Source organism: Balaenoptera physalus, assembly GCF_965194825.1.
Source record: "Balaenoptera physalus genome assembly, chromosome: 20".
Lineage (NCBI taxonomy): Eukaryota > Metazoa > Chordata > Mammalia > Artiodactyla > Balaenopteridae > Balaenoptera > Balaenoptera physalus.
In genome coordinates this window covers 62,310,775-62,585,272 of record NC_138901.1, presented here as the reverse complement: position 1 = coordinate 62,585,272, position 274,498 = coordinate 62,310,775, and the positions used below count along the sequence as shown (strand labels likewise).

General features: G+C 46.8%; 5 protein-coding genes, 3 long non-coding RNA genes and 1 pseudogene across 19 annotated transcripts; 5 read left to right on the top strand and 4 right to left on the bottom strand.

The window, feature by feature from the left end:
- Window positions 1-7,908: 7,908 nt before the first annotated feature.
- Window positions 7,909-15,593, bottom strand: LOC309650134. 3 transcript variants are annotated; one of them, XR_014257429.1, is made up of 4 exons: window positions 15,579-15,593; window positions 10,954-11,042; window positions 10,398-10,485; window positions 7,909-8,318 (listed from the first exon to the last, which is right to left on the bottom strand). It is a non-coding gene; the product is annotated as an uncharacterized lncRNA (long non-coding RNA). The 3 variants fall into 3 exon arrangements; XR_014257431.1 differs by lacking the exon at window positions 15,579-15,593 and having other exon boundaries at window positions 7,913-7,995; window positions 8,253-8,318; window positions 10,954-15,369; XR_014257430.1 differs by lacking the exon at window positions 15,579-15,593 and having other exon boundaries at window positions 10,954-15,369.
- Window positions 15,594-24,138: 8,545 nt separating this feature from the next.
- Window positions 24,139-36,057, bottom strand: ZNF286A (zinc finger protein 286A). Its single transcript, XM_082441411.1, has 5 exons — window positions 35,562-36,057; window positions 34,426-34,514; window positions 30,865-30,979; window positions 29,725-29,817; window positions 24,139-26,405 (listed from the first exon to the last, which is right to left on the bottom strand). The coding sequence occupies exons 1-5, from the start codon at window positions 35,596-35,598 to the stop codon at window positions 25,174-25,176; spliced, it is 1,566 nt and encodes a 521-aa protein (XP_082297537.1). The 5' UTR covers window positions 35,599-36,057; the 3' UTR covers window positions 24,139-25,173.
- Window positions 36,058-59,019: 22,962 nt separating this feature from the next.
- Window positions 59,020-78,642, top strand: TRIM16 (tripartite motif containing 16). Of its 3 annotated transcripts, none has more exons than XM_082441395.1 (6): window positions 59,032-60,457; window positions 66,570-66,665; window positions 69,696-69,929; window positions 72,155-72,320; window positions 72,755-72,850; window positions 76,692-78,642. In XM_082441395.1, the coding sequence occupies exons 1-6, from the start codon at window positions 59,951-59,953 to the stop codon at window positions 77,273-77,275; spliced, it is 1,683 nt and encodes a 560-aa protein (XP_082297521.1). In that variant the 5' UTR covers window positions 59,032-59,950; the 3' UTR covers window positions 77,276-78,642. The 3 variants fall into 3 exon arrangements, with proteins under 3 accessions (XP_082297522.1, XP_082297521.1, XP_082297523.1); XM_082441397.1 differs by lacking the exon at window positions 59,032-60,457 and adding an exon at window positions 65,842-66,068; XM_082441396.1 differs by lacking the exon at window positions 69,696-69,929 and having other exon boundaries at window positions 59,020-60,457.
- On the top strand, window positions 72,858-74,261 carry LOC309650304. The gene is made up of 2 exons (XR_014257518.1): window positions 72,858-73,609; window positions 73,702-74,261. It is a non-coding gene; the product is annotated as an uncharacterized lncRNA (long non-coding RNA).
- A 5,457-nt stretch (window positions 78,643-84,099) lies between the features above and the next one.
- FBXW10B (F-box and WD repeat domain containing 10B) lies at window positions 84,100-120,503 on the top strand. Of its 5 annotated transcripts, XM_082441352.1 has the most exons (15): window positions 84,100-84,197; window positions 84,353-84,900; window positions 86,835-87,011; window positions 88,038-88,241; window positions 88,344-88,471; window positions 89,158-89,280; window positions 91,857-91,966; window positions 93,592-93,792; window positions 101,500-101,621; window positions 105,302-105,450; window positions 106,438-106,580; window positions 114,225-114,383; window positions 116,042-116,307; window positions 117,044-117,190; window positions 119,630-120,503. In XM_082441352.1, exons 2-15 carry the CDS (start codon window positions 84,396-84,398, stop codon window positions 120,451-120,453), a joined length of 3,258 nt encoding a protein of 1,085 aa, XP_082297478.1. In that variant the 5' UTR covers window positions 84,100-84,197; window positions 84,353-84,395; the 3' UTR covers window positions 120,454-120,503. The 5 variants fall into 5 exon arrangements, with proteins under 5 accessions (XP_082297478.1, XP_082297479.1, XP_082297481.1 ...); XM_082441353.1 differs by having other exon boundaries at window positions 84,100-84,900; window positions 119,633-120,503; XM_082441355.1 differs by lacking the exon at window positions 88,038-88,241 and having other exon boundaries at window positions 84,100-84,900.
- A 1,719-nt stretch (window positions 120,504-122,222) lies between these two features.
- On the top strand, window positions 122,223-174,793 carry LOC309650267 (Golgi apparatus membrane protein TVP23 homolog B). 3 transcript variants are annotated; one of them, XR_014257484.1, is made up of 9 exons: window positions 122,223-122,378; window positions 125,534-125,616; window positions 126,800-126,944; window positions 130,879-130,968; window positions 132,184-132,315; window positions 137,032-137,160; window positions 139,780-141,914; window positions 146,748-146,789; window positions 165,192-174,793. XR_014257484.1 is itself a non-coding variant. In XM_082441472.1 (7 exons), the coding sequence occupies exons 1-7, from the start codon at window positions 122,367-122,369 to the stop codon at window positions 139,861-139,863; spliced, it is 675 nt and encodes a 224-aa protein (XP_082297598.1). In that variant the 5' UTR covers window positions 122,223-122,366; the 3' UTR covers window positions 139,864-141,949. The 3 variants fall into 3 exon arrangements, 2 of the variants coding, with proteins under 2 accessions (XP_082297598.1, XP_082297599.1); XM_082441472.1 differs by lacking the exons at window positions 146,748-146,789; window positions 165,192-174,793 and having other exon boundaries at window positions 139,780-141,949; XM_082441473.1 differs by lacking the exons at window positions 139,780-141,914; window positions 146,748-146,789; window positions 165,192-174,793 and adding an exon at window positions 138,534-139,714.
- A 9,481-nt stretch (window positions 174,794-184,274) lies between these two features.
- LOC309650297 lies at window positions 184,275-192,531 on the bottom strand. The gene is made up of 3 exons (XR_014257511.1): window positions 191,361-192,531; window positions 184,770-191,249; window positions 184,275-184,456 (listed from the first exon to the last, which is right to left on the bottom strand). It is a non-coding gene; the product is annotated as an uncharacterized lncRNA (long non-coding RNA).
- Window positions 190,464-232,493, top strand: CDRT4 (CMT1A duplicated region transcript 4). Its single transcript, XM_082441492.1, has 2 exons — window positions 190,464-190,510; window positions 221,962-232,493. The coding sequence occupies exons 1-2, from the start codon at window positions 190,486-190,488 to the stop codon at window positions 222,417-222,419; spliced, it is 483 nt and encodes a 160-aa protein (XP_082297618.1). The 5' UTR covers window positions 190,464-190,485; the 3' UTR covers window positions 222,420-232,493.
- Window positions 194,540-198,182, bottom strand: LOC309650287 (DDB1- and CUL4-associated factor 16 pseudogene; annotated as a pseudogene). The gene has a single exon. The product of its transcript is annotated as a DDB1- and CUL4-associated factor 16 pseudogene (transcript).
- Window positions 232,494-274,498: the final 42,005 nt, after the last annotated feature.

The following is a 274,498-nucleotide window of genomic DNA, read 5'->3' as shown; positions in this document are numbered from 1 at the left end:
AAAAATAATCCTAGGTAAGAGTTCAGAAATGAAGAAAAAAATGAAGAGAAAGAGAAGGTAAACATCGGTAAATCTGAATGAATATTGACTGCACACAAATTAATAATAATATGAGATTTGACATATATAGAATTAAAATACATAACTTCAATAATGTATAATTGAGGTTAAACTGAATAAGCTGTTCAAGATTCTTGTATTGTTTGGGAAAATCTGTAACCACTAAACAAATAACTTAAAAATTTATAATTACCAACTGATTACAAGGGGAATAGAAAAATAAAAGATGATAAATCAAAAGGAAGGCATGAATGGGAAGAAAAAGAATATAGAAAAGGCAAGATACTCTCACAGTTAGAGGGTAGATTTAAACATTATATAATTGTATTATGTACAAATGGATTAAAAACTCCAGAAGATACAGACTGTCGGATTAGTTAAAATAAAAATTAACAAAATGCAATTATAAGAGAAATAAAATACAAAGACACATAAAAGATGACAGTAAGCAGATAAAAAAAGATATATCATATATACAATAAAAAGAATGATGCTATAGTAATATTAGTATCAGGCAAAATAGACTTTAAGGCAAAAACAATTAACAAAGATAAAGAAGACACTTCATAATGATAAAAGATCCAATTTACCAGAAAGATATAACAATTCTAACTTTGTTTTTACCTAAGAACACAGCTTCAAAATACATAATGCAAAAATTAAAGAACTAAGACACAGACAGATCTATACTCACAGTAGGAGACTTAAAAAAATATTTCTCAGTAACTGATAGAATAAGCTGACAATCAGGAAGAAGACAGACTTCAGCAACATAATTAACAAACTTGACATATCTAGAACAGCACTCAGTACCTATATACTACACATTTTTCCAAGTGCACACAGAATATTTACAAAAATTGGCCAGGTGGCAAAGCAAATTTCAAGAAACCTGCAAAGACTGAAATCATACAGAGAATGTTTTCTGACCACAGTAGAACTTAAAACAACAAGATTATTAGAAAATCCCCATATAGTACAAAATTAAAGAAAATACCTCCAAATAACCTGAGGGCCAAAGACATCACACTGGAAATGATCAAATACTTTGAACTCAATAATTATGAAGGTGTTACATAAAAAAAGTATGGTAGTCTTGATAGCCTTAAATACATTAGCAAAAAAGAATGGCTAAATTCAATAAGTATCCAACTCAAGAAGTTAGAAAAGACCAGCAAAGTAAACCCTAAGAAGGTAAAAACAATGAAAGAGAAGAAAGTAATGAAACAGAAATCAAATACACAGTAGCAAGGATTAAAAATTATTTTTTAAAAGCCAAATAAGATTGATAAATCCTAGCAAGACTGATTAAGATAAAAGAGAGAAGACAAAAAATTTAGTGTCAGGAATGAAAAAGGAGACATCCCTTCAGATCCATATAGTCATTTAAAAGATAAAGAGAGGATGGTATGCCCCCAAATTTAAATTTTATATTAAGTAGATCAATTCCTAGACAAACACAACTTATTAAACTGAAACAAAAAGAAATAGAAAATATGAATAGTCCTACAACTACAAAAGTAATAGAAGCTGTAATTAAACACCTTTCTCAATAAAAGCTTTAGGCCAACATGGTTTCCCTGGTGAATTCCATGAAATTTCTAACTTTCTCTCTCTCACAACTTTTTTTTCTTTTTCTTTTTAAAATATTTATTTACTTATTTATTTGGCTGCACCGGGTCTTAGTTGTGGCATGCATGTGGGCTCTAGTTCCCTGACTAGGGATAGAACCCGGGCCCCCTGCGTTGGGAGTGTAGAGTCTTATCCACTGTGCCACCAGGGAAGTCCCTCACAACTCTTTCTTGTCCTCACTGTAAGCTGATGGCTCTCTTTATATTTTACTGAGAATAAAGAAGCTATCATCATAGGATGTCTCAATCTTCTCACCACCAGTTGACCTATATCTGCTCCCATCTTCTCCATCCTGCCTAGCGTTACTGCAGAAGAGGTGTCCTCCCTGCCTATCAAGGGTAAATCTCTCCTTTTCCATTCGTGATTTTATCCCCTTTCACTTTCTCAGACACTTTAGTTCTTCAGTGACCCTACCTTTGTCTTACAACATCAATTTCTCCCTCTCCACTGGAACATCATTCCTACCAGCACTTAAGCACGTCAGAAAAGTTTCCATCTCAAAAATAAAAGTTTTCTTTTTTTATTCCTTCTTTCTTCCAGCCACTGCCCCATTTCTCCTTCCCTCTTCATATGGAGGGGGGCTTTCTCTAGAGAGTCATCGAAACTATCTCTAATGTCTACCTTTCACTCACTCTCTAAAAATACATATATAATATTTGAGATATAAAAATAATATATGTAACACATGTACAAGTTATGGATGGCATCACAATAAAATAAATATGCAAATGATCTAGAATCCATTATTCCTTTCCATCTCCACCATCACCCTAATCAAAGTTACTATAGTCTCTTGCCTAGACTATTTTTTTAATTAAAAAAATTTTTTTTGGCTGCGTTGGGTCTTTGTTGTGGCACGGGCTTTCTCTAGTTGCAGCGAGTGGGGGCTACTCTTCATTGCGGTGCACAGGCTTCTCATAGTGTGGCTTCTCTTGTTGCGGAGCACGGGCTCTAGGCGAGCAGGCTTCAGTAGTTGTGGCACATGGGCTCAGTAGTTGTGGCTCACAGGCTTAGCTGCTCCGCGGCATGTGGGATCTTCCCGGACCAGGGCTTGAACCCGTGTCCCCTGCATTGGCAGGTGGATTCTTAACCACTGCGCTACCAGGGATATCCCTGCCTAGACTATTTTAACTACCTCTTTACTGATTACCTGCTTTATGCCCTTAAGTTCAATTTCCATCAACAGGGTTATTTCCCAAAGATCCTTGATTAAAACCTTTCAGTGCCTTCACACTCACTTTGATTAAAATCCACTCTCCTTAACATGGTCCACAGAGCCCTGAATAGGCAGTCTCCTGTCTGACTCTCTATCTTATTCTGTACCAGTCTCCCTCTCCTTATGCTTCAGTCAGGCAGCTTCCTCAGATTTCTAGAACTCAGTACATTACGTTCTGCTGTCTGGAATGCTCTTCTTCTTCTCTTGCCTTCTGGCTGGCTTCTTCTGACTCTTCAAGTTTCACCTTAAATGTCACCTCCTCAGAAGCCTTCCCCGACCACACTATCTGAAGGAGGCACCCTCATCCCCATCCAAGTTACTCTTTCGTATCCTCATGGCTAAGTTATTACAACCATTATTTAGCTTGCTTTTGTTTATTTACTTGTCAATTATCTATTTCTCAAAATTTAATCTTCATGAGAGAAGGGATCTGGTCCATCTTACTGCTGTAGACATAGTACTTAACTCAGTTCACAGTATACAGATAAGTATTAAATATTGATTGTTTAATATTAATAGATATTGGTTAAATAGATAAATACTGTATTTTGATTATCAACTGATTTACTGCTTGTATTCTCAATTAGTTAAGATTCTGGAGGACAGTAGGAGGGTTCCTCAAGTTTCAGCAGGCATGCAGGTGAAGAAAGTTAAATAATTAGTCAATGGGTTTAGCTTAAAAGAAATCAGTGATGATCCTTAAGAAAGCACTTTCAGGAAAGTTAATGAAGGAAGGGATATCAAATAATGGTAAAACAAATGAGAAAAGTATAAGGTTAAATGGAGAGGACAGAACTGAAAGGGATATTTTATGCATGTTTGAATGAAGGAACAATTATGAAAATCATGTTCCCAAGAAAGTAAAGTAGGATGTGATGGGAACTAGAAGTAGAGGGCAGAGATGGCGGGAGAGGGAAAAGGAGAGGGAAACAGAGGGAGAGAGGGAGGGAAGGCAGGAGGGAGGGAGGGAGGTGTAGGGAGAGAGGAAGAGAGGGGAAGAATCTTTTCCTTCAAGATAGCTTTGAGCAAAGACACCCCCAAAATATTTCAGATGTTCTGCTCCATCCATGACCTACTGAATTCAAAGAAATCCCATCCTCCTGGTTCTTATTAACTCACCTGAATAGAGGGTTTTTGAAGTTTCTCTCACTACCGCCCATGTCCCTTTTCCATCCTCCAAATGAGATATCATGTCTGGTTTGGAAACTGCAAGCCCTGTTCAGAGAAAAATGAATAGGATTTGATTGTGCCTGTGAGCAAGAACTAGGGCCAAATTCAGTCTCAGCTCCTGATCTTCTGCGCAGAGTGGTTACTACAAGAAGTTCTAGAGGTGCACTGTCCAATGCAGCTGACAATAGCCACCTACGGATATTTAATTCTGAATTTAAATTAGTTAAAATTGTATAAAATTTAAAATTCAGTTCTTCAGTTGGACTAGCCAGATTTCAAATTCTCAACAGCCACAGTGTAGAGACTGCCACACTGGAAAGCACAAATACAAAACATTCCCATCACAGGAGAACACTCTACTGTACAGCAGTGTTGTAGAGAATTACAAAGGTACCTCAAAGAAGCTCAACACGATGATCCCAGGTTTGGGGATAATCTCAGTTTAGAAAGAAAATAGACATATTTGTTCCTTTCTTTCCAGAGGCACTGATAAGTCTTATGGAAGTGACTAGAAAAAACAGTCCTAAATCAGAGGGACTGTCAATAATAATCTCCAAGATTCCAATGAAATATGTATTTCTTACTCTACAATGGGCGAACCACTGAGTTAAGAGCAAGAGACGGCATAACTCCCAACAATATGCCCCTAAGATTATGAGATTTTAATGCTTAAATTCTAACCCAAAATTCAGTTAAGTACTTTAGAGGGTCTGTATCTTCAGTAAACCTGGTCCAGTGGGCAGATACATATACCTGGAGGTTACCCTTACCCAAGGAGACAAGATTCCTATAATTCTCTAGCATCACATCCTTGTGCAGTTTCCTCTGTGTAGGGTCCATCAACCTCCACTCTTCCAATGTGAAGTCTATAGCCACATCTTTAAATGTCACTGATTCCTAAAATAAATACAGAGATCACTCAGGGACTGCACAGTTAGACCTATTAGGCAGATTAATACATACAAAACTGGGGAAGAAAACTAGAAAATGAGTAGTTTCCAGCCAAATCATCTTTTCTCCCTCAAAATCCTGCCTTATGTATAATATCAACTCTTTTTCAGTTCTATTCTATAAAATATGGCTTAATAAAAGACACAGTTTATCATTCAGATTGTAGATATAGAATATTATAAGCTATTTATCTGAGAAAGAAAAATAAGAAATCATGGAACTTTAGGGACCTTCTCTGGTCAGGATATAAAATATATGTATATATGCTTGTAAAAAAAATCAAAGAATGAGCCATAAAATTCTTTTAATGGTTGGTTACCTATTGGAGGAAGGGGGAAACAGAGTGAAGAGGACTGGAATAGAAGCTAGATTCCCTTGAATATTTCTTGTTTTTTAGATTTGACTTTTGAACCATGTAAATATATTATTATAAAAGAAAAACTAAATAAAAAAAGCAATTTCTAAATATTAAAAGCAAAATGAAACCAGCTGGTAGCATACACATTCATCAGAGAGGAACTATTTTGAGTATCTTTAAAACACAGTAATTTTTCTGTATATCTCTTGTGAGATATATCCTGAGGAGAAAAAGAACTGCAAAAAACTAAACAACACATTTTCAGTAAATAATCATTATTGTTGGTGGCAGTGATGGAAATGTTATTTTGTAACTGTTGCGTGTGTAGTGTTGGATAAAGCAAATTAGTATTGATATCATTGAGAGCTAATAAATTTGACATGGGAGAAAGAAGATATAAATGTAATATCAATGAGATTATGTACAATGAGATTATGTACAATCCAAAATTGCATCGGAAATATCGGTATAAACTCATGAAGTATTTTAAGGAAAACAGGCCACATACTTCCTATCTTCGTCCATTCAATAGGTCTAGAAACAATAACCAGAAAGGTACCATTATGCAGTCTAGACTGTGGCCCCTACAGATTACTTTTCGCTACAAGAAACCAGGGCTTGGAACTTTCTGTCAAAATAAAAAGCACGGAAACTATCAAACACTAGTACTAGGATCACGTCTGACACTTGCGAGACAACTTCAAGAGGCTCTCACTGGCCAAAGATGGGACAATGTGAACATCCATAAGAACAATAACTGTAGTGGGCTTCAAAAATATCTAATACATTTAAAATTATGATTTCACTATAAAACTCTAAGGATACTCATTGATCATCTTTGGAGAATGCCTGGAAACTGGTAAATAAAGAGAAAGAATTAACCCTTTGCCCTTCTTTTCCTATGCAAAATACATATAGTTTGCACAGTTATAAAATGTAATCAGATGGTTGATGAGGGGAGGTTTCTCTTTATGGAAGTACTCCAGCTAATATGTGAACATGGAATGAAAAAATTAGAATATCACCATTTTGCTACCTCTAATGAATTAAAGGATTATCAGTGGCTGCTAACACACCAAAGAGGCTTCAACTAGGCATTATGTAGCTTCTGGTAGTAGATACCAGAAATATGAAATACCAATGCCAAAAAATTTTTAAAAAATCAAAATCTGAATCTGATCAAGCCTCTAGATTTAACTAACAATATAAAGGAAATACAGGAGACAGAAGTGCATGTTAAAAAAACCCCATGGGGATGCAATAAATAAAATCCATATTGTGTGAAATTCTAAATCAGTGCTGTCCAACAGAAATATAATGCAAGTCACAAATGGAATTTTAAATTTTCTAGTAGTCACATTAAAAATAAAAAGAAACAGGTGAAATTAGTTTTAATAATATATTTTAGTTAGTCTAATATGTACAAAATATAATTTCAACATGCAATCAATGCAAAAATTATTAATGAGATAATTTACCATTATTTTTTGTATTAAGTCTTTGAAATATGATGTGTATTTTAAGTTAACAGTACATCTCAACTTGAACTAGTCACATTTCAGGTACTCAACAGCCACATGTGGCTAGTGGCTCCTGCATTGGACATCACAGCTCTAAAATACAAATGACTTGGTTTCTTCAGTAAATGATTACAAAGGGAAAAAGGAGGGACGGGGAAACCTCTAGATTAAAAGTGACCTAAGAGACAATATCAGCTAATATGACTCAACTGGGGAAACAAATACCAAATTAATATGTGATAATATTAAGGCTTACTGTTCATTTTTTAGCTGTAATTATGGTATTATACTTAAAACTAAAAAAATCTGTTATAGATATATAATGAAATATTTATACATGAGATTATATAATGTCTTGGATTTGCTTCAAAATAACCAGTGAGGGAGGGTAGTATTACAGATGAAATATGATTGCCATGGGTGTTAACTGTTGAAGGTTCAATGGGATTCATCAAACTACTCTCTCTACTTTTGTGTAAGTATGGTTCATATTATTTGTCAGGTACTGATATGAAGGCTTTTAATGTAATGATTGAATCCTCACAATAAGGAAGGTGCTATTTACAGATAAGGAAAGTGAGGCATGGAGAGGTTAGGTGCCTTGCCTAAGTTCACAGAAGACATAAACTCTCGATTCAAATCCAGGCAGTTTGGTTCCAAAATTCAAACTCATAAGCACTACACTCTATGATCTGGTAAATTAAGAACCCTACTTAGCTGACTAATCAGGCAAAGGTCTCAAGTTAGACTGTATTTGGCTAAGGTCTGCTCTGTATCGGAAGAAACTGATTTCCTCTGGAGTGTTTTTCTGCCATACAGATATGTATGCTTATCAAATTGTTTAAATCTTTTTATTTATTAGGACCTCAAAGTTTGTGAAGCATGTTTTATATAATTCTGCTAATAATAAAACATGGCTAATGTGAGAGATAATGACAGTTCATAAACTGTTAATATTGTTAATCACTTCACACATTAACTCAAATTATAATGAACTTACTTCATTTGTTTTCTTTTCCCATCTGGAGCTAAGCCCCAGGAAAAATCTAAGAAGGCCCTCAGCTCTCACCTCTGGCTACCTTGAGGCTCTGCAAGCAAGAAGTGAAGTATGTGATACAGGATACTTTATCATTAGGAATTATAATGTGACCATCTGTCAAATTAGGGCTGCTACCACTGAGAGAAATAAAATCTGTCAAAATGACACTACCAGCCCTGGGGTTACTACACCTATCGAGCAAAATGGTTCTTATGGTGAACTTGCAATGTGCTGGAACATTAAGAATTAGGGCAGTAAAAGAGGTGCCGTCTCTTCATTCCCCTTAGATACAATGCCAAGTATTACCTTTACCAATTCTTGTTCTTCTGCCTGAAGGTGAAGATCTTCATTTGGCTGGGGAACTTCAGGACTCTAAGGGGATACAGGATAAGATCACTCAGTGACAGGCTGCCTATTACCTACAACACAGCCTCAGCAAGCACCACCAGTCCACTGTGGATGCGGTGTATATGAGATCACCTCTTCTACTGTTTTATTCAGGGATGAAATTAAGGTCCCATAGCAACATCCAATCATAATCTTCTTTCACCTCGTTTGAGACAATGACACACACAAGACTGAGAAAGATACAAATGCATAATTTTTTTATTTTATTTTATTTATTTATTTATTTTTGGCTGTGTTGGGTCTTCGTTGCTGTGCGAGGGCTTTCTCCAGTTGCGGTGAGCGGGGGCCACTCTTCATCGCGGTGCGCGGGCCTCTCACTGTCGCGGCCTCTCTTGTTGCGGAGCACAGGCTCCAGACGCGCAGGCTCAGTAGTTGTGGCTCACGGGCTTAGTTGCTCCGCGGCATGTGGGATCTTCCCAGACCAGGGCTCGAACCCGTGTCCCCTACATTGGCAGGCAGATTCTCAACCACTGCGCCACCAGGGAAGCCCCAAATGCATAATTTTTAAAGGAAACTTTTAACAAATAACCTATCAAAACAAAAATAAACTTATAATAAAGGGTCTTAGATGCTACATAATTCTCCTTTTTCCTATGAGGATGAAATCTGTTTCTCAGAAATAATCTATCTTGCTCAAGAATAACATTCAAAACCTACTAACACCACCTGTTTTCTACAACTGAAAGATCATGTCTGGGGGTTGGGGGGGCCCTGTCTCAGTACTCTTTCAGAGAATATTTCAGGGACCTCTCACAACATTGCTTTCTTCCAAATCTTAGACACTATATGCCTATAAAGACCTGATTTCATAAATGAAATGAAATTTTACTATACCTTCTAGTAGTACTTACTGATTTTAGATTTTTGTGCCATTTTAAAAAGTTATGGGTAACAGAACTATTAAATTTCACTGAGAAAAATGTTATCTTAGTTCTTCCCTTTCAAGTTCTTATCTTAAAAAATACAAATATTCAGCAGACTTCTTTGGTGGCACAGTGGTTAAGAATCCGCCTGCCAATGCAGGGAACACGGGTTCGAGCCCTGGTTCTGGAAGATCCCACATGCCGCGGAGCAACTAAGCTGGTGCGCCACAACTACTGAGCCTGCGCTCTAGAGCCCGTGAGCCACAACTACTGAGCCTGTGAGCCACAACTACTGAAGACAGCGGGCTTAGAGCCGGTGCTCCGCAACAAGAGAAGCCACCGCAATGAGAAGCCCGCACACCACAACGAAGAGCAGCCCCCACTCGCTGCAACTAGAGAAAGCCCGTGCGCAGCAACAAAGACCCGACGTAGCCAAAAATAAATATATTAATTTTAAAAAAAGTACAAATATTCAGCTTCCAGAAAATTAAGGATGATGTGAACCTCAACCTCTGATAATTAGATATGTGTTTGATCCGGCCTATACTAGACAAATACTTTAGATCTACTGATAAAGTGAAACATTTTGGTTTTCATTTATCTTTTCAAGGGTATGTCTTAAGAAGTATTTACATGTTCTATATTCTTGCTACAAAAAATAAAAGATCACTACTACAAGTTATTATGGATCATTTCTGTAACAAATTATATTTGTTGGTACTACCTTTCTTCTGAATCTCCTATTTCAAAAAGTCACTTCTAAAACACAGCTTTAATCACATTAATACCCACCTCAAACACATCCAAACACACACACATACATATATACACTTAAATGTCTTCAGGGAAACATGAAAAGATTCAGCTTAATTATCTGAATTCCAGTCCTATCTTTCACAAATTTCCATCTTGAATCACTGGCTCACTCACTGTTCTCTGCCTCAGAGCCTTGCCTTCTCACCTGAAGTACCCTCACAAATAATTTACAACAACTTAAATCCCACTTGTAATTGGGTACCAGCTTAAATCTAACCATCCTCATGAGCTTTCCAAGACTGATTCAGCCCATACTAATATCCCATTTCTTTCCTTACAAAAGCACTCATCAGCTTTATCATACTGCTCAGTAACTATCATTCACCTAAATAAATTATGTAACTACTTCTTTTGTATGCCTTACCTCAGTGAGACTGTAAGCTCCCTACAGCCAAGCACTGTGTCTTAAACATCTTCTTTCTCTCCATGTCATCTATTAAGCTTGATCACTTCTTAATGGGTAGAAAAGAGGAGAACACTAAGAGTGGGCACAAGGGGAATGGTCCCTATGAATTAAGGGTGTGTGTATGTATGCACATGTATTACTTTGTTCAAAATTTCCTAAACAAAATTTTCCAATTGGAAAATATTCCATTCTACTACCCCATAAATAACTGAAATTTCCTGGGAACAATACAAAGTTAACATCATAAGTAAATTTTCCAGACTGCCTATCATATCTAAAGATAGCACAGATTTTTTTTGCAAGATTACGTGTCTTGATATTTGTTTCAATATGCATAGTGAATCTTCCTATAGATTACAAGCTTTACTATGATGAACCCAATTTTCATGGATCAAACAACTTGATTCAGTTACCAAAGGGAGTGTGGGTGAGGTAAAGTCACACGACTTCAGGAAAAGTAGTCGTGTTCTCAAAGCAGGACAACAGGTCAGAAGCAGAGGAAACCCCAACTTACCAGAGGTCCAACTGAAAAAACCACAGCAGCCATAATCTCTTCCTCTGGGCTCCCCTCTCTGGAAAGAGTGGAGTCCTGCAAAGACATATCTAAGAAACAGAAATAAGCCATGAAAACCAATCTTGCCTTGGAAATCTCAGACTTACCAAGTTGAAACCTTAACATTACAAATAAGTATGACCTTGCTAAAGAACACAAGATTAACCTGCGCGATCGGCGAGGAAATATGATTCTTACCAGTATAGAGTTTGAGATTTTAATACCACGAAATGTAGTTACAGCTGGCAGATCAGACATTGTACAAGGAGCTTTGAAACTACTTTCTCACTTGACCGTCACGTCACCCAATGGAAACTACATTCCCGTTCCACCGGTGAGGAAACTAAGGCTTAGAAAAACTAGACTACTGATATTTTACCCAAATTGTGTAGGGTCCCAGATCAGTCTAGCTACAGGCCACGCCTGCCTCACTACATCAACTTGCTGGGAAAGAAAACAATTCCATCTTCCCTTGCCACAACCACCGCCTCCTCTAACAGTGGAATAATCCAGTAATCTCTTTCTTCCCGTCCTTCCTCGGAAGAGTCCACTCGTTAAAACTTCCACAGGCCTCTGCTCCATGTAAAGAGAACACCATAACTCCAAAATTAAAAGATATTAGAAGTCTTGTACATGCCTCTCTCAATCTCACATTCAAATAGATCTTTATCTATCCTTTCTATATCAGGCAAACCCAAATAGAAAGGAATTAGGGATAACAATAATGATATAAGAGAAAGCGGAATCCAGTGCACAAAGCACTGAGCAGTATTTCTTTTATACTGAAAATAGTTATATGCCTAATAAAGGCTTTACACTGTGGAGAAACAGGGTGGCAGAGATCTTGTTCAGATACCCCGGGCATTGATTCTGCCTTCTGTCTTTGGTTAAAGATATGGCCTTGCTGATGCTGAGTTTGGTTTGAAAACAAGAAGAGCCTGAGGTTAGTAAACATTCTCTTAACAAGTGCATGGTTGCAGAATGATGCTGCAAGGCATATAAAAGGGCAGTGGCACAGTGAAAAATGAGCTTTCCAAATCTTGTGAAATTCTACTCTTTAATAAGAGTTTCTTAGGCAGTTTGACATTCTCACTACCCAGTAGAGCTTTTGGGGCCCAAAGGAATCTAGGCCGAATTATGCTGAATCTGTCCCTGCCTTATATGTACAATTTGCCTCCATTAAGAATCCACATCTGGCCCAGTGGGGGAAAAAAGAATCCACATCCAAGAGCTTTGTGCTCAAAAGTATAAAGACCAGCAGCATCAACACCACCAGAGAGCTTGTGACACATGCAAGACCTCAGGCCCAACTCCAGAAACTACTGAATCAGAATCAGCCTTTTGTTAAGATCTCTAGGTGATTCATATGCACACATTGAAGTTTAAGACACACTGATCTAAAATAGATCATTCCAATAAATTGGACAACCTAGAAGAAATGGATAAATTCCTAGAAACAGACAACCTACCAAGACTGAATCATGAAGAAATAGAAAACCTAACAGACTGATCACTAGTAAGGAGATTGAATCAGTAATCAAAACTCTCCCAATGAACAAAAGTCCAGGACCATATGGCTTCACTGGTGAATTCTACCAAATGTTTAAAAAATACCAATCCTGCTCAAATTCTTCCAAAAAATAGAAGAGAACACTTCCAAACTCATTTTATGAAACCAGCATTACCCTGATACCAAAACCAAGCAAGGGTAGTATAAGAAAAGAAAATTATAGGCCAATATCCTTGATGAACACTGACACAAAAATCCTCAAAAAATATTAGCAAACTGAATTCAACAATGCATTAAAAGGATCATGTACCATGATCAAGTGGGATCTATTTCAGGGATGCAAGGATGGTTCAACATGTGCAAATCAACAAATGTGACATACCACATTAAAACCATGCAGGATAAGAATCATATGATCCTCTCAACAGGGGTAGAAAAAGCATTTGACAAAATTCAACATCATTTATGATAAAAACTCTCAACAAAGTGGGTACAGAGGATATGTACCTCAACATAATATATGTTATGGGAAGCCCACATATTATTGGAAGTTCTAGACAGAGCAATTAGGCAAGAAAAAGAAATAAAATGCAACCAAATCAGAAAGGAAGAATTAAAATTGTCACTATTTGCAGATGACATGATTTCATATATAGAACCCCATAACAGATCCTGCCAAAAACTGTAGGAATTAGTGAACAAATGCAGTAAAGTTGGAGGATATAAAATCAATATACAAAATCTGTTGTGCTTCTATACACTAATAATGAACTATCACAGAGAGAAATTAAGAAATCAATCTCATTTACAATTGCTTTAAAAAAGAATAAAATACCTAGGAATAAATTTAACCACAGAAGTGATTGGCTGGTATACATTGAAAACTTAAAGACATTAAGTGGAAAGAGATTCCATGCTCATAGATTCGAAGAACTAATGTTGTTAAAATGTCCATACTACTCAAAGCAATCTACAGATTTGATCCAGTATCCATCAAAATTCGCAAGGCATTTTTCACAGAAGTAGAACAAATAATTCTAAAATTTGTATAGAACCACAAAAGACCCCAAATTGTCAAAGCAATCCTGAGAAATAAGAACAAGGCTGGAGGCATCATGCTTCCTGATTTCAAACTATATCACAAAGCTACAGTAATCAAAACAGTATGGTATTGGAAAAAGAAGACACAGATCAATGGAACAGAATACAGTACAGAAATAAACCCACACATAAATTTACAATTAATTTACAACAAAGGAGCCAAGAATATACAATGCGGAAAGAACAGTCTCTTCAATAAATGGTGTTGGGAAAACTGGACAGCGACCTGCAAAAGAATGAAACTGGACCCCTAACTTACACCATACATGAAGATTAACTCCAAATGGATTAAGTAATTGAATATAAGGTCTGAAACCATAAAACTCCTAGAAGAAAACATAGGCAGTAAACGCCCTGACATCGATCTTGGCGATGACTTCTCAGGCACCAAAAGCAAAAATAAACAAGTGGGACTACATCAAACTAAAGCTTCTGCACAGCAAAGGGAAGTCCAGAAAATGAAAAGGCAACCTATGGAACAGGAGAAAATATTTGCAACTCATATATCTGATAAGGGCTTAATACTCAAAACATAAAAAGAACTCATACAACTCAACAACAAAAAAGCAAACAATCTGATGTAAAAAATGGGCAGGGATGAATAGATATTTTTCCAAAGAGGACATACAGATGGCTAACAGGTACATGAACAGGTGCTCAACATCACTAATCATCAGGGAAATGCAAATCAAAACCACAATGAGATATCACCTCACATCTGTCAGTATGGCTATTATCAAAAAGACAAGACATAACAAGTGTTGGCAAAAACATGGAGCAGAGGGAACACTTTGCACCACTGGTGGGAATGTAAACTGGTGCAGCCATTATGGAAAACAGTATGGAGATTACTCCAAAAATTAAAAATATAACCACCATATTTTCCAGCAATTCCACTTCTGGGCATTTATCCGAAGGAAAAGAAAACACTAACTCCCAAAGGTATCTGCACCCCCTGTTACTGCAGCATCATTTACAACAGCCAAGACGTGGAAGCCACTTAAGTGTCCACTGATGCACGAAAGCATAAACAAAAAGCGGCACGTGCCCACAGTGGATTAGCCACAAAAAAGGAGGAAATCCTGCCGTTTGTGACAACATGGGTGGACCTTGAGGGCATTACGCTAGATGAAGCAAGTCACAGAAAGTGAAGCAAGTCACAGAAATAACGTGCAATCTCACTTATATGTGGAACCTAAAAACAAAACAAAACAAAACACCCGAGACTCATAGAGGCAGACTGGTGGTTGGGAGGCGGTGGGAAAATGGGTGAAGGTGGTCAAAAGGTACAAACTTCCAGGTATAAAATAACCCAGTCCTGGGGCTATAATGCACAGCACGGTGACTAGAGTTAACATTACTGTGTTGCGGGAATTCCCGGGCGGTCCAGTGGTTCGGACTGGGAGCTTTCACTGCCCTGGTCGGGGTTGGATTCCCTGGTCGGGGACCTGAGGTCCTGCAAGCCGCGCGGCTCAGCCCAAGAAACTAAAAAAAACCCCAAACTCCCCAAACTGTGTTGCATATTTGGAAGCTGAGCCGGCAGGAAAGGCTGCCTCCATTTCCCAAAGGCAGGAGAGGGGGGCACCAGTCAGAGCGCCGCTATCGAACCCCAGTCCCTCCGCTCGGGTGCAGAGCCCAGGATGGAGGTTCTCCCTCCTCCAGCCCGCCTGCTTCCCGCACCGCCCTTCTCGGCCCATTGGGTCCCCCTACTTCCTCAGTGCAGGCGCGGCCCCGGGAAGATGGGAAGGTCCAGTGGCGCGCCCACCCTGCCCGGCCCCCCGACGCAGCGTTGCCAGGCCGCAGCCTTCTGAGGGAGGTCGGCCCCAGGCGCCTCTGGGGTGGGCGGGTCAGCTCGGGGGCTGGGGCTCCGCCGCGAGCGGCCCCGCCCCGGACGCCGCCGGGAGCCGAGCGCCAAGCGCCGAACGCCGAGGGAGGGGCGGCGGGGCCTCGGCCGGGCGCCCGGGTCGACGAGTACCTGGCGGCCTCCTGAGGACAGGGCGCTCGCAGAGCAGTGCGGGAACGCTTCCAGCAATGGCGCCGGCGGCCGGGCGGCCGCGGACGGCAGTGCGCCTGCGCAGCCGGCGGGGACCACGGCGTCCAGAATGCTCCGCGCCGCCACTCTGCTCTTTCGTCCCCTCTGTGCGTGGGTGCTTGAATTGGCGTCACTGACAGTTCGTGGACCTAAAAAGTTCTGTCAGGTTGAGAGGCCACGACTCTGTGTCAAGCACTAGCACTAGCGACTCAAAGAAGAATGACACAGCCCTTGCCATGCAACACTTCCGTGTGACTAAAGAAATAAAGCCATTGAGAGAACAGAGAATCTCCTGCAACTAATTAAAGCCCCAGAGGCTGGGGTCGGGGGGAGTTGCGTGTCCAGGCTTCTGCCTCTCATTCAACTTCTTGACAGAAAAATCGTAATGCCTTCACTGTAATTTCTGGGTCTTTGAGCTTCTTTCCTTGGCTCATACTAATAAAAAAAATAATAATAAATTAAATATTAGCATTATTATTATTTTTAATGCACGTTTTTCTTTGCCTCAATTCCATGGTTTTAATGACTAAAGGCCATCTTCTCCACATTGGGTCACACAGAATCCTCAAGGCTTCTAGAGCAGCTTCCCTTAATGGTGAGACAATTTCCTCTCGAATCCATCCTCCCTCCTTCCTTCCTTCCTCCCTTCCTTCCTTCCTTCCTTCCTTCCTTCCTTCCTTCCTCAAGGCTTCTAGAGCAGCTTCCCTTAATGGTGAGACAATTTCCTCTCTAATCCTTCCTTCCTTCCTTCCTTCCTTCCTTCCTTCCTTCCTTCCTTCCCTCCTTCCTTCCTTCCTTCCTTCCTTCCTTCCTTCCTTCCTTCCTTCCTTCCTTCCTTCCTTCCTTCCTTCCTTCCCTCTTTCCCTCCTCCCTCCCTCCTTCGGGATCTTAGTTCCCCGACCAGGGATTGAAACCCAGGCCCACGGCAGTGAAAGCACCGAGTCCTAACTGGACCGCCAGGGAATTCCCTCTAATCCTTTCTCATTCTGTGTGCCTTGGATTCTCTGCTGCTTTGATTGTGTGTGAGCCCCTCCACATGGAGATCTGCAGGGAGATAAAGAGCTCAGTGACACTGAACATAGTGCAACACTGGGCTCTTGAGATCTCAGAGCCAATGGGTACCTTTGGGGAAAGTATGACCTAACCCTGTGACCCTTGAACTATCACAGGAGATATGCAAGCGGGAAATCCAACTCCTGGAGGTAACAAGTACGGTATATGAAATGAAAAACATACGGGATAGGACTAAGAGCAGATTAGACACTGCAAGGGAAAAGATTAGTGAATGCAAAGACGTAGAAATAGAAACTGCCGAAAATGAAACACAGGGAGAAAAAAGATGGAGAATGAACCGAGCAGCAGTGAGCTATGGAACAAGACGACGTACGTAGTCTAGTAGTCTAAGTGTAATTAGAATCCCAGAAGGAGAAGAGAGAGTGAGGGAGTAAGAAAATATTTGAAGAAATAATGGCTAAATATTTTCAAAATTTGATGAAAATTACAAACCCATAGATCCAAGGAGCTCAGTGAAATTCAAAGAAAAGACATGAAGAAAACCACACAAAGGCACATCATATTCAAATTGCTACATACCAGTAATAAAGGAAAACCTTAAAAGACAGCTGGAGGATATATCACTTATTTGGGGAATCTAAACTATGACATAAATGAACATATTTATGAAACAGAAACAGACTCACAGACATAGAAAACAAACTTCTGGTTACCAAAGAGGAAAGGGGGTGGGGGACAGATAAATTAGGAGTTTGGGATTAGCAGGTACAAACTACTGTATATAAAATAAATAAACAACAAGGACCTACCATATAGAACAGGGAACTCTATTCAATATCCTGTAATAAACCATAGTGGAAAAGAATATGAAAAAGACTGTATATATATGTACAACTGAATCACTTGGCTGTACACCAGAAACTAACACAACATTGTAAATCAACTATACTTCAAAAAAAAAAAGATTTAAAAAACAGCTGGAGAAACAAAGATCTGTACATACTAGAGAACAAAGATAAGTACTTCTCATCAGAAAACAAAAGCAAGAACATACAAAAAAAGCAAGCCAGAAGACAGTGAAACAACACCTTTAAAGTACTGGGGAAAAAAACCGTCAGCCCAGAAATTTATACCCATCAAAATATTTTTCATAAATGAAGGTGAACCAGTGAACCAGTAGTGGGATGAGGTGGGGTAGACACACTTCTCCCTATGCTTCCCACTAAGTACAGCTAAAAACCCTCAATATTGTCTATAAAACAAATATAAGACTCAAAGTTGGACAGAAGACAGTCCCACTAAGGACGTTGCCACCTGAGGAAAGACACAGTAGTGATTTTCTTTTTGTCTTCTGTATGCTGGCCTGGGTAAGTTGACAACCTAAAATGCCAATGGGTGCAGATTTTTTTAAAGCCCCCAATAAAGCCTGCTCTTTCCAGCCAGAGACCAAGAAAGGGAAGCCTAACATAACAGAAAACTTTTGAGAAAAAAACTCCACTCCACTCCAGTCAAACACCATTGAAAAAAAACTGTGGTCCCACCTCAAGCCCATCAGCAAAGGCTGAGTGGGGAACCTAGGCTTCCATCCTACCCTGACTGTAATGAGGTGCCCCTCTGTCCCTACAGGGGTGGTGTCAGAGAGGGGATGGGGAGCTGAGACTTTCATTCACACTTGGTTGTACTGAACCTCCCCACACACAACGTCAGTGGCACCATTTGGAAGCAGTAATAGCATGGCTCTCCCCTCAAGACAAGGTGCTGTCGGGGGTGATGGCCAAGTGGGGGTGGCCTAGCAAGAAATTCCTCTCCCCAGGGCTGTTAATAGAGACTGGGTCCCTTAGACTTCCATCCCCACCAAACAATAACCAGGTGGTGGTGACCTTCCTTAGCCCACCAGAGTGGTGTCAGAGGAGGCCTGCTAAAACACAACACAAATAAAAATCCAGAATATCATAATACTCAAAGTATCCCCAAATTTGGCAGAAGACATAAATCTGCAAATTCAAGAAGCTAAGAAAATGCCAAGCAGGATAAACACACACACAAAAATCCAGTTTAAGACAGATAAGCAGCAGCTGGACCTTCAGTTGCTCTGCCTTCCCCTGGATTTTCCCCTCAGTTTCTCTGACTCCTGGGTTACACGTATGTGTTAGCTCTGTGATGTAGGGTCCTGGCTTCTGCAGGACACCCTGGTCACAAGGTCAGAGGCAGCAAGAACAGACACAGGTTTCATTCTGTCCTTATGAAGTTCCAGCTCCTGCTCACAGGCTCCCAGCCTGTTCGTGATCTTCCCTTGTTTACTGCCTGTGGGTTTCAAGCATCAGACGTGGAAACAGCTTCATAGAGACTGTGTACTCAGCCCCCACAGTTCCCAGAGCAGGTCTCTTTTGAGACAGTAGCCAGGGCTCCCCAGGAGAGGATCCATGGCTTTCTGGCTGATAGCAAATTTCCCATTACCTCTGGAAGGGTCATTGCCCGGATCCTGGGAATCATGTGCCTGGTCTTGATGGGCACAGTGGTGACTAAGACAGTCATGTTAGTCAGGTTATTCCCTCTGTGCAATACTGAGACATAGAAATCTTTTCAGATACCAGGATGACAGGCAGTAATGAAGGAAAAACCTGAAATGAGAGTTTGATGGCCTGCGTTCTAAGAAATCTCATGTTTTATAGACAATCAAGAAGGAATCAACAACAAGGTGCTCCTGTACAGCACCGGGAACTATATTCAATATCCTGTGATAAACCATAATGGAAAAGAATATGAAAAAGAATATATATATATGTATAACTGAGTCACTTGGCTGTACAGCAGAAATTAATACAACATTGTAAATCAACTATACTTCAATTTTAAAAAATTTTAAAAAGTGACTTCTAAAGTTCCTATCAATTGTCACAGGTTGGATTCTTCTGCGAAAGCAGTTTCATTGATGGGTGTGGCTAACCAGCTAACTTTCAGCTAAAAGATTATAGATTTAGCAAGCTGTAAGTATAATTGTGATTTTCTACACTCAAATGACATTAAATCAAACAGTTCTGGATCTTTAAATATATATATATTTATTTATATATGTATATATAAACATAAGCTCTATAGTTGCAACACTTAAGCTTGGAGTCCTTCTGGTGACCACTTTTCATGAAATGAAAATAAGATTGCCAAGTCTTATTATATTTTATGTTATTTGTCCTTATTACAAAAATGGATTCAAATGCATTAGTGAAGTATTTATAACATATACACCAATAAGCACAGAAATCATAACTCTATGACTCAATGATTTATCACGAAGCAAAGACACCCTTGTACCTACAACACAGTTTAAGACAATGAAATAGAATAAAACTAGCAACTCAGAGGCCCCTCTCCTCGACCTCCCCAATCACTACCCCTTCTATCCTGCCAAAGCTAACGATCATCTAGTTTTTAACACCACACGTTAGCAACACCTGTGTTATAAATGTGTGTATTTAGAACCATACAGTACGAATTATCCCGTGTCTGGCTTCTTTTGCTCAGCATTATATTCGTGACATTAATCTGTGTGGTTTCATGGAGAGATTCTTTCCTTTTCGCTGCTCTGTGTTTTCTTTGTATGACTATCTCACGTTTATCAATTTGCTGTTGATGGACATTTGGTTTGTTTCCAGTTTGGGGTTATTAGCAATAAAGCAACTATGAACATTCTTGATGGTTTCTTTTGGTATATATGCATAGACATTTTAGGTAAGTATAGACCTACAAATAAAATAGCTTGGTCATAGTGATTGCAGATGTTCAAATTTACACATCACTAAAAAGCAATGGTTTGCTAACTTTACAATCTAGTTAAGTGATGGAGAAAGTCTGGGAGATCTTTCTCTGATCTCACTGTGTGGGGCAGGGGGATTATCACACGCCACCTCCTTTCTCTCATGTGTCTATCCCTTCTTAGGATTCCTCCTACTTTAGAATATCTGGGAATAGATGTGGCCAAACTCTCCACCACCCCCTAATCAGGTAAACCTCAGATTTCCCTCCCCCATTTCCAATTACATCTCTCACAGGCGATGGAATGGGACTGGAACTGAGCAGTTACACATCCGTGGCTCTAAATGTAAAAGGAGATGGAACTAAGGACTTAGAAACTAATAAAGGAGCTAGAATTCACCCAAATCTGTCCTTTTCTTTTGGGGGGCATGAAAGATCTTTGATATTGATGCTTATGTGCACATGAAGTCCTCTGAAATAAGATCTCTGGAAGTAAAAAGCCAAGCTCTTCAACCCTATTGAGTTGTTCGAAAAGTTCACATATCTGGAGAATCTAAGGGGTGATACCAGAGACTCAGTCACTGCTGGATCAAAGACCGTTTACCTCTATCTCTGTGCACATTTTATGTAAAGTAAACTCAATCTAGGGACAGATTATCTGGTTTATGGACAAACACAGGTTCAAAAATAACAGGTTACACAGTGAAACATGTAAAGAACAACAATGCAGGAAAAAAACATCTAATTTTTTGAGGGCATTATTTGGAACTACAAGGTAATCCACAAAAGCCACATTTTATACATTACCACAGGGGAATACCCTTCCCCCTTGTCAATAAAACCTATGGTGAGGGACAGCCCAGGTGGGACCTCAAAAAGAAGAATTAGGTAAGGAAAGGGAGAAAGCAGGGACAAAGAACTTCCAACTAGAGTCCTGTTGTAATAATTTTTAAAAAGTGAGAACTCATTTAATAAAATAAAAAATTATGAGAGTTAAAATAGGTAATTGAACTAATTAATTGCCAACAAATTTGAATAACATATTCTTATACTATCGTTTTTATACTTTTGGGTGATGAAGCCAAAAGTAATTCAAAGTTTACCTTAAATCAGTTTTTTAGCATATTTGGCCTAGTTTTAACTGTACTTTTCACATGAAGTTCTTCCCTCCCTGGTCTCCCCAAAACACCTAAGTGAGGGGTGTGCTTGGCCTGAGGACTTCAAGCATCATTGGGTAGGAACGACCTTCCTTGGCTCTTTCACCTTCTCGCAGATACGTGGGTTGTGATCCCCCAGCTCATGTTTACAGAGGTTGCGAAGCCCAGATGAACAATTTGAAATGCGATCAGTTTCCGGAATGATGTGGAGATATTTTATAGTTGGTTTTTCTTGCCTCTTAAAACATGCTTAAGTGAGAATTTAAAAGCAATTTATAGAAGTTTCTGACAACAAATATATAAACGACATCTTTATTGACAGTGGGCCAATAAGAACAATCAAATTTTGTTTACAGGTAACCAAAAACATTTGGAAAGCAGAACACTAAAACTTCCAAGATTCCTGTGGGAGCACAAATACAGTCAGAACTGATTGAACTCCAAGCATAAAAGGAACAAATACTGAAATGCAAAGGGCCAGAGCTCTCAGTAAAACTAGCTTAGAGTTAAGTCCTTTGACACTAATTAAACGACAATAATACTTGAGTCTCTGGAACCATGGTGTGGCTCCTGGCTAAGTGATAATTAGAAGGAAAAAAGGCAGATTCCACGAGGTCTCCAGGAGGCTGTGCAGGGAGCGCACCAGATGGAAGCAAGAGCAGAAGGAAGTGAAGCCCTTCTCTACGATACACCAGGGAGCAGGATGGTCGGCTTTAGATCAGTAAGTAAAGGTGTGGAAGACTCACTCATTCTTAAGTCATTTCTGATTGATGCTTAGTCACTTGCTATAGACAGAATGTTTTGTGTCCCCCCCCAAATTCCTGTGGAACCCCAATCCCCGAAGTGGTGGTATTTGGAGGCAGGACCTTTGGGAAGTGATGAGGTCATAAGGGTAGAGCCCCCATGAACAGGACTAGCGCCCTCATGAAAGAGGCCCCAGAGGGGTCCCCTGCCCTTCCACCATGGTAGGACACAGTGAAAAGATAGCCATCTGAGAACTGGGGAGGGGGCCTCACCAGACACTGAATCTGCCAGGGCCTTGATCCTGGACTTCCCAGTCTCTGGAACTGTAAGAAGGTTGTTTATAAACAAGCCACTTAGTCAATGATATTTTGTTACACGTAGCCTAAAGCAGACTCACCACTTCATTAAAATATACGTAACAGTGGATCCTCCAACAGCATGGCTTTGAACTGCTCAGGTCCACTTACGGGGATTTCTTCAATAAATACCGTTGGCCCTCCGTATTCAAGGGTTTTGCATCAGCAGATTCAACCAACAGTGGATCCAAATTTCCATCCATGGTTGGTTGAATCTGAAGATGCAAAAGCCACAGATACGGAGAGCCGACTGTACTACACCATTTTATATAAGGGACTTGAGCATCTGTGGATTTCACCGTATGTGAGGGCTCCTAGAAACTAATGACAGAGAGAGCGAGAGAGAGAAGTGGGGGAGGTCTCTCAATACAACTGACTATGTGCCAGGTTCTTTACATTCATTGTCTTATCCTCACAACAGCCTTGAGAGAGGGTTGATCCGTCCCCATTTTACAGATAAGCAAACTGGGGCTCAGAAAGAGTAAGTAGCTTTCCAAAGTCACATAATTGCCAAGTGGAGGTGGCAGAATCCAAACCCCTTGATCTTGGGTTAGCCAAATATTGGCCCCCAGATGAATTTCTTCTCACTCAAGCATTTGGCCTGTTGACAAACAGCAAATATTTTCCGGGACATGTAATCTCTGCTGCAACTACTCAACTCTGCTGTTTTAGCACAAAAACAGCCAAACACATGTAAATGATGAGTGAGGCCCAGTTCCAATTAAACATTATTTACACAACTAGGTAGTGGGTCCAGGCCATAGCTTATCAACTTCCACCTCAGACCGTTAATCTGAATATCGAGGTGATGAGAGGGCTGAGCTCTATTTCGTTTATTTTGTCCTGTGTCAGCCATTCTCCGACCCCCACCTTTCAGACCTTGGCCCCTTTCAATATATTCTTGTTTTTTAAAAACTCTTTTCAAAGCCTCTTTCTTCCCAGTCCTTCCTGTCCCACTTCCTATTGTTTTGATTTCCATTGTTGCTGGATTAGACATGACCTTGATCTCTTTTATCACTTCCTTAAACTCTATTCCTCTTCTTTTCCTCAGTAATAGAACTAAGGTCTACAGAGGAAGCTATAAGAATTATAAGAAGTAACGGGGATAATGTGGAGGGGGAAGAGTGCAGGCTGATTGCTGAACGTCCAAGGATAGGATTTAGAAGAGGAGAAAGAAGAAACCTGTAACTAATCTTTCCCTCTCTATCTTTTCTATAATTTTCTTCTCACACCATATAACAGAGCAACAATAAAAACTGACATTTGTATAGTGTTTTGCTAAATATTTATTTGAACTTTTGCTTTTGTGTTTCCAATCCCACCACACGGTTCTTTGGTCACCCATGTAACTTATGTCAATCAACCACTGTGGCTTCAAGCCTTTTCTACCTTCCTTGGGGCCCTGGGATACAGCAAAGACCAACCAACATACAGGACAACAAAAAAATGTGGGTAAACGTGAGACCTGAGAAACGGCAACTTCTTCCCGGGGTGCGGGGTAGGGGGAGAAGCCGCTTGTCCTCCTGAAGTCACTGTCCTGTGACTCTCTTCCATATGTGACACGAAGGTGTTTGTGCCTCAAAGCTGCTTCAGTTCTTCTTCTTGTCCGAGACCCTACATGTAACCACACATGGAACCCATCAACTTTTCACTCTGCACATCCCAGGGGCTTTCTCTCCAAGTGACAAAACATACTTTACAGAGAGCAGAATAAGGTAAAGAAATGAAATCTCCCTAATACTGTGATTACAGAAAACCAAGGATTCATTCAGTGCCAAGGATAAGAAAAGAGGGACTTGATCAAAAACTACAGTTAAGATTCTGACTCTTTCTCTACCTCAGGGTAACTTCCCAGGAAGTGTAAAGTGAAGATGTACCCAGCGGGGGGATAATCATCTAAATCTCAGCATAATCCATGTGAGCATAATTTAGACCTCTTATATTCATCAAATGAGACAGTAGCCTTTGGGGTTGGGAGGGAATCCAAAGCACATTTCAGCTCTTAACCTTTAAGTTTTTATAGTTAATGTAAAAGAAATGACATTCTCTGTATATCTGGGTCTCCACTTTGGATTCAAAGAGCAACAGCTCTGTGTCTTCCCGATGATAAGAATATGAACCCTCTGCCTCACCTACCAGATAAGAATGTCCTTACAAAGTGAGATGCTATAACAGGCTTTGATGTGACAAAGAGGGGGGAATTGGATTTCACGTTGATTGCATTACTACCCACTCCCAAGGATTTTCTGAATTTCCACAAAAGGGTATTTGGGGGGCAAGGGGGTGGGTTAGGGATCAACCTTTGAGATTCCTGGCTGGAAGCATTCAGAATGATCAAATCAATGGATATAAGAAACATTCTGTTTATGCCTCAAAGCTATGTATTATGCAAGTAGAGTTAGATACACACAGAACTGGTCCTCAGGCAGCAGTTTATGGGTCTTCCACACAAACTGCTCAGGTATTTAACACAGCGATAAAACCAACTCACATTTCTTCACATTCAGTCATTTTTCAGGGCTGCTCTTCCGTGTGAATCCTTTGATGTCTGATGAGGGATGAACTGCACTTAAAGCTTTTTCCACATTCGTTACACCTATAGGGTTTCTCCCCAGTATGAGTTCTCTGGTGTTGAATAAGGGCTGATGAATGAATGAAGGCTTTTCCGCATTCGTTACATTTGTATGGTTTCTTCCCAATATGAATTCTTTGATGTTTAGCGAAATTTGAGCTCCGGCTGAAGGTTTTCCCACATTCGTTACACTCGTAGGGTTTCTCTCCGGTGTGAATTCTCTGATGCTGAACAAGATGTGTGCTCTGACTGAAGGTTTTTCCACATTCATTACATTCGTAGGGTTTTTCTCCGGTATGAACCCTCTGATGTTTGGTAAGGGATGAGCAGTGGCTAAAGGCTTTCCCACATTCCTGACATTTATAGGGTTTCTCTCCAGTGTGAGTTCTTTGATGTTTAATGAGTGCTGAAGAATGAATGAAGGCTTTATCACACTCGTTGCATTCATAAGGCTTCACCCCTGTGTGGATCAGCTGGTGCTGCACAAGGTGTGTGCTTCGATTAAAGCCTTTCCCACACTCACTGCACTCATACGGTCTCTCTCCAATGTGAATCCTCTGATGTATTGCAAGGGATGCGCTTTCTGTGAAGGCCTTCTTGCATTCGCTGCACTCAAAGAGAATTCTAGTGTGAGTTCTCTGATGTTTAGTTAAATTCGCCCTGTGGCTGAAAGACTTCCCACACTCGGTGCAGCTGTAGGGTTTTTCCCCGGTATGGACTCTCTGGTGTCGAATGAGCACTGAATGGTAAGTGAAGAGCTCACCACAGTCATTACATTTATGAGGTTTCTTCTCTTTGTAGGTCCTCTGCTTTTTCATTAAGGTTGATTTCTGTTTCAATCTTTTTTCAAGGGTATGGAAGGCACAGGATCCTTTGGGAACTCTGTCTTGAGTGAGAAGTACTGACTTCTGGCTCAAGTTTTTCCAGTAAACATCATGCTCATGAGCTCTCTCTTCCGGGAGTGAATTCATGTGGGTGAACATTTCTCTCAAGCGTCTCTCCTGATTTCCTTGCTGATTCTCTAACCGGTTTTCACATGCGAGAGTTGTTTCCAAGTTGGAGTCATAGACACCATTCCTTGTCAGCCTGTCTATGACTGCAACCTGGCATGATTCTTCTTTGGAAAAATCTTGCACTGAAGTTGAATCTTTGCTCCCGGGTCTAGTCTCTGAGTCTGAAACAAATTGGAAATGCAAATTTCCTTTGTTTTCTGAATTCAACAAAAAGGCAGGTCTGTAATGGGTAAGAGTTAATGAAGGTGAAGAGCATGGCTTCAAAGAACAAGTGGATTTGACTCTTAGAAGATGACTTGCAAAGAGAAGCAAATGGAGGGAAACAAATGCACAGTAGATGCAGAGAAAATCAGCAGACCCTACCCAGGAATCAGAATGGGGGAAAGATGACCAAAAGACAGGAGAAGGAGGGATGCAGATGAAGCACCATTTCACCACATGAGCAGGAAATGAGCATCCCAGATCAGGATAGGGGAGGAACAACCTCTATAGAATATCAAGCACTGTCATAAACTTCCAGGCAGTTACCACCTTAGTGCAGGGCACAGTGATGACTTCTAAGTTTCCAGTTACCCAACCCTACTCACATCCTAATATGCATTCCATTTCCAGTTTAAAATCTTCCCTAAGAATTCTTTTATAATATGTCCCTGTTGAAAAATCAATGATCTCCCAAAGATATAATGGCAGATACATTAAATTATATCCGAACAAGGCTAATCATTACAACACTAATTGAGGTAGCAAAAGACTGGTAACATCTCAAATATTAAAATACAGTAATATTTTAATACTATAAAGAACTGATTAAACTATGGTGTACACATACAATGAAGTATGTGCAATTTAAAATAATAAAATTATTAAAATATTAAACATTATATTATTAAAATAATGAGAATGATCTTCTATTGCTATGAAGTGATCTTCAGGATACATTAAACTTAAAAAACCCAGCAAGCTGTGAAGGAGTGTGTATGGTCTGCTACTTTTTGTGTAGGGGAAAAAAGGGGAGATACAAATATATAGACATATTTGGTTATATTTTCCAAAACTAAGGACAGATAAATGAAATACTAATAAAAATGACTGCCTACAGAGAGAACACCAGAATAGAGAGGGCAAGGATGGAAGCCAACCTCTCTGAATATATCTACTATAAATCTATTAGAATTTTTATATTCAATATGAAACTACTCTATAAAGCTAAAATAAAGAGTTTGGTTCAAAAGAATATGTAAATAGACCAATGAAACAAAACAGCAATTTCAGAAGTAAAGTCAAGTAAATATAGGAATTAAGGACAATACAAAGGTGGTATTTCAGTCAGTGAACTAAAGATAATTTGTTTTTACAACAAATGGTCCTGTGAGTGATTAAACATTCAAAAGACAGTTAAGTTAGATCTGCCCCTCATTCCACAGAGCCAAGTGAATTCTGTTCCTTCATCTATGTACTCTTCTATCCATTTATTCAACAATTACCTATTGGATGTCTACCATATGCTAGGCTCTGGGGAAAAACACGCAGTCCCTATGTATATGAAGGGAGAGAAAATTTAGTCTAACATCTACAAATACATATAAAAATGCACCTGTAGTAAGTACTAAGAAATAAAAGGTGAATGATGCTGTGAAAGATGATAAGGGGAACCCAGGGGGATGAGGGGAGGCCTCCCTGAGGAGGTAAATGGCTGAGCTGAAATTGAAGTGGGTTTGGGGCTCAGGTGAGTGTTCCAGGTAACAGGTACCGCAGCACGGGGGTGAGTGTTCCAGGTAACAGGTAGAGAAGCAAGGGGGTGAGTGTTCCAGGTAGAGGGCATGACATGTACAGAAGCCCCAAGGTGAGAGGGGACATTCAGGAAGAGCACAGTGGTTGAGAGCAATGGACTCTGAAATCAGAATGCATGAATTTAATCCCAGCTCTGCCACTTACTAGCTGTGTGACCTGGGGCATGTTGTTTTACGCTTCTACTTCAGTTTCCTTATCTGTAAGATGGGGCAATAATGGTACCTACCTCATGAGGAATACAAACACCACCTACCTTAAGGAGCGTTTAATGAAAATATTTATAAAACACTTAAAACTCTGACACAGCATCGGTGCTACCTAAGTGTTTGTTAAATCAGTAAAACATAAATTGATATAAGGATAGTGTAGGTAGGTAGAGGTTGTGACCTCAAAGGGTGGTCTGAGGATCCCTGGGAGTCTGTAGGTTCAAAACTATTTTCAGAATAATGCTTAGATCTTATTTGCCTTTTTCATTGTCTTGACATTTGCACTGATGTTGCAAAAGTGATGGTGGTAAAACTGCCCACAACTTATGCACAAATCAGGACAAGACACCAAATGTACTAGTAGTTGTATTTTTCCCCACCATGTACTCTCAGTTAAAAAAAAAAAAAAAAAAAAAAGCCAGTTTCACTTAAAAATTTCTGAGGAAACAACAGGAATTATTACTAACTTAATAAATTAATTTTATTTATTAAACCTTGACTACATGCCTTCTTAATATTCTGGATGATGAAACAGGAAATATTCATAATGCAAGTCTGCTCATATCGAAGTATGATGCCTGACTTGAGGAAAACCACTCATGAGACTGTTTGAGAGATGAACTGGCCATTTTTTTTTTCATGGACCATCACTTTTACTTGAAAGAATGACTGACAAACTATGTTATCCATGTTGGGTATTTGGCAGATACTTCCTCAAAACTAAAAAAAAAAAATGAGCCTGTCACTTCAAGGAAAACAACTGACAGTATTTGATAAAATATGAGCTTTTGGGCAGAAATTAGAATTTTGGAAAACTTTTATCTACCACTGAGAGCTTGATAGCTTTCTAATACTTAAAGGCTTTTCTGGTAAGGTCAGTGGTGATACTGAAAATTGTGGTTTTTAAAATATCGCATAATGTATTGTGTCAATATTTGGAAGATATGCATAACTCAGTGAACCAATATTTTCCAAAAGATCAATAGATTTTAAGAGTAGGAAAAATTCATGGATACGGTTTCAGATGCACCTTGCACCTAACCTTTAAGAAACTACCACTTGCACAGCTTTGGTGTAGTATCAGAATAGCCAAAATTATCTGGAAAGTATAGTAATTATTTTTTTGTTTGTGTTTTTTTTCTTTATTTTTTTTTTAGTAAGGTTGTTTCTTGATGTGGATGCTAGCTACATGAATGTGTTCAATTTGGGAAAATTCATAAAACTGTGCAGTTATGATATTTTAATCTATTTTACATTACAAAAAAAGGAAAAGAAAAAAGGCAAATGAAGCAAATGTGAGCATATGTTTGATCTCAGTGTTATTTTATTTCCTTGACTTTGTATGTATTCAAAATGCAATATAATTTAAAATAAATAAAAGCATGTTGGCACTTCTATATTCTTTCTTAAGCACTGAAGAGCGCCACTTCTTTACTGTCTTGTGGGGTTATTCCTTCCGAAGATTCCCGTCTATCTGACTCACCTGAACAGCTGCTTTTGGGGGCTTTTCTCTCAAGCATCAATGGTTCTTTTCCATTCTCCAAATTGTGGTTCTCAGGTTTGGAAACTGGAAGCCCTGCTCATTAAAAAAGAAAAAAAAAGAAAGAAAGAAAAAAAAGGGACTTAACTCTTTGTGATGGGCACAAAGCTCTATCCCAGAGCACGGTCCCAACCCCTGGATCCACAAAAGACAGGACATCATAGGAAGTTCTGGAATAAGGGAGCGGAGGGCCTCTAAATGAACCTTAAAACAGGTGCAGCAAGAGCCTGGGCCTCATAAGGAGTTACATGCGTTTGAAAAGACAAATATTTAGCCTGTAAAAAAATAGAAGAGAATTTCTCTTGTTTACTGTGGGAGTTCTAGGGAGATACTGCAGACCAGTCCTCGGCTCAGAGAAGGAGTTGGGTGAAGTGGGACCCCAGTGGCAGCACCACAAGCCTGTGACTCTGTGACTAGCTGTCTTCTGATGTTTTTCCTTTCTTCCTTCTTCAGTTACTAGAACCTGCTTTCTTAGGGAATTTATTATACGAGGTTTGGGAGGAGCTAACATAGTTCCTTCCACCACTGATACGAACACATATGTGTACATGCATGTGTGTACATGTGTACACATGCACATACCTCCCCCCCCAGAGGTGGGCACAGTATCCAAACTGGTCAGAGCATACTCTATCTCCCTGGCTCGAGTTACTGCTTCACTGATGGACATGTGACCCTATTTGCTGAAACTCCCAGGATAGAAGCCTTCTTTTTTTCCTTAGCTCTCTAACTGGAAGAATAATGTAACCCTAGAGTGGCCAATGGCCATCTGTGACTCACAAGAGATCAGGGCAAGCTATACCACGTAATTAAAAAATAAGTAAATAAAAGAAATTCCTGACAATATATCTGATTCCCTTTTAAGCTAGTGTGAATTCGGTTTCTGTCACTTGAATCCAAAGACTCCTGATACAAAACAAGCCTAGACATTTCACCAAGAACCCAGAGCAGAAACAGATTTTCTCTGGGCCCAAAGGGATCAATACTTTACGATTACTGGCTTTGTTATGCTACTTCATTGTCAATAAGGTAATGATGTCCCTGTAAGCAGGGACCAGAGTCACGGTGGGAGCCCATCCTTACAGAGCGAGACCAGGTTCCTGTAGTTCTCCAGCATCACGTCCCTCTGTGCAGGATCCAGCCTCCCCCACTCCTCTGGGGTAAAGTCCATGGCCACATCCTTGAACGTCACTGATGCCTAAGACACAAAACATACTTTTGTTCACCATCTGTAACTCCACAGCCTCCCTTTCACCCCGCAGTTTCTGTTGGCCCTGGAGTAGATGCGTAGATGTATTCAACGGGGGAAAAAATCACTGTGAAAAATGACAAGCATTCTCATGTGTCCTGGACATTCCATGGAAAGTCACTGGGTATCAATTACGTGCCAGGCACACTGTCCAAGATTCAACATGAGAACCAAACGAAACAAGACCACGGTTTCTCCACTGACAGACTAATTTTTCTGGGGAACAAAGAGGTAAAACATGAACCAATGAATCAACAATGTAGTTTGGCAAAGTAAACAAAATATAGGCAGAGAAAAAAAGGCATGTGTCTGTATAATTCTCCTGTGAGTCCTCGCCATGGAATGAACAGACTGGCACCAAATCCAGTGAAGCACGGAATCAATTCAAGGCAAGATGCATTAAATTGGAAAATGACAGCAACAAATTAATTAAGGGTACAGATATCACGTATAAATGTTTATGGGTAAACACCATAGGATTATTTATACAAGACATAAAATACAAAAACTATATGGAGATAGACACATACCAGTACTGAACATGTCTCTTTAAGTAAAGATATAGAGAATGGGAATAATATTCCAGGTTATTGAAATAAATATATACCAAATGCTATAACTGGATAGAAAACACCTTCTATTTAAATATTCATGAAGCACTTGCAAAAGTAACAAAGTAAATGTTAATAAATTCCAAAACAGAGATGAAAGAGCAATAACTGATAACTGAAAAAACATATCAAAGTTTCAAAATAATGAAATAAAATGCAAAAATCAATGCCATAAGGCTAAAATTGTACTCAGAGGAAACACTTCAATTTCGTTAAAAGAAAATTAATATAATTAAATGAACAAAGCATACAAATCAAATTAGAGACAGAACCCAACAACAAATTAGGGAAAACAGAAGGAATTACAGGATAAAAGTAGAAATTAAGGGGAAGAAAAACAAGAAAAATAAGACAGCTGGGAAATCTGAATAAGAGCAGTAGGTTATAGTACTATACCAATGTTAACTTCCTGATTTTGGAAAAAGAATAATAAAAGCAAGGTGAAATACTAAATTTTGGAAAATCTGAAAGGAAAGCATATGAGAAATCTTTCTACCACTTGCTAAATTTCTATAAGTCTCAAATTATTTCAAAATAAAGTTCCCCAAAATGGAAATAATCTGAGACTTAAAAAATGTAAGAATCATCCTTGGAAAATAAAACGTAAAAATCATTAAGCAGCTACTAAATAGACAATATACTGTGAGAAAAAATGACTTTGATCCTACAATCTGCATATCTATAGCTAAACTGACAGTGGAAATTAACTTCCAAACCATAAAAGAAAAAAAAAATCAGAATAACAAAAATGCAAACTACAGCACAAAAGGCAGAAAAAAATACAAAAGAAGAAACAAAGCATAGTAAACACAATTATAAAAATCACATAACAAGAAAAATGTGAAACATACAAGTAATCATCATAATATGAATAAATTAATTTCTCTTATAAAAAGGTTTCTTAAAATAGCCACATCCTCTTTACAGAAAAGAGATCCAGACAAAACCCCCAAAGTTGGGGATGGAGGGGGGATGGAAGGAAATATAGTATACCACATATCTGAATACAGTACTTCAAGCTCAACAAAAACATGGAAAAATATACACAAAACCGTTACCCTCAGTAGGGAGAGGTGGTGGACTGAACTTGGGGAGGTAAGGACAGGTAATATACTTTAATATTTATATACGTCTGTACCGTTCACCTGGTTACCATGAGCAAAAATTAAAACTCTAATTATTAAAAAAGTCTAATAAGTAAAAGATAAACAGCCCAGGCAAATTCTAATAAGAAAGACAATTGCAGTATTAGCATCAAACAAAATCCAATGCAATGCAAAAAGGACAGTTTTAAAAATTTCCATAAAAGGTTTAATCCATCCTGAAGCTATAAAAGCAGTCTTGAATCTAATATTAATGTGTTGAAATGTATAAAGCATTCACCCTTTTTCTGGTACCTGTACTCTGACTTTCCTCTGGCTGCTATGCCTGTGGCCACTTTTAGGCCATGCAGTTCAGGTCGTACAGCTCCATCTCTGACCCATGGGTGGGATGTGTGTTTGTATGTGTATGTACAGGTATATTTTCTAGTCTGATCATCACACTCAGATTTGCCAATAATGGTCCAACAATGGGCCTAATACCCATTATAGAGTTAAGCTCAGTCCTTCTTCTGCAACGACCAGAAGGGAAGATGCCCCTTTTCTCTGATCTTCAACATGGGAAGATGTAGGCCTAAATTTGTTAGGGGCTACCCTGCACGAGAAGAAAAGCCTGCTTGAGTGCAAAACACACAGAAAGAAAAGAAAAGGTCACTGAAATGTAGAAAATAGATTCTAATGTCACTGCCTGAACTCAATTTTAGCCAGACCTGGATTTTTCACTTATAATAGTCAATAAATACCTCTTTTTGCTTAAGCCAGTTTGAATCGAGTTTTCATCAGGTGCAACTTAAAGCTTCTTGACTAATGAAGTCTTCAATATTCACATAAGGTATTCGAGAAACCAATGGAGGCAAGCAAGTATACAAGGATCCTGAGAAATCACGTTGACAAACAGCAGCAATGTGCAATGTCCACTTTCACACTTTGGATTAAAGTAGCAAAAAGAGAGGCTAGTGGAGGAATCTTTGCATTGTGGTATGACACACACCATGGAGAACTCTCTTCTCCCACTCAACTTCGTTTAAGAAAAATGTTCAGACATACAAAAAGTTGAAAGACTAACACACTAATCACCCACATACAACTACCACTTAAATTCAGCAATTCTTAATATTTGCCCTTGGGGAAGTGAGCGTTTGGAAACTGAGTTGTAACTTGGTAACAGTTCACCTCTAAAATACATCCGCATTCATCATCTTGTTGGGCTGGATTCTAACTCTTTAAATTAAATCTTCTATAGGTTTCCCTTTCCAGCATTCCTTTGAACTATTTGAGTACTCACTATGTTCATAATTCACTCCAGCACTTCAGGTGTTTTCTTAAATTCGTACTTAACAGTCATGTGTATGTTGTTTCCCCTAGTGAAACATACATTTTAAGAGGTATGCACCACATTGTCTTTTAAAATCGTTTCCCAAATAACAAGCATAGAAATTAGCTAATGGGCTAAAGAAGGGCAATGCTCCTTCCACGTCTGCTGAGTGATAATAAATACTAGACGGACAAGATACAACGAAGAAGCAGAAAACATTTTCCACTGAGCCCTTTAGTCACTCGAGTTGTCTCTTAGAATTAGAACTCAGCTCTAATGGACACAGAAACTCCACATCAAAAAGAAGGGAGTGCGTCTGCACTCCGAGAAATAAGGTGGAATTTCAATAACCAGCAGAGACTCACTCACCTGCGATCTGGCTGTGAGGCGCAAAGCTGCCACTTCTCCCTCTTCTGTCCTCTTTTCTTGGGAAAAGGGAGAATCCTGTGAAGACAGAGCTAAGGGCAAGAAAGCAGTCATGATAGGGCCTAGATCTACCTTGTGACTCAGATTTATGAGCTTAAAATTCTCGGGACTTCCCTGGTGGCCCAGTGGATAAGACTCCATGCTCCCATTGCAGGGGGCCCCAGTTTGATCCCTGGTCAGGGAACTAGACCCCACATGCATGCCGCAACTGAGTTCGCATGCCACAACTAAGGAGCCCTGGAGCCGCAACTAAGGAGGCCACCTGCCGCAACTAAGACCCGGCGCAACCAAATAAATATATAAATATTAAAAAAAAAAAAATTCCCACCACCGTACTCCTGGTATTCCCTACAAACACTGCGACTGAAGGCAGCCTGAAACAACGACATCCTGGAAGACGGCACTCTCTGATCCGGAAATTAAAATAAGTTTTTCTCTGAGCTTAATCTACATTAAATTAATACGGGAAAAAGAGGCTCAACGGTTCTGAAAAATCACCCTGCAAGCTTAGTCTAAACGTAGCTTGCTGGATCCCATCTCTAAATAATTATCACTAGCTGAGACTGGGGTACAATCTAGAAATCCAACAAGCACAGGTAGGGGCAGGGTGTGGATTCTGATATAAGAGGTCACAGACCAAACTTCTAGGAGAACTGGAAGCCAGTCACTGACTCCTCTGCCTGGTGCCTCCTCTATTAAGCAAAGTATCTGCTCTACTGAAACCAAAGGGTTTTTGTCCAAAGTGGAGGAACAGGAGTGGAAAATACTTTTGCCAACCAAAAAGCTAAACTGTCAGACCCACTGATGAGGTTAGGATGGTATAATCACCCGGGAGGAAGAAGGTGTGAGACAAACTACGAGGCTATGCTCAAGCCTCAGAAGATGACATTTCGCTCACATTTTGGCGGTGTCTTTGGAGGGTCCGCTGTGTACCCAGCTGGGATCCCACAGCACGCCCTCCACTCTCACCCAAAGAGCCCTTCCATCCGCAGACAAAGGAGCCGGACAGCAGTGACTCCCGTTCAGGAGGAAGAATTCGGCCCGGTCCCCAGCACAAGTTCAACACCGGCCCCCCTCACCGCTCTTCCCAGGCATTTCGGCCATATCTGTCTCCATGGTCACCACCTCCTCCCGGCCGCGAAGGTTCAGCTCTCCCCCCAGCGCAGCCCTCGCCGCGCGGAGGAGCGGGAAGCCCCGAGGCCTCGTGGTCCTCCTTCCCGCCTCCCCTCGGGGGGCTCCTCCGAAAGGCTTCGCTCCGTCCCGAGCCGGCTTGGCCCTCGAGGCTGGCACCTGGAAAGCCGGGACAGCATCCCTGAGGCTGGGCGCTCGCGCCTGGCGCTGCCGCTCGGAGCTGCGCGGCGGCCGCGCGGCCGGAGGAGAGGCGCCCGGGCCGCAGCCAAGGGGCCGCCGCGCAGACCAAGCCCCCGCCCACCCCGCGCCCCGGGGCTTCGGGGATGGGGCTCGTGCCTGCCCTCGACGCCCCTTTCTCCAGCGCGCACTCCACCCGGCTCGGCGCAGACTAATGCCCCGGGGGCACCGCCGAGGCCGAGCAAGGAGAACCGCACCTGAGCAACAACTCACCTTCCACGCCGGGCCTCACAAAGGCTACGAACTTCTCTGGCCAGCGGGGCCGCGCATGCGCAACAGCACAAGGCAAGGCTGGCGGGCCTCGTCCGGCCCCGGAACTACGATTCCCAGAAGCCCGCGGGAGTGGCCGGACTCCGCTCCTCAGCAGGTGGGAGCTCGCGTAGCGCGGTTTGGGGAATCCAAGGAGCCGTGGTCTCCCTCACTCTCGCGAGAGTAGCGGTCGCTTAGCTCGTGCGGGATCCTGCGGACACGCGAGAGCGTGAACCGCAGAGCTGCGTTGTTGCCAGTCCGGCGCTGTGTCTGCACGTGGACCTGCCGACGCTGCCCACGCAAATCACTCCAGTGTAAGGTATCTTAGAGTATATGGCTTTCCCCATATTCTTGTCCTCCCAAGACTCATCCTTTGCCGTCAAACAATGTGAAAGGTGTACTTTGCAAACCGATGTGCATGCGTCCGTAGGCTACTTGTTATACTGAAAATTCACACGTGTGAGATAGGGGAGTTGAAAAGATTTAACCAGTTTCAACAAATTTGAGCAACAGGTTATTTGCAAGCATAAAAATTAGATTTATCAAAGGAGGTGTTCTCTCAAGGGAGCACGTTTCGTCTCTAATTCTGTTACTGGACACACCCAAACTCAAAATGTCTAAATGCCCCTCTTCTTCTTTAAAGGTTTTTTTTTGTTTGTTTTCAAAATTTATTTATTTTTATTTTTGTCTGCGTTGGGTCTTCGTTTCTGTGCGAGGGCTTTCTCTATTTGCGGCAAGCGGGGGCCACTCTTCATCGCGGTGCGCGGGCCTCTCACTATCGCGGCCTCTCGTTGCAGAGCACAGGCTCCAGACGCGCAGGCTCAGTAGTTGTGGCTCACGGGCCTAGTTGCTCCGCGGCATGTGGGATTTTCCCAGACCAGGGCTCGAACCCGTGTCCCCTGCATTAGCAGGCAGATTCTCAACCACTGCGCCACCAGGGAAGCCCGCCCCTCTTCTTCTTAGTGAGTAATATTACTGCTCACAAACCCATTTGCAAAAACCAGGAGCAGAATATCCTCAACTATCGCTGTCTGTTCATCACGAAGTCCTATTTATTGTATTCTCCAGTTTGTCCATCTTTCTCTTTTCCCACCAGTATTACCCTAGCTCTAGCCACCGACATTTCACTAGGATTACAGTACCAGTCTCTTAGCTGATTTCCCCAAGTCAAGTTTGCCTTCCCACCAATCTATTTGCCACACGTTCTGGCTCGTGATCGTTCTGAAGCAAGAATAAGATGTTACTTAACCCTTCAGTGGCTTTCAAAAACTTTGGGAAAGATGATTTTTAGTTCCTACAAGAAGGCACCCCCTTATCCAGTTCCCATTTTCCAATGTGGTTCTCATTATCTGAGCCTCCTGGTATTCACACCTGTGTGTAATCCACCCCCCACTGAGTGTGGATAGGACTTGTGACTTACTTTCAACCCATAAAACATAACAAAGGTGACATGATTCTAATGCTTGTTTTGCTGGGGTAATCCTCTTTGCTGGCATTGGTGAAGCAAGTGTAATGTTGGGGAAATCCACATGACAGGGAACTGTCAACCAGTAGGGACCTAACCCCTGCCAGCAACCCCCAGGTACTTGGAAGTGGATCATCCCTAGTAGAGTCTTCATATGAGGACCCAGGCCTGGCTGAAACCTTGACAGCTGGCTGCAGAGGACCCAGCTAAGCTGTGCCCGGACCTTCAGCCACAGATACCGTGAGATAATAAGTGTGTGCTGTTTTGAGCCACTAAGTCTGTAGTAATATTGTTATACAGAAAAAGGTAGCTAACACAGCATCCTAATGTAAGTGGCTAGCTCCTTGTCCAAAACCCAACCTGGATGCCTCTGGAAGGAGGGAGGTTGTTGGATTGAGAAACTATTGAAAAACTGATTGGAGACCTTCTGGGAGACAGATGGCTACAGTTGGTCCTACGGGGTGTGTGTGTGTGTGTGTGTGTGTGTGTGTGTGTGTGTGTGTGTCTACGTGGGGAGGGAATGGTAGCAGCAATGGATAGCTCCAGATGCCCCAAGGGGACTGCAGGGAGGTGCTTTCTGTTGTTTTGTGTGCTCTTTTCTGTTCACTCCCACATTGCCCTGGGAAAATCTTTGCCCACTCTTTCACCATCACACAGGGTAACCTTAGAGCTGGTCTGGGAGAGGCGTGGATTGTAATACAAGATACAAGTAGCTCCACCTCAAAGGTTTTTATTCACCTTTCTCCCACCCTGATACACACAAACACCCACACACATATATACGTGCACGAACACACACACAGTGAGCCAGGTGATTATTGCAAAAAAGAGGTGGGATGATGAGGTTCCTTGTGGGATAAGATCACCTGGTAGGAAGAGGGAGGTAAATGGGGAGTGATCTTGCCCCATTTTTAACATCATAGATTCTCTGCTTTGAAAATAACTCAAATTTCCCTAAGCCCCCTTTTCCCTCTCCACATACACATACATACATATAATTCAGCCACAGCTTGTTCCCTTCCTGGTGAGTTGAAGGAGGTATAGGAAGTACCCCAGGGTTTTGGTTCCCTTTGTTCCTACATTACCAGCTTATATCCTGGGATTGGGGAATGTGGACTCACAGTCAAAAAATAAGATCTGAAGCAGTCTATTGCTATAAAAGAAAAACAATAATTTGAACGATCTATAACAGATAAGGCAGAATTAGTGGGCCATTTAGAATGTATTTTTAAAAAGCTATCCTAAAAGAGTTAAAGGAGGACATAAGAAATATTAAGCAAGAACTTGTCATAGTATTCAATTTTTTATTGAATAGCAGAATGTGTAAAACTGAAGAGTGAATTTGAAAGCTGGGCTCTCGGATCAAGGAACTCTCCTGTGCCATAAGATATCAGGAAGGGATAGAAACTTGAAAAATGTGAAAGGAATATTAAGCAATATAGAAACTGACTAGATATTCATATAATGAGAGTCCTAGAAGGGAAGAAAGAATAAACAGAGAGAACATGTTTTAAGAAATAACAACCACAAATTATGGAGAAATAAAGGTTAAAGAACTTGGATGGAAAGTGCTTGTTGAAAGACAAACAGGAAAAATATGAAAAGACATTACATGTTATAATAAAATCTAACAACATAAATGTTGGTTCACAACTTCAGGAGTTTCCTGGGTGAAATTCAAAACTGGCCCCTGTATATGGGGGGCAAGGAGAGACCAAAGACATGCAGACCACAATCCAGGTAGGTAGGTGGCAGGATTAATAAGGGAACTCAGATACGAGCCTTGTCTTGGGCCGGCCACAAGACGAGTTGATCTCTGCACCCAACCACCAGAGTCTTAAAAGTTTACACAGAGGCCTTAACTGGGTTCAATCACGTATTCAGTCCAGATGTTCTCAACAACACACTGCTCTCTCAAGGCTGCATCCCTGAAACAACTCCTACTGTGGGAACAGTGGGCAGAATGTACATTCCAAGGACAGGGAGGACGTGAGGAGCCTCCAGTTGCCTGAGTCTAGTTCTTGGGTCAAAAACCAAAGTGTCAAAAACAGTGCCTGGCATTTTGTGGCCCCTCAATGAGTAACAATTGACTAAATAAATCTGACTTTTCAGTAGCACTGAAACAGCAAGAAACAAGAAAATGTAATGATATCTTCACATTGTAAAAGATAAAACTTTGAATCTAGAATTTGATATTTTACTTAAGAATCATGTAAATGAGGTAAAATAAAGATACTCTTATGCATGTAAGACCTTGGAAATATTCTTGGAGGAAGTATTTCAGCAAGAAGAGAAAAAATGAGGGAGATGCTTCAAGATACAAAGAAAGTAAGGATAATAATAATTTAGTAAAGAGTTTGTTATCGTCTTAATAATCAAGGAGCAGAGATAGTGAGACAGGGTGACACCAACTACATGTGCATAACAGTGCGATACTAAAATTTTAATGACACCAGTGGGGAGGAGGGTGGGAAGTAGAAATGAGAAAGTGAGAGTAACTAAGTTACTTGTCTTGATTAGAGAGGGGATGTACATATTCACAAGCTTAATAGATGGATAGGGAGAGAGGAAACATAGGTGTGGGTTTTACAACTTAGGTACAAGTACCATGAGAATAAAAGTAGAACGTATAACACTCAAACCAGAAGAAAACAACTGATTGTTCAATAGAAAACTGGACAAGAGGAAAGCAAAAAACAAAGTGTGGTAAAGGGAAAACACAGAATAAGACCTGTTATATCATTTATCACAATATATGCAAATGGGTCAAACCTACTGATCAACAGGCAGAGAACTTCAGTTTAAATTAAAAAGAAACAAACAAATGGAAAAAAAACCCACAAAAGACAAACCCCAAGATGCAGCAATATGTTCTTTACATCAGAAACCAAGCAACACAGAAAGATTAAAAACAAAGTGATGGCAAAAGATATACCAGGCAAACATGAATTAAAAGAATACCCAGACCACAATGTTATTATTAATAAAAGTAGATTCAAGATAAAATATCATATTGGACAAAGAGGAACATTATATGTTTGTAAAACTCATGAGGATAAGTGTAGTCAATTGTATTTGCCCATATTTCTGCTCTTTCCATTTTTCTTCTTTCCTGATGCTCCCTGATTCCTTCCTTTAGCATTCATTTTTTGATAGAAGAACTTCTCTTAGCCATTCTTTAAGGGTAAGTCTGCTAAGTGACAAATTCTTTTAGTTTCCAGTCATCTGAGAATGTCTGGATTTCCTCTTCATTCCTGAAGGATAGTTTAGCTGGGTATTCAATCGTGGTTGACAGTTCTTGTCCTTCAAGTTGACAGCACTTGAAAATGTGCCATTTCTCTCTGGCCTTCATAGTTTCAAATGAGAAGCCTGCTGTCATTCAGATTGGTGCTCTTCTATAGGTAATGTGGCATTTCTCTCTGCTGCTTTCAATATTTTTTTCTTTGTCTTTAATTTGCAGAATTTTAATTATGATGTGTCTCAGCAGGGATTTCGTTGAGTTTATTTCTTGAATCTGTTAAGTTTGTGTCTTTCACCAAATTTGGAAACTTATCTGCCATTGTTCTCTTGAATACTCTATCAGCTCCACCTTCTCTTTCCTGTGCTTTTGGGACTCTGATGTTAAGATTGCTGGATCTTTTGTCATTGTTGCAGCAGGTCTCTGAGGCTCTGTTCATTGCTTTTCAGTCTGTTTTCTCTCTGTTGTTCAGACTGGGTACATTCAATTGATCTGTCCTCAAGTTCACTGATTCCAAAATCTGTCATTTCCACTTTGCTGTTGAGCCCATCCAGTGAGTTTTTAATTTCAGTATTTGTATTTTTTAGTTTTATAATGTTCCTTTGGTTCTTTTTTTTATAACTTCTTTTTCTTTGCTAAGATTTTCTATTTTATAGTTTGTTTTGAGAGAATTTGTAAATTCTTGTTGAACATTTTTTTCGAACAATGGCTGCTTTATTTATTTATTTTATTTTTGGCTGCATTGGGTCTTCGTTGCTGCACACAGGCTTTCTCTAGTTGCGGCGAGCGGGGGCTACTATTCGTTGCGGTGTGCGGGCTTCTCATTGCAGTGGCTTCTCTTTTTGCAGAGCATGGGCTCTAGGCGCGCGGGCTTCAGTAGTTGTGCTGCACAGGCTTCAGTAGTTGTGGCTTGCAGGCTCTAGAGCGCAGGCTCAGTAGTTTTGGCGCACGTTGTGGCTTGCGGGCTCTAGAGCACAGGCTCATTAGTTGTGGCGCATGGGTTTAGTTGCTCCATGGCATGTGAGATCTTCCCGGACCAGGGCTCAAACCTGTGTCCCCTGCATTACCAGACGGATGCTTAACCACTGTACCACCAGGGAGGTCCACGATGGCTGCTTTAAATCCTTGTCAGATGATTCCAATGTCCAGTTTGTCTCAGTATTGGCGTTAGTTTGTTGCCTTTTTTCCTCCAGGTTGTGATTTTCCTGGCTCTTGGTATAATGGATGATTTTGTATTGATCCTGGATATTTTGTCTGTTATGTTAGGAGACTCAAGGTCCTATGTAAATCTTCTATTTTAGAACATCGTCAACCTATTTATAGGTCTTGGTGTACTTTGGTGGGCTGTGGTTTCAATGGCAATTTAATTTTCAGAGCCTTTGTGGTACTAATTTGGTCTGCTTGGTTTATCTGGTACTGCTAGGGCTCCCGCTGGTCCCTGCTGATGCTGCCTGAGTGGGTGGAAAGGGCTTCCCCAGGCTGGTCCAAGGTGGGGAAAGGGGTCTTCAGCCCTTGAGGAAAAAGAGTGCTTCCTGGGTCGGGTGCTTTCTGTGGTGGCATCCCCCTGCCAGTACCACCCAACCACCTGCTGTCTCTAGGTGTGTGTGTGTATGTGTGTTTTTTGGGGGGGGAGTGGAGATTCCCAGGTCCGGTTGAGACAGAGTACTTCCTGGGCCAGCCGATTGTTGTGGCAGGATCCCCCCTGCTGGTGCCATCTGGAGCCTGGTTTCTCTCTGTGGGTGAGCGGGGTCTCAGGTTTGGGGGGACAGAGAGCCTTCTCAAACAGGATCCCCCTCGTCAGTGCCACTTCACCCCTGCTTCAGCTCTGGGTGGGGGAGGGAAAACTCAAGTCCGAGGGATAAAGAGGCTTCCTGTGTGGGTGATGGTTGTGACAGTTGCTGACTGGAGCACTGTGATGAGGCCACAGCGTGGATCGCTGTGAGCTGCGCCAGGGGTGTGAGTAGAGTGTGGGGCACGTGTGCCGGGAATCGCCATCCTCTTTATTTCTGCCTGAGGCAGTTGGGGGGGGGTGTCACTGGATAAGAGGGGATTTTCTTGTTAACTGAATTAGCTCAGAACCTCGCGAAGCTGTGAAGAGCCGCCGCGGGTTACTCCTTGCAGCTGACGTTAGGAACTTATCTCGCAAAGACTTTGCCTTGTGTGAGCTGTTTGTGAGCGAATGAACGAACACATTTTATCTGTTTATTTTGCACTCACAAGGGTCTTAGATCCACGGTTCTCAACCACGGGTGTTTTTGCCCCTGAGGGGGGACAATTGCCAGTGTCTGGAAACCTTTTTGGTTGTCTCCACTTGGGGAGGGGGTGTCACAGGCATCTAGAGGCAGAGGCAAGGGATGCTTATGCTTTAGACATCCTACAATGCACAGGGCAGCCTCCCTGCAGTAAAGAACGATCCCGCCCCACGTGGCAACAGTGGGGAGGCTGAGAAACCTTGATAGGCAATCCGCCATGGCGGCATGTGACCACCAGGCGGCAGTCATGCCTGCTGCTGAGATGTTGAATCACAGGCGCTCACCAGCCCCACAGTTGATTGTAATAACAGTCCGTCACTCTTAACATACACACAAGTTGTTTTTAAATTACAAAAGTGAAACATTCTTTGCAACAGGTTCAAATAATATAGAAGTATATAAAGTACAACATAAGGGTTCTTCTGTTCCCCCTTTAAGTCTTACCCTTAAAGAATTGAGTTTGAATCTAAGGATCTATCCCGATTCCTTTCTCAGATATGTGTGTGTATATATATGCATATGTTGTGTGTGTGTGGACACACACGTCACTAGTATCGTACTGTTTCTTTTGTTTAGCAACTCACTTTTAGTTCTCAACATCATACTGTGGACGAATTTACAAGTACTTTAGAGCTACCTCACGTTTTAAATGGATGCACAGTGTTCTGCTGTATGAATGCACTATAATTTATTTATATATATTCTTATTGATGGGCACTTGAGTTCTTTCCAATTTTTTTTTTTTTTTTTTGCTGATGCAAGCAATTTTGTGGTCATGCTGCTATTTCTGAAGGATAGATTCCCGGAAATGTGATAAGTCAGAGTGTATGTTCGTTGGAAACTTGATGACACGGCAGCACTAATTCATGTTCTAACAGTGCAGGAGAGGACCTGTTTCCCCTACTCTCACCGACATTGGATACTATTGATATTTTACTATCTTTAATTTATGTTTTATTGTATGAGTTTGGATATATTTTTATATGTTTATATTTTCATATGTTTATCAGTGTATTTCCCTTTCCCATTTTTATATTTGTTTTTTTAAAAAAATCAATTTGAAGTAGTTCTTTATATGTTTTGCTTATTAATACTTTGTCTGAGTTTTGATTTTGAATAAGGGGTGAGTGAGGGATAAAACTTAATATTTTCTCAAATAGCTAGCCAATCGAACTAACAGCCTTTATTAAATAATTCCTTCCTTTCCCCTTGTAATGAACTGCATGCATCCCTGTGTCTATTTTTGGACTCTGTTCTATCTAATCTTGTGCCAGCTTCACAGTGTTTTGTTCATGGTAGCTTTATAGCTGGTGAGGAGGGATGGGAAGAGTGCTAGGATGAGTACTGTGATGTACAAAAGCCGAGTGGGAGGAGAAGACATGGCAAGAGACTCAAAGTCGCCAGAGGCTGAAGAAGGCACGTGGGCGGGAGGAGAAGGGGATGGGAGTGGAGTGAGAGCAGGCTCAGATCACACAGGGCCCTGCAGGCCGTGTAAAATTGGGTCTTTATCCTTAGAGCCATGGATCCACAGACGGATTCTGACCAGAGGAATAATATGATCAGATCTATATTTTATTCAGCTTTCTCTGGACTTCTGTTTCCACCCACGATGGAGTAACTGGTACCAGACTAGCCCTCCCACCACAAACCTCTATAAAACTTGACAAGATGTAAGAGAGAACTATTTTCAGGCAGTGAATGACAGGCAGCACAAGACTGTTGATCCCTGACAGAAGGAAAAACTCAAGAGGTGAGCCCAGTGGCCACCCAACTTTCTGTCTGGGAACAATTTCCCAACCATGGCACAGAGAGCTGGAGTCCAGCAGAGCACAGAGGTCCCACTAAGCTGAGGGTGTGGAAGAAGTCAGGGTCCAGAGCAGCTGAAGCAGCTAGAAACTGTGGGGCGAGCTGCACAGAGGAGGGTGTCGTGTAAAGAAACATAACACTCCGATTGCATGTACATTACACCTCGGTGAGGTGGATTTTAAAGCTCTTTCCCTCGGGAATTCCCTGGTGGTCCAGTGGTTAGGACTGGGTCCTTTTCACTGCGGTGGCCCTGGGTTCCATCCCTGGATGGGGAACTAAGATCCCGCAAAATAATAAGTAAATAAAGAAATAAAAAAGCTTTTCCTGGATGCACTATGGAGAACGGATTGCAGGGAGTGGTGAGTGGATGCAGGGGTTCCAGTTTGTAGGCTGTCACCGTAATGCAGGTGAGAGACAGTGGTGGCTCCGACTACATTCATGGAACATAAAGGGTAAAGGTTCTGGAGGTACTTGGGATGTAAAATGGTGATGGAATGGATGTGGGGGACGAGGGAAAGGGAGGAGGGAGGGGCGCTCCCTGGGTATCTGGTTGAGTGCTGGCAGCAACCTCAGGGAAGAGAATCAGGAAGAGGGCCAGCTTTGTCTGGGGGGGATCCGGAAAGGTCATCAGTTTCATTCGGGCTGTGCTGGGTTTGAGGTGACTGAGAACGTCAAGTCTTTATATTTAGAGCGTAGTTGGAGATACGGATCTGAAAGTCTGAGCTGGAGACGTCAGTTTGTACCGACGGTAGCTGAAGTCTAAGGAAGGGGTGAACTCATCGAGGGCAGAGAGTAGGTTGGGAAGGGGAAGTGATCGTGGCTTGAGCTTCAAGGAGCTTCTCGTCTTTACCAGCTGGGGAGAAAGAGAGGAGCAAGAAGAGCAGATGGGAGAGTGGTGGCTGGGAGATGAGGGCGACCGGGAGAAAGGGGGTCCCTGGAAGGCTGTCTAGTCATTATTGAACTTCCCACTACGTCATCTTGATCTAAAATTTAGAATCTTGCAATAACCCTGAGAGTTAGACAAAGTGAGTACTACTCTAATTTGACAGGTGAAGGAACTAGAGGCTTGGAAGGCAAATGACATCTGGAAGTGGCTAACGAACAGCTGAGCTGAGTGCAAACCCGTCTTCTGACTCCTAAATCCTGGGCGTCTCTGCTTGGAAGACGATCACTGAGCCGCCACAGGAGATGTGCCAACAAACAGGTTCATTTTTTAAAGTGGCAGTTTTATGATTTGTACATTATGAGTTGTTGGTTTAAAAATTGGAAAATATGGGAAAAAAGTAACTACCTGCGATAATTTCATGGAGCTCTTTTCCCGCTGTCTACACGTAGACACACATACACTAAAGCTGTTCTTTTTGACATAATTAGTCTCAAAGTGCACGATCCATTTTATAACCTTTAAGAAACTTAATATATCGTGATCCTTCCTCATGCCTTTAAATAATGAGTAACTGGTTTGAATGACTTAGAAAGAAAAGCAAACAGAACAACTTGCCAAAAGCAAACAAGGCTTGTTGGGTGGATGACCTTCAATCCTACCCAACTGCCTATGACCTTTTTATATACTTTTTATTGAACATTTGCATCTGCTTTTTGGAATGAGTGGTGGTGCAGGAACTAAAGCTTCCACGGCACAGACTTGTAATTTCCACCGCTCTCCTGCAACCCTGGAGGGCGTGTGTTGTATGCCTCGGCCTGACCCGATGCTCCCAGGCCCGTGGGTCCACCTGGGCTTCGGGTTTACGGGGACGGAATGAGCACACTCTTCCCCAGGCCCCCAAGGTGAAGCCGCACCATACTTCAAAGATGAAACTTCAGAAACCCCTCTGCTCAGTTGAGGGAAGCAAAACCAATAGGTTCATATGGGTGTCAGGATAGGTCCCAGGCAGGATCAAGTTTCAAACCTGACACCGATCCAGAAGCCACACGCACCAGTCCAGAGCGGGAGGGGAACACATGCTTTAAGGGGTCAGTGGAAGCACCGTGTTCGGGTTCGTGGTCGGGGCAGCAGATCTAAGGCACGTGTTACTTTGATCCTGAGACCGTCACCTGCCTGCCTCAGGAAGCTTCCCTGATGCCCATTTTCTTAGGATGTAGTCTGTCCAGCTTTGAGATGCAGGGGCTGATAGGTCATGCTGGGGAGAGAGCCAGGATCTGAACAGAGTAGGGGTGTGTGGTCAGAAGTCAGAGCAGGTCCTCCTCTACCTCTGTCTGGATTTCTTCAGGCTGAGTTTTTCCCACCTTTGTCTTCACTCACGTTTTACATTCATCCAGGCTTTTTATCACCTTTGCTGTCCTACAGCTCTCATATTTACTGTCCCCATCTGCTGTGCGTTATGAATTCTCCAACCAGTTTTGACCATCCTGATGCTGATTTAACTTTCAACTTCATCCGAGCCTGCACCCAACCGCGGACAGGTGCTCCTTTCTGGGCCTCAGCTGCCCTCCCCTCTGCTACAAGTCGGGAGATGGGGTCACTGTGCTGCCTCTTCACCCTTACAACTGACATGTCATCCCAGCAAAGTGTGAAACCCACCTGTACCACCCTCTGAATTACAGCTGCCACCACGTGAGCCCGTTTGTGCTTTTCAAAGATGATTCAGAACTGGGGGTTCAACTTGGCTCTTAAATCCCAGTTTAGCCGCTGTATTGCCCTGGTTGGCTTGTGTTCACCATAAGGGACCCATGAGGTGTGGTTTCAGTCAAACACTGTGCCCCTCCTTTGTGGCCATGGGCAGACTCAATGTCCAGTACTGCTTTCTGGCCTGCCCACCATTCTGTGATCCACTAGGCTGACCCCGGGTATTACTGGTGGTGACCGACCTGGGGTGGGCAGGCAGGGTAAACGGCATTGACTTGCCCTTCCATAATATTTGCTGTGTGGAGACTGGTGGGAAGAAGGTCTCTTCCCTTTTGGATCCCAGGCTGTAAGGGTGTAGATCGGACCTGCTTCTGGGTACCTTTCCTGCCACGTGGAGAGAGTGTACCACTTACACTACTTCCAGCTGGACCTCAAGGACATTTATCATCTGATATGACTTGAAGCCTGAAAACAGGCAGTTTTTTTTTTTTTTTAAAAAACATGGGATTTATTTATTTATTTATTTTTGGCTGTGTTGGGTCTTCGTTTCTGTGCGAGGGCTTTCTCTAGTTGTGGCAAGCGGGGGCCACTCTTCATCGCGGTGCGTGGGCCTCTCACTATCACTGCCTCTCTTGTTGCGGAGCACAGGCTCCAGACGCACAGGCTCAGTAGTTGTGGCTCACGGGCCTAGTTGCTCCGCGGCATGTGGGATCTTCCCAGACTAGGGCTCGAACCCGTGTCCCCTGCATTGGCAGGCAGATTCTCAACCACTGCGCCACCAGGGAAACAAGCAGTTTTGAACAGCTCAGCAGTGTCACCGAAGCTCTTCCCATCTTCCTGTTCCATCTTCCTCAGCTACTGACTTGGCCCTTGCCTTGGTCCTCACGACTGCAAGGTGGCTGCCGCAGCACAAAAAGCAGAGCTCTCAGCCAAGTCAAGGTGGAATTCTGGAGATTTTGTGAATGTAGGACTGGCCACCTGTGCTCTTTGTGGGCAGGGCCTGTGTCATAGCCTGTATGTGTTTTGTGACCTGCACAGTATCTCACAGCAAGCGTGGGATGGGTGCAGCCTGGATATAGATGGATGAATGAACCCTTCCTTCTGGGTCATCTCTCAGGCCAGGCCTGACTCTGGGGCAGACACATGGAGACCCTTTTCACTGGAGGGCACTTCGGTGTTTGGGAAAGAATTAAAATGAGGTAAAGACGTTTCAGGAGAGAATGTGCCCGTTTTCTCCTCTCTTGGGGAGGAGGGCCTCCTGAGAAGAGTCAGCTGAAGAACAGACAGAGCCCCAGCATGGGCAGCCCGCTTCTCCACTACCAGCCGAGTCAGAAGAAGCTTCCCCAAATCTGCTGGTGAGGGACCACCCCGCTGTCCATGGAGATGAAAGGTACCTCACAGCACCTCTGCCCCTCCCGAGGACCAGCCTCCGTGCAGTCCACCTGGGGCTTCTCCTGGCTTTGGAGTGACCAGTGTGCATTTAAATCCCAGCTCCATCGTATGTGAGATGTGTGGCCACCCAATCTCACGTATAAACCCGCTCTCACAGAGAGGTTATAACGTGTATCCGCCACTCAGCACATGAGCAGTCAGCTGTGGTGATGGTGCTGGTGGTGGCAGTGGCTGGGATTTCAGAGACAGTCCTGCTCTCGAGCTCAGGAAGAACACAGCCTTGTCTTGGAAATGCTCTGTGATTGGGGGTCAGGTGGGAGTGGTCTGAGGGCCCGATTGTGTGAAAGATCAAATTGGAGGACCAGAAACCGAAGGATTCAAAGCAGGATGTATGCAATGTCTGTAAATAGTGGACGAGACATAGGTGAGTCTGAACCATGAAGTTCAAGGAAACCCCAGCAAGGTCATGGTACGGAATCTGGGACGCTTATGAAAACTGGGCCAGAATCAGTACAAATAGAGACCTGGTTTTGGGGCAGCCGTACCTGAGCTCACAGCTGACTCTGGGCCTGGCCTCTCACAGCCAGGTCTCAGGAGGATTCACTTTAACAAGTATTTATTAGGCACCTACTGTATGTGTTACATAATCTGCCAAATACTGTATTTTTGGAATAGATGATAAGCTCTAGGGGCAGTGAGGAAATGGAAAAATCAATATTTATTTATGAAAGGGGCAGAACCTGAGCTGGCACTTGAGGGGTGATGTTTGGAGGGAAGTGGGTGGGATCTTGAGGCAGAAATGATCCCTTAGCTCAAATCTAGGACTCAGAGTTTCTTTAAGAGTCTGTCAGAGAAGAAGCCAGAGGAGAGAGTGTGGGGCTGAGAGGGCAGGACCAGGTCTGGAGGAGGGAGAAGTGGCCTCTGAGCGGCTCAAGGGCTGGTGGGAGCATGCTTAGCCACCATTCACCTCCTGCTAAATCCCCACGTAGGAATGACTCCTGAGGACGCTGGCCTGTTGAAAAGGGAGGCTGTACAAGACATGCACCGTATAATCTAATGCTCTCAGCATCCTGGAGGCTGAGTGCTGTTATCATTTCCATCTGGGTAAACTTGGAGGAGGTAAGGACGTGTCCAAGGTCACCCCTGAAGGTTTGAACCCAGATGACCTAATTCCAGAGCACGCACTGCAGAGCTGCAGGAATTGCCAGTTTCCCGGCCAGGACGAGGGTGCAGGAGGCAAATGTGGAGTGGGCCACATTTCCAAAGCTGGAGCCGCCTTGGATGGCCACATCACGTGCAGGCAGCCTGAGCCCGCCATTATACCCCAAAAGGAGTACCAAGAGTTAAGGATGGGCGAGGAAAGCAGGAAACGTCAAATGCCAGGCTGGGACAAGGGGTGGGGAGCAGCGTCCGGGGACTGTCACCAGTAGAAATTATGCCTGTAAAGTGAAAGGGCTCCTGCGTGCTGAGGAGACCATCTCACGTAGCTCCAAGGGTGTTGTGATGAGCTTTGTGGTTGAGGTCTCCTGGCAATGTCCATTCCTTCCTGAAAAAAGGCCAGTAGCACCTGGAGGTACACTTGACTTAAAGTGCTTGTGGCAGAAGAATTCAAGCCGGTTTCAGGGCACGTGCTTTTCAAAGTATTCCTCCGTCAGGTCAGATGTTTTAGGCTATTTGCCGACCAATCCAAACATTTAAAAATCATGACGAAATGCTTAGAAAGTGGATCAGTTTGATTCTGCAGCTCAATGGTGCCAAGGACGAGGTCCTCTTACTTTCTCTGCTTTGCTGTGCGCGGTGAGGGCACCATCCTAAGCTGGTCCCTTCGTACCTAGGATGGTTGCCAGGAACAACGCTTCTTGGTCCATCTCCAGAGGGAAGGAGGCCAGTTTCCCAAGTATCTCTTAGGAGCCAGGAAAACCCCAGCAGACTTCTCAGATATCTTCGGCCTAAATTTGCATGGACATCCGCATCCCTGGAGCAGTCAGCATAGGCCAGTGGGCCGGAATGACCGGGCCCGGCGTAGATGAACAGAGTCTATCCCTGGAGCCCCCTGGGTGCTGGGGAGTCCTGTTTTCCAAGCTGCAGAAGAAAAAAAAGAAAAAGCCATGTTCTGGTGATTTAGAGTGAAGCTAGAACGTGGGATTCAGAAAGTCTGGGCCTCTCTGGTGAACTCGTGGGGCAGCCCCCCAGGGGTCTCCGCACGAGAGGCCGAGGAGCGGCCCAGCAGAACGCCTGTCCCGAGGGAAGGGGTCGACTATGGTGGGTTTGGCTGTGCACAGCTTCAGGGTCGGAGCGGAAGGTGGTCCTGAGGAGGGCAGAATATGTCCACAGCTAGCCTCTGTGGGATCATGGAGTTTCAGGGAGAAAAGGGGCTCTGAGCAAAGAGAGAATGAGCAGTTTCAGGAAGATGGGAGGGACCCTGGGTTTGGGACGCCTCTGACAAAACATGTTACGGGACCTCCCTGCTGGTCCAGTGGGCGCTCCCAATGCAGGGGGCCCGGGTTCCATCCCTGGTGGTCTGGTGAGCGCTCCCAATGCAGGGGGCCCGGGTTCGATCCCTGGTGCTCCACTGGGCGCTCCCAATGCAGGGGGCCCGGGTTCCATCCCTGGTGGTCTGGTGAGCGCTCCCAATGCAGGGGGCCCAGGTTCCATCCCTGGTGGTCCAGCAGGCGCTCCCAATGCAGGGAGCCTGTGTTCCATCCCTGGTGGTCTGGTGAGCGCTCCCAATGCAGGGGGCCCGGGTTTGATCCCTGGTTGGGGAACTAGATACCGCATGCATGCCGCAACTAAGAAGTCCGCATGCCACAACTAAAAATCCCGCGTGCCACAACTAAGACCTGGTGCAGCCAAAACAAACAAACAAACAAACAAAAAAACATGTTACAAACCCTGGGCAACCCTGGGCCCCTTTGGACTCTAGAACATCAGAGGCAGCAATGGTGGGAGAAGAAGGTACCCAGTGGATGGTGGTGCCCCCGGGGACCCCCAGAAACACTGGGAGGAGGGGTTGTACAGGTCTGGGACCCTGGCCTTCGTCTGCAGGGGAAGGAGCAAGGAAACATGAATGGTGACTATAAAAGTGACCCTCTTCATATTCACAGGCTTCTGTGACCTGGGGAAATTAGGTTTTCATAACTTTTGGAGAGAGGAGGGTCATCCTTAGCCTGTTCCTTGTCTCACAGCTTAAGAGAATTCATTTGAAGGAGGCTTCTGCTCATTAAGTGCTGGTGTGTTTGTGACCATAATATCATTAGTATACAGATTCACTTGCATTATATGATGGCTTCACTTCCATCTTTTCACAAACCACACTATAAGTTAGTTGGAGCAGATATTGCATCCCCATTTGTTGGATGAGGAAATGGAGATTCAGAGAGGTTAAGCTACTTACCAAGGTCACACAGCTGGCAGGTGCTAGGATCAGGGCTCTGACCACTTAACGCTTCTAATCCAGGTTCTCTTTCTGACTATATTTGGATTTCCCCAACATCTACAGACACATCTCCTGTTTAATAAGCTTGTTTCTTTCCTACTAAAATATTCTTGGCAAGACAGCAATTATTTCATTCCCATGGAGGTGATAGCTCCTACTCTTGGTGTTTTATTTAGTTCCTGAGTCTGTGCACCAGGCTTTGGATCAGGGCGACCCCCTCATCCCTGGAAATCCAGATACAGATGTTATGCTTCCTCCACCCAGTCAGGGGTGCAGAAATACAGAGCGTTCTTCAACTTCTGGTTTGCAACAGTGAGGTGGAAATTGAAACCATTTGAGCGAATGTGTGTGGGCTGTGGCCAAGTGCAAGTAAGGATGCAGCTTCCATAGCTCCTGAGACCCAGCATCTTCCTGCAGGGAGGGGGCTTTGGTGAGGAAGAGAGTATATTATGTATACAGACCTTTTGTCCTCAGACCCAGCCACAGACAATCCCTGGGGTGGGAGGTGGGGAAGGTCTCTGGTTTTTCCTCTCTTTGTTCAGGGATCTAGGTCAGTAGTCCTTTTTTATTATTAAAAAATAAGTAAATAACTAAGAGGAGCCCATTCCAAGATTGCTGGAGGAGAGTTAACACAATGCGGTGTGGTAATGCACATTGTAATAGAAACTGTAGACATGTCCTCGTTAGCATTGTTGGGGAGGAAGACATTTCCCTCTACCCTTCTAGGTTCTTCTGGCTGGTCTAAGAATTAAAGTGACATGAAACAGATCAACAGGAGGAAATTAAGTGAAAGTTTAATAACGTGTACATGGGAAAGACCCAGGAAAAATGAGTAACTCACCAAAATGGCTGAAACTCTCACCTTAAATACCATCATCAGCTAAAGACAAAAGAGGATGTTGGGGGTAGTGGTTTGGGATGTCAAAGGGGAGGAATACAATTCACATGAAGATGGAAAAGCGAATGTTTGGAAAACAAGTGTTTGCTGGGCCAGCAGAGACAGTGGGACTCGGAGAAGAATTTTAACAAACAGACTTTGCTGGGTTCCTCCCTGTCTGCCACTCAGTTCATACTATATATAACTATGGGGATAGCTCACTTACTGGAATGGGTCCTTGCTCTACATTCTTTTAGGCTGCTCAGGGGAGGTAAACAGAAAGACTTCTTGAGTCTTCTGTTTCTTAAAAATAATCAGCCTAAATTAGTCCTCATGCCTAAGAGACACACTTTGGGGTCTACTTTTGCTCCCCTCCGGTGTCACAGGTTCTGAATCAGCCTCTTGGGTTCAAATCCAGCTGGTTCAGAACCAAGGGTCTTTGGGCAGGTTATCTAACCCCAGAAAACTTAGTTTCCTCATCTGCTAAATAGGAATAGTAATGGCCACTGTCTCGGGGCTGTTGTGCGACTCACCCAGTTGGTACATGAGGGCCCTGAGCATTTATACTGGTGTTAGTGCTATCACCAGCACACTCCTCTGGGCTTCATCTAACTCCACATGCAGAGATGCCCGAACCACAGTTACTGCATTTTGATTTTTTAAATACATTCTTTCCTTCCATGGCTAAAACAGATGTGCAGTGTATGTTTGACAGGCCACAAAGCAGACTGTTCTGGTTAGCGTAAAGTTTAAGTTAAATCATGTATAAGCCAGAATGACTTCCCCATACCTCAATATGTGAAAATTTCCTCTGTCATTTTCCTCTTTTGATTGCAAGTATTCTGACAGAAAATATTGATGATTAAAATACTTGTCCCTTGATGCCATGGTGGTTGCTGCTTGCTCTGGGTCCATCATGTCCCTTGTTGCTAGGCAGAACACTCTTTGACATAAATTGTAGCAATATTTTTTTGGATATATCTCCTAAGGCAAAAGAAATAAAAACAAAAATAAATGGTACCTAATTAAGCTTTAAAGCTTCTGTATAGCAAAGGAAACCATTGACAACATGCAAAGGCAACCTACAGAATGGGAGAAAATATTTGCAAATGATATGACCGATAAGGGTTTAATAACCAAAATATATAAACAGCTCATACAACTCAACAGCAAAAAAATCCAAACAACCCAATTAGAAAATGGACAGAAGACCTGAATAGACATTTTTCCAAAGAGGACATGCAGATGGCCAACAGGCACATGAAAAGATGCTCATTGCCACTAATCATCAGGGAAATGTAAATCAAAACCACAATGAGATACCACCTCACACCTGTCAGAATGGCCATCATCAAAAATAACAAATAACAAATGTTGGAGAGGGTGTGAAGAAAACAGAACCCTTGTACACTGTTGGTGGGAATGTAAAGTGGTACAGTCATTGTGGAAAACAGTATGGAGTGTTCTCAGAAAACTAAAAATAGAACTACTGTATGATCCAGCAATTCCACTCCTAGGTATATATCCAAAGAAAGTGAAAACACTAATTTGAAAAGATATATGCACCCAATGTTCATAGCAGCGTTATTTACAATAGCCAAGATAATGGAAGCAACCCAAGTGCCTGTCAACAGATGAATGGATAAGGAAAATGTGGTACATATATACAATGGAATACTACTCAGCCATAAAAAAGAATGAAATTTTGTCATTTGCAGCAACATGGATGGACCTAGAGAGTATTATGCTAAGTGAAATAAGTCAGACAAAGACAAATATTCTATGTTATTACTTATATGTGGAATCTAAAAAATGAAACAAAGGAATGAATATAACAAAACAGAAACAGACTCACAGATACAGAGAACAAACTAGTGGTTACCAGTGGGGAGAGGGGAGGGGGAATAGGCAAGACGGGTAGGGGATTAAGACGTACAAACTAGTATGTATAAAATAGATAAGCAACAAGGATATATTGTACAGCACAGGGAAATATAGGGGCTTTTGGGTCATTTTCTGCATCTTTCCATCCGATGTGCCCATTCTGACTGGTTGGGGGTGCGTAGCTGTCCCAGGTCCAGAAAACTGGCCAAACAACAGTGGTACCAAAGCAACAGCTGTCCTAGGACCTCTAGGGTGAGCTAGACTTGGAACCCATCTTCCGTCCCCAGGGCAAGAGAGAGCATTTTTTGCGTGTTTTAAAAGATTCGCTCATTTGGTCGCAATAGGTTGTTTTGCCATTTTAAGCCTAAGCCGTAAAGGTGACTAGAGTTTACTTTGTGTAGTTGCTTTGGGTTTTCTCATACACAGTTCTCAGAGTGCGAGGCATGTGCTAACCATGTGCCACATAAAACGTCACGTCTTTGGGTCTGGAATTTATGAGGAATGATTGGAGAGTGTGGTCCGGGTCCTGGGCTCTTCGTTTCTAGGGCATTGAACGCTCCTGCGGAGGTTCCTGGGAGGTCCAGCTGCTAATTCTGGCCCTGAGAGCCTGGGTGACTGGAGGATTGCTGCTCAAGGGTGCACCATGGCCACACCTCGTCGGCAAACAAGAGTGAGCTGGGAACAGCCCGGGGCCAGACCTTCTGTGGCCTTGGCAGGAAATGCCCCCGTGTTCTTCCTTAGTTGCAGGTGGTCTGTAGGCCAGTTTTCTCCACCCATCATCAGGAGTCCTGCAGGCATTGTGTTAGGTGCTCACGGGCAAGGCAGACCCTATGCAGGCTCACAATCTTGTTTTCTGAACCAACGTGTGTGCCCCCGTCTTTGTGAAGAGCAGACATGTGGAATACCCTGGGACAGCCCTGCCTTCCTCAGTGGGCCAGTCACTACCCGACAAAGAGACAGGAGGTTTGAGGGAGGGACTCAGAAGGGGCTCGGGTGGTCACACCTGTTGTGCTCTGAGACTAGGAGCAAAGATCCTTTGAGTCTGTTCTCCTCTCTTGCAGTTTGTTCTCTTGTTTTGCAGTAGTTAATTACCAAAAACGATCTAAGAGGCTGTCTTCTCATTTTAGGAGAAAAGCAGGGCTGGGGACCAGTTTGCTGATGGCAACCCCAGGCCAGAAAGTCTATTGGGCCCACACCCCCAGGTGAATCAGGAGAAGTCTGGGCTGGTTTCTGGAAGAGTGATGATGCAGCTTCCAGCTCTGTGGTTCTCTGATTTGGGGATTTTACCAGAAAAACTGCACAGTGAATTTGGAGGACTGATTTAAATGTAACTCTTCCAGATAACTCCACCTCACTGTTATTGCCATAGTTTTCATAAAAGATAAGACTTTCAGTTCCAGAAAAGGGGGAAGGACACAGTCTCAATCAAGTATCATCCCTTGAAATCAATCAAATTCAGATCTATGACTTGTTTATTATGTTATTCTTATTTTTCTCAGTCTGATTGCCTGCTTTTTCTTAATTTCTGACGGACAAATATTAGCTAGGTTTGTGAGTCACAGCTTGGCAGACACAGACGAAAAATATCCAGAGAGATTTTTGAAGCTGTTTCCTTAGGAGAGAGGCTGCGGGGCTTCCTTAGTCTGAAACTGCCAGATAGAGTCTTTGGGTTGAGAATGCTCTTCTTGAATTCTTCCAGATCCCTCAGGGTGATGGCCTTAAACCCATAAATTGGGAGGGGATCTGTTGGCAGCCATCGTTCATGTGACTCCAAGGGAGTTTGTCAGTTTGTGGGATTATTCATCACAGAGTCAACTGGATGAAAGATTAATGATGACCTACCTGCCGACCGATTTCCTACCACATGGCTTGGTAGAGTTTGAGTTTCAAAATTCTGAGCAGGGAAACCTCCCTCAATTCTGGGAAGGAATACCAAGCCACAGCTTGGCCCTAACATCCCTGGTGGCAGGTTTGATTCAGGAAAGAAGGAAATTACAGAATTTGTTTTGTGCCGAAGAGAGACACTCGTTTCATGTGAGGTTGAGTGGTGGGAGGCTGGCCTGGAGGACAGGACAGGGTGGAATTGCAGGGCCATCTGACGTCCGGGGAGCAGGTGTGATGAGAGGGCCGGGAGGTGGTCTGGACATTGTGACGGGGGGTCAGGAGGACCCCCACCTCGGCTCTGAGATACGTTGGTGGGGGGCGGTGCGGGGGAGAAGGATAGCACCAGCCGAGAGGCGCAGGAGAAGCAGCGTCTTTGGCGAAAGCCGAGCTCCGGTTAAGGCAGGGAGGCAGGGGACTGTCTGAGAAGAGGCTGAGGATATTGGAGTGCTCAGGGCGCAGCGGGGGCGGGGTGGTGACTGAGCGCTGGGTCAAGAGGGAATTAGGGTCTAGGACATACGTGGGCGTTAACCCCGCCTTCCGGTGCGGGAGCGTTGACCCAGGAGGCCTGGGTGTGATGAGGTGCCCTGCAGCTCCTGGAGGCCGGCCGGAAGGTGCTGTGTCAGGCCTGGCGGGGGAGGGGGTTTAGAAGTTGAGGTGGATTCTGTGGTCCTGGGAGGGCCAGAGGCCGCCACGGGGTCAGTGCTCTCAGGCCCAAGTCCGGGCAGATGTCACAGCTTGGCCACGGCGCCCTTTTCCCACAAGCTCAGGCGGATCTCAGACACAGCACAGTTTCCTCGAGAGCCACACTGGGAATCTGTTTACCAGCCCTGGCTTCGGCCAACCTCCTCACTTCATAGATGAGGAAGCTGGGGTTGAGAGAGGACAAATGATTTTCCCAGTTCAGGCTGGGACTGAAAATTCAGGTTTCCTGTTTTCCAAGCTGCTGCGGAATGTCTGGTCGCTTGGAGCTCCGATGGGGCACCGGGAAGGGCTGAGCAAAGCTGTGGGCTGCCCTCCGGGGTCAGCAGGAGAGAAGGGGCGGGGGAGATAAGGGAGAGCCTGGCTCAGTGCCCCCTGATCGGTGCCTGAGGTTGTGGAACAGGTCAGGCTGGGCAGCCACGCCACCTCCCCCTCCCCAGAAATATCAGAGGCTCTGTGGCATGTGGGTGGGCCAGCTCAGCTTCCAGAACCAGGTCATTCGGAGAAAGGGACAGAAAAGAAAGCAACCCTATTCGTTAATGTTGGAGAAGACTCCAGGAACGTTCTGGGCTGCGAGAAGCCAGCTCCTTTCCCTCCTGGCCAGAGATTTAAAACCATGAAATGAAACGCAGGGGAACCTCTGGGAACCTCTTCTGGCGTGTCTTCAGCTGTGGAAGAGGGCAGCCAGGTCAGGGATACACAGGAACCTTCGTACTGCTGAAAAGGGCCGCATCTAGGCCGTCATGACATGCATGCTCTGTGCATGTTGACAGTCAACAGAGCTGCATCTGACATAGATTTTTACTGTTTTCCATGCCCTCCAACACCAAGCGGGAATTCTTGGTCAGTGACAAGAACTGCCCCTTGGTTTATGTGCTTTAATCCAGATCCTGCCAGATCACACGGGGTGGAGAGCCACGGGGGAGTGCGATGGCTTGGACCCACCCCATCCCTAATCTCAGGGGCGAGCTGGACCGGCCCCCACCCCATTCTCCCTCTGTTCCATTAGTTTTCCAAATCCACTTGAGTGTATATGAAGAAATCCTGCGGGGGAGCTGTAGAACCTCTCCAGGACAGGGGTCCCCAACCCCCGGGCCACAGACCAGTGGTGGTCCGTGGCCTGTTAGGATCCAGGCCGCACAGCAGGAGGTGAGCGGTGGGTGAGCGAGCAAAGCTTCATCTGTATTTACAGCCGCTCCCCATCGCTCGCATTACTGCCTGAGCTCCGCCTCCTGTCAGCATTGTGGTGAGTTGTATAATTGTTTCATTATATATTACAATGTAATGATAATAGAAATAAAGTGCACAGTAAATGTAATGCGCTTGACTCATCCCGCAACATTCCCCCTGACCCCGGTCCGTGGAAAAATTGTCTTCCGTGAAACCAGTCCCTGGTGCCAAAGAGGTTGGGGACTGCTGCTCTAGGGTACAGACGTTGGGGGCCAGGTGCCCTGGAACGGTCCTGGGTTCCTTGATGCCCACCTGGCGTCCCCACCCAGTGGTGCTGCCCAGGAGCAGCTTTCGTCTGAGGAGCGAGATGCTTCCCACCTTCTCCCCTGGCGTCTGTTATGGGCTGAACTGTGAACCGCCCGCCCCGCGCCAGAACCCCGCATCGGATGTTGAAGTCCTAACTGATGCCGAAAGCTCAGCTTCTCTGTACTGGTGCCAAATCGAATCTCGGAGTTTTGGGTGAAGTAGAAAGAAAAGAATAGCTTTATCGCTTTGCCAGGCAAAGGGGGCCACAGCCAGTGCCTGCCTCAAAGAACTATGTGTCCCAGCCCGGGAGGATCTGCTGAGGGGTTTTATAGCAGTGGTTCAGAGGTGAGGTCTCTGACAAGATGAGGGTGTGTGCCGGGTCTCAGGTGGGTCTCCTGATCTTTTTTTTTTTTTTTTTTTAAATAAATTTATTTATTTATTTATTTTGAGCTGTGTTGGGTCTTCGTTTCTGTGCGAGGGCTTTGACCGCAGAGCTCAGGAATCTCCAGTCCTTTCCAGACCGATCCCCCAGCTTGGCTGAGATTATGGGGGGGCGAATGATTCACAGAAGAATAGCAGTTTCGGGTCTGGGCTGGAGGACGGGTCGGAGCCTGTGGGGAGACAGCCTGGGCCTCCCTGAGCCTGGGGACTCGGGCCGCCTTGTGGCCACTGCAGCTGGCTGTCCTCTAAGCCGAGCAGAGTAATGACGACCGACCGAGCTTCCTCTGGGGGGAGGAAACAGTTAAAATCCTGCCGCAGCTGCCGTCAGCTGGGCGTGGTTCTCCCATCTGACTGGGGCAGCAGGATCCTGGGCCCAGGAGCAGAGGAAGCCCAGCTCCTGCGCAGAACTTCCACATGGCTGAGTTTGATCTGATGGCTCCAGGGCCTCTGCCCGGGGTCCCCGCTCACCCTCCGGCCACTCTCAGCCCAGACTCTGGGTTGGCCAGCCCAGCAGAAGGAGAGGGCACAGCCTCCCTGGGGAGCTCCCCGGGGGAGAGCTGGGGACAGAGCCGTGGCTCTGCCTGGCAGGGGCGTCCTGGGGCGGAGGTGGAGGAGGAGGAGGAGGTCCTGTGCGACTTCTGCCTCGGGGCCAACAGGGTGAGGGCCATGAAGTCCTGCCTGACCTGCATGGTGAACTACTGCCCAGAGCACCTGCGGCCGCACCAGGAGAACAGCAGGCTGCAGGGCCACCAGCTGGCAGAGCCCGTGAAGGACCGGGACCTGCTCGTGTGCCCGGCCCACCGCAGCCCGCTGGTTGCCTTCTGCTGCCCCGATGGGCAGTGCATCTGCCAGGAGTGCGGCCGGGCCGAGCACAGGGGCCATGCCTCTGTCTCCCTCGATGCCGCTCACAGGGACAAGGAGGCAAGTGCCGGGGTCCGTGCGGAGAGGGAGGTGGGGAGGCCGTGGGTCAGGGAGAGGCCTGGCCTCTGCCTCGGCTCCTGGGGCTGCCGGCTTCACTCCTGTGCTCTTAGCTTTGGCCCCTGGCTGTGCAGCCAGCACCCCTGTCTCTTGCACTTGGCTTTGGAAACTGGAGTCGGTTACTCTGTCGCCATCTCGGTCCTGCTGTCCCTGTACTCTCTCTGTCTGCGTCTGTCGCTCCTCTGGCTACTTTCCTGCTACTTCTCACTCAGCTTTTGGTGACTGATCCGTGGGTGGGTGTTGGGTGCAGAAGATGTTTCCCTCTGGCTGGATCTGAGTGGCAACGAATGCAATGTAAAGCTTGGCAGAAGTTCAAGAGAAAAGAGCCAAAACTTTGCCCGAAATTCTCTTTTTCCCTTTACCCCAAACAAGAGATCATTAGCAAGGGCCCCTCTGGAGATACTGGGTATGAAATCCAAGAGCTTGAATAGTGCCGAGATAAGAGAGAACTGGAAACTTCCCTCCAGGTACAATGTCAAGGACTGCTTACCTTAGGGAAAATAAATCTCCTCATCAGATAGAGGTATCATAAGAGATTGAGAAATACTGTGCTCGTAGCCTGTAATTTTATTCCCATCAGGTAGGGCAACCGTTTCTAGAACAGCTGACTTTTCTTTGCCCTGAGAAAGCTGAGAGCCTGGAGAAGTTCCTGGGAATGGATTCATATGATTCGTTTCTCATACTCGGACTTTCCACGAGCACGTTTGTTCTCAGTGGGGAAGTGCAGTTCTTTTGTCCCACATTTCTTGTGTCCAGACTCTGGGCAGCTCCCTGTCTGCACTGAGGCCTGTGGCAGCGTCTTGGCCCCGCGGGTCCCTGGGCAGCGGACAAGGAGCTTCCTGGGAGGGGCAGCAGACAAGGAGCTTCCTGGAGGAGGACCCGCTCCTCCACACCCTCCCTTAAGCGTGGATTTTATCCAGCGTTAGTGGGAATTGTTCCAGAAAGCTCTGTATTCCAGATGCCAGTGAGTCATTGTTATCAGCTCTACAATCCACTTGCCAACAGTTCCCAGCATCTCCAGTGCCAGGAAATGTCCGATCAGGAGAGCAGGTCACTGCCACCCACTCCCCACGTTCACAGCCACGTTCACAGAGGAGGCTCTGGGTCAGCAGACAGGTCAGAGGATAAAGCTGCACGTAATTGACTCCACGGTCTTCACGGAGCCTTGCTGTGTGCTACGTGCTTTCCGTGGATTTTCCCATCCAGTCCTGGAATAACTCACTGAGGTGGTGACTCTTTTCGTCTTCACCAAATTTGTCCAGACTCATACAGATGACTAAGCCATGGAGTGGGAATGGAAGCTTCTGGAAAGCCACCCCACTGGAAGAACACAGGGAAGGACCCCAAGGTCACAATATTATAACCTTACTTTATTTTTTTTGCACCAAAACCCTGCCACACATGTTGTCGAGAGATTAAAGCAGAGTGTACTGCTTTCCCCTTGTTCAGGGTATAATATCTGAATTCTGTTATGTTTAACTGGAAAAGTGATGCATGTCCCCGTTCAGAAACAATCTCCACCAAATACTGAGATAGATTTTCCCAGAAAAAGCCTCCCTCCCAGCCTGGATCTGCCCATCTCCGTCCTCAGAGGCAGACACCACGATCTACTCTTTCTTCTGTTTCCTTTCAGAAATTCTATGCCTGTAGCAGCATAGATACAATGTGAATTTTAACGTAGTGTAAGCTGGTGCGTTACAGAGACGTAGGGTAATTGTCATTCTGAGCAGGGAGGGTTGTGTTTCTCGTGTGTGGAACCCCAAATTCAGATATCCCAGGAGGGAGCTGTGTCAGGTAAAATACAGACAACTGGGGCAGTTCTTGGTGCTGAAAGCAGGCCGGTTCCAGGTATGATGCAGCAGCCCCGTACCCCAGATCCTTGGTGCGGGCCCAGTTCCCAGCCTCTGCTTCCTGGTGTGCCTAGCAGAGTTCCTACCTTTCCACCCCGCATCCTTGCTTTCAACGCTGAGAGTGCGTGTGTGCTCTGTAAGCGCTTTTTGGGTGGCCCTGCCACGGCTCAGGAGCCAAAAGGTTTCTTGCAAGGAGCCCAGGAGACCAGCTCCGAAGACACAGTACCTGGATGAGGCTGCAGCCACCACCAGGATTATCTTGAAAGTCTTACTAGACGTAAGTAAGGCTCCAGAAGCTCCATCTCTCCTCCAGCCAGCCCCAGCCCTCTGGAGCCGCTTGCTGAAGGTCACTTTGGATCGAGTTAAGCGCCAGTCACTCAGGCATGTTGTGCAAGGGAAACCGTGAACAGCGGGGTCAGCAACAGGGACACAGAGCGGCCGGGAGCTGCATCGGGTCCACAGAGCGACTGATTTCTCAGTTCACCGACAGAGCCCCTTCTGAGGCTCCCACGGTCTCTAGCTATGCCAGTGGGCAAAAACTCTGGATTTGGGAATTCTGGGTGTTCTCTGATGATTTGTTCTGTGCCGCTGGGCTTCCAGGGCCCAGCTCTTCCCAAAGGGGACTCCGCTCTTCCCCTTGCCCAGGCCAGCGTCCCAGGGCCTCTTAGTTGTTTTTTTTTTTTTTTTTAAATTGAAGTGTAGTTGATTTACGATGTTGTGTTAATTTCTGCAGTACAGCAAAGTGACTCAGTTTTACACATATATACATTTTTTTAAAAAAAACTAATTAATTAATTAATTAATTTTCGGCTGTGTTGGGTCTTCGTTTCTGTGCGAGGGCTTTCTCTAGTTGCGGCAAGTGGGGGCCACTCTTCATCGTGGTGCGCGGGCCTCTCACTATCACGGCCTCTCTTGTTGCGGAGCACGGGCTCCAGACGCGCAGGCTCAGTAGTTGTGGCTCACGGGCCTAGTTGCTCCGCGGCATATGGGATCTTCCCAGACCAGGGCTCGAACCCGTGTCCCCTGCGTTAGCAGGCAGATTCTCAACCACTGCGCCACCAGGGAAGCCCTATACATTCTTTTTTAAATATTCTTTTCCATTATGGCTTGCCCCAGGAGACTGGATATAGTTCCCTGTGCTCTACAGTAGGACCTTGTTGTTTATCCATTCTACATGTAATAGTTTGCATCTACCAACCCCAAATTCCCAGGCCATCCCTCTCCCTTAGCTTTTTTTTTCTTTTTGGCCGCCCCCTGCAGCATGCAGAACTTCCCCGACCACTGTGCCCCCTGCAGTGGAAGTGCAGAGTCTTAACCACTGGACCACCAGGGAAACCCTTCCCTTAGCTTTTAAGAGCAGCTAATCTTAACTCCACTCACCTTCTCTGAACTCAGGCTCGCTGCTGGGAAATGAAGCTGTGGCATGCATGTGTGTGAGTTGTGAAGTTTGCACTCTTTCTGTGACTGCTTTCCTGTTTGTTCTTTTCTGTTCCTTTTCAAGTTTATCAAACATTATCAAGTACTTTCTATGTGCTAAGTGTGCTACACTATCTCAGGGAGCGTGGGCTGTAGTCAGGAAGCCAGGGCAGGTCCACATCTCCCTGGATGCCAAAGGGCTGGGGCAGCACAAAGGCCCTGCTGCGTGTTCCAAGGAGGAAGACCCCCAGCAGTGAGGTCAGGGCAGGTATCTTGGAAGGAAGGCTCCGCTGGGCCCCGTCTTAGACCTTCAAGTCCATTAGTGGCAGGTCACTGCGTCCAATCTCAGCATTGGTTCCAGAAAGCTCAGGATACGGTGGGGATCTCGGACACAGTCTCCAGGTAGAGCAGGAGCCGAGGTCTGAGAGCCACAAGTGTTCCCGCTTCTTGGGGGCGCCGTTAACCAGCATTGTTCACGGCCCATCTGCTGCCAAAAGGCGGATGGTTTGAGGCTGTTCTGGAGAATTTCTTCTAGAAGTTCCGAGGAGTGCCTTGGACTCAGTATTATGCAACTTGTTTTATCCTGAACATTCCAGCAGGCTGTATGTCTTTCAAGAGCAGGGACAGTGTCTTATATAACTGGACTGGCATGTAGCGAGCTCTCATCAGCTGGCCAAGGAGTGAAGTCAGGGCCCAGCTGGGACCCTAGTGTTCCCAGACACAGACTCTCCAGAGGGAAACACCAAGCAACTGACACCATCTGGAATTTCCTCCTCTCTTCTCCCTCCCCCTGCTGTTCCAGTTTGCATCTCTAACCCGACCCTGGCCACTGAGCTGGGTACCCCCTTTGCCCTGGAGACAGAAGCAAGAACGATTTTGTTAACATATCCTTGAGGCACCAGAGGAGACGCTAAACCATCTGATGAGGGTCGTAGAGCCTGAGAGAGGCAGGTCTTGTACCCCAGATATGGTGCCTTTCGCACAGCATCTGTCCTCACCGTGCTGAAGCGGGGAGGACTCTCTGTGCCCTTGGACGTGGGGCCGTCTACTCTCATTGGCACTGCTGTCCTGCTTTTGTGTGGGGCCTGCCTGGGCCTGCGATGTGATGTGCGTATGGCTGACGTCTTGGGACACCCCGGAGCCAGGGTCTGGGACACCCCGGAGCCAGGGTCTGGGCACCCCGTCATTTCCTGGGAACAGGAAAAACTGGAGATGCTGGTCTCCCAAGTGGCCCCGCCTCTTGTGGTAAGCAGGAGTGCCTGCTTGTGGGGTGACTCACTCAGAGGTCCCCACTAGGCACTTGGGAGTCCCTTTCTCCTTTTATGGCAGTCCGCAGACAGTGGGGAGAAACCCCCTCCCTGGACACGCTGGGGGTCTCCTGTGACCCCGGGTGGTGCTGGGGCCGACCGCTTTAACACACTCTGCACTCGTTGCTACTGTGTGCTCTGTTGTGTCTCCCACCACCTTTCAACAAGCAGCTCATGTCCCCTCCCGTCCTGGAGCAGGTCACTGGGTAATAAGCCTTCTAGACAGACCAAGGTTCCACATTGCCCCCAAATAGGCCAGACCCCGCATCTTCCCTGCTTCCCCCACTCCTGGGCATCAGGTCTCAGGTCTCAGGGGTGGGAGGTCACCCGGGCTCCCTCGGCTCTGAGTCGGGGCCACAGGGCCTGAGCAAACGTTCCCGGGCTTCTGCAGAGGGAGACGAGTCCCCTGCCTGCCTGGGCTGCCACCACTGGGGCCTGGGATTCCCGCGGGCTGCAGTGGGAGGAAGGGGAGACGCGTCACGGTGCCCCTGCACCCCGAGTTCTGTTAGGGTGAATGACGACACAGCTGGCGTGCAGACACGCTGCTGTGAAAATCAGTGAAAGCTCTTCTTTCTGTTGCTGCTGTCTCGTGCCCTTGTGGACGCAGAAAGTGACAGGGCCTCTGAAGTTTGCAAAGGCTCTGGTTTCATGCCTCGGCACGTTCTCAGCAGACAGTGCTTGGGGAGTTTCAGGAGGCGAGAGTGGGGCTGGGCAGGGGCGTCGACCTGGGCAAACCCGGGTTCTCAGGCGGGCACTTGCCTCGGCGGGGAGGGTTCGCTCTGCCTGCATCTGGCAGAGAATAAGAGTCCGTGATGGAAAGCAGCCGAGGTAGTGCTAGTAACGATGATGAGGATAATGACGCCACCCACACGGATGGAGCACCTGCAACGCGCCCGCTACTGTACAGAGTTCCTGCTGACGTGCCTCCCATCCTTGCGGGAACCCTGTGAATTGGGCACTTTAGCTGCTCCCACCTCACAGGTGAAGAAATGCCAAGTGTGGAGGCGTTAAGTAGATTTTCCCGAAGTCTCATCTGCTAAGTAGGAACCCTGGGACGCCCACCTCCGACTTCAAGCGCCCTGGGCTCCTTGTAAGGCTGTTCTGGGGCCGGATGGGCTGGACTCAACTCCACTGACATTGGATAGGTGGCTCCATTTTCTCACCTGTACAATGGAGATAATGTGTTTACCTGCTATGGGCATGGTCAGGATGATAGGAGGTGACGCAGAGAAACGCTTGAAGCGATGCCCAGCGCAGCGTAAGCTCTCCCTGCATTTTAGCCAGTTCACCCCGGGAAGTGCCGGCACGCGCTGACCCTCTGTGCCTCCACTGAGGGTGGGTGCTCCAGCCTGGCTTCTGAGAGCAGCTTCTGAGACTGACTCCCCTTTCCATGGAAGAAGGGCAGACGGTGCCTTTGCTCCTGGGGACCTTCCGAGTGCCCTGGGCTCCTGCCTCCTTGACGCTGACCTTTCCTCTTCTTAGGCTGAGCTTCGGAGCACCCAGTTAGACCTGGAGCGGAAACTCAAGTCGAATGAAGACGCCATCGCCAGGCTCCAAGCCAACCATAAATCCGTTCTGGTAAGGCTGGCCGGGGTCACCTGCCGGGCTTTGGCGCACCTGGCAGCTGCTGCGTGCTCAGCCAGGCCCACCCGGGGCTGTGGGATGCAGGGTGCAGGCCCGGCCCCCCTGTCCACGGGCCCCATGGGTTTTATCATTGGGTGAGAAATGTGGGTACAGATAAGGTCGGCCACACCGCAGGGTGACTTCACCTTGTTATGGGGATTTGCTATGATATTAGTTCAAGGTTCAGAACTGGCAAGTGATTTACTTTCTAATGTTATAGAGTAGAAGCAAGCTAGTCCTGTAATGACAGTGTCCTTATTTGTATATGTGCATATGCTTTTTTGACCGGGAGAAAAGGGTATATGTGGGAGTCAAGGGGGGTGGTTAGCTAGAGCTCCAGAAATTATGCATAATCTTGGATTCTTCCATCATGGGAGGGTGTTCTGCATGCGATTTTCACCAGTCCTAAATCCTGGCAGCCAGAAAAGAGAGGTGAGAGCTGCTGGATTAGTGGATGGTATTTGATAAGGCCAGTGGCGTGCCAGGCTACTTAGTTTTAGTCTCTCTGGTTTATGACCACTTTCTATAATAAACTCTAAGTAGACCCAAACAGTTCCACAAAGGATTCTCATTAGTGGCAAGCCAGTAACCACAACTCAGAGGAGAATGCAAAACAACTACCCTATGGCAGTCAGTCAGCAGCAGCGTCTTTGCATATCAAGAATGATTCTATCAATTCATCCATCCATCCACCTATGTATCCACTATGCATCCATCCGTCCATCCATCCATCTGTCCATCCATCCATCCATCCATCCATCCACCCACCTATCCATCCATCCATCCATCCATCCATCCATCCATCCATCCATCCACCCATCCACCCATCCATCCATCCACCCACCTATCCATCCATCCGTCCATCCATCCATCCGTCCGTCCACCCATCCATCCATCCATCCATCCATCCATCCATCCATCCATCCACCCACCCACCTATCCATCCATCCATCCATCCACCCATCCATCTATCCATCCATCCATCCATCACCTACCCATCCACTCACCCATCCATCCATCCATACATCCATCCATATCTAATACATGTAACCATTTCAACTTAATTTCTTCCTCCTTGGTGTTTATAACTAACTAGCTGTGGAAGCATGAATACCTATTTCTTACCCATATAATCTTATGAAAAGAAGAACAATAATTATCCCTTTGAAGTCTTGGAAACCTTCAGAGATTGTTGATTTCCATGCTCAGTGTAATCTGGAGAACCGCATGGAGCATCTTGCCTTTTTCCAGCTCTTTATTTTCCAGACACTTTGATCCCTACTCAGTTCTTCTTTTAACTGCATGGTAACCAGGTGAGGTAGCTACCACAGTGGCCACCGTGTAGGAAGTACATGAGGACACAGAGACAACAAGAACTGTCCAGGGCCCCCAGGTTGATGGGACAGGAGAGCCTGGGAGTGTTGCTTCCTTGACCTAAGAATGACTCAGTCTGTTGCAATGGTGGTGCTTTAGTTTCTTTATCTAAGAAATGGGGACTGTAGTAGTACAGTTGTCCCTTGGTGTCCTCAGGGGATTGGTTTTAGGACAACCCCCAATCCCCCCCCCCCCCACGGTTACCAAAATCCACACATGCTCAAGTCCCTTGTATAAAATGGCCCAGTATTTGCATGTAAACCTACGCACATCCTCCCGTATACTTTAAATCTTCTCTAGATTACTTACAATACCGGCTACAATGTAAATGCTATGTAAATAGTGGCCAGCTTGGCAGAGTCTAGTTTTGCTTTTTGGAACTTTCTGGGATTTTTTTCCCAAATGTTTTTGTTCTGTGGTTGGTTGAATTCGTGAATGTGGAATCCGCAGATACGGAGGGCCATCTGTATTTACCTTCTGGGGTTGCCATGAGAGAATATGTATACAGTGCTCAGAACAGTGCCCGGCCCATGATAAGCACTTCCTAAATGTGGCCGTTATTGTATTACTATGTTATGTAACTAAAAAGTGACCAGGCAGGCGGCAGGACCCCAGGAGAACAGAAAACAGTACCTGGAGGGGCTGCTCAGAGGGCTCTCAGATGGGATGGTCATGGAGGGACAATGGGGGAGATTGAGGCAGGCGGGGCATGGGCTCCGGGCTGTGGAGTGGTGCGAAGGGAGGGTGAGCAAAGGGAAGTGTTTCCAAGAACTTTACATGAAGTTGAACCAGGTGATTTGTGTTGGGGCAACGATCTGGAGTTGGGCGTTGTCAGAGGGAGCCATCAGCACCAGGACCTAAGAACTACCAAAGGGAAGTGGAAACGGTTGAAAACGTGGATTGAAGTTGTAAATATGACATTGACTGAAGGCATTTGTAAAGGATGTGGAAGGATGGAATCCCCCATGCACAAGTGCCATCATGCAAATCCTTGCTATTCATCACATGGAATTTGTTTTGTGTATTTTTGAACGTGGCATTCCATTCTGCATAGGTAGGCTGGTCCTGCGATGCTTCGGTGCTGTGGACACCTGCACACACCCTAAACATTTTGTGCCTGGCACAGACACCATAAGGTTGGGTGTGCTTTTGGCTCAGATGGACCCGGTGGGCAGTTTAACTGGACATAAAGGAAATGCTAAGAAAGCAAATTCGTGCTACTGATTTGTACAAAGAAGCCAAATTATTATTTTACCGCAAGAAACATGACTATCAAGTATACTGAATACGCACATTGTCCTGGTTGGAAGATTGATGTCACAGACTTGAAGAGCAGCCCGACTGTCAGAGCTGGACTCAGAAATCAGATAATTCACTCCCCCGTCTGATGGATGAGAGACTAAGGGAATGATTGGCAAATAAGTACTTATGCCCTGCAGAGTCCTTCTTGTTTCCGGGAACCCAGGATTCAAATGAGAATAAAGGCTTCCTTTTACAGTAGGAAATCGCTCCCTGATTTGCGGGTTTCTCGGGTTTGCATTTTTGCGTGCTGAGCTTTGAGAAGGTTGGACGCCTCACTAACAGGTTCTTCACCCCCCCGCCCCCCGCCAGGTGTCAGTGTCGGAGGTAAAGGCGGTGGCGAAGGAGCAGTTTGGGGATCTCCTTGCTGCCATGAGCAAGGCCCAGGCTGACGTGATGCTTTTCTTGGAGGAGAAGGAGCAAGCTGCCCTGGGCCAGGCCAACGGCATCAAGACCCACCTGGAGTACAGGAGCACAGAGATGGAGAAGACCAGGCAGGAGCTGGACAGAATCGCTGCCATCGGCAGCCCCGTGCTTTTCCTGGAGGTATGGGCCGCCGTGCCGCTGATGCCAGGGAGACCTTCACTCTGCTCGGCCTGCGGCGCACGGGGGAGGGGAACTGCCTGCTGATAATCGGGTGCGCAGGGAGCTGTGAGGACAGAGAGCGGCTGAGTACACGAGTACGGGAGGGAGGGCTTTCCAGAGCGGAGAGGCTGGAACCGGGTCGTGGAAGATGCATCACGTGCCAGCAGAGGCAGCAGCATGTGCAAAGGCAGAGAGGTTTGAGACAGCACAGCTGATTGGGGGAACTAAGGTGCTTTCACAAGGATGGGGTGTGGGACGCTGGGCACAGAGCAATGGGAGGCGAGGCTGGCGGGGCCAGGTGGGCATCTGGCTGTAGAAGCTTGTTGTTCATCGTGAAGTCACAGCAACCCAGGGAGGACTTCAGGTGAGGGGTGATGAGCTCAGGCCTCAGTGTGCTTTATAAACCACTCCGACAGTGGAGGGATGCTTGCTGGGCCGGGGTGAGACCGGGGTCCTGCTGCCTTTCGGAGAGGGCTGCACGTGCTGGGGTGACTGAGGACAGACAGCCCAGCAGAGAAGATGAGACCTTTCATTACAATGTGCCATTCATTGTATGTTAAGCCACCTGCCATCAGACATTCCATCCTCCTGGATCTGTCACTAGAGCGCTGTGTAGTTTTTAGCAAGTCACTTAACCTTTTTGGGTCTCAAATTCCTCATTTATAAACAAGCAGGTCGGAGTCAATGATTTCCAAGGCTCCTTCAGTGCTAATATTCCTACATACAAATAATTCTTTTATTGCATTTTGGGAAGAGATTCCCTTCTAGTTAACGGCAAACATAAATGTTTATTATGAAAAAAAAACTTGGAAAATATGGAAAAATATAAAGGAACACGGTCATCCATATTCCCATCACCCAAGATAGTCATCGTTAGCCTTGTAATGAGTGAGAGAAAGAGAAGCAGACAGACAGACAGACAGACATACCAAAGAATGTCTTTCAGTTCCTTTACTTTTCAGTATCAAAACAAAGAAACTATGAAGAAAAATTTGGCTTCCCATGTCATGAGTTTCCTAAAGAGCATATAAATAATTAAAAAAAAGAAATAAAATCTCTTTTTTTTTTCTCCTTTGGTAACTTTAACATAAAAACTTTAATATGTATAAAATATATTTTAGTATAGGACAACTTATTTTAGTTAAACATAACTTCTTTTTCCATAAATTTTTAGCCAATCGAAATGACATGTATTGTTCCCCAGTGATTCTTTTTTTTTAGAAATAGACCATTTTATTTTATTTTATTTTTTATTTTTTCGCTGTGCCGTGCGGTATGAGGGATCTTAGTGCCCCGACCAGGGATCCAACCCTCGCCCCCTGCCTTGGAAGCATCGAGTCTTAACCACTGGACCGCCAGGGAAGTCCCCCCAGTGATCTAAAATGTTACTTTTATCATATATGGCACTAACTCTACATATGGTGTTAAAAAGTTAATTTTTCTCCCTATCTACTCTCTGGCTTGGCCTCTTTCTTCTCTTCCATTAATCTAACCATTCTGGTACAACTGTTTTCATCACTAAGTTTTCTGCTGTACCCAGTCTGTAATTCAGTGCTTCCATTGCATTTGAATTTTGATAATGTGTTACACCTGAAAGCAACCTTTCCTGATCACTGCAGAGTTTTGAAGCATGAGAGGCTTAATGTGATTATCTATGTGAAAACACTTTTCAAACTCTTAAAGCACAGAACAAGAATTAGAGAACACTGTGTATTGGATTGAACCGACTAGGAAAATGCAGCAGCAAGCATTCCCGCCTGAGGACTTGTCTGTGAATCTTCCAAGTGCTACACCCGTTCCTCCATCCCTGTCGTGGCTTGTGTTTAAATTAGTTAAAAAAAAAAAAAAAAGTACTGATAGAATGAAGGTTGGAGGAATGTTACCGCCATCTGCGCTGTTGGTGTAACACATTTGTTCTTCGATTCCCTGTCTGGGCTATGTATTGCATCTGCTCGTGGGTGCCTAGTATCTCTTGATTTTTAAAAGTCCACTTTCCCAGTTAAAAAACACGAATGCTTTCTACATTATCAGACGCTGAGCTGGACCTATTACACACACTTTCTTTGTGAAGTGCACGTCACCATCAGCCTATTTTACAGATGAGGAAGGTGCCGTATTGAGGAGGGTAGCCCTGTTTAAGAAGCACAGAAGCCAGGGCAAGTTCTGCCTTGTGTCCTTTCCTGCAGGAGTACTGCAAGTTCAAGAACATGAAGGACGATGCTTTCCCCAGTGTCTACATTGGACTCAAGGACAAGCTGTCGGGCATCCGCAAGGTCATCACGGACTCCACCGCGCACCTGATCCATTTGCTGCAGAACTACAAGGAGAAGCTCCAGGAGTTCTCCAAGGAAGGTGAGAGGCTGTGGCTTGTAGTGTCTCGGAGGGGCTGACGGGGGAGGTGGGAGTTGGGAGGGAGAGCAGAACCGGGGAGCTTCTCATTTTCAGAGCCATCCCCTGGCTAGCCGTGCTAGTGATGGACACTTAGCTTGATGACTGAGACCCGAGAATGTGAGTCAGTCACGTCACGCCCTTGGCCGGCATCTCCGAGACTAGCTTCTGAGGTTGCTGACGCCTGTACTTTCAGGTGAAATCCAAGTCAGGCTGGGGTCTTTCCTCAGCGTGTTTTACTTTCGTGTGGTCCGTTGAGCAGGGGTCTCTGACACGTGACTGGTGTCCGGGCCCTTCTTCCCCGAGGAAGCCCAGGGAAGAGGGGCTGGGGGTTCCTGCTTCTTAGGTTCTCCTGCCCACCTGGACAGGTGTGCAAGCACAATTCTCTGATTTTCTAGAGGAGTACGACATCGGAACTCAGGTGTGTGCCTTCACTGAACACAAACACTGGACCTCGGAACCCGAGCCCAGCACCAGGCAGCAGTTCCTCCAGTGTAAGTTGTGAGCAACTTCCCTCTCCCTGGGTGTGGACGCGCGTGTGAGGCTTTGGAAGCAAGGATGCCGTCTCTCACGTAGGTTTCAGGTTCTTGCAACCTCAGGGTCTATGCCCAAATGGTACATTTTTAAAAGTTTAATTTAAAAAAAATTTGAACTTTTCATTTTGAAGCAGTTTCAAACTTAGGAAAACATTGCAGAAAGAGGACCAAGAATTCTTGTATACCTTTCATCCAGTTTTTCTAAGCGTTAACACTTTACGTTACAACGGTCCACTGATCCAACCCGGAAAATGAAATTGCTGCAAGGCTATTAAGTAATCTATGGAATTGATTCAGGTTTCACGAGGTATTCCTCCCAGTGTCCTTTTTCTGGCTGGAAGTCCGGTCCAAGGTCACAGTTGTTTCTTTGTCTCCAATCTGGGTCCCGTCCCTTTGTCCTTCTGTGTCCTGCATGACCTTGGCCCTTTCAAAGATCCTGGCTAGTTCCCAGATGGCTCCCTGTTAAGTCTGACTTGGCCAGAACTGCAAAACCCATTGTCCCGTCATGATGTGGGAGCGTCCTGGTCTGTCAGCAGTTTTGAAAACACGTTATTTCCAATCAATACTTACTTCCTTGTGGTTAACAAGGCAGGGAGGTTTCATCTCCCAGGAGAGGAAGGGCTGCATCTGGGTAGTCAAGGCTCACTTTTAGGACATGCAGCTGCTTCATCTCTTTGGAACGTGCCGTTGAACCCTGCTTCTGCTTGCTTTCTGGGGGTGAGCGCTGGCTGACCGACTCCTGAACCCCTTTTGCTCTGGTCGTGACGTGGAGCCTCGGGTTCGATGACTGTCTCCTGTTCTTTCCACAGCTCCTCATTTTCCCCAGGACCTCTCGGTTTCCACACAGTTTCCTTGATTTATTCTTTCCTGCTTCCTGACACCAGCACATCTATGTTTTTTTTTTTTAAATAAATTTATTTATTTATTAATTATCTATTTTTGGCTGCGTCGGGTCTTCGTTGCTGCGCGCGGGCTTTCTCTAGTTGCGGCTAGCAGGGGTTAATCTTTGTTGTGGTGTACAGGCCTCTCATTGCGGTGGCTTCTCTTGTTGCAGAGCACGGGCTCTAGGTGCACGGCTTCAGTAGTTGTGGCGTGTGGGCTCAGTAGTTGTGGCACATGGGCTTCAGTAGTTGTGGCTCAAGGGCTCTAGAGCTCAGGCTCAGTTGTTGTGGTGCACGGGCTTAGTTGCTCTGTGGCATGTGGGATCTTTCCGGACCAGGGCTCGAACCCGTGTCCCCTGCATTGGCAGGTGGATTCTTAACCACTTCGCCACCAGGGAAGCCCCACATGTATGTTTTACTAACAGATATAGTTAATACAAGAAGCCAAACACCTCTTGTGCTTAACATTAAAATAAAAGTGAACCACATCCTATTATAATCTGTTTTCTGTTGCATGACAGTCGTCTTTTTTCATGCATGACATTAACTTTTGCTCCTAGAGTATTGCTGTGAAGTTTTAGCCTTTTATGGACTCAGATCATTTCACCTGTCCAAGTTCTGTCAAATTGCCAGCTTGACTGACCAGTGGGAGCCACTTGTAAGCTGGCCTCTTTGTCCTTTAAGCATTGACCTTCTGCCCTTGACATTCTAAAGAGTATTGCTGCTTTCTGGCACTCACAGAATGTTCCAGACCCATTCTGGTTTGCTTGTCCCAAGGCATAGAATCGCCTACGCTGTAAGGAGCCCTGGGTGCCCCCAGATGAGAAGAGTACTAACGCACTCATTCATTTGGCACGTGTATACCGAGCATCTTCTCAGAGCTAGAAGCCCAGGATAGAGTCCCACATAAAATGTGGAGCTGATAGAATGAAAGGAGAACATTCATGAAACAAACACACTGATAAATAATTACACATTGTGATGAGTACCAGGAAGTTACAAAGCCAGGGTGCTCCGAGAGACGTTGACAGGCAGGCGTGGAGACCTCTTTGAGGACAGGCTCACAGCCACAATCCCAGCGGATCAGTCAGGATCTCCCTGACTCAGGTCAGGGCGAGGACCCCACCGCGGAGGGAACGGTCTGTGCCGAAGCCGCCCGAGCGGGTTCAGCGCTGGGTGGGTCTGAGGTCCGGCTGCTGGAGTGTGGAGGTCAAGGGGGAGAGGGCAGGAGACGAGGCTGCTGACGCAGGCACGCGCCAGTCACGCCGGGCCGGGCGGCCAGGGAGGCGGGTCACTGCTTTATCCTAAGGGCAGGGGCACCGTCAGAGGCTGTAAGCTGGGGCGACGTGCTTCACCTTAGCTGGCTCCCCGAAGCGAGCTCCTGTCGGGGAGAAGGTCTGGGCGGGGGAGGCGGGAGAGAGCACCACGACCGGCGTGGGCCTACTGCACGCTCTGGGGGAGATTTGGGGGCGGCTTAGATGGGGGTGAAGTAGGGCACGGAGGGCGGGATCTACAGGACTCAGGGCTGCCCGTGTGTGTGGTGGGGCAAGACATGGGAGGATGAGGGAAAAGAAGTGGAGTGGGACTTGGGCACCTGGGTGCGTGGAGGTGTTGTTCTCTGGGACCAGGAGGAGAATGTGTGGGGCGGGGACTGCTTGAGAGTTCCTCTGCTAAATAAATATTGGCCAGATATTTTAACAAACGAGTGAATCAAATGTGGGTGTATGAGCGCCTGTCTGCCCCAAACCCTTGCCGACGCTGGGTAGAAAAGTGCGTGGATTTCAGGACGTATTTGTCGAATGAATGAAAGCATGAGCCCATCCATAGGTTTTATTTTTTGATTCAGTTCAGCAAATAATACAGTAAATTCCAAGCAGTTTGAGCTTCAGGAAGGAAGGAGGTGGAGTGACTTGTCAAAAGGGGTCTGGGACCACTTACGACCTGCGTGGGCGAGGTGCCCCCCGCAAGCAGTTCTCCGTGACACTGGCCTGGCGTCCCACAACTTAACTTGGTTCTGGCGCTGCCTGGAGGTGGCGTCAGATCCCACGGGATGGCCCCCGCTTCAGATGCCAGTCGCGAGTATTGGGTCCCCAGGTGACGGACAACTTCTGTCCGACTTGGCTACAAATCAGAGGTTCCCAGGACCGCCCCCGTTGGACTCGAGCATTTGCTACAGCAGCTCACAGAAGTCAGGGAGACACTTACGTTCACCAGTTTATTAAAGGATGCGATAAAGGACACAGATGAGCAGCCAGATGGAGAGAGAGAGGCACGGGGCAAGGCCGGGGAGGGTCCCGATCGCAGGAGCTTCTGTCCCCATGGAGATGGGGTGCATCGCCTTCCGGTGTGGATGTTTGCCAGCCTGGAAGCACTCAGAACCCTGCACTACTGGGATTTTATGGAGGCTTCATCTCATAGGCATGGTGGCCCACTAACTCCATTTCCAGCCCCTCTCACTTCTCATGAGAATAGGAGTTAGGGCTGCAAGTTCCAAGCTTCTAGTCATGACTTGGTCTTTCTGGTGACCAGCCAGCCCCCGCCAGGAGCCCACCCAGAGTTGCCTTGTCAGAACAAAAGATACATGTATAACCTGGGAAATTACAAGGGTTTCAGGAGCTCTGTGTCAGGAACAGGGGCCAAAGACCAAATATCAGAACAACAGATGGTCCTAGTGCACTTATGACTCAGGAGATTACAGGGAGCTTTGTGCCGGCAACCAGGAACCAGAGACCAAATATATATTTATTGTAAATCACAATATCACACTTGCGTTCTGTTTTCTGGTTTTCACCCACCTCTTTTCTGGGAAGGAACAGGGGTCTGGGAGACGGATGTCTTTTCGTCCTTTGGAGGCTCACTAGGTTTGAAGTGTTGGGTCTGAATCAGCTGGCAGCCCCTGACTTTCTGTGTCCCCTCAGATGCCTGTGACATTGCCTTCGACCCCGACACGGCACACAGGTACCTCCGGCTGCAGGAGGACAACCGCAAGGTCACCAACACCACGCCCTGGGCGCACCCGTACCCGGACCTCCCCAGCAGGTTCACACACTGGCGGCAGGTGCTGGCCCAGCAGAGCCTCTACCTGCACAGGTACTACTTCGAGGTGGAGCTCTCCGGGGCGGGCATCTACGTGGGCCTGACGTGCCAGGGCATCGACCGCAAGGGCGAGGAACGCAACGGTTGCATTTCCGGAAACAACTTCTCCTGGAGCCTCCAGTGGGATGGCAAAGGGTTCACGGCCTGGCACAGTGACACGGAGACCCCACTCAGGGCCCGCCCTTGTCAGAGGCTGGGGGTCTACGTGGACTTCCCCGGAGGCGTCCTCTCCTTCTACGGCGTTGAGCCGGAGGCCATGACGCTGGTGCACCGGTTCGACTGTAAGTTTTCGGAGCCCGTCTACCCAGCCTTCTGGCTTTCCAAGAAGGACAACGCCATCCGGATTGCGGATCTGGGAGAGGAACCCGAGAAGCCGGCACCTACCCCGGTGGAGCCCGCCCCCTAGATGCCGGGGTCCAGAGCCCAGACCTGTGCTAACACACAGATGGGGCGGCAGCTTGCGCGTTAAGGCTGACTGGGGGGCAGAATCCCTGCCAGCGGTTGCTGGCTTTAGAAATCACGTGAGTCAGAGGATGAGGGGAAGGGTGTCTGGCCGCCGCCTTGGGCTCCATGCAGCGCTGTTCCCCACGTTTGCAATAATCCTTAGGCCCTAAGTCCCCCTCACCATCTTCTCGTGATGTCCTGTCTGCTCGGGTGAACAGCGCACTGTGCCCAGAGGTGGTCACCAGGAATCCTCAGAACCATCAGAAAGACTGCAGAGGAATCAGAATAAATTGCTAACTTTATCTCGCTTCCCCGGCGTCCCCGGCACTGTCCTGAGCTCCTCCCGTGCGTCAGCCCTCGTGGCTCTCATGGCAGCCCCATGGGGTAGCTGCTTACACCGTCCCCATTTTGCAGATGGGGAAGCTGTGGTTCAGGTGGGGGTCAGTGAACTTGCTCAGGTTCATCGTGGTCACGTGGTGAGTGAGTGGCCGAGCTGGGATTCAGATCTGGGAGGGCCGATGTTGTACTTCTAACCACTACCCCATGCTGCCTTCCTCCTTCGACGGTGGGTGTTGTGTGCACGGGAATAAACCACATCATGAACTGCGTTCGTAGGAGTAGAGCGTCTTACGGCCTCCGTCGCTTTGCACCCGCACGTCTGACTGGGCCTTGCAGCCGTGCTGTGACGGAGAGCTCACTACCTCACACGGATGCTCACCTGGTTTGGGTACAGTGAGGACTGCAGGGATGTCTTAGTGGGGTCCGAGTCCTAATCTCTGTGACCTCAGGCGACGGGGCTCCTTCCTCTCCCCTGGAGCCGCCCGGACGGTGTGGACGCGTCTGATTCCTCATTCAAGGGCAGCTCTCATACCGTCCCCCCCGGGAATTATTCTCGGCTTCTCACTCTATCTCCCACTTTCCTTTGTGGTTTCCAGACCTTCTACTCCTCTGATCACATCCCCCTTCTCTCTACAGACGCGCTCCCTAAGATTAATGATGTACATTCATCAAACCTTTAGGCAAATGACAAACTGTATTTAAATGGGTTTCTGAGGACATAACCTGAGGCCCCTTTCGGGATTCCCTGGAAATACAACTTCTGGGTCTTTTCCGTGACCTGTGTCAAGGCAAGCACCTTCCTCTTTGGCCGGTCTGACGGTCCTGTGTCAAGAGTACTTTACTGCAGCGTCACTTGACTCGTTTCCAGAGACCCTGCCCTACATTTGAATTCTAGGATTTATATAGTATAGGATTTGAACCTTTTTTAATTGAATTTAAAAGCTTTGAATTTTATTGACCTTTAAAATATTAAAAAAAATTTTTATTGGAGTATAGTTGATTTACAATGTTGTATTAGTTTCCGTTGTACGGCAAAGTGAATCAGTTATACATACACATATATCCACTCCTTTTTAGATTCTTTTCCCATATAGGCCATTACAGAGTATTGAGTAGAGTTCCCTGGGCTATACTGTGTATCCTTAGAAATTTTTAAATTTGAATTTTAAATTTCATCACATCATTGCTGCTTGCGGAGATAGTTTTATTCATGACTCTATGCCCAGTGTAATAGCTCTCCTTCCTAGCCTGGTGTCACCTACAGAATTGGTAACGTTTTCTTCTTAAATCTTACTCTTGTTGATATACATATTGATTAGGTTGATACCTATATTGATTAGAATTTTGCAGTCCTCAGCCAATATCTTTTGGGTTTAGTTATTCAATAAGTTATGCATCAGGAGAACTGTTTGCTAATGTAGCCCACCTTATGCCCCTTTATCCACTGGACACCATGAAGGACTTTTCAGTGGCAGAGATCAGGATATACTATGTCAGCATTTTCTCTCTAACGATGCTCTCTAGGGGGAAAGTGAGATCAGCTTGGCTGGGTTGTTGATGCTTCTTACTTTCTTCCCCAAATGCTCACATAATATTTGACAAACCATTTTAGAATTCTGGTGTAAGTTCACACCTCACCTGCTGTTTCCAGAATCTACCTTTTTTTTCTTTTAAAAAATCAAGACAATGTTGCCTGTTTTCATCCTCCACCATTCTCCCTAATTTCTCAAAATTTACTGCCTGGATTTCAGTCACATTGGTAAATTGTGTCATTGTCGTGAGATGTAATTTGTTTAGGCCACGCTCAGATTCATAAAAGGAACCCTTTGGGTGTCTCCTTACCTGTTTTGAACTTCAGTTCCTCTTTTTGTCCACTCAGTTTTGGTTTTAAGACCTTTCTTCTCGATATAGAAGATCAAAGCAAAATTGAGCATTAGCATTGCCTTAAGCGATGGGCTTATCTTTTTTCTTTCCCTGGGTCCAAAAACTGAAAATCGCCTAAAGCAAACAAAATAAAAAATTAAAAAAGATAACAAAGGCCAATTTTACGCCCTCTGTCATTTTCCCCAAGCTGTGTCAGTGTGGGCCACTCTTCTGTATGTCCCACAGAAGCCTCCACTGTCTTTGGCAACTCCCTAAGCATAGACAGGAACATATAATAGCAGATGCAGCTGGCCCGACGTTCCAGAGGTTCTGGATCCCCTTTCCTCTTCACACCCACCGCTGGCTACCACGTTCCTTCACTGAAGTTTTGCTGAGGCCCTCGGGTTTCCTCTAAAAAGCTTAGGTTTGGGGACTTCCCCGGCGGTCCAGTGGTTCAGACTCCACGCTTCCACTGCGGGGGGGCGGGGTGGGGGCTCTGGTTTGATCCCTGGTCAGGGAGCTAGGATCTCGCCTGCCTTGCGACGCCGGCAAAAAATAAAAATTAAAAAAAATTAAAAAGCGTAGGTTTTTAAAGTTAATGATGAGTAGGGAGGGCTTTGGCATTTTGAGGACCGTTCCCCATTTCTTACCTCATTTAATCTTTGCAGCCCTGTGAGATAGGTAGTATTTTCCCTGTTTTATGGAATGAAAATGGAAAGGTTGGCGGCTCAGAAAGGCAAAACTTGGTCAAGGATGCTCAGTAGGACATTCTGAAAAAAGCGTTTGTGTTTATTTCTAAAACGAGGTTACGCTCACAGGTTCTGAGACATGAACATCAGTGGTTCTCAGAGTGTGGCTTCCTGACCAGCAGCATCAGCACCACCTGGGAACTTACTAGAAAAGCAAATTCTCAGGCGTCAGCCAGACCCGCTGAATCAGAAGCGCTGGGGCAGTGTTTTAACAAGGCCTCTGATGGGTTTAACAAGGGTTCTGATGCAGGCTTGGGTTTGAGAACCTCTGTCTGCCCCATCTACTCGCTTGAATCTGTTCCGCCCTTCATACCAATAGCAAGTGCCCGCGAGTTTCCAAACAAGCAGGAAGTCACCCGATCTCCTTGAGGACCCGGCCATGTCAGCCGGGTCAGAACTTTTCTGTGCTCTCGTGTTTCTCCCCCTCCCGGAGAGGGAGACATTTCTAGCCAATGCCCTCGTTCCCCACCTGCTTCTCTTTAAACCGAAGGGCAAATGGCAACTGGAAACGCCACGATTTCTCAGGAACGAGGACTTGTCTCAGTTAACTTTGCCAACAGGTGTGACGCCACCGGATGGGCAGGCGGTGGCTCAAACATGACGGTTTTCCCACCTTTCCTCTTGAGAACGATCCTAGTACAGCTTTTCCCATGTGATCAAGTGCCTTTGCAAACACATCACCCGCCTGTGAGCGAGGTAGACTCATGATCTCCATCTACAGAGGCGGGCGGCCGAGGGCGGCAAGTGAGTCGCGGGGTGGAGGTATGTTTGCTGCTCCGTAGCCGAGACCCTCCTGCTCTGCAGCCTGAGCCCTTCCCTGACTTCCCGCCATCTGACCCAGGTCAGGTGCTGGGTGGGAACCAGCAGAACCTCAGGTGCACGTCGTTGGGCAGGACAGCGGAACTGATGGGGGGACAGCAGCCGTGCCTTCTGGGGCTCTCTACACCATGCAGGGGGCAGGCAAAGGAGGTGAAGATTTGGGGTGGTATAGGCTTTAATCAGAATTATGAACAAAACCGAATGCAAAGGGCAGAAGGAAGCTAGGGGACTGCACGGAGACTTCAGGCTGCTCGTAACCTGGATATTTGAGAAATCTCCAGATGTATGTCTCAGCCCCAAAGCTTCCCTCTGAGAACTGTTTTCCCCTCCTGGGTCTTACTCCAATGAGACCTGTTTGCCCGCCTCCCTCTTTGGGTACCACCGGCGCCACTTCCCGACCGTTGGCTTACCCATCAGGCCGTCGCATCCCGCCATCCGCCAAGGTCACATTCTAAACTCTAACACCCGATCTCAAATGGCTCCAGTTTCCCTGCCTGAGCCGGCTGACATGCTGTGTGTGCATGTGTGTGCGTGCTCACACCTGTGTATGTGGGATGGGGCGGCAGCAGAAGTAACCACCAGGCTTACTTACACTGACGAATGTAAGCCTCACCCTACGACACCCTGCAGGGCACTGGTGATCACACATCTTCTACAGAGGAGGAGAGATGGGGGCCCAGAGGGGACGAGGGGCTTGCCCAAGGCCACAGCCCTAGTAAGAAAGCAGCAGGATTCCAGCCAATCTCTGACTCCCAAGGTTGGGCCGTCAAGCGTGGAACCAAGGCTGAGTTGGATTGTAAAACTGCTCCCTTGAAGTCTGTCAGCTTCACAGATTAAAATCCTAATTTATTTGGACCTTTTGGAACAAGCTATTGTACTTTCAGCTTGTAGCATTTCTGGGGGTAATGTGCCCCCTTATATACTCAGGCGCTTTGGGCCTCCCTCCTCTGTCTGGCCTTCCTGGTGGGTGAGATGCTAATCCACTCTGGCCTTTTCTCCAGGCATCTGTCAGATAGAGGAGCTTGAGCTGTTAGCACTGATCTCCTTCCCGGCCTGATACCTGTCCCCACCCCAACTCTTTACAAGACCTTCACGGCCAACCAACCCAGCGATGACTTACGCTGCCTCTCTCTATCGGTGCCCGGTCGCCAGACGTGGGCGCTAGACATGCTCACGGTATTGCCAACCTTTTGGTTTAATCCGGGGTAGTAATAACAACACCAAGAGCAGAGGCAACTGGCCTCACACATTTGATCTGATACTAGAAGGTAGCGTAATTTTCATCATCTGCCTTCATCTCCTCCTTCCTCATCATCAGTAAGATGGAGAAACTGAGGCTCAGAGAAGCCAGGCAGGGAGCTCACGATCATCCAGCTCCTTGGTACCAGAATCAGTGTGCGAACCTGGTCCCACCTGAAGCAGAGTTGTCTCAGTGTGTCCTCAAATCTCTTTTCTGGGTTGCCCTGCATTTGCAAGGGCATTTTGGCTGCGGTGGTGAGCTGAGGGGCTATGGTTAGGTAGTAGTCTATTACAGTCATTTTTCCTAACTTAGCAGTATAGCTTTATTAGTTATTTTGAAAAACTTCAAACCTGTGAGAAGCTGAAAGAATAGAATGATGAACACTCACATGCACTTCACCCACATTCACCAATTATTAGCAGTTTGTTGCATTTGTGCTCTCTTTCTGTGTATACACATACACACACTGAATATGTGTGTAGTGTGTGTGTGTGTGCGCGTATTTTTCTCAGACCTTTTGAAAATTATTTGTAGACACTTCATTCTGAGCATGTCAGCATTTAGGAGTGATTTTCAAGCTGTTTTCTGTGGACTCTGGGTTCTCTGGAGCTGCTGCTAATTTAAATTTTGTGGAGTCTGAAGTTGGTGTAAGACAGTGTCTGTCATCTTTGGCCTCAGGTGTAAAGGTTGCGTCTTCAGAATAGCCCCGTTGCTGTCAACAGCTGCCCTGCTAACAAGTCAACTTTTGAACTTATAAATTTGTACTAATAGACTATCACTATAACAGGCTTTTGTTACTAAAAAGTTTTGGAAATCTCAGTGAGCCCCTGGTCTCCTTCCGGGTCATCACTGACCGTCTTTTGGGGGCCCCGAGGGCCGTGTGTGCTCACATGTTTGGCTGTAATGGCCCAAGTCACCCCTTCTGAGGGGACCACAAGCCAGTGCTAAATGGTAATGATCTCATGGAACAGGTAAGTCATTGTCTTGTCATTTTTCTTTTAAAAGCTCCACACATATTGTTTCTTCCCATGCATCTCAATGTCTGTACATACGCGTGTATAAACATCATAGTGGACATTGATTATCTGGCTGCCCAGAATAATGATCCCAATGACAGTAATACTGATGACAGTAGGACGATAGTTAGCATTTATTGAGGGCTGAATATGTACCAGGCAGTCTTCTAAGTGCTTTGCATATAATACCCCATTTCAGCCTCACGCTGCCTCTGAAGTAGGAACTACTGTTGTTTCCATTTTACAGATGAGGAGACTGAAGCATAAAGGGTTAAGTAATGTGCCCGTGTTCACAGAGCTAGTGAGCCGCTGGGCTGGGGTCCAAACCCAGGAGTCTGACCCCAGACCCCACACTCCGCTCAGCTGTGCTTCCTCCCAGGTACCTGGGTTGGTGTGTGATTGAGGCTGGAAGTCCCCAAATATATTCTCAGGCCCACAGACATTTTTTTCCACTAGGGAGTTTTCCCTGCAGAGGTTTCTGGTTAACCTTCTGAAGCAGTTAAGTAACAAATATGTATTAAACATTTGTGTTTTCACTTTGATGATGAGTTAAGAAGACTATAAACGTATTCAGGATCATTCTAACCAAACAGCCATTCACAGACGTTTCCAACTAATTTCATATTCACAAATATTTAAAAGTCACTCACGAACAACAACAATGGAAGCTCAACACCAGGTTCCACGATATTTTTTTTCCCCCTTTGAAAGGGGTCCGTACATTATTTAAATTTGACGACCTCTCTTCCTGTTGTTCTAGAATCGACATGACCAGCTCTTTCAGAATATACAGCAACTGCCTCCCCCTCAGCAGCGCCAGGCTTAGGAGATTTACGGTAAAGGCACGTTTCCTAGGAGGTCAGTACAGAAAGCCAGACTCAACGGCAGTTTCTGGGGAGAGCAGCTTTCTGCCCATTGCAGCATTTTCCTTTTTCTTTGGGAGATGTTCACATTTGAAAAGGCTCAACTGGGATATTTATCAGCCTCTCCTGTTCCTCTGGGATTTGGGGCAGTTGACAGCCGGCAAGGATAAAATGAGCTGGTCATCTCGGGACCATGGAAAACATGGAATCGAGGCTCAAGAATGCCCCTTATTTTCGATGTGAGAAGGGGAACAATTCTGTCCCCGTGTGCCGGAAGTGTGAGACGTGTGTCCTGGCCTGGAAGATCTTCTCCACCAAAGAGTGGTTCCGAAGGGTGGGCAGGATGTCCCAGAGGAGGTTTCTGGTCAGCATGCTGCAGCAGCTGGACAGCTTGTATTTGTTACAGTATTTTCAAAATATCCTTCAGACCACGCAGGGGAAGGATTTTGTCTACCACAGGTCCCGGGTCAACCTCAGCAAGAAGGAGGGGAAAATCGTCAAGTCCTCCTTGAACCAAACGCTGGACGAGACGGTGGAACAGAAGATGAGGGGGATTTTGCACTGGTTTGGAAACAGCAGCTCCCGGACGAAGGCGAACTACACACTCCTGCTGCTGCAGATGTGCGACCCCGAGCTACTGCTCACTGCCGCTGATGTCGTCAGAGCCCTGCTTCTGAGAGGGCGGAACGGTGCCTCAGGTGAGCGAGGCCACAGGTAGAGACCTAAGGGTCCCCAGAGACCAGGAGGCCAGGCTTCAGGAGCCCATCAAGGAACGGGAGGTGTGGACAAGCTTAGGTAGACGGGGATCTTCCAGATGGCAGAACAGAGCGCTTTGTCCTGACACCCGATCCTGTTGACCGAAGGAGAAGCTGCTGGATGTGACTTCCTGCTAGAAAATTATAAAAGGACAAATGCAGAAGGAACTTTGAATTGTCAGGCGTTTCAAAGGGATTTCTGCATCCTTTAGGTCCAGAAATGGCGGGTCTGCGCCTCTGCTACTTAATGCTGGGGCGGTTCCTGCTTTAGCGGGTTAGGGATTGAAGCGGGTTTGAGAAGGAGGTAAGGGGGGTGCTACTGAGTTGTTTTGCCCTTCAGTTTGCACTGCACGGAAACTAGGCCAAGAGGTCAAAACCTAGGGCTTTCCTTCATTCATCGCACTGTATTCCTTGCTTGCACATAAAATCCAACCTCGACTTGGAGTTTATGCAAGGCTGGAAGGGCCAAGTAAGGCTGGGGTAGGCGTTCTCGATCGTTGCTTGTATCACAATCACTGGGAGGGCTTATTAAAACCCAGGTGGCCGGGGTCCTCCCTGAAAGGTCCTGACCCAGCAGGTGTGATGTGGGCCACGAGTCTGCATTTCTAACAAGTTCCCAGCGGATGCTGATGCTGGTCTGGTGACCTCACTTTGAGAGCCGGTGGTCTGGGGTGTCGGTGACAAGGTCTTGGAAATGTTTGGCCAGCTGGACTGGGGCAGCAAAAGCAACCAGAAAGGAGGCAAGGGACTGGGGGTTGCAGGGGGTCCAGTACGAGAAGCAGAGGATTAACAGACTGGGACAAGGCTGGGAGAGAGCGTCAGATGGAGGGATTCAGAGGTTGAGCTCTTGAGGGCGGGGAATTCCTGCTGTCCACGAGACCTGGTTTGTGGTCCTGTTTGCAGACTCATACAATCCCAGGAAAGTTTAAAGCTACGTGACCTTGGGGGCAATTAGATCCCATTATATGCCCTTGATTTCTTTGGTGTGTCCAGGAAGTAAAAGAATAATCATCTGGAATGAAGAAGCGGTGGAGAAAATCAGAGGATCCCATAAGTTAGATTAGAGATTGATCAGTCCAACTCCTTCATTTTATAGGTGAGGAAGTCGAAGTTCAGGGAATCTGAGTGATTCGGCCATGGTCACCCAGTCGGGGGGTTGAAAACCAGGCCCCCCGTCCTGGTCATCTCCCATGGGCAATGCTGGCCCCCGGACAGGGGCGGCAGGCTCGAGTAGCCTCATCTGTACACACAGGTCCTTACCCACCGCAGGAATCAGCTCCTTGTATTAAAAGTTGTGTAAGTCCATTTACAGGTTGTGACAACCTTCCCCTTTTCCTAGCAGAGCTTCTCTCTTAAAAACTAAATTTTCTAGGACTTCCCTGGTCGTCCAGTGGTTAAGACTCTGTGCTTCTACTGCAGGGGGCATGGGTTCGATCCCTGCTGGGGGAAGTTCTGCATGCTGCCCAGTGCGGCCAAAAAGAAAGAAAAAAAACTAAATTTTCTAATTTGACTCAAGGGCATTTATTCATATCATTGAAGAAAATAACGCAAAAGCTTCAGAAAAGCAGTCCCTCTCCCAGCTCCTCCCTCTCTCTCTTTCTCTTTCCCTCCCTCTCTCCCTCTCATTCTCTCTCTGTCCTCGTATATATAGAGCTCTGATGAAGTTTGTAGTGCAGGTGGGCTGGCAAAGGCTAACAGAGGCTTTCTGTGATTTTTACATAGTAACTCAGAGGCCCCAAATAAAAACAGACATAACTGGCCTGGTCCGTTTTGTGTCGATTAAAAAGAAGCCAGTAGAAATAAAACCATCTCTCTCTACCACTTCCTCTCCACACACCTGCTTAAAGAGCCGCTCATCTTGGCCTTTTGTTTTTCAGGGAACGACCCAGACTCCAAGGATGTGTTTTTCTTCCCTGAGAAAGGCCACACGCCCCCGTGTGAGACCTCACAAGTCTGCTGGGCAGCCAGACCCGGGCACACATCCTTCCCGTTGTCCAAAACTACAGGAAAAGCAAGCTTGCACGAAAATATGTGGTGGGGAGCAGCCACTGCTGGTAAGTCCGCTGGTAGGAAGAAGGCCGATGGGGAGGGAGTCCCGTGGAGATGGAGGGGCTGGTAGGGCAACGGTGTCTGGGGAGGACAGAGTTGGGCAACTAACATTCACTTGTCACCTACAAAGTGGGTTGGGTTCTGTGATATTTATTCCCTCATTTAATCCCACATCTGGTAAGGGGAGAAACAAGGATTAAAATCAGTCAGTGTGGGACTTCCCTGGCGGTCCAGTGGTTAAGACTCTGCGCTTCCCCTGCAGGGGGTGCGGGTTCGATCCCTGGTCGGGGAGCTAAGATCCCACATGCCGTGGGGCGTGGCCAAAAGATAAAATAAAATCAGTCAGTGTGACCTTAAGTCCCCTTCTGCCCCAGGCTGGAATCTCTCGGTCTAGCCCCTGACCTCTGGTGTGGGGGGATGGGGAGGGGCACCTCCAGAATCCAACCCACCAGGAGCTGTTTTTGTAGCATTGGATTCAGTCTTGAGGTGGAAACAAAAGCAGTGGGGAATTGGGCCCTGACCTTAAGGCCGTCCTCACTTGGTTTTTGAGGCAAGACATACACACGGAATAATTACGGGAAACATAGATTCAGAAACGCTTTTTATACAGAAATTTTCAAGTTTCAAAAGTAGGTAGAACAGTGTAATCATCGCCCACATAACCGTCATCCAGCCTCAATAATTACCACCATCTTACCAATCTTATTTCCTCCATCCCCCTCTTTTGAAATTGAGACTTTTTCTTGTTGGGCTCATTTAAAGGAAACTCCAGACACCATGCCATTTCACCAGCAGGGCAGTTTTGATGCCACAGACATCGACTTGAGCTGGGAACGCTGAAAACCACTTGTGCGTTTGGTTAGGGAAGCTCTATTTTCATTTTGGCAGAAGAAATGACCAAACCCCGGTGGCCTCAGGGTAAACCCTGATGAGCTCTGTTATGGGGGACAGCTTTTGGCAAGGACTTGCTCTCGGCCCGGGGTCACCCCAAGGACGCCCCAACCGTGCCCCCTTCTCCGGCTTCCCTCTAGAAGGACAGTGGAAGAGTTCACTCCAGTATATTTCCGAGATGAATAGGCTGTCTTCTGAAAAAGCAAGCGTGTCCAAAGCAGGCTCGGCCCCCGCCGCCGATGTGCTGGTGGATCTGGAGGCCGTCAGAGAGCTGTCTTCTGGGGTCAGCAGATACCGCGACTTCATCCGTCACCTGCCCGCCCACCTCTCCAAGTCTATCCTCAGTATGCGGGGCCTGTTGGGGGATTTCTCAAGACCCCGCCCTCCCCGCCCGCCACCATCGCAGCGCAGTTGGGAGGTCCCCAGGTCCACCTCTTGTTTTCCAGGTATGCTGGATAAGAACAGCCTGAACAGGTGTGTGTTCGTGAGCCAGCACTGGGCAGTGCTGGCGCAGCAGGTCAGGACCGACATGTCCATGCACTCTTTCATCCAGCACCAGATCACCTTCCTGCAGGTACTTCCTTTGGGAGGGGACAGCTGTAGACCAGCCTTATGTCTGCACCAGCCTTTCCGTCTGCAGTAGACCCTGAGCTGGCCTCCTGCTGCTTCCTCAACTGCCTTTTTGTGCGGACTCCCGATATCCCCATTTACTCTCCCCTTGTTGGTGCATCTAGCAGGGATGACACGTATAGAAACCTCTTGGGAAGACAGAGGCAGAGCCTTTCCGGAGCCTCACAGAGCAGGGAACTTTCCCCAGGGAGCCATATTGCAGCTTGTGCAATATAAGAAAACCTCAGGTACACAGATGTTTACAGAGCCACAAAGTGTTTTTTTAGGTTAAAATGCAGTTTCCCCTGAATAGTAACCATCTCTGGCATTTATACTTCTGTTTCTTGCCAGAAGCCTGACCCTAAATCATGGGTTCCTGGTAGCTTGGATTTTTCCCAGCAGAGGGAGAGGAGGCCTTGAGCCAGGGGACATGCTGGGAACCACCCACCATCCTCGCTGGTCCCCCTCCAGATGTTTGGTGGGCGTTACCCTCCTTCAGCCAGGTTACACACACCACTGGCCTAGCTGGCCAGGCCCAGGCCTTCCTTGCCCAGAACTTACCCATCGTTCAGATCTTGCCAAGCACTAGTTTTTCCCCTCCTCTTGGAGTGGAAGAAGTAAGAGTAGCCATTTTCTGTTACTTTCCCCCAGGGGTCCTACACCAGGGGAATAGACCCTAATTACGCCAACAAGGTTACTATCCCAGTTCCTAAGACGGCAGATGACGGGAAGCACCTACGCGTGAAAAATCAGAAATGGAAACTGAGAACGAAGGTGGGTTCCGACGGCACCTGGGGCAAGCGACTGTGGGCGTCCTTTCCTACTGGCCATTGAAGGCTGAAGTCCAGACTCAGCCCTCACATATGGATGTCAGATATGGGAGGATGTAGGATAGAGCATATGGATGTAGGGTATGGGAGGATGTAGCATGGAGCATATGGATGTAGGGTATGGGAGGGTGTAGGATAGAGCATATGGATGTAGGGTATGGGAGGGTGTAGGATAGAGCATATGGATGTAGGGTATGGGAGGGTGTAGGATAGAGCATATGGATGTAGGGTATGGGAGGGTGTAGGATAGAGCATATGGATGTAGGGTATGGGAGGGTGTAGGTTAGAGCATATGGATGTAGGGTATGGGAGGCAACATTCCCTAAGGGAGACCACATTTGGGTGCAGTGTGTCCTTAAGCGAGTGACTTTCTCTCCTTAAGCCTTAACTACCTCTTCTGTTAAATGAGGGGGCTGATTTGGTTGTCTTCTCAGGGTTCTTTCTGACTGCAGCTCCCACGTCAGGTCCTGTGTCCATGGCATCTGTCATCTAGCGGGGAGCTCAGAGCCAGGAGCTGGGGTTTTCCTCACCACCTCTGTCCCTGCATTGAGAGGCTGCAGGGGGGTCTGTCGCTCGGGATTGAGGACATGAGGGCAGGGCTAGGGCCGTCCCCAAATGTCCAGGGTCCAGAATGAATTGAGCTTTCTGACCTCTCACTTCCAGGTTCATTCTGGTTCTAGGACGGAAGGAGTTACTTAGCCTCAGACCTCTCTACAAAATCTCGGGCAGTAACAAAAAAAGTATCGTGTCTCAAATGGAAGACTCTGAGCTCTGGGTTCTGCCCGTTCAGGCGTGGTGGTCATTCCCCAAACCAGTGGACTCCTGCCCCCTCCTCTCTGCTCAAGGGCCTTCTATTTTGAAATCTAGTCAGTGGGCCCCAAAAGGATACTTAACAAGGGTGGTCAGACTGTAGCTTTCCATAGGAAGACTGTGCAGTTTCAATTAGAAGTTGAGAAAGAGAAGGGTCCAGTTCTTAGTCTGTAGAGGCCGTTCTGGTCACACAAGGAGGGAAGGGGGCGGGGAGGGCAGCAGGATGATGGGGCCGTGGTGACTCTGGGGGGTGCAGTCACTACCCAGGTCCAGCTGAGTATTGCCACGGGAGACTGGGCACCCCGGCTTCCCAGGCCGCCTGAGCTTTCAAGGGAAGTGAGAAATCTGAATTATCATGGGACAGCTCCTGCTTTTCTTTAATGCTGGCAACCAATTAAAAGCATTAAAAAAAAAATAAAAAAAAAACTACATGGGCCAAAGAAAGCACACTTGTGGACCTGCAAGTTTTGAAGGCTTTGAGTTGGCCCCTCCACTCATTTTATAGATGAAGAAACAGAATGTCAGGCCTCCACTGGAGCGAAAGAGACATAAGTTCAAGGCTGACCCGCTCTTTCCAAGCCCGTCGTTCTGTTAAGCGTAACAAAACCAACACCCTTCTTCCTTAGGTGATGTAGCTAGTAATTGCCAGACAAACAAGGACTACCCAGACAGTGTTTGATGCTTAGACATGTATAATTCATTTAAGAAGAGAAAGAGAAACAGGTAAAGGTATGGAGAGCGGTAGGGAAGCAGTGGCACTGAGCAGTGAGGGGGCTGCTGGGAAGAGGCGGAGGCGAGTGGCGAGGGCTTCCGGGGCTGGCGGCTGCGGCGGGTACTGCCTGTGCTTGATTTCTGTGGTCTGCCTCATCCTCACGATGGGTCGGGTGAACAGCGTTGCTCCCAGTGTGTGGGTGTGGAAATGAGGCTGTGCTGTTAGAACACTTACCCAAGGTCTCCTAGCTGGTCACGGCAGAGCTGGGATTCGAACCCAGATCTTTTTCACCCCATCGACTCCACCGAGTAGCCTCCAGGCTCTCAAAGCTCAGTGGGTGAGCGAGAGCCAAGGAATTCCAGCCTGGGCTGTGAGAAGCCCGGGAAGCCTCGTTTAATTCAAGGCAGGATATCAGAGCTGCCTGAACACGCGAGGGGAAGCAGGCTGATGGATTCTTCTGGGGAGAGACTTCTGTGTGGACGTCAGGACCTGGTGAAAGATCGAGAAGGAGAATGGGCTGAGGAAGAGTGGACGGGCATGGAAGAGAAGGCTGAGGTTGGGAAGAAAACTTTGACACACAAGTGCGTAGAGCGTGCAACAGGAATTTCACATGTGACTTGAGTTCCCACGAGTACGCTCTGTACTGTCTCGTGCACACACAACAGGAACTCGAAACCCCGGCTTCTGTGAAATGGGCACCGGTGACTATTTTGCGTGCATCCTGGTCATGAGCTCATTTTTGGAAAAGTTGTGCTATCAGCAACATCGGAAGTTCGCAGAATCAGAGGTGGAAGAAGGATCAGGACCTTCAACTCAGTATTTTCTCACTCAGGGGTTCCTTTTGCTCACGGGTCCCTCCCCATCACCACGTAGCAGCGGCCACAGCCTGAAGGGGAGGAGCTCTTGGGCCCCTGTGCCCTCGCCAGGGGAGAGTCTCAGGGATGCGTGTCTGGGGTCAGGTTGCTGCCGTCCTTTGACTGTAAGTGTTCCTTTGTTAGAATGACTACGACCTGTGGACCGCATACCAGAACGAGGAAACTCAGCAGGTGCAGATGGAGGAGAGGAATGTCTTCTGTGGCACTTATAACATCCGCATTCTCTCTGACATGTAGGTACTGTGGTCAGAATCCAGGTCTCCAGGGACCCCTGAACTACCCACACGGGCATCTGAGGACTCCCATGACCTTTGCTCACTTGGAAAGGCAATCCTTCCTCACCTCAAGCCCCAGCCTCAAACCCACATGAGATCCCATTTGGAGAATAGGTGCTTGATTTTTGCACCATTCTTGGCATTGGCTGGAGTTCGCTCTCCCCTTATACATTTTCGGTACACTGACCAACAAGCTTTTGCACAATTCACAGGCATGAAATCTTTTTTAAAAATATCTTTACTGTTTAATTCTTATTTTAGAAGTAATATATCCTTATTGGAAAAAAAATCCACTAAATGCCAGGAAATGTATAGAGGAAAGGAAAGCTCTCTTACAATCTTGTCACATAGAGATAACTACCATTAATATTGATGTCTATTCTAGAATTTTTTCTTTGCCTCTGTGAATACATATTTTAAATAGAAATGAGGCTATGCTCTACATAGTTCTGTAACCCACTCTGGCAAGGTACTGTGAATGTCTTTCCATGTTAAATATGAAAATGGTATTTATGATAACTACCTAGTGTGGCATCATTTGAATATGCCGTAAGAAGACCCTTTAATAGGCAACTTTCTGCCATACTTTAGACCTAGGACTTCACTCTTTATTCATAAAGTTTTGTGCAGGCCATCATTGTTCTATTTTTGGCTGTGAACCTTACTAACAAATTGCTTCTTGACCAGCCAGTAGGGGGAAGACAGAGCAGATGGGAAAAGGCAGAGCTGAGATTTTATGGATAGTATGGTGATACGTGCTCTTTAGAAGAGAAGATGACTGGTTGAACTCTAGATAGGACAAATGGAATGAGGACAAAAATGTCAGGAAGTGCTCCTCATATTTAGAGTGACTTTACATCCCTGTTTACTGAAACAATTCCACTTTACTCTGTGGTCCTCAAATAATTAACAATAGTGTCCCCTTTCACAATGAAAAAAATCTCAGTTTGGACAATAAATTATTTGGTCATCCTGCTCATATTTTATCTATTTGCTAATAATCTTATGATTGGAAAATTAATTCAACTCACCCTGTTTTGTTGGACTGTAAGCTCATTGAGGGTAAGGTCCATTCATGTCTTATTCATCTATCTTTGTATTTCCCATTAGCACCTATTATCACAGGACTTCGCCCCTAATATATGCTCACTGGATATTGGTTAAGGGGAAAAAAAAAAAAAAAAAACCCAACAGTGGGACATGCAGTGGGTACAGGGCTTCCCAAGTGTGTTCCTCTGAGGTTTTCCATGAAAAAAGGTTGCCATGGTCAAATAAGGTGGGAAATGCTGCATACTCTGTTCTGTGTCTTGATGATTTATCATACATTAGCAGAAATTATTAAAATAGTTTTGCCTTTTGTGTTTAGGTTTTAAATCTGTTTGAAATGGATTTTTGTTATGGTGTGAGGTGGGGATCCATCAGGGACCGTTAACATTAGGCCTTGCCTTCTGCTATATCCCCTGTTGGAAGGCCCTGGATTTTCCATTACAGCATTGCTGCAGGTGAAAGGCACTGTGCTAAGTGAGTTCTAGGACGGACACTAACTCTTCTTTCCATGGCTCATCCTTTTCCTGGCAACTCAGGTGGGACCGAAACAGAGTCATCCACTATTCTGGGGGAGATTTGTTAGCTGTGTCGTCCAATCGGAAGATCCAGCTTCTGGACATCATACAAATAAAGCAGATACCCATCAAGTTCCGAGGCCACACTGGGAGTGTCCGTACCCTCTTCTTGTGTGAGGAGGAAAACTTTCTCCTGAGTGGGAGTTATGACCTGAGTATCAGGTAAGTGGTCCAAGAAAGCTGTGGTCCCCAACCTGCCCAGGCCTAAATGCAGCTTGTGGAAAGAGCATACATGCTTTTACCTTTTTGTATTTATGCAAAAGTTATCCTAAATTACACTGATTTTTAGAATAACCCACTTTTTTTTTGGCAAGATAAAAACCAAAAATTTGTATATTGTTTAAACTTCGGATGAGATAGATTTATAGCAATTATCAGATCTATTTTCTAGCTGAAGACTGTGACTCAGAAAGTATTTTCTTTAGCATTCTTAGATGAAGGCATAATTTATATTTCTTTTTATAGATTTCTTCAGGGGAAAGTAGTTTTTTGTGGGTATGGAAACAAAATAGTGGTAAATATATATATATATATATATATATATGTATATTTTTAAACAATATAACAAACACCCATGTGCTCATTACTCAGGCCAGGAAATAGGGTGTTACCATTCCCTAAATCCCCTATGTGCCTTTCTCTTATTCCTTCTTTCTTCCTCCCAACCAGAGGTAATGTTATCCTAAATTTTATACTAATTATTCCCTTGTATTTCTTTATAGTTTTGCTGCCTATTTATATATATATGCAGATACATTAATTACTTTTGTCCATTCTTGAACTTAACATAAATGGAATTGTGTCTTAAAAGTTCATCTGTACTTGATTCTTGCACTGAACTGTGATTTTGAGATTCGTTTGTATGATGTAGGTAGCAGTAATTAATTTATTTTCACTGAGATACAGTATTTTATTAGATGAATACATCATAGCTCATTTATGTACTCTTCTGTTGGCGGGTATTTGCATTGTTTATAGTTCTGTATTCTTTCAAAGAGAACTGCCATAGACGTTCCTGGATGTGTCTCCTGGTACCCATGTGCATGAGTTTTTTTATTTTTTATTGAGGTATAATTGACAGAGAGTGTTAGTTTTAGGTGTACGATATAATGATTTGATATATGCACATATTGCAAAATGATTACCACAGTGAATTTAGTTATATCCATCACTACACATAGTGACAGTTTATTTTCTTGTGATGAGAACTTTCAAGATCTACTCTCTCAGCAACTTTCAAACATACAACACAGTATTGTTGGCTTGTTTTTCTGTTCTTGCATCAAAACCGCCTTTTTAAAAAAGATAGTTTTTATAGAGCAGTTTTAGATTCACAGCAAAATTGAGAGGAAGGTACAAAGGTTTCCCATATACCCTTTGCCCCATTCTCAAGATACCCCATCAGAGTGGTACATTCATTACATTTGATGAACCTGCATTGACACATCATAATCACCTAAAGTCCATAGTATACCTTAGGGTTCATGCTTGGTGGTGTACATTCTATGAATTTGGACAAATATATAGTGACATGTGTTCATCATTATAGTATCATACGGAGTATTTTCATTGCCCTAAAAATCCTCTCTGCCTATTCATGCTTCCCCCTAACCCCTGACAACCATAGATCTTTTTACTGGCTCCATAATTTTCCCTTTTCCAAAATGTCATATAGTTGGAATTACACAATACATAGCTTTTTCAGATTGGTTTCTTTCACTTAGTCATATGCATTTAAGGCTCCTCTGGGTCCTTTCATGGCTTGATAGCTCATTTCTTCCTTATGCTGAATAATATTCCACTTTCCAGATGGACCACAGTTTATTTATTCATTCATCTACTGAAGGACATCTTGGTTGCTTCTAAGTTCTGGCTGTTATGAGGAAAGCTGCTATAAATATCCATTTACAAGTTTTTTGTGTGGACATAAGTTTTCAGATTCTTAGGGTAAATATCAAGGAGAACAATTGCTGGGTCACACGGTAAAGTATGTTTAATTTTGTAAGAAATCGCCAACTGTCTTCCAACATGGCCGCATCATTTTGCATTTCCACCAACAATCATTGAGAGTTCCTGTTCCTTCACATCCTCACCAGCATTTGATGTTGTCAGTGTGCTGGATTTTGGCCATTCAGATAGGTGTGTAGTGGTGTCTTGTTATTTTTTTTGCATTTCCCTGATGACCTGAGATGTGGAGTATCTTTTTGGGATGTCTTCTTTGGTGAGATGTCTGTTAAGATCTTTGGCCCATTAAAAAAAATTGAAGTATATTTGATTTACAATATTGTGTTAGTTTCAGGTGTACAGTAAAGCTGAAATACATACATATATATATTTCAGATTATTTTCCATTATAGATTATTACAGGATATTGAATATAGTTCCCTGTGCTATACAGTAAATCCTTGTTGTATATGTATTTTATGTATAGTACTTTGAATCTTTTAGCCCCATACTCCTAATTTATTCCTCCCACCCTCCCTTTTCGCTTTGGTAACCATAAGTTTGTTTTCTAAGTCTGTGAGTCTGTTTCCGTTTTGTATATAGATTCATTTTTATTATTTTTTAGATTCCACATGTAAGTGATATAATATAATATTTGTCTTTCTCCATCTGACTTACTTCACTAAGTATATTCTCTAGGTCCATCCATGTTGCTGCAAACGGCAATATTTTGTTCTTTCTCACGGCTGAGTAATAGTCCATTGTATATATATATACCACATCATCTTAAGCCAGTTGTCTGTTGATGGGCACTTAGGTTGTTTCCATGACTTGGCAATTGTTAATAGTGTTGCTATGAACATTGGGGTGCGTGTATCTTTTCGAATTAGAGTTTTCATTTTTTCCAGATATATGCCCAGGAGCTGGATTGTTGGATCATATCGTAGCTCTATTTTAGCTTTTTTAAAGGAACTTCCATACTGTTTTCCACAGTGGCTGCACTGTGGAAAAGTGCAGTGTAGGCAGGTTCCCTGTTCTCCACACCTTCTCCAGCATTTATTACTTGTAGACTTTTTTTTTTTTTTTTTTTTGGGGGTGCCTGTGTCCTGTCGATGTTTGGTTTTCCCAAGATATAAGCCCGTGAGTGGAAGTGCCGTATGCTCTGTAACTCTGTTTTTTAGATGTTTTAGGAAACACCATACACTTCTCCAGGGTGGCCGTTGGCAATTTACATCCCGTCCATCAGCGTAGCAAGGCTCCCATTTCTCCATGGCCTGTCCTGCATTTCTGGTTTTTCCACTTTTTCAGGATGGCCCTTTTGATCAATGCGAAGTAAGACTTCTTTGTAGTGCTGATTTGCCTTGCCCGCTTGTTTGGTTGGCCAAAAAGGGCATATGCGTTCCTTCCTGAATATATTCAGGACAAAACGCATACGCCCTTCCCGGCCAACTGCATCATAGTCGACGTTTTGCCGCTTTTCATGTGCTTTAAAGGCGATTCCAATCTACCTCTTGAAAACTGTTTCCTGCAATTCTGCCTTGCTTTCAAATCCTCTTCGTTGCCTTACCTCAATATATTTTTGGACAATAGTTATCATTTATAACCCTGCAGCTTTGTGAATTGCAGTGCCCCTGAGCTCCATTTTTCAACTCGGTTTTTTGGGAGCTGGCCGCAAAACCGCATGATTGCTTCAGGCCCTATTCTAGTTTGGGGGCGGGGGGGGGGGGCGGCAGGCTGCGCCTTTGGCTAATTCTTCTTCCTGATTGGAAATTAGAGTGACATGTGCCTTTCCAAACACCTAGAGCTAGTCTCTCATTGGTTCCCCCTCTTCCCGTTCATCCTCCGGACAAATTGCAAACTGTACGAAACAGGGTTATAGGTGCTGATTCTCCAAGTGGGGAGATTGTTAGTGAAGCGGCTGGAATGGCGAACCCGAGCACAAGGAGATGAGAAATGAGGTGCGTTTTAGAAACCTTTCCCGATCACATGGTGTACCATCCTCTGGGTTTCCCATGCATGTTTTAGCTGTAGGAAGATTCCCTTGAACCTGGAGATTTGGGACCCATGGAATGGATACCATGCAGTATTACTTTAAAGGGTCTGCATTTGCTCACCCAACCTCACCAATCCTGTCAGCCCCAAGAGTGTCCAGCCTTATGTCTCATCCAGCTGTGGGTCTAGATATGGTCAATCCAGGTTGCTTCACAGCCCCTGAACGAATTTTGTAAGAATTTCTCTCTCTTTCACTGTCTTTTTTTGTTGTTGTTGTAATTTATTTTTTTACTTGTAGACTTCTTGATGATGGCCATTCTGACTGGTGTGAGGTGATACCTGATTGCAGTTTTGATTTGCATTTCTCTAATAACTAGCGATGTTGAGCATCTTTTCATGTGCCTGTTGGCCATTTGTATGTCTTCTTTGGAGAAATGTCTGTTTAGCTCTTCCCAGTTTTTGTTTTGGTTGTTTGTTTTCTTTTTGTTGAGTTCTAAGAGTTCTTTGTGTATTTTGGATAACAGTCCTTTATCACATGTGTCTTTTGCAAATATTTTCCTCCAGTCGATGCCTTGTCTTCTAATTTTCTTGACATTATCTTTTGCAGAGTAGCTATTTTAAATTTTAGTGGAGTCCAGTCTATCAATTCTTTTTTTCATGGGTCATGCCTTTGGTGTTGTATCTAAAAGTCATTGCCAAACTCAAGGTCATAGTTTTCTCCTATGTTATCGTCTAGGAATATTATAGTTTTGTGTTTTATGTTTAAGTCCAGGATCCATTTTGAGTTAAATTTTGTGAAGGATGTAATAAGGTCTGTGGCTAAATTCTTTTTTTTTTTTTTTTTTGGCATGTGGACGTCCAGTTGTTCCAGAACCATTTGTTGGATAGATTCTCTTTGCTCCATTGTATTACCTTTGCAATCAGTTGACTGTACTTACATGGGTCTGTTTCTGGGTTCTCTGTTCTGTTCCATTGATCTATTTGTCTATTCTTTCACCAATACCACACTGTCTTAAGTACTATAGCTTTGCAGTGAGTCTTGAAGTCAGGTAGTGTCAGTTCTCCAATATTGTTCCCCTCCTTCAGTATTGTTTTGGCAATTCTGGGTCTCATGCCTCTTCCTATAAACTTTAGAATGAGTTTGTCAATATCCACAAAATAACTTGCTAGGATTCTGATTGGGACTACCCTGTTTTGTTTTGTTTTAAAGATTTTTTTTAAAGTTGTTGTTTTTGATGTGGACCATTTTTACAGTCTTTATTGAATTTGTTACAATATTGCTTCTGTTTTTTATGTTTTGGTGTTTTGGCCGCGAGACATGTGGGATCTTAGCTCCCTGACCAGGGATCAAACACGTACCCCGTGCACTGGAAGGTGAAATCTTAACCTTTGGACCGCCAGGGAAGTCCTGGGACTAACCTGTTTTAAAATTTTTTGATTTGTTTTGTATTTAGCTATGCAGTTGGAAAGTTTTAGTATGTGATGGTGGGGCAAGTTTTACACTTCACTTTCCTTTTTTTATATAACTTATCTATGGTATATATTTTTTGAGTTTTTAGGGTAAGTTTACCGACTTGAAAAATCTAACTACACTTTCAATTGGAGTTGCATTGAATTTATAAACAATTTGGGCAACACATTCATTTCTTTGTTCTTTCTTAGAACTTAAAACTTTTTCTTTATAAAATTCTTGTGTAGTCTTATTTAATACTTGTAAACTTTATAATTTTATTGCTATTTTGAGTGGTATGTTATTTTCATTTATATTTTAAAGTTGGTTATTGCTGGTATTGAGAAATGGTATTGATTTTTATAGGTGGATCTTGTATCCAGCAACCTTGCTAACCTCCTTTGCTAACCTCAAATTATGTATGTTGGTTTGGTTTCTCCATGTAGATGATCTTATCAACTGGAAATAATGGCAATATATTATCTTCTTTTCTGATACTTACACTTTTTTCTTTTTCTTTCATTCTAACTTTGCCGGCCTTATAGTTAAGCAGTAGCTGTGAAAGGCATCTTTATCTTTTTCCTCTTTTTGAAGGGAGTACATCTGTTTTTTCTCCATTAAGCATAATGCTTGCCGTTATGACTTTCTTTTATAAGTTTGCTAAGGCAAGGAAATCCCTTCCATTCCTATTTTTCTAAAAGTGTTTCTCAAATATCAATACCTTTTCTGCATAAATTACGAAAACAACCTGGACATGTGGTTGGCCATGTTGCTAGAAACAGAAGTTCAAAACATGCTTTTTGGGACTTCCCTGGTAGCACAGTGGTTAAGAATCCGCCTGCCAATGGAGGGGACATAGGTTCGAGCCCTGGTCCAGGAAGATCACAAATGCCGCGGAGCAACTAAGCCTGTGTGCCACAACTACTGAGCCTGCGTTCTAGAGCCCGCGAGCTACAACTACTGAGCCCATGTGCCACAACTACTGAAGCCCGCACGCCTAGAGCCTGTGCTCTGCAACAAGAGAAGCCACTGCAATGAGAAGCCCACGCACCACAACGAAGAGTAGCCCCCGCTCGCCGCAACTAGAGAAAGCCTACGTGCAGCAACGAAGACCCAACGCAGCCAAAACTAAATTTTTAAAAAACATGCTTTTTTTTCAGACCAGTGAGACATTGTTGAACACACTGTGGGTGTGGAGCAGGCTCTGATGAGCAGGTAAAGCCATAGGACCTTTAGGAATATTAGAAGGAAAAGCCTAACAAATCTAAAGAAAAACAGAACAAAAAAAACCATTTACTAATCATTTATTATGTGCCAAGTCTCCTAATAACTATGAGGTAAGTACCATTATTATCCCCAATTTACAGATGACGAAACTGAGGTACAGAGTGATTCAGTAACTTATTCGAGATCACACAGCTAGTAAGTGATGGACCTGGGATTGGACCTCAGGCAGCCTGGCTCCAGAGCCCACCATCTTGACATTATATTGATACTTTGTCCTGTCACAAAGGCATTTGGCTGAAGTGGAAGTCAGTATTAACGATAGTTGAGAGACCTCAGGCAGGTTTGCGTATTAAAAAACAGTGTGACTCTGGGAATTACCTGGCGGTCCAGGGATTAGGACCCTGTGCTTTCACTGTCGAGGGCGCCGGTTCAGTCCCTGGTCAGGGAACTAAGATCCCACAAGCTGCGTGGCCAAAAAACAGACAAAAACAAACAAACAATAAAACAGTGTGACTCATACACGTTCCCACGTTGTCGCTTAGATATGCTTTAGAAATGCACGTAAAATATTCTAGTGTCTCGGGTCAATTGTTGTGTTGTTCTTGTTTGAAGGTCAGCTCTACCACTGAATCAGTGCCATGGATTCTGAGCCTGGTGACCATGCTAGGGACCCTTCCACCTAATACCAGCTAACAGTTATCAATTATTTTCTACACACTGCTCATTGTTCTAGCGTTACATGCATTACTGCAGAGTTTCTCAACCTCAGAACCATGGACATTAGGGGCTGGAAACTCCTCCCTGTGGGGGGTCATCCTGTGAATTGTAGGATGTTTAGCAGCATCCTTGGACCTTGCGTGCTAGATACCAATAGCACCTCCCTACCAACTTGTGACAACCAAAAATGCCTGCAGACATTGTCACGGGGTGGGAATCACCCCTGGGGGTAGAAATCACCCCCGGTTGACAGTCACTACATTAGTGTATTTAATTCTTCACAAAAACCCTGTGAGGTAACTACTATTATTATCATCTGCATTTTATCAATGGGGAAATGAAGCTTACTCAGAAATTAAGTAACCTTCCCAAAGTTATAGCTGATAGATGCTGCCACTGGGGTTCAGATCCAGGCCTTGGACTCATAACGCTCTGCTGCCTTCCAGCTCCCTAGTGAGCTCTGTACCGTCTGATCCCTTGGGCCCTCAGAAAATCTCAAAAACTTATTGTTATTATTTTTTTTGGCCTGATTCCTGCAGATACTGGGATCTGAACAGTGGGGCTTGCATACGCATCTTCAGTGGCCACCAGGGGACTATCACTTGCATGGACGTGTGTAAGAACAAGCTCGCCTCTGGAGCAAAAGATTGCCAGGTAAAAGGTGAGAAAGAAACACCTCCAACTCTCTAAGAAGTTTCCCCAAATCCATGGGTTGCCAAAGGACTTGCTTTGCTCATTTCTATGGGCGGTCATTTATCCTTTCAACCGTCCATGTATCCGTTGACCCATTCACTCAACAACTATTGATTGAATGGCAGGTGCTGTGCTAGGCGGTAAGGAAAACAGCGCTTATGATATGGCCCTTCCGATGTGGCTTTTTATTCCCCCAAGAGTCTCATGGTCTTCTAATGGAGACACACGTAGAAATATACAATGGGGGATTATAGTAAATATGTGAATGGTAACAGTTGCCATTCATTGAGTACTAACCTTGAGACAGTCACTGCGATAGGTGCTTTGCATACATTATCTTATTTAACTCTCACAAGAATCCTATAGGGTGATTGTAAATTAACTACACTTCAATTTTAAAAAGAAGAGAAAAAAAAGAGGGAGAGAGAAAAAAACGAATCCTATGACATGGATGCAGATAAGGAATCCACAGCTCAGAGAGAAAAACAACTTGCCCCAAATCAAAGCTGCTAAGTAGTCGGGTGGGGATTTGAACCCAGGGCTGTCTGGCTCTAAAACGTGTGCTCCAATGAGCTTGTGGAGGACTAAGGGACCGTAGAAATAAGAGTAAAAGGGAAAGCACTGCAGGCAGGGCGCTCTTTGAGTGTGATCTTGAGGAGGAGTAGTTCCACACGCAGAGGGAGAGTGTAGAGCGTTCCAAGCAGAAGGAACACCTCAGGCAAATCACAGAATATTGAAAAAAAATGAAGAATTTGGGGAATTTTTCTTTGCTCTGTACAGCTGGGCTGCAGCGTGTGGTGTTGGAGATCAGGCGGGTACGTTTGTCTGGGGCCAGATTGTCAAGGGCCTTCTGCGTCGTGGTTGGAAATTGAACTTTATTCTATAAGACGTGGGGGGCGGTAGATGCGTTTTAAGCTGAGGATTGATATGATGAAATGTGTATCCAAGAAAGATTGCTCTGGTGATATCGTGGAAGAAGGATTTGGAGAGGTGGTGACTCCAGGGGACAGGGGGCAAGTTAAGGTACCTACTCATTCTAGAGAACCTGTGATGTCTTCAGAATATCCGAGAACAGGCAAGTGTGAAGACGTCAGATGGATGCGAGTTTACACGAGATGGTACAAAGAGAAGGGAGACTTCTAGAAGGAGAACTGGCGGGACTTCAACACTAGTTGGAGATGAAAAGTGAGAGAGGAGGGCAAAGGGTGAGGCCAGACTTTAGAACACAGGCCTCTGGGTATCTGGAAGTACCGCTAATGGAAACGGGGCTTCAGAGGAAGAGTCGAGTGGGGGAGGAAAGGAAGAGGGGATGAAGTCTTCCATTTTGGACACGTTGAGTGTGGCAGGCAGAAGAACGGCCAACCAAAGATGGTCACGTCCTAATCCCGGACACCGGCGGCTGGGCATCTTGTGCCTCGCATGGCAAAAGGGACTTTGCAGATGTACTGAAATTAAGGACCTTGAAATGGGGAGATGCTCCCGGGTTGTTGGTGTGGGCCCATGGGTAATCACGTGGATCCGTTATAACAGACATTTTCTTACCTGTGATCAAAGGGAGTCATGGCTATGAAGAGTGGTCAGAGAGATACAGTGTTGCTGGCTTTGAAGGTGGAGGAAGGGGGTCGTGAGCCAAGGAATGTGGGTGACCCTAGAAGGTGGAAAAGGCAAGGAAATGGATTCCTTCCCGCCCACCCCCGAGAGCTGCCTCCATAAACGAACACAGCCCTGCTGACACCTTGATTTTAGCCTTGCGAAGTCGTGCCGAGCGTCTGTAAGATAATCCATGTGTTGTTTTCAGACACGAAGCTGGTGGTAATCTGTTACAGCAGCAATAGGACGCTAACACACTGAGCGTGGGATTACCGCGGACATCCGGGGGAGGGCAGCAGGAGGTGGATGCAGCCCCAGATGGGTCAGCTTGGTGGTTACCCAGTACAGTGAGAGGTGGAAGCCCCGGGTGTGGGTGAGATTTCCTTTGCAGAGCAGGAGGAAAGAGTGAAAGAGAAGAGAAGCCAGGGCCTCAGGAACCCCACAGCATGTTAGGAGTGGGCGGAGGAAAATGACGGGAAAGGGACAGTGGGCTGGTGGGACACACACGGATGCTCGGAGCTGCCTGGGAAGCCTTACTCCCTACCTCTTTGCCCTCCCCAACTGACCGAACGTCTCATTGCCGTGATTGCTTTGAGGGGTGAAGCAGAAAGGATGAAGGATGAGGCTCTGAAGATGGAAGGGTGGACGTGACCTCCCACTCAGCTGAGAGAGTCCTGTGGGCTATCAGCAGGGCTATAGGGCAAGGGGAGTTAGGCCCTCACCTCTGGTGCAAAATTTAAGGGGACAGAAAAAAAAACTCAGTAATCAAGATGCTTATTGTAATGCAATATTTTAAAAGTCAAAATTAACGTGCAAAATACACAATGAAAAAAGTATCCGAAGATCTCTCATTCCACCCTAATCCTGGCCCCAGCTACCAGCCAGCCTGCCTGGGCTCTTCCCACCTTCCTGGGTTACCAAAATAGAACAAAAAGGAGACAATTAGAGACCTGAAGTGTACCCCCGCCCCCCACTTTAAAAATTCTTTAAGTCAGGACACCTTACCAATAACTCTCTTAATTCATCTTTCAATTTTCCCACTTCTAGTTTGATAAAAGGGCCACTATATATTTAAAAACAAGTGTAGAAAATTGTACTCACATAGTTCTGGTTAATGGTTAGGAGCGTGGCCTGTGGACCCAGACTCCCTAGGTTCGAATCGCAGCTCAATCTGCTTACCACCTGTGTGATCTTGAGCAGGTTACAGAACCTCTCTGGGCCTCAGTTTCCCCATCTGTACAGTAAGGAACAGTAACAGCTCTGCCTTGTGAAGATGAGTTAATGCCTGTCAGGCGCTTTGAGTGGCGCCCGGCTCACAGCTAGTGCAGCGTGGATGCCAGCTATGGTTACTCGCCGGTCCTAGGCTACGTGTTCTGTTACCCGAGGAGGAAGGTTCTTCGGGGGCTTTAATGCCCTCACCCCTGAATTCGTGGTGCCTGCTTTCAGCTTCTTCCTTTAAGCTCGGCTCTCCCACCCACCCAGGGACACATACCCACCCAACACTTACAGAATGGGGTGCAGTGGCTCCGACGCTGTCTGTGTAGCAGCAGCAGTAGACCTGCCCTGAGCTGTGACAGTCTCGCAAAAGCAAAATCCGAAAGTCAGATTCAGAAATATTTTAAAATGTGAATGAGGAGAGACAGCTTTCTTTCCTTTGGGGGATAGAAGGTGTGGGTCAGGAGCACAGCATCCGGGAGGAATAAGGACATGAACGTCTGCCATGATTTTCCTGAAATCCACTCCACAGGAAGCGTTTTTCAGGCTTATTAGAGATGAGGAGGCTTATTAGACATGAGCTGTCCGACTCTTGGACCCCGAGGCTAAGTTCCAGGGTCAGAGCCGAGGTCCATGCGCTGCCGGCTCTCCTAAGGGCTGTGTTCGGGGAGCGCTGGGTTGCAGGTACATGGGCTGTGGGTAAGCCTCTGGAGCTGCTGGGCCAGGTGAAACCTTCCGGGGTCTGACACGATGGGCTCGGCTGGTCTTAGCTTCTGCGATGCGGTGTGGAGCCCCACTGCCGCCCTCTCCGTGCACCTACCCCTCTCTCCCCCTCCCTTTCAGAGTGGGATATAGAGACAGGAAAGTGCCTGAAGACCTTTAAACACAAAGACCCCATCCTGGCCACCAGGATCAATGACACGTACATCGTGAGCAGCTGTGAGAAAGGGCTGGTCAAAGTGTGGCACGTCATCACGGCCCAGCTGGTGAAGGTGAGGGGCGGGGACCGGGGGGCGGGGCACTGGGGGTGAGGGGCTGGAGGACACTGGCAGTCCCCCTCCAGGTAGCTCCCCAGACTGCCCTAGAGCAGTTGAGTGACAGTCAGCTAAAGAGGGTGGTCCTGAAAAGGGGGAGGGGAAGGCCCCCCAAGAAGGGGCCATTCTGAGCCAGTAGAAGGTCAAGGCCCGCGGGAGCCGCATTGTCATGGGTGGGTGGTGGCGGCGGAGGCTGCATTCTGACTCCGCGTGGTACATGGGCTCGGGATCTTTTAACAGCAGCACCAGTAAAGTGCCTTCTCCTCTTCCGGAACATTCCAACCTGATTCTGGTGTGGGGTATAGGAATGAACAAAGCCACAACTGTCTTCCTCCTTCCTCTCATGAGAAGAGAACATTGGCTGTCTAGAAAGTGATTGTTCACACACAAAAAGCGTTCTCGCTGGATTGGGAGCCCCCTGGCCCTAGTGGGCGGTGGGGAGATGTCCTTTGTGCCGGGACACGGAATCACAGTGAGAAGCCCTGGCCTGGCTGGCAGGCTCTTGCCACCAGTGATGTCGTCACCGTGGTCTGCCCAGCAGTTGCAGGCACAGGGAAGCCCAGCTGCCTCTGGGTCCTGGCAAGGAGCTGGGGCTGGAACACCTGAGCCTTGCCCTTCTGGCAGCAGAGGAAGGTAAATCGTGGCCCTCTCTGGCACTCTAGGAAGGGGGGGCCTGCCCCACCACAGACCCGCCGGGAGCAAGGCCTCTCCCTGCTCACCTTCCTCCTTAACTCGGGAGAGAGCTCCGGAGAGCGGGGGGCATGGAGTCTGCTGGCCTCATTAGAGCAAAGGCGCGGTCAGCTCAGATAAGTGCTAAGTGGTGGTAGCCACGGATTGGTGGAGTGTGGCTTTGGGATTCATCTCGAGAAGCCTCCAGCTCTGGCCTTCAAGAAGTCTCAGTCTGAGCTGAAGACGGGCTGAAAACAGAGGCATCTTTTCTTGCAGACGCTCAACGGCCATGAGGGAGCTGTGAAGTGTCTGTGCTTCGACCAGTGGCATCTCCTGTCGGGAAGCGCTGACGGCCTGGTGATGGCCTGGAGCATGGTGGGAAAGTACGAGCGATGCCTCATGGCCTTCAAGCATCCAAAGTAGGTGCCAAGGAAGCCGCGACCCAGGTCCTGCCCCCCTCTGTTTCCTGCCAGAGCCCAGACTTCGCTCTTCGGCAGATCGGTCCCCTCTGCTGACCTTCTGTCGCCTCTGCTCCTCGCCCGTCTCCGCTGCCTCTTCTTCTGCCTGTCTCCCACTCCGACCACCCCCTCTCCTGTCCTCCCTTATTTCTCTTAAGAAATAATACTAAATGTGGATTTTGAGAGGTTATTGAAACTTTACACTTATGGCACATGGGATAAACTTGTATCTGTTACCTACCAAACTTAGGAATATTGGCAGAACTGTCCCCCAAATAATGCCAGCTCCAGTAAGCTTAAAATCTTGGAACTGCGTGTTCACAAAAGCTTAATATTATCCAAGTGCCAAAGGTTTAAAAATAACCAAGGGCTTAAAGAAGGAGCTCCCTTAAAGCCTGCGGGCTCGATTCTATTCCAGGACAGCAAATGGATTTCACGGTACACTTCCAATCCCAGTTTAGTGGTGGTGGCTGCTTGGAGCCAATTAAGAAGTACTCTGAGGCCACATCTAAGCTTATTTGAAAGGGTATTGTGGTCAGTTAATGGTTCTGCCACAGTCATGGGTTTTACAGGCTGCTGTATGCCACTCCTGTACTGCATGAATAATGCTTCTTCCCCTGAGTGCATTTTAAGAAATACCAGGAAACTAAGTGCTGTCCCAATCGATTGAAAGAGTAAGTGGGCCTTCCAGGAGGATCTATCACGGGATAGTTATTTAGTGAAATATGGCCCTATATTTCCTTGTACCCTCACAGGAACCTCTTGAATGGGCAGACTGGCTTTGTGGGCGGTGGAGGGGGATATGGGCGTTTATGTGTATGTTCTCTCTCTGGGGTGTATGACTGCATTGTTGACAGGTGGGTGTCAGGAAAGGCCAGTGTTCAGTGACTTATCCAACCCTTGGGTGATTTATCAGTAAGCTTCTCAGCATATCATCTGGATTGTCAAAACTTGACCTCAAGGAGGGACTCAAACTTTGTGATGTCGCCTGAAAATTGTAACTATGCGTTTTTCAAACCTTCCAAGCATGATTCAGTAAGATTTAGTTTAGTTATTGGAAAATAATTGTTCCCAGCAGACTCAGCAGTATGTTCAACATTTCATCAATCTATGAGCCTCCCACTCTTCCTCAGCTAGGAGACCTTCTTAGACCATTCCCACTTCCATCGAATGACAGCCCAACATACCATTCACATTGGCTCTTGATGCCTTGCACAGTTACAGCAAATCCATAGACAGTTACAGCACACCTGGAGGACATTGTCAGTGTTCTCATTTTTAGGGCCCTTTCTCCCACTCATCTGTAGTAGTGCTGTGTATATGTAAGTGCTTAATAAATATTTCCAACTGATTGATAATGAAGACTAATTTGACAGATTGCCTTCCTGGAGGGTTCTAATGATTACACTGATACTCATCTTTAGAATATGACATGGATGAAAAAACATGTATTTGCTGTCTGTCCTTCATGGAAGAAGGACCAGAGAAAGAGGGCTCCTTTCTGTTCTCTTGGTCCAACATTTTTTTTATCCAAAATTAAGAGTCTGCATACAGTGTAGGAGAGAATGGATATGAGGAATGAAATTAGAGGATGCAAAGTAGGGCTGACAAAAATGACGATCCTTAGAAAAGCTTCTGTACCCTGTAGTGTCTTTTTTTAAAAAACCTTTATTCTTTAATGTCTTTTCCATAGCTAGTATTGTACTAATATATTTTTTTTTGCAATTTAAAAATTAAGATATAATTCACATTATATAAAACTTACCATTTTGTAGCATACAATTCAGTGGTTTTTAGTATATCCATAATGTTGTGCAACCATTACCACTATCTAATTACAGAATATTTCCATTAGTCAGTAGTAATGTCCTCTGTTTCATTTCTGATTTTAGTAATTTTAGTTTTATTTCTTATTTTCTTGGCCAGTCTAAGCAAAGATTTGACAATTGCTAGCTAAAGGTTTGTTGATCTTTTCAAAGAACAAACTTATGGTTTTATTAATTTTCTCTATTGTTTTTCGATTCTCTTTTCATTGATTTCTGCTCTATATTTTTTCCTTCCTTCTGCTTGCTTTGGGTTTAGTTTGACCCTTTTTTTTAGTTTCTTAAGGTGAAAGGTTAGGTTATTGATTGGAGAAATGTGAGTATTTACTGCTATAAATTTCCCTCTGAACACTGCTATAGGCTGCATCCCATAAGTTTTGATATGTCATGTTTTTATTTTAATTTATCTCAAAGTATTTTCTAATTTCCTTTCTAAATTCTTCTTTCCCCCAGTGGTTATTTAAGAGCATGTTGTTTAATTTCCATACATATTTATGAATTCCCCAAATTTCCTTCTGTTGTTCATTTCTAATTTAATTTCATTGCAATTGGAGAACATAACTTTATATAATTTCCATCTTTCAAAATTTACTGACACATTTTATGGCCTAATGTATGGTCTACCCTGGAGAATGCTTCATGTGCACTGGGATGAATGTGTATGCTGTTGTTGGTGGAATGCTCAGTATATGTGTGTGAGGTCTACATATAGTTTATAATGTTGTTTATGGCTTGTGTTTTCTTGCTGATTTTCTGTTCTATCCATTTTTTAAAGTGTTGCATTGAAGTCTCCATCTATGATTATTGAGTTTTGTATTTCTCCCTTTAATTCTGTGAGTTTTGCATAGCATATTTTGGGGCTCTTAGGTGAATATGCATTTATAATTGTTATATCTGCTTGGTAAATTCACCCTTTTATCATTATATAATGTTCTTTTTTGGTCTCCATTAACAATTTTGTCTAAAAGTCTATTTTGTGTGATATTAGTGTAGCTACTCTGGAGCTTCTTTGGTATGGAGTATCTTTTTCCATTCTTTCACCTTTATTTGTGTCTGTGAATCTACAATTGAGTCTCTTATAGACAGCATATAGTTGGATCACGTTTTTAATCCTTTTTCCAATGTCTGCCTTTTGGTTGAAGAGTTAATCCATTTACATTAAGTGTAGAATGGCCTTAACTCTACCATTTTACTATTTGTTTTCTATATAGTCTTTTTGTATTTTTTTGTTTCTCAAGTCTTCTGTTATGGTCTTTTTGGATATTAAATGGATATTTGGATATTTTCTAGTGTGCCATTTTAATTCCCTTGTCATTTTTTTTTCCTCTATATTTTTGAATTATTTTCTTAGTGGTTGCCCAGGGGATTACAATTAATGTCTTCATTTATCTAGTTCACATTAATATCAATTTAATTTCAATAGTATGCAAAAACTGCTCCTATACAACTCCTTCTCCCCCCTCTTTTATACTTTTTTTGTAACAAATCTTTATATCCTGTGTGTCCATTATCATAGACTTATAATTATTATTATTATTTTTTTAAAATAAATTTATTTATTTATTTTTGGCTATGTTGGGTTTTCGTTTCTGTGCACGGGCTTTCTCTAGTTGCGGCAAGCAGGGGCTACTCTCCATCGCGGTGCATGGGCTTCTCATTGTCGTGGCTTCTCTTGTTGCGGCGCACAGGCTCTAGACACGCAGGCTCAGTAGTTGTGCCTCATGGGCTTAGTTGCTCTGCGGCATGTGGGATCTTCCCAGACCAGGGTTCGAACCCGTGTCCCCTGCATTGGCAGGCAGATTCTTAACCACTGCGCCACCAGGGAAGGCCGACTTATAATTATTGTTTTATGCAGTTGTCTTTTAAATGAGATGGAAAAAAAAGAGTTATAAATTAAAAAATACATTTATGCTCTGTTTTGTATTTTCCTAGGTAGTTGTATTGATAGTTACCTTTCCTGATGCTCTTTATTTCTTCATGTGGATTTGAATTACTGTCTAGTGTCCTTTCAGTTCAACCTGAAGGACTCCATGTACCATTTCTTGTTAGGTAGGTCTGCTAGTGATGAACTTTCAGTTTTTGTTTATTTTGGAATTTCTTAGTTTCTGCATTTTTGAGAATGGTTTTGATGGATATAGAATACTGCGTTTACAGTTATTTTTTTACCCTTTCAGCACTTTGAGTAGGTCATTCTATTGCCTTCTAGCTTCCATGGTTTCTGATGAGAAGTCAGTTATTAATCTTATTGAGGATCCTTTTTATGTTATGAACTGCCCTTCTCTTTCTGCTTATAGTTTGATTATAATATGTCTAGGTGTGGATCTTTTTGAGTCTATCCTAGTTAGAGTTGAGGTTCTGGAATGTGTAGATTAATGTTTTTCATCATGTTTGGAAAGTTTTTGGCCATTATTCAAATATTCTTTCTGCTCCTTTCTCTCCTCTTTTTCTGGGAATCCTGTTATGCATATGTTGATGTTTGATGATGTCACACAGACTTCGGAGGTTCTGTTCATTTTTCTAACCTTTCTTTCTGTTCTTTAGACTATATAGTCTCAACTGACCTCTCTTCAAATGCTTTCCTTCTTCTGCCTGCTTGAATCTGCTGTTGAGCCCCTCTAGTGAATTTTCATTTCAGTTATTATAGTTTTTCAACTCCAGAATTTCTGTTTGGATTCTTTTATAATTTCTAATTTTTTATTGATATTCTTTATTTGGTGAGACACCATTCTTATACTTTCCTTTAGTTTTGTGGGCATGGTTTTCCTTAGCTCTTTGAACACATTTAAAATAGATGATTTAAAGTCTTTGTCTAGAAAGTGCAACCATTGGGCTTCCTTGTGCAGTTTTTATTGATTACTTTTTTCCCTGTTTATGGGCCATACCCTGTAATGTCTTTTTACACTTTACAATTTTTTTGCTGAAAGCTGTACATTCTGAATATTTTAATATGACAACTCAGGAAATCAAATTCTCCCCCATGCCCAGGGTTTCTTTCTTTCTTTTTTTTCTTCTAGTTGTTTGTTGTAGTTTTTATTGTTTGATTGTTTAGTGAGTCTGTATTCTTTGTCTTGTTTGGCCACTGAAGTCTCTGTTTTATTACCTTGGTGGTGTGCTCATGACTGGAAAGAGATTTATTGGAACACCTGGAAACAAAATACCTCCCATTCTTTGCCAAGGGGCTCTGTGTGCCTGTTGAGGGAAGCCTTCGACACTCAGCCAGATAGTTTACAACTCTGCCTTAGCCCTCATTTCCTGCTTGTGCAGACCATCAAGGTCATTCAAGAGTGAGAGCTTAGGGTTTTTTCAAGTCTCCCCCAAGCATGTGCACAGCCCTGGGCGTGTATGTGGCCAGACAGAGTCCCAGAAATGCATCTGAGCTTTTCACAGCCCTTACAGACATTTCATTCCCCAGTTTTTCCTCCAAAGCTTCTTGGTTAGTGTATTGTTTGCCCCAACAGATATCTATTGCCTTAGGCAACTATGACTAAAATATTTGCCTATGTTTTTAACAAAACATTCCCCCCACCCCCGCCCTCCCCAGGTAGTAGTTTTAGCACTGGGTTAGTTCCTGGTAAGATGAAATAATGACAAGTTTTTTGAGTCAGTCTCCCAGGAAGCCACCAGACAGGTCAGATAATTCATTGTGAATGAGGTCTGTTCCGTTTCCACCAGTACCAGGAATGTGGGCTGTTATTGATATTTTCATGGCTGCCACTGGGCTGGGGAGTTGGGATTGGACTAAGGTAAGTTAACATGCCACAAAGTCCACTGTTCCTACTAAGACTAAGATCATTTTCTTGTCTAAGTGCTCCCTGGGTTGCTGCAAGCCTCTGGTTATTTTCCAGAGTTCCAAATAGTTGATTCTGACAGTTTTTGCCAGTTTCTTTGTTGCTTTTATGGAAGGATGGAATTTTGGAGTTCCTTCCTCCACCATTTTCACTGACATCACCCTCTTCAGTCTCTTTTGATAAAAGAGGAACAAAGAAGGAGACAAATGACTTATTTCTAGAACAGAGATAAACCTGAAAGGAGACTGGGTTATGCCAGGACCATGAAAACCGCTACGGTGTCAGGTATGGGCTAAGTTTTTTAAATACCTTGATTGATTTAATCCTGACAGCAATCCTCTGAGGCAGTTCCCCCTTTTCATGGAATAGAAACCTGAAAACTGAGAGGTTAAGTTATTTTCTCAAGGTTATATAGTCAGTAAGAGGTAGGATCAGGTTTTGATCCCAGGTTTTCTGATCCCAACGCCTGTGCTTTTAATCACCAGGCTATAATGGTATAGGTTGAACCACCAAATGTCACAGGAACCCATGAGAAGTGTAGACTTAGCTCAGCAAGATCCAAAGAGATACACAAAGAGGCAACCCTTCTCTCACGAGGCATCTCTCCTAGTGCTGGATTCCCCCACAGGTGGACCGAGGTGCACCAATATAGTTACTGTATTTCCATCTTAAGAAAAAACTGGGACTTTGTTGGACTTTCTTATACTTATTTTATACCTTAGATTGATCTATCTATCTATCTGTCTATCTATCTATCTATCCATCCATTCATCATGTGAGGTGGGATTCAAACCACATTGGCATCTTTGCTGTTTTTTGAATATCTCCTGTCTTTCAAGGTCTTTGCTATTTCTGTTTCGCTAGTTGTTGGGGCCTTGAAAAGTCTTAATATGGCTCTGGGATCTGACCAAGGCCAAATGATGTGGGGTGGATGTCATTCTTTTAACGTACTGTAGCAACAATCATACACTGAAACGTGAGTCAACATTCACTTTTCTAACAAATATTTATTGAGGGCCTGCTACGGGGTTAGGCACTGTACTGGGTGTGCAAAGCTGGATAAGATGTGGACTGTGCCCAAGAGGTTCTGACAATATACCCGAAGTTTGTGTACGGGAGTGTAATGAGAGGAGAATGAAGGTAAGGGATGGTTTTATGGAGAAGGTAGCATATGAGTGAGGCCATGGATGGACTTGGATGGGTAGAGACGGCAGGGATCGATGGACCTGCTTTACATATAAGATCTAACAAATTGGTGGCATCAAGGTCCATTTTTCAGTAGCATTAACAGCAGTGGGGTAATTACACTTCTCAGAATTGAATACTCCAACTTACCTGGAGCCCAAGTTGGAGCCACCTGTTGTAGGGAGAATTCTGTTGGAGGCATCTACCTAAGTCTTCTCCTGATCCCCTCTCTTTTCCTGCTGGTTGTCACAGAAGGGAGCTCAAAAATCTCACCCCTGGGTACAGTTTTCCTTAAGGATGTTTCACCGAAAGAATTAAAGCCACTAATTTAAGAACCAAAAGAAACTGCTCAAATACCAGGTTTTTGCTTCATATAAAGATGATCATTTTCCCTTGCTTTTTTTTTCTTTCTTTATATAACAATGCTACTTTTAGAAAGATTGAAAACGTTACATACTTCTCAGCATGAGAAGTATTAGCTAGGAATCAAATTGTAAGAGAGAAGCATGGTCATCTATGTATCAGACCAAAAAAAAAAAAAAAGAATCTGTGATTTAAGCTTTTTTGTTTTGCCACCTTGTGGCACTGTGACCAAATTGCAGGAAAAATAACAAAGAATAGGGGGAGAGATTCCATCTGTGTCTTGAGGGTTAATGGTTTATATCCAGAATCATAAAATGATGGCAAACATCATTTCAAGGACAGTCACGACCCCTGCTTCCCAACAGTACCCGAAATGCCCCGACTCCAGACACACCCACACAGTTTGCCAGAAGGTGGGTACTGCCCATTGCTCTGTTCCCTTCCAGGGAGGTTCTCCACGTGGCCCTTCTCTTCCTCCGGGTCATCAGTGCCTGTGCAGATGGCAAGATCCGCATTTACAATTTCCTAAATGGGAACTGTCTGAAGGTGATGAAAGCCAATGGCAGAGGTTATCCCGTGCTGTCCTTCTTTATTCAGGGCAACAGGTGGGTGGTAGGTGTGGAGGTCAGAGCCCTGAGCATTTCTGTTTGGATGATGTTTTTTCCTCCTCTGGGACACCCTGGATTTGCCGGCAGCAGCAGAGAGTGGGCCGTGCTCCCCTCCAGTCTTGGCTGCAGTAATAGGCTCATGGGGGACTCACGGTACTTCACACAGAACTTAGCAATCAGGGACCACATTACTCTTCATTCGTTCTGGGTGTCTGATCCAATCATGCAATGCGCTCGATACAGCTCTGCCGTGGGGACCGAGGTTCTGTCAGCCTGCAGCCCCTGATGCCACGTCCAGCGTGAGAGCGCCCCAGCTCTCTGTGTCTTGCTTCTGATGCAGAGAGACTTGCAGGAGGGTGGGAGTGGCATTGGCAGGCGGCCCAGTGTCCAGTGGGGCAGAACTGAGCAGATGAGTTTACAGAAAGCAGAACCATGACGACACTAATTGTATATAACACTGTGTCGTTAGCCGCTGGGTTCAGGGTGATAGCACGTGAAAATACCCACCTAGACGTAACTTCTAAATTCTACCACAGCCTCACTCAAGACATCACTTAATCGCTTCGAACCGCATTGCCTTCCTCCTAATGATTAGTCCTCCTTGCTTAAAGTAGGGGGGTGCTAGTATACTAAGGCTCAATAAATTAATGGTTTTCAGTTACGAAGTCAGAAGGCTATAAAAAAAGGTCACCTTTGACCTTTTCTTAATCATGACATCCGAAGAGAGATGTCAGCTTGAGCAAAAATATGTCTGAAAGAGATTTCTAATTGGAATGATTCCCCAAGTTCCATTCCGGTGCTTCCAACCGTAACAAGTCACTTTTACGGAGAGTTTATGCTGACAGTGACAGTCTTAAAATTGCAGCCTTTTGGCGAGAAAGGAGCCCACACATAGCATCTCCATTTCTTGTTTATGGTTACGGGAGACCTAGGAGCAGAGGTGGGGGAGGGAAAGCAATGCCCTGGAAACGCTGCGAACCCCAGGAACAGTGGGTGGGTAGGAGGTGATGTTGGGGACCCTGGGTTTAGGACTCTTTTTTTTCTCTAGTGGCATGAGAGTGGGGATTAGGGAAGACAGAAATCCTCCTGCTTTACAAAGTACAAATGTTCTGTCTGAACGTAGAGTGTGCACAGACACCCAGAGCGATGGCGTGAAGGGGGTGGGGCTGGAGGGTCAGCGAGGGCTTGAAGGCCTCCCCCATTAGAGTTTTCCTCATCCCATCACGGCAGTAGAGCCATGGCATTTGGATGCTGTGCTTAAGAAAAAAGGAGTGAACTTGAAGACATCTGTGTGCAGAGTAGCTAAGCCTTCTGACTCGGGCACCCCAGGTTCTTGGCACTCACTCCAGGAACAGAAATTCATTTAAAAATATTGTAATCCGAGAAGCGAAGTCATCAGGACACGTGTGCCTTGCTCACATCTAATTTCTAAAGAAAACGGCTGCAGAGCTAACGACCCCTGCTGCACGGCCTGCCACCTTTCTCCACCGTAGACCCTGCAACAACCTATACCACCCTGTCTGTGCGGTCGTTTCCCAGGCACTGATCCCTTGGCCTCAGGATCAGATGGGACAGTAGTCCAAATGCTTATTTGGAAGCGGGCAGTGGCGGCCTCCACGCTCCTCTTGTGGGCAACCCTGTTGCTTTGGTTCCAGGATGGTGATCAACACGGAGAGCAACGTCCTCATGTTCCAGTTTGAGAATATCAAGTGGCAGTACTCCCTGGAACGGGCCAAGCAAAAGAAGAAGGACAAAGAGGAGGACAGCGAAGAAAACGGCCTTGCAGAAGTTCTCTCCAAGTCGAGCACTCAGATTTACAGCCCTCAGGAATCCACATCTAGCAAACAGACAGCCCAGGAGTCCCTGTTCAGCAAATCTCACAGGTCCCAAGTTCTCCTAAGGGCATCCAGGTTACCTACAGGTAAGAACTGAATCCCAGGCAGCCCCAGTGGTACCCAGTGGAGCAGGTGAGGGGCTTCCAGGACCAGTTTCTCTGTGGAATATTTTGGTCAATGGTTTCTTGATGATATAAATCCCAACCTTTATGGCATTCTCTTTGATGTGACAATTTGTTAGCCAGCTCAAGGGAATCTCCTGATTTTCAAGGCCTAAGTTTTCAAACTTATTAGAATCTTTCTGCAGTAGATGACACTAGCCCTTCATACTTGCCATTAAAACAAAAAACAGACAATCAACATCCTCCCCCTTGCCCCTGATCCAAGCATATAGTACATGATTATTTCCTTAGGACACAGACAAGATATATTGTACTGCAGAAAACTGTCCTCTGCGGAGCGTATTCTCTGTAGACCTCTGACTGATAACATGTGTACCTGGAAAATACTAGATCAATAGATCACCTCCAAGCGGTCAGCTGACACCACAAACGGTCAGTTAGGACAGAGGACCGAGAATTTCAGATAATGCTTAAAGCTTGATAATCAGTAGGAAACGGGGGTAGGAGGGGGAGCGTCAGGAGGTGATCTAGATGGACCTTTGGCTCCAGGTGATTGCCTAGTTTCATGGGACAACAGGAAGCAACAAACAGTAAAGTGATAATTTGGGTGAAAATCAGTTGAATTATCAGCTGCGCCCGCAGTATTCATACCTAATTGAATCATATAATTACTACAGTTTCCTCCTCAATCTTAATTTAGGAGTGTTAACGGAGGCATCTCTAAGTCAAGGAAAGCCAAAGTCACCCCGAAGAGATGGCAGGAAGAGACCGAGTTCTAGGGAAGCAAATGGCACGGGCACCGAGCAAGAGAATTTGGAAGCAAAACCCCTCGCCGGAGATAAGAACGGTGATCCTTTATTCTGAATTCCTGTGGCAAGATTCAATCTCTCTCCCTCTCTCTCTTTTTTTTTTTTTAAATTAATTAATTAATTTATTTATTTTTGGCTGTGTCGGGTCTTCGTTTCTGTGCGAGGGCTTTCTCCAGTTGCGGCAAGCAGGGGCCACTCTTCATCGCGGTGCGCGGGCCTCTCACTATCGCGGCCTCTCTTGTTGCAGAGCACAGGCTCCAGACGTGCAGGCTCAGCAGTTGTGGCTCACGGGCCTAGTTGCTCCGCTGCATGCGGGATCTTCCCAGACCAGGGCTCGAACCCGTGTCCCCTGCATTGGCAGGCAGATTCTCAACCACTGCGCCACCAGGGAAGCCCTCTCTCTCTCTCTTTGTTCAGTGTAATTTTTCAGCAGGTTGATCAATCAGTTTGCTTGGATTCTGGATGGATAAAATGCCCAGCTTCTCCTAAGAGTGGTGGGTTTTCCCTAATTGTCCCCTTACTGGCTTGAGGCCATGCAGAGTGAGCGCCTTTCTCAGAGCTGAGCTTCTGGTTTTGGGCTCACAGTCAGCCTCGTCACTTCTTGGACTGTTGTGTCATCAATCTGAGTAATGGACACAGCGGAAGGGAGAAGAGGCAGTGGGGCTGATTGCAGAGGCATTTTAGGGGGTTTCATGGGGGAGGAGCTGGATTGGGGGTTGCTCTACATGTGAGATAAGGGGGTCAGGGAGATAGGCGGGGAGGGGCTTTGGAGAAGAGTTACCATGAATCGGGTGTCCCTTTGTTGTTTTTGAGAGACTCTGGTAAAGATTTAAAATGCCTTTCAAATATTTTTGGCTAATATAATAGTGTTTCTTTGAATCAAACTCCCTGCAGAGACTAGCTTCAAGGTGGGGGTAAAACAATTGAGTTCTGTGAGGTCTGTAATAACAATGGGCATCCTTGCATGTACCTGTGTCTGTGTACCTGTATAGGTATACCTGCGGGGTAAAGTCCTAGGCGTGGCATCGCTGAGCCACAAGGATGATCGCATTTTAAAAGCTAGAAGGAGATTGCCATAGTTGTCTTTAAAAACTGCTGTGTCAATTTTCACTCCCACCAGCAATGCATGAGAGCCCCCACTGCTCCCAAGCCAACACTGGGTGTTCACCATCGTTTTGCTCATATGATAAGTAAAGATGATATTTGCATTTCTTTAAGGTTGATCACTCACAAACTAAATGTCCCTCAGTGGGCAGTAACTAAGTAGGTGATGACAAAGCCATACTATGACCAAGGCATATGATACAACAGCTAAAAATGGATGAGGAGCCCCATTTTTGACTTGGAAAGAGAGCCATAATATATTATTATGTGAAAAAAAGACAAGTTAATGAACAATGAGCCCATCACAATTCCTTTTAATAGGAGAAAAACTGTGTTTTGTCTCTCTCTCACACACACAGACACACACCCACAGACACACACACACGTATACAGAGTGGTGTATTCTGGAATTGGACGAAGCACGGGGAAGACTTTGACATCTTAATTTCGTTTAGATAAGACCTATGTGGTCAAGGAAAATTATACACTGTTATAAAATTGTAAAATCAATACCCTGTTGCATTTTCTTTGCTAGTTTTATTGGTGTAGTTTGAGGTGCAGATTTTACTTGCTAGGTCAGACTAGACAAATGCCTTCTCCTTTTCATGGTTCAGTTGTTCCTTCTGTAAAAGGAGGATAATGTTTTCAGTGTGTCTGTGAGGTATTGCAGGGATTCAAAAGCCCAAATGAGAGACATAGTAAATTTGCTCACCTATGAAGACATCATTGCTAACTCAAGGGTCTTAGGCATCTTGGAGGCCTTGACCCTAAAGTAGCATGCCAGAATGAATCTCTTGTCCTTGTCAGTGGCTTTTGGACCTAGAAAATGTTCAAAACATTTTGGGAACTCCTGTTCAGGAACTGCCTTTTGGCCATTTGATAGTTTCAGTTTTGCAGGGGTGACATGTTTTTTGAAGGCAGTTTTGATTTTGAGAAACATCCAAAGATCATTTGGAGTCAAATTTGATTAATAAAGTGGAGATCAAGCTTTGCAATACAGGTTTTATTTAAAAATATAGGTATGTTACTGAAAATTTGTAAGGCCTGTAAATGGGGTGTGAAGGTCATTCCCACAGGGAAGTTTCACGAATGTGTGGAGCATAGGCATTACATATGCTCCTTCCAAAATATGCATATCTAGAGGTTAATACACACGTGTACACAAGTACTAGCATATTTGTTAAAAACTTGTGTTAAATATGTTGTAATTTGTCGTCTCATAGAGGATTTTTGCTCACATGATGGCAGCATGTCCATTGGGTAACAAAGACCTTAGTCTGAATAGGAGTTGGAATGGATTTAACTTTCATGCATAAGTACTTAATGGTTTTCATGGAACACTGGTTTGTTTTTCTTTTCTTTTTTTTAAAAAGCAGATGATGTGGAGGAAATACCAAAACAAGGACAACTGGGAACTTTGGGAGACTTGATCAGTTGCTCAAAGAAGAAGTCCTGGTGCATCCCTATGTTACCTGACCAGCTCTTCCTGACTGTGAATGCCCTGCAGAAAGCCCATAATTCTGGGGAGTTTGCCTATCCCCGGAGGCCCCAAACCCAGGTCATCGATGCCTGGGGACCTTCCATTTCATACCCAAGGAAGGTCCTGAGTTTGAAGGGACAGTCGGTCCAACATGCAGTAGATCGATTGAGATTGAGCAACCCTCCCATAGACGTGAAACAAACCAGTATTCCCCTTGAAATCCAGAAGCTTCAGCCTAACCTGAAGAACTCCGTGCACAGCCCCAGAGTCCAGTCTACCATCCCCCAGCCGGTGCTCATCTGCCCCAGGTTCTCTGGCAGCTTAAAGGGTGAAGACCCGGCAACCAGTTCAGCTGATGGGGCAGTGCGCAGCTTCAGCCCCTTAACCAGCACACAGGTCATCAAACCAAACCACATGCTGGCTCCGCCGATGGGCACGACGGCCCAGGCTGCCAAGAAAGATTGGCCCCGCTTCTACACGGCCCTCGACCCCTTCAGAGTGAACACGGAGTTCATGCTGCTGACTGTGAAGGAGGAGAAAGAGTACGAGGAGGCCAAGAGGAAGGAGTTTCAGGCCATAAAGCCGGCTGGAGTGGTTGATCCAGAAAAAGCCAGCAGAGCTGCATGGATCAGGAAGATCAGAGGCCTGCCCATAGATAATGTCACGAAGCAAGGAAAAACAGCAGCCCCTGAACTTGGACAAAATGTATTTATCTGAACCAGCCTTGGGAAATTACAGTGTCTTAAATAAACAAAAAACCAAGTGGATGTTGGTGTTTGGCCTCTTTTTGTTTGTTTTCATCTGTTCCCTGGCAATTAACATGGGGACTCTTTAATTATTTTCCTATAAGCCAAAGAACTGATATTTATCAAAGTAAGAAAACAGAGAGAGGCTGGCGGTGATTGGCATCTGTTGTCCCACTGAAAACCATTCAGTGAGAGACACGGAAGCCCTGTTTCATTGATGGGAGATGTTGGAAGTTTAATACCACTCATGGCTACCAATTTAGGGCTATCGTTTCTTCTAGCAAATGAACTGATGGGATTATATCAGAATAATGCACTGGAGTTCCCTGGTATTTTCGTATGGAAGCCTGATGAAGCTCAATGAGTTCAATTAAGAATCTAAAAGGAGAAGCCCTCAAATTGCATTTTTCCTTCTCAGGGCTAACTCCTATGGAAGAGAATTAGGCACATTCATCCTTTCTACATTAATATCATGTGTGTCGAGGTTGCTACTTAAGCCTGCTGAGGTTGGTGTCAGGGGCCAGGCAGGTGATTTAGATGTGGGCAGCCCAGCATAGGGGCTGTGGCCCATCAAAGAGCTCAAGCCCCATATGAAGGGGGTAGCTCCTACTCAGTAGCTCAGCATGGTGTAGGATGGAAACCATTCAAGCAGAATGCAGAACAAAACAACAAAACAGCAACCCCACAAAACTCCACAACCCACATACTGAGTGGGCCACCAAAACCCTGGCGTGGGTAGGCTAGATGCACAGGCCACCTGTTCCCAGCCTCCGCTTTCACCTCCAGGTGCAGGAATACCATCATTTTTCAAGCTTTCTCTCCCTGGAGAATTTTTTCTCCATTATTAGGAAATCAGGTTTAAAGTAGCACTGGCAAATAGCCATGTAAAAATTGTGATTTGAATGGAAAGAATCCCTTCAATTAAGGAAACATGCTTCTACACATTATTCCATGAGCCTTCCAACAGCAGTTTGACAGCAGGCTGGGCAGATCGGATATTGTTATAATCACAGTTTCAAAGATGACATAAAGTCCCTGAATTTCAGCTCCTTCAAGGGGCAAGATCACAATATTCGCGGCTAAACTTAAAACCGTGATAAGAAAACATCTATTGAGTAGGTGTGGACCCTGTAGAGATACCATTATCATCACCTTACCGAGGAAGGGAAGGACACATAGAGGTTAGCTAGATAGTTGGTTAAGTGGAGTAGACGGGCTCAAACCCAGGGGTCTCAGACTCCGGGGCCCACGCTCTCAGCCTCTCTCCTTACTGTTTCCCAGGTCTATCTTCCTCCCTTAATAAGACCCGCCATGTTTAGTGTCCTCCTGCCTCGTTCTTCTTAACAACATTTACCCCTTCGCAGGAGGACATTTATTTCTTCAACTGCCTCCACTATTTAAGGTACAAAAGTAATCCTGTACGGAATTATACGTCATCGTAAAACACTCAAACGAAATGAAAACTACGGAATAATCATGCCCCTGACCCCCACCCCTGCCCTCAGGACATCCACACTAGCGGAATGACACTCTGTAGGTAGCAGCAACATCTCCAGGCGACAAACCATGAAGTCCCTAAAGTAGCATCGTTTATTTTCCTCTCCTGCTTGGACCGGCCCGTGCCCCAGCCCGAGTCCTGGCTTCTCGCCCCGCCCACTCTCTAGCCCCGCCCCGATCCTCCCACTCCGAATCGCCCCGCCCCTACGCTCGCCGCGCCCCCACTTGCTCCTCCCCTGAGGGCCCGGAAGCGGAAGTTGGGTCGGGCTGCCGCTGTTACTCCGGCTCCTCCAGGCCCGTAGTGACCCCGCCTCGTCTGTTCCGGTACCCGGCCCGCGGCTGCGGCGCTGACGTGGCTCCTGGAAGTGGGGCTGGCGCGGGACCGCCATGTTGCAGCAGGTAAGGGGCTGTGGGCGCGGAGAGAGGGCCGCGGCGGCTGGGCCGGGCCTGCAGGGTCTGAGGGGCGCGTGTTGAGCGTCCGGGGCCGCTGCCCGAGCCCGAGGAGGAGCAGGTGGGCGGCGGGCGGGGCGGCCGGGGGCGGGGCTGGGGTCCGGGCTGCGCTGAGGGCCGGCGCGGGTGTGAGAGGCGCGGGGTCGCGCCCGGGCGGGCGGCCGCGGAGACGTCGTGTGTGGCCGGGCGAGGGGAGGGGGGCCGCCGCCCCGCACATGGGATTAGGGGACCCCCCCTCCCGGCCTCGCGTTCAAGTTTGTGCTGTCACAGCAGCGTTGGAGGTGGCTGGTCCACTCCCGTGTCCGCATCTGCCCCTCCGAGCTAATTACAGCCCTCACGTGTAGGACCAGAGATTAGTAAGAATCATTTCTTAGTTTCTAACTATTTTTTAAAAAGCTAAACTTTTAGTTAGATTTTGTAGGCGTTTTTTCGTCTTGAGGGGTTCCTGTGGCCCAGGCACTGTCCTAGGCCCCGGGGAAGGGCTGCGAACGGCACAGACGATTTCCTGCCCTGAATCGGAGGGTGAATTGGAGGGTGCCGGGGGTGTGGAGGCAAGATAAGTTAGAAGACTGAAAGTAGTTTTCACACGGCGATCACAGAGCCGGGGTGATGTGATAGCAGGTGTCTGCGAATAGGACAGCCTCGGGATTTAGGGTCGGAAAGCACCGCTTCGGGGAGGAGACCTGAGTGGGGAAAATCGGGTGATGGTCTGCACCTGCGCCCCGGCTGAAGGAGGCTGGAGAAAAACGGTCTGCACCTGCGCCCAGGCTGAAGGAGGCTGGAGAAAAATGGTCTGCACCTGCGCCCAGGCTGAAGGAGGCTGGAGAAAAACACACAACGGCGCTGACTGTTCCCACTTAAGCTTGTGGCCAGGCACCTCAAGCCAGCCCTTAGGGCCGCCGGGCAGTCGTCACCCTGCCCCCTCCGTAGCCCCCTCTCCCTCCCACCTAGGCTGCTCTCCAGGGCTTCTCCCTCAGACCTGCAGCGTTTCTTCCTGATCTGCTCTCAGCCCCTAGCCTTGCTGCTCCTTTCACTGAGAAGATGGAAGCCATCGGTGTCCACACCGCCTACCATCTCCAGCTTTCCTCGTAATCTCCTGTTTATTCTGCCTTTGTTTTATGTAACTGCACTGTCTGTGCTGCATTTTTTTTTTTGATGTGGACCATTTTTAAAGCCTTTATTGAATTTGTGTGAAAACAGTATTGCTTACTTTTTTTTTTTTTTAATGTTTTGGTTTTTTGGCCACGAGGCATGTGGGATTTTAGCTCCCTGACCAGGGATCGAACCCACACCCCCTGCCCTGGAAGGCGAAGTCGTAACCACTGGACCACCAGGGAAGTCCCGGTGCTGCACTCTTAAGCCGAGCCCTCTACTTGTGCCCTGGTTTCCATCCCCTCTTGCCTAAAGTACCCCCAGAGAATTCTAGCCTGTTGCCAAGGTGGAGGCCACTGGTCTCATAGATGTGAATCCATTTTACATTTTCTAGCTTCAGCTGTCACTCCACTCTTCCACCTTCATTTAATACAAGGGCTTTCCCCATACGTACTCTGTGTGTTCCCACTTCTGTGCCTGTGAACAGATACCTAGTCAAGGGGCCAGAGGGAGCAGGAGGCCCAGCGGGTAAGCTCTCCTTCTGGAAGCCTCCCCACGGCCTGGTCCTTCCCTCTGCTCCTGTTTGCACTCACGTTACTTCTGGCACTGATGACAGTCTGCCACGTGTCGTAGGTGATTGCTCCTTTGTTTATTCACTCATGCCTTCAACAGATACTGTAGCGCCTGGCCTGGTGCTGTGCTAGACGCTAGGATTTATTACAGTGCAGGGATGGAACTTGCCCTCCAGTAGCTTGGAGTCTAGGAGGAGGTAGGAGGAGTAGACGTGCAGTAAGAATATCCCGAGATAATTGTTCAAGTGGAGATTTGCCCAAGTGCTGTGGGAACGTGGGAAGTGGGATGCCTGGGGATTTCAGGGCAAGTTTCTCAGCTGTTGCAGTGTTTGAGCTGAAAGTTGAAAGGTGATTTGGTGTTTGCCTGCTGGTCCGCTTCATAGGGGGTGGGGAAGGAAAGAGCTTCTGGGTAGAGAGAGCATGAAGGGCAGAAAGGTGGGAGGGCCCGAAGTGTTTTCCCGAGAGCAGGTCGTAACAGCGGTGCTGTAGTGCTCAGTGGGAGGGAGCGTTGTCAGGAGGTGAGCACGGGGTCAGGTCGTGAGCTGTCGTGAGCTCTGGTTTGCTGTGCCTCAGGGATTGAAGTCTTATCCTGTACAGGGAGGGGCGCCGCTGGACAGTTTGGGCAGGGGGGTGACATGGAATGCTCTCCATTTAGGGAGATACTCTGGGTAATGAAGGGCTGGAGTAGAGCGGGGGTGAGACCAGAGATGGCAGGTGAGTGGGGAGGGGCTGGCACTGTGAAGGGGTGAAGGTGTGAAGCCTGGCTGAGGCTGCAGGTGAGTGGCAGTGAGCTGAGGTGCGAACCACTTAGAGACCTGAGGTTGAGGAGGGAAGGGAAGTCGAGGACAGAAGGGAGATTCAGCATCAGGACTTTAAAACATCTCTTCACGCTGTAAAGGGCACCTGAAGGAGCTTGTATTCTGATGGGAAACATCCACCAGGAGGACCTGAAGATACAGGAGACTGTAAATAAAGGGAAGAGTGATGGAACACGCCCCCAAGGAGGCGGGAAGAGAAGGGATTCTGCCTACAAGTAGCTGGTTTAACCTGGAGGAAAAGGGACAGAGTTGTGAGAGGGGTCGGGAAAACAGGGCTGCAGTCAGCTGATTTGGTGGAGGAGCCAGAGACAGTTTATCTCGGCAGCCTCCGCCTTCTCTGACCTGGGAGAGCCGCCTGACGGTGGCTGCCTTGAGTTTGCGCTTGGCAGCTTCTTGGGTGGGATGGAGACGGCAGGTGCTTGGGTTGCCACGTGGGGTTTGGCCAGGTGATCAGGGTCGGGGGAGGGAACTGCCCTCGCCCCTTCCCTAGGCTGGGAGTTCCAGGTGGCCGTGACCGCGTCCTGCCGTCGTCTTCCATATTGACTAGCGTGCTGCCTTGCATGTAGTAGGCATGCAATACGGAGTTTCATTCTGCTTCATGGATGTTTGCTTTTCCTATCAGGACAGTAATGATGACATTGAAGATGTTTCACTGTTTGATGCAGAAGAGGAGACAACTAGTAGGCCAAAAAAATCCAAAATCAGGTACGACAGTAAGTTACAAGACTCGGGTTAGTGTCTGGTGCTGTTCTGTCCATCGCCTGGTGCCAGCGACGGGGTTCGGGGCAGAGTGGTTGTGATGTGCTGGTGAATATTGTGAATTGCTGCTTTGCTCTTTAGTCTGAGGTGAGGTGACGTCTCACGTTTTCCCTGGAAATAATTGACATATGGCATTTTACTCAATACTGAGTTTTCAAATCTGCAAATCCAATTTTTTGAACACTGGTGTTTTTAATTCTGACTTTTGTACCAAGAATGCACCATTTCTTTAGATAGTTTCTGTAGATATATTACATTTTGATTTATTATGCAAATTTCAGGATTGTATCTTTTGTATCAACTAGTGTGAGAATATCAAGCCAAATATATTTCTATTCCAAACTTAGTTATCGCTAAAGAAATTCACTTGATGAAATCAAATTCTACCTGAACCTTGAAAACATCTCTAAGTGAGAAATGCCCGTCACAAAAGACCACATATTATATGATTTTGTTTATGTGTCCAGAATAGGCAAATCTATAGGGACGGGAAGTACATTAGTGGTTGCCTAGGACTGGAGAAGGGTGGGATTGGGGTAAATGGGGGGTGACTGCCCATGGGTTTAGGCTTTATGTTTGGGGTCATGAAAAGGTTCTAAAATTGATTGTGTGATAATTGCACAATTCTGTGAGTATACCAAAAATCACTGAATTATACTCTTTAAATAGGGGAATTGTGTGGCGTGTGGATTATATCACAACAAAGCTGTTGATAAAACAGCAACTATGCCTGATGGATACTTTGTCTTAATGCCTGAAGTGATTTCTGAGGGCCTAGAAATTCTTAGGGCATGATTTTTAGACATGTGAAAATAGCAGTCAGTCCTAAGAGTGTAGTTTCCTAATTCCTCTAAGCTTGGTAAAATTTCTTGTTATGTATTTTGTGAAAGTTTATAATCAATGAGGTGTTAAAGTCACGTTTACATAGTGTATTCTCTGTGACAGCAGGGCCTAGTCAAATAATGGGGCTTATGAAAAAAGAGAGGTAGGCGGTTTGCTTCTTCCTCAAGTCATCTTTTATTTTGACAAGACTCTGCATGGTTCTGCTATGGCTGAAACATTTTCATCTACATCTGCAGTACCTGTTGTAAATGTAATTGCATTTCTTTTATTATGTTTTGGTTTTCAGACATCCAGTGGCATCATTTTTCCATTTATTCTTTCGAGTCAGTGCAATTATAGTCTATCTTCTCTGTGAATTGTTCAGCAGCAGCTTTATTGCCTGTATGGTGACAATTATCTTGTTGTTGTCATGTGACTTTTGGGCAGTCAAGGTAGGTTTTGATTGTTTTTATTTTAAAATCGTATTTATATGATGAGATTGAATGACGTGTAAACAGTAAAAAAAAAAAAAATGACACTTAGCATTTCCGATTGGTGTTAATTTATCTTTTTGTTACCTTAGGCCTCACCTGTGTCAAAGTGCCAGTTGTGGCAGATCACGTGTAGGTTTACTGACTTGTCTGTGCTTTATGTTAACCTACATCAGCTTTAAAGTTAAACAAACAAATAAAAATGTGACCAGCAGCTATTGACTACACATATTACTTCTAATCCTCACCACTGGTTTCGCTTCAGGGTCACCTCCGGCTCTGCCGTGTATGATTTCTAGATAAGACCCCAGGGTAGTTTGTCCGCAAATAACTCAAGTACCGACCATTGCAAAGGCTCCTATGTGAGCTTGAGGGCCAGTGTCTCTCAGCCAGGGCCAGTTTTGCCCCCAAGGGGGACGTTCGTTTGTCAGTATCTGAAGACATCTTTGGTTGTCACAACTGGGGGTGGGGGAAGTGTGCTATTGGTGTCACACGGGTAGAGGCCAGGGTTGCCGCTAAATATCTTAAGGTGCACACACAGGGCAGCCCCCCACGTCAAGGAATCATCCGGCCCAAGATGTGGGTAGTGCTGAGGCTGAGGGATCCTGTTGTAGGGGATAGAAAAGAGTGTAAGAAATGGTTCAAACTCAGAGGCAGTGGTAGGTAGAGGCATGGATGGATGGAGAGATAGGTATATAGATAGAGGGGCATGTGGTAAAGTAACTATGATAAAATATTAAATGTAGACACTAGGTGATAGGTATATGGGTATTCACTGTAAAACTTGACTTTTCTGTGTATTTGGAAATTTTCATAATAAAATGGTAGGGGGAAAAATTGAAGGCAAAAAAAAAAAACGGCAAAAGCTACTTTTGGAATTTGAGGTATGTATATTGATTCAAAAACCAGTAAGATGTTACAGCTCTGCTCATGCCCACCAACCCAGCCATTTTTAGATCTTTTGATTGTTACAGATATCAGAAGTGGTTGGCTTGGTGGTGGCCAGTTTCCGTAGGCCACAAAATGCTGAGAATAAAGATTACAAAGGTCTGTTTCCTGTAGGCTTTTCTTTTGTACAGTCTTCTTTGCCTTGTATTTCTTTGAATTTCTTCTGTTGCTTTATGCTCTAAAGTGTTTACTGTATCCAGGTCACAGTTTTGTTTTGAGGAACGTTTCTTTTTGTTGTTCATGTAATTTCTGCTTAGTCAAATAGAACACCACCTTCAGTCAGTTCTTCCTGGTAATTTCCAAAAATTATATAATTAGATCCTTGTGGGTTTAGAGTTTTAAAAAATATGGCCAGAGGGAGTTCCCTGGTGGCCTAGTGGTTAGGATTCCGGGCTTTCACTCTATAGCCTGGGTTCAATCCCTGGTCAGGGAACTGAGATCCCGGGATGCAAGCCGCAGCATGACCAAATTAAAAAAAAAAAAAAAATGTGGCCAGAAAGTATATTTTCTGATAACATTTTTTTTTTTAAAAACAAGGGCTTAAAAAATACCCTTTCATCTGTGGCAGAATTACTTACAGATATGCAGACAATTGAGATATGAAATTAAGAAGTCAAGAATGGGGAAATTATTAAATGGACTTGGGGAAGGGGGTGTGCAGGGTTCTGAATGTAGTTAGAACAGCAGTGTGTCGTAGTTGTAAATCTCAAGGCAGTTGTCAAAAGAAGATAATTATTAAAAAAATAAGAGATAAGATATTTAAAAATTGAAAAGAACTTAAATGTTATAACCCATATGGGGCTTTTGTCTTATTCTTTATTTTGAGAAATATAGTAAAAAAAGAATAAATAGTTGTTTTCAAATTTTTATGGTAACTATTAGTAAAATTTAAAACATGTGTGTCTTCCACAACATTGGAGAAGACAGGAGCAACTAAAACATAAGTCAAGAGAAGAACAAAGCAAGCGTCCAGGCACCTGAAATATCACAGGGCAGAGTGCAAGGGGATGGGAGCAGTAGCAAATTAGTTGCAGCTCTAGATGTAATTTGATTAAACCCTCTTTTTAAAGATAAAAATTCTTAGATTTGGTCAAAAATCAAAGTCCAACCCAAAAGATCTAACTATAATTGTAACATTAGAAAAAGTAAAAGAAGGCAAAGATAAGACCAATTCAAACAAAAAGAAACTTGACATTGTATTATTATCAGACAAAACAGAAATGAGAGTAAGACAGCATTCAGTGGAACAAGAAAGGTCAGTTGATGAGTCACGGTGAGGATCATTCACAGAACGACATCACATCAAACGATAGTGAAAAGCTAGAAACACTAGAGAAGATGGAGGAACACTGTCGTGACAGAAGTGTAACAAACCACTGCCTTTGCAGATCAAAGCAACAAAAAGTATGTAAGGTTTGAAGGATCTGAATGAAATAACAAGGTCGCTTTCATAGCAGTATTTGGAACTCTGTATGTAGAGGCATAATACCTTCTTGTTCAGTTCCTGTGGAACATTTACAAAAGTTGACTAAATATCACTATGAAGAAAATCCAAAGAAATTGCCCAAAGCAGCTACATTTTCTAGTCCAGTACAACAGAACTGGAGACTAATTAAAAAAGGTTGTCAAAATTGGGATTTTTAAAAAGAGCCATTCTGCTAAATATCTTGGCTTAAAAAGGAAATAAAAACTGTAAATATAGATTATTTACACCTTAATGATAATGATCATCTACATTTAAACTTTTGAAATGTGTCTAAAGCTGAATTCAGAGGAAAAACAATAGACAAAAGGCTTTTATAATTAGAGGTCTAGAAGTTTCAAAAACAAAAATAATAAGCTTGAGAGAAATTCGGACAATAAACTAATAATGACAAAAACAGCAAGTAAAGAATTGGAAAATTGGAAAATGGAGGAGTTTGAGACTATTCTAAGAGCTGTTATTTGAAAGTGCCACTAAAATAGACCTCTGGCTGTTCTCGGTCTTCTTTGCCAGCTCTTCTCTTTTACTTAACCTTTGATTGGTAGCATTTCTACAAAACGAAGTTTGGTCTCTAAGGCTCCTCCTCCTCTTCTCCTTCTGTATTCCTTTCATTATGTTAGGGAAGCTATCACAGCAATTTGTTACATTAGCTAAGAGGGAAAGAGCTTGGTGCATTTCAAGTACTGAATGAAGGTCAGTGCCTATAACCATAGTCTTCGTTTGGGCTGCTGTACAGAATACCAGAGACTGGGTGGCTTACAAACAACAGGAATTTATTTTTCCAAGTCCTGGAGGCTGGAAATCCAAGATCAGGGTGCCAGCATGGTCAGCCTCTGGTGAGGGCCCTCCTCCGGTTCCAGACTGCTAATGTCTCGTTGTATCCTCACATGACTGAGAGCAGAGAGAGGGTGAAAGCTGTCTCTTGACTCTTATGAGGACACTAATCCCATTCACAAAGGCTCCGCCCCCATGGCCTCATCTAATCCTGATCACCTCCCAGAGGCCCCCTCTTGATACCGTCACTTGGTGATGGGGTGGGGGCAGAGTTTCAACCCATGCATTTGGGGGGACACAGTATTCAGTCCATAACCTTTTTTAGAGATACATAGTTATAAAGTATATGTAGCTGTGGTCAGGATATATAGGAAAAAGTAGGTCCCAGTAGCTAAAGAGCAAGGGGTTTAGAAACACATTAGGGAACTGGAGAAAGGACAAGAGTTCGTGAGGGAAAAGAAGGGTAATGTTTATGGATGTGCTGACCCTGTCACCTCTGCCCCTGTGGGGCCTGCCATTGCCATTTTATTTACTCTTGTCCAGGCCTGGTACGTAGTGGTCTTTAACTGGATATTATGGTGGGAAAGCTGATGATTTCTTGTTTGTGAACTGTTACACTAAGATACGATGTTATGGTAGACCTGTAAATAATGTTTTTAAAATGTGTGTGCATATATTAATCTTTACCAGAATGTCACAGGTAGACTAATGGTTGGCCTGCGCTGGTGGAATCATATTGATGAAGATGGAAAAAGCCATTGGGTGTTTGAGTCCAGGAAGGTAAACTGCTTTTGTTTTGTTTTGTTTTTTTTTTTTTGAGTGTCATTCAAAAACTTATGTGTAGATACATTTGAGTATTTAAGGGTCAATTACCTAAACACTTCAGCTGCATGTACACATAAGGGACCGCCCCAGATCGCTTGGCATGGTATAGCACAGAACCAGATGGCCTTAAAACTTGCCGTGTGTTTCTCTGTAGTTCCGACTAGAAACGGGGCGTGTCCAGGAAAGAACCCTCAGAGGGCTTGGGCTCAGGGTTTATGTCGCATGCTTAGCTGCCTCCCAGGGGCTGCTGCTTGAAGGGTCTCTGTTTGGGACCCTCTGCCCGGTGTGCCTTGCCTAGTGTAGCTCCCTCCACTGGCTCCGTCTGTCCTTGCCCCCGGGGTCCTCCTCCGTTCGTGCGCAGGAGAAGGAAAGAGGAGGGTTGCAGCTGGATAGAAAACCTGAGTCAAGCAGGGAGCAGTCTGTTCTTCAGGCTGCGCCCTCAGAAGCCCTAGGGGACCTTGCTCTGTTTGGGATAAGCCTGCTTATCTGCAGTGGAAATCAGTTTGGGAGCCAGAGGACAAAGTTCCTGGAGACAACGCCAGTTAAATTGCTTGCCTTCTGCTTGGAAGGGCCCTGACTAGGACTCCTCAGAAAGCAGCTTTGTGCCCAGTGAGCCCAGAGTCCTTTATCTTATAAAATCTACCTTGGAAACCACTCAGCGCCCTTTTAAATTCCTGGGTGTTGCTGAGACATTCTGGTCATTGTCCGGAGTCCCTTGACTCCATTTCTTCCTGTGGACCCTGACTTGACCTTTTAGTCTCCAGGATGACCATAGCCTTGATTTCCTGAATCCTCACCTAAGAAGGCATCTTTCAAAGCTTGCTTATGAATAATCAGTAAAAGTGCAAGAAGGATTGACTAGAAGCCTGTCAGAGGCCACCCTTAACTGTCTTGGGTGATGACAAACTGTCCACTCTGCCCTGAAAATGAAACGTTCTCGATTTAAAACAAAGTATGTTAAGACCAGTTCCAAAAATTACAGTAGTGGTAGATCTACTGTTTTGTTTGAGGGGGATTGTGGGGCAGGGGGTAGGAGTTCTAACTTGGGACTTGGGTTGTCTGTATTAATTTATTTGAATTTGAGGGTAAGGGGTTTTTCATTAAAAATGTTAAACTTTTTGCTGATAAGTATCACAGAACATTGGTTATTAAATTCATGTTCTTTTGTAGGCCTCTTCTCAAGACAGTAAAACTGTTTCAGAGGCTGAGTCAAGAATCTTCTGGTTAGGACTCATTGCCTGTCCGGTGCTGTGGGTAATATTTGCCTTTAGTGCCCTCTTCTCCTTCAGAGTGAAGTGGTTGGTGAGTATCAGTGTGGAGCTGTCAGTGACCCACTAAGGTGGCTGGTGGACCACCTGTGTTAACATTAGGGGCCCGTCCTGAATAGGCAGCTTCATCATGTATTTCCCAGGTTTGGTTTCTCACCTCTGCTTTTCTGTAAGTGCAGAGAGCAGAGTCCCGTGAAAGACTCCATCTCACCAGTTCTCCAAGTGCTTAGCAGAATTTGATTTTGCCCATCTTGTTCAGTGATTACCACATTTATCACATAATCTTGTCGGTCGGGGATGGTCAGTATACTCCAAACATGCTTAGCTTGGTTTGGAACTAACAGAGTGGTCTTTTCTGAAAATACTGGTTGGTAACCTGTTCTGGTTATCTATTGCAACAGTCATTTTATGATCTCTCGCAGTTTCACTGGTTCAGAAGTTTGGAAAGGGCTTGTCTGGAAAGTTCTGGCTTGGGATCTTTTGTACTTGTGGTCAGACAGTGGCTGGGGGCTGGTGAGGCTTCTCCTCTCTGTGGGGTCCCATGGCCTCTCACGCGGCCTTTCCACATTGCTGCTTGGGGCTTCATTACAGGCTGGTGGCCTCATGGCCGTTAGACTGCTTACTCGGAGGGTCACAGCTCCAGTTGAGAGTGTTTTAGCTCACAAGCTGTATTACCTTGTACAACTGTGTTAGTTTGCTAGGGCTGCCATAACAAAGTATCACAGACTGGGTGGCTTAAACAACAGAAATTTATTTTCTCCCAATTCTGGAGGTCTGTCTCTTTGGCTTGTTGACTGTCTTCTCCTGGTGTCTTCACGTGGTCTTCCCTCTGTACATGTCTGTGTCCTAATCTCCTCTACTTATAAGGGCACCTATCATATTGGATTAGGGCCCACCCTAGTGACCTTATTTTTCCTTAATTCTTTAAAGACCCTGTTTCCAAATACAGTCATATTCTGGGGTCCTGGGATTATATATACATATAAACATATACATTTTGGGGGAACAAAGTTCAGCCCCTGACAACCACCTAGCCTCAGAAGTCACAGTATCACTTTTGGCACCCGTCCACATTCAGGAGAATGGAAATTAGGCTCTACAACTTGATGGAGTAAGAAGGTTCTAGAAGAGCATGTGGAGATACAGTTGCTACCATCTTTGGAAAATATAGTCTGTCACTTAGCCCAAACTGTGTGTCTTATTCTTTTAATAATTGATTTTATCTCACTTAATGCTTATTGGTATCAGATGTATTTTGGCCTTAATTGTGTTTTTTCCCCCTGTTTTTAATATTTCCTTGTCTAGTTCGCTGTATAGGTTCTCTTTTCCTTTGTGCATACACGTACATAAATACTTTCCCTTTTGAGATTTGGAAGGTGTATTTTCTGTTTTTAGTTTTTCTAGTAGTTATCTGTATCACATAACCCTCTTTCATGCATTTCATGTATCATACCCTCTTTCATGAATTAAGAAATGTATTTAATGTCTTGATTTCCTGCTGTGAAAGATGTAAAGTTAACATTCATGCCTTCTCCCACCCTTCCTCCCTGCTTCCACTTCTGGATTTTTGTTGGTTGTAGTCTTACTTTAGTTATTTTAAGTAATATACTTACTCCTGTTTATTGACTTAGAGACTGTTTAGAAAGGGAATGAAACATTCTTATATTCCCTCCTTTGTTTCTTCCCTTTCTATGCCTGAGCTTTGTTTGTTCCAATATTATTTTTGTTATCAAGGTTTATAACAATTACCTTTTGAAACGATATTTGTTACTGGTTGTTCAGTCTTTGATCTACTTTTAAATAAATTGATTCAGTCCTTTTATTGCAGCTTCTCCTTTACCTCTTGGTTGGCTGAATTTCATTGTTGGGTGATTTTTTTCAAAAAACTTGTGGGTGTTGTTTTCCTTTGGCTCTGTCATGTTTAAGAATATGAGCCTGTTGACTTTATTCTTGAATAAACTTTTGTTTTTTCTTTTCTTTATGAATAAACTCTTTATGCTTGAATAAATTCTTTATTTCTTCATTCTTGAAAAAAGTTTCTTTATTCTTTTTTTTTTTTTTTAAATTATTTATTTATTTTTGGCTGTGTTGGGTCTTCGGTTCGTGCGAGGGCTTTCTCTAGTTGCGGCAAGCGGGGGCCACTCTTCATCGCGGTGCGGGGACCGCTCTTCATCGCGGTGCGCGGGCCTTTCACTATCGCGGCCCCTCCCGTTGCGGGGCACAGGCTCCAGATGCGCAGGCTCAGTAGTTGTGGCTCACGGGCCCAGCTGCTCCGTGGCATGTGGGATCTTCCCAGACCAGGGCTCGAACCCGTGTCCCCTGCATTAACAGGCAGATTCTCAACCACTGCGCCACCAGGGAAGCCCAGTTTCTTTATTCTTGAATAAAGAATTGGCTAAGTTAATATTCTTGGGTCACAACTTTTTTCTCTCACCATTTAGAAGACATTACTTTCTCATTTTCTAATATTGAATATTGTAGAGAAATCTGAGGCCTGGCTTACTTAACCTCTATGTAAGGGAGTGAATTGTTTTTCTCCCTGGACAAATAATTTTTGTTAATCATTCTTGAAGTTTTAAAATAGCATACATAACCAGATTGTCTTTGTGTTTATCTTTCTGTATTGCTTCTTCTGGAAACTGTGTGCCCCTCTAATATGCAGGCACAGGTTTTGCTTTGAATCAGGAAAATTATCTTCTTTTGTCTTTACATTTATTTATGTTCTGTTTTTTTGGTGTCTCTAATTCTGAGGTACCAGTTACCTCTGTGTTGGATCATTTTTATCTGTTCTCATCTACCATCTTAAATGCTTTCATCTCTCGTCTTTTTCCTTTCTGGTTATTCACTCAGCACATCTTTTTAAAAGAGTCTGCCATATGCCAGAGCTGTCCTGGGTGCTGGGGGTATGATTAAGGGCCTGATAAACAGGATAACTGCTCCGATAGCACCAGGTTCTAGTGGAGCAGAGTGTAGACAGACAGCAAATAAGGGTTGTTAGAAAGGTGATACAAGGTAACAGAGTGGAGAGTGCCAGGGAGACCGGAGTGGGCTGCTTTAGCAAGGGCTTCTCAGCGTTTCCTGAGCTCTGCCGGCTCCGTTTTCAACTCTTTCTGGTGTCTTGTCTTACCTTCATTCTCTCTGAATTCTTATCTTTAGGTTCTTCTGTAGGGTGACGTATGCTTCAGGAATGCTTTTATTTTGGTGGACTCTATTTCTTTTTAGAATCAATTCTTCGCCTGCCTTTTGCATACTGTGTTCCTTTCTTCTTTTTGTTTTCTGCTGTGGTTCTGCGTAGCTGCCTTTCCCTGTTCCCCTCCCCATTTTGCTCCTGTTCGTAGTGGCAGCTCTGTCCAGACCTTCTCTTTATGCTGGTTTCGTGTGGGTGAGTTCTCCTTGCCTGCCTGTCTTGTTGCCTGAGACATCTGGGCTCTGCTGTGAGCTGCGGTTTGGTCGCCTGAAGGCGCAGGTGTGAGGAGGGGACCGCAGCCCTGCCGCCGGCTGCCTCGGCTGGCTTGCTCGGGTTCCTTCCCTTACGCAGTGGAGTTCTTGTTGCTCTGTCGTGGCTCTGCCCTCCTGCTTCAGATCGTTTGTGAGCCCCTGGAGCCTGCACCTCTCTCTGGGCAGGCAGCCCAGCCTTTCTGTGGCAGTGCTTCCCCTTCCCTAAAGCAGAGCCGGGAGAGGGGGGTGAAAGGCGGTTTGGGCTCCTGTTTTAAGACCACAGGGCAGGAAGGGGGCATCCCGTCCCTCAGGCTTCCGCACCCACTCTTCTCTGCGGTGATGGGCTTGATGACCGTTGGCCCTCCCGCCTCTCAGACCATTTGCTTATTCTAGAACGGGGCTTGGCAAACTGTGGCCTGCAGGCCAAATCTGGCCTTAGCCTGTTTTTGTAAATTTGTGTTGGAACACAGCCTTGCCTGTTTACATATTGCCTGTGGCTGCTCTGGGGCTAGAATGGCAGAGTTGAGTATTTGCAACAGAGACCATATGGCCTGCAGAGCCTAAAATATTTATCATCTGGCCCTTTACAGAAAAGCTTTGTAGAATATTTAGCCGTGGGATCCCCTCATGTTGTTCTAATTAACTTTTCTTCAATAATATTTAAATAGTAGGCTTGCGTTTCTTATTCTCAATCCTTAGCGGTCTTAGTGGGGTCACCTATAGGATTGTGGCCACAAGGAAGAAACAACTCTGCTGAAGTGCATTTCTTCCTAGTGCTGTGTCCCCCCTCTGCCCACTCCCCCCACCTCCTTGTCACAGAAGGCAAACCCCTGTTGGTTGCTACCTTGAGGCACCGGTTTGCTTTCTTAGAAGCCACTTGTTGCCCACACATTAGCATAGAGCAGAGACTCAGCTCTGTGTGCTTTCAGTGTGTTGAACTTGATCTATCTCTTGACCATTCTTTTGGAATTCTTAAGGAAATAGTTAACATTTGAGCCCCTTCTGAGTCTCATTTACTTTTTTTATATCTTTACTCACAGAACCATGGAAAATATTAGAGAATGGTCCCCCCACTGCACCCCCGGGGCTGGCACAGAGCATGTGTGTTGATGGGTGCTTGTTGGGTGGTACAGAGCGCGCGTACTGGACGGGTCTGCTCTGGGAGGGAGGGCGCACGGGAGTCTCACGGCCACAACCCCCCTTCACAGAGCTTCCTCTTCCTGCTCTTTCCCGAGACAGTCTCCGCGTTTTGTTTATGGCAGAGAGACGGTCAGTGTCAGGCCCGTAACTGTTGGTTATTCCCCTCTCCCAGGCGGTCGTTATCATGGGTGTGGTGCTGCAAGGGGCCAACCTGTATGGCTACATCAGGTGCAAAGTGGGCAGCAGGAAGAATTTAACCAGCATGGCTACATCGTACCTTGGAAAGCAGTTTTTAAGACAAGTAAGTGTTCTCTGGATGTCAGGGTAATTTGGATGCGGTCAGTGACTAATGCAATGATGATTTCTAACTCTTGTAGTGTTTAATTTCTATGAAGTACTTTAAAAAAAGTTTTTTAAAGGGACATATTTAAGTATGACATGATGATGATAAAGTTATTTTAATTTCGCTTTGGAGGCTTTTAGGGCATTCCAGAAATGTATTGTCGATATCCTGAAATTATTTTAAAACCAGAGGGATAAATGTTCATTGGTAACTTTTTTTTTTTTTAATTAGCTGAAGTTCAGTTGCTTTCCATTACTTCCGGTGGCTCTAAATGAACAATTTTGAAGAATGTATCAATATATTGTATGGTTTTAGGGTTTATAGTAAGAACAAGTTAGAAACATAATAAGCCCATATAGTTAAAGATTGTTTTAAAGTACTCGGTTTGTTTTTGAAGGATGTATAGGTTTTACTATAGTTCCCCGATATGAAGATTTAAATCGGAGTTTCCCATGGGGTAAGTGGTTTTCATAGGTAAATGGTAATTGGTAAAACCTTTGGGAGATTGATTAGGTCTTTGTATGAGTGATGTCTCGTGTTTGTGTTCATGCAGTAGGTTGGGCAGGTAACGTTATACAGGACGGTTACGGGTTCTCAACCTGGGACATGCATCAGAATCTCCTGGAGGGCTAGAGCACAGATTGTGGGGTCCTACACCCAAAGTTTCTTATTTAGTTGCCCTGGGGCCGGGTCTCATAGGTCGCGTGTTTGCAGGTTCCCAGGTGGTACTGATGTTGCTGGTTCAAGGATTACATTTGTGACTAAAGCCCTGAGAGGCTAAGTGACTTCTCAGGAACATACAGAAACAAAGTGGTGCAAAACTAGGGCTTAACCCAGCTCTCTTGAAATCCAGTGCCGTTTCCTGTACAGTTTCTCTTATATAAAAGTTAAGAAGTAGGGAAAATGAGGATTCTTGTAGGGACATGACTCTCCTCCTGAGGGGTTTTGCAGAGTCCCAGTATACCTTGCTGGGTAAGGTCCACCTCATGGTAATTGTCAAGTGTGTGCTTAATAGGTTTTTTTTTCCCTTACGATTACCAGCATTCAGGTGAAATTGAACCTTGAGCTTGACATACATGGACAGGGTCAGTAGACTTACATGGCACTTGGTGATGCTCTGCTCAAATGAGAGTGACTTGCTGGACATCTGGGTGGACCCATTGCTTTACTTCTCTAGCATGACAGTAATTTTTAACATAGTTGGGCCATGGGATGCCAGGTAATGTAGTAGCTGGCTGTGCTGGCAATTACGAAATGTTTTCCTAGTGCTTTAAATCTGGTATGTTAAGTAAAATAGCTTTTAGTGTTAAGGAGTTGTTTCTCTTTTGCAGACCACTGGAGACGATCAGACCTCCTGAAGAGTGAGGGAGCCTGCGTGTTCTTTCCATTGGGAACAACTGAAGGGGGTCTTGACTCTGAACCTTTAGAACTCAGTACCTATTGCAAAGAGGAGTGTTGGGTTTGTTTTTCCATTTTAAAGTTTACTTTAAAAAAAAAGGAAAAGTAGTTTTCATATTAAGTTTTTACTTTCTAGCATATGGGGCTTGAAGGTGTGGTGTAGCTAGAAACATTGTTAACATTTGGTTCATGGTGTACATATGTATATGCACATAGTTGTGTAAGATCCATGTGTCTTAAATTAACGGAAGTGTTTGTGTTCATGCCCATATGGAATGGAGACCTTTGCATTTTGACCCACAGAACAAGAAGGACGTTCCTAGTCTATCTCAGAACTCTCTGTGTTTACATACTATTTCTGTAGATTATTTCAGGTTTTGCTTCCATGGTAAGAGTGAGCACTTTGGCTTATATATAGAGTTAGAAATAATTGTTAATTTTACACTTAATACATACTTCATGATGAAACTTCTTATCCTAGGCGTTTACAGGCAGGTAAAAACCAAATTTGGGCTATTGGTGTTAACTGGTTTCTAAAATTTTGTTTATTTTTATTTGTAATGAGTCACGTACTTAAGGCCCAGTTAACATAAAAGGAATTTTCGTAGTTTATGTTCATGGGATACGTAGGCATTGCTGCTGTTCTATTTATTTTTGGGGAAAGATAGCCAGATTTTACTTTGGAACCTTCCAGAAGCTCTTCAGTGGTCCTTGGCCTAATGAAATCGATCTTTTACCACTAAAAGAGTATTATTCTTATGTCATAGTGAGAATAATCATTTCGATACTTGGCATTGTAAATGCCTAGAAGACGTTTTATTTTACGAATCTATTTTTTTTCTTGCTATAATGGGGATATTGTAAATCATGTATTAATGGTATTTCTTAAAACAATATATGTAACAATCCGCAAACTATTATAGGCATCTGTAAATTCTGTTGTAGGTACTGTAAATTTTGTTTTAAAGGGCAGATAGATTATTTTGTGATTGTATTTATACATTGTTAAAAATTTTTTGAAGATGTTTTGTTTAATTGAATGTATCTTATTGGCGTGATAGCTTTGAAGGTGCATAACTTTATATTTGTATAAAACTCTACTGCTTACAAAGCACTTTGACACTCGTAATCTCATTTGATCCTCACGACAAGCCTGTTATGTGTGATGCCGGTTTATAGGTGACGAAACAGGACTTCAGGTTATTGACTGACTTGCCCAAGGAGACACTGATTACAGGAAGACCCATCAGGACATATTACTGATTTAGAGGAAATATTTGTCTCTAAATGTCCTTTCCTTTCGTACGAATCATTAATTTACTAAGTCATTAATTTGGTAAGTGCTTGTTTCCCATTTTATTTATACTTGTCTGGTGAGGAAAGTGGATGCTGCGTAAATGTTTTTATTTAACCTGAAAGATCTGGTGTCAGTCTGTAGAGCTGAGAGTCTAATGGGGGGGTTGCTCTTGAGGTAACTGTTGTTATTTGAGGCTGCAATCCTAAACCAAATGTGAATTGAGTTTTGGAATATGCACGTGGCAGGACCTACTGTTTATCCCCCAATATTCATTTTTCCCTTCTATTCATTTCCCACTTATTAGCCAGGACATGGCAACAAAGACAGGTTTTCCCAGATTTTCTTGCTGCACCTTGGCTACGCTTCCAGGAAGTATTCTTAGAAGGCCGGCGTGCGCGTCCCCTCCCCTTTTCACCCCTCTTAGCTGAAATGTAGACAGAATAGATGGCGCTTGAACAGCTGTCATGGACGATGAGGTGGAAGCCTCATTTTGAGAACAGCAGAGAAATAAGGTAGAGATTGAGTTCCCTCTGATGGGGCCAGCAGCCCTGAACTGCCTGTCTGAATTTTTAAGGGAGAAACAAACTTCTGTCGTGTTTAAGTGTTATTGCTTTGGTTTTTCTGTTGCTACAGCCTAAGTGAATTCTTATCAATACAGTATATTTTCAGCAACCCCCGTAATTGTTTCCATTAGTACAGTATTTGAGAGGTAATAGTTCAGCAAATACATATTTGTTCTTTTCTCTGTGAGGTAACTAAGCTAATATTATAGATGCTAACGAGTCCAGCTGTTCCAGATGCTGTTGCTGTGTAAAAATTCACCCCAAAACTTAGCAGCGTAAAACAGTCATTTTATTACGCTTACACAAGCTGTGGGTCAGGAATTTGGGTGGAGCTCAGTGGGGACAGCTTTCCTCTGCTGCACAGTCTGGGGCTCGGCTGAGAGATTTGAAGGCTGGGTTTTGCACATTGGCCAGGAGGCAGGAAACGTCTGGGGGCATCTTCACGGGTCTGGAGGTAGATGGTGGCTGTCAGCTGAACCTCAGCCAGGTTGCTGGTTGGAACACCTACGTTTGTGGCCTCTGGGTCGTCTCTCTGTGGAGGCTCATCTGGGCTTCTTCACAGCCTGGCAGCTGGGGTCTAAGACAGGCTTCCCCAGGGAGCCAGAGAAGTGTGTGACGTTTTTATGACTAGGCTCGGGGTTCACATAGTGTCACTTCTGCCATACTCTGGTTGAAGCAGCCACTAAGGTCCCCCTGAGTTCACGGGGAGGGGACATAGCAGCCATCTTTGGAAAGTAAAATCTGCCACACATACTTTAAACGTTTCAAGACTGGAGAACTACTTGAAGAGACCGAGGGTAGCAGGTGTTGCTTTCTTTTTTATCTTCCCTGGTCAGCCTTGAGCACAGGTGAACTGACTGAATGGTGCAATTAAAATGAAAGTAACATTGCATTCTGTAGCCCCCAGTGTGCCTGTTGTTTGGCCCACAGCTCTGAAACATAGGCAAGGGTGTGTGTGGTTGTGTGGAGGTGATGGCACAGTAAGTCCACCATGGTGTCAGTACTGTGGCCCTTTAAATTTGTAAAACTCTTTAGAGCTCATTCAGAGTCCTTTTATGTCTATTACCTCATTTGATTTCCCCCGTAACCTCTAGAGGGAGATCACGAATAACCTCATGTTACAGATGAACAGCTAAGACAGAGAAAAGTAAAATAATTTACTGACGATTGCGTGTAGTAGAGACAGTGGTGCTCCCCAGTATTCCCTTTGTTCTCCGGTACTTCCCACCAGCTCCCTGATGAACTGAAGCTATGAGATCAGTTATGGCCCGTGTGATGTGAGTGAAGGTGACCTGCATCGCTTTTGGGTGAGGAAGGTGCAACCGATGTGAGAGTCTCTAATCTTTCTTCCCTTCTGTGGCAGCCAGTGGTGCTCGAGATGGTGCCTCGGCCAGCTGGGTCCCTGGGTGGCTTGTAGAGCAGAATCCCCCACCTGCTCCTGTTGGACGAATGGCGTAAGTGAGCAATAAACTTTTGGTGTGTGAAGTCACTTGATTTCCTGGTTAATTTGTTTCCATAACATAACAACATAATAGCCTCTTCTGACGAATATAGGTGCACAACTGACAAGTAATACTCAGAAAACTTTTAAGTCCTAAGTCAGTAATTTCTCCACTGTTCCATGCTATTTCCTTTTGCAAGGAAAGAAATTGGAATCTGGTCCCTTAGTGCAGTGTCACCAATTCTAATCAGAACAGACAGGTGAAGCTGACCGGGTGAAAATTCAACTAGGAGCGTCCACCTCCATCTAAAGGGACAGGAGCTTCTCATTTCCAGCCACTTGTTGCCACTCAGGAGTGTGGTTCCTGTGTTGCTAGGGTTTTCAGTTTTTTAAGAGGAATGGAAAATCTGGATGTTTATATGAAATCTGATCTTTTAATGTTTGTAAATTAAACTTTAAAAGGAAAAAAAGAAAACATGTGAAGTCAAACTAAGTATGTTTGCAGGTCAGGTTCAGCTGTGCTAACTTTTGTGGCAGTGCATTGATGTTCAAACTAGTAGAGCTCTTTCTTCTAAGTCTTGTGTCAAAGCTGAATGAATATCTGTAATGAGCAAAGCAGAGCTGCTCTATAGGAAACAGGTTTGGAGGTTCTGGAATCACCCGCTCAGCCCCTAACTACCATTTTCCAAGGAGCCCCCGAGCCACTGTTTGCTGCAAACCACTGCTGGGAAGGTGAAACCAAAGTCTGCCTGGTTTTGAGGAACACGTTCTCAAATCATATGTCACATACATTTTTCAATTAAAAATAAAGTCAAAATAATATCAAATTCTTGTGAGAAGCAGGAAGCATTCCTTAAAACCTTAATATTGTTATTCTACAAGGAAAAGAGCAATCCTATCACTTCCTGAAGAAGTTAAATTTAGTGCCAAGAAAAAATGCAGTCTTATATATAACTTTTCCCCACTACGATTAATTAAAAAATAATAATTAAAGCAGTCATGGTCAGAAAACCGAAGGGCTACAAAGAAATGCAAGTCTCATCCGACTCTCAGTTCTGCTCCCCAGAAGCAAACATCTTCAACTGCTGCAGGTTTTGTATTTTGGGGTATTTACTTCCATACTAAATAAAATGCTTATTGTTCGTACAGTGTTTCTTGACTTATCAACTTTCTATAATAGCTGTTGGCTTCCTGCTAAGAAAACTGAAGATTTAACTCAAACCCCTGCCCCTCATATAGTTTGAGCACTTTTTTTTTCCCCCACTTGGTTGTAACAGTCAAGGCTTAACATAAACCTCCATTTCTTATTCCTTAAGTTATCTGATGTTTAACTGTTTTCTCTATTAGTAATTTGTTCAACTGCAAGTAACAGGAAATTCCTCAAATAATAGTGGCTTAAACAAAAAAAGGGTTTGTGTGTTTTTCTACAGAGGAGGTCTGAAAGTGGGCACTTGCTGGTGTTGATGCAGTTACTAAATGGTTCCTCAGAAAGCTGGTTTTTGTCCCCATGCTCATGGCCTCAGGGTCACAAGATGACTGTCACAGCTGAAGGTGACTCATCTGTTTATAAGCAAGGAAGGAGAGCGGAGGTCCCCGTCCTATCTGTTCCCTTTTAGCAGACAAGCAGGAGCTTTCTCGGAAACCACTGTAGACTTTTGCTTCTGCTTACTTACATCTCACTGGCCAAAGTGGTGTCACCCAGGTGTACGGAAGTCTGGAAAAGCAGGTATGAAGGGGGCACGTGGCTGCCTTGAGTAAAAGTGAGGTTTTGTTAGGGGAGAAAGGAGAAAGGGACGTTGGGTAGGAAACTGGCAGCGCCCGCCACATACTTCTCACAGGGGCTTTATGTAGAGGGCACCGGCTGCTGCTATGACTGATGCTGTTGGCGCCGTTTCTACAGTAAATAAATAGCCTTGGAGCTGGATGGCCTTTTTAAAGCCAACTTTCGATGCAAAGCCGTTAAAGCACTATTTGGTGAAATAGTTCTGTGAGGGCGTAGGCTGCTGTACTCTTACGTATATATTCTTACTTTAATGTGATTTGGGGGTTGGATTTAGGACACTTAGAGCCTACACCCTCAAGAGTTCTCTTGGGGTGGTGCCACCCCCAGGGGAGGGTGTTTTTGTAAATGTGTTAATCATTGGTTAGCACGCTGATTGGTTATTTTAGTGGGCGGAGGCCACGGATGCCTGGAGCTTGTAGCGCATAGGACAGTCCTGCACAATCCCAAATTGTCCTACATCTCTATAGCTTCCATGTGTCCCATGAAAATCATGTACACGACAGTCCTGCTATAAAGAGAAAGGACAAGCAACCCCTGACAGCTGTCAGCTGGAGGCTGACCTGGCCCTTACAGCTAGGCTCTGGTGTTCTCTTTGAACATGAGTAATTCTCTACGACACCAGCATCTGACGAGGCTGCTCCGTGACCGTGAGGCAGCAAGACAAAAATGAGGACGCTTTGTCATCATGTTGGAGCATAGAAACAAGAATACCGTGCAAACCACACAACGTGAGCAAACACCCCCTCTCCTGGCTTATGCGGAGACTGCTGCTGCTGTGCTGAGTATGGTCTCAGACCACTCTGTTCTTCCTACCACCTAGATGAAGGTTATTAAGATACCTACTCAGAATTGCTTTGCTTTCTGAAAGCACCCAATCTGGAGTAAAACTATGGTTCATGGAACCCTGCTTGAAATCCCCTAACACAGGCCCAAATTCTCTGATAAGCCCGTCCTAGCGCCCTTGTACTGAGACACCCCATGGTGTGTGGTCTTCCTTGTGCAAAAAGTGCTAATAAACCCACTTTGGTTCAATCACAGTTCTTTTCTGCGTGGTCTCTGGCTGGTGAGCATTGACACTGATTAATAATTATCTGAGCTTAGACTGTTAAGTCCTTTTTTGTTGCAGATTTGCAGCACTTGACTTACCCAAAAACGCAACTATCAAGTGAAGGAAGGTTGTACTCTTTCAGTACCTTACCAAGAGTGTCTCACCGGTTTTCATGTCAGTGTTGCTCATGGCGTTTGAATTGCAAGTTAAAACCACTGCAGCTGCATTAGTCTGCTTTGTAGTGGCCACATATACGGGCATTATATGTATATTTGCAAGCACCCGGACTATGTGTCACGTGCATTTACAGGATTTGCATGCCCAGGACAGACCCAAAAAGGCCCTAATCTCTCGTCTCTAGATGGTCTTGAGGCTCTGCACAGACAGGAAATAAAGGCTTAGGTAGAGTTGTAAACTTCTGTAGTGTTGAAGGTGTGCCCCAATACGCATGAGCCCCTCAGCAAAAGGCAGAAGACTTATTTCAGGTGCTTAAGGAAATATCTGCCTGATTATTAGCTGAAGACAAAGCTAACTGAGTAGAGATTTCAGTGGCTACACGTGACAAAGAGTACAGATTTACAGAATTAGTTCTGGAAAGTCACTAAAAAAACCTGCAGCCACCACCACAATAAGCATTAAAGGGAAGGGGCCACAAATCAGGTTTCCAGAGTCGCCACCTTACATTACTGAAATCGTCCAGTTTTCAACAACAACAAAAAATTATAAGACATGCAAAGAAACAAGACAGTGGCTCGTACACAGGAAAAAAAATTCAACAGGAACCTTCCCTGAGGAAGCCCAGACTTTAAATCAGCTGTCATATATGTTCAAAGAGCTAAGAGAGACTTTGGGCAAAGAACTAAAAGAAAGTAGGAAAATGAGCTATGAACAAAATGCAAATATCAGTAAAGAGATTAACAATTTATAGAAAGGAAGCAAATAGAAACCTTTGGAACTGAAAAGTATGGTAACTGACATGAAAAATTCACTAGAGAAGTTCAACAGTCAGATGAAAGAGAACAATTGAAAATAGGCCAATTGAAATAATGCAGTTTGAGGAGGAGAAAGAAAGGAGAATGAAGAGTGAACATAGCCTAAGGGACCTGTGGGACCATCAAACACTAACATGTGTGTTTCGGGAGTCCCAGGAGACAAGAGAAAGGCAGAAAGAATATTTGAAGAATTAATGGCTGGAGACTTCTCAAATTTCATGAAAGACTTGGAAAAAACAAACAAACCTGCATTAATCTGCACTTCCAAGAAGTGCAGCAAATTCTAAGGATAAATTCAAAAGAGATCCACACCTAAACACGTCATAGTTGAATTGTCAAAAGCCGGTGACAGTATTGAAAGCAGCAAGAGAAAACAATCCATCACGTATAAAGGATGCTCAATAAGATTAAAAGCTTGCTTCTCATCAGAAACCATGAGGTCAGATGACACATTCAAAATAGATTTTGAGACAGAATTGTTACAAGCGACAAGGACATTACATACTGATAAAAGGGTCAATCCATCAGGAAGACATAACAATTATAAACATATATGCACTTGACAACAGAGGTCCAAAATGCATGAAGCAAAAGGTCAGAGGATTGAAGAGAGAGATAAAAAAATAATCATTATTACTAGTGGTTCACTATTAATAATTTAATGATTAAGTGAGATAATCCATATAAAATATTCAGCATAGTCCCAAGCATATGGTAAGCACTCCGTAATGGTAACATACTCAGAAAGGAAAACAGAGTTGCTTAGCTAGTTAAAGGTAGAGCAGTCAGGAGGTCTAATCCCTGGTTGAGTGGCTTCCTTATGATTTAGAGTCCCATCCAATATGTGACATGGAGAATTCAAATCGAGAAAAGCGGTCGGTTGCAGGAAAGAATGCTTATTTTATTTTTTATTTTGCTTAGAGCAAGTTAGAGATTGTAAGATTATAAGCTGGTAACTTACTGTAGTGTTCATTTACAATTTATTTTCTATTCAGAACACATCTTGTTATTTATGTTTTTCAGATAGTTGTTGAAATCCAACAATGCTATGGACCAGTCTTCACGGTAAACATTACTTTTAGGATTATCGCCTTTCTCTGCGCGCCCTTTTCCTCTTTTGCTTGTAACTTGTGCATTGTCCACTAGATGGCAATACACCAACATAAAATGAAAAGGAAACAGCCATACTGTAGCATCTTATTTACTCGATTTAGTGGGAAATGATAGTTTTCCTGGAAAATTAGCCTGCAAGTAGTGGGTTAGGACTAAATCCATGCTTCCTATTGTAGAATAAATTAAAACCAGTGCTGATGAATGAATAGATGCTGAATGACTAAGTACAATCATATATTTAGTGCTTACAATGTACCAGACCCCGAGGTAGGTACTGCATACAGGATATGTGTCTGCTTTCCTCATATCACCACCCCCCGCCCCCCATTGAACAGATGGGGACTCTGAGGCTTGGAGGGTCAGTAGCTTTCCCAGGGTCATACAACTAGAGAGAGATGAAGCCAGGACTGGTCAGTGGCAGGGGAAGATGATGAGTTTGAATTTAAGATACGCTGGGTTTGAAGCCAGTGGTCACATCCAAGTACCAGAATGCAATAGAAGCATGGAATTCTACCTTAGGATTGGGCAGAAGCTATGAATTTAGAGGCATCTCTGCAGAGCAGAGTTGAAGCTGTAACAACATATGCGGGCTGTCTTGGGCAGAGTGTCTGTTAAAGAAAAAATAGCTGAAGTGTAATCCCCAAGGAGAAGGTGACGGCAGAGGGTTAGGGGGACGAGCACTGGAGGCAGAGAGTCCTGAGTTGAAGTCCTGGCTTCACGCTTCCTAGCGGCGTGTTCTCGGGTGCGACAGGTGACCTCTTTGACCCCTTGCAGTAACCTCAGGAGGAAGATGCTATCTCCATTTTACAGGTGAGGAAACTGAGGCTTGCAGAACCTAAGAATTGCCCCAAGGTCATGGTGCATCTAGTGCGTGACGGCTCTAAGATTCAGATCTGGAGAGTCCGACTTAGGCTTACACTGTTACGTACCACATGTGAGGCTCCCCCAATCATAGCGCGTAGGACGCTGGCTAGTAATGCCTGGTGTATGTGTGGGTCTCCTTGTACCAGTCAGAGGAACAGACCAGTAGGAGATATAAATGTGAATTATATCTATAGATCTATATCTGTATTTACATCTTACGGATTTATTCCTTGAAATAAATTCTCTCTCCATATCTATATCTACCTACCTAGTGCACGTACACAGACACAGACACACACACACACATTTATTTCAAGGAACTGGCTTATGCAACTGTGGGAGCTGGCCAGTCCTGGTCGGTATGGTAGAACAGCAGTCTGGGACTCTCGATTAGGAGCTGATGTTTTGGTCTTGAGCCAACTTTCTTCTTCCTCTGGAAACTCTCAGTTTTGCTCTTAAGGCCTTTTAACTAATTGGATGAGGCCGATCCACATTATCAAGGGTAATCTCTTTTACTTAAAGTCAGCAGATTGTGGATGTTGACCACATCTACAAAATACTGTCACAGCAACACCTGGATTAGCGTTTGATTAAAGACCTGGGTGCTGTAGCCTGGCCAACTTGACGCCTAAAACTAACCATCACTCTTCTCCAAGTGGTCTGCAAATACTGTGACAGCACGAGGCTCTCTTTCCTGTCGACCAATGCCAGGCACCCAGTGGCACCCAACAAACCTTATTTGAGTGTGTACCGACGCCCCAACAGCCTGGGCGGAAGTGAACTTTCAACTGTAGACCTGGAGAGGTACAGATTTTCAGTGTCTTGAGTCACATGTTAACTTCCTTTAGGGCCCCCTGGATTGAGCAGCAAGAAATGAAGATGAAGTAACTAATGGTCATTGCCAGCTGGGGCCGTGAGCAGGGCTGCTGCCACCACTGAGAGCTGGGTGGGGGTCCTTGTAGAATGCTGGCTGTACGCTCTCTCTGTTTTTAGGTTTCTGCTGGCACCTGTTTCCAGCCCCTGATGCTATTTGTCTTTGTCTGTTGGGATGAAGGCACAAAGTTTTTTAAGCAGCACAACCTGTGAGGTTAGGTAAGAGTGGATAACTGTGGATCTGTGAGTGCCTGTGGTCACTGAAAGACCAGCCCTGCATGTGTCCTTCTGAGGCCTGGCAGCCTCTTATAAAATATGGAGACAGGATAGTGGATGCCACCCAGATGGTGGAAGCATCCTCCAAAAATTAGGCTAAAACTGCAGTCCTTCGGGGAGCCTTCTTGGGCATCTGGTTTCATACCTCCCACCACTTCAGAGAGAATGGCATCACCTCTTACTTGAAGAGCATTTAAACACATCTTGGAACACTTGCTCACCTTCTTCTCTCTCTTCTCTGGGATCTCGTCATGCTGCCCTCCTAGAAGCATGGACGCATCCCTTCCTTAGCTGTATCTACAGAAGTAACCTGACGACAACCAAACTCATCTTGATACCCTAAGCCCTAGGACAGAGGTGGGCTGTGGCAGATGATGCTCAAGACTTGTACAGATTTCAGAAACCTTTTTAAAAAACAGGGGTGGTGGAGGCAGAATACCCGCCAGGACTGAGTTGTGTCCCCTCCCCGGCTACCCCAGTTCTATGTCGAAGCCCTAACCACTGTGACTATTGGGAGGTAGAGCTTTTTGGAGGTAATTAAGGTAAAATGAGGTCAGAAGGGCGGGTCCTAATCTAATAAGATTGGTGGCCTTATAAGAACAGGAAGAGAGAGATCTCTCCATGTGCACATGGCAAGGAAAGGCCATGTGAGGACACAGAGAAAGTGGCCGTCTGCAAGCCCAGAAGAGAGCTGTCATCAGAAGCTGAATACGTTGGCACTTTGCTCTTGGACTTCCAGCCTCCAGAGCTGTGAGAAATGAATTTCTGTTGTTTAAGCCACCTCATCTATGGTATTTTTTTATGATAGCCCAAGCTGCCACTACAATACTAATCATAATGAATTGTAATATTTTAAAGCTTGTCTCATAGAGAATGTGAAACGAGCCAGAGAAGCATCAAGGAAGGAAATACTAATTTCCCTGAAGTCTTTATCAACTCCTAGAAGACAACAGGGAAAGGGCATTCTAAGTCAAAAGAATGCCTTGTGCAGGAGCGTGGAGCGTAGCATGCAGATGCGTGGGCATGCGCGCACACGCGCACACACCACTCTGTGCTACAGCCACGGGAGATACCTCATTGTTCTCCAGATGTGCAAGGCTTTGTTTAGCAAGACATCTTTTAAATATTCTGGCTATTTATCCCTTGTCCATGACATGTGTTCTGTAACTTCAATTTTAACTTGGTTTAGGATGTTTCTTGGCGTAACAGCTTTAAAAAAATATGTAGTCAATTTGTCAACCTTTCCTTTTATGACTTGATTTTTCAGTATTCATTTAAAACACTTGTTCCTTAAGCAGTGCTTAGTGGTACTCTATATTTTCTTTTAAAATGACAGTGTAGCTTTTCATATTTAGCTTTTTAAATAATCCAGAATGTATTTTGGTATACAGTGTGAGGCAGGGATCTCTTTTTATCTTTCCCCAGATGGACAGTCACTTGTCTCAGCACCTTGTACAAAACAGTTTAGATTTTTCTCTCTGATTGTAATGCTGCTTATGTCAAATATCAAGTTTGCCATATGCACAGGTCTATTTTTCTTATTTATTTGGAAGGGTGCTTTATATATTCTGGATACTAATCCTTTACCATTGATATATGTTGCAAATGTTTCATCTCATTTTGAAATTCTGATCAACAGAAGTTTTTACTTTTAATGTTGAAATTATCAATTTTTAATGGTTTCTTTTTTATGCATTATATTTGGGAATCTTTTTCTTACCCTAAGGATATAAAGATATTCTCCTAAAAGTTTCATAACTTTGTCTTTTACCTTTATGTGTTTAAGCCTTTAAGGTGAACTTTTTTTTGTATGGTATGAGATAGAGATCCGTAGTAAACTGTATTATTTTTAAACAATTCTTCCTTTCCTCTATGCCCTTGCCATGGCTCACTGTGGGCAGAATATACTCCACTTTCTGACTGTCTTTGAACTTAACCATGTGACTCGCTTTGGTGAATGGAATATGAGCAGATATAATGTGTGCCCCAGCCAACAAGAGACTTTAAGTGTGCTATGTGGTTTGGCTTACCCTCTTGGGTTCCTTACCTGCAACATGAGAAGTGCGTGTCCCCAGTCCCCTCTTCTCCTCCAGCCTGGCTCAGAGAATGAGAGACAGCTGGAGCAGACCTGACTCTGAACTGTTAGATGTCACAGCTGGCATACAGACCTGTATGTGCATGAGAAAGAAATGTTGTTTGTTGTAAGCCACTGAGATCTTGGGGCATGTTTGTTATACAGCATCATTGCAGCAACATGACTGACTAACACTAGATTTAATTTATTTTTATTTTCAGTATGGATGACCAGTTATTGAAATATCCACCCTTACCACATTGATCTCCAGTACCAACTCTGCCATAAATTAAATTTCTGCATGCATGTGGGTCTGCTTCTGGAATCTCTTTTCAGTTCCAGTTCTCTATTTGAGTACTTACTTTACCATTTTTAAATATATTTAATTGGGTTTGATTTTATATTTTACTTATTTTATTTATTTTTAAAATTTATTTTAAAAATGAATTTATTTATTTATTTATTTTTGGCTGCACTGGGTCTTAATTGCTGCACGTGGGCTTTCTCTAGTTGCGGTGAGTGGGGACTACTCTTCGTTGTGGTGCGCGGGCTTCTCGTTGGCGGTGGCTTCTCTTGTTGCGGAGCACGGGCTCTAGGCACGTGAGCTTCAGTAGTTGTGGAACACAGGCTCAGCAGTTGTGGCTTGTGGGCTCTAGAGTGCAGGCTCAGTCGTTGTGGTGCATGGGCTTAGTGGCTCTGCAGCATGTGGGATCTTCCTGGACCAAGGCTCAAACCTGTGTCCCCTGCATTGGCAGGAGGATTCTTAACCACTGTGCCACCAAGGAAGTCCTTATTTTATTTTTAATTTAATATTTTACTGAGGTATAGTTGATGTACAATATTGTATAGGTTTATATAAATGGAGTTTAACCTTTAAAAGTTGTGAATCACTATATTGTACACATGTAACTTATATAATATTGTATATCAACTATACTTCAATAAAAAAGGTTACACTCCATTTATAGTTTTTACAAAATGTTGGCTAGATTCCCTGTGCTGTGCAGTATATCCTTGTAGATTATTTATTTTATACATAGTAGTTTGTACCTCTTAATCCCCTACCCCTATCTTGGCCCTCCCCACTTCCATCTCCCCACAGGTAACCACTAGTTTGTTTTCCATATCTGTGAGTCTGTTTCTTTTTTGTTATGTTCACTAGTTTGTTTTATTTTTTAGATTCCACATGTAAGTGATATCATACAGTATTTGCCTAACTCTGACTTATTTCACTTAGCATGATATCCTCCAAGTCCAACCATGTTGTTGTTGATTTTATATTTTAAAAGAATATTTTTCTTCCATGTTCATGAGTGAGACTGATCTGAAATTTTTCTTTTTCAAATTGTCCTGTTAAGTTTTGATATCAAGGGTATGATTGCCTTGTAAAGTGAGCTGGCAGGCATTCCCTTGTCCCTATATCATCCACTTCTTTAACACTGGAATTATTGTTTCCTTAATAGTTGGTGGTACATTGGAAGAACAGCCTGAGCCTTGTGTTTTCTTTGTGGGAAGGCATCAAGGTCACATTACCCTCATAAAATCAGTTTGGGAGTATTTCTTTCCTCTGGAACAGTTTGTGCAAAATGTGAATTATCCGTTCCTCGAATGTTTAATAGAAACTGCCTCTCAGACTCTAGGTAGGGTGATAGTATATGTGTGTGTGTGTGTTAAATTCCTAATTTGATTACTTTTATTGTTATTAGTCTGTTCAGGCTGCTTTTCTTGAGTCTGTCTGTTCTTTAGATATTTTTAAGAGAGTTGTCCCTTTTGCCCAGTTTTGAAACATGGGAGTGAAACATGATCAGGCCAGAGTTTTAGAAAGATCTCTTGGAGTCGCAGGCACCAGATCTCTGGCAAGATCTCTTGGAGTCGCAGGCACCAGAAAGCACACATTTTCCCATTTACACTTTAATTTTAGGTATGTGTTTGGGAGGCTGGGACTTAGAGGGAGGAGCTCTGGCTGTATCTAACTTGGTCCCACCCCCGTCAGTGTCCAGGTTCTTTCCTTGTGGGTGTGGAGCTCCATCACTTTTAACCTTGCTAATCCCTTCAAGCCTGGTTTCCTCATCTGAAAAATGGGGGTAATAATACCCACCTCACAGAATTGTGAGAATTAAGTGATAACATATATGCCAGCACCTGGTAATACATAGTATAGATTCAGACATAAAAGACCCTTTGGAGAGCTCCCAGACCAGACCTTCTGATGGGACTCTCAATTGGATGGATCTCTAAAAACGCTCAGAAATAACTCTCAAAATTACAAATATATGTTGTGGGGACTTCCATGATGTGATAACAAGGACTGGACTTAACCTCCCATTGTAAACAATTGGAAAGCTGAACAAGATACATAAAATAACTTTTTTCTCCCAGGCATCAGACAACAGGCGGTGCACAATTGGTGCCTGAGAAAAGGGAGAACAATGAAGTGAGCCTTGTAATCACCTGAGCTTTCTGCCTGGAGGCAATTTGACACCGGGATCAGGGCGGAGGAGCCCAGAGAGAGGCAGGCAGCCGGCTCGAGTTGTGAGATCAGAGAAGATCCAAAGCAGCCAGCCCAGGGTAAGTTAGGTGATCTGAGAAAACCAGGTCACCTGGAAAACAGGGCAAGTCCTGGGACCGCTTAACTGGGAGCAGGAGAGACGCTGACCTCAGATGAGTGGTGGTCTCCATGCTGTGTATGGCCCTGGAAGACAGAATCAGGACGGTTGGATGGAAATTAGGAAAAGAGGTTTGGGCCAAGCCCAAGGAAACACTTTCTAGTAGTCGTGGTTGATTGGGTTGGAGCGGCTGCCTTGCCCGGCTGGGCTGATGGAGGGACTGGACAGCGTGCCAGGTTGCTGCCGAAGGTCGTTTTGCAGGGGGCAGGGGCTGGGCTACATGCTGTGCAGGGCCCAGGCTCGAGGTTGATTATAGTTTGGGTTTCTTTAAAATTTATTTTTGGCTGTGTTGGGTCTTCGTTTCTGTGCGAGGGCTTTCTCTAGTTGTGGCAAGCGGGGGCCACTCTTCATCGCGGTGCGCGGGCCTCTCACTATCGCGGCCTCTCTCGTTGCGGAGCACAGGCTCCAGACGCGCAGGCTCAGTAGTTGTGGCTCACGGGCCTAGTCACTCCGCGGCATGTGGGATCTTCCCAGACCAGGGCTCGAACCCGCGTCCCCTGCATTAGCAGGCAGATTCTCAACCACTGCGCCACCAGGGAAGCCCTATAGTTTGGTTTCGATAGCCTGGCTTCTGTAAGAGGCAGGTGACAACTGACTGTTTTTAAAGCCTATTGAGAAAACTGAAAGTCCCTGAAAACCCCACCCCATAAAAAAACAGAGCAGTTTTCCCTACGCATCATTTGTATTTATATTTTTATTTGATTTCTCACCTCCGTGTGTTTCTTCTTGAAGGCAGGGACCATGTCACATATATGTTTTCATGTCCCCCTCCCAGGAATAAACCCCATGGTTACCAGGTGCTTTCTCAACACCTGAGCATAGGGGCTTGGCCTGAGGAAGGGCTGGCAAACGTGCATCTTGTGTGCTGCCCTTCCTGCTGTGCCCCTGGCAGACATCACTAGTCAAGCATGGAGTTCTTTTCCACTGAGCTCAGCCTCAGCCATGGTTCTAGACTGTTACTTCTAATTAATTAGAATTAGTGCTGACAGTGTTTAACTATCTGCCATCCTGGGGCTGAAGGAATGCTTAGGATTCAAAAAGCACAGTAGTATCCTGTCCTGGTCACAGTCTATGTTTTTCACCAGCTGTCATCTGCTTTCCAGTACGTGGGCACAGCCGGCATGCTGGTGGTCTGGCTGAGAGCCAGGGGGACATTTTGGGGACACTGAATGCTAGGAATGCCTTGGGGCTGATGGAATGAAAAGGCTTTGGAACTTGGATGGGATATTGATATAGCGTCCAGGGTTGCAACCACGTAGGGTAGGAGTTGGGACTTGATCACATTTCTGAACCCCTTATTTTTGGGGTGGAGCCTGATGCGATATTGGCCCCCCGCTTCTGACTGTGAGCACCTGCAGATGTTCCTCTTGGCTGCGGATCATTTCAGCCTAATTTGCGCTGCAGTAGAAAGAGGACAGGTGTGAGACTCAGCTCTGCGCTCATGTTCTCTCCCTCTGCTACTTACCAGATGAGCAGCCTGGCTTCCACCTCTTCAAGGAGGGGGCGACAGCATCACCTGATAGTTGTTTGGAGATTTAATGAGAAAAACTAGGTAATGTGTCAAGCACACAGTGGATGTTAAAAAAAAAAATGACCAGCATGAACATACTGTTCACTGTGTGCCGTTCGCTGCTCTATGAGATATAATGAACGCATAGATTAATTCAGTCAATGCTCATAATAACGCTGTGAGGTTCTGTAAGTATCACCCTAACTTGATAAGATGAGGAAACTGAGGCTCAGAGCAGTTGGTTCTACCCAGGGTCACACAGCTGGTACTTGGTAGAAACAGGGTTCTGACCCGGAGCCTGTGCCCTTAGCTGCCACTCCCCATGTCTCCAGCGTGGCCACCAACACGTATCTGTTGGCCACCAGCTCTGTGCGAGATGCTGTGTTAGGTGCTGGGCGGACAAATATTAATAAGATACATTTGGGAATGAGTGAACGGGGACGTGAAATCGAGTAGGACACAGTTTGGGGGCCACGGAAAGCTTGTAATCAGTGTGGGGTGATGGGATGGGGCAGGAAAGGAGGATCCCACGGAAATGACCGGCACTCAGTAACCTTCCAGAAATCTCTGCAGGTAGATGATTAGATAGGCACTCTAGTTTACGGAGCGGCCTGTTCTGAGTTTTCTGGGTGTGAACCGGCTCACCGGGGCTTGGTCAGCACTTGGTGGTCGGACCCTGCTGCGCTTCTGAACCTGCACCCCTCGGGTGAGATGCGGCGCGCCCACCTCGCCAGGCGGCCCGAGGTGCGCAGGCACGCAGCCTCGTCTAGTCCGAGCTTTATGCCCAGACTGGTGTCCTTACAAGAAGAGGAGATTAGGACGCAGACACACGCAGAGGGACGACCAGGTGAGGACACAGGCAGGAGGCGGCATCGAAGCGCCCGGGAGCGAGGCCTCGGGAGAAACCAGCCCTGCCGGCACCTTGACCTCGGACTCCTCCAGACTGTGAGGAAGCCAGCGTCTTGTCTGAGCTGCCCGGTCTATGGTGCTTTGTTACGGGGGCCTGAGCCAACTCGGACACTAACTGTTTTCCATCTCGCCTCTCACACCAGCTTCCAGACCCCCGGGGGTCCCTCCACAAGCACCGCCAGGCTTTCTTCTCTGTTCCTGCTGTTGCCTCCGCCCTGGCGCCCTGCTGTGGCGGCCCCGAGCCTCACTGTGTCTGGAACCTGCAGTCTGCCCTGGAGACGAGAGACCCCAGAGCAGGGGAGATACTGATGAAAGATGGGATTTAGGATAATTACAGTCTCAACCCCTTGGTGTGCCGTTCAGAGCCTTGTCTTCTATTACCTGGCCTTTGTGGATTCTGGTTCTCCACAAGCAAAAATGATTAGAAAAAATATTCCATGCTTTCTCTCCTCTGAACCCAAGTGACTCTGGTAACGTTTCGTCATAAAAGTCACATCCAGCGTAGTAGGCGGTGTCTCGCTGCTCAGGCCCAGGCCCTCAGGGAGGCCTCCCGAGTGGAGAAATGCTGCTGCTCTGGGTGGCAAGTCCTCCACGGAGCCGGGCGCTGTGCCCCGTTCACCCAGGTGCTGGTCCTGGGTCAGGCCCCCACCCCCACCCCCAGGAGGGACACTGAGACGACGGTTCTCCTGCAAGCCTTGTGTTCCTGGTCCCCGCACAGGAGTGGGAGGGCAGGGTGGAGAGAGTGTGGTTTTAGGCTAAGTCCCGGAGAGGTAACTTCAGCCTGTTTCCGAAGGGGAACCCCGGAGTGTAAGCTAGGCCCTTGTAAGTTTTGAGTACGTCTCTGGCAGCAAAGAGCAAGGGAGCCGGGCTCTCTTGGCTCCTACCCATCAATCACTGGCCGTGGGCCACACCCAGCGGGGGTTGGAGGCTCCCCGCCATTTCTGGCTGGTTCTGGAAGAGCCGCTCCAGTAGCCCAAGGGCAGCTGTCCAAAAAAGACTTGCATCTGTGGGCTGTTGGAAAGAAAAAGCCCCCCGAAGCCAGGGAGAGGATGCCGCCCTACAGTGAAGGGGTCCCTGGGGCTGTGGGCAAAGCTCCCACCTGGGAGCTCCCTAAGGCCAGGGTCTGTGTTTTGACGTCTGCATCCCTGCAACCAGCACGTCTGACACATAACAGGTGGTCAGTAAGTGGACGTGCTGTGGACTGAACGGTGTCTCTCCTGAGATTCATGTGTGAAAGCCCTAACCCCCAGTGGGAAAGTAGTTGGAGACGGGGCTTCGGGGAGATGATTAGGCTTTATATGAGGTTATGAGGGTAGGGCCCCCATGATGGGATTTGTGCCCTTATAAAGAAGAGGCACCAGAGCTCGCTCGCTCGCTGTCTGTGAGGACACAGCAAGTAGGTGACCACCTGCAAGCCAGGAAGAGGGCCCTCACTGGAAACTGACCACACTGGCGCCATCACCTTGGACTTCGAGGCTCTAGCACTGGGAGAAAATACATTTCTGTTGATTGAGCTGCCTGGTCTATGGTGTTTTGTTCTGGCAGCCCGAGCTGAGACCAAATGGATGGAGAGCCTGCTCCAACCCGAGAGGAGATTGTTTTCGTTTTAAAGGGTGTGTTTGCTGTCAGATCGATGGTCCACGTTCATCTTTGGAGTCTGAATCCATAGGCCCAAGGGAAGGCCCTGGGCGAGCCCCCCGAATGGGAAGGGACGTCTTCTCGGCAGCTTCTTGATGCTGCGGTTTCTGTTGCTGCGGTTTCTGTCGAGTGACGGCCGCTGGGTCTCTGTGCCTCCCTCACTGTCGGCCCCTGGATTCAGAGCCCATCTGAGAACATCACAGAAGGCACTTTCTCCTTTCAGCTCCTTCTGTTTTGTGCTGGGATCCAGACAGTGGTTTACCAGGTTTAGTTTTCAGTATCATGAACCTTTGCCTTCCCTATGTCCCCAAATGTATTTTAGTGCGAATTAGGAAAAGGTTGCCTGGGGGGTGGTGAGACCCAGGTGTCCATTTTACCTGTTTCGGACCGTTTACGGATATCTTGCTCACGTCTTGCTAGGAGCAGGCAGGCAATTCCAAGAACTAAGCATTCGGCAGATGCCAACTCCTGGCTGAAAAGAACCCTTTGTCCTGCAAGTTGATGCTGGGAACGGGAATCCTCAAACTATCAGTCAGAAGGGAAAGAAAGCATTTTACCTTTTTTGCTTTGAAAATGTAAATTGAGAGATTTAGGGTTATAAATCTTGGTCCTCTGGGTAGAATCTTGGCTGTTTGGATAGAATCTTAGGACTGGATGGCCTTTTGGGCCCTGACGTTCAGTTCCCCTCTGAGGCTCGAACACCCTCCATATTTCTTATTATTTCCAGTAGTGAAAAATCTAAATAAAGAAAATGCATAACTGTTTTAAAGAAGAAATGCCCAATTGTTTTCACACAGAAAGTTTCTTAAAGCACAGTTTAAAATTCAGTCCACTCTCAGGATATTTTTAGTGTCTTGAGAATGTTCCAGATCGCTGACTCAGTAAGCCCAGGCTCTTAAAAATGAGTGTTTTTAAACCCCACAATGTAACATTGTCTAAGGTCCTTGCCATTTGAGTCTGACCGTACAGTCTGAAGTCGGCCCTGGTTTCCTATGGGCTGTTCTCAGCCTTTCTGAGCATCCAACACCCCCCAACTCAAATCTGATGATAGAGCAAGTTCCGGGCATAGCACAGAGAAGAGGGGACCTGTGGTGGCGTGTGAAAGAACAGAAGGTTACTGTGTTCATGTCGGTCAGAGCCGCAAGGGCCCCTGAGCTGGTGGAAGTCAGCATCCTCACGTTGCTGAGGAAGAAATGAGAGCCCAGGGAGGGCCAGGCACTTGCGGAGGCCTCATGGTGCCCGTTTGCTTCCCGTCCTTCAGCTACCCGAGCGGGGGAGTGGGGGGCCGGCTCCCTCTTGATTTAGTGGAGCTCCTAATCCGGGCACCTTCCTTTGGTGCAGTTAGGTCTGGTCATGGTGGTAGCATTGGTTTGCTTGACACACATGGATGCTTTAGGAGGTGGTAAACAGGGAGTGTGACCCAGTATTTCCAAATCTGAACTATGTTGCATTAATAAAAATATCTCAGTGATCTATGGGCTATTTAAAATTTCTCTATCTCTCTTTCTCCCCCCTTCTCTCTTCTATCTATCTACCTATCTGTCTATCTTCCTATCTGTAATGTTTATCTAATAATCAATATGCACAGCAGAGAGAGAATGCTCCCAGTAGTTTCAGATTGTAGCAACACAGATCACTTCCCACTCAGGGGCTGGGTACCACCAGATGGGACAATGTAATCCCCTTCTTTATGAGCCCCTGAGCATTGCAGGGGTTGTGTGGGTTCTGTCATGGTTACTGGTGCTGGAGAATTCCCCCTGGAGCCTTGGCCTCTTTGAGTCACCTCAGGGAAAGCCCCTTTGGAATCCCAGGGAGGCAGACAGGATCTGGTCCCAAAAGAAAAACCTTAGATCTCATGATGTCTAGCCCACCGATGGAGAATGCCAGGGCGCATATACAGCCCAACTCAGAGACACTGTGGCAAAGGTTTTATACACGAGACCTGTCCCCCTGCCCAATATGTCTTCCCTGGTCTTTTCCTAATCCCAGCCCCTTTGCCCGTAGCAACCCCACATCCCAAGGAAAACGGAAGGGAAGGCTTCCATGGTTTGTCTTTGCTGGCTCTTCCAGTAACCATTGTTTGTATCAGTAGCTCTCAAAGTGGGATCCCAAGACCAGCAGCACCACCGTAACCTGGGAGGTCATGAGACATGCAGGCTCTGGAATCCCACCCCAGTCCTCTGAGGATGGGGCCAGGGATCTGTGTTTAACAAGTGGTCCAGGGGTCCTGATGCTCACTGAGAATCACTCCTCTACACGACTGCTAATGAAGCCGGACTTTCCAGCTCCTTGAGTCTTCCTTGCCCTTCTATAAATTAAGTCTGATGTTGAGCTTATTTAAAGGTATCAGATTGCCGAACTTTTACATGTTAGCTGTTGTAAGTTATTTGTACAGAGTCACAAATACTACTGAAGAGGGGAAATGAGCAGTGTTATAGTGGCTCCTGAGCCGTCAGGTGGAGGCAAGGGAAGCCCATCCTGTAAACTCAAGGCCATACTGATCTGGAGGAAGATAGAGACTGAAATGATTTTCTGATTAGAACAAAGAGAAAAGGGAAAATGGGACTAATTAAAAACCCCCCTATCCTCCTGTCTTTGTAGGACTACCATTATCTCTATTGGTACTTTATATTTCTTAATGATTCTAATTCTTCAGGACCTAAAATCAATTCCTTTGGGTTCCTGGCATCTGTAGAAACATCTAGGATGCTTTTTTTTTTTCTGCTATGATTTATTAATGAACTATTTATTAGAAGATTCAACCTTGGAAAGATGGAAAGGAAAAACATATAAAATATAAGTATAAAATTTAATATTAATAAATAGAGTTGGTTACAAAATCCCAGAAGTGTCCATTAATTCACCTTTGAAAAAGTATACACACAACACACTTTTATTTAATACATAAATGTCCACATCTATTATAACGTCTTTAGAAATTGCAATAAGATCATCTTGATGCTTTTTTTGCCCTATATTCTGTTTTCTGATACTAGTCATGACTTAACGATTGGACAGTCTCTGAAGGCTTCGTTGGGGCAGATCTATGCCTTGAGATCAGGGACTGTCTCTCTTATGGTGATGCATTGGAGCGAAATAGGACCCTTGTCCTTGATGGCCGTGAGCACTTTGCAATCTGTAATGTCATTGTTTGCCCATAATGACCTCCCACAGTTGTCTGGCTCTGCGGTTCTCAAAGCTCTTTGATGTTCAGTCTTGTATTTTGTCTTTACAGTAGAGACAAGGGTACCTGGGATTAACTCTTGTGATCCCGTCTCCTTAGCTGTGGAGCGTGGGTGGTGGCTTGTCCAAGGTCACATGACCCGCGGGTGGCTGCCCCTCCCGTCATCCTTCTTAAAATGAAAAGGGCCAGTGACTCTGGTTCTCCATTTCTAAGGAAAATACGGTAGTACGTGTAAAACCTCAGGTGTGTGGTTAGAACTTGGTAAAGGTTAGCTGTTACTAACTTGTCATTGTTCAACGTGGGGCATGACAGAGGGATGAAGTGGCTTTCTGATGACAGCCAGGCCATCAGAGAGCTGGAACTGTGGGGTGACTGGGCCCTCAGCCCCGAACTCTTTCCCTGAACCACGGGGAGCAGGCATATCCGACCCATGAGGAGGGCTCCCCGGATTTCATCTTGTCTTGCTTCGTCCGTTTCTGCCTTTACCTTTCTCCAGCCCGTGCTCTGCTCCACCACTCCCTCCCCTGGGATTTGATGCCAGAACCTCCGACAAAGCACAGAAATATTTACTGAGCATGTACTGCATGCAAAACACTGTCCTAGACACGGGGTAAGGCAGCTATAAACCAGGCCCTGTGTTCCATTAATTCTAAGTAGCACTTAAAACACATTCCAACAACTCTGAAAGCGCGGTGTGTCTTATAACCTATAGCTTCGGGTGCACAGAGAGAAACAATAGGGAAGCCATGGGGAGGGGCACGGGGAGGTGCTGCAGGAAGGGGGAGCTCTTCCAGGGCTCGAGAGTGGGCTCTTGTCTAACACTCGGAAATGGATTATCTGAGGAGACACACCTGCTGATGAAGCAAGAGACTTTATGGGGAAGGGGCGCCCGGGCGGAGAGCAGCAGGGTAAGGGAACCCAGGAGAACTGCTCTGCCACGTGGCTCACAGTCTCGGGTTTTATGGTGACGGGGTTAGTTTCCGGGTTGTCTCTGGCCAATCATTCTGACTCAGGGTCCTTCCTGGTGGCGCACGCATCACTCAGCCAAGATGGATTCCAGCGAGGAGGATTCTGGGAGGTTGGTAGGACATGGGGACTGGCAACAGAGGGGTCCGGGGGCTTGTGAGCCCCGTGGAAATGTAACAGGGAAGAGCTAAATTGGACTCCACGTTGGATCTGCTTCTTTGACTTTAACCTTTGCTTTTCGTTGATTTTGTTACTATAATCATACATAATGGCCTGCCTCGGGGAACCCTGCCCACCTGTGAATGGCTGCAAGAGAAAAGAAACTAACACACCCCCTCACCGAGGCCGGTCATTCCAGGCGATGCTTTGCAAGACTGATGGCCCTTTTACTTTACTTCCTCACTGACCTCTCTGATTCTATAAAAGAAACTGGCATCCAGACCCCGATAAGATGGTTTATCGGAGACACTAGTCTGCCGTCTTCTCGGTCTGCCGGCTTTCCGAATCAAGTCGTCTTCCTTGCCTCAACACCTCGTCTCCCATTCATTGGCCTGTCGTGCAGCGAGCAGAGCAAGCTTGGACTCGGTAACATAAAGAGCAGCTGGAAATCTGGACGCTGGAGACTGGCCAGGTTGGAGCGGGACACGTGGACAACTGCAGGGCTGAGCAGGACACAGCCCCCCTGGCCCACGTGTCTGGGGTCCGAGGGGACATCAGTGCCCTGTGGTGTCTCTCCATTCCTTCCAGAGGCTTTTTAACAAGACAGGACATCATTTATTTCCACTTGCTTCGTTTACTGCAAATTCCCCTCCTCTAGATTTCACCAGGCCACACACTGACTAGGTAATTTAATTTGCACAGCGTCTTCTCTTGGTTTGTTTGGTTTAACATGAGGTTGGAAGCACAAATCTCTACTCTTCAAAGGACTGGACATTAGAAACAACCCAGCTGGGCTCCAGACTGGAATTACAAAAAAAAAAAAAGGTTGATAGAAGTAAGGAGGTAGCAAAGTGAGACAAAGAGGGCTGTCCGAACACCCCATAAATCTTTCGTGCCCTTCACCGTTCATTTCTAAGGACTGAAGCGTTCTCATTTACGGAACTTTGGCCTCAAGGACCTTTGATGGGATAAGTGGAATTCTTCCACCCAGAACTTCTGAATTGAGCTGGTCACCGGAAACCTCCAGCCCCACCCTGAAAGCCTCCTCCTTCCCACTGAGCTTCAGGCCGCGGCCATCGGGTGGCGCCACCTGCCTGCTTGGGCCAGGGGTGGGGTGCGGGGCAGGCCGCGCCAGGCTTCCTTCAGGCGCCTGGAACGCATTAGCGACGCCCTCAGATCTGACTCTCGTCTCCTTGGGAGAGACGTGGAGAGAGAGAGAAACAGCCTGAAACACCGGGGAGGGGAAGAGGGCCGAGCAGATGCAGAGCAGCCCGGCCTCGTGGAGGGCAGGGTGTGCCTCCACCCCTCGCTCGGCCGCCAGCCCCACCCCTGGCACGTCCGCTCCGGGTGGACGGGGCGCACGGCCTGGAGGAAGGAAGCCGTGAGCCAGAGGGTTCCAAACAAAGGGTGACATGACAGGGTCCCCAGAGCGCAGGGCCTGCCGGCCCCCCTCATACTGGCATGGCGGTCCCTCCTAGGCGGGGACCAAGAGGGAAGGGCGGAGGCCGTCCACCTTCCTCCTCTGCACGGTGTACCCTTCCTTCTGAGGGTGACTGATGGGTCCGGCTGAAGGGGTCCAATTCCAGAAACTTTCTGTCACTCAATCACCCCTCCCCCCATTGGATTTCCCCTTTTATTTTTTTTCTGGGCCTTGATGGTGAGAAGTGGTTGGTGCCTAACAGGCTGTGTGATCCATTGGCCAGTGAGGTCCAGGCACCTTTCTGGGTGGGGACAGGGGTCAGAGGGGGACGGACATGGTGGCAGAGGGCAAGCCAGGCTCCCTCTCCAGGTAGGGAGTGAGGTCCAGTTCTCCCTCCCCTTCTTGCGGCCAGAGATGCCTTCGTGGCTAAGGTGGGCGGGAGCTCTGCCTGTAGCCCTGCCCGCTGAGGGGTTGGTTACACCTGCTCTCAGGCAGGTGGCACCCCCCTGAATCTGGTTGTTTCACCCTGCCCACCTAAACCACGTTGTTTTCAACCGCTGCAGCTGGCCGCCTCGCTGGGGACAAACTCATCGTTCTCTCCCTGCGCCTGAAGGCTGTGTTTTGGCGGAAGCGTGTGGAAGAGTGTTCAGAGCTGTGAGCAGAGCTCCAGGTCAGGCCAGGCTGGCTTTTTGTGAGGCTCTTCTCTGGCCCCCTTCCCCAGGGGCTCCGCGAGGAAATGTCATTAGTAGCAGGTCACGAGGCTTCGGATTGGAGGCCTACTGCAGCCGGTCCCACAAATGTGATGTCCCCCTCTTTCCCCAATGGCACATTGAATGAAATAGAAACTATTGTTAATAGGTCGCCAAAGTCAGCTTGAGATTGGGGAGGTAGGCTTTGTGTCTATGGAATTAAATAATTTCTAAGTGGTCAGAATGAACTCCAAGTGGAATAGAGGACAAAAGAAAAGGATCTAGTGATCATAGTGAATCCCAAGTTGACATGAGTCATTGGGATGGGACAGTGATGACTAGGGAGTGACACTGGGAAAACCCCGATGGAAAGGCTCCAGCTACATCTGGCACCTTCTCTCTGTTATTAGGAGTTAGGAGACACTCAAGTCTTGGTCTAAGAAGTTTAGGGGAAATACACATTATAGGCTAAACAAGTTATAAGCTCCTTAAGGGCAGAAATTGTGTCTTCTACATCTGTCGTATCTCCCACAAGTCTTAAAATGTAATAATTGCATATATCCTTAAGAGTTAACAAGGTATTTTCACACACGATGAATTTTCAACAAATTCTTATTGAATGATTGAATAAATCATAGAATGAAAAACAATTTTGCAAGTTCAAAGAGGTCAAGTAATCAAGAATCCAGCATAATAATTGTCATACGTTGTATGGCCTGGATGGTCAGGTCTCCCATTGGATTCCATCCAATCCAAATTAGATAAAACAAATTGTAGCCTGCTGGGTTGATATGCAGGACAATTAAAAAAAAAATCAAAACAGAGGCAGAGAAACCACATAAATTTCCTTTCCTGCAGCCGCGGCCATAGTCCCAGAACAAGACGGGGGCTCTGACCGGCAGAGGCTTCCGGGGGAGAGTTAGGGCCACTGCAGCAGGGAAGCTCTGTGACCCCGGGGAGGCCTGAGTCTCTCTGTGCTAATTACCACCCGACACGTCCCCAGAGGAAGGTCCACCCGTCCTTTCTGGAAGAGGGCTCACCGTTTTGGAGGCGCAGAGACACAGAGCTGCTCAGGAATTTCCTTGGGGCTTCGAGTCATCATGTCTCTAAGCTGGTTTTACTGTAGGGAAACTGAGGCACAGAGCCGAGAAGAGGTCTGCCTGATGTCCGACAGTCGTGGCCGAAGCGACACTCAGACGCGCCCCCTGGCAGAGCCACAACCGGACCCTGATCGCTTTGGAGGGGGAGCTGGAACGAGCTTGGGGAGCGAAGCTTCCGGGACACACTGTCATGTTTTACTTCCTTGCTGTGTCCTGCTGTCATCCTGGAGGAGGTCAGTACTGAAAAACATATATAAAAAAACCCAACATTTGTTTTGTTTGTTTTCAAAAAGTGTTAGCCGTGGATAAAAGCAGCCTGCTCTGGAAACCGGAGAACCAGTTTTACCCCCAGCTTTATTCCCGGTCCCGAACTTGGTGACAAGATTAGGGCACGTTGTCTCTGAGCCCGTCCCCATCTGCAGAATGAGGTCGCCAGACTGGATAATTTTGGAAGCGCTTCTCAGCTCTAACATTTGATGAGCTTTGTGGTCTGTTTTCTGTGGGCGTGTGCTTGATTTTGGAGCGAGCTTCGAAGGATGGCTTTGGAAGTGATTGTGATCGTACACTTTGGCCCCCTCCCACTGGCCAAGAGGGAAGGACTGGCTTTGGCCGTGGCTACAACTGGACAGGTGACCCTGTGCTCTTGGGGGGTTGGTGGCTGTTTGGAAGGTTCAGGGTGAAACTGCTCGTGTTCTTCTGTTGAGCAGAACCCACACATTCCTCGGACTCTTCTCGTCACCAGCTCCTCTTCCCAGTTCCCGGCCTCCACCCTGGTTTCTGTAAAGGAAATTCTCGGTTCCAGCAGACTCCAACACCCAAGTAATCTGTTCGAAGGAAACAGCGTAAATGACGGACGTTTCTTCTCAACGTTCTCCAAATGTCTCTGGGCCTAGAGCACTCCCAGCGCAGGCATCGAGCGTGTGCTTGGGTGGTGCTTGGGATCGAAGCCAAGGCAGGAACAGCTGTCCCCGGGTTTGGGTTTTTAATTTCTGACGTTGGAGCCTCAAGGGCTAGTATTCCCTCTCTTGAGCCTTGCCCCCTCCATAGGATAGAAAGCCACGTCTGCCTCAGGCTTCTCCATTTCCAATAAGTTCACGAGTGCCAGGGGCTCACGTTTTCAAACTTTGTACTCGGCTTTGCAAGAAAGGGAGCTCTGTTTCTTATAATCATGATATTAACATTATTAGCATCCTTAGATTCTCGGTTCTGAGGTTCAGTTCCACCTGAGAGTAGGAAACACAGCTTGGCTGATTCAGAGGCCAGTCAGGAACTTTCTGTGTTTTCCGCTTAAATTCAGATCTAGGGTTCTCACACCGCCTTTGTTTTTCCAGAAAGGTGTCTGAGTTCAGACACAGGCGGGGGCAGTGGAGAGGCCTCAGTCCCAGGGGGGCTGTTTCAGCACTGCACCCACTGATGTATCCTCATCCTTACCCGGTTTCAAGTCGCTTGGTCCCTACCGCATGTGTGTCCTGGCCCTCGGACGTCAGGTGCGCTAGCTCTCAGGTCCCTGTCTGCTCCCCTCCAAGCAGTGGCCGCCCCCCTGACCCCGGGGTGTGCAGGACTCTCTGAGGAGCTTAGCCATCTGGACTGCCCCCCTGCAGGGGTCTCTGTCCCACTCTCCCGGGGCCACCTTCCCCTGGGGGATGGAAACACTCTCGCCTGAGAGCAGCTTAGACGCTCCCTTTGGTCTGGAGGAGAGACAGGTGAAGGAGAAGGACAGACTTAAGTTCCCTTAGAAGGTCCCTCCCCCCGCCCCCGTCCCAGTTACCTCCAAAGCGGGGGTGGGGCCGATGGGAGAGCCCCAGGCGGGTTTTGGAAACCCTGAAAGAGGGCCATGAGGGCAGCTCGCTCCATTCCCTCCTGTGCAAAGGCAGTTTTTGCCTTGAAAATTCATCCTCAAGACAGCAGTGAGATACACCTCCCTCGTGAGCTACCTGGAATCCTGAAAATGGCCTTTCCTGACATAATTTTCATCCAGGAAGTTTTAACTCAAGTACTCCTTTCAAAACCTCAAGAATGTACTTCCTCCCTGAGTCCCTGCGTCCTGCAGGGTGGAAAAGGAGGACCTTGAACTTGGGCTCATTTCCTCACAAGATGAGCTGGAAAAGTGAGCTCTCAGTGACCACAAGTTGACCGCATTCACAGTTTTCATGATTTACCTCACCGCTGAGTCGTGGATGGGAGGGCGCCGGTCAGCTCATCAGGCAGAGAGGCTGCACCTGCAGCTGAGCATTGTGGCCCAGAACAGAATGGTCATCTTAACCAGTCCTCTTCTTCTCGGGCGTGGGTTTCCAAGAAAAGACAGAACCAAGAACCTTTGTGCCCTTCCTCCCCCCATCATCTCCTCTCTCCTCCTCTCTCTGCATCTACCCACATAGCCGGCCCGTATTCTGCCCATTAGTGGTTTGGACCAGAGCTTCTCAACTTTCGCACTACCGACCTTTGGGCAGATAGTTCTTTGTTGTGGGGACCGTCTTTGCATTGTAGGATTTTAGCAGCATCCCTGGTTTCTACACACAGACACCGGTAGCACTCCCCCTCCCCCCCCAGCTATAACAACCAAAAATATTTCTAGATATTGCCACATGTCCCTTGGGGAGGGGGAGGCATGCAAAACTGACCCCCAGTTGAGAACCACCACTTTAGACAAATTACAGATGAAAGTATCTGCTGTCACACTCAGCAGTAATCGTTCTTACACATAATCACTGACATTATGGTGTCCAGTAGGATCATCTGATAAAGGAATTTATTGATAAATTAAAATAAAAGCATTCTTTTATTCTAAGCCCAACATTTGTCATATCTTTTAGTCTTTTTCCCCCCAGCATCTTTGAAATAGTGTGAACTGTTTTTGCTACTCTAGTTTCACTCAGAATAATGTCTCTGTGTTTTGGTCTCTACCATTAGTGACAAAATAAGTTTGTTTTCCTTGGGAAACATGATTTTGCATTTTTCTTCTACAAAAAATTAATTGATTTACCTGGAAGTGATTTTTTAAAAAATTAACTAATTAATTTTTGCCTGTGTTGGGTCTCCGTTGCTGCACGCGGGCTTTCTCTAGTTGCGGCGAGCGGGGGCTACTCTTTGTTGCGGTGCACAGGCTTCTCATTGCGGTGGCTTCTCTTGTTGCGGAGCACGGGCTCTAGGCACACGGGCTTCAGTAGTTGTGGATCGCGGGCCCTAGAGCGCAGTGCCTCCCGGGCCCGGGGAGCAGGGCACGGGGGCCAGAGCCCGCCCTGGGTGCCGGCCAGTGATAATGCCACCCTGCTCTCCCGACAAGTGCGACATGCAGTGAAGGATGCTTTCATCACAGTCTGCCCAGAATAGCACCATCGGCACTGCCGCCTTCAGGTTCCTGTCAGGCCTCCAGGAGGACAGGTGGTGTTCAGCCCCTTTTAGGAAAGGCGGAGCTTGAGTCAGCAGTGTTCCTTCAGAGGAGGACACCAGAGCCGAGAAAGACAGCACTTTGTTCCTGTGACTCCAGACGCCCAGGGGTCCTTCTCCCAGCAGGACAGCAGGACCCTGCGGGCAGGGGCAGGTGTCCGGTTCCGGGAGTGCCCCCGCTGCCCCGGGTCACACAAAGCTCTCAGCAGAAAGGGTGAGGCTGCTGTTTCCGCTCTGGATGTGCTGTGATTGAGGGGTCAGTTTCACCAGACGGTGAAGCCCGGAGCTGAAACGCAGACGGATGGCTCCACAAAGCCGGGCCCCGGGGGTTTGCACCGCACAAATCCCTTCTTTTGACAAAGACTGGCGCCCTGGGGCGCAGGGCAGCTCAGCAGTGGACGCCGGCCCCAGCAGTGGCTCTGGCCGCCACCCAGGGCGGGCTCTGGTCCCCGTGCCCTGCTCCCCGGGCCGGGGAGGCACCGGGCTGTCTTCCCCTCCAGCAGCCCTCAGCCTTCGTGCCAGGGCCAGGCTTGGGTTGGGGAGCCCGCTCCCTCCCGTGCAAGGTCTCCGAGAACACAAGCTCGCCTCCGGTTCCCTCAGCCTGGTAGCAGTGTGATTGCACCTCCACGCCCGTTTCTTTCCGGGAGTTTGGGGTCACTGGTGGAGGTGGGAGGTAGGGGGGCCTCCAGCAGCGCCGTTCCTTTGACCCCAGAGTGACCCCCACGGGGGCAAGATGGTGATGGCTGGTTTTGCCTCTTTAACGCAGGGAGGTCTGGGGAAATGGGGATGTGAAAAACTGAAGTTAGGTTCCTTTAAGAACAATTTTGTGTTGCCTCCATTTAAAAAAAGTCTCACCAAAGGGTCAAGAGTGCTGGTTAGGAGGATGGTTAGCTGTGGTTGTTGGGGGAGAACTTGTCGGAGAGCCAGGTGGCTTATCCACTATTATTACTGTTCTTGCTATTATTACCCTTCTAACATTTACCGCCTGCGACCACTGGCCAGACGTAATGGGTAGCGTCTCATTTGTTCCTCATAATCCTGCATCCCCATTTGACAGTTGAGGAAACTGAGACCCGACAGATTGTGTGTTTGCCCAGAGTGGTGAGTTGCTGAGTGGAGGTTCCAGGCACCCTTCCTGGCTTTGGGAACTTTCCTAAGACTGACATAATGGTCTCCCTACTTGGAAAATCCAGGGTGGGTTAGTTGACCTTCAATGACTTCTTTGGTCTCACACGTATTCCCTTGCGTCCTAATTTCTGAAAGTCCCTTCACTTGGGCCATAACCTAAGAAATACGTGAAGTGGAATCTTCTATCCGTGCTTCCTTCCTTCCCCAATGTTCACCAGGGCTTCCTGCACCCCCGCAGGGAACCAGTGCCTTTGTGGAATTTACCGTTATTTCTGCTTGCATCAGAAATCATGAATGAGAACAGCTTGAAGTACTTCCTTTCCATCCAATGATGGAATGGCAGGTGTCGGCCAGCAGGTAGCAAATCATTTGCAGGAGGCATAGGGTGCTAGTATCACCCTACTTCTAAAAGTCTGCTTTCCCCAAATTGTTCCGTCCTGCCTCTCACCCTCAATTAGGTAAGTGAGGAAATTAAGGCTTAGAGGGGGCCTTGACTGTGACTGCCAGTCTCTGTAGACCTGGACCAGAATTCAGCTCTCTGGACCCTCATCGGGAAACCCCAGGAGGAATGAGTGCCGTGAAGCCTCTCCCGCTCTGGAATGTTCAGATTCACGGCACAGGGCGCTACAGGGGGCCTGGAACATTCCAGAGGAAACAAACGCAAGATGAGCAGAGAGACAAAGACCTCGGAGCAGCAAGCTCACAGTGCCTGGGTGAGGGTGGCCGGAAACTTCCCAGGGGTGGTGGCCACCCAGGTCAGAGGACACCAACAGGAAATGCTGCCTCCCAGGGCCCGCAGGCCGGGAGGAAGCCCGGCCTGGCCTCTGGGCTGCACTGCTTGGCGGTCTCCCTGCTTCCAAAGTCAGTCGGCCCACGGTGACTCAGGCTTCCCGAGCAGCCTCTTATCTCAGCCAGCACGGACATGTGTGCCTTCCTCGCCAGAGACGCCGCCCGCGCGGTATCACCGCGTCCCCCAGGCAGATCAATGGCCCTTCCCCGCTGCGCAGGGAGGGTCCCGGGATCGGCCCCACGGCAAGGCTCGGTGACTGTCGCTCCAGGACTTCTGTGTGTTTCTGCTCCCCTGTCCTCCTCCCTCTGCCCGGAGGCTGCTGGAAGTCCAGGAGGAGCTGACTCATTCTCCCATGGGCTCCTCGCCTGCAGGAGGGCCAGAGCCATCGCTCTGGCAACCATTTGCTTCCAGGCTAGATCAGCACAAGAGACCTGGATGGAGAGAGCGTGCTGATGGCGCGTGAGGAGCACGTGTTGTGAACCGGCCTCATGACGGGTTCTCTGGACATGATTTGCCCAGCGGGAGGCGGCATAGGGTGAGTGCCAGGCACAGCCAAGCTCTCTCCGACCTGACAACCCATGTTCTACCAGGTAGAAGATGACCACACCTCCCCAAAGACCATCTAGGAAGGGGCTAGCAAGGGAGGCGAAAATCCCATCTGATTTTTCTTGGTGGTGGTGGTGGAGACCACGGAGCTTTCCTGCACAAGAGGCTTCTGTACAGTCATCAGACTGTCTCAAGGGAAAGTTCTCAGCAAGTGTGTTCCCTGAGGGCTATTCCTTTTCGGCTGAGCTTTAGTCTTGGAGCTAAGTTAAGAGTTAAGGATCTCTGAGCTCCTTTCATTTTAGAACTGAGGAAATAAGAGTCTCAGAAGAGCTAAGTGACTGACGCAGACCCTTACGATATTAGCGGTGTTGCTCAGACTCGAATGTAAGCTTCCTGACTCCCAGTCCCGCGCGGTTTCTAGCAGATCCGCCCTCCTTCCGCAGAGTGGGCAGCTTTTATTTTCTAAACAGCTCCTTTGCCAACTAATACGTTGGTAGAAGATGTCAGGCTCAGTATGACAGGCTCAGTATGACAGAACCCAGATCCTCTGATTTAAAAACAGCTCTTTTATACCAGTGGCCAACAGGTACATGAAAAACTGTTCAACGTCACTAACCATCAGGGAAATGCAGTGCAAAATCACAAGGAGAGATCATCTCGCGCCTGTTAGGATGGCTGTCATCAAAAAAACAAGAGGTATGTGATGGCGAGGATGTAGAGAACAGGGGACCCTTGTCCACTGTGGGCGGGAATGGAAATTGCAACCACCATGGAAAATAGCTTGGAGGCTGCTCAAAAAATTAAAAGTAGAACTATACCATACGAACCAGCAATTCCTCTCCTGGGTATTTATCTGAAGAAAACGAAAACAGTAACAGGAAAAGATATATGCACTCCCATGTTCACTGTAGCATTATTCACAATAGCCAAGCTATGGAAACAACCTAGGTGCCCATAGATGGATGAATGAATAAAGAAATCATGTTATATGTGTACAATGGAATATTATTCAGCCATAAAATAGAAGGAAATCCTGCCATTTGTGACAATGTGGCTGGACATTCAGGACATTATGCTAAGTGAAGTAAATCAGGCAGAGAGACAGATACTGTATGATGTCACTTATACATGGAATCTAGAAAAACTAAACTCATAAACACAGAAAGCAGTTTGGTGGTTGCCAGAGACGGGAGACAGAGGGTGAGGGAAATAAGTAAAGGTGGACAAAATGTACACACTTCCAGTTCTAAGATAAATAAGTCCTGGAGATGTGATGTACGGCGTGGTGATGATAGTTAACAATACTGCATACACTTATATATTTGAAAGTTGCTTAGAGAGTAGATCTTAATTCTCATCACAAGAAAAAAATTATAACTGTGCAAGGTGATGGAGGTTAACTAGACTTATTGTGATCACTAGACTTAATATGGACATAATATCAAATCATTATGTTGCACACCTGCAGTGAGTAGATTGCTATACTGTCAGTTATATCACAGTAAAACTGGAGAAAATCCCCCAGCCTTTTAGAGAAATTCCAAAGATGCAGAAAGAGAACAGCTAAGAAAAAGATATCTGGACGCTCGCTCACCCCTAAGGTGCCAGAGACCTGGAGAAGGGCGAGTGGAAAGAATGCGAACGTGGGATTCTCTCCAGCCTGCTTCCGGCTGCCGGCCACATGGGTTGGGGGGGCCCACCTGCCCCCAGGGAGTTGGTCCAGGAGCACAAACACTCCTCGCTGGGCCCCTGGTACCCAAGAGCGGAGGCACCACTGCTGCCCTCTGGGGGCTCACGGTCTGGTACTGGAGCCGCATTCAAACAATCGCTTAGCGCTCAAGCAACGATTATGACCCAAGCTCAAATCCTATGAACAGAGTCCTGTAGGAATGCAAGGGAGTGAGGCATTGGCTTGGATTAGGAGGTGGGGGAAGTCTTCCCAGGTGGGGCCCTGTTGGACTGGGTTCTGAAGCAAGAGGAGCGTCTCTGCGGGGAAGAGGGTTGAGGATTCCAGCCGCGTCTCTTGAGAGCCCATGAAGTGCTTCTGGATTGCCGGGAGCCCTGCTTGCCTGGGGTGGTGCTCCTAGGCTTGTTCCGTGGAACTCTCCTCCTTGGACACCAGCCACCTGCCCCGAAGGGGCTCCCGGGTCGAGTAAGTCAGGCAGCGTTGCCTGTATGGAAGGCCCTTAGCAAAACAAACAAAACGAGACACAACCTGTTTAACTGTTTTTAAGCAAAGGAGCCCCCCCCCCCTTTCTGTTTCAGAAAACATTTACTTTTAACTCAGGGAACCAGAACCACGTAGGACGCATCCCATCCTTGGGCAGGGAGGGGATGGGGAGCTTGTCTTTTGTTTTTTATTTATTTATTTTTTATTGGGGTAGAGTTGTTTTACAATGTTGTGTTAGTTTCTACTGTACAGCAAAGTGAAGTAGAGCTCCCTGTGCTATACAGCAGGTTCTTACTAGTTACGTACATACTATTATGTACATATTAGTGTGTACATGTCAATCCTAATCTCCCAATTCATCCCAGCACCCCCCTCCCTTTGGTGTCCACACGTTTGTTCTCTACATCTGTGTCTCTATTTCTGCCTTGCAGGCCGGTTCATGTGTACCATTTTGAGGAGCTTGTCTTTTAGAAAAAGCCGGGATCTGCTAAGGAGTTTAGGATTTCATCCTGTGGGCAGTGGGGAGCAGCGTCAGGATTTTTTTTTCCTTATATGACATTTTCCCTCTGACTGTGTAAGTAATGCATATTCATTCTAGAAAACTTACAGGAAAAAAAAAACTATGTCAGAAAAGAAATCTGAAGGTACGTACAGGTAGCCCACAGAGATAACCATTTATTCGTGAAGACGTGTTTATTTATTCACTGCCTCTGGGTGCCAAGCTCTGTTCTAAGTCCTGCGGGTTCAACAGTGGACACAACCCATGCCAACTCCCCGCCTCCCGGGAGCATCCCTTCCAGCTGGGACACAGGCAGTAAAGCCCATGGGTGAGTCCGCGGTGGGCTAGGTGGTGAGAAGAGGATGAAGTGAGAAAATGGTAAGGGGAGTCACAGCCACCACAGGCACGTGTGGGATGCCCAGGTGACAAGGTGACATTGGAATGAAGACCCGAGGTGGTGATCTAGGAAGGAAAAGCAAGCGTGCATGTTTGCGGGACAGCAAGCCTGGGGCAGGAGGATGGGGGAGGGGAGAGGAGTAGAGATCAGACCCCAGACAAACAGTGTGAGCTGGTGGGGGCCTGAGTGACTAGGCCCCTGTCTGCACTCGATGGGGGTCCTGCAGGCGTTTTCAGTAGCTGTGCGGAGATATAATTTACATACCATGCAATTCACCAATTTAAATTGTACCATTCTGGATAAAGAAGATGTGGTACATATATACAATGGAATACTACTCAGCCATAAAAAAGAATGAAATAATGCCATTTGCAGCAACATGGATGGACCTAGAGGTTATCATACTAAGTGAAGTAAGTCAGACAGAGAAAGACAAACACCATATGATATCACTTACCTGTGGAATCTAAAATATGACACAAATGAACCTATCTATGAAACAGAAACAGAATCATGGACATAGAGAACAGATCTGTGGTTGCCAAGGGGAAGGGGATTGGGGGAGGGATGGAGTGGGAGTTTGGGATTAGCAGATGCAAACTAGTATATATAGAATGGATACACAACAAGGTCCTACTGTATAGCACAGGGAACTATATTCAATATCCTGTGATAAACCATAGTGGAAAAGAATACTTTAAAATGTATATACATGTATAACTGATGCACTTTGCTGTACAGCAGAAATTAGCACTGCATTTTAGATCAACTATACTTCAATAAAAAAATAAGTTAACAAAATAAATTGGGCCATTCAATGGTTTTTAGCGCATTCCGAGTTGTGCACCATCACCACTATGTAAGTTTTGAGCCCCCTTCCCTGTCGGCAGTCACTCCCCTTCCCTCCCTCCCTCCAACCCGTGGCCACCATCAGTCTACTTTCTGTCTCTATGGCTTTGTCTGTTCCGGCCGTATCATGTAGATGGGCCGTGTAACATGGGATCTTTGTGACTGGCTTTCTTCACTAAGCGTAAGGTTTTCTACTTTCGTCCACATTGTAGCGTGTATCCACACTTCAGTCTTTATGTTTCTGATGCTATTCCGTTGTCTGGACGCACCACGTTTGTTTTATCTGTTCATCCGCCGACAGACATCCTGGTTGTCTAACACGGCAGGGTCCGAGCGTTGACGGGCCCACCCTGGCCGCGGCGTGGAGCGTGGGCTGAAGGTGGGCAGGTGTGGAACCAGGGGGGCCGGCTGGAGGCTGTGAGGTGCAGGTGATGCTGGGTTTTGGACCAGGGGGTAGCGGGGAGGTGGTGAGGAGGGCTGCGCGGGAGAACCAGGGCTCTGTGTGGGCTGTCCTCTCCGTCTGTCCTCACTGGGTGACCTCACTTGGTGTCACGGTGTTAAGTGTCTTCTGCGCGCCCTCCAACTCCCGTATCCAGCACAGGCTCCCCCCAGCTGCGCACCCGACACCTCTACTCCTTAGCCCTCCTCCAGGCACCTGCCGCCGGGCGTCTCCAGACCGAGCTCCTGGTCACCTGCCCCAGGTCTGCTCCCGCTTCATATTTCAGTTGCTGGCAGGTCCATCCTTCCAGTTGCTCAGGTCAAAGCCCTTGACGTCATCCTGGTTTCCACTCTCTCGTCATCCCATGTCCAGTCTGTCGGGAAAACCTGTCCTCAGCATTGATCTAGAGTGAAGCCGCTCTCAACCTCCTGCTCCAATCACTGCGGTCATGAGCTGGTTGGCCTCCCACCCTCCTCCACAGACGGGGGGACACTGTATAAATGCAGCCCAGATCACATCACTCCTCTATGCGAAACCCCGCAGCAGTTCCTCGTTTCACGCAAAGAAAGCCTGGGTTCACACACAGGACCCTACGGGGCCTGCCTCCTGCCACCCGGGACCTCGGCTCTTACCCCACCCCCTGTGGTGTCCACACAGCTATTCCCTCCCCCTCAAACCTTTGTTTAAAGGTCACGTGTCAGTGAAGCATGCCATGACCTTCCATTGGATGGCACAAACTGGGCACTTCCTTTATCTTGCTTTACATTTGCTTTTCTCCCAGAGCTTGGTAATCCCTTCCATGTCCGATTTAATTTACTTGCTATGTTTGTATTTTATTCACCATTTCCTCCTGCTAGGATGTAAGCTCCAGGGGTGCAGTGATCTTAGTCTGTTTGGTTCACAGCAACTAGTATAATGCCTGGCATGTGTTAGTCACCCATGAAATATATTTTGAATGAATGAAATAATTTATCATGTGGATATTTGTATAAACGCCACCATACAACATAATCAGACATTTAATTCATTTACTCAACAAATATTGATTCAACACATATGCAACCCAAGGCACTGCATTAAACCCTGAGGTGTGATTTCCCACTGCCTTTGAGAAGGGAATTTGGCTATGATGTTAACTCTATCAGAATAACATGAAAGGCTTGGCTTCAGAGGTGACTCATCAGCATTTCGGGAATTAACACTTCAATGGGATGAAGACCAAACTCCTCTCCCAAACCCACAGGGCTTGTTGGCCCTGCTCAGCACACTCCCTTCTTTGGGTTCCTGGAACTCCCCATGCTCTCTCCTGTCCCAGGGCTTTTGCCCTGCTTACTTGGCATTTCCACCTTGACCCCACAAAGGCTCTTCAGGGTTATCAAGTTCAAAGTCGACTCACCAACCTCTGTTCTGCAAGAGACTCTGTTAAGAGAAAGAAAAGACAAACCACAGACAAGTCATGTCTGATAAAGCATTTGTATCCAAAATATACGAAGACCTCTTAAAACTCAACAATAAGAAAACAAGCCAGTTAAAAAGTGGGCAAAAGATTCGAATGGACACTTCACTGAAGATGATATCCAGGTGGCAAATATGCGCGTGGAGAGACACTCAACATCGTATGTCATCAGGGAAGGGGAAGTTAAAACAAGGAGTCACCACTACGCTCCCATTAGGATGGCTAAAATCCAAAACACTGACAACACCAAGTGGTGACAAGGATATGGAGCAACAGGAACTCTCGTTCAGTGCTGGTGGGAATGCAAAACGGTGCAGCCACTTTGGAGGACAGTTTGGCAGTTTCTTACACAACTAATCATACTCTTACCATATGAATCAGGAATTGGGCTTCTTGATATTTATCCAAATGAGTTTAAAACTTATGTCACACAAAATCCTACATCAGAATGTTCATAGCAGCTCCATTCATAATTGCCAAAACTTGGAAGCAACCAACATACCCTTCAGTAGGTGAATGGATAAATAAACTCTGGTACATCCACACATTGGAATATTATTCACTGTGAAAAAGAAATAAGCTATCAAGCCAGGAAAAGACAGGTAGGAAGTTTAAATGCATATTGATAATCTGAAAAGGTTATATTCTGTATGATTCCAATTGTACAATATTCTAGCAAAGACAAAACTATGGAGACAGTAAAAAAAATCATTGGTTGCCAGGAGTTTGGGTGGGAGGAGAGAGGGATGGATGAATAGATGAAGCACAGGGGAATTTTAGGGCAGCGAAGCTATTCTGTGTGGTATTGCCGTGCTGGATACATGACATCACACGTTTGTCAAAACCCACAGAACTATACAACACAAAGAGTGAGCCCGAATGTAAACTACGGACCTTAGTTAATAATCATGTTTCAATACTGATTCATCATTTGTAACAAATGCGTCATACTAGTGCAGGGTGTTGGTAATGGGAAAGTGGGTGAGGGACTGTATGGGAACTCTGTACTTCTCAATTTTTCTGTAAAACTAAAACTACTGTAAAAAGTAAAGTCTATTAATTAAAACAATAACAACAAACTCGGCAACTAACTTCTTCATCCCCGCTCCTCTTCCAGCCCTATCTCAATGAATGGCTCCACCAACCATCCAATTATGTGAGCCAGAAATCCAGGAGCTGACCTTGACGCCTTCTCACACTCAATTCTGCATCCAGTCTAATCAGCAAGATCTGCTGCTTTGAGCTCATAAACAATTCCGAATTCGTCCTCTTCCCTTCCTCTCCTCCCACCGCCATCCGAGTTCATCAGCCTCGCGTGGGTGACTCCAGGATCCGCTGCAAGCTCTACCTGCTTCCACCCTGACCCATCCATTCTTTCCCATGTTGTGTCCACCACAGTTTCAAAACACAAATCTGAGCGTATCACTCGCTCCTGGATGCCTTCCCGTCACTCTCAGGATGAAGACAAAGCTTCTTCGTGTGGCTTCTCTTCAACATCTGCTCCCCCCAGCTTTTCCAGGCTCATTTCCCACCGCACCCCCATGTGTATTTCAGGCAGATTGAGGGTCCCTCATTTTCACTACTAACCTTTGTACGTTTTGTTCCTTTTTCTGGAATGATGGCTCCTCCTTTCTCGTCATCACGTATCGTCTGCTCCATCCTTTAAATTTCAGTTGAGTTATCACTTCCTCAGAGAAGTCTCCTCTGACCCCTTTGATTGGGTCAAATCTCCACATATGTGCTCCCTGCAACTTGACATTGTATGTTTACTTGTGATGGATCGATGGGAGCCTGTAGGCTCGTACAACGTGTAAGTCAGGAGAGGCCCTAAGCTCCATCGGGGCAGCACTGAGTCCAGATTTGCTGATCGTGCTTGAGTACAGTGCTCAGAAAAATCTCCTGATGAGCAAATACAGAAATGAGTAAAACGCCACTGATGACTTGCAAGGTGGTGAATTTCCACTAAAGCCTTTGCCAGTGGCACCACCTCTGCCCTTGGTTTAAAGCAAACAAAGAGACTGTGTCCTTCGCTCGGAGAGCAGAACCTGTTTGAATGATTCAGAATTTCAGAGGGAGCTGCATGTGTTGGGGCCGTCATTTTAGAATTCTGCTTTTTCTGAAAGCTCACCGACTGAGCTGCAAGTTCTCGCTCCGTCTGTGACCTCATTCGGGAGGGAGCGTTTTGGATTTAAACATGTTTGGATGTTGAAGAATCCTGATTGCCAAATAGGGTGACTTCATGCTCTTCTTTTTTCCCCTTAGAAGAAGCACAGTTCTCTTCACCCTGGGCCGGCCTGGCAAACGTTCCTCCCTGAAAGAACAGAAAAACAGTGTTACGGTGACATCCGGTTTTCACTCCATAAAAGGACCATTGTAACAGGCTTTTCTGTGTGTGTGTCCACTTTTATCACGTTTCCGTGTGTCTGCCACAGAATGTCACATCACCGGGCATTGGGTTCTCCAGTTTGGGTGAAGTTATTTATTATCACCTCCCTGGGGCTCAGAGGTCCACCCGTCTCTCTCTGTACTGAAGTCCCATCCCACGTGGCGTGTGGAAATCCCATAACCCGTCTCTGTGGGCTTCAGACGCAGCGGGGATTCACTAGGCAGAGTCACTTGTTCTCACTGCTGTTCATTTATTCGTTCAGTAAACACTCAGAGCCCACAGGATGACCAGCACCGAATCTGCCACAGTGATTTCCTTGGCCTTCAGCGACTTACTCTTCCTCCTACGAGACTGTAAGCTCCAGGAGGGCCGGGGTCTTTGTCCACTTTGCCCACTGATGTAGGAGACCAGTGACCTACAATCATGCCGTGCACTCAAGAAAGACTTGCTGACTGAATATGGATGCATGAATCCTTTGTGTTCAAATGTGTTCCAGAGACCTTCCTATGTTTTACCTGCCTAACATTCAGCATCTTTTTCCCCCACTCTTGGGATGAGAACCCTGGTTTTCCATGAAGAAAAATCCTCCGCCCACTCTCAGACCTTGGGGTGTGAGAGCAGGCTAATCTCACCCTCAAGATTCAAGTCACTAAGACTGGATCCCAGGTCTTCTGTTGCATTTCCTGGGCAGAGAAGCTCTCCCCGCAGAGGACTTGAAGACGGAAGGCTGTATATCTGTTGCTCTTGGGGCCCATCATGTCGTGACAGCTTGCCTGGGAGTGGAGCCCAGACTGAGGAAAGCAGAGCTTAGAGAAACTGAGAAACACCAAGTTCTGATGACATTGCTTTTTCTGCTTCAGCTAGTGTCCATCTTTATAAGTTTCCTAGAGCTGTCTTAACAAAGTACCTCAAACTGGATGGCTTAGAAATCCAGGCATTTTGGATTAGGGCCCACCCTAATGACCTAATTTTAACTTGATTACCTCTATACAGACCTTATTTGCAAATAAAGTCACACATACAGGTCCTAGGGATTAGAACTTCAACATCTTTTTGGGGGGACGCAATTCAGCCCAGAGCGCATCTCTTGCAGCTGAGAGCCTTACACGCTTAATGTTTCAGTTTCGTGAAGCAAATCAAGTTCCATAAAGCAAATCGAGAAGTATCACGTTTGTCTTCCTATGGAAAAACTACCGTCTCTGGCTTTGGTCCATCTCAAAGGAAGTTTGCGATAAAGTAGCAATTGATCAGCAGTTATCTCCTGAATACCTTCTGTATGGACTTTGATGTATGCACAGGGTCTCTTGGAGGTCAAGAGAGCCACAGGCCACTTCAGAGTTCCTGGACTTGTAAAAAGCAGAAATGAGAAAACAAGTTTCCAGATTCACTGTGATATTTTTGATGCTTAATTTGAAAAAGTAATAATTTTATGCTCCACATCGTATGTCATCAGGGAATTGCAAATGAACACAACAATGAGATACCACGACACACCTATTAGAATGGCCAAAATCCAGAACGCAGATGACATCAAATGCTGGAGAGGACGTGGAGCAACAGGAACTCTCCTTCGTTGCTGGTGGGAACGCAAAACGGTGCAGGCTCTTTGGAAGACATTTTGGCAGTTTCTTACAGAATGAAACATACTTTTACTATATGATCCAGCAATTGTGCTCCTTGGTATTTATCCAGATGAACTGAAACTATGTCCACACGAAAACCTGCACACAGGTGTTTACAACACCTTTATTCATAATTGCTAAAACTTGGAAGCTACCAAGATGTTCTTCAGTAGGTGAACGGATAAACTGTGGTCCATCCAGACAATAGAATACTATTCAGTGCTAAAAAGAAATGAGCTATGACGTCATGAAAATACATGGAGGAACTTTAAAAGCATATGACTAAGTGAAAGAAGCCAATCTGAGAAAGCTTCATACTGTGTGATTCCAACTACATGACATTCTGGAAAAGGCAAAATTATGGCGACAATAAAAAGATCAATGGTTGCCAGGGGCTTGGAGAGTGAGATGAATATGCAGAGCACAGAGGATTTTTAGGGCAGTGAAAACGCTCTGGATGGTACTATAATGATGGACATAGGTCATTTATATACTTGTCCAAACCCATGGAATGCACATCATCAAGAGTGAGCCTTAAGGTAAACTCTGGACTTTGGGGGATTATGCTGTGTCAGTGTAGTTCATCCTCGGCAGAAAATGTAGCACTCTGGAGAGTGATACTGATAATAGGGGAGCTATGCACGTGTGGAGGCAGGGGGAAATGGGAGATCTGTACCACCCTCTCAGGTTTGTTTAAACTGGAAACTGCTCTAAAAAAATAAAGTCTTAAAAAAGATAATGCTTTTCAATAGACTGAAAGCCCGGTGCAGTACAGTTGTAGTATCTCAAATTAATCATGGGATTTCTAAAAAACAGTAGCTCAATAATGTACAGCAGGAGGTGTGCCAGGCACATCGCCAGCCCTTTATGCCTCGGATGGAATGGTAACTAAAAACACGATTGCTACCGTTAAGAAGCCATTGATAGTTTCTGCTGGAGAGCAAAGTGAATCAGCTATATGTATACGTATATCCCCTCTTTTTTGGATTTCCTTCCCATTTAGGTCACCACAGAGCATTGAATAGAGTTCCCTGTGCAACATTGTAAAGCAGCTATACTCCAATAAAAGTTAATTTTAAAAAACTAAAGACAAAATTAAGCTCTATAATATATATTATTGTGTTGTAAACACTTTGACACTATTTACAATATTGTTCTCATGCCTTTAGATTTTTTTGTTTTTGTGTAATTTATTTTTATTTACACACTTCTGAAACTATTAGGAGGGAATTGCTAAGACCAAATATACCAATGAATACCTAATGGCCAAAACAAAAACAAAAAAAGAAGCCATTGACCCACTGGGGTAAACACACATGTGAAGAAGCAATGCTGTTACAGTGAGACACGTATGAGTGGCGTGTTGGGGGAGCTCCAGGTGGGAGTGAGGGGCTTTGACTGGTGGGATCAGAGGCCTCACAGAGGTGAAGTGAGCCTTGAAGGGTGAACAGAGTTGTGCAAAGTTGAGAAGAAGAGGGCTTTCCAGGTGGAGGGCACAGTGTGAACATGCTTGATGGAGCTGGGAATGTGGAGCATTCCGGAGCTTCACACTGGCCCCACTGACTTGGCTCAGAGGGAAATAAGTCCCCCAGAGGTTCTGTTTGGTTCCTACGGGGCAAGATTTTGCTTTCGTGGGACTTCCTTGGTGGCGCAGTGGTTAAGAATCTGCCTGCCAATGCAGGGGACACAGGTTCGAGCCCTGGTCCGGGAAGATCCCACATGCCATGGAGCAACTAAGCCCGTGAGCCACAACTACTGAGCCCGTGTGCCACAACTACTGAAGCCTGAGCGCCCAGAGCTCATGCTCTGCAACAAGAGAAGCCACCGCAATGAGAAGCCTGTGCACCGTTAACGAAGAGTAGCCCCTGCTCACCGCAATGAAGACCCAACGCAGCCAAATACATAAATAAATAAATAAATAAATGAATAAATAAATAAATAAATTTATTTATTTATTTTAAAAATTGAAAAAAAAGATTTTGGTTTCGTGCCCCCAACCCCTTATGAGGCGTTTGAATCCCTCCTCCTGCTTGGTTCTGGGGGCTGTTGAATGGTGGGTGTCTGCATTTGATGGGTCAGTCAGGGTCCACAGCCGAGGTCAGGTTGGCCAGAGCCCCTTCCTCTCAGGGCTGCCGGGCTCCTGCTGCGGACTCTGCTCTCTCCCCGTCTCTCCTCCCGCCCCCTCCACCAGCACCCCCTGTAGCTCCAGAGTGCCATCTGGGAGCAGCGTGAACTCCTATTAATAGTCGCCAATGAAAGATGGAATTAGGTGTCTGGATGTCTTGAGAAATAAATTGCATAAAGTGTTCCAGAGATAAAAGAAATTCCTGCGGGCTTGCCTGGGCCTGGATCACTGTATCGCAGCATTCTTTCTTGAGTTGAAAGGTGAAGGCTGACTGGGTAGAATACGTCTTGTGCTCTGACATGATAACACATTCCAAGCTGGGAGTTGTGATGCACAGAGTAACAGTCAACCCAGATGACGTGGGGCATCAGAAGTGGTCAGAATGTGCTGTGTATACACGGCTAGGTGTCTAAGGCTCTCTCTCTGCTGTTTGCTGTCTTTTTTGTTTTTTTCATTTTTATTGAAGTACAGTTGATTTAAATTTATTTATTTATTTATTTTTGGCTGTGTTGGGTCTTCGTTGCTGCGCTTGGGCTTTCTCTAGTTGTGGCGAGCGGGGGCTACTCTTCATTGCAGTTCGAGGGCTTCTCATGGCGGTGGCTTCTCATTGCAGAGCATGGGCTCTAGGTGCGCGGGCTTCGGTAGTTGTGGCACACGGGCTCAGTAGTTGTGGCTCGCAGGCTCAGTAGTTGTGGCGCATGGGCTTAGTTGCTGTGCGGCGTGTGGGATCTTCCCGGACCAGGGCTCAAACCCGTGTCCCCTGCATTGGCAGGCGGATTCTTAACCACTGCGCCACCAGGGAAGCCCCGCTGTTGTGTTTTAACGATTTTCAAATTCAACATCTTTAGGCAGGCCGTCATCCCCATCACTCCTTAGTGAACTAAGCTCATTTTTGGGGGGCATTTCTGTTTCCAGCCTGTTCATCAAGGCCCCTAGGTTCTGGTCCCCACCGTGGGAGATGGCCTTTGACCTGGAACTTAAAGGTTGTTTCTGAATTAGCCAGACAGGGAGCAAAAGGGGGCCGGTGGGGAGATGGGGATTTCTTATGTCCTTGCCTCCAGGCCTACAACCCTACCGGTGATTAGTGACGCTCTTCCCCATGCTTCCTTTTACAATGAGTTTGTCTACAGTGACAGAGCTGCGCAGGCGAATGGTGAAACAAACGACAGAATGAAGAGTAAGTTTCCCGTCTCCCATCTTCCCCTCCTCAGTTGCAGCTGGAGTTTCGGAGTTTTGCGGCATGCCAGAGACAAGTCTTCTGTGCATATTCAAGCACTTATGTGTGTATTCATCCCCCTTCTCCCCTTTAGGGAGCCTTTTGAACATATTTTTAAGCAATTGTGAAAACAAAAACAAGGCTCAGAACCACATGGTTTTGTTTCTGTTTTCACTTTTATTGCAGGATTTTCTCAAATGTACACTTCAGTTAGAGAGGCAAATACAGTGACCCCTCACATACCCATCACCCAGCTTCAGCGGTTATCCACTTTTGCCCACCTTTTTCATTTTTTTTTTTTTAATAAATTTATTTATTTATTTATTTTTGGCTGCGTTGGGTCTTCGTTTCTGTGCGAGGGCTTTCCCCAATTGTGGCGAGCGGGGGCCACTCTTCATCGCGGTGCGTGAGCCTCTCACTATCGCGGCCTCTCCCGTTGCGGAGCACAGGCTCCAGACGCGCAGGCTCAGTAGTTGTGGCTCACGGGCCCAGTTGCTCCGCGGCACGTGGGGTCTTCCCAGACCAGGGCTCGAACCTGTGTTCCCTGCATCGGCAGGCAGATTCTTAACCACTGGGCCACCAGGGAAGCCCCACCTTTTTCATTTTTAACCTACTTTCTTTGGTTTCCCTTAGGGTGATAGTATTTGCCATTTTTACTTAAATACTTACTGTGATCATTGCACATATAGATTTGCCTCATTCATTTAAATAGAGACATAGAATTTCCATTATGGGGATGTTCCATATTTTAATCCACGCCCCCTCAATCAGCATTTAGGTTGTTTCCAGACTCTTGACATTATAAACAATGTCCCCAGATGCATTGTTGTAGGCCATTTTGTTACTATTTGAGGTACTCGTTCTCCTGCCTGGGCTGTTAGTAGAATTAGTATTTCCCACCAATAGCTGCAAGTTCTGTCTGTGTCTGTTAGAAGCTCATATAATTCATTTCTATGTGTCTTGATATGTTAAAGCGCTGTATGCTTGTCTTTAATTTAGAAAATTTTTATCAAGCACCTACTATACACCCATGTGGGCTCTGGAGACGTGAGCGCGACAGGGACACAAACCCTGAATTCAAGGAGCACATAGTTCAGTGAAGAAGGCATCACATGACATTTTTGCCTTTTTCCCCCACTTGAGATGTGTCATATCAGCTAGGATCAGGTTCAACTGTGAGTGGCAGAAAATCCCAATAGTGGCTTAAACCAGATAGTAGTTCATTTCAGTCTCATGTAAAAACCTGGGTGTAGGAAGTCCAGTGTGAGCGTGGCCCTCCACAGTGTCAAGAACTTGAGCTCTTTATCTTGTTCTGTTGTATGTGGCTTCTGTTCCCAAAGTCATCATATGGTATAAAATGGTTGCTGTAGCTCCAGCCATCAGGACTGCATTCCAGGCAGCAGGAAGAAGGAAAAGAAAGGATAAAGGTACAGTCCCTCTCTTTAGGGACCTCTCTGGAAAGTTGCACATACCACTTCCACTTACATTTTTCGGGCCAGAACGTAGTCTTATGGCCATCTAGTTGCAAAAGTGGTTGGGAAATGTAGTCTTTATTTGTGGTGGATGTGAACTCAGATACAGATCAGATATAAGCATTGCACTGGTTTGTGAACAGGGTGCTTGAGGGCTAACAGTATGCCTGAAGGGAGATCAAGGAAGGCTTCCTAGAGGAGGTGACACTGGAGCTGGCCCAAGATAGGCAAGGTTTTCTTTTTATGAGATTTAAGAGAAAAAAGCTGGGACTTAAAGGGGAAAGTCAATTTAAAAAATTGAAATTGTTTCCGAACCTTTTTCATTTTCTCAGAAATTCTGTATAAAGTCCTTAGCAAGAGTTATTGGCCTCACTCAGAGATTATTTGTTGGGTGGATGCGTGAATGAGTCAAGGGAACGTGTGCATGATTCCCAGGGTTGTGAAGTAGTTACTCTGGCAGACTTAATTTTCTGAAGACGGTCACCCCTACCTCACATGCTCTTCTGCAACTTGTTCTTGTCACTCCATCAGAAGATGTGGTTTGTTTTGGCCCCCCCCGCTGAGCCTGGCTAAGTGCTGTGACCCCCTTGACCAATAGACTATGGAAGAAGTGATGCCTTGCTGGTTCCAGTAGCAGCCCTTAAGTGGCCTTGAGGTTTCCACTTCTTTCCTCCACGTGAGAGGTGTGGCCACCCTGAGGCCACCCTGCTGCTGAGGGGCCCAGACCACATGGAGAGGCCTGGAGGATGGGGCACCATGGTGGGGGGAGAGAGAGAGAGACCAAGGAGCATCAGATGCCAGCGTGTAATAAAGAAGTCGTCTTGGAAATGGATTCTCCAGTCCAGCTGCCCTGGCTGATGCCACGTGGATCAGAGATGGACTGCCCAGCCAAGTCCTTCCTGAATTCCAGACCCAGAAGAGCTTAAAGTGAAATAAGCATGGTTTTTCGCACAGCACTGGATCTCTGGAAATCTACCTTGGGGTGCTATGTTATGGGGTCTGCAGGTCTCGGGGCTTTGCGGGAAGGTCCTGCATAGAACATCTGGAGGGGTGAGGACTGGTCCACAGACAGCAGTGGGAGCGAGTCTCCACGCAGCCTCTGACAACCAATCCCCATCAGAGGAAGAGGGCTCCTTAGGGAAACTGCTTATCTCATGTTGTAGATGAGCCTGGAGCAGCTTGTTGTAAAAATAGCAAGGAAGCTATCAAAGACCTCGAGGGTCACGTCAAAAGGACTCAGGAACCAGCGTGAAAAGGTTCTGACTGGCTAGAGGAGGGATACTTGAACATCCCTAAGAATAAGAGCTGTAATGGATTGAAACAATTCAAATATATTTAAACCCGTGAATTCATTACAAAACCCAGTAACTCTAGTCACTTTGGGGGCATGCAAAGCACCCAGGTTATTATTTTGAAAACTGATAGGGACTTCCCTGGCAGTCCCAGTGGTTAGGACTCGGTGCTTTCATTGCAGGGGGCGTGGGTTCGATCCCTGGTCAGGGAACTAAGGTCCCACAAGCCTTTTGGCACGGCCAAAAAAGAAAAGAAAACTGATAAGGGGAAACAATCCAGGATTTGTCCTGCTTTTCCCATGAACTGCGCCTCAGTGTAGCCAAGGAGTTGGCGAGAAGTGTCTCCTTATGGAAGAGTTGTGGATGAAAACTGAAGAAGGAATGATAGAATTAGAAGATTACCCGGTGAAACTGCCATGAAGTCACTTTTCTCGTCACGGATCATCCACAGCTGCTAACATCACAAAAGGAGACGCAACCGAGTAGACTGCTGATATTTACAACACCGATTCTGGAAAAGCAACACTGGACCCGGTCAAGGCTCTCGATCTTACAGCCGGTTCATAGGGGACAGAGGAACATATAGGCCAAGGACACCGTGGGGATGGAATCAGCACAATCCAGACCGAGGGAACCTCAGTTCCTTCTACACACAAGGAACCAAAGTTTTTATTGTACAAACCTGTACAATAGAAGAGACTTAAGGGGTGGATGGCCCGATCGCAGCCCACAGGCCTTGTTTGGCTTTGCCGTGACCCCTCACGGCCTCGTGCTCCTCAGGGCGTCCTTTCAGCTGGGCTCCAGCTGTTAGTGCCAGGCCTTTCTTTCCCTCCTCTTGGCGTTCCCGAGACAACTGGGTTGGCCCAGGTCCTCTCTTTGTTCCAGGCCAGGCCACAGGTCAGAGGCCAGGCAGTGGACCACCTGCTGGGATCGTATGTCCATCTTTGACTTGAACTCAAGTGGAGGTGCAGGGCCATGGGGGACCCTCATAGGGAGGGGTGACGTGTGCTGGTGTTTAGCACCTGGAAGGCGACTTGAGGACCCAGAGAGAGGTTTGATCAACTTCTGACCCAAAGCACTGATTTTCTTCTCATTTTTCATAGAAAGTCAAGTGTCAAAGAGACATGCCTGAGTCTGTTTAGCCAGTGATTTGGGAAGGGGGATGGGAAAGAGGCGGGCCTGCAGGAGAGGTGGGAGCTAGGGGTCCGGGCAGTCCCCCCATGGATTTCGAGTGGGGCCTCGCGATGAATTGATGCAGGTAGTTGCCTGGGCTTCCCCTTCTCGGTGGCGTGTGTTCTGGAATCTGTTCTCATACTTACAGAGTGTGTGTCCACGGAAAACTCACTCACTGTCTCTGTGGCTCAGCGTCTTCACTTGTCAAGTTAAAGTAGTGGAACCTACCTGTGAGGCCGTGGAGGAGGTTTTGAATGTCCGATCGGTGAGTGTGTGGGAAGTTGAGGACAGTCCCTGGCACGGGGGGCGTGCACGGGTGACCCGAAGCCAGCTCCTGACCCCCGGGTGCCCTAACTCATTGTGCCCTCAGTGAAGGGAAGGGCTGGGCTCAGCACCTGCTGAGGCCGCTCGGGTTCACCAGGGACCCTGGAAGCCCTGGGGCGTCTGGGCTGGTTGGCACCGGGAGGCCCAGGGCTCGCCCAGCACACTGCCTCGGCCGGTCCCTCTGCGGTGACTGCAGTGGGGGGATAAGCCCAGAGGCACAGCGTGCTGACTCTCGGGGAATTTGCTGCCCACAGAGGAGGGAAAAATGCACCTCTCCAAAGCCGACAATCAAAGGCCCGGCAGGCCCTGTAGGAGGAAAATAACTCGGGCCGTGGATTTTCTTTGTGAGACTTGGAGCCTCGCCATGAACGACATAGACGCGGGTGTGGTTAGCCTCACGGCCTCCCCTGTGTGCTGGCAGGTGGCGGGGCTGATGTCACTCCCCAAAGGCTCTTTAACTGGTCGGTCCAGGGGCCTGGCTCCCAGCTGGGCCCTGGTCCCTGTCACGTGCAGCGCTAGGCCTGTGAGGAGCTCAGAGAGCCACTTCAAGCTGTGGAAGGCTTTACGGGTTGCGTCTTTGGAGGTTCTCGTGAAACCGTGGTCACCTGCCACCCCCAATACGGCAAACCTACCGCTGCCCCTGGCCTTTGCACACGAAGGTGTCCACGGTCTCCCTAGACCCACCAGGAGAGAGGGTGGAGCTTCTGAGAGCTCATCTCCTTCCTCGCCTGTGCAGACCCTGCAGTGTGCCCGCACAGCCAGGCCCTGCAGGTTCCACCTCTTATTAATGCCCTTCATGGTGCCCGAGGAGAGGTGACAGGCAGGCCCCACTGACTCAGGGTCCTCGCGGGGGGAAGGATGCCCAGGGAGAGGGACGGGACGTGACGAACTAGAATCTGGAGAGAGGACGGATAGAGGAAGGCTTTTGGAGAAGGAGAGCAACCAGGCTTTGGCTCGTGGGCAGGAGGAAACGTGGGTCTGTGCCGCAGAACACTTGGCTGTGCGTTTTCCTGCCACTAAGCGATGATGCGGTGACACAGAGGGACACGTCTGCCGCCTGGTCCTGGGCTTTCCCCAGCACGCGCCAGAGAACCCTGGAGACAACGGGACATTGCTGACCATCGTGAGGGGGATGAAGCGCTTGCTTGGGTGCAGAGAGGCCAGAGGATGCTGGATTCCTGGCTGGGCAGGTTGCAGGCAGGGACAGAGCCGTGGGGGGATGGAGAAGAGTGGACACTGGGAGAGGCATTTGGGAGGGACTACCTGGGGCGTGGTGACTCTGCAGCAGAGAAATCCAGCCCGGCTCTCGGATAGGTCCCAAGCTGACACCCACAGTTACACTGCTCTGTGCCGGGTCCTCCTGGAATTGTGGGGAATTTTCCAGAGTTGGGGTCTCAGGTGAGGTTGGAATTTACAAGTTGAACATTCCTTACAGAAACATGGACATGTCACTGGAGTGGAGGAGACGGGCTGATTCCCATCAGCTTCTGGTGGCAGCAATTCTCTGCTGTTCATCCAAAGAGCATCTTATTTCCAAAGAAATAGGCTTATTTCCGCTGAAAGGAGCTTGTTGGAGAGGCGAATTCTTGGGCCTCACCCCAGATCTACTGAATCAGAAACTCTGGGGTGGTACCCGGCAAGCCGAGTCTCAATAGACCTTCCAGGTGACCACACGGAGGCAGGCGACCACTGCTCTCCATCTGGCTGGGCCTGGCGCAGAGTAAGGGTTTGTATTTGCTCCTCTGGGGGCAGAGACCCAAGTGAGGTCGTGCACACGGTACCTGGGCTAACCCTGGAGCCGGCTGAGCTCCCTGGGGAAGAAGAGAAGAGGGCAGAAGACTTCAGGGCGGGGAGCATGGCAAGTGCTGATGTCACAATGCCCCATTTACTCTGATTCCAGGCCCCTGGACCACCTGGGGGCAGCAGAGAGACGATGGCTGGCGGCAGCAAATAGAGGACTGAGGGGGGAAGTGGGATCCAGGACCGGGGAACGCTTGCGGGGGAGAAATAAGCCCTGGGCAGGAGAACCACCAGGATCCTGAAGGAAGTATGGGGAACCGCAGAAGCCTCTCAGGTAACAGTCGGGTGTGTGTGTGGGTCCTATCTCACACCTTGGAACACCAGGTGTCCCGGAGAGGAGAGTCAGGGATGAACGTGAAAAAAGCACAGACCCAACCGGCCGAGGCCGAGCCCTTCACAGCAGGAGCCTTCCTGGAGCCTCCGCGTTCCTTCCCGGTTGTCTGGTCGCGCTCTGCCCGCCACCCCCGGACTCTGTAACCCTACTGAGGTCCGGAGTCTGATTAACTTTGCAGAGGACTCGGGCATGCTTTTAAAAATGGTCAGGTGACTCCACAGTGCAGTCAAGGCGACAAGTCTACTCGAACAGCAAAACAAACCAAAACAAACACACAAAACATACCCACGTTTCCTCGCTGGCGGTGTGGGGCGGGGCTCCTATCACGTTCCCTCCGGAGCTCAGGACCCAGGAGATGCTCGGCCAGGACTGGGAAAGCATCTCCTTAACTCTCTCGGTTAAGAACCTGTAGGAACCCATAGGGAAGGAGGTTGTTACAGCCACACGGACAGTAGGTTTTTAAAAAATGATGATGAATATTCCAGTTGCTTATTTAAAAATAATTAAGAACCTGAGGAAGAAGCGTCAGTAAATAAGCACAACAATCTGTAAACCTTGTGATCAGTGAGGCCACAGTGTAGACGGGCGAGGGGAAGGGGAGAGAGGACTCCTTTCCACTGGAGAGGGGGGGCTGGGCCACTGTCTCTATGCCGGCAGCTCTGGTTCTGCTCTTCTTGAGCTGCGTGGAGTTGGTGAGAGAGAAGCAGGAAGGTGAGGGGCAAGAACGCAGGGAGCCAGAGCCCGGGGTTCAGTTCAGATTCTGCCCCGTGTCTGGGAGATGGTCACTGACCAGCCTGGGGTCAGGGAGCTGGTCCTGCACGCTTGACCCTCTGGGTCCCAAGGTCACGGTCTTCCTCCAGGCCTCCACCAGCACTTCGCTCCCTCCTTTTCAGCTGACATTATTTCAGGGGTGTCTTCTGAGCGCTCACAGCTGGGACTTGTGCAGGGTATAAAGATGCTTCCTCCCCAGTTGTGGACAGTCAGGCCCATATGGCCTGAGTCTGCCCGCAGGACGGCGATTCCAGCGGCCTCTCTTTGCCCTCTTGGTGCTTCCATGAGGGGTCTGGAGCCTTCAGGCTGAGCAAGAGACAGCCCCGGGGGTCCCTCCTCCTCTCTCTGGCCAGAGTGCGGGCCCTCGGCTGTCGTATTGGAATGGGTTAGTGTGTGTGTGACTGTGAGTATATGTGTCTGTGTATGTGCCTGTGTGTTTATGTGTTTGTGTGTGTGTTTCTTTGTGTTTGTGTATGTGTGTGTCTTTGTGCCTGTGTATATGTATTTGTGTCTGTGTGTGTATTTCTGTGTGCCTCTATGCGCTTGTGTGTGTATGTGTATGCGTGTGTTTGTGTGTGTACGTCTGTGTTTCTGTGTGTGTGCCTGTGTGTGCATGTGTATGTGTGTGTGCCTGTGTGTGCATCCCTGTATGGGTGTGTGCCCACCCTCCCACTTTCGAGCCCCTCTGAGGCTGTGACTTCTGTCCTTCCCGCCCGGAGGCTGTCAGTGGGCGCCAGGCTGCTGGGCCTTGGGGAGTGAGGAAGGCGTGGCAGCTGGTACAGGCTGCTCCCTGGGGAGTTTTGGCAGAGAAAAGGAGGAAAATAGAAGTCAGGGAAGCTTGGGGTCAAGAGAAGAATTTTCTAGGGGAGGGGAGACTTGGGGATGTTTGAAAGCAGAAAGGGAGGGACATTTGGAAAATGCTGGTGATGAGAGCAAGGAGTGGGGCCAATGGGCGGGGCGTGCGGAGGGGACGGAACGTGGAAAGTGGACGTCAGCACAGCTGCTCTCCGTCCCGGGCTGGTCACCAAGCACCCAGATTGCTCACACACCCAGCAGCTATGCTGGTGCTGTCGGGAATGAGCTCTCACCAGCAAAAGGGGCAGGTAGAAGGTGCCAGACACCAAGCCCAGGCCAGGAGCTGCTCCCTGCCTTTAACACGCTCAGCATCTCATGCGACAAAGATGTATCAGCCTCTCACACCTGAAGGCTTGCCTGGCATGTAGATCCCCACCCCTCCCCTCCTCCTCCCCCTCCCCCTCTCCATCCCCACCCCTCCCCTCCCCCCACCTCCATCCCCACCCCTACCCCTCCCCCTCTCCATCCCCACCTCCATCCCCACCCCTCCCCCTCCCCCTCTCCATCCCCACCCCCATCCTCACCTCTGTCCCCCTCCCCCATGCCACCCCATCCCCGCCTCCATCCCCACCCCCATCCTCACCTCTGTCCCCCTCCCTCACCCCACCCCGTCCCCACCTCCATCCCCACCCCCATCCTCACCTCTGTCCCCCTCCCCCACCCCACCCCATGCCCATCCCTGTCTCCATCCCCATCCACATCCCCATCCCCATGCCCATCCACATCCTCACTTCACTAGAGAAAAATGAGGCCAAGAGAGGTTGGTAACTTGCCCAAAGTTACACAGCTGGTAAATGACAGAACCAGGACTGGAGCCCAGCGCCATCTGACTCCAGTGTTCAAGCTCTGGACACCTCTGCAGCATTGGGTTCCTGGTCCCTGGTCCCCCTCTGACCTCTGGCTCTGTTGCCTGCTTGATCTTCTAATATTGCTTTGCCTGCTCCTGAGTTGGTCCTTCACTGTTCAAACCTCAGCCAGCCTGTGTGCCACTTCAGATTTTCCCACCAGCTACTGGCCCCTGTTTCTTCCCCAGGACCTCAGGCGACGTCCCCAGTCCCTGTTTTCCTCAGGACACCACATTTCTGGTGACAGGGCAGACAGACGTGCGGGGAGACAGGAGGGTGCTGATGACACGGCATTTCCAGTTGGATCGGGCCACTGTCGTGCCTCGTGGCCCCTGGTAAATGCGTGGTGGGGAGTGGGCTGCTGAGAGAGAAAATGGGGAGCCGAACCCAGAGCTCACAGGGCTTGGCGCTGTGGGGAATGTGCCGGGAAATCAAGGAGAAAGGAAGGACGGGTTGCCAAGTTGCGGGGAGCACGTGGTAGAAACCAGACATCAGGAATGTGTAGCAGGTCAGGCCGGCTGCCTGGCAAATACTTGGCCCACTTTGATTTTCAATTTTCATTGTTTATTTCTAGCATAAATGTTTATTTCACCATTGTAATTCTCAAGGTTTTTAGGAACATGGGAAAGAATGACTTTGTTCTGGTTTTTGATACTTAGTTTTGGCTGTGGAGAGACAAGACTCAATTAGCTAATTACAGCCTAAAAGTCACTGGCTGGTGGCCAGGGCTTCTCTGAGCGGGAGGCTGTCTACAGGACGTCTCCAGGCTCTGCGTTTTCTTCTCCAGCCACCCCAGCTCACCGAGACCCTGACCCTCCCCGACCCCATGGCCCTCTGGCTTTTCCACCACACCTGATCCTTTTTTTCTTCTTCCCACACCCTTCTTCCCAAGTCTCCCTGATGCTAAAGAGACTCCCTCCCCCACATCCAGACCCACCCCAGACTGGTGGCGCTACCACCAGCGGCGGGGTTGTGGGTGACACCCACTTAGTCTCCACGATCCTCCGCTTCCCCTTTCCCTTCCAACCTTTGCTCCAGTCCTGCCCCCCCTCCCTACTCCTTTTTCTAGCCCTGCCATCCTTATATCTTTAAAGGATTTTTTAAAAATTGAGATATATCAATACATCACGTGCACTGAGGCATACATTTTATACCTTTGTGATTTTTCAAAAGTGGACGCCTGGCGACAGCCACCCACGTCAGGAAGTAGGACAGCGCTACCCCCAGGAGCTCCCCTGCAGCCCCCCCCATCACTTCCCTCTTCTTTAATCCTTGGACGTAACTGCTCTCTTGAATTTATGCTGATCAGTTATACCCGTGCTCTACGCTGAGGAAATGTATTCCTAAACGCTATTTTGCCTGCTTTTTGTTTTTTAATTGAAGTATGGTTCATTTACAATGTTGTGTTAATTTCTGCTGTACAGCAAAGTGATTCAGTTATACACATATAGACATTCTTTTTCATATTCTTCTCTTTTTTCTTTTTTTTTTTTGCATGTACAAAGCTGTTGGTTTATTCAGCTGGGAAGCTGGGGAAAGGCTTCCTTTGGGAATGAACAGCAAAAATGTGTTCATGAACAAGGCACTTTGACACACACACACACACACACACACAAAGGAACATATTATGGTTACATAACCATCAACATATTTTAATTTTTAGACCCCTCTACCTCTTCCCACCTTCCCATTAAAAAAAAGAAAGAAAGAAAGAAAAGAAAGAAAGAAAGAAAGAAAGAAAGAAAGAAAGAAAGAAAGAAAGAAAGAAACAGCTTTTTGTAACATTTAAAAAACCAACTTCATAGGACATCTACAAAGGAACAGTTACTGATACATTCAGTTACACTAACATTATATGGTTTCAGTTCAGTAACAAATTTTCCATTAACAAATATTTTTTTCTGCCTACTACAATTCCCTCCTTTTTCCTCAAGAGGAGACCACTAAGGTTCAGCAGAAACTACTCATTAGGTTATAAACATTCTTCTCTCTCCTTAAAGTCGCTGTATATTTATAGAATTTGTGATTCCATTAATGCTTCAATTTTTTGATGCCACAGTGTATACAGCACTTAATTATGGAGAATAGGAAAAAGCAAAACTAAAATAAGGAAGGATATATGATATATCTTTAACAATCTGTTTTCTGATTCCCTTTAGATGCCCAGTTAACCAGGATCACACAAAGGTTTCACTCTTTACTGTAGATGTGTGAAAACTTACTGGTCTCATGCATTTTATGTATGTTGATCTCTTATGTTTTGACTCATCCAAATAAACACAGCAAGACTCATTTACAAGGATACATATGCTTTCTATTCAGCCAGAAAAAAAAAAATCTACAGCTAAAAATGATGCTAAAAAACTCTTCAACTTCAGACTGTATCAGGCTGAGATTTTCTGTAGTAAGATTCTTTAAAGTTAGAAGTGTTCCTGAAAAGTTTGCAATGGACGTGGAAAGTGCATGAAGTACTGCTCCAGGAAACATCATACAGATGAAATACTTTAATCCACGAGCATAAATGCTCTCTTAGTTTTTTCCCATTGGTCTTTGGAATGGGTTTTATTTGCTCTTGACTATGGTCTGGATGCTGAGATGCAGGAAATATATTCCCTACAGAACAGGTGTCTGTTTAATCCCCAGGTATGATTTTATAAGCCAGGTTAGCTAGAGACAGCCTGGTGGGAGCCTATAAAATGTTTATGCTATAACTGCAGGTCCCATAATAGGTCTGGGGTAGTGTAGGCTACTACTGCGCTACTGCACTCCCTCCCTCCAACATAGGAACTCCTAAAAGGTGCCTGCCATATGTAGGTCTACCAATATAAAAACTGAGAGATAAATCCATACTCCCACCATTTTTTAAATCTAGTTATTCAATTTAATTCAACTACCTCCCTAGAAATGAATATCAGAGAAAAGTATGCTCAGAAAGGTGTTACTGGGAGTAGCTAACTTATCACTTTCCACAATGGCTGTTCTGAAGGTTGGGTAACAAAGAGGGTAGTGGCCTCCTTTTCCTTCCCATTAATAATTAGGTATCTAGTTAAGTCCATCAGATAGGCAGAGTAAATTGTGGGGAGAACTGAGTGTGGAGAATAGTCAACTTATCTCTTGTAATAAGGTCCCTTTTGACTAATGCTCTACTGAAGTTCTCATTTTAGGCCTTTCAAAGGGAATGCTCACAGTGAACAGCTCCTGTAGTTGAGTTACAGGACCCTTGGGTATTATATTCAGTACTTGATTGTATTTTGGCGTATCAGGACAGGGCATAGTTTGGTTGAGAAGACGTTAGTTTCTCAGCTGTGGGCTGTGGAACCGTATTCCTTTCTCAACTGGCAACACGAGAGCTATGGGTGGATCTTTATAGTGATGCAGTTAGGAGTTTGTTAACTGCCTTTTGGAAGTCAGTGTAGGAGGAAGTAGTGTTGATGGGTTCAGTGCGGGTTGTTTCCTTAACTGTTTTAGTTAACCAGCCACAGCAACAACCAGAAACACGTGAATTAGGAATTTGTTTTAGGTACTGAGGTATGGGAGTGGCTCTCTCTACTCAGTGTTCGGCTTAACTGTTTGGTGGCAAAGTGCAGTGCTCCATTTAGAGTGGCATGACCTCTAGAAAGCCGGCTGGGACTCATAAGGGGCTTTTGAAAAGGTGGCACTCCACAAGAGCCTAGAGGAGGCCATTCAGGAATTGGTTCCAGTTTGGGTACACGATGGGAGCAATGGGAGAGTCTTAGTCCTGTCTCTCGAAGTATATGGACGGGTGCGCTAGAATCCAAGAGTTTAGCATGATACAACCAGGAATTAGGATTTAAAGGTTTCCAAGTCGTAGAATATTTTAAAAGGCACTTAACCTGCCAGGCGAGACTCTCAAGAGGTGTTAGGTTGGGCACCACAGGGTCCTCTTCTTCAGAGGAATCCCACTCTTCCCCAGAACTCTCATTTAGGTAGTTAGCGTTTTCTTCTTCCTCACTTTCTGATTCTGTTAAGGGGTCAGGAGAGGGATTTCTAGGACCCATTAGAATAGAACAATGGTATAGAAAAAAAGGTACCAGAAAAAGGTAACCATATAAGCCAGTAAAACACTAACACTGGCAAACAGAAGCAGAAGATGAGAAATCCTTTCAATAGGATTCATTTGTCTGTTTCTCAGTCTGTTACACACACACACAGTATGCCTCTGGCTCTCACCACTGTGCAGTTCTTCAAGATTATGTTGTATATTCTTCACTCACAAAGAAGACAGCTCAGTTCTCAGGACCAGTTCAGTGTGTAAAAGTTAGTCTCTTACCAGTGGCACAGGTCAGAGTCTCTCCTTCAAATCCTGGCTACCCAAGAAGAGAAGGGGTCCTCATCTAGGCAAGCTGATTTTCTTAGCATGGTCTCAATTGGTTGTGAAATTATGAAGAGACACTGTGTACTCTTTTTTGTTGGCAGGGATATTATATCTATTTGGTAATGAAAAGAAACTCAGTGGTCGCCTTCTTTGTCTGCTGGTGCAGCAACTTTTGTGCAGGGGGATGGTGGGACGAGTTGTCAAGGATCTGTCTGGTGTGCACAGATCCAGTGTTTTCCATAGGTAGTGCAAATGCCCTTGGAAACTGGTGACTTAATTGTTGGACTATCTGGAAAGGTAGGCTTAACCTGTGAATGAGAAGACCAAGGAGGATCCTTTCTTCTTCCTTGCCTCACTCCCAGCCGCAAGACCTGACTAAGCCTAGCGCCACCAGCTCTGTTCCAACAGTCACTCCTCCACAAGGCTCGCATTCCCCATATTCTTTTCCATTGTGGTTTATCACAGGATATTGAATATAGTTCCCTGTGCTATACAGTAGGACCTCGTTATTTATCCATTCTATATATACTAGTTTGCATCTGCTAATCCCAACCTCCCACTCTATCCCTCCCCACCCCGTCCTCCCCCTTGGCAACCACAGGTCTGTTCTCTATGTCTGTGAGTCTGTTTCTGTTCTGTAGATAAGTTCATTTGTGTCATATTTTAGATTCCACATATAAGTGATGTCATATGGTATTTGTCTTTCTCTTTCTGACTTACTTCGCTTTGTATGATAATCTGGGTCCATCCATGTTGCTGCAAAGGACATTATTTCATTCTTTTTTATGGCTGAGTAATATTCCATTATATATATATATATATATATATATATATATATATATATATATATATATATATATACACACACCACATAGTCTTTTTTTTTTTTTCCCCACATAGTTTTTATCCATTCTTCTGTCGATGCACATTTAGGTCGCTTCCATGTCTTGGCTATTGTAAACAGTGCTGCAATAAACACTGGGGCGCACGTATCTTTTTGAATTAGAGTCTTCTCCAGGTTTATGCCCAGGAGTGGGACTGCTGGATCCTATGTATTTTGCCTGCTTTTTGAACTTGATGTAAATGGACTTATACTACTTATACTACTTATACTTATACTACTCATTGGTGCCTGGCTTCTTTCAGTATTTTGTTTGTGAGATTCTGGCGTGTGGTTGCACACAGGTGTAGCTTATTTATTTCCATTGCTATGCAGTGTTCCATTGAATGAATGCACTGCTGTGTATTTTATCCATTTCACCCTAGATGGATATTTGGTTTATTTCCAGTTTTTGGGTATATTATAAGTAATGCAGTTATAAATCTTCTTGACTGTGTGTTTTCATGTTACACGGTTCTGAACTTGGGTGTGGAATTGCCGGGTCAAAGAGTGGGTGTATGTTTGTGTTCAGTAGATGAGGTCCAACTGTTTTCAAATTCATTCCCACTGGCAGTTATGAGCTTTCTCATTGCGCTACGTCTTCTTTCTACTTGTCAGCTTAAAAAGTTTTAGCCATTCATATGGTGGGGTATAGTGCTATCTCATTGTGGTTTTAATGTGAATTTACCAGAGGTTGAGTACCTTTTCCTTTGTTTATTTTGCCATTTGGAATATCATCTTTTGTGATAATACCTAAAGTCTCTTGACCAATTTTCTATTTTTTTGGTTTTGGTTTTTGTTGTTGATTATAGGGATTTTTTTAATTTTAAAATATACTCTGTGTATAAACCCTCTTCTGTCATATGGACTACAAAAGTCTTCTTCCACACCGAGGTTTACCTTTTTATTCTCTTAATGGTATCTTTCAGTGAACAGAAATTCTTAACTTTAAGAAATCTTTTCCTACATTGAGGGCATGAAGATAGTTTCTCATTTTACCTTCTAGAAGTTTTATTGTCCTACTTCTAACATACAGAAGGACAACCCACCCGGAACTGATTTTTGGGTACTGTGAGAGGGTAAGAGTTAAATGTAATGATTTTTCCACATGATTATTCAAGTGATCTAGCAGCATTTTTGAAAATAATGTTCTTCACTCACTGCTCTGCAGAGCCATAGAGAAGTGGGTCTTTTCTGAGCTTTCTATTCTATGCCATTTGTCTATTTATCAATTGTGTACCAGTTCTACACTGTCCTAATTATTCTGGCTTTATAAGTTTTGAAACTCAAGCATAATGCATTCTTCAGGTTTGTCCACCTTTAAGATTACCTTCTCTATTCTTAGCTTGCCCTATGTCCATATATTCAACACATTTTAGAATCAGCTTGTGAGTTTCTGCAGACACTCTTAGATGGGTTGAGATGACATCAAATCTACAGCCCAATTTAGGAGAACTGACATTTTTACAGTGAACATGGCATATCCCTCCATTTATTTAGATTTCTAAACATGTTTTTTCAATAATGTATAATTTTCTACAGAGAGGACTTGCACATCTTTTGTTGGATTTATTCCTGGCTTTGGCATTTCTGAAGCAATTGTAAACAGTATCTTTTTAGTCATTTGTTTCTGGCTGGTATATAGACATGCAGATGATTTTGGTTGTCCTTGCCTCGAACAAGCTTGCTAAACTCACTAATTCTAATAGTTTATTTGTAGATTCACCTGGGTTTCTACACATGCAGTCAGAGTCTTCCCTCCGTGTGTGTGGGGGATTGTTCTAGGACCCCTCGTGGTTATCAAAATCCATGGATGCTCAAGTTCCTTACGGTTGGCCCCGGTATCTGCGGGTTCGGCATCCGTGGATAGTGGGTGGGAGGCAGCTGTTCACTAGTTAAGAGCGCTGGCTTTAGAATCAGATTGACTTGGTTTTGAATCCTAACCTCAGCATTTGACAAATGTAGGGCTTTGAGAGGGTTGCTTGATGTTTCTGAGGCTCATTTCTCCCTCTACAGAACAGGGACACTATGTCATAGGTGTACAGCGATGAGGAGTGAATGACACGGAGCGTGTCCCTCTGGTGGCAGTGCTGGCACTCACGGGCCTCCCTTTACATCTGTTACTCCAGTCCTTTCCTCACGCCCACCTTTCCCATGAGCTCCACAGCTCTCCAAATTCTGGCTTTCACCCTGTCCTCTTATGGAATCGCCCTCAAACTTGCTCCTAGGGTCAACGTCAACAGGCTTCTTTGGTCCTTGAGTTTCTTGACGTTTCTGTGGCTTCGGCATGTCCATCTCTGTGGTGTCTTTTTTCTGACACCAAGTGTATGAGGTTTCACACCAAACAATTCTTCCATCCTCCACCCCCAGCTGGGTGTCCTACAAATGAACTTAATTCAGATGCTGTCTACCTGGAGAGCATCACATCCCACAGATGGAGGGCTCAGCCCCACAAGACTGCCCCACTTCAGTTCAAGGGGCTGCCTCTACTTCTGACTAACTGGCTATAAATTTGGGGGTTCCCATCACCTCTTCCTTAGGTTTGCTCACAGAACTCAGGAGATGCTTTACTGATGTTCACCAGTTTATTGTAAAGCAGAGGTCCCCAACCCCTGGGCTGTGGACCAGTACCGGTCGGTGGCTTGTTCGGAACTGGCCCGCACATCAGGAGGTGAGTGGCGGGCGAGCGAGCGAAGCTTCATCTGCCGCTCCCCATCGCTTACCATCGCTCGCGTTACTGCCTGAACCTTCCACCACCACCCCCCCGCACCCCCCCCCCCACCGCCTCCGGTGGAAAAATGATCTTCCATGACCCTCTCTTGTTACGGAGCACAGGCTCCAGATGCGCAGGCTCAGTAATTGTGGCTCACGGGCCTAGTTGCTCCGCGGCATGTGGGATCTTCCCAGACCAGGGCTCGAACCCGTGTCCCCTGCATTGGCAGGCAGATTCTCAACCACTGCGCCACCAGGGAAGCCCTCTCTTTCTCTTTTGCTTGTCTCCATCACCCAAGTCAGAGAGCCGAGCATCTTCCTAGACTCCACTCTCTCCTTCATCCTTATAGTTAGTTGTGGTCACCTTCTGTCCCCTTCTGTTCATTCTCACTGCCACTAACTTGCTTCAGTTTCTCATAATTTTTCCCCCAGTTGCTAAACAGCTTATTTACTGATCTCCCTCTGCCAGTCGTGTTGGCCTCCAGTTCATTATCATAGCAAAGCCACAGGAATCTATTATGATATCCCGAGATGTTATATGTGTATAACTCTCCACGTATCAGGGACTTAACACAATAGATGTTCATTTCTCATTCCTGTAGAATTCAGTTGGGTGTTTTGCGGTCAACTGCCATGTGGTGGTCCAAGGATTCCTTCTATCTTGTGGCTCTGCATCTCCTGGGACCTTGGATTCCTTTGCTTCTTAGCCTATGAACGGGGAAAGAAAGAGAATGGAGGGTTACATTGGTGCTTTCATGGGCCAGGTCTTCACATAGCCAGAACTCAGACATAAGGCTCTACCTTATGATGGATACAAGGTGGGGGAAATAGAGTTCTTGGCTGGGCAACTGATTCCCAGCGTCAGGCTGACACTCAGGACAGGAAGTACAAACCCTTGGTGGACGGCCGTAGGTCTCTGCCTCAGGGATCTTTCCAAGCTGATAATGCTTCTCTCTCCTTAAAGTCATTCAACAGATACCATGGTGCCTGCAAGGTGAAGATCTAACTTTGCAGCATGAATGTTTTAGGCAGAGGAAACAGGTAGCACAAAGCCCCAGGGTGGGACTCTTCAGGGCTTGGCTTCTGCCTGTTTACAAACTCACTTCTCCCTACGACCCTCTCCATCCACCTATGTGCACCCTATATGTTGGCCAAAGTTTTTGAAGTTCTCTGAGTATGTCAGGCTCACCTGCTCTCATTCATCCTGGCTTCCTGCTACTCATCTTTCAAGAGACTGGAATCTGGTGCTGGCTTCAGTCTTACCTTCAGCTAATCTTGGTTTTATACTTTACACTTAGCAATATTGAAATAGATTTTAACTTTTAGAATCATGTCATGTTACTTCCTGCTTTTACTCACATTTCCTATTTTTCTTCCCTTGTCTCCGTAATGCCTACATGTTATTCAGAACTAAACTCAGGTGCCATTTCCTCCTAGAAGTCCCTCTGATTCTTTCTTCTCCCAGGTGAGCTGGGTGGTCCTTTCTCACAGCATCAGCCACGTCTCTATCAGAGCGAGTGGCACACAGCTTCCCACAGAGTACATTCGTGGTCGCCTGGGGCCAGGAAATCGTCCAAGCTAGTGATTCTCAAAGAGAGAGGTGGGGAGAGAGACAGGGAGGGAGAGAGAGAGGGAGAGAGAGAGGGAGAGAGAGAGAGGGAGGGAGAGAAGGAGGGAGAGAGAGACAGAAAGATAGAGAGGGAGAGAGATAGAGATCTGAGAGGCAGAGGCAGAGGCAGAGGCAGTCCTGGTCGGAGTTTGGGCTTCACTGCCAGGACTCTGTGGAATCCTGGGGGAAGCATGTCTAGGTTGGGGGGCGACATGGGTCCTGGTGCATGTTTTGGGGAGACCACTCAGGCTGCTGGGTGTATAAAGTAAATCGTATGGAGACTAGGGTAGGAGCGGGGAGGCCAGTCAGAGGTCATGAGAGCATCCTGTGGCAGCTGGGAGCCCGGTGCCGGCTCCCCAGCGCCCAGGTCCTAGCTCCCCCTTGGAGGACGGACGGCTTTGATCAAGTCCCTGAGCTCCTCTGCCTCAACTGCACCTCCGTGAGAGGGGACAGGAGTAGCACTTAAGTCCTGCACTTGTTGGGAGGGCTCAGTGAGTTAATACGTGTAGAACACGGGCATCCACGCTGTGAGCTGTTGTTGTTATTATTATTATTATTACTGTCACTAGGAGAAGCAGTAGTAGCAGCGGCTGCGGCAGTACTTACCATCATAGTAGAATGGAGAGAAAATGAGGGATTCAGGATACTTCTACAGGCTGAGTTAACGTGACTTGATAAATTGAATCTTGAGGATGAAGGAAAGAAAAAAAAGACTCATTTTTTGTGAAAATGGTTTGTGGGTGGTGCCCTTAAATGAAATGGGGAAGACCAATGAAGGAGCGGGTTTTGGGGTGTGTGTGTGTGTGTGTGTGTGTGTGTGTGTATCAGAGCAGGGTAGTTCTGAGCAGTTTTGAACAGGGTAGTTGTGAGGCACCTATAAAACATCTGGGGAGGGTGGGGTAGGACGTCTGAGCCTGGCGTTCAGGGAAGAGCCCAGGGCTGGGGACACATAGGTGGCAGCCATGGCACCATGATGGGGTCCCCCTGGGAGAGGGTTGCCGATGGGGAAAGGAAGGGGAGCCCAGGACAGAGCCCCGGGCCTCTCGCTTTAAAGGTGGAGCACGTGGGGGGGGGGGAGCAGGATCTGACAAGGAGCCGGAAAGAGCAGGTCATGAGGTGGTGAAACTGGGAGAGAGTGGAGGGATGGGGCTGAGGGAAGGGGGAGTTTCAAGAGAGGCCGCAGGTTCCATTGCTGCCAACAGACAAGCCAAGTACCAAATTACAACGTAGATGATGGACTTTGGCCATGTGGGGGTCATTTGCCAGCAGGACGAATGAAATTTTACTTTATCCGTTGGTAATTCAATTTACAGATCAGCTCAGTTAGAGAATCTGGTTGTATCCTCTCCTTGCTGCCCGTCAAGCATTAGGTGAGGCGGGAGCCCCGGGGGCAGCAGAGCCTCCAGCCCCTCAAAGTGGCCTCTGGAGGGAGCTGCTATGGCCCAGGGCTGGTGGTGCTCCAAGCGAGAAGAAATCCCACTGTTTTCTTGCTCCTGCCTCGGCTTCGGAGTAAAGTTTTAGAAACCACCCGTAAAGGGGGATCGAACTGAGGTGGAAAGAGTGTTTCTAAAACCGGAATCAAAATTTCCACTGACACCAGAGTTTGGTGCAGCAGTTTTGAGTCTAGACACACATTCACACACCATTTCTCCGACTTCCCGGGAGCAAATATCAACCTTTCAGTCTTTCTCTGTTACCCAGCGGGCGGGAGGTGGCAGATGAGCACTTTCTTGGGCGCCAGCATCACCTGGCAGGCTTGTTGAACTACAGGTCCCCGGGCCCCACGCCGGAGTTTCCAATGCACTAGGCCAGGGTGGACCAGGGAAGATGCATTTCTAACAAGCTTCCAGGTGATGCAGCTGCTGGCCCTTGGACCACCCTTGGTGACCTCTGGGCTGGGTCATACGCTCACTGAGAGCAGGGAAGGCATCAGTGGGAGGCATCAGTAAGTACATTTAACTATGCCTTCTGTGGATCCCTCAGGGCCGAAGAGTGGGGTGAGGGCTGTGGTGAGGCTCAGGGACGCGCAGGGCGGCCGTCGCCAGCTTTGCTGCTGCCCCCAAGCTCCCTGGCAGCCCCACCAGAGCTTCCTGCGACGAAGCAGCCGTCCTCGGACTCTGCACCTTCTTGAAGCCTTCCCGACTCGCAGGTTTCCTCCTTCACCTTGACTGTCAGAAACGTTAGCAGTTCAGGTGAGGCCTGCATGTTCGCGGGTGGACTTTAGGCAGAATTTTAGGCAGAGGGACGTGGTGACGCAGTGCCCTCTTCCTGGGACCCCCATGTAGCCCTGGGGAAAGCCAGTCCCTCGCCTCCCCGCTCCAGGGCCGGAGGAAACGGGGTGGGGCCCGGCCGGGGGCTTTTGAGAGATGGAGTCCGTCAAGGCTCCACCAGGGCCAGGTGGATGCCGGCGTCCACAGCCCGCCCGGCACACGCGGCCCCAGCTTGCGGGCGTTGCGCCCTCGCCGTGCACACAGAGCCTCCTTTCTTCCTCGAGGAAAAGTGACTCTTTCACGGCCTGCGCAGCTGAAGGAAATGGAAAATCCCAGAGCATCCTGAGCCCCTCTGGGTTCCACCAGGTCCCCCCTTTGCCTCTTCCAGCCCCTCCCAAGTTCACAGACGTGCAGGCCTCTGCAGGCGGGCAGGGTCCTGCCGGCCAACGGGGGTTCTGGAGCCGAGGCCCAGGTTTGAGGCAGGGAAGGGAGAAGCCCCCCGGCCCGGGCTCCAGGCTGGACCACAGCCCCTCCTGGCCCTCCCGCTGTGGCAGCCCTAGCAGAGCCGCGCTGAGAAGCTGCTGATTCCTCCCCTCTGGCTCTACATTCCTGGGTGATGAGGGAGGGATTCCAGTGTTGACTCTGAACAATGTTTTCCTCTGTCTGAACCGACTGGGTGTTAAATTCTTCCAGATTTCTGGCTTCATGTCGCAACTCCAACGGGACAGAAACAGGTTTACGGCAGTTGGCAAGGGCGTGAAAGCAGGCTCGTCCGGGCACCTTCTGTGTCTAGAATTTCCATGGGCGGATGGAAAGACCGCCAGCCACCCTGTGGGCGCTGCGCCTGCCCGCAAGGGGCTGGTGGCGGCCTCGCCCCAGCTGTGCGCCCTGCCTTTCGCATTTCCCGCCCTAGAGGGCAAAGTGAGCTTTCTCTTCTGAAACGCGGCGGGAAGGGAGAACCAGCTGAGTATTGGAGGCCAGGGCTTGCTGTGTCTTCTCAGCTAAGATAAACCCAGAAGTTGGGCTCATAAGGAATTCATTTGGTGGGATGTTGGGAAACTGGCATGCTGTGTGGGGAAGAGGTCAGCACTGGGGGTTGGTGGGGGGGAGGCGGGGAACCCTTATTTTCATAGAGAAATCTAGTGAGATGAGGCCTAGAGAGCTGGGCTGGAAAGACCCCAACACAGCTGGTCGGGTCTCAGAACCGAGCTGGTAGGTGCCTGTGATAACCTGTGACTATTACGGTCGTTTGTTACTGAGCAGGACGACCACACAACTACACAGGGCCGTGGAGACTCTCTTCTCTTTAGTAAAGATACAGAGACTTTCGGGAAACCAACGGGATCAATTCAAAGATAAAGGCGCTGTTCCCTTCGAGCACAATAACCCGTTCCTCCATTCTTTATCGACGATGACTTGCTCTCTGTGGGGCCCTGGGTGAAGCCCCAGCCTCGGGGCAGCTGCCCTTCAGCCTCTTGAACTGGAACAGCCCAAATCCACATCGGGCAGGCGGCAGGTGGTGGCCTTGAAACCCCCGGCCTTCTCACCCTGTGCTCGCAAACCCTGGAATCCTACTCTTGAATCCCTTTTATGGTGTGCGTACGTGTGTGTGTGTTTGTGTGTGTGTGTGTGAGTGGGTGGGTGCGTGCGTGCACACACGTGCGCTCATGCACGCACAAGTAGGAGAGAAAGATGGGTGGCCATCCAGCCAGGTCCAGAGCCCAAACAGTATTTATGTAGGGGGGTGGATAAAACAGTGGCTCGATAGAACTTGACTTTATAATCTAGCTGCTTTCACAAAGCCATTTTGATGCCAAAGTCATTTTTCCTTGGTCTTAAAAACAAACCACTAAAAGCTCTGCTTCCTGAACCTCTCAAGAATGTGCGGGAAAAGCACCCTGGCACCATCTCTGAGGCCCCGCTTTCCACCCTGCCCCGTCCCTCACTCCGACCCTGATCCCTCCGGCCACAGCAGTGTGTCCACAGTGTTGAGATGGCCTTGTTGAAACTGGCTTTGTTAGAGGATGGCTTCATTTCCGTGGTGTTTGATAGCCATGAATCCTTTACGTGCATGTGTTCCCTTGTAGCAGGAATTGCACTGTCCCCCCCGAGACGGGGGCAGAGCGGAAGGGGGAACCATGCAGAGGAATTGCTCCCATGGCTGGCAGATTCCACGTCTCTGTTCAGTCTCAGGACTAGGATCCTTCCTGGAAAGTCTGATAAGGGCCTTGTACTGGTTATCTCTTGCTGTGTAACAAATTACCCCCAAACTTAGTTCCTTAAAACAGACGTGTTATCTCACAGTGTCTGTGGGTCGAGAATCTGAGTGAGACTTAACTGTGCCTGTATCTCCAGGTCTCTCCATAGGGGTGGGCACAGTCGTGGTTTTGGCCAGGGCTGTGGTCCCATCCAAAGGGCTAACTTGGGAGGGTCCCCACCCAAGCTCACTCGTGTGGTTATTGACGATATTAAGTTCCTCACAGGTTGTTGAACTAAGGGCCTCAGTTCTTTGCTGGCTGTTGGCTGGAAACGCCCCTCACTTCCTTGCCTCTGGCTTCTCTGTAGGGCAGCTCATAATAGGGCAGCTGGCTTCCCTCAGATAAACAGAGACAGAGACACAGAGAGAGAGAGAGACAGAGAGAGAGGGAGACAGAGAGCAAGCTCAAGATGGTAGCCAAGGTTTTTGTGTAACCTAATCTGCGGTGTGATGTCCCATCACTTGACCACATTCTATTTGTTAGAAGTGAGTCGCTAGATGCAGGGGGAGGGGGTTTCAGAGGATGTGAGTTCCAGGAGGGGGGATTCTTACGGGCCATCTGGGAGGCTGCCTACCGAGGCCTGTGGGCACAGTTGCGGTTGAGTCTGTTCAGCCCATGGGCTCTGCCACCCCACACTTATTCTGATAAGCCCGTGGCTATGAGGGGCAGAGGGAAACGAGTTCCACGGTCATCCTTGCTCCTCCTGGGGGTAAGACGCAGCATTCTAAAGACTTCTCAGGGGCCAGTGATTCGGAGCTTCTAAACTGGCTACACTTACACTCCACTCTCCGCTCCCGTCCCACCTCCACCCCAAGGAAAGCGAATGAGCCTCAGGCAGCATCCATACCAGCCACCCCCGCTGTGGTCTCTGCCACTGTCTGGATAAAGCTCTGCGACACTGCTACTCTCTCTGGAACTTACCTAGTTCTTGCCTTGGGTGCGAATGTTACATCGTATTCTTGTTACCAACACGAGCCCCGGTCATACACCCGAGAGGGAAGTTTATACCATTAGTTCAGGATTCCTGGTCTTCTCTACAAAAGCAGATGGTTAGAAAGAGCTTACTAGCCATGAAATCCTTCTACCTGAATTAATTGGATCTGAGTAACATCCCCTGAGGCAGGGTGTTTCTCACAGAGAAACGGAAGTTCGGAAGAATCAAGTAACCTGCTCAAGATTGGACAGAAGAAGTGAAGTTGGTATTTGTTGTTCTCTTTCTGGCTTAGTTTGCTTAGTATGATAATCTCTAGGTCCATTCAGTATTCTGTGAATGGACAACCACAATGGAAAAGGATATGAAAAAGAATATATGTGGATAACTGAGTCACTTTTCTGTACAGAAGAAATTAACACAACACTGTAAATCAACTATACTCCAGTAAAATTAAAACAAACACTCCGCATCCCCTTTAAGCTGCTCGCATACCCAGTTCTCTAGATTCTTCCCAGCAGGAATCTGGCGAGACTCCTTGGCCCTGGTTTGCTCATTAAGTCATTCTAGGCCGGAGCTGCGGTGGCCCGAGAAGAGAAACAGGGCTCTGCTGAGACCAGGGGTGTCGAAGCTGAGGGTCACCCGGCGGGCATGCCCAGGGATGTCACAGACTTAACATGGGGCGTGTGTTCACGTGCGCATGTGCACGTTTGTGTGTGTGTAGGTCATAGACCCCTCCTCACCCCCGGGGCTCAGGGCCGTGCACCTGTCTGTGCATCTGAACACATGTGGCTGCAGGTGGACCCCATGCCTCAGAGCTGCCAGCCTCGGGGGTCACCTCCAGAGGGCGTCCTTTCCGTCAGCAGATGGTGTAAGCGGAGCTGTTGGGAGTGGGGCGGATATGGGAGATGAGTGAGACTTTGGGACAGGAGTGTGGCAGCAGCTGTGTGGGGGGCCCCCCACCCTGAGCCCATTCTGCCCCCTCCCCCGCTCCAGCGTCTTCGCGGATGTCGCAGTCCTGCGTGTTAACGAGGGTGAGAACAGTCCAACCGGTCACCCTCACGTGCGCCCGGGCCCCGTGCGCCATGCTTTACACGACACACCTCACGACAGCATCCTCATGGCAGGAGAGTTCCTGTCCCTGACCCTACCTTATGGAGGAGATCATTGAGACTCAGGAGGCTTAGGTACCCCGTCTCGGGTCACACAGCTGAGCAGCAGCTGCCTGTTCTGCACTCATGGTCTTAATTCTATGCTTTACTCCAAACAGTGATTTCAGAGGCAGCCTCGTCCCGTTAGGAACTTTGGCTAATTCTTGTATGTCGCCTTCCGGAGATATTGAAATACACATACAATAAGATCGCAGAAACGCGAAAGCAGCAAGGGGAGAGCTGGTTTTCCGGCAAGGCTGCACGAGGGCGGGTCGGCAGGGCCGGGCGTTCGCTGGGAGAGAGCGTCCACCCAGCACACGCCGTGGAGGGCCCGTTCCCGGCTTGCAAAAGTATTCCATGCATCCCTCCACCGTGCCAAAGACACACATTAAAGCCCTTGTTTAACTGGATTTCTGACTCAACAAAAACTCCTTTTGTCAGTACCTCAGAATTTCCTGGCATGTTACCCACACATATTTTCTGTGTGGATGGCAGTTACGGGTCGCTGTGCACTATTTGTGTATATTTGTGCCTAGAAAGATTCATTTGAAACGAGTAGCACAATATTTCTCCCTGATTTCAAAAGACTTCTTTCTTGATCTCTGGGGAACTGATCATTGCTATTTTTTTTTTTTTAAACGTCTTTATTGGAGTATAATTGCTTTACAATGGTGTGTTAGTTTCTGCTTTATAACAAAGTGAATCAGTTATACATATACATATATCCCCATATCTCCTCCCTCTTGCGTCTCCCTCCCTCCCACCCTCCCTATCCCACCCCTCTAGGTGGTCACAAACCATCGAGCTGATCTCCCTGTGTTCTCTTTTAACCATAGGCAACAGTTTCCTGTATATTCAACTGTTCATTTTCCCTCAAACCATCCATGGTAGTTACATGATAGTATATTTTGCCAGTTTGCCTTCCTCAAACTGTTTTTTCAGAAACCCTGTGAAATGAGCCACGCCAGGGACTTTCAGAAGCTTCCATGTGGGAGAAGTGGGGACCAGAGGCGATCAGAACGAGGTGAGCAAGCCCAGGGAGAGAGACCCCTATACCAAGTCATCACAATGGGATAAATGGCTCTGGTAGATGAGGCACAGATAGGACACTTGGGAGGACAGAGGAGGGGCAGGCGTAAGCCCACCTAGGGGGCTGGTCGGCCTCCCAGAAGAAGTGTCATTGGAACAGTCCTGGAAGGAGAGACAAAGGGACTAGAGGGGGGGCCACACGTCTAAATGTATAATCATTCTGAGGGAAGAAAAGGCCATTTCATCCACTAAGAGCAGATAACCGACCCCCCAGTTGCTGCGTCTGGCGGTGGTGACATCTGCCATGTCTGGTAGGTGCACAGGGGACGGAGCACGTGTTGGACCAGGTGGGAAAGGAAATGGAGGTTCTGAGGAAAATGGGAGTAGAGCTTGAGTTGGAATTTGGTCCGTTCAGGCCCCGTGGACTTCCCGTGTTAGACAGGGTTTCAGTGAAGCCTGAACCCTGGACTTGGTGGCCCCAAGCTACTGCCTTGTTGCTCTTTTCTGGGCACTTCCCATGCGGTGTCTCATTCAGTCTTCACAATAATCCTACAAAGGAGAGGGGTGTCATTCGCACTTTGCCTATGGAAAAACCTAAAGCTCCGAGAGAGGGGGGAAGTGATTTGCCCAGTTAAAGGCAGTAAGTGACAGCGCTGGGAAGTAAGCCGAGGCCTTTCCATGCACCATGTCTGTTCCTCCTATTTATTAGGTCATGTTCCATGTTTTGCCATCTGACCTCTCGTCGTGGCTGTTATCAAGTCAGCCAGCTCATGGTTTCCTCTGGATCCTGTACAAGGGGAGCTGCCTGGTGTTTGGATTCCTAATAATCCTTAGAGATTCTGGGGAAATTGCTGTGGCAACTGCAGTGACATCCTTTAATCTAACGATCCAAGTGCCTGGGGACAGAGCAGTGGATGCGATGGGTGAAATCCCTGTTCTGTGGAAATTGCCTTCTAGTTGGTTCAGAGAAAATAAACAAATGAGTAAATCATGAGACGTGTCGGTCAGGGATAGTGCTACACAGAGGATCAGAACGGGAGCCAGAGTAGTGACTGCGGGCTGTTTCAGGCTGTCCTGAAGTCGTCACTGAAGAATGCACACTTAGCTGCGTCCTGACTCCTAGGAAGGAAAAACCGTGCGAAAATCAGGGAAAGTGCATCCCAGGCAGGGTGAGCAGCTGGAGAAGGACCCCGACGTGGGAAGCTTGGTGTGTTTGAGGCGAGAAGGAGACCCCTGTGGTCGGGGGCAGTGAAGGCTGTCAGGGTGGTGGTGGGGGGCTAGACCAAGGGGAGCTTTGTAGGTCAAGGGAAGGGGATTTGCCTTGTGTCCTAAGTGGGACGGGAAGTCATTGGAGTGTTGGCAGCGGGATAATCTCATCTGATTTATGTTTACAAATGATCACTCTGGGTCCCCTGGGGAGAAGGCCTAGCAGGGAACAAGAGTAGAAGAGAAGCAGGGAGACCAGTCAGCCGGTAGGCAGCTGTTGATTCTTGGCTAAGGATGGAGAGGTCGGGAAGTCAGGTAATGGGAGAGGGTGATGGTGGGGGCAGTGGGTAGGGGGCAGGGTGATAGATTGCATGTATTCAGCGAGGCAGCAAGAGGAATCAGGCAACCCTGATTTTTTTTGGCTGCACCCTGCGGCATGTGGGATCTTAGTTCCCCGACCAGGGATCGAACCCGCGCCCCCTGCGTTGGAAGCGCGGAATCTTACCACTGGACCCCAGGGGAGTCCCAACCCCAGTTTTTGAACTGGGCAATTCGGTGAATGGTGGTACCTCTCTCTGAGATGGAAAAGACTAGAGAGGAACGTTTTAGGGAGTAAGGCCAAGAGTTCTTTTGAGCCGTGAAAATGTTGAGATTCTATTAGACACACCAGTGAAGATGTAGGTGTGGCAGCTAGGACGTCTAGATGTGGACTTTGGGGAGGGGGTCAGGCTGGAGTGAAGACTCGGCAGATAGATGAGGTGCCAAGCCACAGAAGCGATGGACGTCACCTTGGCACCTGAATTTGGGGTGAAAGAAGGAAGGAGGAGTTGAGTTTCTACTTTGAGCATCGGGAAGGATGCTGATGCCGTTGACAGAAACAGGGTGTGGAGACAGAGGAGGCGTCTGTGGACCTGTGGGGTGGCAACCGCTACTGACTTCGGTCTTGAACAAGTTTGAATTTGATGGAAATACAAGTGCTTAGAGGAAGTTGTTTAATAAGCAGTTAGAAACAAGGGTCTAGTCTCAGGGGAGAGATGGGTCTCAGGAGCATGTTTTGGTTCATTGTCAAGGTCCCTGTGGAAGTGAGGATACAGAGTGATAAGGTGGAAAGATTAATTTTGACCAAATTCAAAAGAAAGTGAATCATCATTCAGGATGCCAACATCTTAATTTATAATGGGACCTGTACCTATGAGTTACTTGGGTTATTGATTTTTAGAAGATTGCTGAGAGCACAGGAGCAAAAGGGGACCCCTTTAGTCAACTCAGATAGCCAATGAGCCCCCCTTCTTTTCGGTCACTTCTCAGAGAACCAGCTCTGCCCTTCCCAAGTCCCTGCTCCCTCGCACAGTGTGGAGGAAACGTGCAAACTGTGGAAGGATCTTTCCCACACGTCCTTGCTTTCTTAGTAGAAAATATGGGACACAATTCGACAACTTCTTGATGGCTCAGGGACCTCACTGAGGGCCTCTGTGCTTTTTATTGGCTGTGGTCGTGCTGGGACAGCCTCGTCATGGCAGGGGGCTGGGGCGGGGAGTTGAGGCTGGTGGCCCTTCACCAAGTGGCCTGCGCTCCTTGTGCTTTTATAGGAACTTGGTTTCCTTTTTGAAGTTCTTTCATTCCCTCCACGGTCGCACGGTGTCTGGACTATCGGCTGGAGTATTTCATCCCTCCTGGCTGGGAGAGGGTTGTTGTGTGGCCTTCGCTTGGCTCCTATGCCTGGGGCCCTAGGGACCCACCCCTTGAAAGTTTAGAGAGTATTTTTCATTGATCCCATTGCTGTTTCCCTGCTAGCACATCCAATCTTAACAAAGCATCACACAGCACAGGAATTCAGTATTTTGTAATAACATATATGTGTGTGTGTGTGTATATGTGTATGTATATGTATCTGTGTATATATATGCGTGTACATACATACATACACATATATACACATATACATGAGTATATGCATACACATGCACACACACATACACATACATGTATACACACATATATACATATACATACATGAGTATATACACACATGCATACACACATACACATACACATACATGTATATACACACATACACATAGACACATATACATGTATGTATGCACACACGTATACATATTTACACACACGCATATACATACACATACATATATGTATATGCACATACATATATACACATACATCATATATATTCTGTTATATATATAAAACTGTTATATTCAGTTGAATGTATATATACATATATATAAAACAGAATCACTGTATACCTGAAACTAGCACAACATTGTAAATCAACTGTACTTCAGTTAAAGGAAAAACCTAAATATCTGTGCAAAAATAAAAAAAACCCCAAAACAAAGCCTCACAGAGCATAGCGTGCTTTTTGGGCAATTTCCCTGTGCACAGCTGGTCTTGGCCTCAGGGAGCTGATTCTCTCTAACTTCTTCCCTGACCTTCTATCACGGTGGCATCTGGGGCTTTAGCTGTGGTTCTCCTGCCTGAAGTCGGCTTCACTTTGCCAGTCGCGCACAGACTCTGTTTTAGCTTCTGGCCTCATCAGTGTGGAATGTGCTGCAGTAAACGATGGCCCTTGGAGCTGGTAGGAACCCTAGAGACCGTGGTGGCAAATATCCTGCCGCTCAGGGAGGATAGGGGATCAGGGAGGACACTACCCACCTCCCAGGACTGAGAGGGGAGGGGCTTTGGTGGTACCGAGAACTTTGGGGGACCAGAAACCTTCAGGGGCCAACATTTTCCGAGCACCTTGCGATGCACAGGTTTATAAAAGCAGGAGGGCACCAAGGAGCTCTTCAGCTTTCAGAGTCACTGCTCATCACTCATAGTGGCTAAAGTTAAAAATACGAACGGAGGAATGATTAATAATATGATTAATAATGGTTCATTCATTTGATGGATGACTAAGCAGAGGAATCTCTAAGACCACAAGGGTAGATAGTTTACTGTTAGAGCAAAAAATGATGGATTCAAAGACGAAAGTACGTTTTGTGCCCGTAACCATGTTAGAACTAGGTGAGAGCACATAGGTCAGAGTCGTGTGATGGTAATGGGATTGTGAGATTAGAACATAGCATTTCCAAACTTTCTCTAATGCTGATTTATAATTCCCGTTATGGGAAGACATACAAATAGGGACTTCCTTAGTGGGCCAGTGATTAGGACTTTGTGCTTCCACTGCAGGGGCCTGGGTTCGATCCCTGGTTGGGGAGCTAAGATCCAGAAAACCTCTCGGCCAAAAAAAAAAAAAAAGAGAAGAAAAAGAAAAAGAAATACAGCAAAATGCAGCTGACCATCATTGACACGACATATGCCTTGAGTTGCTTTTCTGGGAAAGGGGATGATTTGCTCTATTTCCTGCTCACAATCTGCTAGTGAACGTGGGACTGGTGATGTGGGAAGGAGTGTGGGACTCCAGTTATTGAACAGGGTTGTCTTTGCATGGCTTTGATTTCAGCGTCCTTCACACCATCTTCCAACTTTACCGGTGCCGAGTATCCATCTACGCAGCTTTCCTTCCTTTGCTTCATCCCCGAACGTCGCATCTTCCTTTTGTTTCATTTCCATTTTGTAAGCTGTTTTAGGACTGAAATTATTGCTGAGTATGAATGAAGAGATTCAGGACAAGGTACAGCCAAAGTCAAACCCTTAATTTTCACAAGGGTGGTTTATCGAGATTGTGGTTCAGCTGCGGACAACTCACCCCAGACAGTTGGGGGTTTGATTTCATTGCAATTTGTGTTTACGGGTGACCCAAGAGTTGGGTGCAAAGTGTGATGCCTGGATTTTCTCACATCCTGGCATGAACTGGGGTAAAGCCTGACACTGAGGCCAAGCTGTCAATGTGTTGATGGGATAACTGAACCCTGCAGAAGGCAGCCACAGCCACTTTAGTTCTTTGCTTCTAGGCAGAGTCTCAAATGCAAGTCACTTCTTTTTTTTAAACAAGATGAAGGATTTTAATATGTTTAAAGCAGAGTTTAAGAAAATAATCAGGTGGAACAAGGCCTTATGAAAAATTCCCCAATTCAGAAAAATATGTACAAGTAAACAGGCAGAAAAATCAAATTAATACAAGGATAAAAAAATAAAATTTTGCTCCTAATTATTACCTACAATATTGTTTTGTAAAAGAAAGCATTGTTTCTAGGATTTGCTTGAGATTTCTTTTATATTTTTTCTTAAAGATATTTTAAATGTAAGTAATATATGCCATGTTAAAAATTCACTTTTCATTAAGGGATGAAATGAAATTTGAATTCCCTCCTTCGCTCTCTGGTCCCCTGGTCCCTGACCTGAAGGTAACCAATGTTAGCAGTTAGCAAGTCACCTTCTTCAAAGCAAACACTGGCCCGGGTTGCTAGTGCTTTGAGCGTCGTAAAAGGGGGTGGCCGGGCGCACTGACTGCGGCCAGCCCTGGGAGATGCCTGTCTGTTTCCCTCATTGTTCCAGAGGAGCAGGACTTCCTCTTTCTGACTGATTACACATTGTGAATCCACACATTTTCATGGTCCCTTTACTCCTGAGCCAGCTGTCAGGCAGAGACAGGGTCTCCGAGCACAAACTGCTTGAAGCCTTTCATGTCTGGTTTCCTGAGGACGAAAAGGCAGGGCTAGTTCTTGCTGCCTGTTTTTTCATCTCTTTCCTAGCGGTCTAGCCTATCAGTGTACCCGGCTGCCCCAAAACGGCCACGGAAGGAAAAGGCTGAAAAGCTCTCCTCTGATCAGGCCTGTTGGGCTTGTTTTGGAAATTACATTAAAAAATTTGAAACTTGATCTCTAGACACTTACGGCCATGGGTGCTTTTAGCCTAACTGGTCTTTGTATTACATCTTAAAGTGGGAATTTTAGTATTTATAATTGAACATTCCTCAGGTACATATAAAATTCAGATTCGTAGTTTTACCCAGTGCCCAATGCTTCTTCCTGTAACGCGTTTGTCAGGTGTTTATCCAGCCAACTCAGCCTCGCGGTTCCTATGCAGAACCCATGCCGCGTGGAAACAGCCTGTGTGGTCCGCACACAGAGAGGAATGTGGGCTCCGAGCAGAGATGCAGTTCACTCGGGATGTGAGACCCTCTAGGCCTGCTGTCCACCACCCCCGTCCTTCAAGACTCAGCACGATCATCATCTCTTCCTGAACCTGTTTCTTGCCGTCCCTCCCCACCCAGGCTGAGTTAGGAAGCCTGTGGTCTGTCTCCTCACTGGGCAGGGAGCCCCTTGAAGCAAGGCTCGGTCTCATTCTGCTTTGGGCCTGGTACGTGCAGGCACTGGACACCCGTCTGCAGAGTGGCCGAGGGGACTTGTTCTGGTCTCTAGAGGAATTTCTCTGCTTTTGTTTCTGATGACTCAGGTGGCATGCATTAGTCTTGTTTGATCTGTTGTCAGCATGGGAAACGAACGCGCCTTGTGGACCCTTGGCACTGAGAAGGGTAGACCCCCCGAGGCAAGAGGTGAGCATGGAGCACCGCAGCGGGTTCTGGGTGAGCGCGGGACCCGCACCTCTTCGAGGTGCAGTGTTTGGAGCTCGGCGTAGGTTTGCGGGATGCCTGCGTGCATGAGTGAACTGATGTCGTGCGGCCGTGGGTACTTGAACTCTGTCTCCACTTTTGTGTCCCTCAAAGTCCGTGCATAATCACTAGAGAATATGGAGGGTACAGAAGGGTTCTCAAGAAGCGGCGTGTCCCCTCCCTCCCGCCACAACGGTGAATCGGTGATGCCAGGTCTGTGTTACAAGACCGTCCCTTCTCATGAGACTCCCATCTCCCACCCCCCCCCATGGTGTGCTTGGAGATCATTGCCCCACCCAGAAAGAGGCGTGGTGTGTATCAGCTACCAAAGCTGCCCGTCATGTGCAACTTGGCTTTTTAACAGAGCTCAGTACTGAGCTTGTTCCTCCTCTCCCTGGAGTGTGTGTGTTTGCGGAAGAGAAGGTGGCCAGCACCTTGTCCCATAGTGAGGGGCGAGGGGACACCGACTTGCCCCTCTCCACCCCGCTCCCCTCTGCGTCAACAGCTCTGGAATTCTCAGGGCTCCCTAGCGTCAAAATCATGATCTCGTGGCGGCCCCCTGGAGCCCATCAGTTCCATGGTCTCCGGGGACGGGGCAGGGTGAAGAGGTGGAGAGAGTCGTGATGGGGGTGGCGGTCACGGGAGGTCTGTTGGGGGCACTGGGCTTCCCCAGGTCTGAAGTGCGGGGAGGGGGTCGAAGCGTACCCTCGGCCTGTAAGATGGGGGCGCCGCTCGGGATGAAGATCGGCATAGACACCCCACGTGGCACCAGGTTGATTCATGCCCAGCTCCTAGAGATAAGCCTCCCAAGGCCCTTCTGGCCTAAGTGGAAGCTTCCTCTTCACCCCAAATAAATGAGTAGTAGCCAGAGGGCAGATAAGGAAAGAGCGGGCAGAGGAGGAAACAGGAGGTTGAGGAGGGTAACACGCAGAGGTGAAAAGAAGCTCTGCGTCAGCTTCCTGTTGGGGAAAATGTGGTTCTCCCTCGGGGGCCAGACAAGCTCCCTGGATGGTTCAGGGAGAAAAGTGAGAGGAGACGCAAGCAAGACAAGATGCCTGCAGGTTAGAGCAGAGCAGAGAGGACAGAGGGAAGTGGGTCTGGTTTCCAGGGAGTGCTGGGCCCTCGCATTGGCTTGGCTCTTCTGGGTATGGGCACCTTCGTGAGGCCAACCTTCCGAGGCTGATTCTGGAGGAAGTGAGTCATTGAAGACCCAGCTATACCCTGAGCAAGTTTGTCCCTCTGTCCACTTATGGCAGAACATTCTCTGATGCTCAGGGTTCCAAAACAAGGGCTGGCGAGGACATCGTTTCAGAGTTCTCCCAACCGTTTCCCTGGTTACTAGTTCCCTGAGATGCCCTTCCCAGTGAATGAATGAATGAATGAATGATTCCCTGTCATATGAGGTTAGGGGATGCTGCGTCCCAGTCTCCCTTTGGAGAGTTACAGAACAAGTCAGCCTATCACAGGCTCTGAAATTCCTGCACTAAAGGAATTTAACACGTCGTCTTTCAAGCCAACTGGACTGCGGACAGGCTTGCTGTATTTCTATTGCAAAACCACACAGACTATGTGGATGGGGCCCCCTGGATTAAACAATATATGCAACCTTAGAGGGTGGTCTTTGCCATGGACTTTTTCCCTCCTTTAAGTAACACCTCTTAACATCTTGAGAGATTCCTGCATTCTCTGGGGGCACAGCTCAGGAGACACTGGAGTAAGATACTGTCTTGCCCATCAGGGGTGTGCAAACAGCACTACTTTCACAGCATTTGTGGGGCAAACAGTCTGAGTGGGGGGACTCGTGCCCATTCATCCAATCAGTCCTGCCTGGAACCCACAAAATCCTTTTGCAGGATGGTTTTCCGAGATAAGGATGCAGCTTGTGGCCACAGATAGAGCGTGAATTAGTTCTGCACCAAAGCACCATCCTCAGCCCCAGTGTTCTTAGCTCAGCACTTTAAGACACTGGTTCTTTGGTCTCAGTGATTCCCGTATAGGCAGGTGGTGGTGGGAATACTCCAGGGTCCTTTAAAATGTTTAAAGGCCACTGATATGCAGTCCTGAACATACATAACAAAGAATCCTTGAATATACGTCTGAATTGAATGTGTAAATTCTTAAATCTGTGTCTTAGAACTTTAAAAGGACTGAAGTGACCTCCTGGACTGGTTTCCTATCTCTGAAGTAGTTAAAACTCTATAAATCTTCAGTGTTTTCTTTTTGGTTTAGATTCTACGATAGCAGTTCGCAAACCTTGCTGCACATTAGAATCGAGCTTTTAATTCCGCTGCCTGTGTTGTATCCTATTGCAATTAGATCACAATATGGTGGGGTGGAGGCAGGGCGGAGCCAGGTATTTGAATTTTTTTTAAAGATCCCCAGTAATCCCCACATGCAGCGAAACTGGGGGCACTGATGTAGAAGCACTTTATTTTTATTATAACATTTTATTATAACGACCACGCCTCTGTGAGAAAAGCAGGACAGGAACTCGTCCTCATCTCATAAGTGAGATAACAAAGGTCGTACAGAGTGAAGAGACATGATCCAGGTCACAGATCAGGTTCCAGACAAGTGTCATTCCTTACTTGGGCCAAACCTGGCCAATCAGACTAGATTCTGGGGATGTTGGGATATGAGACTGGGGGGTGGGTGGGAGGAACTGGGCTTGAAAACCCAGAGGATTGAACACGGGCCTTCGTGCCTGAAGGAGAAACAAGAAAACCCCTTCAGTGTCATGCCTCCTGCCCCAGCAATGCTGCCTCTGTCTGGGGACCGCCGGTCTGCGTTTCATTTCTAGGGACACAGAATGGACCCTGCGTGCCAGAGTTGGAGGAAATTATCAGAGCCCACAGCTTGTCTTCAGACTTAACGTCGACTATTTCTCTCCTTTGATTTTCTATTTTTTTTATAGTTATTTATTTTATGTATTTACTCTTGGCTGCTTTAGGTCTTCGTTGCTGCGCATGGGCTTTCTCTAGTTGTGGTGAGAGGGGGCTACTCTTCGTTGCGGTGCACGGGCTTCTCACTGTGGTGGCTTCTCTTGTTGTGGAGCACAGGCTCTAGGCGTGCGGGCTTCAGTAGTTGTGGCACATGGGCTCAGTAGTTGTGGCTCGCGGGCTCTAGAGCGCAGGCTCAGGTGGTTGTGGCGCATAGGCTTCGTTGCTCTGCGGCATGTGGGATCTTCCCGGACCAGGGCTCGAACCCGTGTCCCCGGCATTGGCAGGCAGGTTCTTAACCCCTGCACCACCAGGGAAGTCCCTTTCCTTTGATTTTTAAACAAGTCCTCCCCGTGAGTTTTGAGGCTGTCTCGGACATTCCCGCCCTTGATTTTACAGTATCCTAGTCTCTGCATCGGCAGGTGTGAGAAAACCTACCAGTCTGTGGAATTGTCCTATCACCATGGAGGCTGTTATGGGGGCAGCGGGATGGGGCAAGGGGCTCTGAGGGGGATGCTGTTGAAACAAACGATTCACTAGTAACTGGGCTTCTTTGAAGCTTCAGGGCTCGTAAACTAGAGGCTTAGAAGCAAGGATGAATGATCCCACATCCCCCAAATATTGCCGGCTCAGAGCATTTTTCCACCGTCTGACATGATTGATTAATCCTATTGTATGTATGGGGAGAAGTACTCACATTTCTTTCTTTTTTAAAAAAAGTACACTTATTTTTATTGTATAATTCAATGTTTTTTTTGTTTGTTTGTTTTTGTTTTGTTTTGTTTTTGCCGCACCACATGACTTGTGGGATCTCAGTTCTCTGACCAGGGATTGAACCCGGGCCACGGCAGTGAAAGCGCCGAATCCTAACCACTAGGCCTCCAGGGGACTCCTGGTACTCACGTTTCTAATAGCCCTACAAATGTGGAGGATAAGCCAGGAATTCCCTTTGGTTGGAGGTGGGCAAGCAAGGACGGTGACCCGTTGGATGACATACTCTGTGTTGCTGGGGACTTGGAATGGATGGCCTGATATTCTGAGATTCTAGGTCTTAGAAGGAGACATAAGATGCTTCAACTTCCATTTTATCATTATTATTATTACATGAAACTCGCTCTAGCTTAGAGGACTATTTGAGCATTATTTCTTCCCTAGCTTCAGAAAAATGATATTGTGAATTCTTCTAAAAACGTATTGTCATGAAAGATTGCCACCAAGACTTAGCAGTAAGGAGTCCGTGAGGCCTGGATCTGACTAGGCTTGACAAAAACTCGCTTTTTTTTTTTTTTTTAAGAGTATGAATGAATCTTTAGGATGCTATGCTTCGTCAGGTATATTATAATAAAACACTGACATTGGGAGTGATTTACTTATAAATGCAGTGGCGTTGAAGGTGACCCCTGTCAAAAGCTCGCTCCCTTGCCTTCCCCAGTGGTTCCTCGATGAGGAGGGAAAAGGGGTGGAAAGTCTGGCAGTCGCTCACCTGAGGGCCGTGTTTCCCACCTGCACAAGCCAGTCCTCGTGTATGTTGCAGCCAAAAGAAAGATTTAGAGCTTATTCAGCCTCAAGCAGGGCCACGCACAGTAGGTGCTCAAACCAGCAGCGGCGCCCGGGAGTGACTTAGAAATGCAAGTTCTCCGGTCCCCAGAGCTGCTGTGAAGTCTGCATCCCTGGGGCGGGACCCCGCGGCCGTGTTTTCCCAGGCTCTCCCGGGGTTCAGTGCTCACAGAGGTGGAGTGGCGTGGCCCTGGACCGATGGTTCTCAAAGTGGGGTCTCCCGGCCACCGCTCCCCACCTCACCCGTGACCTCGTCAGAAGCCACCCGGTCTCTTAGTCCTTGGACGTTGGCAGGAGGCAGTGGACACACTCCCTGGCACTTGCCAATGTTCGCGGATGAACCTGTAAAGTAATCCGTTCTCCGATAAGCACAGAGTCTTAACCACTGGACTGCCAGGAAAGTCCATGTCTCCCAACTTCGGATTTGATGTTATTCCCACTGAATACAGGGGATGGAAGGGCTGTCACGCATGACGGGGAGAAATCCAACATATAGTTCCAATACCCTCCGACCCTTAAAGAATGGACTCATTGGCCGCGAGTGCCTCTAAATTGCCCGTGTTTCTCTTTGCCGGTAGAACGGACAGAAAACATCGGGCTTCCGGTGAATCTGCTTGAGAAACATGACCTGTGGCCCGCCTATGTCACGTACACATCCCCGCTGGTGAAAAGACTGATTGAGAAAAGCAAAGCCAGAGACCTGGAACGCTTGCAAACGGCCGAGGAGAGCCGGCCGACATGCAGGCAGAGCAAGCCTCCCAGCGTCGTCCAGCTGAAAAGGAGAAAGTCCTCCAAGCCCTCAGGCAACATGACGTTCAAGGACGTGAGGTCAGAGACCACGCTCTCGGGGTGGGGCCCTTTCCCCACGTCGGCCACGGGTCCCCCCGTGGTTCCAGAGCGCACCCGCTTCCACGCGGATGCCAGGGCAAGTCCCACCGCCGACTACAACAAGATCATCTTCTCCCGGAAGCCGAGGACGAGGATGCCTCCATACCGCCCACTGCTGGCCGGCGAGGAGAAACACCCCGACGTTTAACGGGGAGTCCCTGCAGCCGCCCCCCAAGCTTGTACAGCAGTTAAGGGCCATTTGCCACACATTTCGTGACGGCCTTTGCGTTGGGACTTGCCTCTGCTCGGGCAGAGGTCGGCTGAGATCAACCAGATGGAATGTGGGCCATGGAGGGGGTGAGGGCACCCCGTCTGGCAGTGCAGTCATGCGCAGGTGGGAAGCCCCAGGCTCTAGATCCTGCCATAGATGCTTAGGACCCAGCTGGGGGTGAATCAGTCCTGGTCCAGGCAGGAGACAGCAATCACACCAGAGATCCTTTGATAGAATTTCTAGCCAGGTAGCTGCAAAGGCAGGAAGAGGGCACAGAGATGTGGATGGAGGCGGCGCCCGCAGGAAGCAGGCTTGGGGGACGAAGAGAAGACGTGAGCTCGTTAAGAGTTAGACGCTCGGAGAAGGGGCAGGTGGGCTCATCTCAGATCCCAGACGCTGGTGCCCTGAGCTCGCAGGAGACCCCTTTGGGGGTGGCAGCCCCGCCTCTGAGGAGGGGGAGCTGTTTGGCTGACGGACACCCCGAAGCTCATTCTGAGATTGTTGGGAAAACCAAAATGGGACTCAAATATTTGTTTCTGGAAGGAGTTGACACCGTCCGAGTGAACGAGAATTGCTGGGGGAAACAGAAAGCGACAGGAAGCCAACAGAGGTAAACAGGAAGCAAATCAGGAGCGAGTTCCTTCTTCTTCCTCCAGCCTCCAGACTCCCTCTGGCTCTTCTGATGGGCAGAGCCTCACCGGGAGGGGAACAGAAATGTGATTTGCAGGATCCCAAACCCTGTATCTCAAAGCAGAGTGCAAAAGGATGGGCTTGGAGCCAAGGGAAGATGAGCTCATTACCTGCCCGGTGGGGTTCTGGGCGATCCCACCTTGCTGCCCCACTTGACACCTGGACCTGGTATTGGGATGTTTGTTCCTTGGAGGGTTTACAAAGTGGCAGTGGCGACCCGGGCGTCCCCTGCTGAGAAATGGAGGATTTTTCTCCCCTGTAGTTCTTTAAGGCTTGTGGAGCTTAGTTGGCTGGGGGAGAGGTTCCCGGCTGGACCCCAGCTATGCTTTGTCAGACGCAGCTGGCGTTGGTCCACCCATGCTCTGAGCTGTTCCCACTTGGCCTCAAAGCAAACGATGCTGTACTCAGCCTGGACGCAGAAGACTTTGTCTTTAGACACAAAGAGGACCGAGTTATGACAGGCAGACCACACGGCCTCAGGCTTGGGGCTTGTCTGCTGAGCATGGCCTCATTGGTAGGATCTCTCTTCTTTGCCCTCACCTGAGTTTCTCTGCTTATATTTGTGAAGCAGTTAATACTCACCCTGTTTCCCTCACGGAGACCTAGAGGATGCAATGTGCTAGTTGCTGGAAGAGGCTGAATTTGCCCTACGAACGCATTCGCTGCATCCAAGAGTCTTGCAGAAACGTTTGGGCTCCACGCTGGCTGCTGTGAGCTGTGTAGAAGCTGCACGAATTAGGAGCTCAAGACCCATTCCTGGGTTCCCAGCTCTTGGCCAGAATGAATTTTTGCAAAAAGAATAGGTGATTTCCAGTGAATCTGAATGACCGTATTTGGGTCCATGGGACATTTATAGACATGGAGGCTGGTGATAAATTCCCAACAAGAATTTTTCTCTCTTGTATCCTTTTATGGGGGTTTATAGCCAGAGTATGTTTGGGAAGCTGTGGATTATAGATCCTCATTGTGTTCGTGTTTGCAGGGATTTGGGGTGATTTCTTTCAATTCCTTTGAAGGCAGAGTAGTTACATGGTTTTTTGGGTTTTTTGTTGTTTCTGTTTTTTTAAATCTCTAGGTGTTTGATAGTTTCTACACACATATACTCTCTAAGTAAAAATAGTTGTTTTATAGATAGTATTGTTTAGATTAGTTTAATTCTCAGCCTGTTACAGGAGCCAAGGACATCCGCACTCTATGCTGTGATGAAAATGGCTTGTGTCTGTGACTGCGGTCCAGACGCGTGGTCTCCTGAGGCCGTTTCTGAGAGAGAAACAGTCTAATTCCTTGGAAAGGAGGGAGTCCCTTCAAGGCCAAGCTGGGTTCGCAGGTCCCTGGGGGGATGACTGTGTAAACAAGGCTGCGGTACTGGTGGGTGCGGGCCGGGTGCTTGGCGGTGGCCTGGGAGCCCTCCACCTGGCAAGGGAGGCGGGGGGGGGTGGGTGGGCGGGGGGAAGGCCTAAACCCAGGGGCCTGGGGGAGCCATGGACTTGACTGACAGCAACTCCTCCTCTTCCTTTCGTGGACCGGAGGACCTTACTGTAGGAGGCACGACTGCCCCACAGTCCCCTTCATCTTTTCTTAGGACATGGATAAAAGCTGGGTACCCCGAGGTAGGGGTTTTGACCCCTGGGATTTGGTGGGGGTCCCGGGAGGTGGAGGAGAAGTCACACGTAGCCCAGGGACCCCAACCAGGGACTGGCTCCGTGTCCCTGGAGACGGAGACCTGCAGCAAAGTCCCAGCCCCGTAGCCTCGCTCCACGTGTCAGCAGAGGTGGTAAAAAAGATCGTAAAAGTGCTTTGTGAGATGTGGGCTGGCCAGGGTGCCCATCAGGACCGAGCGGCTCTTTTCAGCTTTAGCTGAGTCATTCGTACCTAGAAGCTTCTTGGAAGCTCCGCCCTTCTGGAGTGACGGGCAGGGGCGGCAGGTTATCGGGGCCACAGATAAGACAGGATGTGAGCCGGAGGGGGAAGTAAACAGGGGCCTGGGGTTTACTGTGAGCTGATGTCGTCAGAGCCCGGACTGAAGCTCAGGCCTGGGTTTGTGTTTGTCAAATAATCAGGAAACCCTCCCTCTTCCTCCTTCACTACCCCCTCCCCACCGGCATCTCTTACCAGGGACCCAGCGCCTCAGCCAGCCACCTGGGCACTTGAAAATCACACTGCAGTGCCCTAAACCAGCGGGGCGGGGCGGAGCCGTGTGCATGAGGGATCCTCTGGGGCAGTAGGGGTGGGGGTGAGGGCAGGCAGGGCCGGCAGGGGATGCGGGAACACCCCAGCTTTAGGCGGAGCCCCCGCCACCCCATATTCTGTGCCTTGGTCCTGACCATGATCCGATATCCACATGGGACAGGGCGGGATAAACAGTGTCGTGAAAATGACCTTGGGCTTAGTGCCGAGACCCCCATCTCTTCTCCCAGGCTCTCTATTCCAGGGCAAATAAAAATTCCCACCCCACCTGAGGCCTTTCTAGGAAGCTTCTACGGCTGGGGGCCCGGCAGAGCTCGTGGTACCAATCCACTTCCTCTGCAGATCTAACTGTTCAGCCACCCGGGACCCTCCAATGCTTTTGGTAGACAAGGCAGGTGAGAAGCACAGCGCTTTGGGCAAGTCGGCATGGTTTCTGCGGGCCCGCCAGTCGGGAGGGGTTTGTGCAGAGAGGAATTGGTTCCAGAGGCAGTGACGACTGGAAGGAAGCCCGCCCCGAGCGCCGCGCGTGCGCCAGCACCTGTGCGCACACTTTGGTGTGTTGCAGCGCGTCTACGTCCGTTCACTGTCTAGAGGCTTCTGTCTGCTCTCCTAGCTGACCCTGAAGGAAGTGAGCCCCTCTGGGACTGGAACCCAGGCCCTCAAGCCCACGTCCAGGCTGCCTCCCCTGTACCCGGCTCCTCTCCCCCACTCCCCCTCTGTCCCCTCCTCCTCCTCGGTTGCGTCACTGGCAGTCCTGCTGGCGCGTCCTCGAGAGGGCAGGTGTGTCCGGCCTGTGGCTGCTGGCCCTCAGGTTCAGCAATGAATCTGTCAGGCAGTGGCTTCACTAGAAGCCCGTCGTGTGTGACCCATCCACCAGATCCAACTCACCGTCTGCCGCTGCACCAGCAGAGCTGGGAGGGAGGGTCTGGAGGTGCCGTGAGAGCTGGACAAGGTCAGTCCTGCTCACGGTCACCTTCCCAGAGCTCGGCCCACAGCCTGGCACACGGCTGGGGCTCAATTACTTACTGAGCGGATGATTTACAACACCAGGTCCTAACACCTGAAACAGAATGCACGGCGAAGCGGTGGTTTCTTTTGTAATATCCAGAGGCTGGAGAAACCACTCGGCAGGGGTGTGTAGAAAGCTTGAGGCAAGCAGCAGCACCTTTGCTGTAAAGTTCCTTCTGGTCCTGATAGTGTGATTTGAACAAAGGACCCAGTTGGTACCTTGGACGTGCCCTTCCTTGTAGGACATGGGAGGGATAGAGGAGCTGGAGACACAGTCTCCTAAAATGTAACATCTAGTCAGTCTGTCCTTTTAAACGACCAATCCATGCCTATCTGATGGAATTCCAAGTTAATTACACATATTTCCTCCGGGCTTTATCAGAAGGGACAAAATTTCATAGACCTAACAGTTTCTCCCTTTCCCACATTTGCAGCCGTGCCGATCGAGGGCACCCGACACATATGCGCTGGGTGTTGGCTCGTGCCAGGTGCCCTGCTGGGGGCCCAGCCGTGAGCAGGGCAGACACTCAGGCTTCCGTCTGGCGGTGCAGACACTGGACAATCACTTTATCGCATCGCAGTTGCGAGGGGTGTTACAGAGAAGCACAGGACTCTGTGAGAGCGTTCTTGCTTTGAGCTCCTGCTGTGCCCCCCCCAGGCTCATGAGGTAGGGGTTAGAGAAGGAAGCAGGATTAGTATCAGGGCAGCTGCTCATGAAAAGCGGTGAGGTCATGGCGAAATTTTGGCCAAACTGAAGTTTAGTGGCCTGCTGAATTTTTTGAACTTTGCAGAGCTGCCTTCAGTGTATGCTTGTCTGGCTGTCTTGTTTGTTTCTGTAGCACCATGGAGCTGTCCCCGGGCTGGGCCGAGGTTCAGGCCACAGCCTCTCCCTCCCGGCCCCACGAAGCAACACAGAGGCAGCGCCCACATCTGCACGCTGCTCACCCAGGCCACTCACTTCCTGCCTTTTTGGCTGGAGGGCTGGCGAGGCAGCTTCAAGGCAGGCCCCTAGGCCCTGTGTTTCCCCCACCAGACCCCGGGCAGGGACCAGGCCCAAGCCCTCAGCATCTGGCCTCTGGCCCACTGAGCCTCACCTCAACTTCCCCAGGTCTCGGAGCAAAGAGACCAGTTCTGGCTTTCCATGCTTTCTACCAGATTTTCCGGGTTCGTGGAGGTCCCTCTGTAGACCGGGGCAGGGGGTGTGTTTCAACCCAGGGAAAGGCAGGGTCCCTGCTCCACGCCCTTCCTCTTTCTGCCCTTGTCTGCAGAGCCTCTCCCTCCTTTTTTTTTTCCCCTCCTTCCTTTCCATTTGAATTTCATTGTTATTTTTTTTTTTTTGCCATTGCAAAATTAAATGACGCTTATTTTAAGTGACTCAGGCTCCTTGCGGTAGAAGTGAACCGAGATGGCCCAGGCTCCACAAACTTTAGGAGAAGCAGGTCCCTTTAATGCTCGGATCCTGGGTCTGAGCCTCCCTCCTGAGGCCCATGGGGAGTGCCCAGATGCTCTCTGGGAAGCTCTGAGGAATGCTTGCGTAGCTCACAAAACCGCCCCTCAGGGCCCCTGTCACCCTGACCATCGTCTCACTCCAGAGCAGTTGCCCCACGGTCCCAGGTCACTGCTGTCCCACTTCTCCCCAGCGCAGCCATTAGGTCCCCCTGTGGTTTCTCAAAGCACGGCTCTCCCAGGTTGTCGCATCAGCAAGTCTACCCTGAAGGCCTGGGGGTGGCAGAAGCACAACAGAGTAAATTACAATTCTATTGGAAGTCTCTATTTTGGGAGGCCCACAGCCTAAATCTGAACGCTGTTGCCTGGTGAGGGCCAGCTCCATCTCCAACATGGATCTCAGCACATGCCCGTTAACTCAGAATCCAGGGCCAGTTCCCCCTTAATCCTGGAGGCACTGGAGCCACCTCCACCTTCCCTTCCCGTGTCAATAACCTCCCTCTTGGTCCCAGAATTGCCACTGGGATACCAAGTGGCCCATTTCTAAGAGGTGGTTTAGTTCTCCTGGCCTGGAGAAGACAATCACAATATTCAACAGAACACAGTGCAATTGGGGCTTCAGAACAGTTAGTAGAGGGCTTTTGTCTTGTCCTCTCGGGGTCCTGCTGGCAGAATATGGGGAAGTTATGCCTTCTGATGTCCAAGGGTGGGAAGCTCCTGGCAGGATACACACAACAGCACCACCACCGTCTCCATCAGCAGCTCCATCACCATGACCACCACCACCACCACCTCCACCTTCACCTCCATCTACAGCTATTACTAGTATCTTCACCATCATCATCACCTTCACCACCACTACCACCACCATCACCACCACCACCTCCACCTTCACCTCCATCTACAGCTATTACTAGTATTATCACCATGACCATGACCATGACCACACCACCACCACCATCACCATCACCATCACCACCATCACCATCACCACCTCCACCTTCACCTCCATCTACAGCTATTACTAGTATCATCACCACCACCGTGACCATGACCACCGCTTTCACCTTCACCTCCCCCATCTGCACCTCCATCCCCACTACCATCACCACCACATCACCTCTGAACAAATTTATGAAAGTGCAGCCCTTATTTGTTTATTGAAAAATTATTAAACCAGCAAAGACACAATCTCAATAAAAGGCCTATTTTATAAGTTAGACAGAGGAAGACAAATACTTTAGGATATCACTTATAGGTAGAATCTAAGAAAGCTGAACTCAGAGAAACAGAGAATAGAGTGGTGGTTACAGGAGCTGGGGGTGGGGGGAGTGGGGAGATATTGGTCAAAGGGTACAAACTTCCCATTATAAGATGAATGGGATCTAATGTACAGCGTGCTGATTATAGCTAATAATACCATATTATATATTTGAAGGAGGCCTGAAGAGCACACTCTGAGAAGCCCCAGTGTCTGGGGGGTGGTGTGGGCTGAGGGACCCAAGTAGAGGCTGGGGAGGCAGGGGGTGAGAGTGGGTCACCTCAAGACACAAAAACGAAAGACAGACTTTTTCCTAAGAATGACCGACAGCCACTGCGGGGTTTTAGGCAGGGAAATAGCAAGATCTGTTAGTGGAGACTAAACCCTGTTTGGATTCCTCTCTCCCTGGCCCAGCACTGTGGACATTATAGCTCACCCTTAAATATGGGGGTTGAGGAAAAGCGGGATGTAAGGCCCGCCTCTGAGGAGCTCACAAGAGATCTTAAAAGTGTATACCGGCATCGCCTCCTCAAGTGGCAGAGGTCCCCTTCCAAGTCATCCACTGACTCCATGTTGTCAGCCTGAGAAGTCGTGCCTTGTTCCAGCAAAGCTGGGCCTGCTCGGAGCCTTCTGAGCTCTATTTTTTGGTCATGATAGTTTCTGAGTCAGTTCATGGGCTGTACCAAAACCCAGATGCTTTAGAACCACAGAATGAGGGAGGACGTGGAAGGATGGCTCCTTTAATCTCACCCATTCGTTCTGAAGACAAGGAAACAGAGGGTCAGAGAGGTCCAGTGATTTGGTTGAGGATTTGAATGCAGTCCCTCCAGGTCTTCCCGATCCTCTGCTGACGCCTGTCATGGACCAGGGAAGGGGGCCTGGAGGCCTGAGTGTGGGGCCTCTCCCGGTAGCCCAGAGCAGGCAGCTGGAATTCCTTCAGGAGGGTTCCTGCAAGAGCTGGGCTTGGAGCAGGAGAGTGACATGAACAGGGTAGATGAGAGGGTGGGGCATCCCAGGTACGTCCAAACAGGGACCGCCATCTACAATTCCTTTCCTTAAAAAAAAATGGCAAACTAAAGATTTTGTTGGAACTCTTTTTCCCAGCAGAGCGCCACAGGCAGGTGGTGTTTGCATCCACACCCTCGTTCTGGGATGATCCCAGTCTCTCGTGCTCCAGGAGACTTGGGTTTTCGGAACATCTCCAAGTCCACCCTGTCCCCTTCTATCGATTCCATCTTCACGTGTAATGAATTAAAGAGCAGCGTCCTTTATGAAAGGCAGGGAGAAAAGTACCGGAGGGACAAACCATTGCCAGTACTTTTGAAAAGCAAAATGGGCTCTGCGGCAGCTGGTCCACATCCCCTCCCTTGCCCGCAGCCCAGGGCCCCCTCACTCTCCACCTGGAGTTTTCCCTTGATGCCCTGCCGCAGACGGACAGGGCATTAAGGTCCCCGGAGCTGCCCTCAGTATGGCCAACGGGAGGTGGAGGACAAACAGCCCAGCTCCCTCACCCCTAAGCTGGGTGGATAAGTGAGCAAGTCCCACGCTGTCTCTGAGCTCCCAGCGGGACAGAGCCTCGGGTACCCGAGTAGCCATCCACTCAAGGATGCACTGAGCGTCGGCCTCCTCTCCTCCTCTGCCCTCCTTTTCCACTCCTCTGCTGTGTCTCCCGGGCTCATGTCCCCAGTGGACTCCTTGTTCCTGAATCCTCATCTCAGAGTCTGCTTTTGGGGAACGCAACCCAAGACACCATGCAGGCAATCCCTGGATTATCCAGCCACCCAGGAATAAAGGAGTCCCTTTCCGGGGCAAGTTCCTTATTTTGTGTTTCACTCAGGGCAAAAGGGCTCTTTAAAAAATGGAAAAAACAATGCGCCTGCACATGGTCAAGAAACCAAAAAAGACGTCCGTAGAATATGATGAAAAACAATTCTCTGTCCCCACCTCCCTGCCTGCCTCCCCCTGTCCTTCTCCCGAGAGGTGACCACCCCTAACCAGTAGATGTGTGTCCCTTTGGAAATGTTGTCCTCTGAAAACCTGAAGTCACATCACGTCATATCCCCTCTTAGTAAGAAGCCAGAGTCCTTCAAACAGCCAGCAAGCTCTTCTAGCCTCCTCTCTGGACCTCTTCTCCACGTTCTCCTTCGCCCTGGCAGCTCCAGCCTCCTGGACCCCATCACGCCAGCCGTCAGGCTCCCTTCTCAGGCTTTTGTACCTGCCACCCTCCTGCCTGGAAGGCTCCTCCCCATCCACGTGCATAGCTCTGTCCTTCACGTCCTAAGAGTCTTGGCTCAAGTACCCCCTTCTCGGTGGAGCTTTTCCCTGAGAAGCTTATTTAGAGCTGCAGCCGATTCCCTGCACTCCTCGCATGTCTCTTCGGTTTTCTCTGCATCACTTTCCACCTGCTGGACCACCCCACCGTCTACTTATTGCTTGTCGCCGTAGGATATCAGCTCAGGAAAGCAGAGGGTCTGTCTCTTTTGTTCACCGCTGTGTCCCCAGCGCTTGGAACAGTTCCTGGTACAAGGTAGCTGCTTGGGAAAGCTTTGTTGAATGAATGTACACACGCGTCATACGATACACATTGTCCTGCCCGGTGCTTTTCCCACATAGCCATCTTGGAGGTTGTTTCTCTTGGAACACATAGGATCACTGCATCCTTTTAAGCAGCTGCAGGGTGTAAGGTCCTGTGAGTGTCCGTCATGAACTTAGCTATTTAGCCGGCCTTCCCTTGATGGGTGTTTGGGTGGTTTCTGGTCTTTAGCCAGAAACAGAGCTGATGTGTCCCATGTCTCTGCTCACACGGGGACATATCAGCATGAGGAGTTCCTGGGGTGTGGTAGCCACTTTTCATTCTCATCTGGACAGAAACTACCAAATTGCCTTTGGAAAAGGCCGCATCTATTCACATCTCCCCACGGTGGTGAGAAGGCCTGTTTACCCCCATCCTAATCAACACGTGTGTTAGCAAACTTTTTGATCTTTGCCAACCTAATACGTAAAAATTTTACAGATTTTAATCTGTTTTTTCTTTCTTCTTTACATTTGTTTATATGCCATTTCTATTTCTCTCTCTCTCTCTCTCTCTGTGAACCACTTGTTTATATGTTTTCCTAATTAAAAAAAATTGGTTTGTTGGTCTTTAACCTGTGGTTTGCAAGTCCTGTTTTTATCTTAAGCCCTTCAGTCCTTTGTTCATAACCCATCTTTCAAATATTTTCCCACCTTTTCATTTGTATTTTGATGTCATTTTAGTATTTTTGGTATGGATAAAATTTAAATACTTATACAGTCAACCTCATCAATATTTTTATTTATGGCTTCTGAATTTTGTCTTAATTAGAAAAGCTTTTTCCTTTCCCAAGAGTATATGAAAAAATTACCTCATGTTCCTTTTTGGTACTTTTACAGCTTTTCCATTTCTTTTTTTTTTTTTTTTTTTTTTTTAAACATTTTAATTAATTAATTTATTTATTTTTTTTGGCTGTGTTTGTTGGGTCTTTGTTTCTGTGCGAGGGCTTTCTCTAGTTGCGGCGAGCGGGGGCCACTCTTCATCGCGGTGCACGGGCCTCTCACTATCGTGGCCTCTCTTATTGCGGAGCACAGGCTCCAGACGCGCAGGCTCAGTAATTGTGGCTCACGGGCCTAGTTGCTCCGCGGCATGTGGGATCTTCCCAGACCGGGGCTCGAACCCGTGTCCCCTGCATTGGCAGGCGGATTCTCAACCACTGCGCCACCAGGGAAGCCCCGCTTTTCCATTTCTTAAATATATATTTTTACCTTTAATTTATTTTACTATAAAGACATGAAGGAGGATTCACTTGAACTTGTCCTCTCTGGGTTGGCCAGTTTTTCCAACAACATTTATTGAATAATCCATCTTTCGCTCAGTGATTGGGAATTTCCCTTTCTTATACCTTAAATCGTTCTATGTTTTCCAGTCTCTTTGGGGACTTTCTATTTCAACTCGTTGATCTGTCTGTCTATGTGCCAGAATCAAATTGTTTTCATTACTGCAGCTTTAAAAATCTCTTTTACTGTCTGATAAGAGTAAGCCCTGAGGGCCTTTCTGAAATTTTTTTCTGGTGGCCACTGAGCCTTTTGGCGAGAATGAAAGTGATTTTCAGGTAGTAAAATTGCCCTCTTTTCTCTTAGATGACCAGACTGGTGAGTGGAAGGCAGGCTCCTTGATCCTTTTAACTGACAAGCCCCGTTTCCTGCTAAAAGGTCGAACTCCATAGCAAGGTGACAGCAAAATAAAAGCTACCTGTATTCCTTCACTTCTCGGAAGTGATAACCTGCCTGCCACCTGAGGTGCTGAAGGTACCTCCCTCAGATGTGATGGGAAGCGTCCGAACTTGAACTTGCCAATCAGTTTGAAGGCACGCCCTTTCCACTTAGAAAAATGATACCAAAATAGAAGGAAAACGCAAAGCAGAAAGAAATTCCTCCCTTGTCAACCTTGGAATATGACTGGTGCCGACGATTCTGTCAAATGTTCCAGGAAACTGAAAGCATGGAGCATGGGGCCAAGGCCATGAGGCCCACGCGGGGCCAGAACTGGGCAGCGCGGCCTTCCTCCGCCCGGGCTGCTCCGGTCGCTGGTCCCTGGTTCAGTGGGAGCTTGGTATGAAGTCAATGTTTGCAGTGGGTGAGGCGTGGGAAGCAAAACCAGATATGTAGACATTTTTTCCTTCCCGGCTTCTTTCTCTTAGAATATTCCTGGTGCCCCAGGAACAGGCCTCCATTGTACACGCCCGCCCTGGACAGCTTGGCCGGGGGGCCGTCGGCCACCCCAGGAGAGAGTGTGCGGGGCCCCGGGGAGCAGCTGCAAGAGCATCCAGACCTCCCCGCCAGCATCTGTCCTGCAGAATCGCCCAAACCTCAGGAGGTGCCCAGAGCTTGGCCCTCGCAGGCCCGGGGGATGGATCCCCCCTGGTTCTCCCACCCAGGCCTATGGGCACCACACACAGCTGGGCTCACCCCTTTCTCGAGGACCACGTGGACGTGTGTCTGAGATGGAGAGGGCGGGAGAGGATAATGGGGTTGGGGGGAGGAGGCGAAGGAGCTGTGAGTACAGGTCAGGTGAGGGGGGTCCCCTGCCTCCAGGCCAGTGCCCCACGCAACCGCCCCCCAACTTCAGTGAGGGCCCGGCTCAACTGACAGGTGTGAGAGACTTATTATAGGCCTTGGCTCATGGAGTGATGGAGGCCACGAAGGCCCACGGTCGGCTCTCCGCAAGCTGAAGAATCAGGAAAGCCTGTGGTCTAAATGAGTCCGAGCTAAAGGCCTGGGAGTTCGGGAACCGATGGTGTAAGGGCTAGTCTGAGTCCAAAAGCCCAAGAAGCAGGGGGATCAGTGCCAGAGGGCAGGGGAAGATGCGTGTCTCAGCTCAAGCAGAGAGAGAGAGAGAGAGAGAGAGAGAATTTGCCCTTTCTCTACCTTTTTGTTCTATTCGGGACCTCAGCCCATTGCATGAGGCCCACCTGCACAGGGGAGGGTGAGCTTTACTCAGTCTATGGATTCAAATGCTAATCTCCTCCAGAAACACCCTCACTGACACCCAGAAATAATGTTTTACCGGCTATCTGGGCATCCCTTAGCCCAGCCCAGCTGATGTATAAACTATCACAGTTCATCCCCAGGGAGGTCTGGTAAAATGGGAGTTGGAGTCAAAAGATAAATGCGTGGCATCAGCTTCTCAGTAGATCAGCAGACTGTGCAGGGCTCTCAGCTCTCACCACACGCGTGCTCACCAAGTCAGCCTCCTGCCCGCTACCTGACGGACATCGGCGGCACACGGCTGTCGAGAAGAGTAACTGAGGGACTTGCCTGGCGGTCCAGTGGTCAGGACTCCACGCTTTCACTGCCGAGGGCCTGGGTTCAATCCGTGGTTGGGGAACTAAGATCCCACAAGCCACATGGCACGGCCAAAAAAAAAAAAAAGAGTAACTGAGATGATGTACGTGGTAATAAGGACAGTTACGGTTGTGTTTGTCTACTATGAGCGTCCTACGTGCCAGGCGTGCTCTAAGTCATTTGTGTGACTTCAATCCTCACGAAACCCGAGAGGAAGGTATTTTTAATTGTTCCTATTTTTGTATATAAATCGCAGTGAAGTGCTAGGATTCAGTGAGCCTAAAGAAATGCCTACCTCCTAGAAAAATCCCAGTAAATGTGGTGGCTGGAGCAGCTGCCCGTGCAGGCTCATGAGAGCCAACTGTGCATGTCTCTTTCCAATGCCAAGTACAGCTGGCACGTTGCCAACTCCGCCACATTACGTTGGCAGCTTGAAATCGACCACGGTGGGAGTATTTACACCACAGAAATCAGCAGACACTACAAATCAGGACTTCTTTTCCTTTTTTTTTTCTGAAGAGCCCACCTCACCACTATGACTACTAAGAGTATACTCCTGTTGACCTAGAAATCATCTCAGACTTGGCCCCTACAAAAATCAATACACCCCCCCAGAGGGGACCCTCCCAGATGTCTTAAATGGAGGAAACATCTTCACTATACTGCTAATAAAGTTCAATCAGAGAAGAGTTTTACTCCTGTGGGCTTCAACCATGGGAGCAGGAGAACACCCGAGAGGGGTCTGTGCTTAGGGGCAGATGGTTTGAGGAACCTCCAGGTACAGGTGGGAAAGCCAGGGGTAATCTGTCACCACCAGGTAAGGGGGTGTCACGGTGCCCGCCACAGTATTTTTCTGAATAAGGCCTTGAAAGCAAAGATGCTGCCTGGTAGCCCACACCCCTGCAGGAACTGGGGAAAGTCACTTGGAAAACCTGTTCTTTTCTGTAAAGTTAAGGGGATTTGATCTAGAAAGAGTTCCAGAAACCATCTAGCCCATCACTGCCACATGCAAACGCTCTGTTCACAGAAAGCTCTGAAGACTGTAAATCATCGCCCAGGTGCAATTACCGTGATTTTCATGATGACACGTCTCCTTATTTTAGCATAAACCCAAGGGTGCGTTGTAAGGAATACAGCCGACTTGATGTTTGGATGTGATGGCTCACGAGAAGAAAGAGACAGATCGTGTGCACATCTTATCAAGCAGTCAAACCGTCACCGAGGACCCTGGGGTGATTGGCCCTGTGCTGCTGCCCCCCTCCTGCCGGTTTGCAGTGATTTGTTATCGTTTCCCAGCCCCCCACGCCACCCCCCCCCAATAGATTATGAGGTCATTTGAGGACAGGGCTGAAACTGTATTCATTTCTTCATTGAACAAACATTCGTTGAAACCTATGATGTGCTTCAAAGGGGATTAAAGGGGGATGAGACAAAATTCTTCTGTTAGGGGCTCACTGGGAGGAGGACGACAGAGAGAAAATCGGTGGGAAGTAGCAGGAGAGAGGATGCGACGGGGTCCTGGCTGGGCAGGTGTAGCACGAGAGTGCCATGGAAGTTGAGAAAAGGCAGGGTTCGTAGCGGGTGGCTTTGGGGGGCATTGGACGATGCACTGGGTTGGGGGGACTTGGGACTGACAGTGGCAGTGATGTGACTTTACGGGAGAGACAGAGACCCTGTGCTCACAGGAACGCTGATGCACTTGGACTAGTGAAGGGGACCCGCCGGGCCACAGCAGAAACGAAAGATGTGAGATTAGAGCTCTCCAAAGCTAGGACTGGGATTGACACATATACACTATTATATATAAACTAGATACCTAATAGGGACCCGCTGTATAGCACAGGGAGCTCTACTCAATACTCTGTAGTCACCTGTATGGGAAAAGAATCTAAAAAAGAGTGGATCTATGTAGATGTATAACTGATTCACTTTGCTGTACACTGGAAACTAACCCAACATTGTAAATCAACTATACCCCAATAAAAATTTAAAAAAAAGAACTCCCAAAGCCAGGTGAGCAGCACATCCAAGTAGAGCCCAAGGCACTACGGGCTGAGCTGAGCTGACGGCCAGGTCAGGCGGAGCTTAGGTCACCGCAGGGCCTGTGGCCGAGCGGGGGGACAGATGCAGGAGCACCATGTGCTGTGCCCCGACCCTCTGGCTGGGCCGGCTGCCTTGAGAGGCACATGCCGTGCCCTGAGGAGCTGGGTGCCTCCAGAAGGACCGCTGGCAGCTGGCCGCTCGGTTGCACCACTTTGGGATGTAACCCGAGGCCCCGGCATCCCGGAGCCTGGGGCCCTGGGCAAGCCGAGCAAGCCAGACACACAGCGAACATCATTCCTCAGCCTCACAGGCCCCACACAGGATGCAGGCTCTGCAGACGAGGCGCTTCTGAGTGGGTGCCCGGGTAGTCCCAGCCCCTGCCAGGAGGGAGCGAGCAGCCTCTCCTGAGGGCAGTCAAAACACGCCGACCCGTGAGGGTGTCCTGGAGGGGCTTCCTGCATCAGACCAGCGCAGGGGTTAATGGAGATGCTGCTTGCTTCGAATGCTGAAATTCTATCCTCTGTGCAAGGGCATTCGCCACAGCTGGAGGTATTTATAGACCCAGAGTCCATAAAGAAAGTCCCGCAATGGGAGTGCAGGCGAGCTTGCCAGGAGCTCAGAGAGCCTCGCTGCGTTTCCAGACGGGCCCTGCCCCACGTCGGTGCCCTGGGACCAGAGTACAGCCCCTTACACAGGACATTTCATCATCTGTGCGCGGGACCCCTCCCCCGACCACACAACAAGGACCCTCGTTCCCTACCCCTGGGGACCGCCAGCTGGGAGCACAGGGCTTCTCGGACAGGAGGCCCCACTAAGGGCTGGGAACCGAATTACAGTGAGCCCAGCGCAGGCAGCCACCCACGGCTCTCCTTCCAGCCGCTCTGCCTGCTGCAGCCCAGGCCCACACGTGAGAACTTTAAGTCAGGAACATGGCCCCAGAACCTGCTTCTCAGGCAGCGCACCTTTGAGGCAGGACCGTGCAGCTCGTGGGAAGGGGTGCAGCCCTGCGAGCTCAGCCCTTCCTTTCCCAGAAGGGGCTTCCACGGAGGCAGTCAGATCTGTAGAACATCTCGGCGTCCTTGGCCTCTTTGGGGAAGGAGAGCTTGTCCTCTCAGCTGGCTTAACTTTGAAGCATTGATGTGGTACACACAGGACCGGCCAAGAGCATCCCAGCCAAAGACTGTCTCCATCCAAATATTTCTTGTTTTTGACGGCGGGAGCATCTTCCTTAGGGACAGATCTCCTCTCGAGTTAGAGTTTGTTTCCTGTTGTGTTGAAGATGCCCTTTCTCATTCGGAATGAATTACAGACACAGGTGTCGACTCCACGTAGCAAATGTGATTCAGAAAAGAGATCATAGGTAAGTTGAATATTTATATATATATTAAAATTTTGTTTTAAATTTTATTGAAGCATAGTTGATTTACAGTGTTGTGTTAATTTCTTCTGTACAGCAAAGTGACTCAGTTACGCATACATGTACATTCTTTTTCATATTCTTTTCCATTATGCTCTGTCACAGGATATTGAATATAGTTCCCTGTGCTCTACAGTAGGACCTTGTCGTTGAATATTTTGAATGATTTTATATGCATGGAGAACTCGTTAGCTAAATCAGTGGCATATATATACATATGTATATATAATATATATTTTAATATATAAAATAATACAGTGTAATATTATAAGTAATATATATTGATATTATATATAAAACAATATATGTTTATCTACTTTTTGTAATCACAGAGACCTTTGAAGTCATGCTGGGGTGAAGTCAAGCAAGTGAAAGCTGGGTGGCCCCCCTGGAGGCCGGGAGGAGGCTGGGGCAGAGGGGGTGGGAGGGGCTCTGGAGTCCGGTCGGGCTCTCCCCCCACTTCCCTGCAGGAGGCTTAGCACACCCTGGGAGCTCCGCAGGCAAACCAGTAGCTTTAAGAAGCCCTACAATTATGAATCCTCTAACACATGATTTAAAACCTTTCCGAAACGTAAATTGCTCTCGTCAGGAGCCGCACTCCCCGGTACCCATGCCAGCGATTGGGGTTTTAGTGCAAATCTTTGGCTCCCCCTGCAGAACCATATCACGTCTCTCTAAGCAGCGCCCCCCCGCCTCGCCCCGCCCCCTGGCCCCTCCTCCCATCTTGTCTCAGGCCCCTTTCCTCCCTGTGCCCTTTGGCCAGTTGCCCACCGTAACCCCAGCCTTCACCCAAGTCATGCTGGGCGGCCCAATGTGCCCTTCGCTCCCCAGTCCCTCCAGCCGCAGACCCCCAGCTGGCATCTAGGGCAGAGGACCCAGGCGTTGAGGAGCAGACCTGTCCTCACGAGGGCCCAGGAGCCCCCGAGGCAATGAGGCAAGTGTGTCCCAGGGCGGCGGCCAGGGCTGTCCGTCCAGCCCCCTGAAGGCCCCCCCGGGGACGAAGCTGTAATCGGCGGGCATCGTAACGTGGGAGCACCTTACGTGAGCCCACCTTGTGTGAGCCCACCCGCGAGGTTCTCCCCTCTCCTCAGTCCCCACCCCCGCATCGACCAGGGAAACGGAAGCACGGGAAGAAACTCAGGACCCGGCTGAGGACCGGGAAGGGTGAGGTCACCACGCCGGGGTTCCGAGGAATTGACACCGAGGACAGGGAGCATGGGACAGCTTGGGGATGCGTGGCTGCAGGGTGAGCACGGCCGTGGAGCTGTCAGCAGGTGTCAGACCCCACCCCCAGATCTGTATGTCCCAGTCCTAACCCCTGGTCCCTCGGGATGTGACCTTGTTTGGAAATCGGGTCTTTACAGAAGTAGTCAGGTTACAATAAGGTCATTAGGGTGGGCCCTGATCCAGTAAGACTGGTGCCCTTGGAACAGGGGAACTTGGGGCACAGAGGCTGAAGGTGCCCATTACAAGCCAGGAGGCGCCCGGGGAGCAGACCCTTCCCTCCCAGCGCTCGGAAGGAAGCAGCTCTGATGCCACCTTGATCTTGAATTCCAGCCCCCAGGACACTGAGACAGCAAGCAAGTTTCTGCTGTTGAAGCCGCCGGGTCCGCGGCACTTTGTGACAACAGCCCTCGGAAACCAGTTCAGTGGGTGCGTGGCTCGTGCTGCGGTGGTGGGACCCCGGGGCGTGGGGACCTGACTCCAGCTGTCCGGGCTGCTCGGCACAGATGGGCTGCTTCCCGATGCTTCTCGGGGCTCTGCCTCATCTTCTCAGCCGCCTGGATTCCCAATCTAGCAGGACAAGGTGACTCCCAATCTGACAACTGACACATCCCAAAGAGACACACCCTTGAGCCCCAGACCTTGATGAGTAAAGCGACTCTTTACTGCAGGTTTCCTTGATGGGGAGCCAGTGTGTGCTGTGTCCACGTTTCCTGCAATTGGTGCTGTTGAGCCTTCTCTCCGCCTCCCACAAATCTCTTCTCTTTCCTCCCGGTTTTTTTTTTTTTTAATTAATTAATTAATTAATTTTTGGCTGCGTTGGGTCTTCGTTGCTGCCCGCGGGCTTTCTTTAGTTCCGGAGAGCAGGGGCTACTCTTCGTTGCGGTGCACGGGCTTCTCATTGCGGTGGCTTCTCTTGTTGCAGAGCACGGGCTCTAGGCGTGTGGGCTCAGTAGTTGTGGCACGTGGGCTCAGTAGTTGTGGCGCGCAGGCTTCCATAGTTGTGGCACGCGGGCTCAGTAGTTGTGGCTTGCGGGCTCGAGCACAGGCTCAGTAATTGTGGCGCACGGGCTTAGTTGCTCCACGGCATGTGGGATCTTCCCGGACCAGGGCTCGAACCCGTGTCCCCTGCATTGGCAGGCGGATTCTTAACCACTGCGCCACCAGGGAAGCCCTCCTCCCAGCTTTTTCTCTAAAAAGTCCCAGATGCACTGCTTCTACCCTTTTCCCCCTCCCTTCTCTGCTCAAGCTCTTTCAACTTCCTTCCCCTACGGGGTGGGGTGTTGCCCCACTTTTTTGTTAGGCTTTTTCTTACGTAGATCAATTTAACTTCTCTTAGCTTTTTCCTAATCTATTCTCCAGCCTCAGCCTTTGCCTCATCAGAGCAACCAAGGCAGGGCCAGGAACCAGCCTGAGCAGACGAGAGGCGATCCCGCCCTCATGGTCCGGGAGGAGGCTAATATGAATATTAACCTTAATATTTATGTGATGAATGGTGCTGATAATCGGATGATTGCTGAGGTACTTCGTGTGAAGCTGCTCGTGCCACTGCTCTCAGGGCACCTATTAAGGTGTATTTTGAGTGTGAAGCCCATCCTTCCGATCGGAGACTAGGATACGCAGCTAAGCTTGATACAGCTGACCTAAACAATACACATAAATTTATGTTAATTACTGGATATGGTATAGGTAACAGGATTCGTATTGTTAAGGCTAGTGCGAGGGCTAAGCTTGGTGCAGTAATAAATACAGATACTGACGATGTTAATGGTTGTAAAGGCTCCTTGATAAATAATTATGTATATAATAAACGTATATATATGCATAAATATTTATAGATATAATTTAAATCCCACATAGGGGATAAATAGGAAAATCACAAAATTTACATTTCTCTTTGTCCAGGCTTAAACTGTTTGTGCAGAGGTGCCCATAATCTCAGCCAGAACTCTGAATTCCCCAAACCACACACGTAAACCAATTTAAATGGCTACCAAATCTACTACCAACGCCAGTGTTTCCTTTAAGACATATTTATCCTTTGATTTCACATGTAATACATATTTACTCTAGGAAAAATATAAAGAGAAGCTAAAAGAAAAGAGAATTCTACTACCCGGCGATCACTCTGAGTATTTTTGTGCGTATCCTTTCAGATATGTTTTACTGAAACATACACATGAATATCTATCTATCTGTACGTACATATTTACAAAGGTGTACTACTGAGGTCTTTATGAAGGCGGCACGAAGGGCGTGCTACTCTGTCAGCCCCTCCTCCATCGTCTCTCCCTGTCGGGACGCTGTTGACACCATCACTCTCAGTGGCTGCTTCGGTCACCGTGGAGGCGTCTCAGCCAAGTCACCTGTGGGTGAGGAGGAGGGTGTGGGAGGGGAGGACAGGAGAGGAATCGGGGTCGGTGGCATTGCCGCAGGCCCGTACACAGGTGCTCAGGAAAGGAGCGTTGACGGATTAAAACATCAGGGAAAGATTTTTCGAAGAGAGCTCTGTGAACTCAGGCTTGTAGGGTCATCTCAGTTTCAAGGTTAAAAGTGCTACATGCAACCGCCAGCTGCCAGAACTCGCTAATGAGAGCCTCCACAAACCCCAGGGGCCCCTTGAGGGGCGTTGGGGTGAAAGCATCAGGCTCGTTTTATGGACACAGGATATTCAGTAAATCTGGACAGACTTGAGGAACCACCCACATTTGAGGGAACTTTTTAAACCAAACTTTCTGGGATTTTTGCATCACCACACAAAAATTTCCCATGATTTAGACAACCGAGAGGGAAAACAATACTGTTTTTCATAAAAAGTTGAACCTCTTGGCTCAGGGAGCAGGGGCCAGGGAACCACCATAAACGGAGCAGAATCATGCAGATGTGCCCACCTGCCTTTGCCAAGGTCAGGTGCAAGACCACCCAAAGTGCTGCCTGGCACAGTGTCCGTGTGATGGCCAGCCGTGGTGGAGGCCAGGAGCAGGACGGCAGAGGCACTGTGTATCTTTATCAATGCCCCAGTGGCTGAAAATGAATGCCGAGACATCTGGCGTTTTTAATAAACATTCCAGGCTGTCCAGGGGCTCCTGGCCAGCCTGGGTGGATTTCAGAGGAAAGAAATAATTATCTTCCGGGACGCCCCCATTCCCAAAGATGGACCCTTGGTATCGTGTGCTCTTTGATGACTGGATAAGAAAGACACTCCCAGTTGGGCAGCTCCGTCCTCCCCCGTTACCCTGAAGTCATCTCTGGGTGGCCACTAACCGCTCAGAGATGGGGTGGGGTGCAGAGACCCCCTCCCCTGCCCTGCCCCTCTCAGCGGGTTTGTTCACACCCTCCCTGTCCTAAGAAGCCCAGGGCTGCTTCAACTGCACAACCTGGGGTGGGGGGCTCATAAGGTCAACCCCTCCTTAGTTTGTACAGGAAAAACCTGGTACCTTTAGTGAGCTGGTATTAAGAACTACATCCCCAAACGCCACTCCCACCTCCCACGTTAAAGTAGATCCCATTTGCCAATTCAGGGTTCAGCCCTCGCCTTCCCAGCTGCTTCAAACTCCAGGTGTGCACGTTTCCACCTAGATTTTCATTTCCCTGACCCCCACGGTTATGAACATTTTTGATCAAGGCCACCTCCGTAATAACAGGTTTAGTTCCACCTTTAGGTGGCATAAGAGATCCGTCTGGGGATGGGACGTACTTGAGGTGAGGCCTGGCACTAGCGGGGCCTCACCTGCCCCAATGCCCACACATCTGCCAAGCACACGCCCTGCTTGGCTTTTCTTAAAGGGTGATTGCCCGGAAGCGGGCCGTCTGGTCCCTGCTAACAGGCCCGATAGCTTATTGGTTCTCCCTCCTTGAACAGGGTGACTTGTGAGAGAAAGTCCTTCATCTTTAAGTCAAAAGGCCCTGATTTGTAAAAAATTTAAACATTGTGGTAAAATACACATACATAAAATTTACCATCTTAACCATGTGTAAGCGCACAGCTCAGGGGCATTAAGCACATTCACACTGTTGTGCAACAATCACCACCATCATCTCCAGAACTTTCTCACCTTCCCCATTTGAAACTCTGTCCCCATTAAACACTAGCTCCTCAGGCCCCCTCCCCCAGCCCCTGGCAGCCACCATTCTACCTTCTGTCTCTACAGATCTGACTACTTTAGGGACCTCACATAAGTGGAATCATACAGTATTTGCCCTTTTGTGATGGGTTTATTTCACCCAGCATAATATTTTCAAGTTTCGTCCGTGTGGTATCAGGTGTCGTCATCTCCTTCCTTTCTAAGGCTGAATGATATCCCATTGCATGTGTATCTACCACATTTTGTTTATCCGTCATCTGTGGATGGACACTTCAGTTGCTTCTGGGACTTCCCTGGCGGTCCAATGGTTAGGACTCGGTGCTTTCACTGCCATGGCCCGGGATCAATCCCTGGTCCGGGAACTAAGATCCCGCAAGCCGCGTGGCATGGCCAAAAAAGAAAAAAACTGCTTCCACCTTCTGGCTATTGTGAATGATGGTGCTATGAACATGGGTGTGCAAATATGGCTTAGGTTTTTTAAAAAATTGAACACTTTTACTTGGAGATTATTGTAGATTCACATGCACACATACACACCGGTATTCATGCAGTGGTAAGAAATAATACCGGTGTGTATGTGTGTATGTATTTAATTCTATGTAATTTTATCACTTGTGGAGGTTCATACATCCACCAAAATCAAGGTACAGGTCTGTTCCATCATCCCAAGGATCCCTGTGTTGACAAGGCCCTGATGTGCAGCCCTAGATTTTATGTTCCGTTTCGAAAGGGTAAGAAGCAATCACATAACTCAGCCCTCACCTGGAGATGCCCTGGCTGACATCACAGGGCAGTGATGAGAGGCCTGGGTCTAGGTGGCGGTTCCTCATCTGAAGTTTACACCTCAGCCTCCAGGGTGGAGAAAGGGCCAGTGATGGGGGTGGTGGCCCCTGGTGCCCGAACACTCTCATTTCACACCCCTTGTCCTGGAATTAGATCCCGGGAAGTGATCTTGCAAATAAAATGCTGCCACTAAAACAGTGCTGTCCAGTAGGAATATGCAGGCCACCTATGTAATTTAAAAATTTAAAGTAATCCGAAGTAAAAAGACACACAGGAAATTAATTATAAGAGTACAGTGCATTTAATCCGATACATGCAAAATATGCTCATTTCAAAATGGAAGCAACATACGTATTTGCAGTGAGGTCTTCTACACCCTTTCTGCATACGAAATCCTTGACCTCTGGTGTGTATTTTGCACTTACAGCATCTCAATTTGGATTAGCCACATTGCAAGGGCTCAGTGGCCATTTCCGTGTGAGTCTAAAGCAAACCCCGCAGGCAGACCCTGTGATGGCCTGTTGTCTGAGGAGCTGGCTGAGTCCACCCGTCGGAGCGCCCACCTTGCTCGGCGCTCAGGTGAGCCACGCCTTGGGCCAGCTGGTGGCGGGCGATACGCCAGCCTCGCTCTTAGGGTTCTGTGACCTGGGAACCTGTCGTTGGTCGGCAGCCCGCCCGTTAAGTGGCCCCCACAGAGCTTGTCCGGAGGGCCAGGGAGGAAGCGCTTGGCCCGGGGATGCACGAGGACACCTTCGGGCAAGGTGGAAGCAGAGCCAGTGGCAGCAGCTTTTAAAGGACCTGATGTGGAATTCCAGGCTGTTGGAAGGGAGTGGAACTCTGGAAGCTGGTCTCGTTGCCTGGACCCAGGGGGCTGGGAATTCCGCGCTAGTCATCTGGGCTGACTCTTGGGCCTCCAGCACTAGGACCAACCCGTCCATCTCCCCAGGCCCTTCTGTCCCCGCATTCCTCCCAGGACTTGGCTGTGCCACCCACGGGCAGCCGCCTCAGGAGATGGCTGGGATGCCAGTAGCCCACGGGCCTCCTGTGTCAGCTAAAAGCGCCCTGGAAATGGGTGGCTGGATAAAAAGTCCTCTGTGTGCCGTAGGCGGGGACAATGTCTACCACGGCCTACGCTTTCATTATGGGGACATTTCTCGCTCTGCTTCAGGCTCCTGAGAGAAGTGCAGATTTTCTGCAAAATGTGTGGCTTAGTGGGCTTGCGCATTGACTGCTTTCCTTGGAGAGGCTGGTGCTCAGAGCCTGACCCCCGCTCCCCGCCCTCATCCCTGGCAAGTCCTAGCAGGTGCAGAGCGTGATTTGAGCTGGTGGAAGGAGAGGTGTGTAGAGATGGGGGTCTGGATATTTTGCATATCCTGGATGAAATATATTATTATGGTTCATTTCACTTTTTATTTATTTGTTTTTTGGCCACGCGGCGTGCAGGATCTTAGTTCCCCGACCAGGAATCGAACCTGTGCCCCCTGCAGTGGAAGTGCGGAGTCCTAACCCCTGGACCGCCAGGGAAGTCCCCATTTCACTTTTTAAACGTGGCTACTTGAAAGTTTAAAACACAGCTGTGGCTGTGGAGCAGTGCCTCCCCGGTGGATGCTAGGAGTTATGACACACCGGACCAGGGGTCATGATGTCTGAGTTCCAGCATCATCTACGGGCACTCACAAACCGGAAGACTCTGAGCAAATCCCTTCTCTGGGCCTCAGTTTCCTCATCTGTAAAATAAGAGAGTTGAATTAGATAACATGTGAGCTACCTACCACTTCCCACTTCTCTGCTACCTGAATAACGTGGGTAAACTGGAAAGCGATGCTGGTTTGCACGGCCCGTCTCTGTTCCTGCAGAAGGTCAGGGCTCACACTCACCTTTCAGATCAAAGATTAAACAGCAGAGTGTTGGTAAAGGATGGACGGGGCATCTCGGGCACTTTTATTTATTCATTAGCCAACGCTAGCTGAATTCCCCGAGGACTGTTCTCTCTTTGGAAACCTGACCTTCTGAGTCTCATCACAAACCCACCCAGAAGATGCGACGGGCCTGAGAAACGCCACTGGCGGCCAGCTCGCAGATGCGGGGCCCTGCTTCTCAGAAATCCATTTCGGGGCACAGAAGCAAAGGCATAAACTGTCTCTCCCCGGAATACTTCTCCAGAAATCTTTTACGAGCTGGAGGGGGCTGGCTGCCTCTGGGCTCTTGTTTATGCATGCAAACGTTGAAATAAATATTTAAGATGCGCAGAGAGAAGAGACAGAAGAAGCCTGCATATCTCTCTCTCCATTTTGCCGTTCTCCTTGCCGAGCCCTTTTCCACCAGCTGGTCAGCACTTCCTTTCCTGCTTGTCGCTTCCTTGTCTGACAGACCTTGACCTGTTTCCTTCTTCTCGGGAGCAGAGTCTAGTCTGGTGTTCGCTGTTCCCGGGCTCTGGCCCCCTGCTCCCTTCCCCCCAGATCAGCCCAGCCTGGCCCACGGGGTCCCCTCTGCTGGGAAGGCCTTTCCCTCCAGTTTCGGACCCTGTAACCCTACCTGTCTTTGTGTTCTCAGCTTTCATGGCCTGGGATTCCCCCACAATAGCTACCCTTTACTGTGGGCTTCCTCTGCGCCTGCTTTATCTTCCTTCATCCTCCAGAAAACCACGCCCGGCGGGACTGTCCCCCGGGGAGGGCAGGTGAGGGAGTGTGAACACAGCCCGTCCGCCCTGGAACCCACACGAATGACCCCTGCATGGACTCCTTCCCCGTCAGGACTGATCTCTCTCTCCTCTGTGTTCCCGAAGTCCAGTTTGCCTTTTCCTATCACAGCACCCATATGAGTCGGCTTGGGCTTGGTCGGCTCGCAGACCAAGGGGGCTGAAACCACGGAAACGTATTTCCACCCAGTTCTGGAGGCTGGAGGTCCCAGATCAAGGTGCCGCAGGGTTGGTTCCCTCTGAGGCCTCTCTCCTTGGCATGTAGACGGCCGTCTTCTCTGTGCTCTCTGTACACATTCCTCTGTACACATCCTTCTGTACACGTCCCTCTGTACACATCTGTCATCCCTCTGTACACATCTGTGTCCTGATCTGCTCTTGTCGGAAGAACAGCAGTCGTATTGGATGAGGGCTCATCCTCATGAGCTCATTTTAACTTAATTACCTCTTTAAAGGCTTCATCTCCAAATGCATCACATTCGTAGGTGGCAGGGGTGAAGATTTCAACATATGAATTTTGGGGGACACAGCTCAGCCCGCAGCAGCAGGGGTCGGGGTCAGCTCTAGACCGTAGCGATTTAGGGGACACAGAGACTGATTCAGCCCTGTGTCCTTCCCGGTGCTAAATCCCGCTCAGCACTTGTGGAAGACACTTGCACTCTTGAGCGAGTCTGGACCTTAAGGGCCGCGACAGCCAGAGGGTCACTGTGCGTGGCGGGAGGATGAGTGACGTCAGTTTGCTTTTACCTGAATGTTTTGTGTGTGTCATCAAACAGATGGCCACAGTCACCTGTTCTGCCTCCAGCTAGAAAGGGATCTCAGAAGGCCCGGGGGATCCAGTGGGCTTTGAGGGAGGTCCTGGGGTTAGGGAGAGTGGTCCAGGCAGAGGGGACAGCATGCACGCAGGTCTCAGAAGTAAAGGGGACGCGGTGGGTTTGCAGGCTGCTCTGATGCCTGGGATATGCTTGTGTGTAAGCACAGAGCAGTGAGGGGCTGCAGAGTGACAGCTGACGTCCCCAGGTGCAGCTGGGGCTTAGCTTGGGGGTGTTATGGAGTTTGACCCGAGGAGCTGGGTGTTTTTGGCTTCTCATTGATCAGAAAGTCCAATTAGAGGTCAAGGTGAGGAGCTGGGCCATGAATGGGCAGAGGGCAGTGCTGAGAAAGCGCTAATGAGCTCAGGGTAGACCCGGCCCCTTGCTCAGGTTTGTGGGGTGGAGTTTCTGCGAAGGGACATCCTTGGTCCTGATTGTTGCCTTTTTTCAGTAAGAAAGATGCAGCACATCCTGCTGAACTGCCCCAGGGCTCCCTGTCTTGGTAAATGTCACCACACAGAGGCCTGAGCTAGAAACGTGACCACTGCCTAGGTTCCTGAACCTCATTCTCTGGAGTGAATCCGTCTCCAAATCCCAGTGATCCCACCTGCTGAGGACCTAACAAATCCTGCACGACCTCGCACAAGCCACCGGGCTCTGCACAGCAGGTGACTGCCTGGCCCACAGCCTGATAGGAAACCAGACATTCTTCATTTTGGAGATGTTTCTGGACCCGAGGACACTGAACACCCAAAACTCAAATGGCCATTTTGGAACACTTCCTGCAGGAGGCGAGCTGGATGTCACAGGAGCTGGTAGCCCTGAATTGATGAGGAGAAAGGAGCTTTTATGATGGGAGGGATTAGTCATGGCAAACCACAGAAGCCAGGAAGGGCCGGCTGTGGAGGTGGGCTTGACCAGAGCGAAGGGGGCTGGTACGGGGTGGACATGAATGGAGAGGGTGAAGCGGGCCCCCAGGGCTGTGATGGTACCAAACTGGGGGCTCCTATTTGGGAAGAAAGATCCTTGCTGGCTTCATAAGCAAGACAAGGGATGATGGACCCGGGATTTCAGGAAGACTTTCCTGCAGCTGAAGGTCTAGGTTGGGGTCTGGGGAAGCTGGTGGCAGAGAACCCAAAATGCCTTTGACGGTAACCGAGGCGTGGAGGCTGCAGGCTAAGACAGGGGTGGGATGGAAGTGAGAAAAACCCTACAAACCCCAAAAGGCAAAGGCTTGTCCATTCCCGTGGCTCTGCTCACTGGCTCTCCTAGGGCACTGCCGCTCTTCATAAACGCAAAGATTTTTGGCAGGTAAGAACACTAGATTTATGAAAGCAAAGTCCCAGCTCTTTGAATTATTTGAAGGGATCCCAGCCAAAAAAAAAAAAAAGAACTTGTCTTTAGACAGAAAAAAATATTCTCCTAGATTTTTTTAATCTGTTAGCAACCTTTGTCCACCCACAGAGCGCTGGATGCACTGTCCACCCAGGGGGACCATCCAGAAAGGCAGTGAAGTCCTGCTCACTGGTCATCAGGCCTGAAGCCTCCCCCAGGTGCTCTTTCCCACCCTTCCTTCCTTCTGGGCCCACCTCTCTCCTCCCTACCGCCGACCCTGTGCATCTCTGCTCCAGTAAGGTAAACGTGATGCGCCTCGTTGACTAGTAAGTGCCCAGTCAAGCCAGCTGTGATGTTTGGTCATTACAACAAAACCTCATTGACTCTCCTGACACCTCTGATGGACCAACCTCTGAACTGCAAGGGAAATGGGACTCAGAGTTGCCGGACGTCACAGGGCTGGTTCCACGAGCACAGTGGGTGGGCAAAGACTGCTATTGACCAATTTTTGGTTATCCCTCCTCTTTATTTATTTAAAAAATTTATTTATTTTATTTTATTTATTTTTGGCTGCTTTGGGTCTTCGTTGCTGCGCGCAGGCTTTCTCTAGTTGTGGCGAGCGGAGGCTACTCTTCGTTGCGGTGCACGGGCTTCTCATTGCGGTGGCTTCTCTTGTTGCGGAGCATAGGCTCTAGGCGCACGGGCTTCTGGAGTTGTGGCACTCAGGCTCAGTAGTTGTGGCTTGTGGGCTTAGTTGCTCCGCGGCATGTGGGATCTTCCTGGACCAGGGCTTGAACCCGTGTCCCCTGCATTGGCAGGCAGATTCTTAACCACTGCGCCACCAGGGAAGTCCTCCTTCTTTATTTAAATTCCAAGACATGGCCAGTCTTGTAGCAGAGACGCTTCTTTTGTCCGAGTCTGCAGGGCCATCGTCCTCTACAGTAACACTGGAAGCCTGTGTTTGCGCTGTTTTCAGTCTAGAAGTGGATCTGTCACTTTTTTTTCTTCTACTGACTTTTTTTTTTATTGTGTAAAATATACACGATGTAAAATTTACCATCTTAACCATTCTTAATGTACGGTTCTGTGGCATTAAGTACATTCACACTGTTGTGCAACCTTCCTCAGGCATTTTAGGCCTGATCTCATGCCCACATTCTTCATAAGCAGCCTGCTCTGTCTGCCCGGATGAAGAACCCTCTTCTAGCTGCAGTCTTGAACTTGGTAGAGCCTTAGAAATCATGTTTCAACCTCCAGCCAGATGTAACCTTCTCTGCAGCTTCCTGACATCTGGTCTCAAGAACTCTGCTCAAACCCGCCCCCGATGGGAAGTTCATCACTTAGGAAGCCAGACCATTTCCCTCCTAGGCCACTCCTGTGCCCCCGAGCCCCGCTGGCCTCTCTGTACGGTTGCCCACTGACCCCTGCTCAGCCTACCTGAACACATTCCAAAAGGCTCTTCCTTGTTCTACAGGAGAGTTCGTCAAATATCTGAAAAGTCATGCAGTAGCAGGAACCCCACAGGCTCTGTAGTCAGATCTGAGTTCCAATCTAAAATCTATTCATGGGCCTCGGGGCAAATCAGTTCTGTTCTCTGAGCCTCAATTTTCCCTTCTGTAAAGTGGGGTTCCTACCCTCAAGTTGTTATAGGCTAAGAAATAATGCACAGAAAGCATCCAACATCATTCATGAAACATGAGAGGCTCTGGACATCATTTTTGTTTAAAGACAGAAAAGACCCCTCTGCGTGCACATCCCCAGGGCCCCTTCCTTTCCCTCACCTGACAAAATGTCTATTTATCTACAACTGGTCCTTTCCACTATCACTAGCTTTACCTCCAGTTGAGACTCCATGGTTATCCATCTGCATTTCAAAAATAATTCTGCACTTAAGCCCGACTAAATGATTCCGAGAGTCAGTAAATTGGAGGCAATAATCATCCACCCATCAAATGTTGATAACACTGTGTTTTTGCACAGAATTAGAGGCTCTGGGTATTGTTTATGTAACTGTCTATGATTATTTATGTAACAGCTTATGATTATGTAACAGCTTATGAGCCTGAGATGGAATTCAGACGTGTCTGCAGAAGAGGGATGGGGTGGACCCTGGAGTGTGTATATTCACAAGAGGCTGAAGGGCATCCTGGGAGGCTGCCCATCCCGTGGCAGGAGGAGCCAAATATGATAAGAATCGTCCTAGTCATTACAAGGGAGGGGTGAGTCTGTGTGGGTGTCACTGAAAGCCATCCCCAGTACAGTACAGTATATGGACATATTTCTGGGTTCAAGGAAAAGAGATGATCTGAAAGTTTAAAAAAAAAAAAAAAGGTGTGCTTTTAAAAATGCTGATAGAAGGAAGGAAATAATAAAGCTCAGAGTGGAAATAAATGAAACAGAGGCTAAAAAAAAAAAAAAAATAGAAAAGATCAATGAAACTAAGAGCTGGTTCTTTGAAAAGATAAGCAAAATCAACAAACTTCTAGCTACACTAATCAAGAAAAAAAGAGGGGGCTCACATAAATAAAGCAGAAGTGAAAGAGGAGACGTTACAGCTGATACCACAGAAATCAGAAGAGACTACTACAAACAATTATATGCCAACAAATTAAACAAACTAGAAGAAATGGACAAACTCCTAGAAACATACACTCTTCTAAGACCGAATTGTGGAGAAATAGAAAATAGACTGATGACTAGTAAGGAGATTGAAACAGTAATAAAAAAAATCTCCCAACAAACAACACCCCAGGACAGAGAGCTTCACTGGCAAATTCTACCAAACATTCAAAGAAGATTAATACATTTCCTTCTCAAACTCTTCCAAAAAGTAGAAGAGGAGGGAAAACATCCAAACATTTTACAAAGCTAGTGTTATCCTAATACCAAAACCAGACAAAAACACTGCAAAAGAAGAAAATCACAGGCCAATATCCCTGATGAACGTAGATGCAAAAATTGTCAACAAAATGTTAGCAAACAGAATCCAGCAATACATTAAGAGGATCATGCACCACGATGAAGTGGGATTTATTCCAGAGATGGAAGGAGGGTTTGATATCTGCGCATCAGTCAATGTGATGTACCACATTCACAAAAAGCAGGATAAAAACGACACGATCATCTCAATAGAAGCAGAAAAAGCATTTGACAAAATCCAAAATCCGTTTATGATAAAAACTCTCAACAAAGTGGGTATAGAGGGAACATACCTCAACATAATGAAGACTGTATATGACAAACCCACAGCTAACATCATACTCAACAGTGAAAAGCTGAAAGTTTTTCCTCTGAGATCAGGAACAAGACAAGGATGCCCGCTTTCCCTACTTTTATTCAACATAAGTCTTAGCCACAGCAATTTGGCAAAAAAAAAAAAAAGAAAAAAAGAAAAAGAAAAGGAAAGAAAAGGCATCAAAAGTAGAAAGGAAGAAATAAAACTGTCACTATTTGCAGATGACATGATATTATATATATAAAACACCCTAAAGACTCTGACAAAAATCTGTTAGAACTAATAAATAGTCAAGTTGCAGGATATAAAATAAATATACAGAAATCAGTGGTGTTTCTATACACTACTAATGGATTATCAGGAAAAGAAAGAATCCATATGACCCAACTATTCCACTCCTGGGTGTTTATCCAAAGAACAGGAAAACACTAATTCCAAAAGATGTCTGCACCCCCATGTTCACTGCAGCATTATTTGTAATAGCCAAGACACAGAAACAACCTAAGTGTTTATTTGTTGGATGAATGGATTAAGAAGGTGTGAGATACACACACACACACAAAATGGAATACTATTCAGCCATAGAAATAATGAAATCCTGCCATTTGCAACAACATGGATGGACCTTGAGGGTCTTATGTTAAGTGAAATAAGTCAGATGGAGAAAGACAAATACTGTATGATTTCATTCATATGTGGAATCAAAAAAACAAACAAACAAAATAAAACAAAAACGAACTCAGAGGAGAAGGGCATTGGGGGGTGGGGAAAATAGGTGAAGGGGTCAACTGTTTGGTGACAGATGGTGACTAGACTTGTGGTGATCACCTTGCAGTGTACGCAGATGTTGAATCACGATGCTGTACACCTGAAACATCATCATCATCATGGAAACTGCTCACAGACCCTGGGGCAGAATTTGGAGGTTGGCCGAGAGCCAGAGCACTGTAGATTACTGTGATAAACGTTGCCCCATATGTACCCACTGCTGGTGGGGACAGGAGAAGTTCAAGTGAGTTCAGCGCAGACTACTGCCCAATGGGTGACCAAAGTACAGCGGGGGTTATAATAAAAGAACACAGAGGGCCATAAGAGAGTAGGAAGAGACATGTGCTGGGAGGGAAGGTCAGATAAACTAGGAGTTCAGGAAATGGAAGGATAGCTTGTGGAGGAGATGGGGGTGTGAGCAAAGACTGTGTAGAACAAGTAGTCCTGAACAAGGGGGTGGCAGATGTTCATAGCTGTCGTCCAGTATTAGTTTTCCCCACCTTCTACAACAACAGAAACTCCCAATTTTTAAAAATTTATTTTATTGAAGTATGGTTGATTTACAATGTTGTGTTAATTTCTGCTGTACAGCAGAGTGATTCAGTTATACATATATATATACATTCTTTTTCATATTCTTTTCCATGATGGTTTATCACAGGATATTGAATATAGTTCCCTGTGCTATACAGTAGGACCTTGTTGTTTACCCATTCTATATAATAATTTGCATCCCTCCCCCATGCTCTCCCCCTTGGCAACGACAAGCCTAGAACTCCCAGTCTTTAATTGGGAATATGGTCATCCACAATAAAGGCATTTCCTAGCCTCCCTTGCAGCTAGCTAGATGTGACCAGGTGACTAAGTTCAAAGAGATGTATAGAATGAAAATATATTCTTCCTATTCTTTGCTGCCTAAGAGGGACTCAATTCTATTTTCTCCCCCAGGCAGTACAACTATTCCCTCTAGTCACTGGGGGATGTTAGAAGAGAGTGTGAAGAGATCAGGCAGGTTGGAGCACAGACCTGGCCCAGGTAGCTCTCTTGGTTGCCCAGCCCCCAATCCCCAGTCTCCAAGGCCAGTGGTTGCCCACCTGGCACCTGTCTTGTTCTCATGGACTGACTACCGTGTGTTGGGCATCTTCCAATAAAGAAGTGCCCAGCCCCAGTCTCCCTGCTTCAGATATGCTTGGGTGATTGGGACAGCCCATGGTCTGCCATGCACTCTTCTCTAAAAGCGAGAGCTACTGGAAATGAGAGAGTAGGATGGGATGGGCAACACAGGCATGGGAGTTAGGGAAGGTGGAGGTCAATATGGGTCAGCATAAAGTGGGGAGGGACAGTTGGGCAGTGTAAAATGAAGGGCCAACGTCTCCCCTGGCTCAGCCTCTGCTGAGGGAGATGCTCCCTCCACCCATAGCCTCTTCTACCAGGTAAGATAATATCCAAGAAAAGTAGAAGTGATGGGATGATTTCTTTCTCGAATGTATCTACCATGTACTTGCACAAAGTCAAAACCATCACCCCCAAATTCAGTGGGCACTGAGCCCTGCTGTTTCCAAGACCTTAACATCTCTCAGAGCCCTACCCATCCATCCCCCACTTGGAGTATCACGATGGCTGCCTGCTCTGGGCTTCACCCCTGTGTGTTCTCCATACTCCTGCCAGGGAGATCATTCTAAAGTTGGACACCATCATGGAGATGACTCTACAGCACAGATCCCTTCCATATCTCTCCAGTGCCTGCAGGTGATGGTCCAAACTGGGATACAATGCTTTCTGAGCCCTGCTTGGTCTAACCCATGCCCATCCGTCCAGCCTCACCTCTGACCACCTGCCATGGCACGATCTGCCTCATTCCTCACATGCGCCCATGCCGTCTAGAATATTTCTCACTCAACTCACATTTGCACAAAATACTTGCCCCCTCTGCTCTTCTGCTGTCCTCCTGCTGGTCCTTCAAGGATCTCCCAGACACCATGGTCTCCATGAAGCTTCTTCCAACTGTCTTGGAAAAACTGAGGTGATCCTTCCTCAAGGCAGCCACTGTGTCTGGCACCTCCATTACAGCAATTGCCAAGCTGTGTTTTGTTGTTTACACCTAGTGGCCAAACCCAACTTGTAATCAAAGCTATCTTCATATTCCCCGAACCTTGCACAGCGTTCAGCATTTGTGAATGCCCAACAAATACTTTTAAAGGTAATTCATTTACAGAAAAAAAGGAGAGTAGTAAATAAGGAGATAGAAATGTTGGACGTGCCGCAGATAGAAGGGTAGATGGGGCGGGGTGGGGAGGGGGTTCAATAACTGGGTAGAAATCTGAGACAGAGAAAAATATACTAAAACAGTGTTTGGATATTTTAAATAAATGTTGGCTTGGATATACAAGGAGTAATGGTAAAATTGTTTTTTTCTCCATTCCTGAAGGTTTGGGGTCTGAGAGGTCAGAAGTGTAACACTGTACTATGCCTAAACAAAGCCTCCGTTTTGTCATCAGCGAGAGAGGGGGAAGATGCCGGGGGAGCCAACAATGGCATTTTTTACACCCATATTTCTGGTCTCCAGCGAGTTGAGTTTGCCAGGGAGGGAAGCCCTGGGGCCAGACATCATGAGTCACCTAGAGGAGCAGGGGTTACCCCAGGGGCAAAGATTATAGAGCTCTCCACCTTCAGACAGCTTTTGAATTTTACCTTGGAAATTCATTCCTTCAAATATTTAAAAATATTCCCCAGGTACCTGCTGCATGCTCGATGGGGAGGTACCAGGCATCTGGAGACTACTAAAATATGATCCGTGCTCTTACCAAATACAGTCTAGTGGAGAGATGTGAACATCAGGTGATAATCCCAGTAGAACTCAATAAGCCACCAAAGTGCTGTGGACACAGAGACAGAAGACGAACTACATTGGTTAGATCAGGATCCAAAGCATAGAACGGAAACCCTCAAAATAACAGTGGCTTCCACAGGATAGAAGTGTATTTCTCTCGCACATAAAGAATGTCCAGAAGTGGGCAATTCAGAGCTGGTATGAAGGCTCTCGGGCATCAGGAACCCAGGTTTTTGTCTCCCGCTCCACCATCGTCAAAGTGTGGCTTCCTCGTCCCCTGGTCCTCCAAGGCCGATGGAACTTCAGCCAGGGCATCTGCCCTCCAGGCAGGAAAGGCCAGCCCCTCACATCTCAGGCAGCTCTTTTTTTTTTTTCTTTTTTTTAAACTTTTGGGTTTTATTTATTTATTTATGGCTGTGTTGGGTCTTCGTTTCTGTGCGAGGGCTTTCTCTAGTTGCGGCAAGCGGGGACCACTCTTCATCGCGGTGCGCGGGCCTCTCACTATCACGGCCTCTCTTGTTGCGGAGCACAGGCTCCAGACGTGCAGGCTCAGTAGTTGTGGCTCACGGGCCTAGTTGCTCCGCGGCATGTGGGATCTTCCCAGACCAGGGCTCGAACCCGTGTCCCCTGCATTAGCAGGCAGATTTTCAACCACTGCGCCACCAGGGAAGCCCTCAGGCAGCTCTTTTAAGCAGCCTTCCTTCCAGAAAGTTCCACGCAGCATTCCTGTTCCTGTCTCGGTGGTCAGACCTTAGTCTCCTGGCCATACCTAACTGTGAGGGTGGCTGGAAATTGCTTTTTTTTCCTTTTCCGATCAGCAGAGGTCCCAACTACTAGTTAGGGTTCTATTACCAAGGAAGGAAGCGGGAATGGACGTTAATTCGGTTAACCTGCAGTTTTTGCCACACTAATCTCATTTCATGGGTTCTGGGGAGTCCTTTTGGATCGTAAAATGAACGTTGCTTAAGATTCTATGTGCCTGCCTCATAAAGGAAGGAACGCGTGAATTGTAGGTGTCGAGACTGGGCTTTTGGAGGAGGTGGGAGGTGGCAGAGTGATGGAGATTGCAGTTAGGGATTTACAAACTGGTTTTGATGCATGAATTCTGATGCATACCCCTCCTCCCCTCTGAGACAGAGTGAAAGGCCCAGGAACATGGCAGATATGCCCAAGTCCCAGGGCAGAGCTCCCTGGGAAAGCTGAATGGGTGGCTGTAGCTTTGGTCCGGAGGCCACACGGGCTCTAGGAATCTAGGGTGGTCCATGCACAGCAGACAGGACTGGACTTACTCACCCAGGCTGGGACACAGAGGGCTGGGAACAGGGAGACCCCGGGCATGGATGTACTCCACCTCCCCCATCAAACATGACCCAGTGAATTTCACAGACTCTCCCACACCAGATCAGCAACCCCAGCTCCTGTGGAAATCACAGGTTGTAAACTGGAAGTTTCAATGATTCTTTGACCTCCGGGCTGAGGCTGAAGTGTGGGGACAAAGGGAAAAATATTTTCCCTTCTTATCAGCATCTAAGTGAGTAAGAGGGTGGATGGCATGAGGTGTAGTAGAAACGGCACTCGACCAGGACCTTACGCAGATGATTGAATTGCTCTGAACTGAGTCTCCTTCTCCATGATAGGTGATAGTCACTTCTGCTCTCCCCGCCTTGCATTTGTTGCGATGATCTTACTGTTATTTCCAGGCTTTTTTCTTGGTTCAAATTCATAAGAGAGAGAAGCTGATGGGAAAATATAGGAACATGAAGAAAATTCATGCAGTGAATATTTAAATATTCAAACAACAAATAAAGAAGTACAAACAACTGTAAAAAAAAAAAGGAAGCCCCAAGAATGAGGGCAGGAGAAACTAGAAATCACAGGGTAACACGAGGTAGATGGGTATGCCGGGGAGAACAAGGCAAGTTATGCTGTTGTTTAATAGCTAGCCTTTGTTTAATGGAGGTATGATTCACAGAAACAAATTTAAAATTTTTTTTAATTTAATTTTTTAAAATTGAAGTATAGCTGATTTACAATGTTGTGCTAATCTCTACTGTACAACAAAGTGACTCAGTTATACACATATAGACATTCTTTTTTTTATATTCTTTTCCATTACGGTTTATCACAGGATATTGAATGTAGCTCCCTGTGCTATACAGTGGGACCTTGTTTATCCATCCTATATATAATAGTTTGCACTTACTAATCCCACACTCCCAGTTCTTCCCTCCTCCTTCCCCTTCCCCCTTGGCAACCACAAATCTGTTCTCTATGTCTGTGAGTCCGTTTCTGTTTTGTAGATAAGTTCATTTGTGCCATAATTTAGATTCCACATATAAGTGATGTCATATGGTATTTGTCTTTCTCTTTCACTTAGTATGATCATCTCAGTTGCATCCATGTTGCTGCAAATGGCATTATTTTGTTCTTTTTTATGGCTGAGTAATGTTCCATTGCATTATGTATATATGTACCACATCTTCTTTATTTAGGTTGTTTCCATGTTTTGGCTATTGTGAATAGTGCTGCTGTGAACATAGGGGTGCATGTGTCTTTTTGAATTATAATTTTGTCTGGGTATGACATAAAGAATTTTTAAGTTCTTACACATACATACCCACATACCTACATACATATAGTATATTCATGAAACAATCACCACAATCAAGGTAATGAACATCTTCAACACCCACTAAAATTTCCTTGCCCCTCCCTCTCATTTCTCCCTGCCCCTACCCTGTCCCCAGGGAACTACTGATCTACTTTGTAATCATTATATGTTTGTTTGCATTATCTGGAATATTATACAAAGGGAATCATACAGTATAGTTTGTAGTCTTTTTTTGTCTGACATAACTATTTTAAGATTCATCCATGTTGCTGCATGTAATAATAGTTCATTCCTTTGTATTGCTAAGTAGTATTCCATCAGATGGATAGACCACATTTAGTTTATTCACCCACCTGTTGATGGGCATTTGGGTTGTTTTTGATTTGGGGGTATTAGAAATAAAGCTGTTATACACATTTAGGTTTATGTTTTTGTATAAACATATGCTTTCATTGCTCTGGGATAAATACTTAGACACAGACTGGCTGGGCCATATGGTAAGTATATGTTTAACTTCAAAAAAATTGTTCAGTTAGTATAGCAAATAATAGAAACATTCCCTCCATGTTACCGGGATGATAAAAAAAGCAAGGAGAAGCCAAAGACTGAGAAATGTTTTTAAATATTTGCTAGCTTTATATAAAATGAGATACCATTGTTTTATTTTTCACTACTCTTTTGCTATTTATTCATTAAATAACTGCCTTTATTTTGGTTTGACTTTAATTATGAGTGAGATTTAGCATCTTTTAAGTGGACTGACCATTTGTGTTTCTTTTTCTCTGAAATGCTTGTTTGTTACTATTTGCCATTTTTCTATGGGATTGTTTGGCTTTTTGTTGTTGATTTGTACGATCTGTTTATTAATTAATATTTACATATATGTTTCACATGATGTGCAGATTTTTTTTTTTTTTACCAGTTTGTTATTATGTTTTGTTGACATTTTTTTCACATAGGAGTTTTACATTTTTCCAGCAGGATTGTGAAGGGTGAGACTTGGAGATAAAGGTTCCAGGTACTTTCCTTTGGCACTGATGGGCCACTGGGATGAGAGGAGGGTTCTGGACGTTAGGAGAAAGGATTCAGGACCATCTGGGCTTGTTCAGAAAAGGTTTATGGAAAGAGAGCAGGGCTGCCATTTGAGGGGGTAAAATAAAGGAGCTGGTCCAGATGACAGCTGGAATCTCTTCCAGTTTCAACATTATGTGCAGCTGGTGTGCGGAGCCGTCACCTTGCCATGCATCTGCTGCTGGGTTTCTTTCGATGGACAGAATCAGGACAACCACCCTACTCCAGCCAGCCTTGAGGTTCAGGAAGTGTCACCCCATTTTCAACTCTCCCTCAGTTAGCTCTTCTGCATGTTTCCCTTTAATGGTCAAAATAGGCAGCGTGTGGGGAAGGGACAGGAAATTGCACAAAACCCCTCAGGTGATCCTTGCTGTCTGGGGTTGGCTGGGCGGCAGAAAGGCAAGACCTCTTCTGCTTTGGAGCCTGATGGGTTTGGCCCCAATCCTTGCTCCGTCCCTTGCCAGCGGTGTGACCTCAGGTGGGCTCCTGAAACTCCGTGGGTGTCTATTTCCTCTTCCGAAGCATTTCCTTCTCTGCCTCTCTCCTGGATTATTGTGAGGGTCAGTGAACAAATATGTACCTTTCCACCACCTATGTTATATTATCATATAATAAAAATCCAATGAATACAAATGCGTGGTGCTTAAAATAAGGGCCTTGCATCTAATAGGTGCTTCATACATACTTGTTGATGAAAGGGGTACATGACGTGGGAAAGGGACTACGGAGGGTTTTCAGTGGTGCAGTATTTTGGAGGCTGACCTAGTACTATGTATTAGTAGCCTTAAACATACAAACCTTTTCATCCAGCAATTCCGGTTCTAGAAATATTTTTTTCTAAGAAAATAACTAAAGGATATATAAAGATATTTGGTGCCACGTTGTTCATAATTGTGAAAAGAACTGACAACATTCTACGTGCACAGTCATGGGAGGCGGGTCAAATAAAGTCTGGTTCTGTCCCAGTGGATTTGTGTCTGCAAAGGCTCTGTGGAAGCATAAGGCTTGGTTTGCAGAACAGGCCTTGGTGCCGGCGATGAGGCCTGGCTCTGACGCCTGCCGGCTCTGTGGACTTTGGCGAGTTTACTTAAGCTCTCAAAGCATTAATTTTCCCCTTTGAGAGTGGTTTTAAGGATGCCAACCTCGTTGGGTCAGGAAAATCGGACAGGTGCTTGGGACGGCTGCTGGCAGGCTGCCAGGGTCCCAAATGGCAGGCGTGATCAAGTCACATGAAAAGATGGAACACAGCCAGTGAAATCAGCTGAGCTACCAAACCATATGATTACTTGTGTGTGTGTGTGAAAAATAAATACACATATAGAGGTAGAAAAATTTTGGAAGGATATATGCAAACTCGTTGATAGCGGTTATCTCAGAGGGCGTGTGGTGGGTGCTTTTTAGTTTCACCTTTCTGTTCATTTGCGTTTTCTGTTTTCTACAATGTACTATGATCATCTCTGCAATAAAAGCACATGCAAATTGTACATATGGCGTCATTTCTGGGGTCTTTGGGGAAGGAGTTTTGTACTGTTTGGCGTAGTTTGATGATCTGCCATAAAGGCAGATTACCTGATGGGCCGTTTTATGTAATCTGAGCAAAGTTGATCTGCTAAGAGGCGGCTTCATCCTTTTTGGATGAACTTACATTATTTTCCCATCAAGGGACTTTGGCCGCTCACTCCTCGGGTAGGGCTGGGGATGCAGCTTCCGAGTCACCACGGACAGTGCTCGCTGGCAGGTCAGTAACGACAATAAAAGGTCATGAAGAACCTAGTGGCAAGACGGGAATAAAGACACAGACCTACTAGAGAATGGACTTGAGGACACGGGGAGGGGGAAGGATAAGCTGGGACAAAGTGAGAGAGTGGCATGGACATATATACACTACCAAATGTAAAATAGATAGCTAGTGGGAAGCAGCCTCATAGTACAGGGAGATCAGCTCGGTGCTTTGTGTCCACCTAGAGGGGTGGGATAGGGAGGGTGGGAGGGAGGGAGACGCAAGAGGGAGGGGATATGGGGATATATGTATACGTATAGCTGGTTCACTTCGTTATACAGCAGAAGCTAATGCACCATTGTAAAGCAATTATACTCCAACAAAGATGTTTAAAAAAAAAAAAAACGACAATAATAATAGCTCACATTTTGTCTGCCAGGCCCTGTCCCAATCAAAACAACCCTATTATACTATGATACTATGATACTATTATTACCTTTATGAGGTGGGTTAAAAAATGAAGGCATAGAGAGGTTAAGAAAATGCCCACAGTCTCAAGGCTACTAAGTGTTATAAGCAGGAACTACTACATTCAAGGGCACTGCCTCCCAGCTAGAGGGTCCTGACGGTGAAGCACCTTGACAATCCCCCCGGGCAGCTTTGTTAGTCGATGGATCCTGTGCTAGTTTCTTCATCCATAAAATGGCGAGATTAATGGTGCTCCTTGCGATGAATCCACGAGCTAGTGCATAGAAAGCACTTATCACAGAGCCCGGATGAAGTCAGACTTGACGTCCTGTATGTGTGGCTCCGTTTCCCGCTAAGCTTGATGGCAGAATCCTCTGCAACAGGGCTCTGAGGGACCACACCCCCATGAGCTAGAGCTGATGCAGCAGATTCTCTTATCTGCCATCTCTGGGCTAGCATTTCCTAGATGTTCTTACGATGTTATTTCAAACAATAAAAATGCAAGCTCTGGTTGAATACGGCTGTCTTTCCCCATTCCTGTGCTGAAGCAAACTCCAACCATAACCCTCGTGCTGTCTTGCCCTTCTCCTTCCCCAGGGACAGCTCAGATGTTAATAAGCATGGTGATCCTGGTGATTTTCATTATTTTGATACTATCGATAAACCTGATTTTTTGGATTAAGGTGCACTTAAAATTAACAAATGAATTTGTACGGTTTGTATTTGAGATGACTATTCATAACGTTATTTGTAGTTTTTATTTTGTCTCTTCTTTCTCAACTGCAATCTTGTCCTACATTTCATCATTACACTTTATTTTTTCTTGTGATGAGATACAGTATTATTAACTCCAGTCACCATGCACAGTGAATTTGCAACATTTCAGTCTGCAAATTCAACCTTGAAAAGAAGTTTATTGATACTCTAAGGAAACGGAATTGTGATGTGGGTGAGCTGTCACCTGATGGTCGTTCTTTGGCTCCACAATTCAGACTGTAAGGCAGGTGTGTTATCTGAGATTTACCTAGAGATTAAACAGCCGTGTAGGACCCAGTGAGTCATGCCTTCTGACTTCTGGGCCAAATGGGTGTAGCCACATGTTGTGTAAATATCAGCGTCACTCGTTTTCCTATTCTTCTAGCGAGCAGAATATTAAGGTTCATAAAAAGAAAATGATATATCAAAGTCCAGTGGAAATAAGTTATGACAAAAGCGAGAGGGTGGTATGCTCAGAAACGTCTAGAAACTCACAGCTGTGTGGATTTTTGCGCTTTTTGCCGGTGATTTTGCGTTTAGAACGGCTTCCAAGAATAGCGCTGAGATGCTGTCCAGTGATCCTCAGTGCAAGTAGGCTGTGACGGTCCCTTATGGAGGAAACACACGTGTTAGGGAAGCTTTGTCGGCCACCTGTTGTAGTGCTGACGGCCATGAGTTTAGTGAATCAACGATGTATATTAAAGTGTCTTTAAACAGAAACACACATAAAACAAGGTTATGTGTCGATTGGTCGATGAAAGTGTTGTCATCAAAGGCTCCCAGGAGCCTAGCCCTATATTTCCCCCAGGAGCAAAGGTTCAGGATTCGCTAATTCAGTGTTCTCGGTGACTTTATAAAACAGAACTGCCGTGAATAACAAGAATCAGCTGTACTCATATTGATTATATATTGATTATCTGTAACTCAAAATAACTAAACTTCAACCGCATTAATATATTTCATCATAGTGAAGACCCTCCAGCAGGATGGGAATGTGACTCCACAATTCTAACGAACTCAGGGCCCCCTCCCTTGCAGGGTTGTGAGTCGTGTAAGGATATTTATTGTGAGCCCCGGGGGAAACACAGTGACTGAGGAAGGGCAGCTATTCTGAAGATGGTGATGAAGACATTGTGAATCGTTTCAGGTGGGTCAGGATGGACCCGTGAGATGACTTTCAGTGTAGGCATGAAACCCACAACCTGTTCCTACCCTCCCACTAATAAAAAGTTCAAACTTCATAAGAATTAAGTTATATGCCAAAGTCCAGTGGAAATGAATCACTAGAGGTGAAACACCCAAAAAGTATTCTGTACAAGGTAAGAAGGTGAATTTACCACCTAGGAAGGGCCCAAGTATGTCTTATTGTGCTTTATTATTATTTTGCAAAGGCTTTGCTCGTACTGTTTCCAGTTTGACAGCTGAGAGTTGGTTCAGTTCAACTGAAATCACTGTGCATCACTCAGAGATTTGGATTTGCTCCTTTGTATGGTAGTTGGCTGGAATCCAGCCTTGAGACAAACCATGGTTGATTTTCACAGAAGTAATGCTGCAGAATTTTATGTTTCTAGAACTATAGGAAAGCGTAGATGAGGATTCCTTTCCTCTCGTTATTTGTGCAGATGAGGAAGTGAAGGCCCCCAGTGAGTGAATGAGAAGCCCCAGGAAGAATAGAAGGATCGCATGCCTTCTATTCAAGGTTCTTAGGAGAGTTCATGGAGCAAATCCTATCTTCTTGGACAAAAGGAAAGCTAGGGCGTCCCCTCTAGAGTGGACACTAGGACACTAGGGTGTGCCCTGTCCCTCTTGCCCACTCTGCCCAGTGGTGGTCAGCCCTAAGGCATCTGCCCTCGGCTAATGTCCTGGTCGTCAAAAAGTGCATTATTAGGGACTTCCCTGGTGGCGCAGTGGTTAAGAATCCACCTGCCAATGCAGGGGACACAGGTTCGAGCCCTGGTCTGGGAAGATCCCACATGCCGCGGAGCAACGAAGCCTGTGCGCCACAACTACTGAGCGTGTGCTCTAGAGCCCGCGAGCCACAACTACTGAGCCCATGTGCCACAACTACTGAAGCCCGCACGCCTCAAGCCGGTGCTCCGCAACAAGAGAAGCCACCGCAATGAGAAGCCCGCACACTGAAACGAAGAGTAGCCCCAGCTCGCTGCAACTACAGAAAGCCCGTGTGCAGCAATGAAGACCCAACACAGCCAAAAAAACAAAAACAAAAACAAAGTGCGTCGTTAATACGGTCAGCCCCCTTCTGAGTGTACATGATTAGCTCAAAATGAGACTAAAAATACGTGGATCAGTGCAAATCCCTCCAAGTTGGAAAAATCTTTCTAAGCACATCCTCCTAATCTTGGGCAGTCTCTTCCTCTGTGCCCTTGACCTAATTGAAATAGGTCCATTTACTGCCCACTAAGTGCCGGCTTCTGTTCTACAGGACTCCCCACTGTCCATCACTGGATGCTGGAGAATTTCTGTGATGGAGGCAGTGTGGTCGTGGCCACTGTAGAGCCGAGGAAAGCAAAGCACAGAGCTGTGCTCATCTTACATCTTTGGTCAAGGAGGCAATATTCCGACCTGGGCCGTCTTACCGTGCGGTGGATCTGATGTCCAGGTATAGCGCAGGTGGACCTGGATTAACATTTCAGGCCTGCCAGTTGACCTTCATCCAGCTACCTAACCACTTGGATCATCATTTCCCCCAGTTCTAAAGCAGGGATAATGATAAGTACGTAGTGAGCAAGTCTTATTGTGTGTCTGTCATTAGAAAGATGCAACACAGTTTTAAGGTTATTTAGCTGTGAACCAAATGGCCACATACCTATTTCTGTGTGTCATGAGGGAACGGCGTGTAGGTGTCGGGTGAGTGAAGATGGAAAGATGTCTCTCTATGGCTCTATCTAAGTGCATTCACAAAAGAACCCACCCAGCTTTCTAGAGAGATCTAGAGCTTTTTAGAACAATAAGTCCTCAACCATCAAATCAGCTCTTTTGAAAGCGGCACCTTTTCTTGAGGAGGTATTTTCTCTCCTCCTCCTTGGGTAGACCGCGGTCCACGAATTCCTGGAATAGTTTCGCTGTAGAAGCCGAGATCCGGGACATCTACAATCGAGTCCCTGGTCTGTGCTCACTCCCACTGGCTGGAATTTTTTATGGGAGTTCGGACAAAGGCCATTTTGTGGTGACTCCCTCTGCCCCCTGCCCAGAACTGGCTTGGCTGGAATGCATTAATTGCTGTGAACAAAAGGATGCCTATGTCCTCTCTACCCCATGGCTGTGCATTGATTCTTTATGGCGTTGGTATCAAAACTGTGAGTGTTTCCTCTGGACGGTCTGCTCCCAGACACAGGACACAGCCGTGGGTCTCCTGTGCTCCCGGGGACGTGCTTGTGAGGCTGGGGAAGTGGAAAATGATGAGCTTCACTCACCTAGCAGCCTGGGGGGAAGCACCTCCACTGGCCATAAGGTCCCCTTTGTCTGTTTGGGCCCATGTCCCGGGCACTAACTCTACGGGTCCAGCCCAGCATGGGGAACAGTCACCACCTTGCAAAGATATTCAGTCCACCCACTGGGTGTTGTTGGCCTAAGAAGAAACCTGGTCCTACCCAGAGAGGCTTCTCAAAAGGAGACAAAGGAAGGATGTGAGGGGGTGGGCTGAACACCTGTATGAAAGTTTCTTGAAAGAATAACAGCACGAAAAAATAAGATGGCACGCCATGAGCCAGTAAGGATGGAGGACAGTTTTTGAAGATGCAGGGGGTGGGCAACCAGAATAGCAGAAAAGCCAAAACACGGAACAATCCATTGAAAGGCTGCCATGAGATGTAGTGATCTGAGGAAGCCCAGAGTCTCCAGGCAGAAACACAGGCTCAGGTAGGAGACCCCTAGTCTTACTTTAGGGGTATAGTTGGAAGCTGCCTTTGGAAGGTGAGCTGGGCTAGGCAGCCCCCTTTTGCAACTCCTACTTCAAGAAGCAATGACTTCTGTCCACTGACTAGGATAGTGAGAGTGCGTACTTGAGGCTAAGAAGGAAGGAAGTGTCCCCAGAGGCTACCGAACCCAGGGAGGAGTGGAGACCTGCTCACACCCAGAAAACCCCTGCCCACAATCCCCTATAGTGAGGGCCACAGAATAAATGGGTCTACAGGCAAAGAGGGAATCCCCCAAATGAAGGGAAGCACAAGCATCACCGGCCTTTCCAGAAGATCAGCCTCATGAAAGAGAACCACCAAGATTAACAAGGGGGAAAATCATCCCCCTGCCAATAGTAAAAACAGAAAAACACTTTAAAATATAGATAATTATTATCTTATGATGGGCTAATTGGGAGGAATCATCACAACATAATAATGACTGACGTTAAAAAAGAATCAACTAGAAATTTTATAAATTCAAAATAAGATAATTTTAAAAATCCTTCAATATATGGAATGAGTAACTAAATATAAAAAATAAATCCAGACACCAAATGGTCAAAGCAAGAAATTCTCCCTGATTTGGGGGGAGTTCCCTGGTGGTCCAGTGGTTAGGACTTGGCGTTTTCACTGCCATGGGCCGGATTCAGTCTCAAAAGTTTACAGACTGTACTATTCTATTTATGGGGAAGGGTAGGGGGCAAGGATAGTTTGGGAGTTTGGGATTGACATGTACACACTGCTATATTTCAAATAAAATGCCTTTCCATGACAAAAAATAAATTAATTAAAAAAAGAAATTCTCCCTGATTTTTAAAAAATTTAGATTAGTTTTTTAAAAAATTGAAGTAAAATACACATAACATAAACTTTACCATTGACACCATTTTAAAATGTACAGTTCAGTGGCATTAAGTACATTCACATCATGTGTCACCGTCACCACCATCCATCCCTAGAACTCTTTTCATCTTGCAGGACTGAAACTCTGTCCGCATTAAACACTAACTTCCCATTCCTGCCCCCTTCCCCCGACCCAGGCCCTGGAAACCATCCTTCTACTGTCTGTCTCTACGAATTTGACTACACTAGGGACCTCATATAAGTGGAGTCCTACAGTATTTGTCCTTTTGTGACTGGCTGATTTCATTTAGCATCATGTCCTCAAGGTTCATCCATGATGTAGCATGTGTCAGAATTTCCCTCTTACCTATGGCTGAATATTATTCCATTGTAAGCATACACCACTTTGGCTTACCCATTCATTTATTGATGGACACTTGGGTTGCTTCCACCTTTTGGCTATTGTGAATAATGCCTCTATGTCCTGGATTTTTATACTATAGAACAAACAGATGAAAGAATGAAACAGGGACTTCCCTGGTGGCACAGTGGTTAAGGATCCGCCTGGCAATGCAGGGGACATGGGTTTGAGCCCTGGTCTGGGAAGATCCCACATGCCATGGAGCAACTAAACCCGTGTGCCACAACTACCAAGCCTGCGCTCTAGAGCCCGTGAGCCACAACTACTGAGCCTGTCAGCCACAACTACTGAGCCTGCACTCTAGAGCCCGTGAGCCACAACTACTGAAGCCTGTGCGCCTAGAGCCTGTGCTCCGCAACAAGAGAAGCCACCGCAGTGAGAAGCCTGTGCAACGCCACGAAGAGTAGCCCCCGCTCTCAGCAACCAGAGAAAGCCCACACACAGCAACCAAGACCCAACACAGCCAAAAATAAATAAATAAATTTATAAAAAAAAAAAAAGGAAGAAAGAATGAAACAAAAGGTAAAAGATCTGGACTGGAGACCCAGAAACTCCAAACACCACATTTTGAAAAAGTTTGAGAAGCAGTAGAAAACCTAAATAAACCAATTACCATAGAAAAATGGAAAAGGCAGTCTAAAATCCAACCCTTGAAAGGATATAAGGCCCAGATCCTGTTTTGGACAAATTCTACCAAGAAATATAGGAACTCTCCCAGAGCCTAGAAAAAGATGTAAACGTTCCCAATTCATACTATGAGCTTAACTTTGAAACTAGACAACAATGGAAGAAAATAAAAGACCCAATAAAAGAGAACAGATTAAATCCATGTATGAATCTTTCCTCTATCCCCACCTCTCTGCCCACACCACCCTAAAATAACATTACAGGAGGACAAAAGTGTAAGGCTTCTGAGGGTTAAGAAGGACAGACAGAAGCCCCCAGTGGACAAGAGATTTAAACAGATTTCTACAAGATGGAAAACAGATGGGAGAGAGGAACTGACTAAGTAAAGAGGAAGAAACTACATTCTAATGTGTGTAGGCAGGGAATACTGACGGAAAACAAGCTATTTAATTCCATAAAACCCCTTGAAGGCTCCGGACCTGGTAGCATCACAGAAAGTTGGAGGCAAGCTGGAGGCTGGAAATGGGAAACAGGACCACTGTTTCCATCCAGGTCTCCTGGTCTTCTAGCTCTGCCCCACTCCACTCAGAAGACTGCAGGTTTATGTTCTGGATGAATTAAACAGAAGGAGCTCTGGTCCTGGACATTTCAGGTACAATGTAGGGGGGAAGGGGTGTGGTGTAGGGATAAAAACAGGTATGAAATGAAAGTCTGATCCCCTAACCCCCTGCTCTGCTCACAGAGTCCCTGCAGCTATATGCAGGGGTGGGGATTTGGGAATTCTTTCCCAGAGAAAATAGCTTCACACAGTGAAATCTGGAGGTGCCCAAATGTGGAGGCCGACAGGTGAGAAGCCTTATTCACATATTTAGAGCTTCCAGTGTCTTTCTTAGAGCCTTGCTCTGACACATATAATAAAAGGGTATCAAGGATTACCAGGCATTTGAGGCAAGAGTCCAAAATGAACAGGAGAAGAGGAAAGAAACTATGCAGGGCAGAGAAGAAAACTTAAAATACCGTGTAATTTAATATCTCCAAACAGGTACAAGATGGCATTGCAGTCGTGCAAGGGTGTTGCTCTCGGAATAAAACAGAAATCAGGTCACACTAAAAGGCTCTTGGAAATTAGAAGTATGGGAGTAAAACAAATGGGGGATATAATTGAGGAAATACTCCACAATGTAAAAGTTAAATGACCAAGTAATGGAAAACAGGAGAGAAATGATGGGAACGTTAAGAGGATCAATTTAAAAGAAACAAAAAATCATCTAATATCAGTTCCGGAGGAAATGGAAGACAGAAAATTATCAAACAAATAGCGCAAGAAGGTTTTCTGGAACAGAAGGACATGACAGTCCACATAGTAACCAGCCAAGTGTCCGGGATCATGACAAATAAAACAAACAATCAACAAGAAATCAAACGCATAAGAAGTCTACTTTTATGAAATTTCAGAACAATAGTGATTAACGACACAGAGTTACAGGAGGGAAACCGGGTCACATACAGAAAGGATTAGGAGTCAAAATGGTATGACACAGCCCTGAACGGTAGATGACAAAATTCGGAGGGGAAATTATTTTCAACCTAGAATTTACTACTGAGACCAACTGGGACTCAAGTGTGAGGGAAGAATAATGACGTTTTCAGATGAAAAGGGAATTACACATTTTACTGACCATGAACCTTCGTATAAGAAGCTGTAAAGATTTATTCCACTAAAGTGAGAGAGAAAACCAGAAATGGAAAAAAGCAATGAAGCCAGGAAACAATATTTAATAGAGAAAAAAAAAAAGGTAAATGAAAGTCTCAGGATGTCAGCTGTGCAGAGTGGAGCTCACATGTGCTCCGTGAAAGCCGTAATGACTTGGGGGTGGGGAATGCTCCTCCCTGGCTGGGGTCAGAGCATCTGTGTTCTGGTCCAGAACCTTCCAACACCGTGACTGTCGCAACTCCCTGGGCTCCCCTTCCCTTTCCTTGTTTGTACAGAGATGAGATTGAACGGTATACTTTTTGAGTTTCCTTAGATTTCTAATAGTCTTTGCAGAACAAGAGGAAGAGGTCAGGGATGGACTTTTTCCAGAAAAAAAGTGCAAGCATATATACTTTTCACTTCCTGTGGAACAAAACATTGATACTGGAATAAGACAGAAATAAAAATAAAGCCACTTGACATGCTTTCTAGCTCTAAAAGTCTGTTCTTCCTTCCTTTGGGTGAGTAACCCAAAGGAATTTGGGGTGGTCTATATAAGTGTGATGTGCGGAACAGAACTACCAAGTAAAAATGCACCAGTTGCCCTCTTTCTTGAGGTCTTGAAATGGCTCTCTTGCACTGGCCTGAGCCCTTTCTTTCACTACTGGCTAATATTTAAACCCAAAACATGTTCTTAAATCTTGTGGTTATCTTTAGTCAAGCAAACTGTGACTCGAAACTACATAAATTTATTGTTAAACCCCCAAAGCAAAACTTTATTAGAAATGCGCTTCTTGATGAGATGGATGGGATATTATTTACTTATTTAATCAATGCACATATCACTGCTAAACTGAGCTTAGTTTCAGTATCAGTTCTGTGCCAGTGCCTCATTTTTCGAGCTATTGGTGTTGAGAAACCTTGCTCACACAGATTAGATAGGACTGGAAGGAGTATTCTTTTTTTAGAAATTTATTTTATTGAAGTATAGTTGATTTAGAATGTGTTACTTTTTGGTGTACAGAAATTATATATTATATAATATATATTTATATACTATATACAAATATATATATATATATATAAAATATATATATATATATAATTTTCCATTATGGTTTATCCCAGGATATTGAATATAGTTCCCTGTACTATACAGTAGGACCTTGTTGTCTATCCATTTTATATATAATAGTTTGCATCTGCTAATTCCAACCTCCCACTCCATCCCTCCCCCTCCCCCTCGGCAACCACAAGTCTGTTCTCTATGTCTGTGAGTCTGTTCCTGTTTCGTAGATATGCTCATTTATGTCCTATTTTAGATTCCCCATATAAGTGCTATCATATGGTATTTGTCTTTCTCTTTCTGACTGATGGAAGGAGTATTCTTATATCAATGCTACTCAGTTGGAAATAGAACACCTTCTGAGTTATGTGTCAAAAATGACAAGATCATCTATCACCAAAAATTATTTGATGAATGGACAAATGTTTAGCTCTTCCTTCCTTGTTGCAGGAAGCCAACTGGAAACCACTGGATTGGCAACAAAATTCACTATCTAATTATCAGAGTGATACACTTTCTGAACCCATTACCAAGTCTGAATTGTCCCTTGGTTGGACACCCTGGGATGTTTTTCACCCAAGGGCAACACACTCTTGAAAGTCAGAAGAGTGTCTGTGAAAGGGGTGGGGAGCCAGGAGGAGGATTCCAGGACCCTGCTCCCCTCCGGTTAGATCAGCTGTAGAAATGAATATGTACAGAGTGGAAATGTATGCCCTGAAACCACTGGAGGGCCCGCCTGGCCCTTGGAAAGTGTCCCAGTACCTCTAGTGGGCTAGTCCAATAGTCCGCTGGTCTCTTCTGGGCTGGAGAGGGGAGCTGGGCTGCATCTCGGACAATGCCCCAGACCCAGTGAGACACTTTCCTGCCCCTTCCCCTGCTTTGTGCCTCCTGAGAGCAGCCCTGCGAGCCACGGTAGCCTCACTGCGTCCCCATCCTTTGCCATCTCTTCCGGGCTCCATTAGAGACTCCAGGGAAAGACTGCACTACCAGTTAAATTAAACTTCCTGGGTGTGTGTGTCAGGAATCAGGTAATCTGTTTCCATGATTATTTCTAGGCTGTGTGCTTGGAACGCTTAGGAACTCTAGGGAAAAAAAAATTAGCCCCAAGATTCATAATGAACCCTGATCTAAATTAGTCCTTGGGCCCATCTGCCTTAAGCTGAGAGGAGAGAGAAGAAAACTCTTTTTTTTTTTTTTTCCAGTTTAGTTATTTAAAAATAGTTGTCACCTTTCAAGAAGCCCTTGGTCATTTTCTGGAAGAGCTGATGCACGATCCCAGGTTATGGCTGACTTGCAGCCATATATAATTAAGTCCCATCCTGCTGTGGTTCTGCTGTAAGATGATGTGATGCTTCCCTTCCCGCCAGGAGAAAATAGCTACCTGGGGCTGTGGAGGTTCCCAAATCTGCCCTCAGGTACCCCTCTCTCGTCTCACAGGAACAGCAGGATTCCGTGGAGGGGAGGGGAGGTACTATTTTACCTGTGTTCTCGTTGAACTTGCGTAAGAAGCTGGGAAGGTGGTATGATTATCCCAGCATTGCAGATGAGGAAACTGAGTCTCAGTGAGGTTTAAATGGCTCGTTCATCGTCTCGGGCCAGCAGGGGCAGAAGCAAGACTGCTTCTGGGTCCGTCTGGGTCCGTCTCATCACTGACCCCATGTTCTTTCCAACACGCGGAGGGTCCACCTCAGGCAGAAAGACTTCTCCACGGCTCTTCCCTGGCTGGAACACGCAGCTCCTTGGCTGGGGCAGGTGCCCAGGCGGGGGTGTGGGAAGTGGCCGCAGGTGATGCCGCGGTCTTCAGGGATGCCAGGCAGCTGTGAGTCCGGAGCAGTGCTGCCTCACCCTTTCCACATCGCGGCTCGTAGAGAAAAGGAAAACGTGTATTCGGCAGCTTGGGTTACACAGCGGAAGCTGGCCCAGGCTGGAGGCCAGGGGCCTGACCTTGGCCTGGCTGCTGAAGGAGGCACCCTGGTAACCGTGCTGGCCTGGGTGCTGGGGCGCTGACCCACCATGCAGGTGCCAAGCAGACCTGGTCTTAAGGGAACAGCCTCTGTCGCAGTGGGGCCTCTGCAGAGCTGCGTCCCTTCGTGGGATAAGCCACGCATGGTCCCTTTTCGAATTCACGGTGATGGCGCACTTCGTGTCCTTGGAGCAGTGGTGACTTCGGATGGTGCAGGAGTGTGGAGGGACACTGCGGGCGGTTACGAGTGACAGCCCTTGTCCCTGGGAGCAGGAGGTGGCAGGAGATTGCCTACTGGTCGTGGCGTTGCCCGCGGCGTTCTCTCCTTCTCTCTCCATTGACGACAGTCCAAAATGAGATAAGAAGAACTAATACAGCGTGGGGTTGATGACTCTCACTTCAGACTCAAATAAATAATTTCTGAGGAAGTAGAGAATATATAGAGGTGCATATATGTATGTGTATACATATATATGTGTATGTATATATAGCGAGAGTATATATGTATGTGATATACATATATAGAGAGAGAATGTATAGGTGTATGTATATGTGTGTATCCATATATGTATATATAGAGAGAGTATGTGTGTGTGTATATATAGATATTATATATGTATTTAGAGAGAGAGAGAGAGAATGTATAGGTGTATATATTCTCAGAAGATATGTGAAAGCAGGCTCCAGGGATTTAGGTAAGTGAGAAGACATGAAAGTATCTTGAGGCATGATGAAGTCTGCTTTTTTTTTTTTTAATTAAAAAATGTTCACCTTGAAGTCTCTTCCTTAGGGAAGCCTCCAGCGGTGATGGATGGATCCCCGTGGCTAGGGTCTGATCAAGCAGAGGGGAGACGGTGCGCCCCATGATGAGCTGAGTTCAGAGGCAGCAAGCCTACCCCTGCTCAGTTGGGCCAGAAGTGCTGTTTGCAGAACAAGACTAGGAAAAAAGCTCCAGTGAGATGAGAATACTCACGCCAGGCCTCTGGGCGCAGGGGAGCAGCAAAGGATGTTGGGGGCAGGTCTCCATGGCCACTTGGGTGACATGGGGCAAGTTAAACTCGTTGGTCTCAGTTTCCTCATCTAATAAAGGGGCTGAACTGGGGAGGTATTAAGATCCTTCTAGATTTCACTTTCTGTGATTCCACTAACTTCGATTCAGTTACCTGAAACCTCTTT

Excerpts from the sequence above, each read along its gene's own strand:
- ZNF286A (XM_082441411.1), bottom strand. The coding sequence starts at position 35,598 with ATGGAGACAGATATGGCCGAAATGCCTGGGAAGAGCG. Across the intron at positions 34,515-35,561 it reads CGAAATGCCTGGGAAGAGCG|CTCTGTCTTCACAGGATTCT; the intron begins GTGAGGGGGGCC and ends TCTTGCCCTTAG. Across the intron at positions 29,818-30,864 it reads CAGGAACCTGGTCTCGCTCT|GGCTTCCAGTTTCCAAACCT; the intron begins GTAAGGATGGGC and ends TTTAATGAGCAG.
- TRIM16 (XM_082441395.1), top strand. The coding sequence starts at position 59,951 with ATGGCTGAGTTTGATCTGATGGCTCCAGGGCCTCTGCCCGGGGTCCCC. Across the intron at positions 69,930-72,154 it reads GCCCCGTGCTTTTCCTGGAG|GAGTACTGCAAGTTCAAGAA; the intron begins GTATGGGCCGCC and ends CCTTTCCTGCAG. Across the intron at positions 72,851-76,691 it reads CAGGCAGCAGTTCCTCCAGT|ATGCCTGTGACATTGCCTTC; the intron begins GTAAGTTGTGAG and ends GTGTCCCCTCAG.
- FBXW10B (XM_082441352.1), top strand. The coding sequence starts at position 84,396 with ATGGAAAACATGGAATCGAGGCTCAAGAATGCCCCTTATTTTCGATGT. Across the intron at positions 84,901-86,834 it reads AGGGCGGAACGGTGCCTCAG|GGAACGACCCAGACTCCAAG; the intron begins GTGAGCGAGGCC and ends TTTGTTTTTCAG. Across the intron at positions 88,472-89,157 it reads ACCAGATCACCTTCCTGCAG|GGGTCCTACACCAGGGGAAT; the intron begins GTACTTCCTTTG and ends ACTTTCCCCCAG.
- LOC309650267 (XM_082441472.1), top strand. Across the intron at positions 125,617-126,799 it reads CCAAAAAAATCCAAAATCAG|ACATCCAGTGGCATCATTTT; the intron begins GTACGACAGTAA and ends TTTGGTTTTCAG. Across the intron at positions 132,316-137,031 it reads CCTTCAGAGTGAAGTGGTTG|GCGGTCGTTATCATGGGTGT; the intron begins GTGAGTATCAGT and ends CCCCTCTCCCAG.
- CDRT4 (XM_082441492.1), top strand. The coding sequence starts at position 190,486 with ATGGGGAACCGCAGAAGCCTCTCAG. Across the intron at positions 190,511-221,961 it reads GAACCGCAGAAGCCTCTCAG|AACGGACAGAAAACATCGGG; the intron begins GTAACAGTCGGG and ends CTTTGCCGGTAG.